At 47.5% G+C, this 225,850-nt stretch overlaps 5 protein-coding genes across 8 annotated transcripts; 3 read left to right on the forward strand and 2 right to left on the reverse strand.

Moving 5' to 3' along the window:
- Nucleotides 1–45,714: 45,714 nt before the first annotated feature.
- Nucleotides 45,715–57,346, reverse strand: rgra (retinal G protein coupled receptor a). The gene is made up of 7 exons (XM_072491359.1): nt 57,162–57,346; nt 56,207–56,363; nt 53,411–53,532; nt 51,489–51,642; nt 49,654–49,771; nt 46,630–46,743; nt 45,715–46,093 (listed from the first exon to the last, which is right to left on the reverse strand). The coding sequence occupies exons 1-7, from the start codon at nt 57,238–57,240 to the stop codon at nt 45,950–45,952; spliced, it is 888 nt and encodes a 295-aa protein (XP_072347460.1). The 5' UTR covers nt 57,241–57,346; the 3' UTR covers nt 45,715–45,949.
- Nucleotides 57,347–65,438: 8,092 nt separating this feature from the next.
- lrit1a (leucine-rich repeat, immunoglobulin-like and transmembrane domains 1a) lies at nt 65,439–75,909 on the forward strand. Its single transcript, XM_072491360.1, has 4 exons — nt 65,439–65,658; nt 67,272–67,744; nt 71,418–71,723; nt 74,422–75,909. Exons 1-4 carry the CDS (start codon nt 65,537–65,539, stop codon nt 75,516–75,518), a joined length of 1,998 nt encoding a protein of 665 aa, XP_072347461.1. The 5' UTR covers nt 65,439–65,536; the 3' UTR covers nt 75,519–75,909.
- A 10,192-nt stretch (nt 75,910–86,101) lies between these two features.
- Nucleotides 86,102–96,571, forward strand: lrit2 (leucine-rich repeat, immunoglobulin-like and transmembrane domains 2). Its single transcript, XM_072491571.1, has 3 exons — nt 86,102–86,304; nt 86,404–87,179; nt 90,913–96,571. The coding sequence occupies exons 1-3, from the start codon at nt 86,132–86,134 to the stop codon at nt 91,713–91,715; spliced, it is 1,752 nt and encodes a 583-aa protein (XP_072347672.1). The 5' UTR covers nt 86,102–86,131; the 3' UTR covers nt 91,716–96,571.
- Nucleotides 96,572–96,797: 226 nt separating this feature from the next.
- Nucleotides 96,798–157,134, reverse strand: cdhr1a (cadherin-related family member 1a). 2 transcript variants are annotated; one of them, XM_072491573.1, is made up of 17 exons: nt 157,084–157,134; nt 144,762–144,857; nt 142,336–142,481; nt 137,536–137,586; nt 134,797–134,886; nt 134,591–134,677; nt 132,803–132,919; nt 131,492–131,635; nt 129,079–129,157; nt 127,060–127,160; nt 125,274–125,477; nt 117,269–117,421; nt 117,005–117,169; nt 112,170–112,237; nt 108,957–109,185; nt 105,272–105,526; nt 96,798–102,502 (listed from the first exon to the last, which is right to left on the reverse strand). In XM_072491573.1, the coding sequence occupies exons 2-17, from the start codon at nt 144,796–144,798 to the stop codon at nt 101,960–101,962; spliced, it is 2,469 nt and encodes an 822-aa protein (XP_072347674.1). In that variant the 5' UTR covers nt 144,799–144,857; nt 157,084–157,134; the 3' UTR covers nt 96,798–101,959. The 2 variants fall into 2 exon arrangements, with proteins under 2 accessions (XP_072347674.1, XP_072347673.1); XM_072491572.1 differs by lacking the exon at nt 157,084–157,134 and adding an exon at nt 145,493–145,718.
- On the forward strand, nt 154,753–225,427 carry LOC140403560 (ferroptosis suppressor protein 1-like). Of its 3 annotated transcripts, none has more exons than XM_072491575.1 (10): nt 154,753–154,774; nt 168,115–168,170; nt 171,092–171,271; nt 184,338–184,453; nt 184,597–184,716; nt 186,405–186,497; nt 208,923–209,031; nt 210,125–210,277; nt 222,108–222,308; nt 224,212–225,427. In XM_072491575.1, exons 3-10 carry the CDS (start codon nt 171,097–171,099, stop codon nt 224,364–224,366), a joined length of 1,122 nt encoding a protein of 373 aa, XP_072347676.1. In that variant the 5' UTR covers nt 154,753–154,774; nt 168,115–168,170; nt 171,092–171,096; the 3' UTR covers nt 224,367–225,427. The 3 variants fall into 3 exon arrangements, with proteins under 3 accessions (XP_072347676.1, XP_072347675.1, XP_072347677.1); XM_072491574.1 differs by lacking the exon at nt 154,753–154,774 and adding an exon at nt 157,381–157,525; XM_072491576.1 differs by lacking the exon at nt 154,753–154,774 and adding an exon at nt 157,381–157,525 and having other exon boundaries at nt 222,111–222,308.
- The last annotated feature ends 423 nt before the right edge of the window (nt 225,428–225,850 follow it).

A 225,850-nucleotide genomic window follows, 5' to 3' on the forward strand; every position in this document is an offset into this window, starting at 1 on the left:
TTTTAAAGATGTCAGTTTCTTCGATCAATTTTGTTCAATGTGTGTGCGAGAAATTGTGAGAGAGAGTGCGTGAGACCGTGTGTGTGGGCGAATGATTGAGAGTGCGTGGTGAGAGAGTTTGTGAGAGTTTGTGTGAATGTGTGTGAGAGTGTGAGAGTATGTATATGAGTGTGTATATGTGTGCGTGAGAGAGTTTGAGAGTGTCAGAGAGTGTGTGAGTAAGAGAGTGTGTGGGAGTGTGAGAGAGCACCTGTTTGACAGACTATGTGTGTGAGTTAGAGAGTGTTTGTGAGAGTGTGTATGAGAAAGTGTGTGAGTGTGTGAGGAAGAGAGTGTGTGTGAGAGTGTGTGTATGAGAGACTTTGCGTGAGAGTGTGTGGGCATGCGAGACTATGTGAGTGTTTGAGTGAGTGTGTGAGTGAGAAAGAGTGTGTGTGTGTGAGTGTTTGTGTGAGAGAGTGTGTGAGAGAATGGGTGTGTGGGTGTGTGTGAGAGAGTGTGTGTTTGTGAGAGTGTGTGTGAAAGTGAGTGTGTGAGAATGTGTGCGTGTAAGAGAGTGAGAATGTGTGTGTGAGAAAGAGTGTGTGTATGAGAGAGTGTGTGTGAAAGTGAGTGTGTGCGTGTGTGAGAGTATGTGTGAGTGCATGTAGGTGTGTGAGAGAGAGAGTGTGTGCATGAGAGTGTGTAAAAGTGAGAGCGTGTGAGAGAATGTCTGTATGAGAGTGTGTGTGTTAGAGTGTGTGTGTGTGTGAGTGTGTGAGTGTGTGTGAGAGTGTGTGTGTGTGAGTGTGTGTGTGTGAGAGTGTGTGTGTGTGAGAGAGTGTGTGTGAGAGTGTGTGAGAGAGAATGTGAGTGAGTGTGTGTGAGTGTGTGTGTGAGAGTGTGCGTGAGAGAGTAAGTGTGTGAGAGTGTGTATATGAATGTGTGTGAAAGTGAGCGTGTGAGAGTGCGTGTGTGAGAGTGTGTGTGTGCGAGTGTGAAAGTGAGTGTGAGAGTATGTGTGTGAGAGTGTGAGAGAGTGTGCGTGTGAAAATATGTATGTGAGAGTGTGTAAGAGAGTTTGTGTGTGTGAGAGAGAGTGTGTGAGACTGTGCCTGAGTGTGAGAGAATTTGTGTGAGAGTGTGTGTGTGAGAGAGTGTGTGTGTCTGAGAGAATGTGTGCGTGAGAGTGTGCATGACTGTGTGCGTGAGTGTGTGTGAGAGAGTGAGTGTGTGAGAGAGTGTGTGTGAGAGTGTACATGTGTAAGAGTGTGTGTGTGAGAGATTGTCCGTGAGAGTGTGTGAGAGAGTTTGTGAGAGAGTGTGAGAGAGAGAGTGCGAGTGTGTGAGAAAATGAGTGTGTGAGAAAATGTGTGTGTGAGAGAGAGTGTGTGTGAGTGAGTGTGTGTGTGAGTGAGTGTGAGAGTGTGTGTGAGTGAGAGTGTGAGAGTGTGTGAGTGAGAGTGTACATGTGTAGTGAGAGTGTACATGTGTTTGTGAGTGAGAGTGTGAGCGAGAGTGTGTGTGTGAGCGAGAGTGTGTGTGTGAGAGAGAGAGTGTGCGTGAGTGAGAGTGTGTGAGTGAGTCTGTGTGAGTGAATGTGTGTGAGTGAGAATGTGTGTGTGAGTGAGAATGTGTGTGTGAATGAGAATGTGTGTGTGTGAGTGAGAGTGTGTGAGAATGTGAGTGTGTGTGTGAGTGTGAGAGAGAATGTACAAGAGAATATACGAGAGAGGGTGCGAGAGTGTGTGAGAGTGAGTGTGTGAGAGTGTGTGTGTGTGAGAGAGTCTGAGAGCGTGTGTGCATGAGTGTGTTTGTGAGTGTATGTGAGAGAAAGTGTGTGGATGATAGAGTGTGTGTGAAAGTGAGTGTGTGACAATGTGTGAGAGAGTGAGAATGTGTGTGTGTGGGTGTGAGAAAGAGTGTGTGTATGAGAAAGTGTGTGTGAAAGTGAGTTTGTGAGAGTGTGTGTATGTGTGAGAGTGTGTGATTGCATGTGTGTGTGAGAGAGAGAATGTGCATGAGAGAGTGTGTGTGTGTGAGAGAGTAAGAGTGTGTGTGGGAGTGTGTGTGTGTGTGAGTGTGTCAGAATGTGTGAGTGAGAGTGTGTGAGAGAGAGTGTGTGGGAGAGAGTGTGTGTGTGAGAGTGTGTGTGTATGAGAGTGTGTGAAAGTGAGTGTGTGAGTGAGTGTGTGTGTGAGTGTGTGTGAGTGAGAGAGAGTGTGTGAGAGAGAATGTGTGCGGGTGTGTGTGTGAGAATGTGTATGTGACAGTATGTGAGAGAGTGAGCGTGAGAGTGTGTGAGATAGTGTGTGAGAGAGCGAGTGTGTCTGTGAGAGATTGTGTGTGTGTGAGAGTGTGTCTGAGAGAGAGAGTGTGTGTGAGAGAGTGTGTGTGTGAGTGTGTGAGTGAGTGTGTGTGAGTGAGTGTGTGAGTGAGTGTGTGTGAGAGTGTGTGTGTGTGAGAGAGTGTGTGTGAGAGTGTGTGAGAGAGAATGTGAGTGAGTGTGTGTGAGTGTGTGTGTGAGAGTGTGCGTGAGAGAGTAAGTGTGTGAGAGTGTGTATATGAATGTGTGTGAAAGTGAGCGTGTGAGAGTGCGTGTGTGAGAGTGTGTGTGCGCGAGTGTGAAAGTGAGTGTGAGAGTATGTGTGTGAGAGTGTGAGAGAGTGTGCGTGTGAAAATATGTATGTGAGAGTGTGTAAGAGAGTTTGTGTGTGTGAGAGAGAGTGTGTGAGACTGTGCCTGAGTGTGAGAGAATTTGTGTGAGTGTGTGTGTGAGAGAGTGTGTGTGTCTGAGAGAATGTGTGCGTGAGAGTGTGCATGACTGTGTGCGTGAGTGTGTGTGAGAGAGTGAGTGTGTGAGAGAGTGTGTGTGAGAGTGTGCATGTGTAAGAGTGTGTGTGTGAGAGATTGTCCGTGAGAGTGTGTGAGAGAGTTTGTGAGAGAGTGTGAGAGAGAGAGTGCGAGTGTGTGAGAAAATGAGTGTGTGAGAAAATGTGTGTGTGAGAGAGAGTGTGTGTGAGTGAGTGTGTGTGTGAGTGAGTGTGAGAGTGTGTGTGAGTGAGAGTGTGAGAGTGTGTGAGTGAGAGTGTACATGTGTTTGTGAGTGAGAGTGTGAGCGAGAGTGTGTGTGTGAGCGAGAGTGTGTGTGTGAGAGACAGAGTGTGCGTGAGTGAGAGTGTGTGAGTGAGTCTGTGTGAGTGAATGTGTGTGAGTGAGAATGTGTGTGTGAGTGAGAATGTGTGTGTGAATGAGAATGTGTGTGTGTGAGTGAGAGTGTGTGAGAATGTGAGTGTGTGTGTGAGTGTGAGAGAGAATGTACAAGAGAATATACGAGAGAGGGTGCGAGAGTGTGTGAGAGTGAGTGTGTGAGAGTGTGTGTGTGTGAGAGAGTCTGAGAGCGTGTGTGCATGAGTGTGTTTGTGAGTGTATGTGAGAGAAAGTGTGTGGATGATAGAGTGTGTGTGAAAGTGAGTGTGTGACAATGTGTGAGAGAGTGAGAATGTGTGTGTGTGGGTGTGAGAAAGAGTGTGTGTATGAGAAAGTGTGTGTGAAAGTGAGTTTGTGAGAGTGTGTGTATGTGTGAGAGTGTGTGATTGCATGTGTGTGTGAGAGAGAGAATGTGCATGAGAGAGTGTGTGTGTGTGAGAGAGTAAGAGTGTGTGTGGGAGTGTGTGTGTGTGTCAGAATGTGTGAGTGAGAGTGTGTGAGAGAGAGTGTGTGGGAGAGAGTGTGTGTGTGAGAGTGTGTGTGTATGAGAGTGTGTGAAAGTGAGTGTGTGAGTGAGTGTGTGTGTGAGTGTGTGTGAGTGAGAGAGAGTGTGTGAGAGAGAATGTGTGCGGGTGTGTGTGTGAGAATGTGTATGTGACAGTATGTGAGAGAGTGAGCGTGAGAGTGTGTGAGATAGTGTGTGAGAGAGCGAGTGTGTCTGTGAGAGATTGTGTGTGTGTGAGAGTGTGTCTGAGAGAGAGAGTGTGTGTGAGAGAGTGTGTGTGTGAGAGAGTGCATGTGTGTGTGAGAGAGTGAGAGTATGTGTGTGAGTGAGAGTATGTGTGTGAGAGAGAGTGTGTGAGTGAAAGTGTGTGGGAGTGAGAGTGTGCATGTGTTAGTGAGTGTGTGAGAGAGAGAGAATGTGTGTGAGTGAGATTGTGTGTGTGAGAGAGTATGTGTGAGAGTGTGTGTGTGAGAGTGTGTGTGAGTGTTTGAGTGAGAGTGTGTGTGTGTGTGAGTGAGAGTGTGTGTGTGAGAGTGTGCGAGAGAGTGTATGTGTGTGAGAATGTGTGTGTGTGTGTGTGTGAGAGTGTGTGTGTGAGATATAGAGAGAATGTGTATGAGTGAGAGTGTGTGTGAGTGTGTGTGAGAGAGTATGTGTGAGAGTGAGTGTGTGTGAGAGTGTGTGAGAGAGTGTGTGTGAGAGAGTGTGTGAGAGAGTGTGTGTGTGAGAGTGTGTGTGTGTGAGTGAGAGTGTGTGTGAGGGTATGAGAGAGAGTGTATGTGTGAGTGTGTGTGTGTGAGAGTGTGTGTGTGTGTGTGAGTGTGTGTGAGAGTGTGTGTGTGTGTGAGAGAGTGAGTGTGAATGTGTGTCAGAGTTGTGTGAAAGTGTGTGTGTGTGAGTGTGTGTGTAAGTGTGTGTGTGAGTGTGTGTGCGTGTGTGAGTGTGTGTGTGAGAGAGTATGTGTGAGAGTGTGTGTGTGAGACTGTGTGTGAGGGTGTGAGTGAGAGTGGGTGTGTGAGGGTGTGAGAGAGAGTGTATGTGTGAGTGTGTGTGAGAGTGTGTGTGAGAGAGAGTGTGAGAGTGTGTGAGAGTGCGTATGTGTGAGAGTGTGTGTGTGCGAGAGTGTGTGTGTGAGTGTGTGTGAGTGTGTGTGAGAGTGTGTGAGTATGTGTGCGTTAGTGTGTATGCGTGAGTTTGTGAGTGTGTGTGAGTGTGAGAGTGAGTGTGTGAGAGAGATTGTGTGTGAGAGAGTGTGTGTGTGTGAGTGTGTGTTTGTGTGTGAGAGTATGTGTGAGTGCATGTGTGTGAGAGAGTGAGAGTGTGAGAGTGAGTGTGTGTGTGTGAGAGAGAGTGTGTGAGTGTGTGTGAGTGTGTGTGAGAGTGCGTGCATGTGCAAGTGTGAGTGCGTGTGTGTGAGTGCGTGTGTGTGTGTGAGAGTGTGTGTGAGTGTGTGTGTGTGTGTGAGAGTGTGTGTGAGTGAGTGTGAGTGAGTGTGTGAGAGTATGTGTGAGAGTGAGAATGTGTGTGAGTGAGAGTGTGTGAGAGTGACAGTGTGTGAAAGAGTGTGTGTGAGAGTGTGTGAGAGTGTGTGAGTGTGTGAGAGTGTGTGTGTGTGTGTGAGAGTGTGTGTGAGAGAGAGTGTGAGAGTGTGTGAGAGTGCGTGTGTGTGAGTGTGTGAGAGTGTGTGTGTGAGTGTGCGAGAGTGTGAGAGTGTGTGTGAGTATGTGTGTGTGAGTATGTGTGTGAATTTGTGAGTGTGTGTGTGTGTGAGTGTGAGAGTGAGTGTGTGTGAGAGATTGTGTGTGAGTGTGTGTGCGCGTGAGTGCGTGTGTGTGTGAGAGAGTGAGTGTGTGTGTGAGTGTGAGTGCGTGAGAGAGTGAGTGTGTGTGTGTGTGAGTGTGTGTGTGAGAGAGTGAGTGTGTGTTTTGACAGGGCAATGACAGAGTAATCTTACCCTGTTCCCCAAACCCTTCAATGAGCGAAACCTCGCCTGATTGCGCTCAAATTGTAGTCTGACGTTGTGTCCCTCGCCCTCCTGCTGCAGGAGTGCCCTCACTGATCCACACCCATTCACTGGAGACCACTGACTGCCGCAGGGAGAGGCATCCTCAAACATGCTCTTGTTGTATTAATGACTGAGCTGGGAGCAAGGCGCCCGTTAATGAATAGGAAAAGTAACCGCACTTATAGAGCGAACCGTTTCCAATTCCCTCGGGGCTACAGCGGGAAGTTAAGTCCTGGGTAACCCGGGCCAATTCGTTTGAGTGCGGCCGGGGTGTGTGACTCTCGGAAGGGAAGCGGTGGGAGTTTTCACCGCTGGGAAATCTCGCTCGCACCAATAGAGGAAAAACTTCAACCCGCGGCTGAAACCTTTCACAAAAAAGTTTTGTCCTCAGTGATTCCTGAAAAATTCCTAAAGCTCCACACTTTATGGCTGATAGACTTCCACCGGGAATCACCGCGATGATCGTCTTTATATTTAAAAAAGGGGTAATAATAATTACTGAAATGACTTCCTCTTTCTGTTAGAAATCTGGGGGAGGGAAGGGGGTGTCAGTAGGAGGGAGGAGATAGATTGAAATATCTCAAAAACCTCTTCAAACTCCGGCTGAACGTGTTGCATTAATGGGAAAGTCTGTGGCTACAAGGTGATTACAGCAACTGGTAAACTGGTTCAAACGCCAGGGATGTACCGTGTGGGGAATGCACGAGATTGTTTTCCAAACGATTCCAGCAATATCCACCACACTCTCCCGCTTCAACCAACACCACTGAACACAGGCGATCCGGCCACTGTCCTATTGCGGGTTGTGGCATCTTGCTGTGCCAAGGTTGGCTGCTGAATTTCACTCTTCATGAAATACATGGGTGGCGGGAGAAGACATCCCGGGGTGGGGAATATCGCGGTCCCCCCCCGCCCCCCCCTCCTCACACACAAACGCTCACACAACCCCAGTTAAATCTGGTCCTTTTTCTTTGTTTGCAGGCTGGGGTGTAAACAGAGAGAAGGGGACCGGCAGAGGAGTCGGCGACGGGCTTAAATGAATGGGAGACTTTTTGTTTTACATGTCAGGAGGTTTAACATTTCAAACAGTGGCAGGTCGCCCTGATCATTGACAGGGAGGCGAGCAAGAACTGGGGAGGGACCAGGCGCTGGTTTCCAAATTGTATTTGGGACATCAGAGTCTTTGTATTCTGGTGCAATGAATTCCCAGGGACACAAACCCTCAGGAACATTCGACACATCCTTTTGCAATCTGGATGCAGACAGATCGCTAACACCACACAGTCACCCCCCACCCCAGACAGAGGCAATGAGCTGAAGACCACTTTTCCAAGTGTACAGTCTGCGGTTTGGGTTAAATCGATGTGATTGCAGAATGTTTTTGATTCTCTGACTAACTCAATCATTGACAATCTCTGAGTTGCCAATCAATTTTAATCAACTATGATGGCCAATTTAATTCCCCAAAGTGGACTTTACTGGCGCCGCAGCTTGCCAGGAGTACAGTAGCTTCAAGATTTTGCAATTGCCTGGGACCCGGCACATTACTTCTGGCGTGAGATTCAGATAGGTTCAGATAGGTTAAATGTATGTGCATGAGTAGAAATGTTTCTGGCGATCATTACAGTCAGTCCTTTTCATTTTCAAAATCGAACATTTCAACAACTTGGCATGGTGTAAAGGCAGGACATGACTCATAATATATTAATTTCCCTTTTGTTTTCCAGCCCTTGATAACCGGCGGTTAAATGAATGATGATATTCGCAATTGTGTTTTAAACATCGTGTCTGTGCTGATATGCATCACTGTAAATACACAAGGGGTTAATGTAAATACACTACGACTAAGTAAATACTAGAGGGAGCACCAGAGACGTCATGACATGCAGACATACAGCTAATGAACACATAGAATAGGACACGACCAATGGGCAGTCAAGACACTCAGAGGTGACACAACCTCAAGGGGGCATTACACAACCCATATATAAGGACAGGGCACACATGCTCTGTCTCTTTCCACAGACGACACTTAGAGAGTAGGACAGGGGCAGATCAGAAGCATCACACCCACCACGTGGCTTAGAGCAGACGGGTTAGTTAGACTGAGTTACTATAGCAAGATTAGCAGGAGAGTCGAACTCATAGAGAACTGTGCTGATGGTTCAATAAATCACATTGAACTTACTTCAATGTCTGGAGTATCTTTTGGTCAAAGCTGCAGCCTGTGTTATCCCAGAGTACATAACACAACAGTGTCCTTTCTCTGGTAGGAATGGACTGAAGTCTGAGGCAAGCAGTTGGCAGAAGAACTCATTGTGTGACAAATGTTAATGTTTCACCTTCAATGTGCCATTTGACCGGCTTTGCTCCGCCCTGGGTCCCAACAAGCTGGCATTCCCTACACCAGCAACTGAAATAACACAAAAACTTTTGATATCATTTTTAAATGGAATTTCAAATATACCTGTGCCAAATGAGTTCAGAGTTTTTCTTTGCATTTTTCCACCCGATCCTACACTGTCATTGGATAAACATTTCTGTAATTATTTCACTTTCTTTTTAATAAAGACTGTCATCAGGCAACAGAAATTGCCTCATTTCCCCCAATAATTAACATATATCATCTATTCCTTGCTAGGGATGATCATTGTCTTTCATGAGCCGGAATATTACTGATGAGGCCCATTCCGACTTTATAGCCATAAGGTATTTATTGGCTTGGAATGTCTGGTCGTGTGGTTTCATAGACTCCCTACAATGCAGAAGGAGGCCATTCAGCCCATCGAGTCTACACCGACCCTCTGGAAGAGTACCCTAGCTAGGGTGACTCCCCTGCAATATCCCTGTAACCACACCTAACCTTTGGACACTGAGGGACATTTTGAATGGTTAATGCACCTAACCTGCACATCTTTGGACTGTGGGAGGAAACCAGAGCACCCGGAGAAAACCGACGCAGACATGGGGAGAACGTGCAAACTCTACACAGTCACCCAAGGCGGGAATCGACCCTGGGTCCCTGGTGCTGTGAGGCAGCAGTGCTAACCACTGTGCCATCGGGCTACCCAAGTGCAGTTCAGGACATGGCCTATTCTTTTCACCGCTCATGTTTTCTCTTCATTTTGTTGTCACTGCACCTCAAAATGCTGGGAGTTTCCCCACATACTCTGCTGCCACCTGGTTCATTCCAAGGCTATGGTCTCCCAGGAGTTGATGTGGATGTTACATTTTTTTGTGTTGGCTTTGTAAGGAACTGGCTAAATCCATGTGTTTCATGTTTCTCTTTTTTAATTCTTTCAAACTGCAGACTTTGGACAAAATGAAAACACTGCTGGTCTAATGTATTGGCCCAGGTCTCCCCTTGATGCTATGTGGCATAGCCTCTGATGTCATTTTTATGGACTTGGCAAGCAACAAATTGGCACATTTGAGATTCTGGTACTTTTCTGTTATCGTTAGTGATTGGTGGAGCTTGTCAGAGAGTTGCTGTAAGATTCTGAAAACCCAAGCCTGCTCCATTTCGTCTTGCACTTCTGTGCAGACTTGCGAAGCAGTACACTATCAGTTTTCAACCTGGTAATTTGAATGCTTCCAGCCAGCCTGGGGAAGTAACTTCTTCCTTAAGTGTCTCCAGCCAGGTTGGTGAAGGTGCAAAACTTTGTTTCAAAGGCCTTGCAATTTAAATGCTTCCAGCTAGCCTGTGAAAGTGACCTATGAGAGGAGCTGTGGGCAAGTAGACATTTCTATCCTGATTAAGAACTGTGAAGCCAGTGCTACCCAGTTGGATTCTTCTTGAGGGTTCAGAACAGGGAGAAGGGCTGTTTAAAAGCCCACTTAAAACCCTCATATAGTTTCAACTCAGTGAGGCTGATAGTCCAACTGGGGGATGCAAATTAGAATTGCACAGACCTGAGTGTGAGACTGAGGCCAGTCAAGTGCAAGTGACTCCTCAGAGAGAATTCTACAACCTGCCAGTTCTAATTGAAGCCAGACATTACCAGATCCTAACCAACCGATGACTGCATCACTTCACGTCCGAAGCAGATTGTCGGCTACAAAGATCTCTACCTCAGCTGCAAAGAACCATGCAGGCCCTTTTAATCCCTGTTAATTTCAATCCTTTCCCTACCCCGACCACAAGCTTATCTTGTGTGTCTGGGTGGAGCTTGGGGTGGAGTTAGATTAGCAGACATTGTTCCATTCTGACCTTCATATATTCATCATTTTCTTGTTATAAATAAACAATTTTTAAATGTTTTGCTTACAACTCTGGTGCCTATAACTCACTGGGGCAGTCAAGGATCAAAGGTCCCAGGAAAATACACAAATTATTGGTTAATTCACTCATATTGGGACCTTGGGGTCTGTGGGGCTGGATTTGTCATAACAGCATTCAGCACATCCTTGAAATGTTCCTTCTGACCTCCTCTGGTGACTCTGCCTTGACTGAGCTGCAAGAAGAAGACCTGCTTTGGGAATATGGTATCTGACATCTGAACAATACGACCAACCTAATAACGCTGATGGAAGAATGAGCATAGCCTTGATGTTGGTGGTGCCATTTTATGAGAATGCAGGGATGGTACTGCATCTGTCCTGCAAGATCTTCATCAGGCAACGTTGACTATATGACTCTTGTGCAGTTGAGGTGCCTCCTGTATATTGTACATGCTTCAGCCCCACACAGGAAGGGATCATGTCATGAGCTTGGTTTCAGTTTTGATGTTGTGACCTTCAAACACTCCTCCTTGACTGACCAGAGGCTGCACCAGAAGATTTCAGAAAGCAGTACGTTCCCCAACCGCAAACCATGGCTCAATCGTGAGATTGACTCCCTACTGAAGGACATGTCTGAGGCGTTCAAGTCAGACGATCCTGACCTATACAAGAAATCCAGGTACGACCTCCGCAAAGCCATCCGAGGTGCCAAGAGTGTTGCTAACTTTTGGTTGGTTCAAATGGCTCTTTTTTATAACCTTTGCTCTAGAGTCGCCAGGTATCTTTATGATACCGCCACGAGGTTCAAGTTCAAGCAATGATCAATATCTCAATACACCAATGAGTAAGATTCAAATCAAAGCACATTTATTATACACAGTAAATCGCTACTCATGCATAAACTCTACTTTCTAGGCTATTTCTACAACTAACAGGCCTATACTTAGCTTTGGACTGGCCCACCAGGTAGGGGAACAAATGGCCTTTCGTTCGGATTCTGAAACTGCGGGATTCAAAGCTGGTATGGACTGGTAGCTAGGAGCGCCTATCTCGTAGCGAGCGTTGACTTAAGACTTATGTTCTTGGAGGCAGCTGGACAGGTCACTCTCAAGGGTTGCATCGCGTTGCTGAGAGACCCTGTCAAGAAGGACGATTTGAACTTGGGGGCTAAACTTTATAGTCCGCAGGGGCTTCCCGCCTTTCGGGGCGGACCCCGTACCTGGTTTCAAGTGATTGGACTTCGTTCCAATCGCTTGGTTCGATTTCTCGAATACTGGAGCGGTTCCCTGATCGATGGGTGGTCTTTAGGTGTCCGTTAACCTCTTTTGTGTTGGCTCCTGCTGGCGCCGAGGAGTCTGGCTTGGCCTTGTTTACCTTAAATGTTTTGATTGTTCGCGGGGATCGCTCATTAGTATGTAGATGGCTGCTACATTATTATGCCGATGGTTGCTGGTATCGATGCTGTCTGGGCTTTTGCAGAGTCTGATACACAGTAAACGTGCACCTGCTAGTTTCTGCCTGTGTTGGCTGAATTTCCCTTCAGCCTTTGCTGTTCTCCATTTTACGTCAGGAATTGGCCAACTCAGGTGGCTACAAGAGAGAATATCAAACCAAGCTAGAGTCACAGACAAACTCTCGGCAGTTGTGGAAAGGACTAAACAACATAACGGGCTACAAAGCAAAGCCGAGAAGTATGTCCGGCAGCAGCACACCCCTCCCCGATGAACTCAATGCATTCTATGCTCGGTTCGAGCAGGTAACCAACAATCTGCTGTCGAGTGCCCCAGCAGCCCATAACTCACCCATACCCACCATCACAGCTTCCAAAGTCAGATCGGCCTTCCTGAAAGTGAACCCTCGGAAGGCGACGGGCCCGGATGGAATCTCTGGTCGTGCACTCAGAGCCTGCATGGACCAGCTGGCAGAGGTGTTCGTGTTGATTCCCAAAATTCTTTCTCCGTCAATCTGGCCTCAATAAAAGTCGAGATGGATTCGCACGTAAAAATAAGTTATTTTATTCAGCTTGCAAGCTTGATTCATTTCACAGAAACATAAGAGACATCCAGTCTCCTACATCCCAGAAAGTGAATGAACAAAGAGACAAAGGGATCTCTGCAAATCAATTCAAATGGTATCAAGTTTCACATACTTGACACCCATAGGTCATCCTATGTCCCTCCTGACTTGTTTGATCTATTCTGATTGGCTCACTTCCAATCCCTTTCTCTGGCCCCTATCAATGCAGCATCACTCTCGTAGACACACCTCTTCCTGCTTTTTCCATGCGGTCTCAAATCCCTTTGTCTCTACCTGCCAGAATCAAAGTGGCTTATTTCTACATTACATTAACTAATATCTCTAAAGTAACTATTTTATATCACATTCGTCATTCCCTCCTTTTATCATTCCATGATAACCGAACTATCCAATCCATAGCTACGGTTCCCCATCTAAAAAGATCCGTCGCTGCATTTCCAATTCCTGTCTTAGCCCCCCTTCATCTGCCTCACCCTCATGGATTTTAACAGTTAAGTTTTTAGGGGCGTTGATCTGATCCAGTGCACCCCGCATTCTACCCATCACACATTTAAGGATGGCCAGGCCCACAAAGATGCAGCCGATAGCTACCACTAGATACATGACCATATTTATCAACCAGTCCTTCCATCCTCCAAATCCCCAGTTACCCCAAGAGCCAGGATCCTGCATCCCGTCCAAGTGATCCCGTATGCGATCCATAAATTTAGTGATGTTAGCGGTCAAGTCCTGAACTCCCATGATACACTTGCCCTGTACTATGGCGCATACCCCACCCTCACGGGCCAGAAGAAAGTCAAGAGCATACCGGTTCTGCATTGCAAACAACCGTAGCTGAGACAACTGCTTGGTTATTGCCCCGAGGGCTCCCAAGGTTTCATTTCCCAAGATGGTAAGGCTGCAAATAAAATAATTCCGATCACTGACAGCCAAGGAACCCCCCACACCTCCCAGTTTATCCAACTTTGAAATGCCCATTCGGGCCGCCCAGCAATGCGGAAAGCCCTAGTCCCAACAGTGATATGAAAGACATTCGCCCAGCCACAGAGGAGCTGGAGGCCGGCGTTCAATGGAACGCAAGTGGTGTTGTAACAAACGCATTGGCCAGACGCCTGGGTGATATGGCACCTCCTGTCCGTACAGGTGGGAAACAGACATGTTATATTTGTGTCCACCTCTACCAGCAAACAGCCATATCCTTCACTGCTGAAGCAATTCTCGTATGACCGGGAATCCCTATTCGGAGTGAAGTGGCTAGGTATGTACGCCCTCCACCGTCGCAGCCTATCGTACTGTGAATGGGAATTATCCCGAGGAAGGGGGAGGCAAATAGCTGGTGGTGCTGAACCCGGATCGTAAGGAAGAGTGACCTGATCGGGCAGTGGTTCGGAATGCTGACAATGAACCACCGTTTGGGGAGTGCCCCAAAGCGGTGAAACAGAAAATAACCTAGACACCGCTGCGGGGTTTGGGTAGCAGACAACCCGTCCCTGGCCATACAAGCGGTGGTAAATCTGGTAGAAGAGATTCATACTGCCCGGGTTTTCCTCAGTTTGGCCTTTAATTAACTTAAGTGTATCTCCCGGTAACCTACGTTCCAGCTGTACTTCCCTTCTCATACGCCCCGTTCTCTCTCTAGTCCCTTTCTCTTTCTCATAACCTCTTCCTACACTCTTCTGACAGCCTGATTTTACCTTTATTGTACCACTCTTAACACATCCAAAATCGAATTTACATGTATTCCGAAAACAAGGCAATGTCCATATAATGTTCCCTTCCCATCGCCGGGACCGGTGCAACTGCTTCATGACTCCTGCATTCTCCTTAATTTTGATGACCTTCCATGAGTCGATACCATGTCCTCGTATATGGGGGCAGCGAAGAACATCACCTTTGCAGAGGTGATGTAACCTTGTAGATTGGTTGGGGCTACACAGATACATAATATTCCCCTTTTCCATGTCCATCGCCAATAACACGCCAAGCGAAGTGAAGCCAAATATCAGACAGACGATGCGTTCCACTCCATCATGCTCCACACCTGTAAAATAGCACTGGAGAAGGGAGGCAGGTTAGTATCCGACCTTTTACAGTAGTGGAGATGGACTCAATTTACAGTGATGTAGGTGGACCCAAGCACTTCGCCCCTCCACTTTAACTGCTGTGGGGGTGGCAAGGAGAACTTGGAAGGGCCCGTCCCATCGCGGCTCCGACCCCTTCCTAGTCCAATTTTTGATCATGACATAACTACCGGGCTGGACTGAAAGTGAGCTAGGTACTGGGGGCAATGGCTGGTGAGCCGCGCGGACCTGGCCATGGAGTTCCTTGAGCACTTGCGTGAGGGCTGGAACATAGGTGGTCATTTCTTCAGTCATCTGATGAAACTGAACCAGTCTGGGAACCTGCAGGCTCCAGGGAGTTCTAAGAGGCCTGCCATAAAGAATCTCGGCGGGAGAGAGCCGGGCCGGTCCCGCAGGTGTAACCCGCAGCTGGAAGAGGGCAACGGGGAGCAACTTAAGCCATGTCAGTCCCGTGTCTGCTCTTAATTTAGCCAATTTAGTTTTGAGGGTCTGATTGTGTCTCTCAACCAACCCGGCCGCCTGCGGTCTGTAAGCACAGTGTAACTGCTGGCGTATGCCCAACTGGGAGCAAAACTCCTTGTTAATTTGTCCAATAAAATGAGGCCCATTATCAGAACTTAACTGAGCTGGTATACCGTACCGGGGAATGATTTCCCTCATCAAGACTTTAACCACAGTAGCAGCTTTATTATCGATAGTCGGATACACCTCAACCCATCTGCTGAACACATCCACAATGACCAAAACATATTTGTAACATTGACACCTTTCCAACTCAATGTAATCCATTTGGAGCGTCTCAAAGGGACCACTGGGCAACGGGGTTTGCCCCTTCCCACAAGGGATACCTTTTCCGGTGTTATATTGCTGACAAATCAAACACCGATTACTGATACTTTGGGCCAGCCCCTGCATTTTAGGGTGCCACCAAGTGTCCAGCAACAAATCACTAGTCCCTCGAGCCCCACAATGAGTTGCAAAGTGTACACATTCAATGACCCATAAAGCCAGCACATCAGACATACAAGTCTGATGTGCAGGCGTGGTCCATAAAGAGGAAACAGAATCATATGTACAACCTAACCGTTTCCACATTTGTTTATCACTCTCAGGAGCATCCTCCTGTAACCTTATGACGTCTTGGATGGTTGGCATTGACTTGTCAGAAGCAGACATATTTATAGTAGATCGTTTAGTCTGACTTAACATCTTAGGCACCATCACTTGCTGAATTTGCGCGGCTGTTTGCGCTGCACGATCTGCTCGTTCATTACCAACGTCAACTGGGGTTGTACCATTCGTGTGGGCAGCGCATTTAATAACGGAAATCTGCGCTGGCATAAGGAGGGCCTGCAGTAGGTCATTAACTAAACCCCGGTGGGATATTTGACCACACATAATCATGTCAGGTTGTTCTGACGAAATGTCACTCAAATCGCCCCTTATTGTGGTAGTTTCCTGAATCAAGGCTAAACAGTCGTGACCAGGCGCGACAGGGGGACCGCTAAGAAAACAGGCTGGATTGATAGTGGTACAGTATTTAAATGTCAGACGTGGATTGTTCAAAAGGTATATCTCATACCTATTCTGACTAGCTGCGGTAAGATGCTGAGTCTGCAGTTGCCTTAGTAGTGCGATGACCGATTGGGAGCTATACACCGTAATATCCTGTTGGAGGGTGAGAGCATGTAATGGTTATGCGATGGCATTGATTGAACGTAAATCCTGTACTAATCGGTACTGGTCTGGTTTGGCTGGTTTAGGCACAGCAAGTATGGGGGTGTTACATTCTGATTGGCAAGGGACCAAAATACCCTGTTTCAACAGCTCTTGAATTAATTTATCTATTGATGGAGCAGCTTGAGATTTCAGGGGGTATTGTCGAATGGAAGGTAGCTTTACATGATCCTTAATCATCACATTAATAGGTGTAACATTTGTCTTTCCCACTTGTGATGGGTATTCCGCCCAGACCTGTGGATTGACATATTCCAACACATCATGTCCCCTGTGATGCTGCAGTCGAGTGTTAATCGTTTCAGGGACCTCAAAATATTTTATGGTAGTGCCGTCCGGCATGACTTGAAGTGCGTAGTCTGTTGGATCTGAATGATCCACTGCCCTCCTGACCATTCGCCCCATATCCCTGGCATGGTACTGGTCATGGACCTGACGTGTAATATGAGGGCTTACCGAAGCTGACTGTGGCCATAAATGTGGTGATATTGTAACAAAATCGGCTGTACCTTCTTTTCCCGTGACTGTGGCTGTAACCTTGACTGGCCATTCGGTCTCAAGTAATGGCCGGTATTTGTCCTCCAACTCCCTGTTTCGTCCAGTTCTGTCATAGGCCAGGGTAACGTGATGCAGTGACTGTTCAACGTCTAACGTCCACCACTGGGGGGTGATAGAAATATAGCACTGTTGTCTCATCCTCCTCTTCGCTGATCCACCCACCCAAAGTCACTATATTGGGGCTCCTGCTGGTAAACTACCATTTCTGCCGCTTGTTGCGGTCGCAGATCATCCTTTTTCATTACATACTCAGTCTTAACCTTTGTAACTGAGCCTCCTTCTTGGCCTACACCCTCCTTCCAGTAAAATCTGACTGCCCTTGCCATCTGGGAAGGGTCGTTCTCTGTCCAATTTATGTTATTACATTTCACAGCAGTAACCACAGAAGGTGGTAGGCAATGCATTAACATAGCACAGTATTGAGGGGAATTCTGACCATTTTGATACAGCCAATCGCCTGACTGCCCCCGGTAGATTTCATTAAAACGCTCCAGAAATTCCTCTGGCTCTTCAGTCTTCCTAGGTTTTAGGTCTAAGATAACAGAAAGATTTATGGGCCTTTGAAATGTGCTATTCAACGCATTCAAGATCTGTGTCCTTCTATCGTCGTATAACGCATAGGCCTGCTGGAGTGCGGCATGACTAGCATAATTCAGGTGGTTAAGATAATTGCGGTACTCTGCTGGGGTTAAAATCTGCTGGACTAGGGCCCAGAGGTCCCTTGAATCAGCTTGATAAATTGAGATGGTAGTTCTCAAGGAATCCACGAAGGCAGCAGGAGATTTTTTTCTATCTGGGATTGTAGCCATAATAGCCATCATCTCACTGGGTGTCCATGGGAAGTAAACGTCTATCGTGGGGTTCGCTCCCGCAGTCCCTGGGTCGGGGTTTCGCATCTTCCTAATCGGTAACTGTCTCCGAATGTCACCAGGGGGCACTCTAGCTATTTCCCCTGGTTGTTCCAAGACTTCAACGTCTCTCCCTGTCACTAGGGGGAGTTCTTTCTCTTCAAACGAAGTTGTTTCAGCTTCCTTTGTTCCCGTATCTTGTGATTTCTCCTTAGTTTGGGGAGACTTAGGTGATATGCTTAATTGTTTCTGGTGAGCGTCAAGCCCCTCTCTCGCTGTCCGAGATCTTGTCCTAGAGCTAACTGGGCTTGTGGGACAGAGTTCCTTTTGCTCTTCCGGTTGTGAAGTTGGTAAATCAGGACCCACACTATCACCCAAAAGGCCTTGAGTTTCTGGCATATTTGAAATCTGGTGAGCAATGACTGGGTATATATTATTGTACTCTGGTGGTTCTGGAATGAGCGCAGACCATGCTATGGGTGCAGACGGAACTTTTACTGACTTTTCCAAATTATTGAATTTCTCTTCTTCTGTCAATTCAAGGCCAGCCATTGAACTACGTAGCTCGTCTCTTGTGTGACCCGGGTCCTTCCTGTCTCTATTTGCTCTTTTTTTTTTTAAACTTAAAAATGTTTGAAAATTCAAATTGAATTACTGCAACTTGCAAGCTTAGCTCTGATCTCAACTCAGAACTAAATTTACAATTTGCTTAACACAAACTTGTATAACATTTACAACTTAATTATTTCTTTATCTTAACAATTTTTCTTTTAACAAGTTTTTTTTTTCTTTTACATACACATAAGTATTAGCAAAATCAACTATCATCTCCAGATTGACACTTTTTAAAATGGTGTCCATGATCTTCTTTAAGTTTCTATTAATCTCCAGATAAAATGAGATAAACCTTATTTCAAGTAAGTAAAACTTAAGATTCTGGCAATTTCAATCAATTGCTTTCGAAAATAATAACTTTTATCAAAGAGGTGGAGAAACCCACTGGTTTCCTTTAATTAATTCAAAACGTAACTTTGCTGGTGTTCACTGACTCAAAGGAAAGGTATCCGATTACACTAGCGACTGGTGCTGTTATCTCAAGGCCTGAGTGAGAAGCACTGTCTCTTTTCAACTTTGCCTGCTGCTGTTAACCCTTTGAGAGACTTCTGCTTCAACCAATATGCAGCATTCCCCACAATCTCAACTAGTCCTCGGAACTGCGTTTTTCGCCAATACAGTCCAAGGAGACAATTTTAGCTGAATCAACTATATATTTAAAACACTCACACATAGAGTTGAACCATCTTCAGATTTAAAAACAGTTATACTGGACTGAACCTTCATTACTGAAGTCCCATCAGCCCCTGAACCCATATAATAGACTGAACCTTCATTACTGAAGTCCCATCAGCCTCTGAACCCTTATACTTGGAATTGAATCATCATTTGAGATGTCACATCAACCCAAAACCCTAACCCAAGCCGAAACAACAATATGAAATCCCATCAATTAAATTGCTAATCCCCAGACTGACCTGTGATTTCGTCGAGGCGGTCTTTCTGTGCCAACCGCGAGTGACCAGACTAATCAGACGATAAGAAGAGGGGAACAATCAATGTGCGGTCATTTTCCAGTTCTACATTGAGGGCCCTTTGTTCCTCATCCTCCTGTTCATAATCAGTCTAATTCTGATTTCGCAGTTGGATCAGGATCGCCCTGAGAAATCCCGGGTTTCGGCACCAAATGTTGATTCCCAAAATTCTTTCTCCGTCAGTCTGGCTGGCCTCAATAAAAGTCGAGATGGATTCGCACGTAAAAATAAGTTATTTTATTCAGCTTGCAAGCTTGATTCATTTCACAGAAACATAAGAGACATCCAGTCTCCTACATCCCAGAAAGCGAATGAACAAAGAGACAAAGGGATCTCTGCAAATCAATTCAAATGGTATCAAGTTTCACATACTTGACACCCATAGGTCATCCTATGTCCCTCCTGACTTGTTTGATCTATTCTGATTGGCTCACTTCCAATCCCTTTCTCTGGCCCCTATCAATGCAGCATCACTCTCGTAGACACACCTCTTCCTGCTTTTTCCATGCGGTCTCAAATCCCTTTGTCTCTACCTGCCAGAATCAAAGTGGCTTATTTCTACATTACATTAACTAATATCTCTAAAGTAACTATTTTATATCACATTTGTCATTCGCGGGCATCTTTAACCTGTCCCTACTCCACTCCGAGGTCCTACCTGCTTGAAGAAGACTACCATCATACCGGTTCCAAAAAAGAACCAGGCAACATGCCTCAATGACTACCGTCCGGTGGCTCTGACGTCAGTCGTATCAAAGCTCTAAAACCTAGGACTTGGCTCCCCACTCTGCAACTGGATCCTCAACTTTCTGACCCACAGACCACAATCAGTAAGAATGAACAACAACACCTCCTCCACAATAGTCCTCAATACCGGGGCCCCGCAAGGCTGCGTACTTAGCCCCCTACTCTACTCCCTGTACACACGACTACGTGGCAAAATTTGGTTCCAACTCCACCTACAAGTTTGCTGGCGATACGACCATAGTGGGCCGGATCTCAAATAACGACGAGTCAGAATACAGGAGAGAGATAGAGAACCTAGTGGAGTGGTGTAGCGACAACAATCTCTCCACCAATGCCAGCAAAACTAAAGAGCTGGTCATTGACTTCAGGAAGCAAAGTACTGTACACACCCCTGTCAGCATCAACAGGGCCGAGGTAGAGATGGTTAGCAGTTTCAAATTCCTAGGGGTGCACACCTCCAAAACTCTGTCCTGGTCCACCCACCTCGACGCTACCACCAAGAAAGCACAACAGCGCCTATACTTCCTCAGGAAACTAAGGAAATTCGGCATGTCCACATTGACTCTTCCCAACTTTTACAGATGCACCACAGAAAGCATCCTATCTGGCTGCATCACAGCCTGGTATGGCAACTGCTCAGCCCAGGACCGCAAGAAACTTCAGAGAGTCGTGAACACCACCCAGTCTATTACACAAACCTGCCTCCCATCCATTGACCTCATCTAGACCTTCCGCTGCCTGGGGAAAGCGGGCAGAATCAAAGTCTCCTCCCACCCGGCTTACTCACTCTTCTAACTTCTTCCATCTGGCAGGATATACAGAAGTCTGAGAATACAAACATACTCAAAACAGTTTCTTCCCCGCTGTTACCAGACTCCTAAATGACCCTCTTATGGACTGACCTCATTAACACGACACCCTGTATGCTTCATCCGATGCCGGTGCTTATGTAGTTACATTGTATACCTTGTGTTGCCCTATTATGTATTTTCTTTTCTTCCCTTTTCTTCCCATGTACGGTATGATCTGTTGAGCTGCTCGCAGAAAAATACTTTACACTGTACCTCGGTACACGTGACAATAAACAAATCCAATCCAATTTCAGACGGCGCTGAATGTTGTTGTCAATTTCGCAGTGGCAAATCTCTTTCTCTAAAAACCTAAGTTCAAACTGATTGTTTGACAAGGCACTTCGTCCTCATAGCTGCCTGCATTTTCTACAGTAACATATATTTTCCCTATTTTCTGAAATATTACTGTTCCCCGTGTTTATATGACTTTTCCTCTTTTCTTCCATCCAAGTTGTAAACAGGGAGGCTAATACAGGCTCCTCCTCCTTAATTCACTTCCCTTCATGTTGAAATCCCATGGTACAGACTTCAACAATTTAATTTTCCCAAGATTTCAAGACTCTGTAACTCCTCTTCATCTTCAATCATCCCTTCCTCTTAAACTCTTCAGAGGTTTATGCTGAATTCTTCTCTCCCTTACTTCCTGATTTGACCCCAGTTGTGTCCTGTGGTTTCTCAATTTGAAGAAGTGCTATCAGCTCAGGTTCTGAGGGGATGGTTTTCTGCTTCAGATAAAACAGTCAAAATGCCCTTGTCAATCAACATTTCTAACCTGCTAGTGGAGTTATGGGGATACATGATTTAGTAATGCGCCAAGACTGCAAATGCAATTTTGTTAGTATTCAAGAGAGGTAACCAATTGCAATTGACCTCTAATAATCATTTATATGAGCCATTCAGCTGTAATCAATGCCAAAAAGTTAATTAATGCAACCACTAGAAGTGCATTTTTTGCGAGCATTGGATTAATGTTTGACTTTAAAAGCCTGTATCTAGCAGTGACTATTGGAATGGAACAGGGTGAGCAGGTTTTTGGTGCAAAGCACCAAGCTAGGCATACAAAGTAAAGAGGAGACCAAGGAAAGGGGATACAGTGGGCGCAAAAAGAGAGTATGGAAATAAATAAGTGGCAAACATAAAAGAGAATCCAGGAAAAATTGATGATTGCATACATTGTGAAATGGTCAAAAGAGAATTGGATAATTACTTGAAGGGTAGAGATGAGGATGTAGATTGGGACAAAGTAAAGGAGGAGTAGCAATCTTGAAGAGGATAAAAATAGAGAGGGCTAAAAGTTTGGTTGATTTCAAGGTAGAAAAGTCATTTCCAGGAGAGGGGATGTATCCTAGGTTACCGAGGAAGTAAGAGTGGAAATAGTGTGGAGCCCCTGGCCACAATCTTTCAGACTTCCTTGGGTCGTCCCAAAGGACTGGAGGATCGGAAATGTTATACCTGTTTTTTTTAAATGGGGGGGGGGGGGGGGGGGGCGGGGGGGGGAGGGAGATGATGGGCAAACCTGGAACTACAGGCCAGTCGGTGCTGAAGAAACCTTTAGAAACACTAATCTAGGCCAAAATGGACTGGCACTTGAAAAAACATGGCTCGTAAATGAAAGGTAGCTTAGACTTGTGATAAGTAAATCGTGTTCAGCTAACTTGATCATGTTCTTTGGTGAAGTCATGAAAGAGTCGATGAGGGTGGTGCAGCTGATGTTATGGATATGGAATTTCAAAAGATATTTAACAAAGTCAAATAATGAGATTCAATTAGACTTGTCATCAAATGCTCATGGGATTTTAAAAAGACACCAGCAGAATGGATACAAAATTGGCTAAGGGACAGAAAGCAGGGAGCAGGAGTGAATACGATGTTTACACACTGGAGGAGGAAAGTTCCCAATGGTGCTCCTCAGGTATCGGTATTAAGATCAGGACACTCTTTAATGTAAATTGATGACCAGGATTTGGGTATAAAAGTTTGTAGATGATACAAATCTCAGAAATGTAATTAACAATGCGGAGGCCAGTGAAACAGACTTCAGGAGGACATGGACTAGTGAATTGGGCAGACACTCGGCAGTTAAAATGTAATGTGTAGAAACATGAAGTGATACATTGTGGTAGGAAGAAATCAGGAGGGGCAATGCTACAATTTCAAAGCTAGTGCAGAAACAGAGAGACGTGTGGATCTATGTTCATGCAAGTCAAGTCGAGAAACCTAGTGTAAAAGCTGATGGGATCTTTGGGTTTATCAGTAGAGGAACAGAATTTTAAAAAAAACAAAGAATATTTGTTAAACCTTTGTGAAACAATGATTATACCTCAGTTAAAGTATGGTGTTCAATTCTAGACACCACACTTTAGGAAGGATTTTGAAGTGTAGTTGATGATTTAGCGGAAATTGCTAGAATGGTACCAGAGACTCTGAGGTTGTTCTCGTTATAGCAGCAATAGTTAAGAAGAGATTTAATAAACATGTTCCAAATTATGATTGGCTTTGACAGCATAAATGTGTCTGGAACATTAGTCTGGGCCTCTGGATTACTAGTACCACAATACCACTGCCTTCCCCTATTATTCAATAGTAACATTGAAGAGGGAATTCGATAAATATTTGAAGGGGGAATAAATCTTAGAGCAATGGGGTAAGCGTGGGGAGTGGGGTTAACTGGATTGGTCTATCAAAAAGCCAGCACAGGCATCATAAGACCATATGACATAGGAGCAGAAGTAGGCCATTTGGCCCATTGAGTCTGCTCCTCGATTCAGTGAGATCATGACTGTGGGCAGCACGGTAGCACAAATGGATAGCACTGTGGCTTCACAGCGCCAGGGTCCCAGGTTCGATTCCCCGCTGGGTCACTGTCTGTGCGGAGTTCGCACGTTCTCCCCGTGTCTGCGTGGGTTTCCTCCGGGTGCTCCGGTTTCCTCCCACAGTCCAAAGACATGCAGGTTAGGTGGATTGACCATGCTAAATTGCCCTTAGTGACCAAAATGTTTAGGAGAGGTTACGGGGATAGGGGGGAAGTGCGGGCTTAAGTGGGTCGGTGCAGAGTCGATGGGCCGAATGGCCTCCTTCTGCACTGTATGATCTATGTTCTATGACTGCTCTGATATGATAATCCTCAGCTCCACTTTCCCACCTTATCCCAACAACCCTTGATTCGCTTACTGTTTAAAAATCTGTCTATCTCAGCCTTGAACATACTTAACGACCCAGCCGCTACAGCTCTCTTTAGTAAAGAATTCCACAGATTCACTCCCCTCTGAGAGAAAAAAAATCACCCTCATCTGTCCTAAATGGGTGACCCCCTCACCCTGAGATTATGCCCTCTGGTCCTTGACTCTCACACAAGAGGAAACAACCTCTCAGCATCTATCCTGCTAAGCCCCAAAAGGACAAAATGGCCTCCTTCAGTCACTCCTGGATTCAAAGTCCATGATTTGGGGGATCTTGCGGGAAGTCTGGAAAAATTACAAGACTTATGAACATAACAAATAAAAGCACAAAGTTAAACCGTGACGTGCATGTAAAAGCTGTGCAGTAGATGTGTAAAGATTAAATTCTTTGGTGCAACAGTCTATCACTTTAATGTGAATGACTGGTAGTTGCATGAAGCGACTGCTGCTGAGTATTTGCAGCACTAACTGTCTGCGGATCTCCAGCATTTCCTTAATTTGCTTTTGTATCTGAATTTTAAACATCCTTTTCACAGCAAACAGCAACAATGTCGTCGGGACAACATTCTTCCATTTTCCATGTATAACAGAACTGACCCCATTGCTCATCATTTGAAATACTAAAGCATCAGCTGCTTGAAGTTCTATACCAGGTCAGTGCTGTAATCAATGGGCCTGTTATATAATGTTAAGGACAATGTATAAATGCATGTTATTTTAATTATCTTGAATACTGTGGGTGGTTTCTGTGCAAAGCACTTACATGTGCATTAACTGAAAAGAATATAGTGGAACTAGGTTGTTATTGCTTGATAGACAATTTCCACTACCTGCTGACTATGACCAAAAGCTTCAAAAACAAGCGACCCAGTTTGTGCTCCTACTTCCCAAGCCCTGGATCTCATACGCTTTATGAACCTTATTCTCAACCTGTGATGCCACTTTCAATGACTTCTGTCCATCTACCCCAGGTCACTCTGCTCCTGAACCCTCTTCAAAATTGTACCCTCTTTTATGTTGCCTTTCCTCACTCTTTCTACCAAAATGGATCACTTTACCCTTCTCTGCATTAAATCTCATCTGCCATTTGTCTGCCCATTCCACCAGCATTTGTCCACGTCCAATTATCCTCCTCACAGTCCACAATATTTCAAATTCTTGTGTCATCTGTAGATTTCAAAATTTTGCCCTGTACACTCAAGTCTCAGTAATTAACGTATATATGATGAAAAGCAGGGGTTGTAACGCTGACCCTGGAGAACTCCAATATATATCTTCCTCCAGTCCCAAGAACTGCTGTTCACCAATACTCTGTTTTCTGTCACTCAGCCAATTTTCCAACCATACTGCTGTCACCTCTCTAACTTTGCTGCTAAGCCTGTTTTGTGGCACTGTATCAAATTGAAAGTCCATGTACACAACATCAACCACATTACCCTTATCAACCCTCTCTGTTACCGCATCAAAAATCTCAAGCAAGTTAGTTAAATCAGGAGTTGCCTTTAAGAAATCCATGCTGGATTCCCTTTGTTCATTTGTCCAAGGTACTTAATTTTGTCTCAAATTATTGTACCCAAAGGTTTTCTCACTGTAATACCCCGGATGGGACGTGCGGGGTGGGAATGCATGTCTTCCCCATGCTTCTTGCCGAGTATGAGCTCCCCCGCTAGGGGCAGGGTATCTCAATTACCCAGTCTATATAAGATCGGTCAATAAGGCACCGACTGTGAGGAACGTAGTGAGGGTGTACCGGAAAGTGTATACATATTGCTTGTAAACAAAATGTTGTTCTTATTTTTGCTCCGTATGGACTCCCCGTGTCCTTATTAAACGCACAACTGCGGTTAAACTGACTGGTCTGTAATGTAATTGCTGGGCTCATCCTTCCACTGAGTAACAGTGTAACTTATTTTAAAATATTTTTTATTCTCCTTTTTCACATTTTCTTCAAAATTTACACCCACCAACAAACAGTAAACAGTAACGAATACAATGTCAATCCCCCTCCCAACAACAACGATCCCATCCTCCCACCAACCCCCAAACAACAGCCTGCATGACAACATAAACAGCAAATAAAAACCCCAAAAGGAATCCAGAATGGCCCATCGTCACCATTAACATATCTAGTCCACCCCCCCCACCCCCCGCTAATATTCAAGGCCATCCAATCCCCGAAATGGATGACACCCATAAATTGTAGACCCCCACCCACCCGCTCCCAGACTCCTCCCCTCCACTTCCTCTCGAAAACACCTCACCCTGTATCGGTCCCCTCCCCCAACTTTTAAGTAACAGTGTACCTTGTTCAATTTTCCAGTCCTCTAGCACCACCTGAGTAGAACATAGAAAAATACAGCACAGAACAGGCCTTTTGGCTCACGATGTTGTGCCGAACCTTTGTCCTAGATTAAGAACAAATTAATCTACACCCCATCATTCTACCATAATCCATGTACCTATCCAATAGCCGCTTGAAGGTCCTAATGTTTCCGACTCAGCTACTTCCACAGGCAGTGAATTCCATGCCCCCACTACTCTCTGGGTAAAGAATCTACCTCTGACATCCCCCCTATATCTTCCACCATTCACCTTAAATTTATGTCCCCTTGTAATGGTTTGTTCTATCTGGGGAAAAAGTCTCTGACTGTCTACTCCATCTATTCCCCTCATCATCTTATATACTTCTATCAAGTCGTCCCGCATCCTTCTCCGTTCTAATGAGAAAAGGCCTAGCACTCTCACCCTTTCCTCGTAAGACCTACTCTCCATTCCAGGCAACATCCTGGTAAATCTCCTTTGCACCTTTTCCAAAGCTTCCACATCCTTCCTAAAACGAGGGGCCCAGAACTGCACACAATACTCCAAATGTGGCCTTACCAAGCTTTTGTACAGCTGCATCATCACCTCACGGCTCTTAAATTTAATCCCTCTGTTAATGAACGCTAGCACACCATAGGCCTTCTTCACAGCTCTATCCACTTGAGTGGCAACTTTCAAAGATCTATGAACATAGACCCCAAGATCTCTCTGCTCCTCCACATTTCCATGAACCATACCGTTAACCCTGTATTCCGCATTCATATTATCATTATCGCATTGTTGTTTATGAGATCTTGCTGTGTGCAAATTGGCTGCTGCATGTCCTACATCACAGCAGCGACTGCACATCGAAAGTACTCCATTGGTCCCCGATCAGGGGTAACCATTGGTTTGTCCCGGGGAAGATGGACGGGGGGTTCCAGAGCTGGCATCGGGCGGGGATCAGAAGAATGGGGGACCTGTTCATTGACGGAACGTTTGCGAGCCTAGGGGCACTGGAGGAGAAGTTTGAGTTACCCCCGGGAAATGCCTTTAGATATATGCAGGTGAGGGCTTTTGTAAGGCGACAGGTGAGGGGATTCCCGTTGCTCCCGGCACAAGAAATTCAAGACAGGGTGATCTTGGGCGCATGGGTCGGGGAGGGCAAGGTGTCGGAAATACACCAGGAGTTGAAAGAAGAGGGGGAAGAGCTGGTAGAAGAGTTGAAGGGTAAATGGGAGGAGGAGCTGGGGGAGGAGATCAAGGAAGGTCTGTGGGCGGATGCCCTAGGTAGGGTTAATTCCTCCTCCTCGTGTGCCAGGCTCAGCCTGATACAATTTAAGGTGGTTCACAGAGCTCACCTGACGGGGGTGAGGTTGAGCAGGTTCTTTGGGGTAGAGGACAGATGTGGAAGGTGCTCAGGGAGCCCGGCGAACCATGTCCTTATGTTTTGGTTATGCCCGGCACTGGAGGGGTTCTGGAGAGGAGTGGCGGGAGCAATATCTCAGGTGGTGAAAGTCCGGGTCAAGCCAAGCTGGGGGCTAGCAATATTCGGAGTAGTGGATGAACCGGGAGTGCAGGAGGCGAAATAGACCGGTATTCTGGCCTTTGCGTCCCTAGTAGCCCGGCGAAGGATCTTGCTATTGTGGAAGGAGGCGAAGCCCCCCAGCGTGGAGGCCTGGATAAACGATATGGCTGGGTTCATAAAGTTGGAGAGGATTAAGTTCGCCTTGAGAGGGTCTGCGCAGGGGTTCTACAGGCGGTGGCAACCGTTCCTAAACTATCTCGCGGAGCGTTAGAGGAGGGTCGGTCAGCAGCAGCAGCAACCTGGGGGGGGGGGGGGGGAGGAGGGGACGTCCGGTGAGGGGGGGAGGGGGGGGAGCTGCCTGGGGGGGTGGATGAGCAAGAGATAACATAAAGAGTCGGGGAAACTGGCACGTACGGGAGAGAGCCAGTGTACAAAGCTATGTAAATATACTATTTTGCCATGTATATATCTTGCTCCGCGCGATTTCCCGTTTCTTTTTTTTTTGTTCAGGATGTTCAGGTTATTGTTTGTAAGGGAGAAAAATTGTGTTAAAAACTTTAATAAATATATATTTTTTTTAAATACTCCATTGGTTGTATGCAATATGAAGTGGTCACGCATGGCGCTATCGAAACGCACATCCCTTCTTTCTAATATTGGAAAACGCAGCAGGAAGGCCCTGTTGACATTCCATCGCGTGTAATCCCGGTATCCTCTTCAAACCCAGACACCATTCAACCTGCGGCAACAGTTAAGGGAAAGGGCCGTGCAGTTTGAACCCAGTTCCGGGTCGAAGTACCGTCAAACCACAGCTCCACCTCCCCATGGGTTAGAGCTGTGGCATTCCCAAACTCTTAGCCCTCAACAGCTGGTCTTAAAAAAAAAAGTTCAAGGGGCACAGTTCTGGAAACTTCCACGAGGGTGAGCAGGCCGTAACCGACATGCGGAAGGTAATTCTGAGGGTTGGAAGATTATGCCTCGTGCCTCCACAATTTCTACCCTTACTTCTCTCAGTCTCCTTGGATGCATCTCATTTTGTTCTGCATCAAGTATCAGAACATATGAGGCAGTCACAAGAAGACACGCCCAAATAATCACAGGCGAACAAGACATGCTCTGAAATTCAACCTGGATCTTAGAGGGGGTTAGGTGAGGTTAAAATACTTTTAGACTTTTAAAGGCACTAAAAAAAAAACTTCTATGTACTTTCAAAAGCTTTGAAGAACTTTTGAAAGAAATAAATTGAATATAAAATCCAAGGGTTTTGTCAGCAGTGTATCATTCCCTAAATCACAAATGGAACTGTGCATTACTTCCACTTTCATTTAGACTTTAAAAAAATAGATTTATGGGATGTGGGTGTCGCTGGCTGGGCCAGCATTTATTGGCAATCCCTAATCGCCCTTGAGGGGTCAGTTAAGAGTCAGCCACATCGCTGTGTGGGCCTGGAATCACATGAAGGCCAGACCAGGTAACAACGACAGATTTCCTTCCCTAAAGAGACATTAGTGAACCATATGGGTTTTTACAACAATCACCAAAGGCTTCATGGTCATCGTTAGAAATTTAATTTCTGATTAAAATTTGTTTTTTTCCAATTAAGGGCAATTTAGCATGGCTGATCCACCAACCCTGCACATCTTTGGGTTGTGGGGTGAGACCTACGCAGATATGGGGAGAATGTGCAAACTCCACATGGACAGTGACCCAGGACCAATATCGAACCCGGTCCTTAGCGCCGTGAGGCAGTAGTGCTAACCACTGCCCCCCCCCCACCTTAATTCCAGATTTTTATTGAATTCTAATTTCACCATCTGCAGTGGCGGGATTTGAACCGAGGTCCCCAGAGCATTACTCTGGGGGCGAGATTCTCCGACCCCCCCGCCGGGTCGGAGAATCGCCGGGAGCTGGTGTGAATCCCGCCCCCGCCGGTTGCCGAATTCTCCGGCACCGAATATTCGGCGGGGACGGGAATCGCTCCGCGCCGGTTGGCGGGCCCCCCCGCGATTCTCCGGCCCGGATGGGCTGAAGTCCCGCTGCTAGAATGCCTGTCCCGCCGGCGTAGATTAAACCACCTCTCTTACCGGCGGAACAAGACGGCGCGGGCGGGCTCCAGGGTCCTGGGGGGGGCGCGTGGCGATCTGGCCCCGGGGGGGTGCCCCCACAGTGGCCTGGCCCGCGATCGGGGCCCACCAATCCGCGGGCGGGCCTGTGCCGTGGGGGCACTCTTTTTCTTCCGCCTTCACCACGGTCTCCACCATGGCGGAGGCGGAAGAGACTCCCTCCACAGCGCATGCGCGGGGACGCCGTGAGCGGCCGTTAACGCCCCCGCGCATGCGCCGCCCGGCAATGTCATTTCCGCGCCAGCTGGCGGGGCAATTCCGCCAGCTGGCGGGGCGGAAATCAGTCCGGCGCGGGCCTAGCCCCTCAAGGTTAGGGCTCGGCCCCCCAAGATGCGGAGGATACCGCACCTTTGGGGCGGTGCGATGCCCGACTGATTTGCGCCGTTTTTGGCGCCGATTGGCGGACATCGTGCCGATACCGAAGAATTTCGCCTAGGTCTCTGATTTACTAGTCTGATGACAGTAACACTATGCCAACCACCTCCCCCATGTGATTTTCCTATATGATTACAATTAATATCCAAAGTGTCAATGGCACACATGGAGAATGCAGGCGATCGAGTGGAGGAGAGCCTCTTTCTTGATGAAGCCCGGCCTCACTTGATAACGTTGCACCTACAGTTTGCTTATTAAAGAGCCTCCTGGTCAAACAGGGAGACTGTGCATCATGGCCAAAGTTTTCCTGTCCAACTACATTATCACAGACATGGCCAGGCGGAACGGCACTTGTGGGGGTCTCCCAGGGGATGGGAGGCTCCCAGCTGCATGCCCTTTGGGCAGGGTGGTGCATTGGCACTGCTGGTACCACCTGGGAAACCTGGCAGTGCCAGGCTGGCACCTTGGCAGTACCACCTGGGTGCCAGCCAGGCACTGCCAAGGTGCCAAGCTGGCATTTGTTGCATGCGTGTGATCGGGCCGGGAGTGCCATGTGTTGGGGTTGTGGGAGGTGCCCCCTGCATAGTGCGTTTGGGCTGGGATTACTTTGGGGGCTCGGAGATCGCCACTCCATTTAAAAATAGTGTCCCGAACTCGCGCTCCACTGGGATTTTCCGGCGAGCGGAGCACCCCACTGTACAACACGGGGCTATGTGCAGTCTTGTCCGCGCATTCCTTGTTCAGGCCCTTTATACAAAGCGAGTCACATTGAACAGTCATGTGTTTGTCGACACTGTGAGCACCGGGAAAAACACGGCTAAACACGCTCGCTATGGGGCTTTGTTATCTATCGGGAGACTCGTACCCAACATGTTCTTTTCCTCTCTGGATTGAGCACGGAGTTTAAAAAGTCAACGTGCTTTCCCGCATGTACCTATTAAATCTCATACTGAGTTCATTAATTGGCTAGCAGCAGGCTGGCAAACGTCATGGATCAATTGGTGTTAAAAAAAAAAGGCTGTCTCAGCCAAATGGAAATAAGGCAGCCCAATTAAAAGGATTAACCCAGGTCGATGAGAATGATGCAATGTTATTTAGCCGGTCGTTTGTTATTATGTTACACAATCAATCTTCTCAGTGGAGGTTTCTGGAAAACAGAACTGGTCGAGAACCTCTGCACACGGAGCCTAGTTTACTCGTTTCAATGATGCAACCCCACTCATCCACCCAACCCCCTCAATTCTCTCAGAGTAAACATTTGGTTTTGTTTGCGAGACGCGCGGGGAGTCGTGACCCTCCCTTACATCAATGAAAAATAACGAGGTCTTAAAACAAAGCAACATTGAGAGTCTTGGGCAGTTCCAATTTAAAACCCCTCCGTTCATGATGATTAAAGAACGCACTTGTACCGGAGATTTCAGTCTGTCTTTGGTTGGGTCCAGCCCAATTAGACACAGGTTTCGGTGAAAAGAAGCTGTCAGCCACTTGTTGATGGATTAGAAACGTATGTTTTGTTCACCCGCACCGGGGATTCACCAGAAACAGAGACTGCGTTTCGAGAGAGGACGACATTTTAGTGGGGGGAAAAAGTCATTTGAATTAAAATCTGCAATACATTTTAGAATGTATCTAAATCTGCCACTTGTTGGTTCAGTTAAGTCACTGGAATGTTAAAAAGTAAGTTTAACACTTTGTATTTTCAGATTGGATCAGTTACATTACAGAAACAGACCATTCTGCCCGACTCGTTGATGCTAGTATTCACACTCCATACGAGCCACATCCCTTCCTATTCCATCGCAGCCTATCAGCATAGCCATCTATTCCACTCCCTCTCATGTACTTGTCCAGAATCCCCTGAGTGTCTGATGTGTTTTGAATAAAATTAAACGATGGGTATATATACGTTATAAGAAAGCCCCATAGCGAGCACGTTTAGCTGTGTGTTTCCCGGCGCTCGCAGTGTCGAGGACCAATGACGATTCAATGCGACTCGTTTTGTATAAGGGGCCTGAATGGGTAATGCATGGCCAAGGCCGTACACAGTTCTGTTTTATACAGTGGGGAGCTCCACTCGCCAGAACTCCCCATTGTAGCGAGAGATCGGGACGCCATTTTTAAATGGGGTCCCGATCTCTGCGGCCCCCAAAATGATCCCAGATCTTCCCCTCAGTCCAAACTCACTATGGGAGGGGCCCCAGCCCCCCTCCCCACACCTCTCCACACCGCCCCCAACATCCACGCAGGGCACTCCCGGCCTGATCGCACGCATGCAAAAAAATGCTATCTTGGCACCTTGGCAGCACCACGTTTTCATGGAGGGGGCCCTCACCAAGTCTCTGGATGGTGTTGAGCAGGGGCGTTCCGCGATTGGGCAGACATCCAGCAGGCAAGGTCACCAAGTCCGACTGGGAGGCTGTGACCACGATAGCGAGTGCCAGCTCGCTCTGCATGAGGGTGGGGCGACAGTGCTGAAAGAAGATGAAGGACCTTCTTCGCGTAGCCATGGTAAGTCTGTCTCCTCATGTCTCCCGCTGCTCCCCTTGACACACCCATCATGCCTCCACTGTAATCTCTCCTACAGCCACCTCACGGGTTCCCAACACTTGCCATGGCGTCCTCCCCGACCCCCTCACTCCCCATTCCCCCCCTTTGGATAACGTGCTCCTCACATCCCCGCCCCCACTCATCCCATGCATGCCTGACTTCATCATCATTTGACCCAGCAAGATTCCACCAGACACTCTCCACATCTGTCTCATTGCAGGATCAACTCGAGCACAACTGGCGTGAGCGGGCACAGCCTGCTGGAGTCATGCCAGAGCTGAGGACCCTAATCTATGAGGAGAGAGCCCTTGAGTTGACTGTCGAGGAGCAGGACTGCACCTGTGCAGAGGGTGAGGTGGGGGCAGCAGACTGAAGTGAGAACCCTCAAGACGCGCAGCCATAGTGCAAGCCTCCCGTGAGTTAACTTCCTCCCATCATTCTGCCCCTGTGATGCATTGATGCCATCTCACTTCCTTTGCAGGTCAATCAGTCGAACAGCCTGGACCATCCTCCCACCCTCTGGAGACCACAGACCAGAGCAGCTCTGAAGGAGACATCTTGGAGACGGGCATCGAGGAGGAGTCATAGCTGTCACCCTCCACCAGCGCACAAACGCACACCTCAGTGGGATGAACTAGTCGGCAGACTTCTGGGTCACTCACTGGTCAGCATCTCAAAACTGAAGATCCACAGCCGGTGGAAGGGAGGAATTTCCCAGGGATCCCACACTCAGGGGGATGCCGGAGCCCAGGACTCTGCCCCAGATCGATGACATTCCCTTGGGTCCGGTCATCTCAGAGCTGCTGGGCCTACCAAGGTCGAGTCATTGGAATCAGGAAGGGATGGCAGAACCTATCCCGAGCCTGCAAGGCCGACTGGAGGAATCCCATCCACTTCTGAATGAGGGGATGATGCCATCACTATGAAACTGGGCCTACACAGCAAGAGTGGTGTCCACAATGGCGACCGTGGTGCATGACGTGCACTCCATGGCTGAGGGCCTGAGCTCCATGGTGCAAAAATTCAACAGCATGGTGCAGGCATTGGTGAGAATCCATGAGTGTCAGTGCCAGAGGATGGCAGGTTTCTGGATCCCACTCCAGCTGCCCCTCTACCTAATGGAGAAGCACAGGGGCCCCGGGCACTCGAAGGGAAGAGTATGGGCAGAGGCACAGCCCAGGACCCTCCACCAGGTGACCCTGGGGGTGTCCGGCGCATGTGTTGCCAGCTCTTGCATCACCTGGCATAGGTGGTCCACCATCCCCCTGGACAGCCGCAATCTTCTCCGGCACTGGATCTCTGACATCTGGAGGTAGGAGGTTCAATGAGCGAAACCCCTGATCGGTAGTGTCTCCCCCGTGGTCCGCCATCTCTGGTCCTGTTCCCAGAGGTTCAGCGGGCCCTGCCTCCCCCTTCTCTGCAGGGCACTGGTCCTGCTCGCATGCAGGAACACGTCGATGTCGCTGCTGCTGATCGATCGCAATCAAAAGAATTGGCAGCTCGACTAGCTCCATGATTCCCCAGAATCAATAAATGAAAGGAAGAGGAGATCAAAGTGAGCAATGAGGAGTCCTGACAATTCCATGTGCCTCCCCCTATGTCAGCACCTTTTCAATGAGCCTCACTCCCTTCCCTGCCTCTTCCCCATTGTTGCCCCTCTCAACTCCACCTGAATGAAGCAAGTTGACACTTGAGAGCCTCAGCGGTCTGTGTGTCCCCCTCCAAGAGTGAAGAATGAGGGCAGTTAACTGCATTCGGTGGACCTGTGTCCTAACCTGATGGAGGAACAAGACACTGCCACCCATCAGCTCCTGAACGCGCTCACGTTCACCATAATGCCTTGAATTGGGGGCCACATCAGTGTTATCTCTGTCTTGGAGATGTGAGTTTTAGCTTTGGGGTTCAAAGCTTGGGGGATCAGCTTCCAACTATTTTAACCTAACACAAATAACGAAAGAAACTAAATCAAATAAACTGAGAGACAAATTAAACGGAGAGTCCCTTAAAGGGAAACTGCCTGAAATAAAAAGCAAATCACAGTTGAAACTGAAAATATTAAACCAAAATGTGATTAAAGGGGTCAATAAGGCACCCTACCCCCTGCGGTGCCCAATGGCATGGAATGTCTTAGGGGTGCAGTGAGCGCCACATACTCCCTCTTCAGAGATTCCTGGCCCCTTCGGAGGTGAGGTCTTCGGAGTCTCGTTTTTATGCAGCTGTTGTAAATGGCGCCGACGTGACGTCATGCCAGCGACCGGTGAAGAGTCAGCGGGGATGGGGGGTGGTCCCGGGGGGGGGAGCTCACTTCTGATACATTGATGCAGTTAAACGAGGATCCCGAATTTTCCCGACGGATTTCTCACTGCGCCGTCAGCGAGGGGCCTGGAAAAATCGGAACACGCCATCCCGTCAGCAGAGAATCGAGATCCGTGCCGCAATCTGCGCCGGTGTCGCCGTTCGAGCTGACTGCTTAAGTCATCTGAAAATCGCCCCCCAAGTTTTAACAATCTGCCAAGTTAGTGCAGATAAAGTGAGCCCTGTTGGCGGAGTGCTGCGTAGGCAAATTGGGTTCAGTTTAAAAAAACATTTTAATTGTACAATTCGCTTGGCATTCGCTTGGCGAGGTGAAATACATTATCTCTTTGCTGAAGACGGTTTAAATAGCAATGCAACAAAACTATATTGTCAGCTTCTGATACAGACGGGCGGCACGGTAGCACAGTGGGTAGCACTGTTGTTTCTCAGCGCCAGGGTCCCAGGTTCGATTCCCGGCTCAGGTCACTGTCTGTGTGGAGTCTGCACGTTCTCCCCGTGTCTGCTATTAGGTAATTTGGACATTCTGACTTCTCCCCCTGTGTACCCGAACAGGCGCCGGAATGTGGCGACTAGGGGCTTTTCACAGTAACTTCATTGCAGTGTTAATGTAAGCCTACTTGTGACATTAAAGATGATTATTATTAGATTATCCTTCGGTGAACTGTGGAAAGAGAGGGTTGCAGCTGCATTGACAACGTTGCAGACACATTTGGTGAAGGGGTGGGTTCAGCACCGTGGACAGCAGCAGCCACTTGCTCTGGCCCAGGCTGGACGGCTCTATGAGGTTTGAGCTCCACCAAGTGGTGAATGGAGGTAATTGGAATCTTATTCAGAACACCAAGGAAAATTTCTCCATTTCAGTTTGTCATTCTTTGAAACAGTGGTTGGTGATTTAAGCGGAAAGAATTCTTTGTTTTCTCAGAGCTTTATTTTCAATTTCTGACAATAATAAATTGTAAGCCACTCTAATTGTCTCGTTCCAGTGGAGAATTTGACCACGTACGATGTCAAGCCCGCTCAGTTTTTCCAGCACTTTCTGTTTTAAGTTTAATATTTTTCCAGGTTTCCCAAGTTTAGAATAGTTTTGAATTTTACTCTGATAAATTTTGATTTTGTAAGATATGTAAAAAAATACCAATTTGAGTCTGGATACTCAGGACATAAGGTGTGGACACCGTACGGTGTCAATTTTTAACTTTCAAAATCAAAAAACTTTTTTCTTTGTTCTTTCATGGGATACGGGCTTCGCTGGCAAGGCCAGAATATGTTGCCCATTGCTAGTTATCCTTGAAAAGGTGATGATGACATAAATTGGACTTGGCCCGGTTGGTGGATCAGATGAAGGAGGGTTTCCGGAGATGGGATGCGTTCCCGTTGTCTCTGGCGGGCAGAGTTCAATTGGTAAAACTGACGGTCCTCCCGAGATTCCTATTCGTTTTCCAATGACTCCCCATCTTCATCCCGCAGTCCTTTATTAAGCGGATCAATAAAGTTATTGTGGGCTTTGTGTGGGGGGGGGGGGGGGCAAGTCCCCGCGAGTGAAGAGGGCAATACTCGAGCAGAGTCGGGGGGATGGTGGGCTGGCGCTGCCGAATTTCAGCAATTACTACTGGGCGGCTAACAGAGCCATGGTGAGGAGGTGGCTGGTGGTGGTGGGGGGGGGGGGGGGGGGGGGGACACACGGCGTGGATGCACATGGAGGCGGCCTCTTGCAAGGGCACAAGGCTGGGGGTGTTGGTAACAACGCCTCTGCCGTTCCCACCGGCGCGGTACTCCACCAATCCAGTGGTGGTGGCGGCCCTGAGAGTCTGGACGCAATGGAGGAGACATGTGGGAGCAGAGGGGGCATTGGTGTGGTCCCCAATCTGCGATAATCATCGGTTTGCCCCGGGGAGGATGGATGGGGGGGTTCTGAATTTGGCGGACAGCGGGGATCGAGAGGATGGGGGACTTGTTCTTGGAAGGTAGCTTCCCGAGTATGAGGGCGCTGGAGGAGAAGTTTGCATTGGCGGGGGGAAATGAATTCCGATATTTACAGGTACGGGACTTTTTGCGGAAGCAGGTACCAACCTTCCCACTCCTGCCGCTAAGGGGGATTCAGGATAGGGTGGTCTCTAGAGGATGGATAGGAGAGGGGAGCATCTCGGACATATATAGAGAGTTTATGGGATCGGAGGAGACGCAGACCGAGGAGCTGAAGCAAAAGTGGGAGGAGGAGCTGTGGAGAGAGTTAGAGGAGGGCCTTTGGGCGGATGCACTGAGTAGGGTCAACTCGACCGCAACATGTGCCAGGCTCAGCCTGATCCAATTTAAGGTCGTTCACCGGGCTCACATGACAGTGGCCCAGATGAGCAGATTCTTTGGGGTGGAGGATAGGTGTGCGAAAGGTGTGGAGGGGCCAGCGAATCATGTCCACATGTTCTGGGCATGTCCAAGGCTGACGGGATTTTGGCTGGGGTTTGCAGACATGTCCAAGGTATTAAATACGAGGGTGGCAATGAGTCCAGAGGTGGCGATTTTTGGGGTGTCGCAGGATCTGGGAATCCAGGAGGAGAAAGAGGCAGACGTTCTGGCCTTTGCTTCCCTGGTAGCCTGGAGGCGGATATTATTAGCATAGAGGGACTCGAAGCCCCCAAAATCGGAGACCTGGCTATCGGACATGGTTGGCTTCCTCTGCCTAGAGAAAATTAAGTTCACCTTGAGAGGGTCTCTGATAGGGTTCGGCCGGAGGTGGCAACCATTCGTCGACTTCTTCGCAGAGAATTAATCGTCAGCAGAAGTGGGGGGGGGGTTAGGTTAGTGTAGATTAGGGAGGTAAGTAACGGTGGGACCTGTGGGAGAGGGAGGTGGTATTTGCACTATGTTTATATTTTCCTTGTTATGTACATTGTTTATTTTGTTGTTGTTACAATGCCAAAGAAATACCTCAATAAAATGTTTATTAAAAAAAAAGAAAAGGTGATGATGAACCGTCGTCTTGATAGTCCCTGTGGGGTAGGTGCACCCACTGTGCTGTTAGGCAGGGAGAGCTACGATTTTGACCCAGTGACAGTGAAGGAAAGGTGATGATGTAGCTCCAGGTCAAGATGGTGTGCAGTTTGGAGGGGAACTTACCAGTGGTGATGTTCCCGTGCCCTGCTGCCCTTGTCCTTCTAGCTGGTCGAGGTCGCAGGTTTGGCAGGTGCTGTCGAAGAAGCCTTGGTGAATTGCTGCAGTGAATCTTGTGGATGGTTTACACGGCTGCCACTGTGCGTGGTGGTGGAGGGAGTAAATGCTGAATATGGTGGATGGGCTGCCATTCAAAATTGAGTACACTGTGAATATAATTTCTGTGATGCACTGCGACTATTTCCCCAGAAATACAGCTATAAAGATGGCACCTCGGAGATGGATTGTCTCATTAGTGTCACCACAGTAACGATGTTGGGAACCTTGTCATAACAAATATTCCCCTTTGCAATTTCTAACCTTTAGAAATGATGACCCCCAATACTTAGTATAAAATAATATCAAGAGAGCTGATCTGAAATTCTCGCCTCGTCGAGTGAGCTAATAGTCAAGTCTAACCTGTAAAATAATTCCTGATTGATTCTAATTTCCTTGTTGGTTAGTTAGTTTGTCACTCACTCACATGGAACATAGAGCACAGAAAAAGGCCATTCGGGCCAACTATTCCGTGATATTTTTTACACTACTCAAGCTTCTTCCCATTCTTCCCTGTCCATTCCCATCAGCATATCCTTTCATTCCTTTCACTCCCATGCCCTCATCTGGCTTCTCAACTACCCCCTGCGGTAGCAAGTTTCTACTTTTATGTATAACTTATTACGAAACACCATCTTCTGTGTTAAAATGCACAGTGATGGACGGAAGATGGAGGTCAATGATTCACTGCAATCAATAACAAACTTGTTGGGAATATGACTTACATTTTCGCTTGGCACGAAGACAACATGGGGGGAACCTTTTTTTTGAACACTGTGGGTTGTTGTGGTTTGGAATGCACTGCCTGAAAACAGATTCATTAGTAACACTCAAAAGGGAATGGGATAAATCCTTGAAGGGACTGCATAGACAGGGCGATGCGGCAAGAGCAGGGGACTGGGATTCATTGAATAGATCTATCAAAGAGCCAGTAAAAGTACAGTGTGTGTGTGTCAGTAGTGGGAATGTCAGGTTGAAGTATTCTCGAGGCGGGTGGGGTTGTGTTTGATGGAACCAGAAAAGCATTGAGGGGTCACATTAACCCCTCATGGTAGAATGGTGAGAGAAAAACAATGACAAAATAATATCAATTGATGGTCATTGAGGAAAAGCAGCCCCATCTGTCTTAATACTGGAGTGATTCCCAATAAAAAAGAAATAGACTTTCACACGTCTTGTTCTGACTGATCATTGATCTGCTAAATTGTCTGTTGCAAAGTTTCATAGTTTCAATATCCTGCAAGTGTTAGTGTAACACGTCTGGTAATAATACACTACAAGTCGTGCATATAGTGGCTACTTCTTTTAACCATTACACATCGCCCCTGTACTTCAAATGTCACAATTTAGTACATTTGTGAGCGATGGTGACCTATTAGTCTGTATGAAAAAAATACAAACTGAAGTTAAAAAGGAAGGGAAGTTCTGTAAGTGTAATTAAACCTTGCTATTATAGAATAGCGGACACGACAAGTAACTCACGCAATTTGAATTGCAGTTTATAAAACAGGAGAAGGTCTAAACTAAAAACGGCATTTATGCTTTTCACACAGTAGAGGGCAGGGCTGGTCATTTTTTTTTGCAAAGTGACTCTGTTACAAACCAACCTGTCTCCGAGATGGAATGATTTATTTGAGCAATGTCTTCCATTATTCCGAATGCTTATTTTCTACCCACCCTAGAAACCAGACTTGTTTCAAGTGCTTTTTCAGAGAGTGTGGTTGAGGTGAATAGCATAGGTGTATTTAATAGGAATCCAGATACGCACACAAGGGAGAAAGGAATGGGTGGATATGTTGATGAGCGAGAGGACGATGGAAAGGGTGAGTTTTGTGTCTGGCATAAAAGCTGCTTTAAACCAGTTGGGCCAAAAGTCGTGTTTCTGTGCTGCAGATTCATAATATCATTAATTGCAGTCCTTTGGGAATCATAACATTGAATAAATACATGTTAATAATTGCTTATTGTCACAAGTAGGCTTCAATGAAGTTACTATGAAAAGCCCTGAGTCGCCACATTCTGGTGCTAGTTCGGGGAGGCCGGTACAGGAATTGAACCCGCACTGCTGGCATTGTTCTGCATTACACACCAGCTGTTTAGCTCACTGTGCTAAACCAGCCCCTAATATATAATAAATATGTATAATATATATACAATAAATTATTAATATGCTACATTGTTTAAAATATTGCTCCCGCGTATGGCATTTTGGTTAAAAAGACGTGAACGCAATGTTTAAATAAAAGTAAATCTAAAAAAGAACAATTTAACTTTGAAATTGGTCTGTGCCCAAATACAGCAATGCCTCAAAGAGGACCACGTGAAATTAATCCACCTGCAACGTCAGGGCACGATGGGCGTGCTGGAGTCTCAAGCTGCATTCCCAAGTGCTTTATGAGGAGGAGCAAAATCATGAGATGTGGGTGTCAATTTATTGAATTCAAATTTCACTTGCTGCTGCGGTGGGCATCAAACCTGGGTCTCCTGGGTCTCTGGATTATTAGTCCAGTGGCAATACCACTACGCCACTACCAACCCCAGTGTATAATGGCAGCCCCGTTATACTGACTGCTGTTGGGGCAGTCTCAATTCAGTTCCTGGTGGACATGTTTCCTCTGTTCAAACCACGATTAATGATAATTAACATTCCAAATAACAATTTTAAAAGGACTCAGAGGTGGTGGAGAATGAAATGGAAATTCGTTCTGTACAAAAAGGGTTCTGAGGTGGGGGCTGAGGACATGTGGAATATTTATGTGCAAACCTGAGAGCACTTCATAGATGTCTAATATCTGCCTAGCTGACATCTCCCCAGCTACAAGATGCACTGCAGTAACTCGCCAAGGTTCCTGAGACAGCACCTTCCAAACCCATGACCACTAGCGTCTAGAAGGACAAAAGCAGCAGATACCTGGGAACCCCACCACCTGGAGGTTCCCCTCCAAGTCACTCGTTACCCTGACTTGGAAATATATCGCCGTTCCTTCACTGTCGCTGGGGCAAAATCCTGGAACTCCCTCCCTAATAGCTCTGTAACTACACCTCAGGGGTATCAGCAGTTCAAGAAGGCAACTCACCACCACCTTCTGAAGGACAACTAGGGGTGGGCAATAAATGCTGGCGTAACCACATCCCATAAATTAATTTTTTTTAAATTACCTGAGCTTATGTAATAAGACTGAAAAGTAGTAACTGGATGATTGATTCTGCTCAGGATAACCTCGTACCAGAACTGCATTCAACCTACATCCACGAGCTTTTGATTAGGTTCTCGAAATCAGTCAATTTGTAATTTCACAGATCTATTTTGATGTTTTAACACTGAGGTATGCAGTTTTCATGCTCACATGCAAAGGGTGGCACAGTGGTTAGCACTGCTGCCTCACAGCGTCAGGAACCCAGGATTGATTCCATCCTCAGGCGACTGTCTGTGTGGAGTTTGCACATTCTCCCTGTATCTCCATGGGTTTCCTCCCACAGTCCAAAGGTGTGCAGATTAGGTACAGGGATAGGGGTATTACAGGGATAGGGCAGGTGGGATTAGGCAGAGGAAGGGTGCTCTTTCAGAGGATGGGTGCTGGGCCGAATGGCCTCCTTCTGCACTGCAGGGATTCTGTGCATTGCAATGGCGCTAATCTTATGGCTCAGAGCTTCTTCATGCTCCACTGATCTTAGAACCATTGAATACCAACAGAGCAGAAGGAAACCATTCAGCCCATCAAGCCTGCGCCAACCTTCTGAAAGAGCACTCCACCCAGGGTCCACACCCTGCCCTATCCACGTAGCCCGATAACCTAACCTGAACATTAAGGGGCACTTTGGCATGGCCGATCTACCTATCCTGCACATCTTTGTACTGTGGGAGGAAACCGGAGCGTCCGGAGGAAACCCACGCAGGCACGGGGCGAATGTGCAAACTCCACACAGAGAAGGCCGGAATTGAACCTGGGTCCTTGGTGGTGTGAGGTACAGTGCTAACCTCTGTGCCACCCTTAGAACATAGAACATAGAACAGTACAGCACAGTACAGGCCCTTCAGCCCACGATGTTGTGCCGACCATTTATCCTAATCTAAGATCAGCCTAACCTACATCCCTTCAATTTACTGATGTCCATGTGCCTGTCTAAGAGTCGCTTCAATGTCCCTAATGACTCTGACTCCACCACCTCTGCTGGCAGTGCATTCCACACACCCACCACTCTCTGTGTAAAGAACCTACCTCTGACATCTCCCTTATACCTTCCTCCAATCACCTTAAAATTATGTCCCCTCGTGACAGCCATTTCCACTCTGGGGAAAAGTCTCTGGCTATCCACTCTATCCATGCTTCTCATCACCTTGTACACCTCTATCAAGTCACCTCTCTGCCTTCTTCGCTCCAGTGAGAAAAGCCCTAGCTCCCTCAACCTTTCTTCATAAGACTTGCCCTCCAGTCCAGGCAGCATCTTGGTAAATCTCCTCTGTACCCTCTCCAAAGCATCCACATCCTTCCTATACTGAGGTGACCAGAACTGGACACAATATTCCAAGTGTGGTCTAACTAGGGTTTTATAAAACTGCAGCAAAACCTCGTGGCTCTTAAACTCAATCCCCCTGTTAATGGAAGCCACCACACCATATGCCTTCTGAACAACCCTATCAACCTGGGTGGCAACTTTGAGGGATCTATGTACGTGGACCCCAAGATCCCTCTGTCCCTCCACACTTCCAAGAATCCTGCCTTTAACCCTGTATTCTGCATTCAAATTCGACCTTCCAAAATGAATAACTTCACATTTATAAATGTGAAACAGGCTGTTTCATGACAGGATCTCTCGCTCTCTCTCTCTCTTCAAACAAAATTTCCAAGAAATCTCTATTGAAGTGTACAGAAAGTATCCCTGTGTTTTCTAACTGTATTTACAAGCGTTGGTCTTCCTATGATGTCTACAGTGATCTGGAGTGGTAGATTTATGGTGAATGATGTTGATGGAATTTTACAGCGCACCACTGACCTTCCCAAAATATTAGTGCCTCTATGTGCTGAAACATTGATCCAATAACCAAGCAGCAAAATCAATGTGTCATCTGTGATGAATGTAAGAAATTGGCATATATATTGCATTTTATATCTGTTGCAGTAATGTTTTTTAATGCCTAAGTTCAGACATATATATCTATTGCAGTAATATTATTAAATAATCCAGGTTATGGTTTCCAGACACTGTGGCTGTATAAGGTGCAATTAAGATGTTGTAAAAGTGAGATCATCATTCATTCCAACCATATATGTGTTCACAAAGGAAGGCTTAATGGAAATCTATTATGTTTTCAAGAGATTCCCTGGGGTGTAGTTAATAAGACATTGTGTTTCGACTTAAGTAAGCAGGTCAGGGGGTCTGCTTGCTATAAAGATGATGTAATTAATGAGAGGTGCCAGGTCTGTAGCAGGCGGTTTACCTTTTAGTTTTGCTGGGATCTTTGAGCTGAGCAGCAGCTTTTTCCAAAGGCTGTCAGGTTAAGCAGTGGTTCAACATAGACACAAGGAACCTACAGGCTGTTTCATGACAGGATCTCTCTCTCTCTTCAAACAAAATTTACAAGAAATCTCTATTGAAAGTGTACAGAAAGTATCCCTGTGTTTTCGAACTGTATTTACAAGTGGCCTTTTACCGATGATGGGTTTTGCTTGATTGGAGATTGAGAAGGTATCAATTAGAAGTTTCATTGTTTAAAATTGTTTAACAGTTAATTGTGAGCTATTTTCTGTGACATTAATACAGTTTAATACTGTGTTAATAATTAAGGTATATTTTAAAATAAAATATACTTCTTGGTCAGTGGAATCACTCCTGGAGTGAGGTATACGTTCTTGCTCGATATCCTAACAAATGTTTGGGGTCTGGTCCTGGATCTCAGGTCTTGTGAATGTTATGCCCAATGACCCACCTCCTTAACCTATGAAAGGAGGGGACAAGAGAAAGAAACAGAGCAAGTGGCAGGGAAGGCAAGCAGAAGGAATTAGACTCAAAGTAGAGGCAGTTGGAGAAATAAAGCAGAGAGCGCATTCGGAGAGAAAAACAAAACAGAAAGGAAAAGTAAACATTATTTTTAAAATAACAAAAGACGGGGACATTACATCTAGGAACTGAGACATTCCAGAATGAATGACAAGGCATGTGTGCCAAATCTGCAAACATTCTTATATCTCATCAAGGATAGAAACAATGGCCCCATCCATCATAATCAGGAACAGTAGCAACATAATTCTTCGATTCAATTCATATTTTCTTAAGAAATATCTTGAAGCCTTTCACCTGATGAATGGTTCTTATGAAATATAGTGACGGAGATGTTAAAGTGTTCAATAGTGCCCATAATTTCACAACTGTAATTTTCACAAATCGCACTCGTTAGAATCTTAATGCTGTTCTGAATTAAGAATTTGTTGTTATTAATGTCTTGAGTTTTCTGATAAAAACACAATCCTCCTTTACCCCCGACTGTAAAGTAATAAGACACTAATGGTATAATGTTTCAACTAAGGTGAGCTAATGAAATCGTGCCAAAAAAAATTTGTATTTGAGAAATAAATCCCAGGCTTTTCCCTACTCCCTTACACTGACCAACCCAGTCTGACATTGTGCCAGGGATAAAGGATTACATTGATTTCCCACTGCAGGGGCTAACCAAATATCCATTCTTCAACCTCAACAATTCAAATATGTTAACTTTAATCGTTGAAAATGGAAGCAGAATGGGTTTGTCATTCTCTATAGCAATGTCCAAATTCTGTGCATTGTTAAATGTTGAGCCCAAAGGTATACATAGATTAGAGGGTCAGTACTTGTAAATATATCAAGTTACAAAGAGTAGGACAATAACAATTTACAGCTAAATTTCCAATTGCTCTGAGATTTTTATAAGTGATTGAATAATCCTTTCTGAATTATGTCAAAATACCTGACCACTGAAGAATGGGGGGTTTCGGTGAGCTTATAAATGTCTGGTATTGAATCTAATGTTGGAACCCCCTTGAGTTTAAAATGGAAAAGATGAACACTCGAGCAAAATACATGGCCACCCAGTTAAGGCTATGCCACAAAGCTTAAGGAGCATTGTGTATTCTGCAGCTAGTCAGAATAATATACAAAGCTAATTGAAAAGAACTAAGAGTATTGTAAAATAATTTTTACTTTGGTAAAATGACTCATCCTTGTATATCTATAAAATGCAATATTATTTTTTTTAATTTCTCCAACAACAGCTCCATCTTCAGGCTGATTTGCAATTCTTTTCTAATTGACACAAGTCAGCAGATTCCATTTTAGTCCTGAGCATCTGTTTTTGAAAATGGCGTTGTTGATATGTAGGCGTGTGCCGCATGAACACACTTCCTTCGTTGAAAGATTGAATCTATTTGCACGTTTTCCGTGCCTGCGTGGGTTTCCTCCGGGGGCTCCGGTTTCCTCCCACAGTCCAAAGATGTTAAGGTTAGGTGGATTGGCCACGCTAAATTGCCCCTTAGTGTCCAAAGATGTGCAGGTTAGGTAGGATTATGGGGAGAAGGTGGGAGGGTGGGCCGAGGTAGGGTGCTATTTCCAGAGGGTCGGTACAGACTAGATGGGCTGAATGGCCTCTTTCGGCACCATAGGAATTCTATGGTTCTATGTTTCAAGCTTTACCTTCTTTTTAAACCAAGTTGCGTATTACTAATTGCTCATCGCTCCACTTAAACAATCCTTTATAAACCAGGATGAAATGCAATGCATCAAAGGGACTGAAACAGAACATAGAATATAGATCATCATTTATTTGCAACAAACCGAACAGTCATTGTAAATGTTTTGGGTATAAGGTTGTTGGGAGTTAAAAGCTTTAAGGCATTTTCAAGTGCTGTTATAAGCTAGCAGTACCTTCATTCTAACATCTTGTTTGTACAGGGTAGAAACAACTTGAGATACAGATTGGGTCGAGAGCTTGTCAGTTCCTGTTCCAACAGCTGTACTGTAAACTGTTGTGTTTTATTTATTTAACTTTTCCATCCGTTTCAATGGGTTCCATTTTCTGTCCCGTTAGGAAGGACCAGATCCCGCCTCTGTAGTCTGGGTTCCCTAGAGCATAGACAAAGGCATTGGCTATCGGGGATGTCTTTGCAAGGACGACCGGAAGCTGCCAAAACAAGGGGAAACAGAAAATGTGTTATAGCGACATCTGTTTTGAAAGTCCATAAAACTGAGTAATAGAAACAGCAAATATCGAGAGACCCCACGTGAATCAGTAATCGCATTTTCACACCTCTTCCCAAAACAACAAAACGATAAGCATTTTCCAGATATAAAAACAGGAAATGTTCTGCAGACGGGCTATTGAGACTCAAACTGTTAACTCTGTTTCTCTCTCCACAGATGCTGTCAGACCTGCTGAATTTTTGTAGAGTTATTTGTTTGTATTTTGGGTTCCCAACATCCACAGTATATTGCTTTTATGTGAGCATTTTCCAGATTTTCTGTCAATCTCTAAACAAGAGGCTAACATAGAATTCTGTTTGTCTGTAATTAGCACAGTTGAAAAATAAACTGAATATTAAACCGTTTGTCCATTTTTATAATAACTTTTAACTCCCATCTGTGCAATGCAACCTCCCACCCCCCACCACCCACCTCGTACGCGCCCTTCTCAACCTGACACCAGCCTCTCTCACTTACCATTCGCAGTTTTGGAGATAAGACAGTCACATTTTCAAAGGCAGCATACATGCACAACAAACTATAAGGTCCCCAGCAAATTATTAGGATTTTAAAAGGCAATCCAGTGTTAAACTGAGTGAAAAAAAAAACAGATTGTGGTTAGAATGGTTCAAGGTCATGCAATGTTTCTATCACCACAAAGCTAAACCATCAGGTCCCACTAGATTTCTCTCGACTGTGTCTATGATATTCCCCAACCTGTCGATTTCTCATTATTTATCAGAGATATGCCAATCCAAGCTTGCAAAATCGTTACTGTCACAACAGCACGTTTCTTTCACTGCTTTAGCTTGCTGGCATTTTACCCTATACCTAGGTATTGAGATTCATTCCTTACTGCATTATGGTTCCATGAGTGTTTGTTGCTCTCCAGCTCAATTCACTGAGCTTCTGAGCGCCCATCCTAAGGTTCCCCTAATGGTTCATCTCATGTACCTTGTGAGCAGCCAAGCTCTACACGCAAGGAACTCCCAGTTCAGATCTGCATTCAGTGGGTCTCAGGAAGGGTCGAACAACTGACCTCACTGGGCCATGGAGGGCAAAGTTGGCCATATCCCCACTTCTGACCATTATCCACTGGTCCCTGCTGGAGCCCATCATAGAGTCCTAGAAAGTTTACAACACAGTAAGAGGACACTCGGCCCATCATGGTGCGCCGTACAAATATTGAGCCGCCCAGCTTAATCCCACTTTCCAGCATTTGGTCTAGAGCCCTGTAGGTTACAGCAGTTGAGGTGCGTAGCCAGACACTTTATGCCTACAACCTTTTCAGGCAGTGAGTTCCCTCTGGGTGCAAAGATATCTCCTCATCTCCCCTCTAATAGTTCTACCAATCACTTTAAATCCATGCGCCATAGTCCCTGACCTCTATGATAAGGTAAATAGGCTCTTCCTATCCACACAATCCAGGCCCCTCACAATCTCCATTACAAAACCCCTCTGCCTTCTTTGTTCCATGATGAACAACCCCAGACAGTCCAATCCTTCCTCATAGCTCCAATGTTCCAGTCTTGACAACATCTTGGTAAACCTCCTCTTGTACCCTCTCTAGTATAATGACATCCTTTCAATAATGATGAGGTGACCAGAACTGCCCACAGTACTCAAGCTGAGGCCTAACAATGGTTTTATATAGTTCCAGCATAATCTCCCTGCTCTTATAGTCTCTGCCTTGGCTAATAAAAGGAAGGATTCCATTTGCCTTCTTATCCACCTGTCCTGCTACCTTCAGGGATCTGAACACATTCGCTCCAAGGTCTCCCACCTCCTCTACACCTTTCAGTATCTTCCCATTGATTGTCTATTTCTGGACCTTGCTTGACCTCCCCAAACGCATCACCTCACACTTCTCTGGCTTGAATTCCATTTGCAACTTTTCTGCCACCCTGACCAGTCCATTGATATTCCTCCTCAGTCCACTCCTCCTCAGAAGGGCCTCCTCAATATGAGGCTCATGAAACTAACACATATGCGCGAGGGAAGGGAAAAAATTGACTCAGTCACATGGTTCAGAAAGTGATGCTCGTATAAGTTCCTGAACATTTCCATTCAGAGGCAAGGAGAGTGAAATCTGTCCTACAGCCATGCAAAATGGGCAAAAGTAAATGGAACAATCTTCTGTCCAAATTCCTTTTCCGTTTAAGTCTATAGACAGACCCTGAACTGTTCGATTGAGTGATTATCTATTGCAGTCAGGTTGTCAACCATGTGTGGATTTATCCCTAACATAACCTCACCAATTGTAACACAGTCAGACTCTGCTCAGAGCAATAATTAATACTCAGCATCTATTAATGCTGACCAGAGGTCTTGTGGCGCAGAGGGTAGTGCGCTTGCCTCCAGGAGGATGCTACAGTTTCGAGTCCCATCCCAGGACCTGACGGCCGAGAAAGGTCTGTTTGTAACACGGTCAAACAGGTTGGGTGCGTCAACCTGCGTAATCCTTCCAAACACCCCAATGGTTGGGGGTCAGAGCGGGACAGACGCCCAGTCAGCCCCTCTGGAGGTGGAGTGGCGCCCCTCAAGCTATAACCCCCTGGTGCCAGACTCCTTGGGCACGATTCTCCACTCCCACGCCGAAGTGGCCGCGCCGTCGTGAACGCCGTCGAGGTTCACGACGGCGCGGAACGTCCCCGGTCCCGACCGATTCAGGCCCTGACAATGGGCCAGTATCGGGGCCGCGTCATCTACATGCGCCAGGCCTTGTCGCCCGCGTAAAAGCGGCGCCGCATAGATGATGCGGCCGGCGCCGCATAACGGGCGTCAGCCGCGCATGCGTGGTTGCCGTCCTCTCTAAGTCCGCCCCGCAAGAAGATGGGGGACGGATCTTGCGGGGCCGCGGAAGGAAGAAGGTCCTCCTTCAGAGAGGACGGCCCGGCGATCGGTGGGCACCGATCGCGGGCCACCCCACGTTCCAGGTAAAGCCCGGTGAAAGACTATCTAAGTCCAACCACCAGGTGAGGGAAGAGGAAGGGAATGGAAGAAAATCTTTGAATTCTAATTTCCAGTGCTACACTAAAACACTCTGACAGCCTTGTTGAATAACTCTCTCTATTAATGACTGGCTCAATACATCCCTGTTGCTTCTCTGGCTGGGAATTTCCAGCCATTACGGCCGGCGGGATCTTCCAGTCCCCCGTCCCAGCCTGTGGCCGATGCCCTGGTGGCCCGGCTGGCGAACAGCTCACATGGCCATTGACATTGGCAGGACTGGAAGGTGCACTGACTGCCAATCGTGAGCTGCCACACCTGCCAAAAAACATGGCGTGGGGAGGAAAATCCTGGCCCCTGTGTCTTGCCATCCTGACTAATTAACCAGAGGCAGTTCTGTGCAGTGGGTCCTTTTATACAGAAGGGGTTTAGAGCAGAAATATGCACTTAAAATCATTTTTAATCCAGAAGTGCGTTGCCATGACAATGAAAAGCTCGAAGGAATTTCTGTTTCTGTTGCGCTCTTAATGAGATTACGTAACTTTGTTTTACCTTGGTTTGTCCAGTTTTCTTGAATTTATTCGCACATGACTGGTAAGAAGTTGCCAAGATGAAAAGTGGAAAGACAAATTCGCAAACTGCCACCGGAATGAAGAATGAGACAAATTTCCTGGAAAACAAAAGTCAAGATACAGACGGTATTATATGTTGCATTCTGATCCACGATTTTCTAAAGTATCTGAAGTTTGTATTAATCAGTCATAAAAACAGAAAACGCTGGATAAACTCAGCAGGTCTGGCAGCATCTGTGAGGAGAGAAATAGAGTTAATGTTTCGAGTCCGTGTGACTCCTCTTCAGAACTGAAGAGGGTTAGAAATGAAATGAATTATATAGTTGGGGGAGGGGGAGCAGAAACGAAGGTCAAGGATAATTCGGAGCTAAGGAGAGGTTGATAGAGATGTCATGGACATAAGTCAAAGGGGTGTTAATGATGGCATCAAGGACTGAAGAAATGCTAATAGTGGCATAAAGTTAAGCTAGTAGAATGTGTTAAAAGGAGAGCAAGGGTCAGTGGTCCATTGAAGAGGGATAACACAGTGGCTCAGTGGCTAGCACTGCTGCCTCATGGCGCCGGGGACCCTGGTTCGACCCCAGCCCCGGGTCACTGTCTGTGTGGAGTCTGCACATTCTCCCCAAGTCTGAGTGGGTCTCACCCCAACACAAAGATGTGCAGCGTGGGTGAATTGGCCACGCTAAATTGCCCCTTAATTGGAAAAATGAATTGGGTACTCTAAATATATTTTAAAACATTTTTTTTAAAAGTGGTCAGTTGAAGGAAAACTGAAAAACGAGGGACAGATGGCTCCATAGGGAAGGGGTGGGTTTGTACTACAGCAAACCAAGGAAATCCGGAAACAATTTTGTTTTCAGATTTCCAGTATCCACAGTATTTCACTTTGATTCTCTACATCCATGAGCTGGTGCTCAAAAAAAGCAGGAGGCACTCCTTATTTAAACTGATGGTCGGGATTCTCCGATCCCTTGACCAAGTTCTGACGCTGGCATCAAAGGCGGCGCGAGCCATGCCAGCGTCAATGGGCCTCCAGGCCCAGGTATTCACCCCTTCCCAGGGCGCTTCTATGGTGCCAGAGTGGTGTCCGCTGCTTGAGTCGGCACGCCACGGCCAGCTCAAGATCGCGCATGCGCGTGGGTTCCTGTCTCTGCGCCGGCCCCCGGGCACAATGGCAGAGCCCTACAGGGGCCCGGCGCGGAGGAACATAGGCCCCCCCATAGAAATAGCCCGCCCGCCGATTGGTAGGCCCCGATCGCGGGTCAGGCCACCATGGAGGCCCCCCCCCGGAGTTGGATCCCCCTGCCTCCCCTACCAGGACGGCCCCTGCAACCAAAACTCCGAGGTCCCGCCGGGTAGGACCATACGTAACCTATGCCGACGGGTCTCGACCGAACTCGGCGGGCACTCGGCCCATCGAGGCGCGGAGAATCACCGGGTGGCGGCGTTTTCAGCGGCCCCCGACCGGCGCAGTGGTGCTCCCGCGGGCGCCAGAGAATCGGCGGGCCAGCGTCTGAGCAGCGTGGCGTGATTCTCGTCCCCCCCCCGGCAATTGTCCGACCCAGCAGGGGATGGGAGATTCCCAGCCAATGTATCCAAACGTGCCTGATATTGGTGGTTTAGCGTGAGTGTGAAGCAGTTCCTAATTCCAATGACACTGATAATCATAGAATCTCCTGTTCCATCCATGTGGCCGACTCTTACCTGCTCTCTAGAATGGCCCAGCAAGCTACCCGGTCACAATGAACTACTACCGCCAGCGAGGCCTCCACATCATGTGAATTAATCACATTTTTAAAAAATTCACATACCTACCTGTCACCTTTGGAGTAATCCAAAGTGCAGCAAGTTCTCAATGGTTCATAGTCATATTCACCCCATCCCAATAACGGCATAGCGGCCCAGAATGCAGCAAATCCCCAGATAATTGATAGGACAATTACTGTGCTCTTCCATTGCAGTCTTGACCCTGTGACATAGGTTCAACACATGGACGTCAATTTGTAGATCAATGCTCCTTTGCCTTCAACGAAAGAACATTTAAGTTAAACCACCTCGTACCATTGAGATTACCAATTAGAATTTGAGTGGTCACTTGACAAAAATATGTACACTTTTAATGTCACGGCTTGCTCAAATTATCAGGCCATGGGCCAACTATTGTCATAATTCTGATACATCAAGGCTCAGTCTCAAAGTCCAATGGGTCAATGTCTTTAGTCAACCATTCGCTAAATGACACACCAAAATGGCCCAAATCTGATCATGTGGACCATTTCAGGGTCAGTCACGATGCCTTTCCCGTAGCTGGGGTGCTTGCGATTTGCTGTTCAGCCATGGTTCAATGGGGACTAGGGAGCAGACTGGAAGCCGCGGAATTCTAGTCCAGCAACGATTCACCCTCCTCGGGTTAGAGGAGGAGAATAGCGAGCAATTTAAAAATGAAATCAGCTTTAGTGCTCAGCTGAGTTCAAGGAAGGGATTATGTTCCACATGCTCCTTACATAACTAAGCAGCATTCCGGCCGTTAGAGATCACACTGCTTGTTAGAAATCACATTGCTCGTAATGCTTTGTCAAAGGAGGAACCGAAGTGAGTAAAACTTTCACCTTCTTGGCAAAAGTAAACCAACAAATTCTTTGAATAAAGGTCAACTCAACGTTCAATCGCCTGTCCCTCACTAATCCTTAATTTGCTCACAAAGGCTGAATTCTAATGAGACTCGATGACTGGTTCTTTGAAGATGGGCAACAAATTGAGTGGATTTGGCACCCGTTGTTCTGCTTCCCATTGTTCACATCCCTGACATTCAGGCGAACAAATTTGCTTGTTACCCAGAGGTTTCAGGCTGTCAAGGTTGTCACCTGCGAACGTTTTTAACAAAAAACATGGGCGGGATTCTCCCCTACCCGGTAGGGTGGGGGGTTCCGGCGTGATGGAGTGGCGGGAACCACTCCGGCGTTGGGCCGCCCCAAAGGTGCGGAATTCTCCGCACCTTTAGGGGCCAAGCCCTCACCTTGAAGGGCTAGGCGCGCGCCGGAGTGGTTTCCGCTCCGCCGGCTGACGGGATAGGCCTCGGGCGACGCATACGCGGGAGCGTCAGCGGCCGCTCACGGCATCCCCGCGCATGCGTAGGGGAGGGGGTCTCTTCCGCCTCTGCCATAGTGAAGACCATGGTGAAGGCGGAAGAAAAAGAGTGCCCCCACGGCACAGGCCCGCCCGCGGATCGGTGGGCCCCGATTGCGGGCCAGGCCACTGTGGGGGCACCCCCCGGGGCCAGATCGCCCCGCGCACACCCCCAGGACCCCGGAGCCTGCCCGCGCCGCCTTGTCCCGCCGTTCAAAAGGTTTAATCCACGCCAGCGGGAGAGGGTTGTCAGCGGCGGGACTTCGGCCCATCGCGGGCCGGAGAATCGCCGGGGTTGGGCCCGCCGACCGGCGCGATTCCCACCCCCGCCGAATCTCTGGTGGCGGAGAATTCGGGACTCGGCGGGGGCAGGATTCACACCAGCCCCCGGCGATTCTCCGACCCGGTGGGGGGTCGGAGAATCGCGCCCCATGTTCTTGGTAAAACAGAATGGCTTTTTTTTTAGGGTTCAAAATTTCCAGCACTACCCCCCCCCCCTCAGATTTATTTAGGGAAACGCACACTGAAAATAAGATAGAATCAAACGCACACACATGCTTTGTCAGCAGGCAGTGCTAACTGTGCCGAAGAATTAGCTTGTAATTACTTACTGCTGCAGCTTAGATGGTACCTGTCCCAGGCAATGGCTGCACATGCATTAATGCTTGCCAGGGATGCTAGAAATCCTTGGAAACCATGGGTCTGGCAGCCTTCAGTTCCATACGGCCAGTACCTAGAAGGAAGGCAGGCAAGAGATGTATCAAAGTGTCTATGGGAGGCCAAAATTAAATATCCTGAATATAGGGTGGCAAGGCGGCACAGTGGTTAGCACTGCTACCTCACGGCACCAGAGACCCGGGTTCGATTCCAACCTTGGATGACTGTCTGTGCGGAGTCTGCACGTTCTCCCCGTGTCTGCGTGGGTTTCCTCCGGGTGCTCCAGTTTCGTCCCACAGTCACAAAGATGTGCTGGTTACGTGGATTGGCCGCACTAAATTGCCCCTTAGTGTCCAAAACTTTGGGTGGATTACAGGGATAGGGTGGGGGCATGGGGATAGGTAGGGTGCTCTTTCGGAGTGCGGGTGCAGACTCGCATTGTAGGGATTCTATGGTACAATGGTCACCAATAAATCAGTAGCAAATTTAGGGAAAACAACTTTATCCAGGGATTGGTTATGGCGTGGAACATGCTGCCAGTAGCATTGATGTATTTAATGGATCACAGGAAGAGGAAAGGAATTGAAAGCTAAGCGCACCAATGGCTTCAGTGCCACTACATGGTCTCGTCTAGACCTGGAAAAATTGATCAATTTTGCTTCCAATTTCCACTTCTCTATCATCTTAACATGGTCCATCTTCCCTTCCCTTCCTTGACCTCTCTAACGCCATTTCGAGGAATAGACTGTCCATTAGTATCCATCACAAACCCACCGGCTCCCACAACTTCCTCGGCTACAGCTCTTCACACCTCACATCCTGTAAGGATTCCATCCCATTCTCCCCAATTGCTCAGCTCAAGGGCAGGTGAGGATGGGCGACAATGTTGGGCCTTTCCAGTGACATCCACATCCCATGAAAGAGTGAATGCCAAAAGAAACTTGAATTTAGCTCATGGAGTTGGAAGGACAAACTATATGTTACCATCCCCATGTTGTTTGGCAGCATGGTAGCACAGTGGTTAGCACAGTTGCTTCACAGCTCGAGGATCCCAGGTTCGATTCCCGGTTTAGGTGGCTATCTGTGCGGAATATGCACGTTCTCTCCGTGTGTGCGTGGGTTTCCTCCGGGTGCTCCGGTTTCCTCCCACAGTCCAAAGATGTGCCGGTTAGGTGGATTGGCCATGATAAATTGCCCTTAGTGCCCAAAACGTTTAGGTGAGGTTACTGGGTTACGGGGATAGGATGGCGGCGTGGACTTAAGCAGTGTGCTCTTTCCAAGGACCGGTGTAGATCTGATAGGCTGAATAGCCTCCTTCTGCACTGTGAGTTCTATGATTCTATGATTCCCAGTTACTTCGCCTCTGTCACATCTGTTCCGATGATACCACTTTCCAAAATGATGCTGCTGACATGTCTTCCTTCTTCCTTAATCGTGGTTCCCCAACCACTGTGGGTGACAGGGCACTCAACCATGTCCAACCCATCTCCCATACCCCTGCTCTCATCCTTTCCCCTCACAGAACCAGGATAGGGTCCCCCTTGTCCTCACTTTTCATTCCATGGGCCTCTGCATTAAAAGGTTCATCCTCCACCAGTTCCGCCTCCAGTATGATGCTACCCCCAAACCCAACATCCCCTCACTCCCCCCTTCAGCATTTCATGGGGACCCTTGCTTCTGGGATACCCTGGTCCACTCTTCCATCACCCCCAACATCTTACCCTCTTCGCATGGCATCATCCCCTGCAATTGAAGAAGGTGTAACACCTGCCCCATTACCTCCTCCCTGCTCATTATCCAAGGGTCTAAACACACTTTTCAGGTGAGGTAGCATTTCATGTGCACCTCCTTCAATCTGGTCTGTTGCATTCACTGCTCCCAATGTAGTCTACTCTACATTGGAGAGGCTAAACACAGACTGGGTGACTGCTTTGTAGAACAGCTCCGGTCCGTCCGCAAGCAGGACCCAGACCTTCCTGTCGCTGCCATTTCAACTCACCATCCTGCTCCCATGTCCTCATGTCCGTCCTTGGCCTGCTGCAATGTTCCAGTGAAGCCCAGCACTAACTGGAGGAACAACACCTCATCTTCCAATTAGGCACGTTACACCTTCACCCGATTTTATTTCTATCAATTTATTTTCATTTCTTCCATCGATCCGTTTTTCCCCCTCACCATTGTCTCCCTGGCCCCACCCCACTAGGGCCGTCTGTTCCCTGTTCCAAGTTGTGATACATTGCTTACCCCTGTTCTGACATTAAGACATTCTCATCTTTTGATGTACCACGATCAGTCCCCTCCTTAGTCGTCATCAGCACCATTTACATTCCTTTTGTTTTTTTGCCCATGACATGCTTGTAATCGGCAGCTGTCACCAGCCCTCTATCCAGCCCCACTGCTCCACGCTAGCCCCCCCGCCCCCCCCCCCCCCCCCCCCACCCCACCTCCTACAACAGTATAAAGCTGACCCTATTTCTACTTCCCTCTAGCTTTGGCAAAGAGTCAACCAGACTCGAAACGTTAGCTCCATCCTCTCTTCACAGATGTTGACAGACCTGCCGAGATTGACCAGCCTTTTCTGTTGTTTGTTTGAGAAAGATATGTGGAGTGGTTGAGATGAAGTACAGTGAGAGGGGACTGGTGGGGAATAACACTGGTATGGACCAGTTGAGCCCAGTGACCTATTTCTGCGATGTGCACACAATGGAATTCCTCCAAAACCAAACTAAATGATTGATTTGTACATCTACCTCAGAAAGCTTGAGAAAGCAGCTACAAATGCATTCAGGCAGATCCCAGAGTCGGATACAGCCAAGCTGACCACGAGGAGATTACTTGGTGTCTGGAGTTCTTTTATCTTGTAAAAGGACAACATTGTTATGGCGTTCAGGAGCAGTCCAAGGAGAGCTGTGGAGCAGAGATCAAAGAAATCTGAGAACGAGTTCAAATGACGAAGCAAGAATCTTCTTATTCATTTCGACTGGATCACACAGATGTTTATGTTGGCTTTTTTGTTTTGAAAGGCAGAATCTAATTGAGATAACACTGCAGGAACAAATACACCTTTAACCCAAAGTGAAATCTGAAGAACTTTCACCCACAGAGAGCCAAGTAGCAAAATACCCACCTATTCAGTAATATCAAAACAGATTAAAGAATTTAGTGAGTTGTCGAACTGGCTCAGGCACAGTCAAACTTACTAACGATGCAATCAAAACAGAAAACTAGTCCAAAACTTGCAGCATTTGACCAAGCACAGAGATAATAATAATAATAAATAAAATATAAGATAAATGAAATATACATGGGAAGTCGCTCCTGACACACACTTTCCACATAACCATTGGAGCCCTGGGATCCTATGGTTGCACACAACTTGGTGCTAGCACAATAGTTGTGAAAGATTAACACCCTTTCTCTTGCTGAATGCATTAGTCTCGGGGCTTTTCACAGTAACTTCATACTTGTGACAATAAAAGATTATTATTATTATTATTAGTCATGCACACCAATTTACACAACCCTGAAGTTTGCTTTTTATTTACACATGCTAAAACACATGGACGTTCAAGCGCATCGCACTGCCAACTCTTTATAAATAGTGGCGGGAAGTGAAGACTTGATGGAGTGCACATTGACATACATCTTTTCCACTGGCTTCTGTGAAACCAGGCAATCAGGAACGAACCCCAGCCCCAGCTTTACCTTCCAGTAACAGAGTGGTGCCCAATGCGAACACTTCCAGTTCAGTGAATCCCTCAATCGATGGTTCGATAGTTGCCATCCTTACACTCTGGATCCGGTAAGAACCTGACTTGTTCACTGTAAACACTGCCTACCAAAAAAGAAAATCACAAATCGCTTCTGGAAAGGCATTAACCCAGCACGGGATACGTGCCAGTTGTTTTTATTATAAACTCTGGGAGAGAGGGGAGGGCAGGGAGGGAGGTTTAGCAATTTTCAAGAGTGTCCCATGACTGCAGAGCTTAACCAGTCATCTCTGCAGACCCAGAAACGAGTTCATTGAATCACAACAAGGTCTTTGTGAAGGAGCCAGAATGCCGAATTGTTTGGGGTGAGGGCTGTAACTGGCAGCTTACATTCCCATTCAGGCGCAGCTCTCACTGCTTTCCATCCTTTAGTAACAAGCCTCTCATGCTTGCAAATAGAACATAGAAAATACAGTGCAGAAGGAAGCCATTCGGCCCACCGAGTCTGCACCGACCCACTTAAGCCCACACTTCCACCCTATCCCAGTAACCCAATAACCCCTCCTAACCCTTTTGGACAATAAGGGCAATTTAGCATGCCCAATCCACCTAACCTGCACGTCTTTGGACTGTGGGAGGAAACCGGAGCACCCGGAGGAAACCCATGCAGACACGGGGAGAATGTGCAGACTCCACACAGGCAGTGACCCAGTGGGAAATTGAACCTGGGACCCTGGCGCTGTGAAGCCACAGTGCTATCCACTTGTGCTACCGTGCCGCCCAAATAATCTTACTTAATGACAAATATCAAAAGCCTGTTTATCTAAAGGATGCACTTAAACGATTAATAGCGCTTATGTTGATTGAGATATGCTGTTAAATACAATTGGGTTCGCTCCTGTATATATCCTCAATGTTGACAATCGGTGACGGAGTTGATTAGGCTTCATGCTTAACACTTATCTAACCATTTCTCCCGATACTCTCAATAATGTTTGTGTTTCACTGTGTGTCTCCTCGCTCAAATTTTTCACTAATTTATCATTTTGTGACACCCCATTGAAGAGATGGTCCCAGTCAATCGCTGCTGCTAATTGTGGTACAATTGTCGTGCGAATCAGAGCTAAGACCCACACTGTCACACATGTGGGTAATGTTTCAGCACCATTACACACTGTCCTAGGGGAGACTGCAGCGAGGAAGAGATCCTCACCCAACTTCTTCTGGAATGTCAGCCAGAAGGTTGCCAGACCACTCCAGGCATAGTGCAACATTCCCTCCATCATGTCCTGAGAGGCCAGACAAAGTACTCAAGACTCTGGGGTGGGCAACCGCAGAGGCAGGGTCTGCCACCTCAGACTCAAGTCCATACCTCGCTGAAAGATTAATGAAAGGCAAGAAAAGGTCAGCGTTAAAATTACGGGTGCTACAATTCAAGAGGTTTGAAACCTCCACAGCACCACTTCCTTGAGGTATTGCTGCTAAATACATATAACACAGATTGTTTTTCAAGAGGCAAACTCTCAAGGTTGAGTGCATTAGGCCTTTTCTTCTAGAACGATAGAATTCCCACAGTGCAGAAGGAGGTCATTTAGCCCATCGAGTCTGCACTAACCCTCTGAAAGAGCACTCAACCTCGGCCCACTCCGCCACCCTATCTCCTTAACCCCACCTGACATGCACATCTTTGGACATGAAGGGGAAATTTATCAGGGCCAATAATACACCTAATTTGCACATCTTTGGACTGTGGGAGAAAACCGGAGCACCTGGAAGAAATCCACGCAGACGCGGGAAGAACGTGCAGATTCCACACAGACAGTTACCCAAGGCCGGAATTGAACCCGGGTCCCTGGCGCTGTGAGGCAGCAAAGCTAATCACTGTGTCACAGCAGTCAATTCAAAGGCAGCAAAGAAGATGCATTATTTACTTGGGCAGGCAATATTGTATTGATAATTGCGAATTATTTCTGTATTAGTATATTTAGGAAAGAAAGAATATGCATTTATACATTTAAATGACCTGACCTAATGTTTGTGGACATAGCCAATGTCACCTGAAATTTCCTGTGCATGGTTTGTGATGAATGGACTGTTCTTGGCTGGGGTTGCAATATTAGACACTAAAACTGGCTACAACACATTTAGCTGAGAGTGTGGACAAATAGCCAGGGTTGGTGCTTGTACCCCTCTTGCAAGAATGGATGTGCGGACTTCAGGGCTGGATCAGTATGTGTTCAGATACTCCCCATGGTCAATATCTACTGTCAGGGCATACATATGAAGAATAGCCATCTGGTCAGTAAGTTGTTGGGGCCAAGCAGTCAGAATGAGTCAGCGGTTTCAAGAGAAATGACGAATGCGGAAAAAACAGCAGGAGAAAATTGACATGTACCTTAATTTTAAAAACTTATCTGTGCTACAGTCAGACAAACAATGGTTTGCTTATTACAGTGCCACTGCTGTGAACTCAGATAAAAATTATTTGCATGAACCAAATGATCAGTTAAATTCTGGGAATATTCATATCGTCAGAGCATGTGAACACAACATCCCATCCACACCATAGATTTTCTTAAAATAAGTATGCTTTCCATTATTGCAAAGTAACAGGATGTGAACCATCATTTGCTTTGGATTTTCAGCTATGGCTGAGCAATGAGTTAGATTAAGGAAATCATAACTCGAGTTGCCATTTGTGACGAGTCTCTGCCATATTTGTAAGACCATAGAATTCCTACAGTGCAGAAGGAGACCATTCGGCCCATCAAGTTTGCATCGACCCTCTGAAAGGGCACCCTACCTTGGGTCACTACCCCACCCTATTCCCGTAACCCCACCTCACCTCCACATCTTTGGACACCAAGGGGCAATTTAGCATGGCCAATCCACCTAACTTGCAAGTCTTTGGAATGCGGGAGGAAACCCACGCAGACACGGGGAGAATATGTAAACTCCACCCAGATAAAACTGATGCAGTCCTTTAACAGGCTTTATGTCAGCTACACACTCGCAATTAAATAATGGAAAATAATGGACTGTCGCTGGGCACAAAAATTTGGCAAAACCTGAGATCCAGAGTAAAATCAATAGGCACAAATTCATAGAGAAAAATCGAGATTGGAACAAGACTTGTTTTGAGACCAATTGAGGGGGCAATGCAATTTGACCGAATGATATGTAGTTATTTTACCGTATTTAGTAGATGAGGTAAATTGGTGAAAGTAATTATCTTGGATAAAGTTAACCAAAGCAAAAAGTAAAATGTGACCCATTAGAGATAAAATTACGGTTGTTTAAAACAGGTGATGATTTGTACTTGGGCATTAGGAGCACAATATCAATATTTACTGCCTGTCACAAAATGTCAACAGTTTGGTAAAACGTGAAGAACACAGTAAAATATTTCAAGAAGACATGGATAGGGTTAGTAGAACAACCTGACGTGGAAGGAGACATTTAATGCAAAGAAGTACAGAGTGATGCATTTTACTGCCGGAAAACGAAGAAAATAAGGGATACACTCAATGGGAAGGCGCGAACATTTGTGGAAGATGAGAAAGATTTAAGGATGGGTAAATGTGTAGATGCTGAGAAGGCAGGTTACCACAGTTAGGGTTTGGCAGGACCCACAGATATGTATTTGTGGCATTTTGATCGTTGTGGCCAACGAAGCCACGCTGGTTCCCGATCATGTTGGCATGCCTTGTTTCAGGCAGTGGAAGGTTGCTGAAAAGAACCTTCTGGCAAAGTGTCAGAGAGTCACACCTCATTGTGCTGCCACTGTGAGTTCCATTGGCACAGATATCACTGGGAAGGAGAATCTCTTACTAATGTCTATTCTGGTGAGGTTTTCTACTTCTCTGCAATTGTTGGGTGCGGGTGTGGTTGGGAGAGCACAGAACACCAATAAGGAAGCCTGGCCTCCTTGGCATCTTTTCACTTGCCCCTTTATCCTTCGAACAGGTCACCTTGAAGTTTCCTGGTTTAAAATAAAAATAATTTCCGGGATGTGGGCGAGGCTGGTTAGGCCCAGCATTTATTGCCCATCCCCTGTTGCCCTTCAGAATGTCACCACGAGCTGTCTTCTTGAACCGCTGCAGTCCCTGAGGTGCAGGTACACCCACAGTGCTAGTGGCAAACATTCTTACCAATGAAGGGTATTTTTACCTGTTATTCATGTTCATGATGCTGTTGTCTCTCCATGGCCAGCATATAATTCCCAGCTCTCGTTGCCTTTGAGGCGTGTGGGAAAATGAAGGACCAAATAGCTACACCTGACATTCCAGCACATGAAAGCCTAATCGGCAAATGGAAACAAAAGACGCAATGCATTTACCTTGAGGTGAATTTGCCTTTTAAATGTTTTCCCACTCACAGGTCCCCCTGAGATATTTTCCCACTATCACATTTCACCTCAGGTATTTTACTCAACCACAGCTTGATCATTATATCACTCTTGGATTGGGCTTGTATGTTGCTGCTGTGAAGGGTATTAACAGACGTGGATATGACAAAAGGTGAACTATACCTCCCACAGCATTTACCTTTATTTTCATGGACGTTTAACAGCCTTTGCCATTTAACAGGCAATGACCAATATTTAACATATTGCTTTTGCTCCGGAGTTTTAGAATGGTATAACACAAAAAGAGAACATCGGCTCTTGACATCCACAGCACTGGTGATAGCAAATCTGGAGCACTGAGTTCCATTTTTAAAGAAAGATATAAATGCATTAGAAACAGCTGAGAGAAGGTTTAATAGACTAACACCAGGTTTGTCTTATGAGGAAAGTTGGAAAGGCTAGGCTTTCTTCCATGGCATGTGGGCATTGTTGGCTTTAACATTCAACCACATTGTTGCCAATATTGAGTCATCTGTAGATCTGGGGCGGGATTCTCCGACCCCCCCCCCCCCACCACCCCCCCCCCCCCCCCGGCTGGGTGGGAGAATCGCCGGGGGTGAATCCCACCCCCGCCGGTTGCCGAATTCTCCGGCACTGGATATTCGGCGGGGGCGGGAATCGCGCCAGTCGGCGGGACCCCCCCCCCCGGCGATTCTCCGGCCCGTGATGGGCCGAATCCCCCCGCTGGAACGCCTGTCCCACCGGCAAGAATCAAACCACCTCTCTTACCGGCGGGACTAGGCGGCGCGGGTGGTCTCCAGGGTCCTGGGGGGGGGGGGGGGGGCAGGGTGATCTAGCCCATTGGGGGTGCCTCCACGGTGGCCTGGCCCGCAATCGGGGCCCACCGATCCGCGGGCAGGCCTGTGCCGTGGGGGCACTCTTTTCCCTCTGCCTCGGCCACAGCCTTCACCATGGCCAATGCGTAAGAGACACCCTCCCTGCACATGCGCGGGGATGACGTCAGCAGCCGCTGACACTCCCGCGTATGCGCGGACTTCCGCCGGCCGGCGAAGTCCTTTCGGTCCCGGCTGGATTGGCGGCAAAGGTCCTCCATGCCAGCCGGTGGAGCGGAAACCACTCTGGCGCGCGCCTAGCCCCTCATGGTGAGGGCTTGGCCCCTAAAGGTGCGGAGAAATCCGCACCTTTGGGGCGGCCCGACACCGGAGTGGTTCCCGCCACTCCATCCCGCCGGGACCCCCTGCCCCGCTGGGTAAGGGAGAATCCCGGCCCAGACTAGGTAAGGACAGCAGATTTCCTTCCCTAAACGGCATTAGTGAATTCAAATTCCACATCTGCCATGGTGGGATTCAAACCCAGCCCCCCAGAGCATTACCCTGGGTCTCTGGATTTCTAGTCCAGTGACAGTACCACAACACCACTACCTCCCACTGTAGTTTAGGATCCTGAGGGGTCTTGGCAGGATGGATGTGGAGAGGATGTTTCCTCTTGCAGGAAAATCTAGAAGTAAGGGTCACCATTTAAAAAAAGGGCTGCCCATTTAGGACAGAAGTTCTGATCCCCTCATTTGAGGAAAGATGTAGTGGCATTAGAGGAAGTTCAGTGAAAGGCCACTAGGTTGATTCCAGAGATGAGGGGCAGGATTCTCTGCTATCCGGTGGAGGCGGGCCGTACTGGCGCCGAGGAGTGGCGTGAACCACTCAGGCGTCGGGCCGCCCAGAAGGTGCGGAATCCCCGCACCTTCAGGGGCTAGGCCGGCGAAAGCGGGGTTGGCGCTGTGCCAGCCGGCGCTGAAGGGCCTCCGCCGGCCGGCGCGAGTTGGTGGATGCGCGGGAGCGCCAGCGTGTACTGGCGTCATCCCAGCGCACACGCAGGGGGGTTCTTCTCCGCGCCGGCCATGGTGGACCGGCCGGGGCGGAGGGAAAGAGTGCCCCCACAGCACAGCCCCGCCCGCGGATCGGTGGGCCCCGACTGCGGACCAGGCCACCGTGGGTCCCCCGCCCCCCCCCCCCCCCCCCCCGCCCAGATCCCCTCGCGTCCCCCCGAGGGCTCCGCAGGCCACCCGCAGAGCCAGGTCCCGCTGATACGGACCTGGTGTAATATACGCCGGCGGGACTGGCCGAAAACGGGCGGCCACTCGGCCCATCGCGGGGTGGAGAATCGCTGGGGGGGGGCGCTGCCAACGGCCCCCGACCGCCGTGACGCGATTCCCGCCCCCGCCGAAAAACCGGCACCAGAGAAACTGCCAGCTGCCGTTGGGGTGGCGGGGCGGGATTCACGCCGCCCACCGGCGATTCTCCGGCCCGGCGGGGGGTTTCAGAGAATCCCGCCAGAGAGGTTTGTCATACGAAGAGAGATTGAACAGTTTAGGCCTATACTCTCTCGAATTTGGGAGAATGAGGGGAGATCTAATTGAGGTATACAAGATAATATACGATATGGATTAAGTAGATGTAGAGCAGATGCTTCCTCTTGTGGGGCAATCTAGAACGAGAGGTCGTAGTCTTAGGATAAGAGGTAGCAAATTTAAAATGGAGTTGAGGAGAAACTACTTCTCCCAAAGGGCCATGAATCTGTGAAATTTGCTGTCCTAGAGTGCGATGAATGCTGGGACAGTGAGTAAATTTAAGGAGGAGTTAGGCAGATTTTTAATTGGTTGAAGGGTTCTGGAGAACGGGCAGGACGGTGGAGTTAAGGCCAAGATGAGATAAGCCATGATCGAATGGCGGCGCAACCTCGATGGGCCAAATGGCCTAATCCTGCTCCTCGACCTTAAGTACTTATGAACTTAAGAAGAGGTGAACAATGTTCAACACCATTCGTGACTCCTCAGATACTGAAGCAATCCACGTGCAAATGCAGCAAGACCTGGACAATATACAAGCTTAGGCTGACAAGTGGCAAGCAATATTCACGCCATGCAAGTTCCAGGTAATGGCCATCTCCAACAAGATAGAATCTAGCCATCATCCCATGACTCTCAGTGCCATTATCAACACTGAATCCCCCACTATCAACATCTCAATGGTTACCATTGACCAGTAACTGAACTTGACTAGCCATATAAAAACTATGACTATAAGAACAGGATAGAAGCTCAGAATTTGCGGTGAATAATTCACCTCCTGACTCCCCAAAGCCTGTCCATCATCTACAAGGCACAAGTCAGGAGTGTGACGGAATACTTTCCCCTTGCCTGGGTGAGTGCAGCTCCAACAACACTCAAGAAGCTGGATATTGTCCAGGACAAAGCAGCCCATTTGCTTGGAACCTCATCCACAAGCATTCACTCCCTTCATCGCCGACACATAGATGCACTGCATCAAGGCTCCTTTGGCCGCACCTTCCAAACCCACAACCTCTACTATCTGGAGACGGACAAGGGCAGCAGATACCTGGGAACACCATCACCTGGAAATCTCCCCCCTAAGTCACTCACCATTCTGACTTGGAAATATATCGCCGTTCCTTCACTGGTACTGGGTTAGAATCCTAAACCACTTCACTAACAGCATTGTGGGTGTACCTACACTATATGGCATGCAGCAGTTCAAGAAGACAGCTCACCAGCACCTTCTCAAGCGAAATTAGGGATGGGCAATAAATGCTGGCCTAGCCAGCGACACCCACTTCCCTGAATGAATTTTAAAAAACTGCTCCACCTGGACCACCCAATCTAATCCCACTCACATCTACGTAAATAAATATTTATGCATTTGAAGAGGAGAGATTAAGGCTGGTGCCATGTATGTTAGTCCTCTCAGAGTAATAGCTCCCTGCTGCACCAAGACTGCATGTCAGCCTTACGACTGCAGGGAGCAATAAGCACCTAAGTGAAAATAACTAAAAAGCCCTCCATAATCCTTTTCTATCCTTTTTATCTCGGGATTCGCAGCAGCAGCCAAGGACTTTGGGATTGCGAACCACAAAGGCAAGAGATGCGGTTGAAGCGGAGTTAAGCAGAACAGACCATCCGATCACCAGAGCTGAGAGGAGCAGGGAAAATGTCACCCAACATCTGGTTGCTTCGCTTTATGTGTATTGGATGCCCGGCTCTCACATTCTGCTTCTGTCCTTCCCAGTGCACCTGCACCTTCCAGAGTCACAGTGAAGAACTCAAGGCAAGGTATTGCAGCATTTCGAGTTTGATCTTAGATTTGGAGGAACATGAGAACTCAAACTGTACATCTATGCAGTGGAAATTCTCCTTTCCAAATTTCCACACACTTCACTCATCATCTCCGATGTTTAATATATTTACTTACAGTGATTAATTTTGGTTCTGTTCTGTTAATTAATTTTAAGTGGCTTTCTGTTAATTAGTTTTATCTGCTATGCTTGATGATTTGGTATCTGGGATAACATCAACGCATATGCAAATTTGTTCCATGGTAAATTGTAGCTATCATTGTGTATTTTTATCAATATTTTACAATGCTCAAAAAGTATTAAGGACAACTTTGTTCTGTTTCACTTTCCTAAATCCTGTGCATAATATTTACCTTTGCATTTTTTCCCAATACCACTTTATTTACACCTCATTTGTATAGTTTAAGATGAAATAAAGCAACATGATAAATATTGGAATAATGTTCAATTCAGGGAATAATTAAGCAGTTCTTCCGTTCGTGTGATGCAGGGTTAGAAGTACCTCTCCCGAGCTGTCGGGACTGATCCATTAGCCCTTAATGATTAGTCAAGACTTTTCCATTTCCCCTGATTAAAAGTGAGTCTCCTTATCCCTGCATTAAGGCACCTGGATTTAGTTGCAAAGCCAGAGTGGATGTTACTGATGAACGCAGGAGTATATTTGATGGTAAATTAGGAAATTGAAGAGAACAGATTAAAAAGTTAAGCTAGATTTTTCAATCAGGTGCAAAGATGGTGGAGCGTGGTGAAACCTTCTTTGGGAATCATTTCGCCGGCTCCTCATTTATCTCTGCTGCTTGTAGTGTTTTCCACCTGAAGTGACAGTTTATCATAATTACTCCGAAATGATGGAAATATATTCCACGCCATTTTTCCTGTGCCCCAGTAATGCTCGGTATGGGGGACACCTCTCTACCCCAGGCACCGTGCGTTGCCCTGAGCAGTAGAACTAGGAGCCATCTGAGTGGGGGGCTGGTTTAGCACGCTGGGCTAAATCACTGGCTTTTAAAGGCAGGCCAGCAGCACGGTTCAATTCCCGTACAAGCCTCCCCGAACAGGCGCCGGAATGTGGCGACTAGGGGCTTTTCACAGTAACTTCATTGAAGCCTACTCGTGACAATAAGCGATTTTCATTTCAAATGTGCCTCAGTTGGTGGTGAAGACGGAGGCCATGACCAAGGCCGGATATCAGCTAGTCGGGTCTTAACAATTGGAATGCTGGGTTAGGGAGGGTTAAATGACCCAGGGGTCCTTCATTTTAGCAATGGGAAGAATATTGATATGGTGACCTGATGACGTCAGGATCTGTCTTTGCTTCCATCATCCTGTCCTTCACAGTAGCTGCTGCCACACACTGCTTACCCAGAAATTTGAGGATGTCCATAGGGACACAATACAGAAGAACTGGTAGCATTTACAGACCCTCTTGGCGTGTGGCTGTTTTCAAGAGAAGTAGGGAGGTGGGGGAACTACAGCAACAAACCAATGGGCATGTGGTCACGCTGCCTTTTGATATCTTAAAAATGTGTTAGATGATGTTGTGGCTTGTAGAGAATAATTGAACCGACGAAAGATTTTCTTTACTTTCAGGACTGTGCTTTGTAATAACCCAGAAATGACCCTGATTCCAAACGATGTCCCAGCCGAAACCTTAAAGCTGGTGATTGAGAAAACGTCAGTCAGACAGGTTTCCGTGCGAGCCTTTCCTGCTGCTCCCGGTCTGGAGTGCCTTTGGCTGTCCTGTAACTCCATCAGCAGCTTCGACGGGAAGAGTTTGCGGGGCCTGACCGCACTGAGGGAGCTCCGTCTGGATGGCAATGCTCTTTCAGCTTTTCCATGGGAAGCTCTTTCCTATTTGCCACAACTCTGGCTCCTTGATTTACATGGCAACATCCTCCAATCGCTCCCCAACCGTGCAGCCGCTTATATAAGAAATATCACCTACCTGGATTTGTCGGATAACAAGCTGACTACACTGTCAGACAAAGCGATCTCACAATGGCTGATTGCTCCAAAGGTGGTCAATACAACTTCAACAACCACCAACTCAAATCTTATCATAGGTAGGCATAAAGTTCCGTCTCATCCCTGTTGTTCGGTGGAATCATTTCTACACAAACCCGTGAATGTCTTTCTATTTTGATGGAAGAACAAACAAAGAACAAAGAAATGTACAGCACAGGAACAGGCCCTTCGGCCCTCCAAGCCCGTGCCGACCATGCTGCCCGACTAAACTACAATCTTCTACACTTCCTGGGTCCGTATCCCTCTATTCCCATCCTATTCATGTATTTGTCAAAATGCCCCTTAAATGTCACTACCGTCCCTGCTTCCACCACCTCCTCCGGTAGATCTTTAGCTGAGCTGTTGGTTAAAGCTCCATTGCAGTAACATATTTGGATTGATGATCAGCTTCTCGTTGAGCTGACGATTTTGGAGAAAGTTGCAGTGTCATATCCAACAGAAATGTACTATTCTCATGTTGATTACTTTACTCACATGTTTCAGAATAGTGAGTGTCTCTCTGCTATATGGCACCTCAACCTGGCTACTTTGAATCGCTTGACTTTAGCCTTCCACAGACATAATGTCACAGCTCAGAAGGAGGCCATTCAGCCCATCGTATCTGTACCGGCTCTCTAAATGAGCAATCCACTGAGTGCATTCTTCCGCCTTCATCCCGAAACCCTGCACATTCTTCCATTTTCGATAACTGTCTAATTTCCTTCCAATTGCTTCAGTTGAATCTGCCTTCAGTCCACTCTCAGGCAGTGCATTCCAGATCCTAACAACTCACTGCCTGGAAAGGGTTTATCCTCATGTCGTTTTTGCAGCTTTTACTAATTCCCTTAAACCCTGGCCCTTTCATTCTTGACCCTTTCGCCCGCAGGGACAGTTTCTCCCCCTCTACTCTGTCCAGATCCCTCGTGATTTTGAACACCTGTATCAAATCTCCTCTCAGCCTCTCCTCTCCAAGGAAAACAGTCCCAACTTCTCCGTTCTTTCTTCGTAACTGAAGTTCCCCATCTCCAAAACCATTCCCGTGAAACTTTTCTGCACTCTCTCTAATGCCTTCACATCTTTCTTAAAGTGCAACGCCCAAGATTGAACGCAATACACCAGCTGAGACTGAACTAGTGACTTATACATGTTCAACATGACCTCCTTGCTATGGTACTCTGTACCCCTAATAACAAAGCCTAGGCTATTTCATGCTTTAAAACTGTTCTCTCAACCTGTCCTGCCACTTTCAATGATTTATGCACCCATATACACCCATGTCCCTCTGCTCCTGCATGCTCCCCCTGCCTTGTGTCCTTTATTGTATATTGTCTCTCCATGTTCGTCCTATCAAAAGAAATGACCTGACATTTTCCGTTTTGAACTTCATTTACCACCTGTCCGCCAATTACACCAACTCATCCATGTCCTTTTGAAGTTCTACGCTATCCTCCTCACATTTCACAATCCTACCAAGTTTCCCATTGTCCAAAAACATCAAAATTGTGGCCTGTACTTCAAGGTCCAGTTCATTAATCTATATCAGAAAGAGCAGAGGTCCCAACACTGACCCCTGGGGAACTCCACTATAAACTTTCCTCCAGCCCAAAAAGCATCTGTTAACCATTGCTCTCTGTTTCCTGTCACTCGGCCAATTTTGTTTCCATTCTGCTGCTGTCCCTTTGATTACATGAGTTTTAACCTTGCTCACAAGGCTGCTGTGTGGCACTGTCTCAAAAGCCTTTTGTAAACCCGTGTGCGTCACATCAACTGCACTTCTCTCATCAACCCTCTCTGTTACCTCTTCAAAAAACCTCAACTTGGTTAAACACGATTTTCCTTTCGGAAATCCATGCTGGCTTTCCTTAATTAACCCATATTTGTCCATGTGACTATTCATTTTGTCCTGAATTATTGTTTCTGAAATTTCCCCACCACAAAATTCAACTGACTCACCTGTACTTACAGGGTGTATCTCTATACCCTGTTTGAAGAAATGTGTCACGTGTAAATCTCCAGTCCTCTGGCACCATCACCAAGTTTAAGGAAGACTGAAAGATTACAGCCAGTGCCTTGGCGATTTCCACCCTCATTTCCCTCAGTATCCATTGGTGCAACTCACCTGGTCCTGGTGCCTTGTCCACTCGAAATATCGGCAGCCTATCCCTTACCTTCTCCTTACCAATTATAAACCATTCTAGTGTTTGAACTACCTCCTCCTTCACTTTGGCTTGTTAGCATCTTCTTCCTTGGTAAGGACAGAAGCAAAGGATTGATTTAACACCGCAGCCATGCCCTCTGTCTCAATGCATAAACCCCCTTCAGTTCATGATCAGCCCTACATCTCCTTTATCCACTTTTACACTTACTTAAACTATCTCTTGCTCAACTTACTAAAATGATCTTCTACCTGCATGTTGATAAGGTGCCTTATTACTTTAAGGTAACTTTATTTCTGTTAACTAAAAGTTTTTACTTTTTGTTGTTTGCAAAGCATTTGGAATTCAAAGTTATTATTGGGTGTGTGTGTGTGTGGGTGAGTTTAAAGCAGTGCCCAAATAATGCTTAGCTGCCACATTGTTGGTGCTAAAGCAGCTGGTAACTGTTCTCATAGCTTAATAGCAAGGGCAAACGCCCCTATAATACATAAGAATAGGACAATATTGTGGTCGCTGTACATCACGTTTGACTTTTCCTAATTATGTTTCGGACCACATTGAAGAAAATATCAACACTGTTTCAATTATTATTATTGGTACAAAAATAAAACTGGATCGCAATATTAATATGTTTTTATGCGCAGTACAATCATCATTGACATTTACCACATGATGAGTTAGGAATGCAATTAATTTACTGTAACTTTTCTGCACATTTTCATCATGATACTTAATTTTTCAAGTACCCGACTTAAATAGGAAGGCAATACAGATGTAATGTCAGTTAAAATCACATGCTTTACTCTGGTGAATGTCAATGTTTGCACCTGGGGGCAAATTAATATTGTGATATCAACAACAAAATACAGTGTGGTTGCAAACATCAGGCTGTATATTCGTGTAGCTCTTTGGTTGCATTACTTATCAGTTCTGTGCTATATGTAGGAACAGATACTGTTAAATCAATATAGGGGTCATTCTTACTTTTCTTTCTTAATCACCTTAAGATCCAGGGTTGTGCAACTTCCTCCTCAGAATTATCCTTCTAATGTGTTGGATGGAATATTTTATCCGACAGGCTAGCAAAGCCACAGATTTAATACATTACATGTGCTGATTTCACCATTCTGGGATAGTGTGGTGGAAGGGGACATGGCAACTGGGCATGGCCTTTTCAGGGATGATTGGCTCAGACTTGTTCCTGCTCCTAATCAACGCCCAGTTGCTGGTAAATGCACATATGCATGCCTGATAAGGACCTGATAGTGGCTGGCTGTGAAGCAAGCGGTCCAGAGTGTTATACGTTACTGAGGCTCGCTTCATGGTGACTGGCTGGACCCTTGGACAACCAGGATCTGTGGAACCACGTCCTAATACAATAACGCATATCAAAACTGCAGAGAAGTGCTGGAAACCCTGGGGTGGGGTCTGAACGCAGAATTAAAGAGTGTACACGGAGTATATTTTAAAGAAATATGTTCTAAACTGGGAGAAATGATATGCAACAGTTCAGCTCTTTGACATTTTTGTCACCTTTCCATCTCAACAAAATATGCAAACATGTCTCCTTCAACAGGACTACACAACAACCCTTGGGAATGTGACTGCAGTTTGTCAGAACTCGTTCGTTTCGTCACGAGGCACAATCCAACTGTGGCGTTGATGAACCCTGGATTAATGTGCTCAGCACCAGAAAGCCTCTCAGGGTCTCCATTCAGCAGCATAGAGCTAAAGGAGTGCCAGAGTCCAACTATTCGTGTCGCGGAAGCTGAAGTGACCACAGCCGCGGGGAGAAGTGTCTCTCTGCATTGTGCAGCTGCAGGGGTTCCCATCCCCAACATCAGCTGGATGAGGCTGGATAATGACCTGCAGAATGGAACAGGTGGGTATCTGATCACTGAGGACAGTGGCCGCAAGAGAATGATCTAATTGGAAAAGGTGATTTAAGACATTTAAGTTTGCCCTTATGGTTTAGCAAAGGCGGCAGGGTGGGCACACGCCTCACAGCGCCAGGGGCCCAGGTCTGGCCTTGGGAGACCGTCTTTAGAACATAGAACATAGAAAAATACAGCACAGAACAGGCCCTTCGGCCCACGATGTTGTGCCGAACCTTTGTCCTAGATTAATCATAGATTATCATAGAATTTACAGTGCAGAAGGAGGCCACTCGGCCCATCGAGTCTGCACCGGCTCCCGGAAAGAGCACCCCACCCAAGGTCAACACCTCCACCCTATCCCCACAACCCAACAACCCCACCCAACACTAAGGGCAATTTTGGACACAAAGGACAATTTATCACGGCCAATCCACCTAACCTGCACATCTTTGGACTGTGGGAGGAAACCGGAGCACCCGGAGGAAATCCACGCACACACGTGGAGGACGTGCAGACTCCGCACAGACAGTGACCCAAGCCGGAATCGAACCTGGGACCCTGGAACTGTGAAGCAATTGTGCTATCCACAATGCTACCGTGCTGCCCTTAAGAACAAATTAATCTACACTATATAATTCTACCGTAATCCATGTACCTATCCAATAGCTGCTTGAAGGTCCCTAATGTTTCCGACTCAACTACTTCCACAGGCAGTACATTCCACGCCCCCACTACTCTCAGGGTAAAGAACCTACCTCTGACATCCCCCCTATATCTTCCACCATTCACCTTAAATTTATGTCCCCTTGTAATGGTTTGTTCCACCCGGGGAAAAAGTCTCTGACTGTCTACTCTATCTATTCTCCTGATCATCTTATAAACCTCTATCAAGTCGCCCCTCATCCTTCTCTGTTCTAATGAGAAAAGGCCTAGCACCCTCATCCTTTCCTCGTAAGACCTACTCTCCATTCCAGGCAACATCCTGGTAAATCTCCTTTGCACCTTCTGCAAAGCTTCCACATCCTTCCTAAAATGAGGCGACCAGAACTGTACACAGTACTCCAAATGTGGCCTTACCAAAGTTTTGTACAGCTGCATCATCACCTCACGGCTCTTAAATTCAATCCCTCTGTTAATGAACGCTAGCACACCATAGGCCTTCTTCACAGCTCTATCCACTTGAGTGGCAACTTTCAAAGATGTATGAACATAGACCCCAAGATCTCTTTGCTCCTCCACATTGCCAAGAACTCTACCGTTAACCCTGTATTCCACATTCATATTTGTCCTCCACTTTGTGGAGTTTGCATGTTCTCCCCATGTCTGCGTGGGTTTCCTCCAGGTGTTCAGGTTTCCTCACACAGCCCAAAGATGTTCAGGTTAGGCCATGCTAAAATCGTCCCTCAAAGTCTAAAGGTGTACAGGTTAGGTGGATTGGCCATACTAAAATTGCCCCTTAGTGTCCAACGATATTGAGGTTAGGTGGGGTTAGGGGGTTCGGTCGATTTAATGGGCCTAGGTAGGGTGCTCTTTCAGAGGGTTGGTGCGGACTCAATGGGTTGAATGGCCTCCTTCTGCATTGTATGAACTTTTGACCACCTCAGTACAATACTGTCTTATGACCGTGCGCAGTTATTCACCATGTATTGCACAATCCATGTGTTTTTCATGTCCATAGATATTGCTTTGCTTAAAAAGAATTGCATCAAACTACTGCTAAGAGAGTGTTTGCTACTAGTGTTCCTAATAGGCTTTCCCTTTACATAAAACTTTGACCTTTTTTTGATTGTTCTTGGATTAGCCCGATTAAATAGGATTAAGAATTGTAGGAACATAGGAACAGGAGCAGGATATTCAACCCCTCAGGCATGCTCGGCCATTCAATTAGATCATGACTGATTGGTAGCCCAACTCCATGACCCTTCTTGATTCAGTCAGTCTTCATTCCCTTGCCTAACAAAAACCGATCAACAGATTGCCCAATATAATTTACCTCTGTGACATTTAGCAAAACACGCAGACTGTGGCGAATGATCAAGGTGTTGAGATTCTGTTGTGCAACACAACACATTGATATGAAAAACATCTGGCTGCTATCGTTAGCTGCCTACTTGACGCATCCTTTTAAGACCACCGTTTAAAAGGTGGTCCCAGGAGGTAAATTTAAGTGATTGTACCCTCTTGAAAATTTGTGAGGTCCAATCAAAGAACAATTGTAACCTGTAACTTTTAGGCTTCAAGTCAGAGAACTCATCGTGAAATTCATGGGATGTGGACTTTGCTGGCCGGGCCAGCATTTGTTGCCCATCCTTAATTGCCCTTGAGAAGGTGGTGATGAGCCACCTTCTTGAACCGCTGCAGTCAATGCGGTGTAGGTACACCCACCATGCTGTTAGGGAGGGAGCTCTCGGATTTTTAACCCAGCCATAGCGCCAAGTCAGGATGGTGTGTGGCTTGGAGGGGAACTTCCAGGTGATGGTGTTTTTATGCATCTGCTGCCCTTGTCCTGCTAGGTGATGGAGGTCATGGGTTTGGAAGGCACCGTCGAAGGAGCTTCGATGAGTTCCTGTAATGCACCTTGCAGATGGTACACACTGCTGCCACTGTGCATTGAAGGTGGTGGATAGGGAGGCCGATCAAATGGGCAACTTTGTCCTATCCCAAATATAATCTAGCATGTTGCATTCATTGTGTTTTTTACAGTGACCCTGGACAATTCTAACGAGAGATTAAAGTGGTCTACATTCAGTCTATCAGCAGTATCTTATCAGGATTCTGGTAAATATTTGTGCCGGGCCAATAATTTGATGGGTGCATCGGATGCTTCGATATCTCTTCTCGTGGTCAACCCTGTCCTTGCTTTGGTGCCAATCAAAAGCACATCCAAAAGAATGTGCATCAGTAAAATGAGGAAACAAAAGGCTACTGTATACAATCGGAAGCTGATGGCCAGGTATGCGAGTACCCTGACCACCACAATATCACAAACAGAGTCACCGAGGAGATCCTATGCTGTAGGTAGGACAGATTACTTTCCCATGCATAATCAGCAAATTAAGCCAAATGAAGATGCATCAGAGATTGTTTCACAGAATATGAATGCTCCTGAAGTTAGCGGCTTATTGGAAAAGCGAAGAAGTGCCGACGATCCCAATAATATTACATTTAGTCCTTATTCAACACAGCCAGAACTAGACTGTCTGGTCAGAACTGTTAGAGTTATAGGAGGTACCTATCATAGTGTTTCCCTGGCTTGGAGATCCCCAAAGGCTACAAATATCACAATTTTTAGTATTCTATATACAACGTTTGGCGAAAGGGACATGCGCAGAATCAATGTGGGTCCTGGAAAGACCAAAATCACCATTGATGGTTTAATGCCGCAGACTAAATATATTGTTTGCATTTGTGTCAAAGGACTCATGCCCAGGAAAGAGCAGTGTGTGATTTTCTCCACGGATGAAGTCGCTAATGCGAGTGGGACGCAGAAGCTAATTAACGCGGTGGTGATCACTGTGGCCTGTGTGATTGTGGTCCCACTCACCCTCATTGTCTGCGGTGGGGCCTTGAAGAGGCGCTGCAGGAAATTCCTGAATAAGCCCCCGGAAGAGGGCTTCCAAAACGATTCATATGTCACCTTCGAGAGCCTGTCAACAGGGCCCAAACCCAGTGCCACTGAAGGAGAGTATCTGACCCGCCACAATAAAGATGAATCTAATCGACTTCTGTCGCCAAGGTCCAGCATAGATTCCGAAGAAGCAACAAACAGTGAAGCACAACAGAATGAATATTTCTGCTGATTGACCCATTTCCATTTGGATCAATCAAACCTGCTCATCAAACTAGTAATGTATTTGTAAAAATACGTAAGCTCCCCACTCTTTCCCCTTCAAAGCTAATCTGTAAACCAGTCCAATCTGACCACCATACTCCAGCACCTCAGTGCAACAAATACATTGAAAGAATGTTTAAGGCAACGATGTTGAATTCTTCGTGAATAGGGTTGCCAACTATGATTAAATATATTCCTGGAGGTTTCATCACATGACCTTTTTTGGCCAACACATCCATCCTGGTGACGCTCCACCTTCCTACACCAATTGGAAAGCAGGAATACTCATCTCTAATTGGATGATGCTTGCTTGTCAGCCAAACAATCTTTTTTCCCCTATTTTCAATATTTTTATATCTGGTAAAGAGAAATGTTGAATGAAAATTACAAAAAAAAATCTTTTTTTAAAAAAATGTTCCGAAGATCGCACACACTCGTATCCTGGAGATTGATCTTCAATTCCTGGAGTCTCCAGGCCAATCCTGATGGAGTTACTAACCCTATTCATGGCGTTCCAGCTGGCATCATGACCTCTTTCACCATGGACTTCGGACATGGGCAACCCATGAAACCCAAATCGCAAAACAGTCCGCATTTTGGTATTATTTTAAGATCAACGGGGATGTCATCGCTGGGAAACAATTTCCATTTCAGGTACCCAGTGTCAATATCACGCATTTCCAGTCAAGTTATAGCACAGCCAGAAGCAGAGTTGAGCTCCTTCCAATCTTCTCCAACACTGTGCTACAACCCTACCTGTACTTTGCGTTTTCCTTTCCATTTCCCACACCAACCATCCTTGGACCTGGCTGAATAACATTTCCAGTCAGCCAGAGGCGCTGGATTGAGCCAAATCACATTATGACCCTTGCAGTCAATGGGTGCACTATCAACCCATCACCAATGTCATATTTGAACTTCGTGGCCCTTCTCTAATTTTCTGAGTTTCTGCATATATTAGTCTATACTTTTATTCATTGCTCTGTGCAGTCAGATGTCTTTCTACATTCAGTGAGAAATAAGTTCCTTGCACCACATCTTTCAAAAAATAGATACCATCTTTTCTTCATCATTTTTTGTATCACGTATCACGCTTGTTGTTTCTGTGTCATTCCACCTCCCCCCCCCCGCCCCCCCCCCCCCCATGCCGTGCTTCAGAAGAACGACAGACGCTTTATGTAACAACATGGCCAGCATCAGTATTAATGCTGCCTTTGTATTTCTGATATATTTTCCTTAAGTTGTGAATCTCTGAGAATATGACAATTAGGTCTGTGGATATTTTCCGACCAGCACTTATTGCTTTTCTTTCTCGCTGTGACCTAGAGTTTAGTTTTGTCTCGATGACGAGAAGCGTTTAGAAGGTGCATTTTGCAGTTGGCTCAGGGCTTTTGAACATTTGCCACTCAGCCAACACATACATATCCTCTCTGCAATAAATGTTTGAACCCCAGCAGTGTCTGAAAGCAGTATTCCTCGTGATTCAAATTCTATGCTCATTTACTGCCCTGTGGATATTCAGACAGCTTTGTGCAAAACTAATGACAGTTCGGTTAAAACATGAAATGAACTTTTTATTATCTACAGATCCAACTAGTTTAAACCATGCTACATGTTGCATCATGTGTTATGATACCAGTTGATGTTATAACTGGACGGGAAGATCACAGAATGGAAGCTTGGCTCAAAGTGCCATAACTATTACTTTTTTTAATAAAACATGGAGGAACATCTGCGGCATCCAGAATCACAGGATCGCTAATTAGTTTTAACAACAAGAAAAAACATTTATTAAAAAAGAAAAGTGGGATTATTATGCGATACTCCTTTACTGCGCCACCCTCTACCTTAACAATTACACACATGTTTTAGGATGAACACGGACTACAAGGTACATCTTAAGATACTGGAAGGGTGCTTTTTCTAATTGGAGGGCTGTGACTAGTGGTGTTCCGCAGGGATCAGTGCTGGGACCTTTGCTGTTCGTAGTATATATAAATGATTTGGAGGAAAATGTAACTGGTCTGATTAGTAAGTTTGCGGATGACACAAAGGTTGGTGGAATTGCAGATAGCGATGAGGACTGTCAGAGGATACAGCAGGATTTAGATTGTTTGGAGACTTGGGCGGCGAGATGGCAGATGGAGTTTAATCTGGACAAATGTGAGGTAATGCATTTTTTAGAAGGTCTAATACGATAGGGAATATACAGTGAATGGTAGAACCCTCAAGAGTATTGACAGTCAGAGAGATCTAGGTGTACAGATCCACAGGTCACTGAAAGGGGCAACACAGGTGGAGAAGGTAGTCAAGAAGGCCTATGGCATGCTTGCCTTCATTGGCCGGGGCATTGAGTATAAAAATTGGCAAATCATGTTGCAGATGTATAGAACCTTGGTTAGGCCACACTTCAATTCTGGTCGCCACACTACCAGAAGGATGTGGAGGCTTTAGAGAGGGTGCAGAAGAGATTTACCAGGATGCTGCCTGGCATTAGCTATGAGGAGAGGTTGAATAAACTTGGTTTGTCCTGACTAGTCCGAAGGAGGTTGATGGGCGACCTGATCGAGGTCTACAAGATTATGAGGGGCATAGACAGAGTGGATAGTCAGAGAGTTTTTCCCAAGGTAGAGGGGTCAATTACTAGGGGGCATAGGTTTAAAGTGCGAGGGGCAAGGTTTAGAGGAGATGTATGAGACAAGTTTTTTACACAGAGGGTAGTGGGTGCCTGGAACTCGCTGCCGGAGGAGTGGTGGAAGCAGGGACGATAGTGACGTTTAAGGGGCACCTTGACAAATACATGAATAGGATGGGAATAGAGGGATACGGACCCCGGAAGTGTAGAAGATTTTAGTTTAGATGGGCAGCATGGTCGGCGCAGGCCTGGAGGGCCGAAGGGCCTGTTCCTGTGCTGTACTTTTCTTTGTTCTTTGTATACAATACTCTCATTGACACAATGTCCCTTTTAAGCACACAAGATGACACATGTGGTCAAATACACACACTCTGCTCTGAACCCACGTTGGTATCTGTGATTTCTCTTCAGAATCTCCCCAGATGATCATCACATCAGAGTTTCCAAATTCCACTCCCAAAAACATGCTTTAAAATCTTCTCATAATAATACTTCCCCTTAGCGGTTTGCATTCCAAAATTCAGACCAGGTTTTCCAAATGACACTTTTAAACAAAGCTCCACTTTTAACAGTGAATCCAGTCTAGGATCTTACACCACCCTCTTTTAGGTTTCCTTTGTCTTAACTGCTTTTTCCAAACTCCAAGATCCAATCGCCAATTTTAATTTCAACTCAGGTTCCACAGGCTGCAGTAAAATCTCACAAAGCTGAAATAATCACTTCAGAGATCTTTCTGGCATCTCAGTCTTCTTCTTGGCTCTGCCTGTCTTTACTGAACAGTTCTCTATTCTAGTTCCTTTAACCTCAGACTTTGTGGCAACTTCTCTTCAACTCTCTAGTCTCCTTAACTATCTGCCCTTCAGATCCCCACACTTGTTTTCTTAACCATTATTCAATAGTATGCCTTTTCTTCTAGCAAAGCTGAGAGAGATTTTCCTTCTCTTGCCTTCTAAACCAACTGCTTCTAGCAGTGAAGGCTGCATTGTCTCTCATGTCTATCTACAACTGTAATCAAATTAGCTCAACTAAAACTTAAAAGCTTCTCTACCTTACAAGGCTCCAGTTGCTAAGCAACACCCACATACATCTGCTGGCCTACTTTTTTTCATGCTGTAACCCTCGCTAAGCACAATCAAAACACATTTGGAACTTAACCAAACCCCACACATACATTAACCTTTGTCCAACATAAATCTAACTATAGGTTTTACCCTCCCAGGCACTGAAACATTAAGTTAAACCGAATTAAAACAGTACCTTACTTGCCAATACAGATCAAATTCCCTTAGAGCTACCTTTGTTTTCACATGGTACAAGGAGTTCTCTGCCCTGAAGTTAGACTCAAACAGTATCATACACTTTGAGAGAAGACTGAAGTCAGTATAATTAAAGTTATTTTTCAATGTACTTAAAAAGACGTGAACCTAGGAACCTAGGAGGAAGCCATTTAACCTCGTGAGCCTGTCTTGTCATTCAGTGAGATCATGGCTCCTCTGTGACGCAACTCTATATACCCACCTTTGACCTACATTCCTTTAAACTTTGGTTCACAAAAATCTGTCAATCTCAGTTTTAAGATAACCATTGATCTAGCATTAAGTGCAATTGGTGAAAGAGTTTCAAACTTCTGCTATCCTTCTGTGTTGAAGTTTCTTTCTGAATTTCACCATTGAAAGGACTCGCTCTAACTTTAGACGATGCCCCCATTCCACAATTTCCCAACCAACAGAAATAGTTTCTTAATCTCTCCTATCCCATTGCTCTTAGTATCTTGAAAACTTCGATTAAACCATCCCTCAACCTTCAAAATACCAGGAAATTCAGCCCAAGGACAACTCGTATGAGGTGGTGCGTGTGTATTAATGTATGGTGAAGCATGGTGAAACTGGAGCAAATCTGCCCTTCTACATGACCAAAAGTATAGAAGTCAAGAAGTAACTGGTGCAGTAACTAGTAACTGGACTAGTACTTGAGAGACCCAGGGTAATCCTCTGGGGACCCAGGTTCGAATCCCACCACGGCAGATGGTGGAGTTTAAGCTCAATAGAACATCTAATGATGATAGTGAAACTATTGTCAGCTGTTGTAAAAACCCAATTAATTCACCAATACCCCTTTAGGGAAGGGAATCTGCCATCCTTACCCGGTCAGGCCTTCATGTGACTCCAGACCCACAGAAATTGCCTCTTAAATATCCTCTGAAATGGCCCAGCAAGCCACTCAGTTGGATTCAATCGCCACAAAGAAAACACCCTCTCTAACAGCACTGTGGGTGTAACTATGCCTCAGGAACTGCAGCGGTTCAAGAAAGCAGCTCACCACCACCACCTGAAGGGCATCTAGGGATGTGCAATAAATGCTGGCCTAGCCAGTGATACCCACACTCTGTGAAAGTGAACTTTTTTAATTCCAGAAGATCCGAGGGAGTGGCTTTCACCAGATCCTGACCAACGCTCTATCTGGTGCTCGTATCGTATTAAATTTTGTTTCACTAAGTTTGACTAAGACATCAGACTCAACTTTTACCTTCTTCTGTGAATCATGAAGTAGAATTGATATTTCTCACCAACAAACTCTGCCTATCACTGCAGGCACTCTCAATTAAAGAAAGAGGCGTGCCTATGGAAGCTGTGCTGTAAATAAACCTTGTAAAGATTCCAACAACTTCCACCAGCTATCTGTAACCTTTCCTACCCTTTGTGTATGTATGGAGCACAAGATAGTCAAAATTTGAATTTGTTCCTTGGTTCTATTTCTAAAACCTTCCAATGAGTAGTTACATTCTCAAATACATAGATGCTAGGGAGATTATTTTCAAAGAAGCTGAATATCGGGTAATATTTTCCTTTACGAAAGGCACTAATATGAACAATGATAGAGATATCTTTGTATTACAAAATATTCAGCACTTCTATATCCAGAGCTGTGTAAACATGAGACCAGTTTTAAGAATGCTGGTTGAACATACTGGGAAATCACTGGGACTACATAATGGTTACCCTGTGCTCAATGCATTTCCCCATCGTTTCCCTAATAAGTACTAATTCCTTCATCTTTTTAAGGCATTTCATTATCCACCAACACATTTGTTCAAAATTACCCACAACCTTGAGCTTGCGTAGCAGTCTTTCGTGTGGGACATTTCCAAAGGTTTTCTGCAGGCTACCTTTTATTGCTAAGTCAGTGGAGTATACATCTGAGGTTTTGTGCTGAACTTTCCAGTGTTTTGTAAGGATACACATTGAATACGGCCCTTGGGTAAGACAAGGGGGCTATCGAGGTGCAGAGAGGAGCAGTGTGGCTGATGCCAAGTGCCACAGGACTTGGCCAAGGAAAGAATACTGAGCTTGATCTCATCAGCCTAAAGAATAAGTGAATAAGAGGAGATCTAATAGTTGTATATGTAAATAAATGTTGCCACAGTCCCAAAGGATGCTCTCCCCTTTTGGGAGAGAGCTGACTGGCGGTGATTTAACCCGAGGGTCACCACACCTCAAGAAAGGGTAAAGGTTGAGAAGGTAGGACCTTCATGAATAACCCCAGACAGTACGGGAATTGAACCCGCACCATTGACATCGCTCCGCATCACAAATCAACCGTCCAGCCAACTGAGGTAACCGACCCCCAATAGATATATATGAATGATATGGAATGGGATAGTTAGTTAGCTCTGAGCAATGTTGACAATTGAATCAAGAATACAGGACAAACAGACACAGGCACAATCTAGTACATAGAAAAACTCAACTTCAGGCCAACTCCAGGAAGCATTTCTTCGTATGGAGTGATCAATATCTGGTATGGTACAGTAGTATACCCAAAACTTCTGCAACCTTCAAAAGGCATTTAGATGTTTAATGGTGATAATGGGGAGGGTGGGGAGTGGGCATTATCATAACTATCAGCATTACAAGGGTTAATGTAGTACCATGAATTGCCACTAGAGGGAGATGCAGATACTACTATATAAAGCAGTGATGCTGGACCTTGGGGAAGGAGTGTAAGCAGGAGACAGCTAGTGAAGATCATAAGAGCAGTTAGTGTGAGTAGGTTAGATTATACTTTATACCAGTTAGTGAGATTAGCAATAGGTGAGTGTAGTTAGATGTTATTGATCAATTCTGTATTCTAAAAGGACTAAGTGTTGAAACCCAGTTTAGTAGTGTAAATAAAATCATAGCTTTGTTTACGTAAAAGCTATACTGTGGTATTTGTGGAACACTACGCCAACCATCCTAAATAAGCAACACAAAGAACACCACAGGGTAGTTGCAAGGAGGACTTTGGTTCTGCAATGGCTGTGCAATTCAAAGCATTTCAATATGTGTTAAGTGCTTTGAGACATTTGGTTTCGAGACATGGTAAAGTACTATCTAAATGCAAATCTTCCTTTATATTAAAGATTCAGAATTCATATTGGCCTGCATTTTGGGACCCCCATCAAATGAGACATATTAATTTGAGGGACTGATACTATTTTGTAATTTTCAGGCTCAGGTAAATACTTCATATCTAGATTGTTTCAGATACAGAATCTTGATTCCAATCTTATCTCTGCCCCATACTGTTATCAGAGAAAAACAACAGGAGGGTATTAGCCATGAGGGGAGGCTGGATAAACTCGGATTGTTTTCACTGAAACAACGGAGGTTGAGGGATGACATGATAGAGGTTGACAAACTTATGAGTGGCATGGACAGAGTGGATAGTCAGACGCCTTTCCCAGAGTGGAAAAGTCAATTATCAGGGGATATAGGTTTAAGATGCGAGGGGGACAGTTCAGAGGAGATGTGCGAGGCATGTTATTTACACAAAGAGTGGTGAGTACCTGGAATGTGCTGCTAGGGGAGGTGGTGGAAGTAGATACGATAGCAGCATTTAAGAGGAATCTTGATGAATACATGAATAGGATGGCAATAGAGGGATACGGACCCCGGAAATGCAGAAGGTTTTAATTTAGACAGGCATCACGATCAGCGCAGGCTTGGAGGGCTGGAGGGCCTGTTCCTGTGCTCTTTGTTCTTTGTGCCAGTCTACTTCTCACATCAGTCCCCTTCCTTATTTGAGATTGACACTTTTATGTGGAATTTAATTTTTGAGTTTTAGATTTATGCCGCAGGGGATGGATTTGACCGTCGAACTAACGACACTCAGGATTCTCATAGAAAACACAACCACAAAAATTGCATCAACCTGGATTTGAAATTACTATTATTGATCTCAAATGGGAAAGTATTGTTATTCATTTTAATTCCATGAAACAATCTCTGTATGACACTGGGGTCAGAGGTTTCACTTTATGATCACTGACTTCCAAGGTAGTTTTTTTATGCCCTATTGCCATTTTCTTTTGCGGAACAAAGTTTCTAAAGAGTTTTGATGGTGGGCAGGTCCATCCATCTAGCCTGCTTAACAAAGAGTTTAGATAGACAGAGATTGTAGGTCAGTGGTGTTCCCTAAATTATAGATAGAGAATATAGAATCCCTACAGTCCAGAAGCGTGCCATTCAGTCCTCAAGTCTGCACCGACCCTCTGATAGAGCACTCAACTTAGGCCCACTCCCCCGTCCTATCCCTGCAACTCCACCTAACGTTTGGATACTAAGGGGCAATTTAACATGGCCAACCGCCTAACATAAGAACATAAGAACTAAGAGCAGGAGTAGGCTATCTGGCCCTTTGAGCCTGCTCCGGACACCATTCAATGAGATCATGGCTGATCTTTTGTGGACTCAGCTCCACTTTCCCACCCGAACACCATAACCCTTCATTCCTTTATTCTTCAAAAAACGATCAATCTTTATCTTGAAAACATTTGATGAAGGAGCCTCTACTGCTGCACCCTTTGGGTGAAGAAGTTCCTCCTAATCTGCTTCCCCTTATTTTGAGGCTATGCCCCAAATTCTGCTTTCACCCGCCAATGGAAACAACCTCCCTGCATCTATCCTATCTATTCCCTTCATAAATTTATGTTTCTTTAAGATTCCCCCTACATCCTTCTAAATTCCAACGAGTACAGTCCCAGTCTTCTCAACCTTTCCTCATAATCCAACCCCCTCAACTCCTGGATAAACCTAGTGAATCTCCTCTGCACACCCTCCAGCGCCAGTACGTCCTTTCTCAGGTAAGGAGACCAAAACTGAACACAATACTCCAGGTGTGGCCTCACTAACACCTTATACAGTTGTAGCACAACCTCCCTCGTCTTAAACTCCACCCCTCTAGCAATGAAGGACAAAACTCCATTCGCCTTCTTAATCACCTGTTGAATCTGCACATCTTTTGACTGAGGGAGGAAACCAGAGCACCCGGAGGAAACCCACACAGACACGGGGAGAATGTGCAAACTCCACATCGTCACCCAAGGCCGGAATTGAACTCGGGTCCCTGGCGCTGTGAGGCAGCAGTGCTAACCACTGTGCCGCCGTGCCTACATAAAACGATGAAGCAAGAGAGGACATAACAACAATAACTGTCCCCAGATCAATTCAATAGACAACAATTTATTCCCAGAAACACCGTGAATTTGCCATGTTCACTGTTGTTTGGAAAGGTGACGAAGAGATTGTCTCCCTCAGCAATACCCCCCTTGTCCGCGAGGCGGTTAATCTTTATTGGAAAGGTTCCGTAATCTATTGGGAGTTTGTCACTCAGGGTCTGATCCACTTTCAACCGGAGTACATGAAGTTTCATCCATCGTTGCTGTGCCAAAGCCCTCATAAATAGTAATACAGGCACAATACTCTACTGGGTGCTGCTCCGAATCACATTTCCCGACATTGCTCCCCATTGACTATTTTACTCAGCGATCTTCCAAGTTTGGGGTAAATTGTTGCAGACTTAAGCCATCAGAATGACGAATGAACAGCGTTAAATTGCCCAGTGTCAACAATCGTGCTCTGGATTGACACCCCCTAGAGTTAGGATCAATTCCAGTGTGGTTTCCTGGCCAGTGTGCAACGTTCCCCAGAGGAGTCCTGACTGGAGCAGGATATCTGACCTGCAAATAGACATATAGAGAGTTTGGACGTCCTTCTTCCCACACCGGGACCACTATCCCAGCATCCGGACATCTACACCGTTATCCCCCATAGGACAATCAGTCTTCCAGAAAATTAGGAGCCAGCAGAATGCATCCTACCAAGCTGGGGGTCTGGAGGCATGGCTGCTGATCCCAGACTGACTCCTAACGTGGCCCTTTCCTTCACTATTTCTCACAAAGGGAATACAGGTGGAGGAAAAAGGACGATTTGCACTCAGCCTCCATGGCTTATTAGCACGTTACAACATTTCTGCGTAGAACCAAATGCGCGGAGTGTCGTGGCATGAGGTCTATAACTATGGACCTAAAACTCCAGGTGTTAACCTCTTGAAAACCACAGGTGTAGCAATATGTGCACTGCAACAGTGACTGCACTCCAGGAGTACTCCACTGCCTGTAAAGCACTCTGAAATCTCCTGAAGTTGTGAATGACGCCAGAGATTAATTCCAGTTATCTTTTACAGGAATTCCTAAAAATTTTCCAAAAATACACATTTCAAACTGTAAACAATATTTTGTATAATTAGCTAAAGGGAACCCTGGTTCAACTGCTGGAAGAACGGATACTTTATAAATCACATGGACAAAACAGCAAATGTGCACAGAGGGGAGACAATGTCTACAAAATATATCTGAGGAATCGGGAGAAGCAAATGAAGTTGAACTGAAACAGCTCATCCTGGTTAGTTTAGTTTAAAACTCACACGTTGGATCTGATTTGGTTTATAAATTGCTTCTTTTAATAGAGATTTGCTAATCGCTTTAAAGACCTATTGGTATATTTCAGAAACTCGTGCAATGCTGATGAGCTTTTCTCTCTCTCTCTGTGGTTTGGGAGTCGGGTCTAACAATACCTTCAATGCCTCCAGCCAGCCCAAGGTTACGTCGGATAAGATCCCTGTTAATGAGATTTGACTTAATCCCAAACGGTGGACGCGTCTGGTGTGAAGGCAGACGCCTTGGCTACGTTCAAGGGAGCATGGATCTAATTTTCTGTCTTCTCCTCGTCTGTGGCACCGAACGAGCGATTGCGCCTTGTGTGCCAGGGTGTTCCTGCAGGAATGAGAGTTTTGGCAGGTGAGAACCGGGGTTTTGCATTGCTGGTGCGTGGACATATCTTTTCAAATAAGGCTGGCTTGCAAATGGGTGTTCATTTCTTTGTTTTGTTTTTTGCAGAAGTTTGATTTGCATGTCGTCCTCCTTGCAAAGGATACCGGAGGACATCCCAGTCGATGTCAAAAAGATCAGAATAGAAAATTCTCACCTGGCAGAATTACCTGGCGGTGCATTCGCCATCGCCCGAGGCCTGGAATCCCTGTGGTTGAATTTTAACTCCATCACACTCATGCACTCGAAGAGTCTGCAACATTTGCACAATCTGTCCGAATTGAGGCTGCAGGGGAACAAACTGCGTTCAGTACCATGGACAGCTTTCCAGGAATGCCCAGCATTGAAGATTCTGGATCTGAAGAGCAACAGAATGGATGTTCTTCCAGAGCACTCACTGAGGTATCTCACCAACCTGACTTACCTGGACATCTCCTTAAACCAGCTCACGGTGATTTCTCCAGATGTGTTCCTCCACTGGCCGGTCTACCAGAGAACACAGCAGCCTGGGGGCCAAGATGTCCCCAACGCAGTGCTGGCTCTCCACGATAACCCCTGGCTCTGTGACTGCCGCCTGAAGGGCTTCATACACTTCGTCAAATCCATCAGCCCCCCTATCATTCTGATGAACTCTTACCTCGCCTGTTCAGGCCCCCATTCCAGGGCGGGGAAATTTTTCTACCAAGTGGAACTGAAAGGTTGCTTTAAACCGTCAGCAGTGGCCGAGAACACGAACGTAAGTGTCCCGTTTGGACAGAAGGTACAGTTGACCTGTGAGGCTACAGGAAACCCTACCCCCAGGGTGTGGTGGACAATAGGTGGGAAAGTCATTCGGAAGTTTAATGGTATGGCCAATAAGCTATTGTCACTATCTGAAAGTCAGCCATTCTCTTTTTAGGCGATTGCATGTGTATTCTAGAAAATGAAAATTTGCAATTGTTTTATGAGATGGATTTGAATCTAACAGAAGTTCAATGTACAGAGAAAAAAAATGATACACCGTGTGATGTATAAAGGAATCACATTATGGTTATTCACATCTACAATTTTACATTTTTCATCTAGTTTCACTTCCTGCAAATGCCATGTTTACTTACTGTCACACTTTCCCTGTGCCATTTTATGGATACCAACCTTTCATATTTAAAAAAAATGAATTTGCAGGATATGGGTGTTTCTGGTTAGGTCAGCAATTATTGCCCATCCCTAGGTGTCCTTCAGAAGGTGGTGGGGAGCTGCCTTCTTGAACCGCTGCAGTCCCTGAGATGTAGGTGCACTGATTGTGCTGTTAGAGAGGGTATTCCAGGACTTTGACCCAGCGATAGTGAAGGAGTGGTGATATATTTCCAAGTCAGGGTGGTGAGTGACTTGGGCAATCTCCAGGTGGCGGGGTTCCCAGGTATCTGCTGCTCTTGTCTTTCTAGATGGTAGTGGCTGTGGGTTTGAAAGGTGCTGCCTAAGGAAACTTGGCAGTGCATCATGCAGATGTTACACACAGCTGCCACTGTGGTGGTGGAAGGTTTGAATGTTTGAGGAAGGGGGAGAAATCAAACGGGCTGCTTTGTCCTGGATGGTGTTGAGCCTCTTGAGTGTTGTTCAAGCTGCACTCATCCAGGTAAGTGGAGTGTATTCCATTACACTCATGACTTGTGCCTTGTAGATGGTGGACAGGCTTTGGGGAGTCAAGAGGTGAGTTATTCCTCGTATGATTCCTAGCCTTAGACCTGCTCTGGTAGGCACCCTATTAATATGGCTAGTGCAGTTCAGTCTCTAACCAATGGTAACCCCCAGGATGTTGATTGTGGGGAATTCAGCGAGTAGCAGTGTTTAAAAGCTATTCTTTGTGGGTGTGAAGTTAAAAAAAGTGAATATTGTATTCACAATAAAGTTTTGTTTTAAAAATAACCAAGCCCTATTTCTTCGCGCAATCAATCCCGGAGCGAATCATTCTTTCCACACAGTCGTACAAATAAACTAAAATATTAGAGTTTTGGTCCAATATCCTAGCCACTGTTGCGGTCTGGTTTGGAATCATAATACTCCCTCGTAACTTTCCAAATTAGATACGTGGAAGGCTCAATCTGTGAAATCACCCCTCATTAAAATACCCCTTTATCTTGGATCAATGTGACCAGCAATATTAAGTATTGGAACAAATATAAAGCAGTGAAAACTTTGATTTATATACTCCTTTTCACAATCACAGAATTCGCCAAAGCACTTTACAACCAATTAAATATTTTGGCAGGTAATCGTTGAAATGTAAGAATTGCTGAGCCCAATTTACACAAAGCAAGTTCCTACAAACAGCCATCTGACAATGAGAGATTAACATGTTGATTGAGGAATAAACATTGACTGGGACTCTGAGCGATAACTCCTATGTTGTCTGTTAACATAGCACCAAGAGGAGTCGGTGGGCGAACTAAAAGGGAAGTGGGAAGAAGAACTAGGGGAGGAGATAGAGGAGGGTATGTGGGCTGATGCCCTAAGCAGGGTAAATTCCTCTTCCTCATGCGCCAGGCTTAGCCTGATTCAATTTAAGGTGCTACATAGAGCACACATAACGGGAGCAAGATTGAGCAGGTTCTTTGGAGTGGAGGACAAATGTGGGAGGTGTGGTGGGAGCCCGGCAAACCACGCACATATGTTTTGGGCGTGCCCGGCACTGGAAGGGTATTGGAAGGGAGTGACGGGAGTGATTTCGCGGGTGGTGAAGGCCCGGGTCAAACCAGGCTGGGGGTTAGCTCTATTTGGAGTTGCGGAAGAGCCGGGAGTGCAGGAGGCGAAAGAGGCCGACGTTGTGGCCTTTGCGTCCCTAGTAGCCCGGCGCAGGGTCCTACTCATGTGGAAGGAGGCGAAACCCCCCCGGACTGGAGGCCTGGGTAAATGATATGGCGGGGTTCATTAAACTGGAGCAGATAAAGTTTGCCCTGAGAGGATCGGCTCAAGGGTTCACCAGGCGGTGGCAGCCATTTCTCGACTACCTAGGGGAACGTTAGAGGGAAGACAGATGACCAGCAGCAGCAACCCAGGGGGAAGGGGGGGGGAGGGGGGAGGGGGGGGGTTTAGTTTAGTTTAGGTCAAAGATAAAGGGGTTTTGTTACTTGTGTATTGTTAAAAATTTCTATATTGTTATTGTTGCGTTTGCTTTGTAAGAGGAGAAAAATTGTTGTTTGGGAAAAAAATTTCAATAAAACATATTTTTAAAAAAAACATAGCACCAAGGATCTTTTACATCTATTTGAGGGGACAAACAGGATCATGGTTTACAATCTTATTTGAAAGACAGCACCTCAGACAGTGTGGCATTCCTTCAGCACGGCAGTGTATGCCAGACTGGACTTTTGTGTTAAAGTCTCTGAAGTGGATCTTGCACCTGACACGGAGGCAAGAGTGCTGCCAACTGATCCATAGTGAATGTAGCAGATACCCATCAATGGATGTCCTAACTAACTAATTAATAAGCTGAGCAAAACCTATTTGAAAAAGAATGCAAGGATTTTGAATGCAGAAAAAGACAATTCATTTCGCCCATCTCACTCTGTCAAACTTCTGTACCCAAACAGATTATAATTCATCTTCTTCCTCTGCTTATCACCAGGTCATTGAACAAAATACATTTTATTTACTTGCTCTGAGCAATTTACAACACCTAGATAAATGTCAGTACAAAAGAAGATAGGGAAATTGGAGCAATGCTCACATGGATAGACAAGAGCAGTATTGATCGAAGCCTATTGTTTTTTATATTTGTATCTGGAGTTAGCAAAACACTGGTAAACCATATTTATTGTCCATCTGCATTGGCCCTTAGAGTTCGGCTCTCCTTTATTCCCGCTGTAGCAGAATTGATCTGACTTCAGGGAGGAAAGGAGGAATAGTAATGTGTGTGATGTGGTAAATGGCCCAATTGATGAGCCTCAGCACAATTTTCCATCTCTAATTGACACCATTTCCTCAATCCGTCCCTGAGAGTTTGAGTAGATAACATAGAAAATATGGAATAGTAATGTGAAAGTAATGCAGCAGCAGTACCTCTCTAAGACTAAGCTATCACTCAGTGTACTAATGCACCAGTGTTTCTGCTCCATGTCAGCCATGAGCTTGAAATGATTCAGTCTTAAAAAGGATGCAAAGCAAGGGAAGATGCTCACTTTCACAGGACTGTCATCCATGCCTTCAACAATACTCCCACATTGAATAAAATGGCTAAAATAATAAATAATCACTGAGAAAATGCAATTGTGTCAGGTAAAGTTCTATTCTGAGCTAGTTATTAAAAGGCACGTTTTAGTTACCCTGTGCAATGGGCATACTGATTTGGAAATAAAAAAAGCTGCTTCTCCTTAAGGAAGCAATCTTCTTTTGTCTGAATTGAAAGCTTTTTTGGGAGGTGAAAAGACAGGCCCTACAAACAAACTCACAGCAGCTTGAACTGTGACCTTCATTACTGTTTTGCACGACTATGCTGGGAGCCTTGGCAATATTGTGTAGTGTTTCGATAGAAATGTGTGTGTTTTGCATCGTTAGTTGTGGAAATGATATCAATAAAACAAATCTTTCCATTAATTGCAGCGTCTTTCACCAATATTGATGAAGAAACAGTGAGGTCGGAGCTGGTGATTCCATCAGTCCACAGTACAGATGGAGGAAGTTACGTGTGTATCACTGCTAACTACCTTGGAAACTCATCCGCCCGGATTCTGGTGAACGTTTTAACTCCGGATTCATTGCCTGTGGCACCGTCCTTGTCCCCTTCATCCTCGGAAGAGGAGAATGTTTATATAGATGTTAGGATTGCGAAGCAGACAGTGTACGGCATTACACTGGAGTGGGAAGCTGTAACTCTAAACCCTGCTAAGACCTGGTACACCCTGCACTTCGGCAAGTTTGCAGACGCTAAGATGGAAATGATTTACATCGGACCAGGGGTGAATACCTACTCAGTTAATGATTTGTTTCCAGCAACCAAGTACCAACTGTGCGTGACACTGAGGAACCAGCTTCCGAAGAGAAGCCAATGCATCATATTTGTCACAGGCAGTGATATCAGTGAGCTGGAGCAAAGGGAGAAGCTCATTCACATTATTGTCATTGTGTGCGCCATGGTGCTGGCAGTCCCAGCCGGGATGTACGCCTGCACCACAGAGACCCCCTTCAGTTGCTTTGAAAAATGCGGCAAGTTTTGCCGAAGGCACAGACGAGAGAAAGCCCTCAAGGCCGGGACACGGGATGTCACCTTTGACAGCCTGCAGACAGGCAGCGACGCTGAACTCTGCAACAGGGCCTCCAAGGAGGACAGGAGAAGACGGAAACAATCCGACGACAAAACCCACAAGGTCAAAACAGAGCACAAAAACAGCGACGAACTCTATTAGGCAAAACAAACTAATATTAGCTTGTTTTAGTCTAAACTTATTTAGCCGCCAGTGAGTATCTTAAAATTAGGGCTGAATGCTCAGACTGTACTTCACATCTGTTCACAATATGGCACAGTAATTGTGGCCAGTGCTAAAACATATACCGTTCTGTCACTGCCAATTATAGTTACACTCTTGGCATTTGGGTTAATAGCCTTTGACAGGCACAGCACACATCTTATACCATGCAGTCTGATCTCCTGTAACATTGTACATGAGGAATTACAACCAGGGGTAATCTTCAGGTGAAGTGGAGTTAGAGGGTAGGGATTCAAGTTGACCAGGGCACAGGGGCATAGTTCAGTCCCACTTGAAAGTTTTATATATAACATTTAGATCTGATACTGATTATAAATAGTGACACTTACAACAAGTTAGTTGAAGGCTAAATTTTTCTACAGTGCAGGCTGAGGAACAGGGAGACAGAACTAATGAGCTAAAGTATCATGACAGGTGTAATAGGCTTACAATGGCGTGGACATAGAAATGAATAATGGATAGAATGCAGATGTAGGATATTTGATATTATTTCTAGATTATATCCATTATACGTTGCTTATTTCCTATTAAGGAATTCACTATCTTCCTGTCATTGGATCTTCTTAGCTCCATTCTGCTTTGCTGCAAAGGTATTTGGTCAAATGCAGCTGAAAGACATTTTAATTTAAAGCATAATCTCTTATTTTTCCTACTCAATGTAAAACATTCAGGAAGATGAGACTGTGCTGAATATTGTGTGGTTGTTCAGAGGTGCTGTAAAATAAATACCGAAAAGAGGTTAACAAAGGTATAGCTTGCAAACTTTTAAAAGTACTAATAAAGACAGCCAGCACTTGAAAAAAACATTTTTTTAATGTTACTCATGACATGTAATTATTTTCATCAACTCAATTTTGGATTGGATTAAACTAATGCTTAGAATTAACTCAACCTTCGGCATAAATCCTGTCAAAGGAAGAGTCAGTCCAAACCAAGATAGGTACAATATAGCAGAGAAACAAGCTATGAAGAGTCAGAGACGGAGCATGTAAGTATAGCACAGAAAAGGGATTGATGTGAATCACTGGTCATCCAAATAGCCAAAAAAGAAGGCAGTCAAGAGGGAATCATGGTCTGTTTAGCTAAGAAAGTAAAAATGATGGGATTGGTGAACCCATATTCATCTGGAATCACAATGAAGATGCAATCAAGAATAAATGAATCTTAAGTCAAAAATGCAAGGGAAGAAAACACATCACCCTTTCGCAAAGATGGATGTAAGTTTAGCCTGCTTGGTTTATCAGCATTGAGGTCATAAAGATGCATGAATATCTGTATTACCATAATTAAAAAAAAACAGAAACATGAAGTACTAATCTGTGTGAAGGCAGCGGTTATAAGGAAATGATTGAGATGAAATAATGTTTATTCACTTTAGGTCCAGTTGGAAAGAAAATGTAAAGAAACAGACATATAAAGTAGGTGGAGCCAGTATTTTATGCAAATATAAATGTATTATGCAAGAGTCAATATTTAATCGGTTAAAAATACCGAGAGAAAAATATGGACTGCAAACTGTTACATTAGCAATCTGGTTATTGGACAAAATAGTAAGCACTGGATTATCTGATTTCAACAGTACGAGAGATTGTTATTGCAAATATCATACTATTAATACCTTGGCGCACATTAAAAATTTTGAGAACACAATATCATCAATGTGAAAAAGTATTAAAAAATGGTGTCAAGAATTAATACATTTAACAATTTTCTATGACCATTCAACAAAGTAACATGTGTGCAGCTTGAAATGGACCCAATGCATTTATTAATTAGACTCAATCCACTCCCTAAATACTCTCAAATGTACAAAGAAATCTCTAAATACACCCCGACTCAGAAACTCAGGTGCCCATCTATTATCATCCAAAATTAGAAGCAGCCCTTATGTTTTGTATCTTTAAACATTTAGGAAATATGGAAATGATTTAAAGGTAGATCATTAATACCTGGCTCTTCTTTGGCTGAGGAAATGGCCGTTTCCTATGGCTTTGCTCATTCAATCCTTGTAGTGTCATCAACACGATGAAATTACATTGAATGTTACAGCACGGAAATGGGTCACTTGGCCCAGCTGATTTGTGCTGTCGTTTATGCTCCACTAGCATCTCCTCCCAACTTATTCCATCTAACCCTACCAACATATTATAGAATCATTGAACTCACTCATGCGGCAAATAAAATTTGTTTTTTGCCCAAGTTTTGCTGCCTTTTGTTTCCAATTATAATAATTATAATCTTTATTGTTACAAGTAGGCTTACATTAACACTGCAATGAAGTTACTGTGAAAAGCCCCTAGTCGCCACACTCCAGCGCTTGTTCGGGTGCACTGAGGGAGAATTCAGAATGTCCAATTCACCCAACAAGCACGTCTTTCGGGACTTGTGTGAGGAAACCGGAGGAAACCCACGCAGACACGGGGAGAACATGCAGACTCCTTGCAGACAGTGACCCAAGCCGGGAATCGAACCTGGGACCCTGGCGCTGTGAAACAACAGTGCTAACCACTGTGCTACCATGAATTAAGGGAGCGGTGGACAGAGAGAGAGAGAGAGAGACAGACAGAAACTGTAAAGGAAGGATGGGAAATTCTGAAACACAATGGAATATTTGTTGGAACTAGCCACATTCCTCTCAGAAGGTTTAAATGTCTGACTGCCCATTTGGCAGTAGTTTCTGGGGAGCAGGCCAGTGGCCCAGTATTATCCTGTCAGTCAGTAGCTGGATCATAATGTGGATCATAATGTCACTGCCAGTGGTCACACCCATTCAGATTTTCTCCCAAATTGCAGTCATTTTGTTGGCCATTCAAAAATTCACACTTAAAAAGAATACCAATTAAACATACTAAACATATGGATTGATGAAATGATCTAAATTGCATATCTAAAGATGGAAGGAAGCTCTCCTAATAGCTTAGTGGGTTTAGCAAGTACTTGGCCAAACACAACAGGAAGGTTAGCTTTGCCAGCTTTGACAGAGTCATCCAGACTCGAAACGTCAGCTCTCTTCTCGCTCCACAGATGCTGTCAGACCTGCTGAGATTGTCCAGCGTTTTCTGTTTTTGTTTCAGATTCCAGCATCCGCAGTAATTTGCCTTTAACAGCAGAAAGGTCTTGCCCCGAATGCTGTGCTGAAATAGCTGATCCCACTACAACTTCCAGCATTGTTGTGATAGAGGGAGAATCGTCCCCGGTTCCCTCTCCCGATCACAATCCCCAAACTTCTGATCTAAGCCCATCTTTGGACTTCAAACCTCATGGTCGGATTTGGTTCCGATGGCTGCAATGGTGGAATAGCTGAGCAGAATGCTTTGACAAGGCTTTACAGCCTGTGGAACCAGCTGCCTGTGACAAATCAGCTTCTCCAAGAGATAATAGGGGAATAATTGACATGGAAAAAAAAACATCAATGCATACATGTATGCAAAATATATAAGAGGAAGAGAAATAAGTCAAAGTGGGAATAAAATAAACTTAAATACCATTACAACCTAGAACCATTGAACTGAAAACAAACACAAATTTAAAAAATTGCAAGGATAGTATTGGTGAAACTGCTGTATTTAAAGATATGGTTCCACTTGGTTGAATGAGAATGTTTTCCTTTGGAAATGTTTGACACAAAATTAATGATTAAAATATCAACAGTTTTGACGTGAAGTTTGAATTTTTATAAAAGGCTATGGAAGTATAAATGTAGTTTGACTAAAATCAATCTTCATCAAAGGGAAGTTGATGGCTTTATATAAGAGCATATTGAAATAAAAGGACATAGAAGCTGCTTACAGAGTCTCATCTCACTGATCCAACATCAACTAAAATGTAGGTTACATCCGGATTAAAGTTCTACATAGTGTGCTTCTGCCATTTGTCAGGTTTCCCCTATTATCTCTTGGAGAAACATCTCAGGATACAGTGACTGAAGCATTTTAAAATAGCATGAGCCAGTTAATGAGCACTTTGCTATGAGTTGTAACATTTATTTGAAGGTAAGGTTTGCTTAACACACTGAACCAACCCTTATACTGGTCATAGGTGTATGGGCGGCACAGTGGTAAGGGAAGCATGGTGGCACAGTGGTTAGCACCACTGCCTCACAGCACCAGGGACTTTGATTTAACTTCTGCCTCAGGTGACTGTCTGTCCGGGTCTTCAATGTTCTCCCCCCCTGTCTGCGTGGGTTTCCTCTGGGTGCTCTGGTTTCCCCCCACAGTCCAAAGATGTGCAGGTTAGGTGGTTTGGCCATGCTAAATTGCCCCTTGGTGTCGGGGTGTGTGCGGGTTACGTGGGTTGGTCATGATCAATGTGCGGGATTGCAGAGACAGGACAGGGGAGTTGGCCTGGATGGAATGCTCTTTCGGAGGTTCGGTGCAGACTCGAAGGGCCGAATGGCCTCCTTCTGCACTCGGGATCCTATGATTCGATGATAATAAGCGTCTATATAAGTTATATCTTGTGTAAACAGTATAGATACTGTCATAATTTACACCAGTATATCATGGTGCAGACACACACACTGATGGACACACAGTGGGACCAATCAACACACACAACACCACAGCCAATCACCAGTTAGAGCACACGCACTATAAAGACAGGGGGCATCAGAGTTCCCGCTCATTCGAGCTGCAGCTTCCTAGTAGGACAGAGCTTACAGCCTGAAACACAGACATTCACCATGTGCTGAGTGCATCGACTGGTTAGGACAAGGCAAAGGTCTTTAGTTCAAGCTAGTATCGTGTTAACCCACAGTGAGAGAATGTTAAACTGTTAATGACTCAATAAAATAGTGTTGCACTATTTCAAGTGTTGGTGACCTGTATGTGTTCCACAGATCCAGAGCGCCGAACACAACTGATACATTAGGTCAGATCCATTGCAGACTAAAAGATGCACATTCTATGAAACAAATGAAGCATATCTGCTGATTATTTGGTCGAACAATTTTTCATGACCTTATAGCAGATTTATAAGTAGTAATAGGGTTTTACACTCGTTCTCTCCACTCTCCTCATTACGTAGGAGTTCAGCTGGTCAATATGGATTAGTCCTCGAATGAGAGTGAAAGGTGCCATAATCCCCGAGGACCACAGGCCTCGCTCCCCCTTTTGAGACAGAGCTGACTGGTGGTGATTTAACCTGAGGGTCACCACACCTTGAGTTGAGAAGGATAACCTCATGGATAACCTCAGCCGGGGCGGGAATTGAACTCACGCTGTTGTCGGTGCTCCACATCACAAATCAGCCAACTGAGCTAATCGACCCCTTGAATAGCTGATTACTTACTGACAAGTTTGTCTGTAATTCTAAATGCTCACTTACAGGCGACCTAATGAGCTATCTTACTCACTGGCTGTGGCACGGCACAGTGAGTTGTAAATCGAACGTACTATCAGAAGTGAGGTGTGCATAAATTCAATTATTTCCACCATGATAGTGATACTGCATAGTTACCTTTTAACTGCATTAAAACCTTAATGTTAATTTCAAATGATGGCAAGCACCAGGGTAAATATCAAACATTTTCCTGCTTTATGTACTCCGCAAGGTAGGTTTCCCATCCAATTCTTTATTTGGTATTCAGAGGATTTCTCGTATTACACAATGACCCACCAGGCTAGCCCCTGCACATATACAACAACAATGGGAATTTGCACTTACAGAGCGCCTTTGATTTAGTAAAACGTTCCAAAGTGTTATCAAGCAGAACTTGACACCAAGCCACATAGCAGATGTTAGGATAGGCAACCTTTGTCAAGGAGGTAGATCTTAAGAGGCAACCTCAAAGAGAAGGGTAGGGTAGAACCAGAAAGGGAACTCCAGAAATTAGGGCCATTACATGCAAAGAAAAATGTAGACACTTTGCAAAGGCTCCAGGACGATGGGTACTAACCCAAAGATGAAGAAACCAAAGAGGTGGGGGGATCAGGACCTTGGACAAATTGATACATTTCAGGGAGATCCAGATGGCTAGGTGGAACTAAAGGAAGAGGGAGAATACCAGAGGCTGGAGAGAGAGATACAAAGCATCTAGGGTCGGGGAGAGGTGAGATTAGGGTTAGGAGCAGATATGGCGATAAGGACTTGGAGAGACAAATACCGATACGGACGAAAAAAGCCTTTGAGATGAAATCAATCAGGGTCACAATGGAATTGCAACATTCGTTACCAATTCCTTCCTTTTTGCAATTATTAGGCAAACCCCATCACATTAACCACAATGAGCAAAGAAAAAAGATGATTGTTTCGAACGTGAGTCCATCCACCTTCTGCTAAATTGAAGGGAGTTAATCTCCAGGATGTTAAGTGGAAATTAATCTGCTCCTGTCAGTCTACTGGAATTAGCGCAGATTTAGTGAATTGAAAACCTTGCAGACTGTAACAGTCTGTAAGGGAATGATTTTGACAGTCTCAACGTTTCTTACTAATATGAGGCAATAGAGTAAAGTTGCTAGTAATATGGTCTAAATTGCCAATCAAATTGACAGTAAAGGTGACGGCTGCGTTGTATTTATACCCGCGGTTCTGTGGAATGACTGGGTGACCAAATTAAAATGAGTCGAACGTCCGCCCTCAGCTGTAATTATCTTCTGAACCAATAGACATAAAAATCAGAGGCACGGGTCCTAAATGTCAGGGACAAAGGGCCTGAATTCCGGGAAAATTTATTTTGCTTAGAGACCCATGAATATTCCAATGATTTAATATTATTTAAAAGCAGCACATTGTGGATGCTGGAAGCTGACATGACAACAGTAAATGCTGGAAATACTCAGCAGGGCTGGCAGCTTCAGTGGAGAGAGAAACAGAGTCAATATTTCAGATCTGTGGCCTCATGTTCTGATCTGAAACGTTAACTCTATTTCACTCGGGGTGGATGCTGCTTGACCTGCTGAATATTACCAGAAGGTTTTGTTTTTATTTAATATTTTTACTTAAAAATTTCTGATGAACTTGAAAGCATTGGTTGGGCTTCCAAAGGCCAAACACATATTGAGGGAAATTAAGTTCTGAATATGTCTAATCTAATTTTTTCTTTACTGTTCTCAATCTGGTGGACCACCACCTTCATATATTTTGATGGCACTGCTGCCCGCACAGCGCCAGGAACCCGGGTTTGATCCCGACCTTGGGTGCCTGTCTGCGTGGAGTTTGTATGTTCTCCCCATGTCCATGTGGGTTTACTCCGGGTGCTCCGGTTTCCTCCCACAGTCCAAAAATGTGCAGGTTAGGTGGATTGGCCGCGCTAAATTGCCCCTTAGTGTCCAAAACGGTCGGTGGAGTTATGGGTACAGGGCGAGGGCATGGGCCCGGGTAGGGTGCTCTTTCGGAGGGTTGGTGCAGACACAATGGGCCGAACGGCCTCCTTCTGCACTGTAGGGATTCCATCGATTCTATAGCCCATAGGCTAAGCCATAAAAACGAGTAGCATCGATACGCAAATCTAGTTTGACTGAAAATAAGTATTTAAGGAAATGCCACATTTTCTTTACCCTACCTCCTGCAACCCCGCTACCCCTCGCTACCAGTCTAAAAAGCAGTCGGAAACATCGTAAAATTTGGAAATTCGCCGGTAAATAAAGTAATTGACAATATCATGGAACTAAAGTTGACTTGCAAAGTTTGAGTGTCCCAGTTAAACCTGCACAGTCGGGTGGTTTGGCATTAACAGAGGGATCTTGACCATTGATAGGCAGGAAACCAGCACGTTTTGCCCCTGATTTGTGTTGTGCCTGGCTGAGTGAGATATTGGGTACAGGTTGTGGAGCCATGTGCATTCTCAGCACTGACAAGGCTCATCTTGCTGCCTGCAAAATACACCCCGACATCTCTCTGAAGTAAGGCGGGTTTATCAAGTGGTTTCTGCAGCCAGCCAGTGGGAGTGTGAAGGTGCGAAAGTAAAACCGCAGCTAACATTCAGCTAAGACAAATACACGGATGTGTTACCACCTGGGGGTGTGGCGGCCCAGCCAGAAGTCCTTTGGCTTTTGGCGGTGTGACTGGATGACCCTGACGGAGGGTGGGGCCAGAATTTCCCACCCTCTGTCTCTGTCTCCACAGATGCTGCCATTCCCGATGGGCGCTTCCAGCATTTCCTGTTTTTTATTTCAGATTTCCAGCGTCCGCAGTATTTTGCTCTGAACTAAATCTATGGTGGAGGTTTTATTCTGACAGGCAAAGTGAAACATAGGAATAGGAGGAGGCCTTTTAGCCTCATTTAGTATCTATTCCATCATCCAATGAGATCATGTCTGATCTGCAATCTAACTCCATAAACCTACCTCCATCTCATTACCTGGATACATCATGATATCAATATTTTACGTTTTTGCATATTGCTTGGTCAGTACCACAGAATCTGTTTTTACGAAATGTACTTATACAAAACACCCTTAGAAGCTCTACAGTACAGAAGGAGGCCATTTAGCTCATCGAGTCTGCACCAACCCTCTGAAAGAGCACTTGACCTAGGCCCATTCCCCTAGCCTATTCCTATAATCCCACCTAATCTGCACATCTTTGGACGCTAAGGGGCAATTTAGCGTGGCCAATCCACCTAACCTGCACATCTTTAGACTGTAGGTGGAAATCGGTGCACCTGGAGGAAACCCACGCAGCCATGGGGAGAAAGTAAAAACTTCACACAGTCACTAGAGGTCGGTGTCAAACCCGGGTCCCTGGAGCTGTGAGGCAGCAATGCTAACCACTGTGCCACCGTGACTCCTCTCAATGTGAGGTAAGTTTCTATAATTGAAGCAAATCTTTCTCAGCCCAGAAAGATTTAAATCGTTTTTCCTTAAGAATGTGCTGGAATATGGGGCGGGATTCTCCAACCCCCCGCCGGGTCGGAGAATCACCGGGGGCTGGCGTGAATCCCGCCCCCGCCAGTTGCCAAATTCTCCGGCACCGGATATTCGGCGGGGGCGGGAATCGGGCCGCGCCGGTCGGCGAGGCCCCCCTGGTGATTCTCCGGCCCGCGATGGGCCGAAGTCCCGCTGCTGGAATGCCAGACCCGCCGGCGAGAATCAAACCACCTCTCTTACCGGCGGGACCAGGTGGCGCGGGCGGGCTCCGGGGTCCGGGGGGGCGGGCGCGGGGCGATCTGGCCCCGGGGCGTGCATCCACGGTGGCCTGGCCCGCGACCGGGGCCCACCGATCTGCGGGCGGGCCTGTGCCGTGGGGGCACTCTTTTCCCTCCGCCACAGCCTTCACCATGGCCGACGCGGAAGACACACCCACACCCTGCGCATGCGCGGGGATGACATCAACTGCCGCTGACGCTCCCGCGCATGTACGGACTTGCGCTGGCTGGCAAAGTCCTTTCGGCCCCGACTGGCGTGGCGCCAAAGGCCTTTCCCGCCAGCCGGCGGTGCATCAACCACTCCGGCGCGGGCCTAGCCCCTCAAGGTGAGGGCCTGGCCCCTAAAGGTGTGGAGAAATCCGCACCTTTGGGGCGGCCCGACGCCGGAGTGGTTCCCGCCACTCCATCCCGCCGGGACCCCCCACCCTACTGGGTAGGGGAGAATCTCGGCCATTATTTTTCAAGGAACGTTCTCCAGGAGTGGGATGCATTTGCCTTTAGTGGCTTTAACAAAATGGATTCCGGCTTTAAATTAAAACATAGGTCATGGCAAGGTCACCACAAATGTTGCTGCTGCTTTTAAATCATGGTGCTGACATGTTTTTAAAAAAACTCAATTGATCTCTCAAAATGATTGTATACATTCATGTGGAAGATTGGGAATGTGGGTTAATATTTTGGTTGTTGAAAGCAGGGTGTGACTCAGTTTCATCCGTCCGACTATCCTGGACTTGACAGTGTTTCCCTCCCCTCTGCCCCCTTTGTCATTCCCCTCTCTTGGGCTCCCAATCGCCCACCCACTAACCGAGCATTGGTTGTGGCAGCGTGGGGTCAGTCCGCACGTTTTAAGATTGAGTGTCTAGTTCTGTGGGAAGCTGCAACAGCTGATGTACCAGCGGATGCATCACTTTTAGATGGAAAGTAGACAGTACCACCTTATAGATATATATGTGATAATACACAACGGTGTACCTTAGTAACCGAACCTTGTACAGCATAAACATGTTTCTGCCATCATTAGAAGCCACCCATGTAGCATTGCAATCACATCATGCACTTTATAGTCACAAAACATTTTTCACAAGTACAATCTGGAAGCATCTTCGTTCATTTTCTTTTCCAGGCGCTGTTTCAGCTCAGAGACCAGGGCGGTGTTGATGTTCGATGCCTTTCTCTTTGACTGGTGGGTGAAGTGACTCTTTGGACTGAGCGATCCCGACACTGTGGACAGAACCCAGTCCGGCTTGTTGAGAGTGGCCGGGAGCATTGGTGGACACGGCAAGGTCAGCGGCAGAGGTGGGTGGCTACCTTTCGCGCTCAAATTTTGAAAACGGTGGTTAGCTCCGGAAACCATGAAGCCGGTTGATCTTTTGGCAGATTTCTTCTTCTTCGGGAACCACCGAGATTTGCGGGTCTTTGACTTGTGGCGTGGCCTTTTCTTTATGATGCGCCTGACCGGGCCAACGCGATTGGACTTTTTATTCCGCCAAAACATGATGGTTGAAATTAAGATGGTGAGAATGACGAAGAAACAAACTATCCCTGCTACTGCTCCGAGGGCTTTCATAGGATTATCTTTAGATTGTAACAAAAAGTCTGCCATGTGGCCTTTGCCCGAAGTCTGTAAGAGTGCAAAGAAAAACAATTGATTTAGTTCCTCATCCTAGGTTCTTCACTTGTACAATATTGGATTTACTGTTTTGGATATAAATTCCCTCAAGTGTATAAAAGCCAGATTCCTTCTTCCTGGAGCTGCATTAATCATACTCAGACTATGGTTCAATAGTTTGGGAATCACATTTAGCTCTGGTTCCCAACTAAGACAGCCATCAGTTCACAAGATTATCAGCTGGTGTGTAAAGCAGTTTAATTTACTTATTGCTGCTTTTGTGCATTTTAGAAGATTCTTCCCCCCCCATCCTACTTATCTTTTTACCCCTGCCCTGGATTATGCAGTCGCGTGTGTGGAGAAACAATCTGCTTCTTGTGCTCCGGTTTCCTCCCACAGTCCAAAGATGTGCAAGTTAGGTGGAGTGGTCGTGCTAAATTTCCCATAGTGTCCAAAGGTTAGGTGGGGGTACAGGGATAGGATGGAAGAGTGGGCCTAGTTAGGGTGCTCTTTCAGGGGTGCAGACTCGATGGGCCAAATGGCCTCCTTCTGCACTTTGGGATTCTATGACCCTATGATATGGGGAGGAAAACCATGGTGCAAATTGAGAAGGTCATACAGCAATACAAATTGACCCTGGTGCACCGATTTGACCAAATTCTTGGTCCTCTGTCACTGAAATCCAATGTTTTAACACTTCCAGATTAAATCACGGATAAACTCTTATATTCTGGGCCTAAGGAACCAGTCATGGTGAATATTTAGGATTTGTGTGAGCGCGCTCACCTTCATCGTTTCTCTAACAGCAATTATATCGGGTCTGATGTTCTGGAAAACTGTGACAACATCGATAATACACCCACATAGCGCTTGGAGAACTGTAGCACTTGTCTGCCCATGCTGCCCTGTATCCACCCAGTGCCAGATACAAGGGCAGTTCTAAAATTCGACCCATTAAACATCAATACTTTCCATCGGCTTTTGCATAAGGTCATTACTCTGATTCCACTGAACATAAAGCCAGAGTCCATTACATTCCATTTATTACATCTGTATTCTTTTACAGACCTTCACAGTGTTAGCTTTGGGAGAGGAAACACAAGTGTTTTTTTCTGTCTCCCCCGATATATGTGGATGTGCAGCCCTTTACCATCAAAGAGAGAGGGCCCTAATCATCCATTTTCCTTTGCTCCGTTCTCCTGCCAATCTTTCAGAGCATGCTGCGTGGGTGTATTATGGACATTGTCACAGTTTCCCAGAACATCGGACCCAATATAATTACTGTTAGAGAAACGATGAAGGTGAGCGCGCTCACACAAATCCTAAATATTCGCCATCGCTGGTTCCTTTCGCCCCGAATATAAGAGTTTATCCGTGGTTTAATCTGGAAATGTTAAAACATTGGATTTCAGTGACAGAGGTCCAAGAATTTGGTCAAAACGGTGCACCAGGATCAATTTGTACCGCTGTATGACATTCAGCTGTTAAGCCATCTTAACGCTTACCATTTAAAGCAATCTGGATAACCTCCCAGCAGCAAAATGGAATTAGCAAAGTACCAGATATGAACTTCCTCCTTACTTTCATTGGCTTTAAGTTCGGGTTAAGAGCACAAGCGTAAAAGTTAGTTGGTTTCGATATTTGCCCCGCTGAGTCGGAGATCAGTGGTTGCTGCTTTTGTGTTTGTCAGCCCAAATTTGCCTCCCTTTTACTGGCAATTGCAGGGGAGGAAGAAACACGGTCAATAAGGGGAACTTCCAACAATTAAAAACACTCTAAAAAGCTGCCTTCAAAGTGCTTAAAATTCCAATCTATGATGGTATAGATTTCACCCAATTCAAAGAACATTTCTTTAATCTGTTAACGGCAACTTTTGTTTATTTTAATTTGCTTTATATTATGGAATTAAATCCAAACAAATTCTGCTTGTTATGGATAGTTAATAAGGAGGAAGACTTGCATTTACAGAGCGCCTTTCACGAACTAAACACTTTACAGTCAACAAAGCTCTTTTCAAGTCACTGTCATGATGCAGGAAATTAACAAGGGATGGGAACCATGCAACTCCAGGTGGAATGACATACTCCATGGCAATGTGCCTTTGGACTGACCAATAAGTGTAAATTTTTCACACCTGGCTTCTCATATGAGTTTGGAGGCAAGCTCAGAACCGCAGTCTCCTTGCAGAACTATTTCTATTTGCACTTGGGAGGAAGAAATGGTGGCTTCATCTTTGAATCATAGGGGGCTAGAACAGCCTCACTCTCTGTTCAACTTTACGCTGGCATGGAAAGGGAAAATAAAACTTCCTTACTGGCTCTTTCCACCAAATTTTACCATGTCAATGTCCAGAAGGAGCAGCCATTGCAGAAGATCACCATTGCCACCGTGGAAATGGGCACATGAGATACCCTAATATTGAGTGGCTCCATGCCATGTTTGCACTAGGAGCATTGATTAATAATCAAGAGATGCTAAATTTGATGCCGATGTTCTGTTATTCTGAATTACTGATCAATGATCAGCGAATTGGGTGGATTGGCCATGCTAAATTGTCCCTAAGTGTCCAAAGGCTGGGTAGGGTTACAGGGATAGGGCGGGGGTTGGGCCTAGGCAGGTGGTCTTTCGAAGGGTTGGCGCAGACTCGATGGGCTGAATGGCCTCCTACTGCACTGTAAGGAATCTGTTTTCTATGGATCATTCAAAGCTGTCAGATTAGAGCAATTTACTTTTGCGTCCTTGCATAGATTACATGATCACTTTCCGAGAGCACATACTTACCTCATCTGTAATGTCTATCCTCACAACAGCTGTGGTACTGAATGAAGGGGAGCCTCTGTCCTTAGCTTGCACCACCAGTGACCACTGACACCCTTTGTTTTTGGTGATGTTGTGAATGATCTCCAGAGATTTGATGTAGGACTTCAACACAATCTCCCCTGTGGCGTGATCAATGTCAAAAACATTTGCAGGATCTGCCTGCATGATTGAGTAATCAACAACATTATTCGGCTCCTCTGCGTCTTCATCTCTGGCCTGAAATAAAAGTTTGATACATTTGATGTAGTTCACCAGAACACCCCAAACGCTCACATGAGGTGCAAGATGTTGGCACAGCAGTACTCATTACATAACGGAGCTGTAAATCTCTTTCCCCTGTGCAGTTTGACAAAATAATTCCCCCCTCTGTTGCTGCCTGGCAATTCTAATTAGATTCAAATAAGACGGCAAGGATTTCCACTGTTGTAATAGCCTCTGGAGCTGGCAACCAGCAATGGGACAATTGGTCGTACAACTACTGGCACCATCTTCTCATTTTATTGGGTTTCTAAAAATTCTTTGCAGCTTGTAAATGTAAATACATAATGTACTTAATTTAAACTTCACTATGGTCTAGTCTCCATTCGGCAATCTTGTGATTTTTAATCCTGTCTCTGAAACCCTCATCCACACATTCACAACCGGGAGGTTTGATTTCTCTGGCATGTTCCTTGGTCTCGTGGACTTAAATCATTAAGAGCGCAGCCACACACATTCTATCCCATTCTAAACCCCAAACACTACCACTCCTGTCATGACTGACACAGGACGACACAAAGTGTTATGACATGGGCACAAATGCTGGGAATAATGATACCACCATTAGGAATAGCCACTAATGCATACGAATTACGCGAATTACGAGACATCCTTGAGCAGGTAGCTAATGACACTGCAGAAGCTGTTAACCAGATAGAAACTGAGATGGTTGCTGTCGGAGCGGTTGCCCTGCAGAATAGAATGGCCCTTGATTTCTTGTTAGCTGAAAAGGGCGGCACTTGTGCCCTGATTGGAAGTGACTGTTACACGTACATCCCTGATAACTCAGAGAAAATTGATAATCTGGTGAATCACATTCGTAGACAGGTGACAAGATTACATGAAAATGAGGGATGGGACTTTAGCTTTGGATGGTAGGATCGTTAGGACAGAGGGTTGTGTTCTGGATTATAATCACCATTGTAATCTTGATTGTCGTACGGTTACTGTTTTAATGTTGCGCAAGATATTTTTATTGTACGAACATGGGAACAGCCCTAGCCACCTTGCCTCCTTGCTACCAGGCTCATAACACGCAGGGAACTGTCATACGTCCGTTCCCCTTACATTATAACCCACCCTACGCGATAATTTACTCAAAGGTACTGATCAAAAGATCAACAAGGAGGGAATTGTGGAAGGGAAATTAATGAGTTGCCAATTTAGGAAATGCTTGACGATAGTTCAACACTGCTTTTGAATGAAAATAAGTGGGTCAGGTAACATAAATGAAATACTGCTTAATATTCTGATCTCAGCCTTATTATGAAAACACATTGTCCTCCGAAAGATAACAAAATGTGTACTCGAGTTGTTTTTAGCCAAGGGCAAGAACATACGTACTACGTATTTCATCGTACATACTTTCCAAGGTCTATTTAATATAAACATGCCTGTTTACTTCAAGCTGTTATTTCAGACTATAAAAATATGCTTCCTTCAATCGAATCTCAGAGCGCAGTGCACTGGCTTTGCAGCTGGAACACGCTCTCTCCGCAAATATATTTGTGTAAATAAATTTCCTTAAATCGAACCTCGAGGAATTTGTCTTTATTATAATTTCCATGACACTCAGTTAAAGCTTTCTCGCTCTCTCTCTTTTCTCTCTCTCTCTCTGTTAAACATCACTCGCTTACAGTAAAACCTCTCACCCTCTCTCTCATCTCAGTTAAACCTCTCTCTAGTTAAATTTTTCTCTCTCTCGTAGTAAAACCTTTCTCTCTCAGTTAAACCTCACCCTCTCTTAAAGCAATACCTCTCTTTCTCTCTCATTTAAACTTCTTTCTCTCTCAGTGAAACTTCGATCTCTCTCTCTCAGTAAAACCTCTCTTTCTCGGTAACCAGAACATTCTCCCTTCTCTCCTGACTGGGGCAATCAAACATCCTGAAAGGCACGTTGAAATTTCAATGTGCAACGTCGATAGTCATTTCCAGCACAAATGATGTTGAGCGTCTGGTCTGGCAGACTATATTCAAAAACTATTCACAAATGCCACTGTCCTAGTTTAGAAATGATTGCATTGCTGCACCATGCATTGTGGATCTGCAATTGTCATGTGAGTGTCCCTTTAAGAAAGTTTTTTGGCTTCAGTGATGTCATTGTGTGGGTGGAGCTGGGCTGTGGCTCTGTGAGCTGTTTTTGGTTTCGCTTTCACATTTAACTGCTGTGGACTCAGACAGAGAACAGAAGTGTTTTGGCCTGTCTCTCTCTATTTTCTTTTTAAATTCTGTTCCAGTAAAAATCACCTTGATGGTGGCTTTTAAGATATAGTTTGCTTTCCGGAAGTGTTTAAACCTGCAGGTGATACGGGGGTCAGGATCTCAGGAAAAGCCAGTCTTATTCAAGTGAGAATGCAGGGCCACACCCTTGAAAAGGGATTTTTGGTTTATGGGGATCTTGTTTTTGAATTGGAACAGTTAAGGGGGAATTAATTAAGTGTTATACATGGGTTACTGTAGCTGTGGGGTATCTTTATGTTTGTAATTGATAACATTTCTTGCTGCGTGTTATATAAATATTAACTATTTATATAAATGCACGGTAGCATTGTGGATAGCACAATTGCTTCACAGCTCCAGGTCCCAGGTTCGAGTCCGGCTTGGGTCACTGTCTGTGCGGAGTCTGCATATCCTCCCCGTGTGTGCGTGGGTTTCCTCCGGGTGCTCCGGTTTCCTCCCACAGTCCAAAGATGTGCAGGTTAGGTTGATTGGCCATGATAAATTGCCCTTAGTGTCCAAAATTGCCCTTCGTGTAGTGTGGGGTTACTGGGTTATGGGGATAGGGTGGAGGTGTTGACCTTGGGTAGGGTGCTCTTTCCAAGGGCCGGTGCAGACTCGATGGGCCGAATGGCCTCCTTCTGCACTGTAAATTCTATGATTAAAAAAACTAAGTTCTTAGAATAAAGCTTATTTTGATTAAAGTATCGAGGCAGACTGTTGAATCATCCCTGAAGGGAAGGCTCTTGTGCTCATCCTAGCCATTTTCAACATAAAAAGTTGTAGGTCAGGTGAACTCTATAATACACTTTGGCATTTTTAAACCCTGGCCCATAACACAATCAAGATGGCGGATGGGTGATTTGCTCCCAGTTTCCTGCTGATGTGTCTCTGTACTGACCGCAGGAGGTGGGAGATGAAAGTTTATGGTGAATCTCCCATCAAATTTTACTTTTTTATACTGAAGATCTGGCTGAAGTTAAAAGCACATTGCTATGGCTGCAAGTGCAGAGCCCATTGCTCTAGAACATCGCTTACATCGCTTTTTGATTCCAGACAATATTTTTAAAGCTGAAACTTTAATTGAGAGAATGAAATCTCTGCAAATTTTGATGTTATATGTACATTAGGAGGCAATTACATAGCACATTCTTTAGATCTGGCTTCTTACCTCAACTTTTACAGGTGATCCAATGATCATAACCTTCTCCAAAATGTTCTCATCAAATTCTGGGTAGTGGTCATTGATATCTAGAACAGTTACAAAGACTTCAGCCAAGCTGTGCTTCCCTTCCCCATCATCTGCTTTGATGTAAAAGCTGTATTTAGACTGTACTTCAGCATCCAGCACTGCCCAGGGCTGAGTGTATATAATCCCCGATGTGGGGTGAATCAGAAATCTGAAAAATGTAGAATTCAGGAAAATAAGAGGCCATTAAAATGTACTCAGCATCCACCTTATCACGTTGCTCTGATAAAACCAAAGGTTTGTAACAGTTAACACACCGTAACTCTGGTGTCCCCCAAGGATCTATCCTTAGCCTGCTCCTATTTCTCAACGACAGGCCGCTCCTGGGAAACCTCATCCAAAGGCTGGGCCAGTATTTATGGCCCTAAGTGTCCTTGAAATGAATGGCTTGCTAGGCCGTTGCAGAGGGCAGCTAAGAGTCAATCACATTGCTGTGGGTCTTCACATGTAGGCCTGGCCAGGCAAGAATGGCAGATTTCCTTTCCTTAACCAGATGGGTTCTTACAACAATCAATCATAGTTTCTGGTCTAGTTTTATATAATCCAGATTTATTCATATAAATTCTACCAGCTGCCGTGGTGGGATTTGAACCCATGTCCCCAGAGTGCTAGCCTGGTCCTCTGGATTACTTATCCAATGACATTACCACTGTCTCCACTACCATTATCCTACCCTAAACCTCCCCACTTCTTTTTCCTCATAAGACACCCCTTAAAACCTACCTCCTTTGACCATAGAGTTGTTTAATAAATAACTTTTTTTTGTACCTATAGAATCTATTGAATCCCTTCGGTACAGAAGGAGGTCATTCAGCCCATCGAGTCTGCACCGACCCTCTGAAAGAGCACCCCACATAGGGTCAGGCCCCATCCTATCTCCACCTAACTTTGGACACGAAGGAGCAATTTAGCATGGCCAATCCACCCTAACCTTCACATCCGGAGCACCCGGAGGAAACCCACGCAGACAGGGAGAGAACGTGCAAACTCCACACTGACAGTCACCCGAGGCCGGAATTGAACTGGGTCCCTGGCACAGTGAGGCAACAGTGCTAACCATTGTGCCACCGTGCCGCCCAAGTCAATTACAGTCAATAACATGTTTGGAAAAGACAAGGAAAAACTGAAGGCTGGAAATTCAAACCCAAACAAAATGTACTGGATGTGAATGTATCACATTTGAAAGGAATGTGGTCATAGACCTATATCACAGTGAGGTTGATCAGCTTGGAACACAGGTACAGGGGGCGGGATTCTCTCAGCCCAAGGGGGGGGGTGCCTCCGATGTGGCCTGGCCCGCGATCGGGGCCCACTGATTGGCGGGCCGGCCTCTCTGCCTGGGGGCCTCGTTTCTTGTGCGCCAGCCCCTGTAGCCCTGCGCCATGTTGCGTCGGGGTCGGCCCATTGAAGGAATCCACTGTGGATCCCGCGGCGCCCAGTTCACGCCGGGATCAGCAACTGGAGCGGCGTGAACCACTCCAGTGCCGCGCTGGCCCCTTTTGCCAGAATTAGTCGTCGGGTCGGCCCGTTCACGCTGTCATAAAACACGACGGCGCTTACAACGGCGTGGACACTCTGCCGCGGGATTAGAGAATCCTGCCCAGGATTAGGCCATTCAGCCCCTTGAGCCATTCAATCAGCTCTTGGCTGATTTGTAACTCAACTCCATTTACCCTCCTTTGGTACATATCCTTTGATCTCCTTACATAACTGACTGCCATTGACACAGCATCCGCAACCTTTTGGCAGGAAGAGAGTCAGAGATTTCCACTACCCTTTGTGAGCCACTCCTGCATAGCTTGGAGTGAATTATCCCATGAATATCTTTCCAAATTCACTTTCCAGACTCTGTTGAGCTCACCCATCTCAATCTTCGGTGGTATCATCCACAGCTTAAGGAGACCAGGAGACAGCGGCGAGCTACTCAGAAGAAAAGTCTCTCTCTTTATTTTCTTTCAACACTTTTACTTATTAGTTACAAAAGTCATTTGAAATGTGCAAGAATGTGCAGGGTTACGAGGATAAGACAGGGGAGTGGGGCTAAGCAGAGTGTTCATTCAGGGTGCCAGTGCAGACTCGATGGGCTGAGTGGCCCCCTTGTGCTCTGTAAAGGTTCTGTGGTTCTGTGAAATTGAAAAATAGGCTTTGTGAGGCTTAAGGTGGGCCTGTTGGCCCATGTTCACTGTGAGGACTGTGAGGAAGATCCCTGGATAAATCCACTCACCCCGTCGCTTTCCAAAGCTGGTTCCAGATGTAAGGAGAGCGGGGGAATACTCTGTAAGAACGGGCGGCCCAGTGGTTAGCACTGCTGCCTCACAGCGCCAGGGACCGGGTTCAATTCCGACACTGGCCGACTCTCTGTGTGGAGTTTGCACTTTCTCCCCGTGTCTGCGTGGGTTTCTTCCGGGTGCTCCGGTTTCCTCCCACAGTCCAAAGGCGTGCAGGTTAGGTGGATTGGCCACGATCCAATGCACAGGGTTACGGGGATAGGGTGGGTAGAGTTCTCTTCCGGAGGGTCAGTAAAGACTTGATGGGCAGAAAGGCCTCCTTCTGCACTGTAGGTATTCTATGCTTCTCACATGGCCCCTCTGATCAAATTCTGGGGCATGAAGTCAACTGGGTGGAAAAACACTGGATGTGAGATCCTCCCAAATTTTTCCTCTGGTAAATGATAACACGCCAATAACACGCAGTCCCATCACAGTCATGTTGGGCCCCATCGAATAAGATCCGTTAGAGCTTCCCTTATTCTTGAGAAAGCGGAGTTAGAACCACTGTTCACAAAAAAGTCGTGCACTTTGACACAATTAATATTCGACTTGGAAATAAATGAAAAACAGACAGACTTGTCAGACACTTATGCCGGAAGCCAGTGCAGCTGTCAAGGAAAAAGCAACTGAAACCCCCAACCAAAATCCAGGCATTTCGACCTAGGTTTAATTAGGTTTTGGCTGGAATGTTCCGTGACGGGAATCATTGTGGGCGGGATTGGAAAATTTAGGGAGCAGCCTATAGCCAGTTGACTTTGGATGGGAATTTCCAGTTCCGTGTGGTGTTTCTGATTGCAAAGATCGCAAAACCTTAACCCTCTACCTACGCCTTGGGAATTAAAAGTGAATCGATAATGTTACTTACAGATCAGCCCCTTTTCCATAGATCGAATACTTGACTTCTCCCCATATTTCTGAGTCAGCATCATTTGCCTATGAAGATAATCAAAGTCTAGAATAATCGCAAGGCAGGTGTTATTCATATTCTGATCTACTTGATAGTTATTGACTAGCCTGCTGCAAAAAAATAAAGAAAACCTCATCTGGTGGTCACTTGATATCCATCACGTGGTGCAACTATCTGAATTGTCACCTTCCCGTCTATTTCTCGCCTCCATATTCCGTTGGTTTGGGTTGTAACATTTAGAACACTAAATCAGAGCAACTGTGCGCATTGGGCTTAATTTGAGAATATACCTATCAATATGAAAGTAAAGAAGTGGGAGAGGAGATTTGTATTAAAGTGGGTCCACGCTAAGAGGTTGTTGGGTACTATTGTTACCTCACTAAACTAACAGCCAGTGGGTCACAAATTCAAATTCCGCCAGAAACATTTGTGAGTAAGAACCAGAGGGCGACAATAATACCTCTCGTCTTGCTGGACAATAAATAAAGATCTATGGAAGAAAATAGAGGCCTTTGAAATATCGATGTGTGCTAAAAATTCATATACCATACAGTGCAGAAGGAGGCCATTCGGCCCATTGATTCTGCACCGACCCACTTAAGTCCTCACTTCCCCCCTATCCCCGTAACCCAATAACCCCTCCTAACCTTTTTGGTCACTAAGGGCAATTTAGCATGGCCAATCCACCTAACCTGCACATCTTTGGACTGCGGGAGGAAACCGGAGCACCCGGAGGAAACCCACGCACACACGGGGAGGATGTGCAGACTCCGCACAGACAGTGACCCAGCGGGAAATCAAACCTGGGACCCTGGCGCAGTGAAGCCATGGTGCTATCCACTTGTGCTACCAACTATAAGACAAATGAAGAAGTGCTTGAAATAGCAAGAACAAAACAGAGCTAAAAAGTGACAGCCAGAAATGAAAATGACAGTGCGTCAGCAATTTGATCAGAGCCGAAAAGCTACAGAGATCTCTTTGAGAGGGCAAAGTAGTGGAAGCAGAAAGAGGGGTCGACCTAGTTGGACGAAGGACGTCACAGGTCGGTTGCAGATGCGCTGCAGTGGATGTCAAAGATGGAGCAAGACAGATGAGTGTGACAGACCATGACATTGGCACAGTGCTTAGCCCTGCTGCCTCACAGCACCAGGGGACCCGGGTTCCATTCCGACCTTGGGTGGCTGTCTGTGCGGAGGTTGCACATTCTCCCTGCGTCTTTTCCTCTGGGTGCTCCGGTTTCCTCCCACAAGCCAAAGATGTGCAGGTTAGGTGGATTGGCCTTGCTAAATTGCCCCTTAGTGTCCAAAAGGTTAGGTGGGGTTACGGGAATAGGGCAGGGGCGTAGGCCTGGGCGGGCAGCTCATTTGGAGGGTTAGTGCAGACTCAATAGGCCAAATGGCCTCATTCTGCACTGCAGGGATTCCAGGACAGCAGATTTCCTGGTCAGATTAGCTACAAAGACCAGCAGAAATGTTGTACAATTGGTTCACTAAGACCTTGGCCATTCCCATCTATTTTAGTGCCCCCCTCCCCCTATACATAAATAATAAATTAACACCCCAAATTAATACAAAGCAAACATAGCAATTAGATACACCCCCTCAGATCCCCCAGTGTAAACAAACAAAAATAAAATAGACCCCCCCCCCCCCCCCCCCCCCCCCCCCCCCCCCCCCCCCCCCCCCCCCCCCCCCCCCCCCCCCCCGGGCTGCTGCTGCTGACCATTGTCTACGTTCTGCCAGGAAGTCCAAGAACGGTTGCCACCGCCTGAATAACCCTTGTACCGATTCCCTTAGGCAGCAGACCCCCGTCCCAACACCCTCTACTTGCTCCAGCTCCCCCTTGACCATATCAGCAGCAACCCGGTCCCCCCCCCCCCCTCCCCCTCCCCCCCCCCCAAGCGCGGGAAACAACCCTCGCTTCCCTGCCCCGGCCCCGCCCCCTCCAGCCTTCAGCACGGGAAAAAGCCCGCGCTTTCCACCTGCCCGGCCCCACCACTTCTGACGCAGCTCCTTTTACAGGCCCAGTCCCCTCACCCCCAACTCGGGCCTCACCCTTCCCCGCGGGGCCCCATCCCCCTACCGGCCATCCACCCATACTCCATTTACTTACCCCCCTCCAAGAGCCCACCCGGCAGACCCAACCAAAACAGTGCTCAACCCACCCTAACCACCCTCACCGAACCAAAAAGAAACAAGGGCAAAGAACCCCCCTCAAAATGTAACACCCCAACAGCAATCCCCGATCACCTATCCCGACCCTCAGTTTGTGTCCAGCTTCTCGGCCTGAACAAAGGCCCACGCCTCCTCCGGGGACTCAAAATAATGGTGCCGGTCCTTGTAGGTGACCCACAGTCGCGCCGGCTGCAGCATGCCAAACTTCACCCCCTTCCTGTGCAGCTCCGCCGTCACCCGGTTGTACACGGCCCTCTTCTTGAAATGAAATGAAATGAAAATCGCTTATTGTCACAAGTAGGCTTCAATGAAATTACTGTGAAAAGCCCCTAGTCGCCACATTCCGGCGCCTGTTCGGGGAGGCTGGTACGGGAATTGAACCGTGCTGCTGGCCTGCCTTGGATGCTTTCAAAGCCAGCGATTTAGCTGTGTGCTAAACCAGCCCCTCTTCTTCGCCACCTCCGCACTCCAGTCCTGATATATTCGAACCTCCGCGTTCTCCCACATGCTGCTCCTCTCTTTCTTGGCCCACCTGAGCAAGAACGGATGAAACCGCACCAGCACCGCCCGTGACGTCTCGTTAGCCTTGGGCCCCCTCGCCAGCACTCTATGGGCCCCTTCCAGCTCCAGGGGCCCCTGGAAGGACCCCGCTCCCATCAGCGAGTTTAACATGGTGACCACATAGGCCCCTCCAGCCCCTCCGGGAGGCCCAGGATCTGCAAATTCTTCCGCCTCGATCGATTCTCCATCTCCTCGAACCGTTCCTGCCATTTCTTGTGGCGCGCCTCATGCGCCTCCACCTTTACCGCAAGGCCTAAGATCTCATCCTCGTTGTCGGAGATCTTTTGTTGGACCTCGCGGATCGCCACCCCCTGGGCCATCTGTGTCTCCAGCAGCTTGTCGATAGAAGCCTTCATCGGCTCCAGCAGGTCTGCTTTGATCTCCCTGAAGCAGCGCTGGATAGCCTCCTGCTGCTCCTGCGCCCACTGCATCCACGCTGCCTGGTCCCCGCCCGCCGCCATCTTGCTTTTCTTCCCTCGCACTTTCTTTGGCTTCACCACCACTTTTTTAGTCGCCCTGCTCCTGGTCCAAGCCATACACTGTCGGGGGAATATTGCAATCTTCTTCCCACACCGGCAAATGTTGAAAAAATGCCGTTGGGGGCCTGAAAAGAGTCCAAAAGTCCGTTCCAAGCGGGAGCTGCCGAATGTACGACTTAGCTCTGCATAGCCGCAACCAGAAGTCCGTCATCAGACTATTTCAATATGCAGGACAACACAATGGAGCCCCAACTCTGTCTTCACCTGATATCCATATATATCTATCTACTTGGGAAGAATGGTTTCTGGATAGGAGTCAGGAGTTGCAACTCTGACTCACTTTCCTCTCTCTCATAGCCTTGCAAACAATCAGACTACTGGCTGAGACCTACTAACTCACAACAGACTGGGGAACAAATCTACATAGGCTGATGTATCAGGACCAGAGATGGTCAATGTGTTGGTTTGCCAGCACCATTCCACCCCTGAGCTATTTTCTAGAATTGAGGTACTTAAGGCAGTCTAATTAGGCCCCTGTCTCAGGCCAACTGGAATTTCTCTAGTCTGCAGGTGAGCCCCACACTATGGCCGACACATGGGCAAGGAGACAAGCAGCCTCCTAGTGGGGGATGAGAGGATGTGGTAGGGGGGGGGGGGGGGAGTGGGGTTGATGTGAGAAGGGGGTGGGGTGGGGAAGTCAGCACTCATCTCCGCTGGGAACGTGCTAAAGTTGCCAAACCTCCAGGACGCTGCTGTGTGCAACTCTGAAGAAAGATAATTGGGACATTGAAAAAGATTGTTTTTTTTTTGTCATTTTGTTTGGCCATTTCTCTTTGGCAGGTATAAAATGTTGAAAAGCGGAGAGGGGGGCGGCACGGGGGGACTGGGGAGTGTGTGGGGGTGGGGGTGGAATGTTGTTTGGCTCACAGTCGAGCATCATCCAGTTAGGTAATGAGTCATTTTGCTTTCCAGTTGGTCTAGGAAGGCCGTACGTCACAAGGACGGGTATGTTGGCCAACGAATGGCTGGAGCATGGGGACATATCATGTGATAAAATCTGCAGGAATACATTTAATTAGAGTTAGCAGCCTTAGACCCTCCCCACCTTGACTGCCAGGTCACTGGTGCAGGCATCTTTACAGCTTGTCAGATGTTGCCATGTTTAAATCAAATTTAACTTACCTGGAGTTCCGAGGGTGCCTCTACTGTGAGGCATACTCTCCCTCAGACATGGGCAGAGCAGCACCCCCACCCCTTCCTATTGGCCCTGCAGCCTTGGGAACCCGCCCACGCCATCCTCAATTGGATGGTGCGTGTGCCCTCTGGCCACTAATTGGCCAGCTTGCCATAAATCGGTGTCGGGTGACTATTCCCGACATGGCACGGAGCCAGGACCCACATTTGATCCCAACATTGCGGTCCCAAACCCATAGTGAAAATCCAGCCTTGGGTTGGGCGGGGTCGAACCTGGGACTGGCTGGTCTGAAAGTTCATTTGCACTTTGAGGCCTTTACCAACTGAGTCACCAGGCGTGATGCCAAATGTTCACAAGATCATCATTAAAATATCCTCCACTTACAGTAACACATATAACGGGAGAGCCCCCCAGGGAGTTTTCAGGAATCCGGGCAATGTAGAATTCGGAAGTGAATTTAGGAATGTTGTCATTGGTATCCATGAGTTGAATGATAATGTCAGCTGTAGAACTGAACTTCTCCGGAGTGTCTGCTTCAACAGCAAGGAGCTAGAGGGGAGTAACGGAATATTTATTGAAGTTGCTAAATCTCCATTAAAAAAACAAATTTCACAAATCCTACTCAGATGGATGCCATATCCCACGTACCTTAAAATTAAACACTTGGAATGTTTCATAGTCAATGGCAGCCGAGTTCTCCACTATAATCGTGACTTGTGCTTCATTGAGGACAGTTTGGGGAATAACGCGGAATATACCTTCGGGGCCCACAAGCCTGAGATTAAATTGAGCGTTCGCTCCCTGAAACAAAAAATAAAACTTAGTCAAGGGATTTGTTCACTAATGCCAGCACATTTAATTTTCTCAGGAAAACGTTTGGAAAATCTTTCCTCCCACTGTTATTTGGGATGGAGGGAAGTCTCGAAGGTCCTTGCACACTTTTCAGAACACTGCACGGTGAGGTGTCCATGGTGCATTCTGACACGGCTGTAGACAAATGAAAAATGATCTCGCGAAATGGTCTTGTTGGAACTATTTTCCCCTTTAGTGTTTGGCACAGAGAGATTTTTTATTCGTGAAAACGCTGAGTGATTACTGACTTTTTAAAATATGAAACCAGGTTTTTACTTGCCATCTAAAGTTTGCTCGGTCAACGAAATTCAGTGTGGCAAATCCAAGCCAAAATCCCACTATGCATTGAGTTGGTTTGATGGTGTATCCTCACCACATGATCGGCAGATCGCCTACAGTCTTCCACCAATGTGTCAAGACAAACAAGGACGCAAGACCAAATGTCACAAGACCTTGAGAAGCCATGATTGAATGGCAGAGCAGACACGATTGGCCAAGTGGCCGTTATCTGCTGCTATGTCTTATGGTCTTATGCTCTTAAGCCTTGGTATCCAATGAGCAGGCACTGCGCAGTCTACTGCCAAATGATTGTGAACTCACTCCCAAACCCATTGGATTACCAGGTATTCATGAACCCTCTGAAATGAGTTGTCTTCGATGGATGACCAAGGGATATTTGTTTCACTACAGTCTGTAATTACTAAAGTGTATAATTAATGATAGAGTGACTGAAAACCTGGAAACCTTTCAGTTGACCAGAGAGAGCAAGCATTGATTTATAAAGAGTAGGTCATGCTTGATTAATCAAATTGAATTTCATTGAAGAGGTAGCTAAATTGGTGGACAGGGGCGTGCCCGTGAATGTCACTTATCTGGAAAGCATTTGATAAGCCTCTCATTAAAAAAAAACAGAGCTAAAGTTGAAGCTCATAACTGAAGGCAAGTGATTGACTTTGGTAGGAAAGGAACTGTGCATCTGGTGATGGAGGATTGGGATAATGGTCAGGTACTCTAACTGGGAGGATGTGACAAGTAGTGCGTTCTCCCAGTGAGCCAGAGAAGACAGAGCCAGGAGTGAGACACAGCTAAGAGTGAGTTTGGGAATTTGAACCTAGGTGGGAATTCGAAGCTGGGTGGGGAGGAAGTGCTTTTTATCCCTGGTAAGTGACTGGTAAGTAGTGTTTCTGTTTCTTTTCATTGGTATATTTATTTATTTTTTCTTTGTTGTTTTTTTTTGTAGTTGTTGAAGTTAACCGAAGGTTTAAGACATGACAGGAGATCTCAGACCCGTGTCATGCTCCTCGTGTGCGATGTGGGAGCTCAGGGACACGTCCACTGTCCCTGGCTCCTTCACGTGCAAAAAGTGTGTCCAGTTGCAGCTCCTGTTAGACCGCTTGACGGCTCTGGAGCTGCGGATGGACTCACTTTGGAGCATCCGCGATGCTGAGGACGTCGTGGATAGCACGTTTAGCGAGTTGGTCACACCATAGGTGAAAGGTACTGAGGGAGATAGAAAATGGGTGAGCAAAAGACAGAGCAAGAGTAGGAAGGCAGTGCAGGTGTCCTCTGCGGTCATCTCCCTGCAAAACAGATATACCGCTTTGGATACTGTTGAGGGAGATGGCTCACCAGGGGAAGGCAGCAGCAGCCAGGTTCATGGCACCGTGGCTGGCTCTGCTGTGCAGCTGGGCAGGAAGAAGAATGGCAGGGATATAGTGATAGGGGACTCAACTGTAAGGAGAATAGACAGGCGGTTCTGCGGACGCAATCGAGACTTCAGGATGGTATGTTGCCTCCCTGGTGCAAGGGTCAAGGATGTCTCGGAGCGGCTGCAGGACATTCTGAGGGGGGAGGGTGAACAGCCAGCTGTTGTGGTGCACATAGGCACCAACGATATAGGTAAAAAAAACGGGACGAGGTCCTACAAGCTGAATTTAGGGAGCTAGGAGTTAAACTAAAAAGTAGGACCTCAAAGGTAGTAATCTCAGGATTGCTACCAGTGCCACGAGCTAGTCAGAGTAGGAATGTTAGGATAGAGAGGATGAATGCGTGGCTCGCGAGATGGTGCAAGAGGGAGGGATTCAAATTCCTGGGACATTGGAACCGGTTCTGGGGGAGGTGGGACCAGTACAAACCGGACGGTCTGCACCTGGGCAGGACTGGAACCGATGTCCTAGGGGGGGGGGTTTGCTAGAGCTGTTGGGGAGAGTTTAAACTAATGTGGCAGGGGGATGGGAACCGATGCAGGAAGTTGGAAGGTAGTAAAACAGGGACAGAAATAAAAGGCAGTAAGGGGGAAAGTGTAAGGCAGAGAAGCCATAGTCAAAAATCAAAAAGGGCGACAGTACAAGGTACAGTGACTGAGGGGAGCTCAGTGAATAGGACCAGGAATACTAAAAGAAATAAAACGGGAAGTGAAAACATTAACGGTAAGCGACGCGGCAGGTTGTTACATGAAGATATGGGTTCAACGACAAGGAAAATTAGGAGAAAGGTTAAGAGGAAATATAACTTAGGAGAGGTTACTGATCGAGGTGGTAAGATTCAGAACAGAGGTAAAAAAGCCAACATAAGTGTACTTTACCTGAATGTTCGTAGTATTCGGAATAAGGTAAATGAGTTGATGGCGCAAATCATCGTGAATGACTATGATTTAGTGGCCATTACTGAAACATGGTTAAAGGATGGTCACGACTGGGAGTTAAATATCCGAGGGTATCTAACTTTTCGGAAGGACAGAGTGGATGGTAAGGGAGGTGGTGTAGCTCTGTTATTCAAGGATGACATCCAGGCAACAGTAAGGGATGACATCGATGCTATGGAGGATAAGGTTGAATCCATTTGGGTGGAAATCAGGAATAGTAAGGCGAAAAAGTCACTGATAGGAGTAATCTATAGGCCACCAAATAGTAACATTATGGTGGGGCAGGCAATAAACAAAGAAGTAACTGATGCATGTAGAAATGGTACAGCAGTTATCATGGGGGATTTTAATCTACATGTCGATTGGTTTAACCAGGTCGGTCAAGGCAGCCTTGAGGAGGAGTTTATAGAATGTATCCGTGATAGTTTCCTAGAACAGTATGTAATGGAACCGACGAGGGAACAAGCGGTCCTAGATCTGGTCCTGTGTAATGAGACAGGATTGATTCAGGATCTCATAGTTAGGGATCCTCTCGGAAGGAGAGATTACAATATGGTGGAATTTAAAATACAGATGGAGGGTGAGAAGGTAAAATCAAGCACTAGTGTTTTGTGCTTAAACAAAGGAGATTACAATGGGATGAGAGAAGAACTAACGAAGGTAGACTGGGAGCAAAGACTTTATGGTGAAACAGTTGAGGAACAGTGGAGAACCTTCCAAGTGATTTTTCACAGTGCTCAGCAAAGGTTTATACCAACAAAAAGGAAGGACGGTAAAAAGAGAGAAAATCGACCGTGGATATAAAAGGAAATAAGGGAGAGTATCAAATTGAAGGAAAAAACATACAAAGTAGCAAAGATCAGTGGGAGATTAGAGGACTGGGAAATCTTTAGGGGGCAACAGAAAGCTACTAAAAAAGCTATAAAGAAGAGTAAGATAGATTATGAGAGTAAACTTGCTCAGAATATAAAAACAGATAGTAAAACTTTCTACAAATACATAAAACAAAAAAGAGTGGCTAAGGTAAATATTGGTCCTTTAGAGGATGAGAGGGGAGATTTAATAATGGGAGATGAGGAAATGGCTGAGGAACTGAACAGGTTCTTTGGGTCGGTCTTCACAGTGGAAGACACAAATAACATGCCAGTGACTGATGGAAATGAGGCTATGACAGGTGAGGACCTTGAGAGGATTGTTATCACCAAGGAGGTAGTGATGGGCAAGCTAATGGGGCTAAAGGTAGACAAGTCTCCTGGACCTGATGGAATGCATCCCAGAGTGCTAAAAGAGATGGCTAGGGAAATTGCAAATGCACTAGTGATAATTTATCAAAATTCACTAGACTCTGGGGTGGTCCCGGCAGATTGGAAATTAGCAAACGTGACACCACGGTTTAAAAAAGGAGGTAGGTAGAAAGCGGGTAATTATAGGCCAGTGAGCTTAACTTCGGTAGTAGGGAAGATGCTGGAATATATCATCAAGGAAGAAATAGCGAGGCATCTGGATGGAAATTGTCCCATTGGGCAGACGCAGCATGGGTTCATAAAGGGCAGGTCATGCCTAACTAATTTAGTGGAATTTTTTGAGGACATTACCAGTGCTGTAGATAACGGGGAGCCAATGGATGTGGTATATCTGGATTTCCAGAAAGCCTTTGACAAGGTGCCACACAAAAGGTTGCTGCATAAGATAAAGATGCATGGCATTAAGGGGAAAGTAGTAGCATGGATAGAGGATTGGTTAATTAATAGAAAGCAAAGAGTGGGGATTAATGGGTGTTTCTCTGGTTGGCAATCAGTAGCTAGTGGTGTCCCTCAGGGATCAGTGTTGGGCCCACAACTGTTCACAATTTACATAGATGATTTGGAGTTGGGGACCAAGGGCAATGTGTCCAAGTTTGCAGACGGCACTAAGATAAGTGGTAAAGCAAAAAGTGCAGAGGATACTGGAAGTCTGGATAGGCTAAGTGAATGGGCTAGGGTCTGGCAGATGGAATACAATGTTGACAAATGTGAGGTTATCCATTTTGGTAGGAATAACAACAAAAAGGGATTATTATTTAAATGATAAAATATTAAAACATGCTGCTGTGCAGAGACCTGGGTGTGCTAGTGCAAAAGTCGAAAAAAGTTGGTTTACAGGTGCAACAGGTAATTAAGAAGTCAAATGGAATTTTGTCCTTCATTGCTAGAGGGATGGAGTTTAAGACTAGGGAGGTTCTGCTGCAATTGTATAAGGTGTTAGTGAGGCCACACCTGGAGTATTGTGTTCAGTTTTGGTCTCCTTACTTGAGAAAGGACGTACTGGCACTGGAGGGTGTGCAGAGGAGATTCACTAGGTTAATCCCAGAGCTGAAGGGGTTGGATTATGAGGAGAGGTTGAGTAGACTGGGACTGTACTTGTTGGAATTTAGAAGGATGAGGGGGGATCTTATAGAAACATATAAGATTATGAAGGGAATAGACAGGATAGATGCGGGCAGGTTGTTTCCACTGGCGGGTGAAAGCAGAACTAGGGGGCATCGCCTCAAAATAAGGGAAGTAGATTTAGGACTGAGTTTAGGAGAAACTTCTTCACCCAAAGGGTTGTGAATCTATGGAATTCCTTGCCCAGTGAAGCAGTAGAAGCTCCCTCATTAAGTGTTTTTAAGATAAAGATAGTTTTTTGAAGAATAAAGGGATTAAGGGTTATGGTGTTCGGGCCGGAAAGTGGAGCTGAGACCACAAAAGATCAGCCATGATCTCATTGAATGGTGGAGCAGGCTCGAGGGGCCAGATGGCCTACTCCTGCTCCTAGTTCTTATGTTCTTATGTTCACAGGGATCTGTGTTGACCTCTCAACAATTCAGCCTGGGCGAGATCTTCCAACTGTTCATGCCGGCTGGATCACCCCCGCCATGGTTTTCCTGACAGCGTGGGGTGGGATCAATGTAATGGTGGGCCGCCTCCCGCTGCCGAGAAACACACCGCGGGGAAGGCCAGAGTAATTTTCCCCATATTTATTAACCACATGGTTGATGGGATACAAAACCACGTATTCAAATTAGTCAGTGACACAAAGACAGACAACATTGTAAGTAGTGTGGATGGAAGCATAACATTAGAAAGAGATAGTGATAGATTAAATGGGTGGGTAAAACTGTGGCAAATGCATTGCCAACCATTTGGAATTAGAAAGACTAGAAAGATAATAGTGGAAAGCCAGAAAGAATGGAAGTTTAAAGAGGTTTAGGGGCATGCACATGGTGGTATTAAAATGTGTTGGACAAATACAGGAAATAATTAAAATGGCTTATGTTAGGTGAATTGAACATTCTGAATTCCCACTCAGTGGACCCGAACATGCGCTGGAGTGTGGCAACTAGGGGATTTTCATAGTAACTTCGTTGCAGTGTTAATGTAAGCCTACTTGTGACACTAATAAAGATTATTATTATTAATGAAATGCTGGCTTTTATACAAAGAGGGTGAGAAAACAAAGAGGTAGATGTTATGCTACAGCCCTAGTAAGACCACACCTGAAGTACAGTATGTTCAGTTCCGGCCACTATACTTTCAGAAAGGTCAATTACTCCTGGAGGGAGTACAGCACAGATTTACCAGAATGATGCCCTCGACTCCAAAGGTTCAATTACAAGGAGAGATTACGCAAACTCGGGTTGGTTTGAAGCTTAGGGTTTTATTGTTTTACGGCCTCATATTATAGCAATCATTTAATTACGTTAAGCATTGTAAACGTTTTGTATCCATTTCTTGGCTGTATCCCTGAGAATTTCAGAGGTCCAGGGGTGTTCTGATCGATGTTTAGGTTTAGATTTATTGTCACGTGTACTGAGGTACAGTGAAAAGTTTTGTTCTGCGTACAGTCCAGGCCGATCGCTCCATACATGAAAACATAGAACGTATGATAAATACATGAGGATACATAATGAAAATAAACAGACAGCAGGTGGAGCATAGAAAGCGGGATGAAGATATTAAGAGAACCCTGATAGGGTAGATACTGTTCCCACTGACTGGGGAGTGTAAGACTGGGGGCTACGGCCTAGAAAATAGAAGGAGTAGTGGTAGGAGTTTGAAACTCTCTTCACAAACGGTGATTGATGCTCAATCAATGGTTAATTTTCAATCTGAAATTATCACACCTCAGCCTACATCAATGCACACCCACCAACTGATACAAGCTGCATTTCCTGGTATTTTGAAGGTCAAGGGGTGATTGAAGTTTTCAAGATACTAAGAAGCAATGGGATGTGAGAGATCTGGTTGGGGAGCTGAGGAACAGGGGGAATAGTCCGAAGTCAGAGCGAGTCTTGTCAAGGGAGAAATGCAGAGAAAACTTCGACACAGAATGGGCAGTAGACGTTTGGAACTTTGTTTCGTAATGTCAATTAATGCTGGATCAACAGTTACTATTAATTCGGAGATTGATTGATTCTTGTTAGCTGTTAAAGGACATGGGCCAAAGGCTGCTTTATGGAGTTATGTTACAGATCAACCATGATCTCACTGACTAACTCGGGGGGGGGCTAAAAGACTTCCTTCTCTTCCCATGTTCCTAAGCATGTTCAGTTTGACTTTCGTGGGACCTTTCAAACATATTGTAGCTTCAGTCACAAACATCCATCGCACATTTCCCCACAGTTAAATCCACTGGGGAAACCGACTGCAGAAAGCACAGGCGCTTTATTCCAATGCACTTGCACCCTGCAGTATTTTAAAGGGATGAACCCTCCAAGGACTGAAAGAGTGCATTTCCCCCCAAATTAGGAGATTTGCAGAGAAATGATCCAGTACATATCGGATACTTCCGGATTTCCAATCTGTCTGAACAGCAACCTCTGTAATCCAAGTATACCAGCAGAGAATAACAGCGAGAAATGGGTACAAAACATTCACAACGATTAATGTACTCAACTGGCTGATATCAACAAAAAACAAAACTCCACTGCAGGTATTTTTGATGTGACCGAGTAACAGAGTTTTTAAAGTATGTTTTAAACCAGTAGATGGCAGTACATTCATGAAATAATTTCAAAGAGGTGTTGGCAGAGGTTACAGTTCCACGTAAACTTCTAAAATGGAATTCTTATCTGGAATGTTGCCTTCTCCAATTTAATCTGTGACTGTATTTTGACTGTAAAAGAAGCAGACAAACCTGATCTGAGTCATTGACTGTTATCTTCAGTCCACGCAATATCTCTCCTGCTGCTGGATGTTCGTACATTGTCATTTCAAATTGTGACTGTGGACCGTTTTCACCGTAAAAAGTGGGCCGATGGTTGTTGATGTCCACCACTTGGATTGTTACCATAGCTGTCATAGACACCAGTACGTCAACGTCCGGATTCATTTCCGAAGCCTTGGTGGAAGCACAGCAAAGGATCAGTGTGAGGGCTATGTCTGGATGGTCACATTTCACCCTTGTGTAGCAGCTGGAATACATGGTGTAGTTGGGGGCGCTGACACAGTTGCACTGTCGAATAGGATGATGTGCCCCCCACCCCCCATGTGGCCCCACCACTTCAGTGGCTTTTCTATTGCATTTCTGCAATAGGAACGTCACCCTGAACTGATCTGGGCTAGCAGGCAACATCAGAGTATCCCTGGAGGAGCCTGCGACCCTGGCTAGTTATAGTGTAAGGCATGGGGACACATTTCAAGGAGATTTTTCCCTCTTAGAAATGTGTCTCTTAGGAGATCGAAGCCTACATTGCAATGTACATTGATGCACTATCAATTACGACGAGACGAGAGTAGAGAATAATCGAGGCTTTATTAAACAGAGATGTGTTGCCTCCTGCAGCTGCTACCAGAAATGGGGGCAGCTCGGTGTGCACACGCATTTATACTCCGCCTATTGGGCGGAACCAGCAGGCAGGGATCTACCCCCGTACCTGTAGTACCGTATTACCTCTAATACAAGTATTATACGAACAGTGGTGACTACCACACACATTTCCACAATTATCTTTCAGAAGGAATGTTAAGCCATGGCGTTATTTCAATGAAAAGCAGAGGAATCCTCCCTAGTTGCCTGGTCAATATGAACCCATAGAATCGCGACAGTGCAGAAGGAGGCCATTCAGGGCAAATTTATCATGGCCAACTCACCTAACCTGCACATCTTTCGCCTGTGGGAGGAAACAGGTGCACCCGGAGGAAACCCACGCAGACACGGGGAGAATGTGCAGACTCCGCACAGACAGTCACCCAAGGCTGGAATTGACCCTGGTGTGGTGAGGCAGCAGTGCTAACCACTGTGCCATCCTTAACCAATATCACTAAAAAAAATTATCTGGTCACTATCACAGCTTGCTATCTACAATTTATTCGTGCTTATTTGGCTACAACAGCATTTTCGGACATCCTGAGTTTGTGAAAGGTGCTATGTAAATGCAAATCTTTCTTTCTACACCTCATGGTCTTTGCACAGGTTTCCAACTAAGAGCAGGAGCATTCTTCAGTCCTCAGCCAATACATGGCCATTATTCTACAATCACCTTCACAAGATGTCTTCACTAATGCCACGGGTCTAAACACTTTGTTGTATTCTTTAAGATGAATTTAAGTTTCCTTTGAGAGGATATTTATAAATCCTACGTCAAGTCGCGCTGTTTGAATATTAAAACACACACTTAATGCATTTGTATGAAATGTTAACATCAGCACATTAATAACATAATAAGCAGTTCATTCCATGTTGATGCACACTCTGGAGGAAGAGCTAGCCGAAAGATCATAGGTGCAAATGCACTCTAATTCTTGAATTTGTTAATTTAGATCGACAGTAAATCCTGTGTTGGCGCAGCCCGCTCCTGCCATCAGCTGAATAATGCCTTCATGTCTCTGTTCAAATATTTCACAGAAACACACTAACTATTCTTGCACCTGTATTTATAAAGTAAACCCAGTGTTAAAATGTCAGGCTTTTTATGGCCTACCTGAATGAGAAGTTTGTAAACATCCTTCTGGAGGAGATTTGTGGTTTGCAGAAGAGTAATAGCTCCACTTGTGCTATTTATGTCAAAAGATCCATCATTTCCTGTTAAGAAAGTGCAAGGTATTGATACATGTGGATGGCACTCACATCATGCTTATCGTTTACAAGCCCTGTTGTACCTAATCACATGAATTGAAAGTTAATCTGATTGCCTCCCGCCTACCCTTCAAGTGTGCCATTTAATCAAGGACGCCTCACATTCAGCAGCCTGTTCCACCTGCATCGTCAGTTCAGGGACTCGCTAGATTCACAATTCCATGCTTCCATGTCTCGTTCTCTAACCAGACAATGAGAGCAAGAGAGAATGAGAGTAAGACGGGAGATTGTACCCAAGCCCTGAGATTGGCTGAATAGCTGTGGGCCGCGTGCAAGTTCCTGGTTTGAAGGTTCACAGGGATTGAGGGCTTAACCATTGCTTTTACCAGTTAAGGGCCCAGGACCAGGGGTCATGCCACAGACCAGATAGGCAATTCCATACTCCACCTTTCACAACTGCCAGATGCCCCAAACCATTCTACAGCCAATGAAGTACTTTTAAAGTGTAGTCACTGTTGTAATGTAATGGAAGAGGTTAGCAACAGTGCTATCAAGCGGCACTTACTGGGCAATAACCTGCTCACTGATGCTCAGTTTGGGTTCCACCGGGGTCACTCAGCTCCTGACCTCATTGCAGCCTTGGTTCAAACATGGAGAAAAGGGCTGAACTCCAGAGTTGAGGTGACAGTGACTGCCCTTGACATCAAGGCTGCATTTGACTGAGAATGGCGTCAAGGAGCCCTAGCTAAACTGGTGCCGATGGGAATCGGGGGGAAACGCTCCACTGGTTGAAATTATTCCTGGCACATATGGTTGTGGTTGTTGGAGATCAATCATCCCAGACCCGGGACATCAATGCAGGAGTTCCTCAGGGTAGTATCCTAAGTTCAACCGTCTTCAGCTGCTTCGTTAATGACCTTTCTTCCATCATAAGGTCAGAAGTCTGGGTGTTCACTGATGATTGCACAAAGTTCAGCACCATTTGTGACTCCTCAAATTCTGAAGCATTCCACGTGCAAATGCAGCAAGAACTGGACAATATCCAGGTTTAGGCTGACAAGTGGCAAGTAATATTTGCCCGACTTAAGTGTCAGACAATCACCATCTCCAACAAGAGAGAATCTAACCATTGGCCCTTGACACTCAATGGCATTATCATTGCTGGGTCCCACACTATCAACATCCTAGGGCTACCGCTGACCAGAAACTGAACTGGGCTCGCCATATAACTATGGTGACAAGAACAGGTCAGAGGCTGGGAATCCTGTGATGAGTATCACACCTCCTGACCACCCAAAGCCTGTCCACAATCGACAAGGCACAAGTCAGGACTGTACTGGAAGACTCTCCAGTTGCCTGGATGAGTGCAGCTCCAACAGCACTCAAGAAACTCAACACCATCCAGGAAAAAGCAGCCCATTTGATTGCTCCTCTTTCCACAAACATTCATTCCCTCCACCATCGACGAAAAGTGGCAGCCTGTGTACCATCTATAAGATGCACTGCAGGAACTCACCAAGGCTCCTTAGGCGCCACCTTACAAACTCACAACCACTATCATCTAGAGGGACAAGGGCAGCAGATACCTGGAGGTTCCACTCCAAACCACTCACCATCCTGACTTATATATTGCCGTTCCTACATTGTAAAAAAGTGCACTATTCTCTTCAACTGCATTTTCCTTGAGTGTGTTTTTGAGTGCTGTCGTGTTAGATTTCAGGGTGAGTTCATGAATCAACAATCCTCTTTATTCAAACCTATGAAAACTCGCTGCTGGTTATTCAAACTGTCCACACACTCTCAGGCTTAAGAAGCACACACATCATCCTTTCAAAAACCTACTGATTATGGACAGTAAGAAAGGAAACCGGGATGTCAGTAGTTCACTCCCACCCTGTCCCTTCCATTGGGTAACTTTACTTACCGTGGGCAATAGTGTAATGGATTGGATTGGGATTCCCAAGATCTCCATCAGAGGCCATCACGCTAAATACTTCTGAACCCTAACAGGAAAGTAAAAATACATAGTAGGTATGAAACTTCGCAATGTTTTTATTTCACCCGCGTTATCGACTTGCCTTTTTCCTCTAAGTTTTGACTGTTTCATTAAGGTTAATTTCTGTGGATTTCCTCCCCGCCAATAGCATGTTGTGCATCTTGCTAAATATCAGTCACATGGAGCCTTCTCGGGAAATGCTACACTCCTCTTGGCAACTCTTAACAGGCAACTCTTACCATTCGGTCCATGAGCCATGGCTATCACATCGCCCTAAGCATCGAGCTTTTCCCTTTAAATTTTTGTGCAGCAGCAGCAACAAATTCCTCAACAGAGTTGTTGCGAAGTTATCTTATCTATTGTTTGCACTTCTTTGAATTATGCTGTATAAAAGAGGAGGACACTTGGCCTGCCACATAACCAAAGGACCAGTGTAGGTGTTGCTGCAGCTCCACAGTAGCAGTGCCACCTCTGGAGCAGAAGGTTGCGGGTTGAAGTCTGACTTCAGGGTCTGAAGCAGAATCTAAGCTGATGCCTCAGCACAGCAGTGAGATGAAATGTTAAACCGAAGCCTGTCCACTGTGCAGGGGCTACACCTGAAAGCGAAAGACAAAGTAGAGGAAAAAGCAATAAGGGACAGCAGGAATAATGTTTCGGGACCACTTTTCCTGGGATACATACATACAACTGTATTAAATCAACAGCAGTAAAGCCACACTTCAGCAGCATTACAGCTGTTGTTACGATAACCTGGGCAAGGGTCAATTCCAGCCCCCCTTGACCCCGACTCCCAACACTATTGATTTAACAAATAATTATTTTCAAAATGTCTGAAGTCTTTGCCCTTGGCTGCTTACTAAATTATAATTTTTATTCATGACAAGAACCATAATGAAATATGCATCAAATACAACAGGTTAACTATTATCTCATTTTTAAACCCCCACTTGCCCCCCACCCTCTATACAGACACACACACACACAAGACAAACAAACACAGAGGGGTGTAGAGGGGTAAAAAATCAAGTAAAAGATAATGGGCTGGGTTCTCCGCTGTCGGGACTCTCCATTGCGCCGGCAGCCCGGAGATTTCCCGACAGCGTGGGGCTTCCCACAATGGGAAACCCGCCCAAAGTGTTTTGTTTCAGATGATCGTCTTTAAGCACACTTTTCTTCAAACCAGGCTTTCAAATCGTGGTCTCTGATTTTCCGTCTGTAATGGTTTTCACTGTAGATTCATTCAGGTCTCTGCAGTTTCAGAAATACACGAGCCATCTAGCTTTCTGGATGAATCACGAGCGAGAGAAAGAGAGAGCAGGTTCTTGTCTCTCAGCGTCCAGGTCTCCAACTGTTCTTTCCTTAGGCCTCTGGAAATCATCCCACTCAGGCAGGCTCCAATTACCACCTGTTACTGGGCAGAATACAGTCTCTTGGCCAATTCATTGACCACCAGCCAACCAATTGAACCGAGTTTCCCTCTCTCAGGTGCCACAAAGTCTGAGTTCTGCTGCTCGGAAACTAGCACCATATCCTATGTTGCAATTTTTGAAATCCTCATTCTCGCTGCTGCTTGACTTAAAGACACATGTCCACTTAGCACCCATGGATCAAAATGATGATAGCAAAAAAATAAAGAAAGGGGAAATAAGGGTATCTTAAAATAAGGACCGTTGCATTGTAATGCCAAAGAATTCTTGGGTTCCAGGGTGTTTTAAGCAAAAGATTAAAGGCTATGGCAGATGTCAGTAAAAGCTTGATACATGTGTTAGTCCAAGTGTTAATTTATAACAAGTACTTGAATTAACTCTGTTTATTTATTATTGTGTAGTCTTGATTATTCATTCCAAGTTTCATTTCACTTCACTCTCTGTTCTTCATGAACCTGTGAGAATGTGGAAAATGCCTTCTGTCTGCTGCTTAGTGATTACATAAGAACAGGAGGAGGCATGACAGCTCCAAACGCTTGTCCCGCTATTCAATTAGGTCACGACAGTGCTGTATTTTATCTCTTATCTAAGCACTTTGGTTCCATAACTCTTAATATCCTTGCCTCACAAAAAAATCCATCACTCCCCATTTTTCACATTTTTAATCGACCTGGATTCAATACTTTTTTTGGAGATGGGAGTTTCAGCTTTCCAACACTAATTGGCCAAGTCATGAAAGTAATTATTGATTGGTAAATTCTTCTCACTTGATCATCAGCTAAAGCTAATCTCCATCTCACCGAGGCTTTGCATTTTCACACTATTAAATCAGCCTTCTCAACTGAGACCTGACCATCTGTACTAGTACCCACTTACAATAATGAATATGCGATGGATCACAATCCACTACTTACAGGCTCGGTATTTTCATACACAGATACAAAATAAGGTGTGCCAGAAAATATGGGAGGGGTGTCCTGAATATCCACAACATTGATGGTAATGGTGGTTGTGGAAGAGCAAATTCGATACTTTCCTCTCAGCTTCCCACCGCCATCCTAAGATCAACGTAAAACCAAATTTGTATTTCTTAAAGAAACAAGAAACTCACACAGCATGCTCACCCCCCACCGAGCCCCCCACATCGCAGCCCCTATCTCACCCCCCACCTCACTCCGCACCTCACCCCCCACCTCGCTCCCCTACCTCACCCCCACATCACCCCCCCACTCCCCACCTCACCCCCCACCTCCCCACCTCACCCCCACCTCACTCCACACCTCACCCCCCACCTCGCTCCCCTACCTCACCCCCACATCACCCCCCCACTCCCCACCTCACCCCCCACCTCCCCCACCTCACACCCCACCTCACACCCCATCTCAGCCCCCACCTCACCCCCACCTCAACCCCCCACCACGCCCCTCACATGTTGCACCCAACTTGCCCCCCCACCTCACCCCCCCCTCACCCCCCACCTCACCCTCCCACCTCACCCCAACCTCACCCCCCCACCATGCCCCCTCACATGTTGCACCCAACTCGCCCCCCCACCTCACCCCCCCCTCACCCCCCACCTCACCCCAACCTCACCCCCCCCACCATGCCCCCACACTTGGCGCACCTTCCTCGCCACCCCACCTCACCCCCCCTCACCCCCATCTCACCCTCCCACCTCACCACCACCACCTCACCCCCCACCATGCCCCCTCATCTGGCGCACATTCCTCGCCCCCCCACCACACACCCCACCACACACCCCACCTCACACCTCACCTCACACCCCACCTCACACCCCACCTCACACCCCACCTGACCACCCACCTTGCTCCCCACCTCACCCCCCCACCTCACCCCCATCTGGAGCCCCCACCTCGCCCCCCCCCCCCCACCTCACCCCCCACTTCACCCCCCGGCTCACCCTACAGACACACACACACATATGCGTGCACGCACATGCGCACTCACACACACTTGCACACACATGCAAACACATGCACACACACGCACTCACATACGCACGTGAGCAGGCACTCACACACACGCACTTACACACTCACATGCACACACAGATGCACGCATACATACACACGCACACAATCACGCAATGTACACATGCACTCAAACATGCTCACGCACACACATGCATACATGCACACACGCACTCACATGTGCGCACACACGCACATGCACACACAAAATGTGCTGTAAAACTGACAATTTACCTTGGCTATAACAGTAACAATATGAGTCCTGGATTTCTCAAAATCCAGAGTTACACTTGACTTTATTCGAAGGACTCCACTGTATCGCTCCATTGAAAATTTGCTTTTACGCATATTCTGGAAGAGATGAATTAGAAGATGCATCAAATCAAGGATGAACAATATTCTTCTTTTTAAAAAAAAATATATTTATTAAAGTTTTCTAACACAATTTTTCTCCCTTACAAACAATAACCTCCCCCATCGTAACAAAAAAAAACGAGAAATCGCGCAGAGCAAGATATATACATGGCAAAATGATATATTTACACAGCTTTGTACACTGGCCCTCATCCGTACGTGCCAGTTTCCCCAACCCTTCATGTTATCTCTTGCTCATCCACCCTCCCAGGCAGTCCCCCCTTTCCCTCCCCCCCTCCCAGGATGACCCCTCCACCCCCCCCCCCCCCCCCCCCCCCAAGGTTGCTGCTGCTGCTGACCGACCTTCCTCTAACGCTCCGCGAGATAGTCTAGGAATGGTTGCCACCGCCTGTAGAACCCCTGCGCAGACACTCTCAAGGCGAACTTAATCCTCTCCAACTTTATGAACCCAGCCATATCATTTATCCAGGCCTCCAGGCTGGGGGGCTTCGCCTCCTTCCACATTAGCAAGATCCTTCGCCGGGCTACTAGGGACGCAGAATGCCGGCCTCTTTCGCCTCCTGCACTCCCGGTTCATCCACTACTCCAAATATTGCTAGCCCCCAGCTTGGCTTGACCCGGACTTTCACCACCTGAGATATTGCTCCCGCCACTCCTCTCCAGAACCCCTCCAGTGCCGGGCATGACCAAAACATATGGACATGGTTCGCCGGGCTCCCTGAGCACCTTCCACATCTGTCCTCTACCCCAAAGAACCTACTCAACCTCGCCCCCGTCAAGTGCGCTCTGTGGACCACCTTAAATTGTATCAGGCTGAGCCTGGCACACGAGGAGGAGGAATTAACCCTACCTAGGGTAGGAGGCCATTCGGCCCATCGAGTCTGCACCGGCTCTTGGAAAGAGCACCCTACCCAAGGTCAACACCTCCACCCTATCCCCATAAACCAGTAACCCCACCCAACACTAAGGGCAATTTTGGACACTAAGAGCAATTTATCATGGCCAATCCACCTAACCTGCACATCTTTGGACTGTGGGAGGAAACCGGAGCACCCGGAGGAAACCCACGCACACACGGGGAGGATGTGCAGACGCCGCACAGACAGTGACCCAAGCCGGAATCGAACCTGGGACCCTGGAGCTGTGAAGCAATTGTGCTAGCCACAATGCTACCATGCAAACCCCTCTTGAATCAGGGACACCGACTACCCAGGCTTGACTGTGAAGAATCTGAAGGAGTTACTAATAGGCTCTCCAATTATTACGTAGAATGTGGTTACAATGCAGGGTTAAAACCATCACGTAGCTCCAGATAACTTTGTTGGACCCTTCACTTGGTGTACATATTTCAGTATCTGGCTGCCATACCACGCAGTCATCCTGGCCTGTGTCAACTGCTTTTGCTGAAGAATCTCTCAATATTTCCACAATCTGAATGGGTGCTCTGCCCTTCTGAATTTTTACAGCTATCAATTGTGATGTCAAGTCACAATGTCACAACTACAAAAAACATAAATGTAGTCTCTTTTGCTCCACTCTGCTAAATCGTGGTGTTTCTGTGTAAAATTCCCATCTTGATGTTTTTTGGTACAGTGTGAGGATATTTTCATTATAACAGCCCAAAATTGTGTGATCGAGGAAGCGTACCTGCAGAAAGTAGGTGACACTGCCTCCAGCTCCATTGTCTTTGTCCACCGCGTGCACCTTGAATATGCTGCCGCCCGAAGGGGTGTTCTGGCAGAACCCCGATCCAAGAAAAAAAACATTGGTCAACAGAAGCTTGGCGTTGAATATTTATCAGTCACCAATTAATTAATTGATTGAGGAAGTTACAGTTCTTAAAAGCAGTTTACCTCAGGCACATTGATGGTGTAGGGCGTATTCATGAATTCTGGGCTCTCATCATTGGCATCTGTTACAAGTATTCGCACCTTTTCGACAACCTGCAAACACAAAAAGCTCGCTAACCACCATTCTTGGCTGAAAGAAGATGTACGCCTGTGGCCCATTTGGAAAGAATCACGGGGGGGGAAAAACAGTGCATGAAATCTGTGCTTCGCAGAGGCTGAAAACAATAATTGGCGAAAGTGTTTTGCGTTGAGAATAATTTTGACAGAAAGTGCCCCGGCGATGACACTAAAATAGAATGTCCACCCAGGATGTGCCTGAATAGCTCCGTTCTGTGAAATAACACTGTGTACATTACGTACAGGCAAGGGTTCTTAGTACAAAGCAGGAATTTCTAAATGAAAGAGAATCATACTGCCGAGGTATTTCTCAAATCAGCTCATTAACTGCATGTCCTGAAACGCTCCCCAATTAGTGCCCCCAATGGGAATGCGAACTGCGCGCAATTCAGTCCTAGCAGTGTCAACGCTTAGGATGGGATTCTCCAGCCACGCCTGCTCGCTGACCGGAGAATCCCACCCGAGGTCAATGGACTTTTCCATTGTCTGCGTCTCGCCCATGGGTGATCTTGCAGGTGGCAGAGTGGAAGAATCCAGGCCTTAGTCTCCTCCACGGAGAATTTCACCCATGGTCTCTCAAAGAAATTGTAATCATAGAATCCCTACAGTGCAGGAGGCTATTCAGTCCATTGAGTCTGCACTGACCCTACCCATGCCCACGCCCCTGCCCTATCCCCGTAACCCACCTGAACTGCACATCCCTAGACACTAAGGGCAATTTATCATGGCCAATCCACCAAACCTGTAAATCTTTGGACTGTGGGAGGAAACCCACGCAGACACAGGGAGAATGTGCAAACTCCACACAGAAAGTCACCCAAGGTCAGAATTGAACCTGGGTCCCTGACGCTGTGAGGCAGCAGTGCTAATCACTGTGTCACCCTGCCGCCCCTCAATGAGCCACAACATTGCTCCGAATCAATTTTAAATTATATAATTATAAATGTTATAATCTAAATGTTAGATTGTTTGGCGACTTGGGCAGCGAGATGGCAGATGGAGTTTAATCTGGACAAATGTGAGGTAATGTATTTTAGAAGGTCTAATACAGGTAGGGAAATAGTGAATGGTAGAACCCTTAAGAGTATTGACAGTCAGAGAGATCTTGGTGTACAGGTCCACAGGTCACTGAAAGGGGCAGCACAAGTGGAGAAGATAGTCAAGAAGGCATACGGCATGCTTGCCTTCATTGGCTGGGGCATTGAGCATAAGAATTGGCAAGTCATGTTACAGCTGTATAGAACCTTAGTTAAGCCACACTTGGAGTATCGTGTTCAATTCTGGTCGCCACACTACCAGAAGGATGTGGAGGCTTTAGAGAGGGTGCAGAAGACATTTACCAGGATGTTGCCTGGTATGGAGGGCATTAGCTATGAGGAGAGGTTGAATAAACTTGGTTTGTTCTCACTGGAACGAAGGAGGTTGAGGGGCGACCTGATAGAGGTCTACAAAATTATGAGGGACATAGACAGAGTGGGTAGTCAGAGACTTTTTCCCAGGGTATAGGGGTCAATTACTAGGGGGCATAGGTTTAAGGTGTGAGGGGCAAGGTTTAGAGGAGATGTATGAGGCAAGTTTTTTTACACAGAGGGTAGTGGGTGTCTGGAACTCGCTGCCGGAGGAGGTGGTGGAAGCAGGGACGATAGTGACGTTTAACGGGCATGTTGACAAATACATGAATAGGATGGGAATAGAGGGATACGGACACCGGAAGTGTAGATGATTTTAGTTTAGACGGGCAGCATGGTCGGCGCAGGCTTGGAGGGCCGAAGGGCTTGTTCCTGTGCTGTACCTTTCTTTGTTCTTTGTTCTTAATCATTGAAACCTCTGCGCAAAGCCACATCATTAAGGAAAGAAATGTATAGCCACTGTGCTGTTGAAATACTTTTACTTTTGCTTTGCAAAGGATTTTGCAGACTCTGAGATTCAAAACGGTTGCTATTTGTTTTTTGTTTGCTTGTAAGAGTATTATCCTCTTCCTGTGCTTACGTACATGCCATCCATCTGTGTAAACTCATAAGATTAGAATCCAGAAAGCTAACAGTGGAAAAGCCTCTGATGAGATTACTGAGACCACTAACATCGACTGCTGCCATTTCAAACCACGCGAATGAGTGACAGAAATTGTCAACTGCTTTTCTGGCTGGAACACCTGCTAATTATAGGTTTGCCTCACTCCCACCCTGGCTGGTTCAGGAGCACCTCCGCTTACACAATGTCCACTCCTACATCCCCTTCCTCTTGCACCTCCCCCGCTCTCTTCTGGCTCACTCTCACAGTAAAACAGAGAGAAATACAGTAGAAAATGGAAATGATTTGCTCCCGTTCTGTAGCTCCATAGATAGGGCTCCATGTGACAATGAGTTGTGTACGTGGGGATTGACGCAATCACATTCAGGATGAGCAGAACATTAAATGAGGAAATAAAAAGCACTGGGATCTGGGTAAATAAATATTTGGCTGTCAACAATTTTATTTAACTGAGGGCTGCCTGCTGACAATTGTTTCCATGAACAAGCACGATATTTGCTACGGGGATCCTCACTTAAAATTATTTGACTGCTGTACAGGCAATGTCTCCGACGATAGTTTAAGGACTAATTTCTAATGTTGAAGAAGTCTTACTTTATTCACACTGTCAGAAATGCCGACCAGTACTTCAACCTCAGCTTCTTTCTGGAAAACAAAAACAACGTACTTCGAACTTATTGAATTAAACCAATGGTCCATCTTCCAAATGTGTCCCCCTCAGGATGGAACCTCAATTACCAAGACCGTACATTTGGATATCACGCCCTTGATATGAAGACCATGGGTGGAATTCTCCAATCTCCCAGCCGTGTGTTTCTCAGTGGCGGGAGGTGGTGCGCCGTTCGCTGGCAGCAGGAGACCCGCAGGGGTGGGGGGGGTGGGGGTGGGGGGGGGGGGGGGGTGCCCAGCCGGCGCGACCAGAAAGTCCCGCTGGCGTGAACGGCCGGGGAATTCTGGCCCATGTCCGTCATCTGGAGACACCCTTCGGGATTGTGTATTCTGTTACGATCAGGTGAACTGGCTGCTTCAGGAGCACCTCCTCTTACAGAAGAGTCCGCAGCCGCCATAGTCCGGGGAGGGCTGATCCGCGGGCAGGGAGGACTGGGGGCACTGTTGGGGGGGTGGTCCAGGGCTTCACGGTGCGGCTGCTGCAGGCCGCCGCCATGTGCATGCGCGGCCACGGACCCGGCAACTCTCCGGGCCAGGTACTCTACGCTGCCTTCCTGCTCGCGCCCAGCCAAACGGAGTATCGGTGGCCATTTTGCACCGTATTTCCGGTCGTAAAAGGACACCATTCCCATACCAGCGTCAGGCATAACCTGAGAATCGGAGAATCCAGCCCGCAATTTCTCCTCAACTCCATTTTCCATTTTCCACCTCTTATCCTAAGACTTTGACCTCTTGTTCTAGAATGCCCCACAAGAGGAAGTATCTACTCCATCTCTACTTTATCCACATCTTTTACATTGTGTATAGCTCAATTTGATCTCCCTCATTCTATTAAACTCTAGAGAGTATAGGCCTAAACTGTTCAATCTCTCTTCATACGACAAACCCCACATCTCTGGAATCAACCTAGTGAACCTCCTCTGAACTGCCTCCAATGCCACTACATCTTTCCTCAAATAAGGGGACCAAAACTGTGCACAATACTCCAGGTGCTGTCTTACCAATGCCATGTACAGTTGCAACAACACTTCCTTACCTTTATATTCTATTCCTTTAGCTATAAATGCAACATAACATTCACTTTCTTTATTATCTGCTGTACCTGCGTGTTAGTTTTCTGTGACTCAAGAACGAATTCGCCCAGATCCCTCTGCAACAGAGCAGGAACATGAGGAAGGAAGGAGGTAACCTAGGTCCTTTCTGCCTGGGTTGTCTGTGAAGAACTCATCTGTGTGTGATAGCACAGACTCACAGAATGTCTACAGTGCAAAAGGAGACCCATTGTGTCTGCACTGGTTCCCTGAAAGAGCATTCTACCTGTTGTGTTCTGCTTCTTCATGTAGCATAAGCTGCTTCCTTGATGTATACTCTGACAAAGGAAGGTTCAGACTTGGAGATAGGTTTAACACATTTATTGAACAGTTAACAATTCTCCTACTTGAGTTCGACTCTCCTGCTAATCTTGTTATAGTAACTCAATCTAACTAACCAGTCTGCTCTAATCCATGCGGTGGGTGTGATGCTTCCTGATCTGCCCCTGTCCCTCTGAGTGTCGTCTGTGGAAAGAAAAAGAGCATGTGTGCCCTGTCCTTTTATATGGGTAGCCCCCTTGTGGTAGTGTCACCTCTGGGTGTGTCTTGACTGCCCATTGGTCGTGTCCCATCTTACTGACCTATTGGTTGAATGTCTGTGTGCCATGATGTCTCTGGTGCTCCCTCTAGTGTTTATTTAGTTCTAGTGTATTTGCATTAACCCCTTGTGTATTTACAGTGATGCATATCACCACACTACCGAGATCTACTTCCCTGCCTTATCCCCATAACCTTGCTTCGTCTTTCTTTTCAAATAAAAATTCAATTCCCTTTTGAGTACCTCGATCAAACCTGCCTCCACCACTCTCTCAGGAAGTGTGTTGGAGACTCCAACCTCCCTCTGGGTGGAAAATGTTTTTCTCACATCACTTCTACTGTTTTATCAATTACTTGGGCTCCAATTCTTGATGTTCTCTTGAGTGGAAACAAATTCTCACTATCTACCCTGTCCACAATCCCTCAGGATCTTGAATACCGCCATCAAATCTCCTTCTTTCCTTCAAGGTGAACAGTCCCAACTTCTCCAATCTACTCTCATAGCTACCGTTCTTTATCCCTGGAATAACTCTTGTGAATCTCCTTGTACTCTCTCCAATGCCTTCACATCCTTCCTCAAGTATGGTGCCCAGAACGAGACACCGTCTCCAGATGAGGTGCGGGGTCGGTGCGGATCACTAAGGTCTGACCAAACATGAACCTGATGTGATGGACCTTGTGGTGGGCCAAGGGGGTAACTCTTTAAGGAAGCTGCCCCCAAGGTCCACTCCACGGCCACTCTCACCCCCACAATGCACTAACTGCCCTCCCATCCTCTACCAGACCACTCACCACCCGGCCCTCAGAGTCTCCTTAAAATGGGAGAACCCCTAGGAAACCCCTAACTATAGGAACCCACAACAGAAAATCCTTAAAATGGGAGATCCCCCCCCCCCCCGAGACCCTAAAACTAAATGGATCCCCCACAGCAGCCCCCTAATTAAAGGGACCACAGAGACCCCTAACTAAAGGGACCCCCAACAGGGACCCCCTCCCCACATAGACCCCCTCCCCACATAGACCCCCTCCCAGAAAAGTGATCCCTGTCTGGAAGCGAGAGAGTAGTCAAAACTGGGGCAGTGAAAACAATTACAGTTATAACACTCACCTGGAAGCACCTTGGATGGGATTCTCTGATCCTGAGGCTAAGTGTTGACGCCGTGGTAAAGGCCGTCGTGTTTCTCGACGGCGTCAACATGGCCTAAGGATCAGCAATTCTGGCCACGCCGCTCCAGCTGCCGATGCCGGCGTCAACTAGGCGCTGCGTGATCCACGTATGCGTAGTGGCTCCCTTCTCCGTGCAGGCCCCGATGCAACATGGTGTAGGGGCCGGCATGGAAGAAAGGAGGCCCCCAGCCCGAAAGGCCGGCCCGTCGATTGGTGGGCCCCGATTACGGGCCAGGCCACAGCGGAGGCCCCACCCCGGGGTCGGACCCCCCCTCCCCCCCCACAGGCCACCCCCCGGACCCTTCCACGCTGAGGTCCCGCCGGGTAAGACCAGGTTAGAACAGCGTCGGCGAGACTCGGGTTTTTGGGTACGGCCGCTCGGCCCATCCAGGGTGGAGAAGCGCCGGGGGGGGGGACCCAGCCAGTGCCGTGCCGGCGCCAATGGCGTCAATTCTCCGCTCGCGGAGAATCGCGTCCCGCCATCGGGGCAGCGGGGCGCGATTCGCGCTGGTCACGGCGATTCTTCGGCCCAGCCCCGGGCTGAGAGAATCCCGCCCCATGTCTCCATTCCTGGAAAGAGAACAGCTGGGACCTGTATTTAAACCCCTCATATCTAAGTGGCTTTCTTTAATTATCCTGTACTTATCTAAGTGACGATTGATTTTATCCTGAACTGTTGTTTTCAAGCGTTTCCCTACCACCAAAGTCAAACTGATTGGTCTGTAGTTGCCGGCTTTATCCTTGCACCCCTTTTTGAACAAGGGTGAAACATTGACAATTTCCCAGAGCTCTGGCATTACCCTATGTCAAAGGAAGACTGGAAGATTATCACCAGTGTCTCTTCAATTCACTTTCGCATTTCCCTCAACACACTTGAATACATCTCATCCGGACCTGGTGCCTTATCATTTGAAGTAAAGATAGCCTTTGTAACACCTCATCCTTCTCAATTGGACATTCTTCTAGCTTCCCAGTTATCTCTTCCCTCAGCTTGGGTAACATCTTCTTCTTTAGTAATGACAGGTGCAAAGTACTCACCTAATATCTCCACTATTTCTCCTGCCTCTAATTACAAGACACCCTTTTTATCCCCAATCGACCGTTCTCTTACTTTTACCACCCTTTTATTATTGATATGCTTGTAGAAGACCTTGGAATTCTCTATCATGTTAGCTGCCAGTCTCTTTTCATGCTCTCACCTTGATTTTCTTATTCATTTTTTTCACTTCCCCTCTGGTCCTTCTCTATTCAACCCGATTCTCCATTGTATTTGACATTATACCTGACATCTGTGGGCACTTCTTTCTTTTCATCTTCACCTCCTTCTCCTATTTGAGAAACCTTGCCGGCAATACTACCTTTTTGATGGTGGCTCATTGTTCAGCCTTTTAGGCCAACATTTGATTCCCACTCACTCGACTCAGATGCATTCTCATCCCAGCCAAGTTGGCTTTCCCCCAATTAATTTTCCCTGCTCTGGCTTGTTCCTTGTCCTTTTCCATGCCCGGCCTAAACGCTATGATACAATGGCCACAGACTCCACTGTGGTGTCCCACTGATATTTGATCCACTTGATCCTCTCATTCCCCAGAATGAGGTCCAACGGTGCCTTCCCTATCTTTGGAATGGAAATATACTGTTGCAGAAAATTATCTCAATTACTTTCCAAAAACTCTCATCCCTCTTGTCCCTTTGCGCTATTGTTATCCCATCTGTATTTGGATCATTAAAGTCCCCCATTATAATTACTCTATAATTCTTGCATCACTCTGATTTCTTTTCAAATTTGTTTCCCTGCATCCCTTCCATCATTTGATGGTCTCTATCGTACACCGATCAATGATTCCGCGATTCGATGATAAAAACCAGTACCTACCAGCGTTGAATTGGAGAAAAATTGATAGTAAAACAAAACAGCAAAGAGCCTTACCTCTCTGTCCAACTCCTCTACCAAAGTGACGGTCCCTGTTTGTGGTTCCACTGCAAAATAGTGTTTTGCTCCGGGTTCAAAGGTCAAGTCATAAGTGACTGCATTTCCCTCTGGATCTGTGCCGTTTAACGTGTACAGATGTGATCCTGGAGAGGAATGTCAATATACCCTGAGATAAACAGCACTCTTGAGAACCACAATGGATATGCAAGTGAGGTCAGTGTGGAATTTCCCACTAGTGAATTAACTGATTGGGATCTAATTTTAAATCTAATCAAACCCAGCAATTCAACTTCAGAATCCACAAAAGCCAAAGTGCAGGAGGAGAATCCAGATGTCTCACCATAAGACATAGGAGCAGAATTAGGCCACTCGGCCCATCGAAACTGCTACACTATTCAACCATGGCTGATATTTTTCTCACATTTTACCACTCACTATCACTTTAGAAATATGGGATACTAATGTGCCAGAATCTGAATTATTGAATTCACGGGTTGTGGAAGTGGTAGCTTTGGGGTTAATGACCTGACAGTCGATACAACGATGCAGTCAGAAAAATTTGCTAAGTACAAACCCTGGATCAAAAGGGACATCTCCTCAGCCGCCTGTAAAGTTTGATCCCTTCCAGCACTCCAGAGTTGAACTCCTCCAGCCCCAAAGCTCACCAAAAGACAAGGCGCGTCATTCTCCGACCCCCCATCGGGTCGGAGAATGGCCGTTGGCCGCCGTGAATCCCGCCCCCGCCCCCGCCGAAGTCTCCGGTACCGGAGATTGGGCGGGGGCGGGAATCGGGCCGCGCCGGTTGGCGGGACCCCCCGTTCAATTCTCCGGCCCGGATGGGCCGAAGTCCCGCCCAGAAATTGCCTGTCCCGCCGGCGTAAATCAAACCTGGTATTTACCGGCGGGACCAGGCGGCGTGGGTGGGCTCCGGGGTCCTGGGGGGGGGCGCGGGGCGATCTGACCCCGGGGGGTGCCCCCACGGTGGCCTGGCCCGTGATCGGGACCCACCGATCCGCGGGCGTGGGTGGGCTCCGGGGTCCTGGGGGGGGGCGCGGGGCGATCTGACCCTGGGGGGTGCCCCCACGGTGGCCTGGCCCGTGATCGGGACCCACCGATCCGCGGGCGGGCCTGTGCCGTGGGGGCACTCTTTCCCTCCGCCTCCACCATGGCGGAGGCAGAAGAGACTCTCCCCACTGCGCATGCGCGGGAAACTGACAGCGGCCGCTGACGCTCCCGCGCATGCGCCGGGAAACTGACAGCGGCCGCTGACGCTCCCGCGCATGCGCCGCATTTCCGCGCCAGCTGGCGGGGCAACAAACGCCATTTCCGCCAGCTGGCGGGGCGGAAATCCCTCCGGCGTCGGCCTAGCCCCTCAATGTTGGGGCTAGGCCGCCAAAGATGCGGAGCATTCCGCACCTTTGGGCTGGCGCGATGCCCGTCTGATTGGCGCCGTCTTTGGTGCCAGTCGGCGGACATCCCGCCGTTGGGGGAGAATTTCGCCCAAGTTTCTGTTGGAATTAAAATACTCAAATATCCTGCAAATTCCCAAAGTTCATGTAAATTCCAACCTTCTGAACAACACCGAACTGGGATCTGTAAAAGGGGAAAGGGTTAGAACACACTAGATTCCTGATCACAAACCCATTGTCTCCAAGCTTAATACTTAATAATGAGAACTGTGGAAACCAGTTTATCATAAGTAGGAGTAAATTGTCAAAATCCATTCCTAATGTGTCGCATTTGAGGCATTTCCTGCCTAAAAACTGGACATTGCATCATTGTAAGGTCTCCCCACTTGTTCCTTTTCAAATGCACCAACACACAAAATTGACCTTCTGGCAATAAGACTAAAAACAATTAACTTCGTGACCCGCTGTAAATCCCCCTATTCAAGGGAATCCTTTGATATTTGACTTTGGCTATTTAATTCACATAGCTACACTTCAAGAGTCGGAAAGAAACTCTTTTTCGCCAGCCCTCCACCAAGATGAGCCAAGCATCTGACTCACAAACTATTCCTTTGTTTGTAACCTGGTGAAGTGGCCTATGCTCATTTAACTGTGTTTTTCCTCAAGTGCATTTGTGTTCAAGTGGTAAGTGAGTGAATGAGTAGATTTTTTGAGGTGAACTTGTGAGCAAATAATCCTCTTTATTTAAACTCATGAAAGGCATACTACTGGTTATCCAAACTGACCGTCCAATTGGGGTAAAAAGACACTCACAATTTCCTTTTCAAACAACAAACTCACTGATTATGGACCGTTAGGGAAGGCAGCAGGGGTTTCAGGTCTCTTTTGGCCCTGTCCGTCACTCAGGACACAGACCTATGGAGGGTTTTAAGTCATTTGAAAATGGACAACAAGGTGAGTTGCTGACATTCAGTAAAGTTTTACAAAATTTACCTTTGAGTCTCGAACACATACCTACAGGCGTGTCCTCAGGGATGCTCAGCATGGCCATGTTTCCATTGTTGTTGTTTGGTTCATTGTCATAGAAATAAGGAGCGTAGTCTGCTTGAACTGGGGAGAGATTCAACTCCATTGTTAACCACTAGCTTTTCCCAAGACTTTTAAATCATCAAACACGATGCAAGCTTTAGGAACTCTGGAGATGCAATCTTTGCATTCAAAATGACGATTCTAAATCATTTCTAAACACTGTCCAAAATCTAGTGGCTACTGGATTTCATTCAAGGACAACATGGCCACAAATGCCTGCATGTAAAGCTGTAGCTAACGGGGTCAGTGTAAGCACAAGTAAACTCTTATACGTTGATGCCGAATTTGATATTTTCAATCAATTTTCTTCTAAGTTTTGCAATTTTGCAAATTAAGTGTTTATTGACAGAAATAGTGAATGGAGATGTGATGAGGGAAAATGGTGAGAGATCGCAAGCTTTCCAAGCGGTCCGGCAACATTAAAAATGATTATCCCAAAAAGGTCACCTACAGCTTCCAAAAACTAAATCACATTCAGCGTTAAATGGGAGTATAATTTAGTCAAAAGAAATTAATACTATTATTTGAAATGAATATTTGGATGATGCAGCCATGGATGAACATGTTAATTACCCCAAGGATTATTGGGGATTATACAACTTTGATCATTTTGATTCAGACTTCATTTATAATATAAAGAGATAACGTGTACTTACGTAGAGAGATGTATGTCATAGCGAGAAGAATGGGTTGGTAGCAAATCGCTGCATGCTTCATTATAGCAAAGCAACAGAGTTGGTTTTCCTGAGAGTAATATTGATATTATTCCAGAGGGAGCATTCTGGCGGCTGGTGGGAAGAAACTGGTGCCGGACAGAAGGAGCAGCAGCTAAGATTTTAATCTGATGACTCATTGTTCTGAGCAGACTCGAAGCTGCTTTCTTGGATAAATCCTTCCTGCAACTGACAACAGACTTAATTCCGCCATTTACTCGATTGGGAATCGTAGGGACAGAAAGTCGGAGCAGGGGTAGGCCATAAAACATAAAACAGCCCTCCAGTCCTCAAACCCCCTCACCCAACCCTCCCCCCCTCAAACTCCCATGCTCTCCAATACATACCCCAGGGCGAATCCAGGCCAACCCATGCCACATCATTCCCCTACCTAGTTCCACTTTCCCATTCCCTCCATGCCACCCTATGCCCCTCTACTCACTTCCAATGGCCACTTATACCCTCCATGCCAAACCACACGCCATGTGCCTTTGTAGCACCTATGTCAACTTAGTGCCAATTCATTTCCCCCAACCACCACCATTTGCCCTTAAACCTACCATGCTATCTCACCCAGTATCCACATGTGGCAGGACTCAGCACCCATGCTGAGAGGAGATAAAATAAAGCTCTTAAGTATCAATTTATGAATCCAATGTATAAGAAAAAACCACTCAGGTTGATAAAAAACGATTCACGACATTTAACTTCCTTTAATCTTTGTAAAAACAAGCATTGGAATTCATAATCCCACTTCAAAGAGTCTATTAAGACTTGGAGCTGTCAATCAAACTGTGAACTGGGATGCACCCTGCAGTGATAATGGAAAATTGTGAATCAGTTGTGCAGCACTAATCCAGTGATGATAACCCTCAGGCTTGTGTTAGCAGGCAAAGTGGAATAGCAAGCACTGATTTTAAAAACACTGCAGGCAGTTTTTTTTTCCAAATATTTAAAGGGAGGAGGTTTCAAATGCCTTGACAGCTTAACAGCCCTTTGACAGTTCATTTTTACAGTTCCAATTGTCTTGGCAGTTCCAATAATCTCAACAGTTCCAGCGAGTGTATGTGCTTCTTCAGCACATTCATGCCTACTTTTAACAATCCCAAAGAGCACCTTACCTCTCCCAAAGGGAAGCTTACCTCTCCAAAAGGGCACCAGACCTCCCAGGACCATATCCAAAAGGGTACATTACCTCTCCGAAAGGGTACCCACTTATCCAAGCAACTCGTTTAGATCTGTTCCTATCAGGTCTAATCTGTGCATGCCATGCTTTTCATCCCATTCTCATCCCCCAACCCCACCCCATGGAAAATGGTAAGGACTTTCAGAAATCGGCCTCCACAGCCATTTTTGTAATGAAAAAGAGGCTCTCTATCTTTGTGAAAATTCAGGCCACATTCTTTCTTTTTTACACAACATATGCCATTAGTTTTACACTTAAAGGGAGAAAATATTCATTGAAAAAGAAGCAAAATAATAAAGTAAAGCTGTGCAAAAAATTGTGCATTGATCAAAATGGAAAATGTTAAGACAAAAACTCAAATATCTAATGGTCTGAAAATCTCTAAACCAGCACAGCTCTTTTTGCAAGAAAAGATAAAGCTGTGGTCAGGAAGTGACTTTCTCTGGACCTATTTTTGGTGTCTCAAACAATGCCTTCACATTTCTCAGGCAACTTATAGGAAGTTGGTGGCCACCTGAATACCATATTTTGTTACCATGGCAACAAATAATTTGCATTTATATTACATCTTTCAGGTTCTCAAGATGTCCCAAAAGTACTTAGCAGCCAAAGAATTGTTTTGAACTATACCCACTGTTGTTTTGTAGGCAAAATGTGGCAGCCAATTTGGGCATAGTGTGTCAGAAACAGCAGATGAGTAAAATAGCTGGATAGCCTGTCGTCGTGATACTCAGCTGAGGGGTGAATGTTGGTCAGGACATCAGGCAAACTCCCCCACGCTTCTTTAAATACTGGAAACTTTTATGATCACCTAAACAGGCAAGTAAATCCTAGGTTAAACTTTTCATCAGTGTGATGGGTCAGACTTCAAACTGAGGGCGAGTTGAACTCGAGGCTCTCGCTTCTTGATGGTGTTATCCTCAAAGTTTCTTTTGGAAAACTGCCAAGTAGTCCTTTGAGTGTCACTCAAGTTCTTCCAGTTTCTAACTTATCTCCTTTGGACTTCCTGAGGTGTGAGACTATTTCAGATTTTTTTCAACATTCCAGCAATTAAGAACTGAGGGTTCTAACAGCGAATAATAATTTAATATTTTTAAATGATCTTTATTGTCACAAGTAGGCTTACATTAACACTGCAATGAAGTTACTGTGAAAAGCCCCTAGTCGCCATATTCCGGCACCTGTTCGGGTATACAGAGGGAGAATTCAGAATGTCCAATTCACCTAACAGCACGTCTTTCAGGACATGTGGGAGGAAACCGGAGCACCCGGAGGAAACCCACGCAGACACGGGGAGAACGTACAGATTCCACATAGACAATGACCCAAGCCGGGAATCGAACCTGGGACCCTGGAGCTGTGAAGCAACAGTGCTATCCACTGTGTTACCGTGCCGCCCATGAAAGCTCAATAACACAAAATAATTTGAAGAGAATTTCTATCAGAATTACAGCAGGATTAGAACAATCAAATGGCCTGGCCAGCCTTGTCAGATGACACCTCATGTCCCCAGCCCAGGCGGGGGGGGGCACTGCTCCTGATCACAGGATGGCAAGAAGGCAGGAAACCATCAAGGATCCCTGACCTTCCCCCTCTGTCCTACCCCCTCTCTAACTATATAATTCATTACATTTCTATCTCTCTTCAGTTCTGCAGAAGAGTCACTGGACTCGAAACGTTTCTCTCTCGCCACAGATGCAGCCAGACCTGTTCAATTTATCTAGTGTGACGAATGTAAAGAATTGGTAAATATATTGGATTATATGTATCTGGTGCAGCAATGGTTTTAAAAGCTGGGTTAGGGTGTGTATATATCTGCTGCAGCAATTTAATAAAATCCTGACAGACTCTGTGGCTGCAAAAGGTGCAATTAAGATGTCATAGAAGTGAGATCATCATTCTTTCAAGCCATGCTTATGCTTACAAGGAGAGGCCAAATGAGTTTTGTTATGACGTCTGGGGAGTAGATAATTAGAGACATTGAGCTGGATTCTTCAGTTGCCGACACTAAAATCGTGTTCGACGAACGGCCGGAGAATTCGAGTTCCCGACCAAATCGGGGGCATCGCTTTCGTGATGCTCCGCCCCCTCGAAAGCGGCGTACTCAGAGAGTACGCAGTGCCACATATCGATGGCCTCAGGCGCCACCCGATGCTCCCGATGGCGTGGGCCTCTCATGGTCTCACCCGTCGGGAACTTGGCGTGGCGGCTGCGGACTCAGTCCAGTGCCGCCACAGTCAGGGGAGGGCCGATCCGTGGGCAGGAGGGGACATTATTCTGGGCTGGGGCACTGTATGGGGGTGGTCCGGAAGCGCTAGCCGGACAAAGGGGGGGCACTATTTTGTGGGCCAGGTCCACGAGCGGCCTCCGCCATGTAGCATGGCTCAGCTGCTGCAGGCCGCCACCGTGGGGAATTGGGAATTGGTGGCCGTTTAGCGCTATTTTTCCTGGCGTAAAACGCCACCATTTCCACGCCGGCATGGGGACTTGGCCCCAGAATCTGAGAATCCAGCCCATTGTGTTGCAACCTAAGTAAGCTGGTCTTGGAAGTTGATTGGAATAAATATGATGTAATTAATAGGAGGAGGCAGGTCTGTAGCTGCCTCAGAATAGGTCATCACCTTCCCTCAACACTTCACCTTTCATCCTCGCCTCCTCCACTATGATACTCGGCTCATGACGATTCACTTAGCTTTTTCAAACCTGAATTGCCATTTTAAACCTAATCCTGGATGACTCTGCCTGGGAACAAGGTGATTGAATTTCTTCTGAGATTGAAAACCATCACAGTGTGGCAGTGATGTCCCTCGTGGCTGTAAATGATGCAGGATGTAAGTCAGGAGAGAGGTGAGGAAACTGTTAGAGATCATTGTGAAAATTAGAGTCATCAGCTCTTGCAGTAAACAGCCTCGCACATTGAATGAATTGGAAAATCTGATTTACGCCCAGTCATTATTGATTTTCAGTTGTTCCTTCTGCAGTGACAAATGCAACAATTGGTTAGGACAGTTGCTCAAAATCTCCAAGGTAATCTCACAGAGCCTAGCTAAAAGCTTTAAAATATTCATAATTAATTGTTGGACAACGTATCTCATTTTAATTTAAGAGAAAAACTCTCGCTGGTAGTTTGACTTGAAGTTGGGTTATGATCAATTAACCATGCAAACACATTAAACGGGAGTTAAATTTGCTTCGAGTTTTAGAATGTTTCATTTTCATCATGTACTGTGTCACATTAAGAAGAAACCAAATTGCCCATGTTCCATTTGTATTCCACATTATACCAATTTGCTGTGCTACCCCTGTAAAGTCGCAGCATTATGTGTGATCCTTGGTAACAGTAATCTACAAATCTAAAGCCATCTGAAAATCTGTAGTGGGGGAGGGTCTACGGCCTGCAGCTCTCCGTTACCCATAGCACCACCGGGAGTGGTGGCCGCTACCGGTAATGCACCCAGGGTGAGGTTTAGGAATGCCCAGGGACCCAGACCACAGCTGAGCGAAGGCTGGGTGGCGGTCACGGGGGAGGAGGTCAGTGGCTAGCAGGGGAGAGGGTGCGCGGAAGAGAGGAAAGGAGAGTGACTGACGGGAGGACCCGCCTGCTGCCATGCCGAGTCCTTCAATCAGACACTGAATGCCTTTGAACGAGGGAGCTCACCCTGGGATTCTGCAAGAAAACCCAATAGGGGCTGCTTCTCGGTTTCTCCACGTGGTGGGTTCCCCTACCGCCACTGGTTGAATATCAGTGTTGGCGGCAATGAGGCCCTCTATGGGTATTAATTGCACAATGGATAGCCTCAATTGGTGTCTGGCCATCCACAAGCTTTCCTGCCCCTAACTTAATCAGATGGAGGCAGAGAGGTAGCAGGATATCTACCCCGCACCCGCCTGCCTATTAAATGTCCCCACCCCCCTGCCCTTCTAGCCCCACGGAGGAGCATTAAATCCTGACCAACATTTAAGGCCTCGGGCATTTCATCAGAGCAGGATTTCTAAGCACTCCCTGGGACAGTGTGATAATTTGTCAGGTGTTCCTGGGACAGTACAATGATCAATAATGGGCCCCTGATCCAGCCCTCACAGAAACATGTGGAATCTTTTGCTCTGGCTGGTGATGAGATGAGTGTATTTGAATAATGTTTTGAAATTAGCTGCCCAATTGTGAAATGGCATCTCCCAATTTAAATCCTGTGCTTCCGTTGTCGATCTAATTTGTACAGGCTTTTTTGCACAATTAATGCGGCCACTGAATTTATCCAAAAATATTACTCAATTCATTGAAGGTCCCATGTAAAACATTTGGTGAACTGTAATGAGGTCTGATTATTACAACTGGAATAATATTGCGTGTTCATCTTTTTTCTTTCCAATCGCAAAGAGGAATTCAGCAGACGGCGGCCATTTCCCCCAGGTGACTGCCGTTTCCATGGTAACCTCCAGCCCCATTGAAAAGCAATCGGTTGTTCTAATGATGCACGCAATTATTACTAATGGGAGCAGATGGTTGGTGTGTTATATTGAAGATAAATTCAGATGAGTTTAAAGGAGTCTGATTGTTCTTGGAAGGAAAATTAGTAAAAATCCATTCATTATGCTGATGTCCTGCACAAGAGACAGAAATGGCTTTGCAAGGTCAAACAGATTGCATAGTTGCACTCTCCTGTCGATCCTAACTAGACAACCTAACTGCACTGTGCACGGTGGCACAGTGGTTAGCACTGCTGCCTCACAGTGCCAGGGTCCCGGGCTCAATTCCAGCCTTGGTGAAAGTCTGTGTGGAGTTTGCATGTTCTCCCCGTGTCTGCGTGGGTTTCCTCCGGGTGCTCCAGTTTCTTCCCACAGTCCAACGATGTGCAGGTTAGGTGGATTGGCCGGGTCTATTGGCTCTATCCAGGGTGTTTAATGGGTGAATTGGCATGGAGTGCCACAGCTTGCCATGGAGCAAATGAAGAGCCATGAGGGTTGAGTGCCTGGCCTTCGCTTGGTATGGAGTGTATGAAAGGCCATCGGGGTGGAGAGCTTGATGTGGCATGGATGGGGCGTGGTGAGAATGTGCAGATTGAGGGAGTCTGAGGAATAGAGAGCCTTCCCATTTCCACTATAATTGGGATGAAGTCCCAAAGCACCCAGGTGGACCTTTTAAATAGTCCGCCCCCGCACCCAGCTGTCCCTGTGGCTGCCTCTGAACTCTTTCCGGGAGAGGGAGGCCTGACTCCAACTACCCAACACAACCTGGGTAATGGAGTAGGTAGAGAGAGCTAGGAAACCTTTCTATTAAAAAGGGACACCATTGAGCCAGAAGTAAATGGATTTGAATCCACCAATGACTCCACTTTCAAAGTATTTCTTTAGGGATTACGCTCTTTGGAATTTCCTGAGGTCGTCAGAGGTTGTATATAAATGCAAGTCTTTCTTTCAATTGTATTTCTCTGGTTTCATTTATAATCTCCCAGTTACCTGTCACTGTTGGCTCAGTGATAGTGCTTCACACCTCAGAAACAGAAGGTTATTGGCGCAAGCACCGTTTCAGAGACCCAGCTTGCAGTTAACGCACAACGGTTTCGGATACCATGGGGGTTGGTTTGTTTTCGGCCCGCCCAGTGGCAGCAGGGGGCCAGGGGTGATTCCAATCAGGGGTCGCCGTCACCGTGGCGTTTCCCCCTGGAGAATCCAGCAGCCCTTGGATGCCGGGCAACACTCGGGCAGTAGTGTGGAAGGGGACCCTGGGAGGGTCACGTGGGAGTGAAGACGGCAGTCCAAGGGAACACAACATCTAAACTCCCCCCTCCCCGGAGATAGTGAGACGAGCCGCGAGATTAATCCTTAATGTTCAAAGATTGAGTTCATATGGAAAATGTGGGGTTTTTGGGCCGGAATGAAGGAAAATGAGGGCTGAACACATCTGTGAAAGTAAATGATATAGAAAATGTACAACTTCAAACTAAATCATGACCTAGGGTCAACCTAGTAAAGGAAAGAACAATAATGTTTCATTTATATCGCGCCTTTCATAAACTCAGGATGTCAACGTGTCTCCCAGCCAATGGAGTCCTTTTGAAATGTAATCACAGTTGTAGGGTTGGTAAATGTGGAAGCCAATTGTGCACAGCAAGCTCCCACAAGCAGAAATTAGATTAATGACCAGAAAATCTGTTTGAGGATAATCAGGTCACTTGGGAAAATTCTGTAGTTTGTCAGATAGCGCCGAGGAACTTTGTCCATCTGCCTGCAGGGGGGGGGGGGGGCACAGCCAAAAGATGGCACCTTCAACATGGCGCACTCCCTCAGAGATCCACTGAATTGTCAGCCTAGATTAGTGCTCAGATTTCTGGAATTGATCTTGAACTCATGATCCTTCTAAATTAGAAACGAGGGCCAGGAGTCTCCGGCCTTTGGGATTTTTTATTCCCGGCAGAAACGCCGATGGCTTCAATGGGAATCCCATTGACAAGTGGCGGGATGAGAGACTCCCGCTGCCAGCGAACGGCACGCGGCCGAGAAACCCACGACTGGGGGATCAGAGAATCCAGCCCGAGAAAGGTACCCCTGAACTACGGCTGACATCGAGGCCAGGATTCTCCGGCATCCCAGCCGTGTGTTTCCTGGCAGCGGGAGGCAGCATGCCGGTCGCTGATGACGGGATTCTCCGCTGCTGCCTTTGTCAATGGGAATTCCCATTGAAACCACCCCACGCCACCAGGAAGCCCGTGGGTGGAGGCGCGCTGCCGGAGGAACCAGAAAATCCCGCTGCCATCGGAGGATTCAGGGCAAAATACAAATTTAAGACTGATGTCAGGACAAACACAAGGGGCGGGAATCTCTCAGCCAAGGGCTGGGCCGGAGAATTCCCTCGACCGGCGCGAATCGCGCCACGCCGTCCCGACGCCGGGACGCGATTATCCGCAGAGCGATTCTTAGCTTGGGATGGGCCGAGCGGCCGTAACAAAAAACACAAGTCCCGCGGCGCCATTCTACCTTGGTCTTACCCAGCGGGACCTTGGCGTGGAAGGGTCCGGGGCGGCCTGTGGCGGGGGGGGGGGTCCGACCCCAAGGGGGGCCTCCGTTGTGGCCTGGCCTGCGATCGGGGCACACCGATCGGCTGGCCGGCCTCTTGGGCTGGGGGGCCTCCTTTCTTCCGCGCCGGCCCCTGTACCCCTACGCCATGTTGCGTCGGGCCGGCATGGAGAAGGGAGCCACTGCACATGCGCGCGTAGGCGCCGGTGCCACTGCGCATGCGCGGACCCCGCGGCGTCCAGTTGACGCCGGGATCAGCGGCGTGGGTCGCTCCATTGCCATGCTGGCCCCCTGTAGGGGCCAGAATTGCTGATCCTGAGGCCTTGTTGACGCCGTCGAGAAACCAGGATCAGAGAATCCCGCCCAAGGAATCAACTTCCAGGTTTGACTCGTGGGGCAAAAGCTGCAGAATGCTTTCAGAAACAGTTGGATACTGCGGTGGGGGATGTAGGTGATGAAAGCAAATGGGCCAAATGGACTCATCTGTGTTCTATTCTTATCAAATATACAAACAAACCTGTAGCAACAGCAGTACCCAAAAACTGTAACCCCCCCACCAAAAAAAGGGAGGTGCTCCGTTTCTTTTTCATCGACATTTCCCAGTTCTCCAAACAAATCTACGGTTTGAATCCGACCTTCATCACAAACCTATTGACACGATTCACAGTCTCAAACCTGCCCAAACCATTGGGGATATTGCAGCGTTCATTGTCGTAGATTCGGAGATCCATTCTCCAACTCCTCGACCACCTTGTATTTTACGTTCAACCGACTGGGCCCTTCTTTAGTGCTTCTGCTTGCCCAGTTATTAGTGCTTTAAGATTTTTCCCACCTGCATGTAACCAGCACTCTGGTAGGCTAAACAACACTTCAATAAACAATGGATGCACAGCAACTTGGCAAATCAGAATGGTTGAGAGTAATGATGTCAACACTGATGACTAAACTTGAAACACACCAGAGAGTGGGAGTGGCTGAACCACAGCTAGTATCTTTACATAGGGATTTTAAAACTTCTCTGTTGGGTAAGGTAAAGTTTGATTTTTAAGTGTATTCTGAATAAGCATCCATCCAAACCCAACATTGTTTGCGATTCTTTCTTAAGATTTCACAATTCTCATCATTGCTCTCAAATCTCTCCATCACCTCACCTTCTTCCTATCTCCTCTAACCCTATGACCCTCTGAGACCTCTGCACATCTCCGCTTGTGCGGCCACCATTTTCTTTGCTCCACCATTGGCTGCTGTGCCTTTAGCTGCCTCCGTCTCTGAAATTCCCACCCTAAACCTCCACCTCTCTACCCCTCTCTCTTTTTCAAGACACCATAAAACCTAAGGTTTTGGCCATGTCTTAGTATCTACTTAGGTGACCTGATGCCAAATTTCATTAGCTAGCATTCCTTTGAAATACCTTGGGGAGTTCCACCTGTGTTAAAGACACTACATAACCGTGAGCTGTTGTTGTTTTTGCATACAGCTCATTTGCTCTTTAATGAGCATTTTATACCGACCATCACGCCCAATATTCTAACCACCCTCATCCATAAATCCAATAATCATCTTTACTGTAAGAGTATGTAGTATTTTTTGCTTGTAATAATAATCTTTATTATTGTCACAAGTAGGCTTACATTAACACCGCAATGAAGTTATTGTGAAAATCCCCGAGTCGCCATATTCCGGCGCCTGTTTGGGTACACTGAGGGAGAATTCGGAATATTAAATGCACCCTAACAGTATGTCTTTCGGGACTTGTGGGAGGAAACCGGAGTACCCAGAGGAAACCCACGCAGACACGGGGAGAACGTGCAGATTCCGCACAGACAGTGACCCAAGCCGGAAATCGAACCTGTGACCCTGGAACTGCGAAGCAACAGTGCTAACCACTGTACAACCGTGCCGCCCAGTTAAGATTCAACAATGTGGTGGAGCAGGGAAGGGGGAGATGGGGGTTCATACTCTATCTCTGTAACTTCAGCTTGGAAATGGAGGGATTAACATTGAGATGGATAGTCCTGACTTCGGGGTGTCATTGACAAACTGGCGGAATGGGCAGACATATACCACATGACACTTATTGCAGAGACGTCTGAAGTGATATAAATTGGTCGCAAGATGGAGGGGAGGCAATAAGAACAAAGCGGCCCAGTTTTGAAAAAGGGGGCGTAGGAACAGAGAGATCTGCCAGTGGAAACACACAAGTAGCAAGACAAGTTGAGAAGGCTGTTAAAAGATCAGATGGTATCCCTGGCTTCATTAATAGAGGGTTGAGTGCAAAAAGAAGCAGGTTATAAGAAGCCTTTTTAAAACACTCGTTAGACCTCATCGTATTCAACTCTGGGTTTCACACTAGACCTTGGAGAGGACGCGGGATAATTCCAGGGATTACAATTGCGTATAATAAAGACAAAATAGTCCAATTTTAAAGGATTTTGATAGAGCAAGTAAAGGGAATTACAGGAAGGTCAATAACCAGAGGACAAGGATTTAAGGTGGTTGGCAAGAGAACCAAAGGTGGCATTTTACACAGCGAACTATTATTATCTGGAAAATACCACCTGGAAGAGTGGCGGAAGCAGATTCGACAGTAGCATTAAAAGAGGAATTAGAGAAATACTCTAGTGAAAAAAGTGTTCAGGTTCATGGTGAAAGAGCAGGGAACTCGGGCTGATTTTATAGCGCTATCTGAGACCCAGTACAGGAACAATGGGCCAAAGGGCCTCATTTTGTACATTCTATGACTACATGGCAAGCCTGATAGTAAGGATGTGGTGAGTGTAAATCAGAGGGCAGAACCACCTTACAGTTTGAGGGAGGACTAAAGAAGTAGTTAAGAATGTCCAAGCTGCTAGACGCCTGTTCCTCCCTCCTCCTTGTCTTTAACAATCTCAGACAATGGCGCAAGCTGCTGATCATTCTGTCCTGGACAAAATATTTGCTATTTCCATCTCTACATTTAAAGTGTTTCCTCCCTGCTGCTCTAAGATAGCAAAAGATATCTTCAAAGATACAATTGATTTTCCAAATGATTTCTGTGCCTTTGTGCACAGAATCAAAAATTATCAGTCTTTATTTATCAGTCTTTACCATCCGATACTTGTCCAAAGCTTTGGAGTAAATCTTATAACTTGATAATTGTAGTTATAAAAAATAAATCCCCTCTCTCCTGCATCTTTTGCAGAGAAGTACCTTGCTGCAAGAGTGATCTTAACTGAATGGGTGAGCTGGTACAGATAAATAATATTGAATAACATTGTAGATTAACAAAGTTGAATGTGTAGTCATACTCTGTAGGTAGATCAAAGAAAAATGGTGCTTCTAGCTGTGTACTCACAAACTACAGTGGGAAGGTCTTAAAAGCTATGGCTTGGTGTCCAGTTGTTGTTGAAGTGGACCTGATTCCTTTACTCCCTCATGGTGGTACCTACTGCACCCCTTGAAAGAACCTGAGTACAAGACCAGAGCTAACGTGTATTTGCTTAATTATCCTAAGTTACATCACAATGGCCTGTTACTGGTGTTGTTGAGGCAATGGAATTTTGAAGAGCATCAGAGGTTCTTCATAGTAAGCGTCCAGTTCCTTGGGTGTGGGCTAGTTTGTAGTTAAAGGAAATCCATTCAAACAACGTGAAGGTATAGAGATGCCGTGGGATAGCATCTAAATGAGTGAAAATGTTGTATCTAAAGTGTGAGGATCTCTTCCGTGTCAGATGGGAAACAAGCACGTGTACGATGAATGTCGGACAGAATACGATGAGTTAGGAGACTTTGAATACGTGAGTAAAACTGATTATCTGCAACGGTTGTTAACAATCTACAGATATTAATGAGGGAGACCCACAGAGGCCATTTGCTGGAATTTCGAAATTCAAGACCATACTAATGATGAATTAAATAATGGGATCTGGTTGGAGGTAGTACATCAGTATTCCAATGAAATAAAATGACTGGGCCTGGCTGAGCTGCAGAAGAAATCAGATTCAGATTCATTTGAAATTCAGTAACCATTAAGTCAAGTCTCCCACGGAGTGGGCTGTCAATGGTGGAAATATAGAGGTTTCCACAATAGGAATATAGGCCTGCACCGCAAGCATGCAAAGTGGGCAGGTTGTGACGTTCCTCAGCGCCTAACATTGATTTTGTGCTTAACCTGCCAGTGGACCTCACAGGTCCGATTGGCTCCCGCTCTTAGACACTCTCAGCTAAAATGAGACTCTTGGGTGAGAGATTTCTGACTTTTTCTTTGCTGCTGCAGGGTTAGTAGAAGGAACAGGTGCTGTGCTGTTGGAGGAGGTCTTAAAGGTTGTTGGAGTCTGATGGAGATGTATTGGATGTTTCCAAGGCATTCAGTGGAGTTTTAAAGGTCAGCCAGCAGAAAGCCTGTAACATGCACTCTAACTCACACAACAGGTAGGTGGGGTACAGGCACCAGAATGCTGTGCACAAAGGGTTTCAATATCGGGTGTAGCAGCAGTGCTACTGAACTAGCAACCCCTGGGGATGGAGGCCAGGATTTTCAGTCTCGCCCTCTGTGAGAACGAGGATTCCCACCCAAACTCAACAGACTATGGCTGGTCGGTCAAATTTTCCATCCCACTCGCGAAGGTTCCCACTGCGGGCGAAACCGGAAAATCCCGGCCATGGATTCAAATCCCACCACGGCAGCTGGTGGAATTTAAATTCAATTAATAAATCTGGAATATATTAAGCTAGTCTCAGTATTGGCGGCCATGACAACTATGATCAATTGTTGTAAAAACCCATCTGGTTCACTCATGTCCTTTGGAGAAGAAAATCTGCCATCCTTATCCAGTGTGACTCCTGACCCATGACGGTGTGGTTGACTCGTACCTGCTCTCTGAACTGGCCGAGAAGCCACGCAGTTTCAAGGGCAATTGGGAACAGTAATAAATTCAGGCCTTGGCAGAGATTCTCAAATCCCATGGAAGAATAAAGATAATAGAAGTCTTCGAATTGAGTATTCAGGGAGCACTTCTCCTACTGTTAAGAAAACAATGGTAGATTTAAAGAATTTATATTTGGATTGATAAACATTAGAAGTAAGGTATTGCTTTAAGTGGCCTTAATTTAATGTTTCTGTGCCTGGAAAGGTAAAACCTATAGTTAAATTCATGCTGGACAAAGGTGTTTGTATGTGTGACGGTTCGTTTCAATTTCAACTGTCATTCTATTGTGCTTAGAGAGGGTTACGGCGTAAAGAACAAATAAAAGTGAGCCATTGCTTAGCAACAGGAGGCCACTTTCCGGGGGAAGGGTTTTCCTTTGTTCTCAGTTTTAACTGGAAGCCAGAGCAGTTGGAGATAGGTAGTAAGAGAGAAAGCACTCTCTCAGTTCTGGTAGAAACTGTTGTTTTAGAAGGCTAAAGACAAAACATCTTTCTCAGCTTTGCTAGAAGAAAAGCCAGACTCTGGGGTAATGGTTAAGAAAACAGATGCCGAAAGTTTAAAGCCTAGCTGATTAAGGAAACTGAGAAATGAAGAGAAGTTTCCAAGAAGTCTGGAGTTAACGGAACAGAGGAAACTGGGAGCCAGAACAGTTTACTGTTCAGTAACGTCACAGAGAATTGAAAAGGCTTCGGACCATGTGAGGCCAGACAGATAGCTGCAGTGGTGCTAAGGTTTCTGAGAAATTACTACAGTTTGGAAGACATTGGGCGTGATTCAGCGGACTTGAGTTAAAGTCCGCTGATTGGCACGTTTCACAGGATATTTCCCAGCGTCTGCAGCTTTGAGAAATATCTCGTTATTCAACGGCACTTTGCTGTTTCCTTTGGCCTCAGGGAGATTCTCTCCACCCGGTGCCACAGGAAAGGCTCCTCACGGGTCAGGGTGCCATTTTGGAAGGCTGCCCCGATATTCCACCCCTCCTTTCAAGGCCACCCCTGTATTTGACCCCCCCATGCTCCCCAACATTGGGGAGGCTCCAGGAACCCATCCTCACAACCCTCTACCTGGCAAGGTGCCTCGAGTCTGATCCCTGATTATGCCAACCTGGCACCTGGGCACCTTGGCACTGCCCACCTGGCACTGTGGCAGTGCGAAGGTGCCCAGGTGCTAGAGAGAGAGAGCCAGAGAGAGAGCTACCCTGCCCTGTTCCCAACCACCGAGGGTTGTTCTGCCTGGTCCACGTTTATATGGACCAGTACTAAATGCTGCCCTGGTGAGGTCTCATTGGCGTGGCCTTTGAGTCCCAGATGCTGGGTGAAACTGGTGAACGTATATTTAAATGAGCCATACCACTCATTTAAATATGCTGATCAGGACCACGCCCAGTGAGGGTGAAACACGCCCAGTGAGAGCAGGATCCAGAGCGCAGCTCATGAGACTTTGTTGAAATTATGTGTCGCTGGCTGCTGTTTCGATTCATTAGATCCTCAATGAACTTCTTATAATTCTCCATCTCTACTTTCAAAGTCTGGGTTTGCTCTTCTGCACTGCGCATCTTGTCCGTCATATTGTTCAGTTTGGGTCAGAGTGCAACAATGTGGGGCACAGTAGCACAGTGGTTAGCACTGTTGCTTCACAGCTCCAGGATCCCAGGTTCAATTCCCGGCTTGGGTCACTGTCTGTGCGGAGTCTGCACATTCTCCCCGTGTCTGCGTGGGTTTCCTCCGGATGCTCCGGTTTCCTCCCACAGTCCAAAGATGTGCAGGTTAGGTGGATTGGCCGTGATAAATTGCCCTTAGTGTTCAAAAAAGTTAGGTGGGGTTACGGGGGTGGAGGAGGGCTTAAATGGGGTGCTCTTTCCAAGGGCCGGTGCCGGTTCGATGGGCCGAATGGCCTCCTTCTGCACTGTAAATTCTATGATTCTATGAATGTCATCAGTTTGATTCAGAATCCTACATTCAAGAGTCTTCAGCAACTCCTTCTCCTGCTCCAGGCATTTCTCACAATGTTTATTAGAGATTCCTGATGCTTCAGATTCATCAGGTTTAATTGAAGATGTATCTTTGATTAATTTGTTCAGCCAAGTTCATCATAGGGGCAGCACGGTAACATTGTGGATAGCACAATTGCTTCACAGCTCCAGAGTCCCAGGTTCGATTCCCAGCTTGGGTCACTGTCTGTGCGGAGTCTGCACATCCTCCCCGTGTCTGCGTGGGTTTCCTCCGGGTGCTCCAGTTTCCTCCCACAGTCCAAAGATGTGCGGGTTAGGTGGATTGGCCATGCTAAATTACCCTTGGTGTCCAAAATTGCCCTTAGTGTTGGGTGGGGTTACTGGGTTATGGGGATAGGGTGGAGGTGTGGACCTTGGGTAGGGTGCTCTTTCCAAGAGCCGCTGCAGACTCGATGGGCCAAATGGCCTCCTTCAGCACTGCAAATTCTATGATTCTATGAATCTATGATTCTGATTTAAGTGTTTCAAGTACTCTTTTAAGTGTGAGCCACACTCCTGTGTTCTCATCAATTCCCGTTTCTCATTATCAAACTCAGCCAGAACTCTCCGGCCATTGAGATTCTCTTTTCCCACCAGCAGCGCATCTTTTCCAACATTGTGGGGTGGCTTCAATGGGAAATCCCATTGACAAGTGGCGGAAAGAGAGAACCCCATTGCCGGCGGATGTCGCGCTGCCGAGAAGCACATGGCTGGGGGCCCGGAGACTCCGGCCTCTCATCTTTCCCATGTGAAAGTTGATTCTCAACACCGATCAGTTTTTCTTGACAGAATAGGATTCCTCTGTGATACCCCAGCTGTGTAATTTAGCCAAAACACCTCACGCCCTTTCGGGAGAACCTGTACCTTTAGTTGCTTCTATATCCTTGATTTTCATCTGTTCCTACACTCTTTGGGAATGCAATGTTTTTCCTGGGTTTCTTCCAATGTCAGCACTGCAGTCTCTTTCTTGGCAACTGACAATTTCCTCCTGAAATATTGAACATTCCTGAGTCTTCGCTGAAAACTGGTCTGGCAGTTCTTTCAAAGTGACTTTAAATTCATTTTGTTTCACCTCTAAACCACTCACTGAACTACACGCAGTGCCAGTATCTGAACTGGTAGCTGCCAATGTCAAATCAAGTGATATTGCTTCCTCACCAGAGATGAGCTCTTGGTCGCACACTGCATTGTGAAATCTCTCTGGCTCACCAGGCAGTTGCTTTATTTTAGAAAATATTTTATTGAAGCATTTGTAATTTTCCCAGTTTAACATATTAACATTTCTTAAACAACCATGAGGGCTGACACACGCAAAAAACCTAAAAAAACAATGTTCCCTACTGCCCACGCCCTATTCCCTAATTACCCGTATACTGAGTTCCCTGTCCTTATCTCACACTGCCATGCCCCCTATTTTCTTCCCCCCACCCCCCCCCGCTTACTGCTGACGTTGAATTTTCTTTGAAGAAGTCGATGAACGGCTGTCACCTCTGGTCAACTCTCTGAGTTGATCCTCTCAAAGCGAACTTGCCTTTTTCCAGCCTGAGAAACCCTGCCATATCACTGACCCACACTCCTGACTTCGGGGCTCCGAGTCCCTCCAGCCCAGCAAAATCCGTCTCCGGGCCACCAGGGAGGAGAAGGCCAGGACATCGGCCTCCCTCCCCTCCTTGGCCCCCCCGGAACATCCGATACCTCAAATATTGCCAGTTCTGGACTCGGAGTTACCCTCCCCTCCAGGATGTCTGACATAACGTCCGCAAATTCCTGCCAGAATCCCCTCAACTTCGGACATGTCCAGACATATGTACATGGTTAGCCGGGCTACCCTCACACCGCCCACATCTGTCCTCCACCTCGTCAAAGAACCTGCTCATCCGGGCTACCGTCACGTGGGCCCTGTGGGCCACTTTGAACTGGATCAGGCTAAATCTGGCACAAGACAAGGACGATTGACTCTTTTCAAGGCTTTTTCCCACTTTTCAGCTCTCTTCCCAGCTCCTCTTCCCACTATCACTTCACCTCCCTGATCGGGGCCCCCTCCCACTCCATCAACTCCTTGTATATCTCCGAAATCCTCGGTTCTCCTACCCCAGTTTTTGACATCACCTTATCCTGTAGTCTCCTCAGGGGGAGGCGAGGAATGCTGGGAACCTGCCTTCGTACAAAGTCCCGGACACCAGGCAGTTGTTAATGCATTTGTGAAAGCATAAATCTAGAAGGGGAAGGTTGGGTTGAAGGAAGGGGGGTCAGGTGCTCAGCAAGGGGTCCACTGACACACTGTTTGCACTTTGGTTGTGCCCGATAGCAGAATAAGGTTTATGTGTGATTTGAGAAGGTGCCTTCAGGCAGGAACCCACAGCATTATCCTGTATGTTCTCAGCAGTGGCAGTTACAATGGCCTCAGTCACTATTGGTCCATAGGTTCACAGCACAGTCTCCTCAAAGGGACCCAGGGGATGCAGCTGTGCCTGTTCTCTGCGTGCTCTCTGGTGCCGCCGCCTCTTGAATGACAAGCTTGAGAGAGGGAGGAGTATCAGCGAGTCCATTGTTTTATGTTGGGAGCTATGTGCTTATTAAAGCTGAAGAGCTGGGAGTGTGTAGATGTTGTGAGATGTGGACTGAGGCTTGCTGCATTGGTAAGTGTTATGGGCCAGGGTTTAGAGAACCCCAAAATGTATCATGGAGTTCACCTGACCCACAACCTTTAATAGATTGTGGTATGGGGAGTACACAGCCCACTCTACAGGTGTGATACAGCAGAAATTGAAAAGTATTTTTTAAAGCAAAACAATGTTTATTCTATGAACTCAAGTTAACCTTTTTAAAACATACAGTGAACATCTTAGCAACCATCACTTCAAATACACTCCCCAAAGAATACAGCATTCTAAGTGATACTTAAACTTTCCTTTTAACATCCATAAGACTTTAAAAAAAAACTTTTAACAGAAGCACATCAGGTTTAAATTCACTACTGAGAGCAGTTATCACTCTGAATTCGCCAAATGATCAAGAGATAGTCTTTCCATGGCAGAGAGAACAACATTACACCTTCTCTGGCTGATTGCAGCTCCAACAAAACCAAAAAACACAGGCACATCCAAGCTTTTCTCAAAGTGAAACTAAAAAGCAGAGCCAGAGTTCTGCTTCACCCACACTCTGACTTCACTGCAGTAGTTTGAGCAGACTACCATTTCTTAAAGTGACATTCTCATGACAGTAAGTGATTGAGGATTAGGCGGGGCATCTGAATTAGGCATAAGTACTGATTGCGAGAGATTGTGATGATGTTGGGTCAGAGTGTGTGAGGCTGAGAGTGTGGTGAATAGGAGATGGCACTTGAAGATGCAGTCACTGACCTTGACCATTCATGTGAGGCCATTGAACTCTTTTTCCAGTGTCCTCTCTGGTATTCTTCCTTCTGTGTCATACAGTCACACCGGCTGCTGTAGCCTGACCGCACCTTCCCTTTAAGAGGGACAGGCTGCCTTCAAGAAGTGGAAGGCTAGCCATGACTTGTACTAGTCACGCATGCACCCTGGTCCCATGCTGAAAATCCAACCAGCCAGCAGCACATTTAGCCTTGGGCTGAACACCACAATAACATTGACGAGCAGGCAGCATGGGGTTTGCGCGCTGTCTGGGCACCTCGACTGGGCAGAGGGTAATTGGACATCACAAACCGTGTGTCCAATAAACAGCACTATTCAGGCAGGAACATGAGACTAAGATGGTAGGTAATGTTCAAAGGATTGTTGCGAAGTGATCTGCTTATTTACAAGGCACAAGAATATCTTCAAAAAAATCAGAGAACATAAATAAAGAAATGAGAAAACCATTCCTTTCAGAAACTGACGTTCATAATTCTATTTTATTGCTTGTGCAAATATGAGGGTTGGGCAGATTTATTCAAGTTTAGCTTCTTTTGGATATATTATGACACCACAAATGATTGGTAAACATGTTGATGCATTGTGAGATAATAACTCTTGGTTAGCGAGCTGTTGAATCAAGCCTGAGGATGTGTTCATTTCTAACTGGATGTGGAGCTCGGTGCTGCAAATTAAGCCAATACTCTAATTGTATTTTGCTTTGAATCAATTTTCTCTGACATTACATCCAAACTTGATAATGATGGGGGTGGGGAAGGAGGGGTATGGCATTTATAAAGGTGGATTAAAGCTTGCCCCTGCATTAAAATTGCGCCTCACCTGAACGTCCCAGTATCCTCTGGCTGGCTGCTTTTTGACAGAAAAACGAAATGCGGAGAAAAAGAGACGATGTTGCGGAGTGTCTCGGAGAGGCAGGAATCCTTACTCAGTCACGAGCAGGTTCACCTCATTGCTTGGATTGGATTGGATTTGCTTATTGCCACGTGTACCGAGGTACAGTGAAGAGTATTGTTCTGCGTGCAGCTCAGACACATCATTCCGTACACAAAAAGAAAATACGTAATAGGGCAAACATAAAATACACAATGTAAATACATAGACACAGGCATCGGGTGAAGATGTGTGAAGAGATCAGTTCTGTCCATAAGTCCATCAGTCCATAAGAGGGTAATTTAGGAGTCTGGTAACAGCGGGGAAGAAGCTGTTTTTAAATCTTTTCATGCGTGTTGTCAGACTTTTGTATCTCTTGCCCGATGGAAGAAGTTGGAAGAGTGAGTAAGCCCGGTGGGAGAGGTCTTTGATTTTGCTGCCCATTTTCCCAAGGCAGCGGGAGGTGTAGACAGAGCCAATAGATGGGAGGCGGGACTGGCCGGTGTTCAAGATTCTCTGTAGTTTCTTACGGTCTTGGGCTGAGCAATTGCCATACCAGGCGGTGATGCAGCCAGGTAGGATGCTTTTTAATAATAATAATAATCTTTTATTGTCACAAGTATGAAGTTACTGTGAAAACCCCCTAGTCGCCACATTCCGGTGCCTGTTCGGGTAAACTGGTACAGGAATTGAAGCTGCGCTGCTGGCCTTGTTCTGCATTGCAAACCAGCTGTCTACCCACTGAGCTAAACCAGCCCTATATGGTGCACCTGTAAAAATTGGTAAGAGTCAATGTGGACATGCCGAAATTCCTGAGTTTCCTGAGGACATATAGGCGCTGTTGTGCTTGATGATACTGCGGGTTGAGAGAGGCCAGGCTGGTTTGGAAGAGAGGGTGCTTCAGCCAAAGATAGCCAGCATTCAATGCTGTTGTTGGAGCCAGAATAGTGACAACCAGAAACGATTACCCTGCAGTTTACCCAATATCGTAGAATCGCGCAGAAGATGGCCATTTGGCTCATTTTGCCTGTCACAGCTCTGTGCAAGCGCATCCAATTTTAGTAGCAATACAGTGCGATACTGAGGAAGTGCTGCACTGTCCGAGACGATGTCTTTTGGGTGAGACATTAAACCATAGCCCCACCTGGCTACTCGGGCGGATGTAGAAGACCTCATAGCACTGCACTACAACAAGGGCAAAACTTCAGAAGTACTTCATTGCCTGTAAAGCACTTTGGATCAGTAAATGAGTTAACTTGATGCATCTGGAGCCAGTCATTCACTGAACCAGACCCTGTAGAACGGTATTGAAATGTTTTTACCTTTATTTGCATCGGTGCACTGGTGGTAGGGCAGGCTGAGAAAGAAGTTTAAAAAGCCATACAGGATCCAGCACTTCTATAAGTAGAGGAAAAACATACAAAGGTGAGGAAGTTTGGATGAACTGGTGGCACAGTGGTTAGTACTGCTGCCTCACAGAGGCAGGGACCTGGGTTCGATTCCGCGCGGAGTCGGCACGTTCTTCCCCTGTCTGCGTGGGTTTCCTCCGGGTGCTCCAGTTTTCTCCCACATTCTAAAGATGTGCAGGTTAGGTGGATTGGCCACGCTAAATTGTCCCTTAGTGTCCAAAAGGTTAGGTGGGATTACTGGGTTCCGGGGAATAGGGCGGGAGAGTGGGCCTAGGTGGGGGGCTCTTTCAGAGGGTGGGTGCAGACTCGGTGGGCCGAATGACATCCTTCTGCATTGTAGGGGTTCTGTGATTTATAAAGCAGTGGTTTGGTCAGAACTGCCATACTGTGCCCCATTCTGGGCAGCGTGCTATAAGAAGGATGTGAAGGTTTTAGATAATAAAATAAAATGTTGAAAATACTCAGCAGATCTGGCAGAATCTGTGGATAGAGAAACGGACCTTTCATCCGGATTTTGAAAAAGTTCGTGCATCCGCGGTATTTTCTTCGAGTGCAAAAGAGATACACGGGACCAGTTCCAGGGATAAGAAATTGCAGCTACGTTGATAGGTTGGAGAAGCTGGGCTAGTTCCCCTCAGAGTAGAGAGGAGATTTAATGGAGGTCTTCAAAATCCTGAGGGGTCTAGACAGAGAAGAGAGAGAGAAACTGTTCGCATTGGTCGACAGATCTAAAACCAGAGGACACTGATCCAAGGCGATTGTCAGAAGAGCCGCAGGAGAAATGAGGAAAAATGTGATGAAAGTGCAAGTGGGTTAAGATAATGCACTGCCGAAGAGTGTGGTGGAGGAAGGTCCAATTATGGCTTTCGAAGGGGAATGAGATATGTCTGAAAAGAAAAATTAATTGCAGGGCGAAGAGTGGGAAGTGTCACTTGCATGATCGTCCTGCAGAGAGCTGACACAACCTCAATGGGCTATGGCCACTTCCTGTGCCGTAACCATTCCATGATTCTAATGAAAACATAGATCCGTCAGGGAATTGGATTATTCCAATCAACTCTAAAATGCTGGACAAATAAAGGGCCAAACATCACAGGAATGGGACAACACACCTTGTTAGAAAATAGACATGGCTGCCACCTCACGCCGCTGAGGACCCGGGTTCGATCCCGTCCCGGGTCACTGTCCATGTGGAGTTTGCACATTCTCCCTGTGTCTGCGTGGATCTCACCCTCACAGATGTGCAGGGTAGGTGGATTGGCCACACTAAATTGGCCCTTAATTGAAATTTATGTTTTAAATTCAAAAAAAAGAAAATAGACCTCACACCATCTTTCCTCACACTCTCCTTTCGCTAATTCTACATTCAACATTACTGCAAACTGCACTTTTGCACATTTCGGATCTTAATATTGCAGTGAAAGGGATAAAATAATCGGGGAAATTTGTAGCCAAAGTCATGTTTCTTCATTTGTTCTGGATCTTCACACACACACTGAGCTATCAGCATCACTTCCTGTTCCTTTCTGCCACACTTGCTTATCTAGTTTCCAGTTACATGCAGTCCTGGGTATTCATTTGTCATCCTGTTGTAACACATGAAGTGGGTGCTTCTGTCTGTGAACCAGTGGGTAGATTTGAAACCCCCAATTCTGCAGGTTTCACTCACTGTATTATACGGATCTGAACCAGGGATTACACTAACACTTACAGATTGCTGCAAGCTTTCTCTCTCCCTGTTCAATATATTGGAAAGAAGTAATCGGTGGTAATTAATGTTGTTTTCCTTTTTAGACATATGCAGAAATATATCCCCATCAACGACACCAGCAAACGTAAATCTTAAATTGGTAAGTTTGAACACTTTCTGGTATTGAACAGATTTATGTAGAAATCGAAGTTGCACTGCTGAAAATATAAATAAAGCACTTACTTGGTCTGTGGTAAGGTAAAGTCGCCACAGTCCCAGATGACCATAGGCTGCTTTCCCCTTTGAGGGGGGAGAGCTGACTGGTGGTGGTTTAACCTGAGGATCACCACATGTCAGGCGAGGGGCAAGGTTGAGAAGGCGGAGCCTTCATGAATAACCTCAGCCAGTATGGGAATTCAACCCACGCTGCTGGCCTCACTCTGCATCACAAACCAGCTGTCCCGCCAACTGTGCGAAACCGGCCTGTTCTAGATGGGCTCTGTAGATAAATGCACAGCATAAGGTATATAGAAGCAGAATTAGGCTATTTGGCCCATTGAGTCTGCCCCGCCATTCAATCATGGTTGAGCTCATCCTGGCTTTAACTCCACCGTCCTGCCCGTTGACCATAACCCTTCAACCCATTAACAATTAAAAGCCTGTCTAACTTCTCCTTGAACTTGCTCACTGTCCCAGCATCAACCGCACTTTGGGGTAGCGAATTCCACAGATTCACAACCCTTTGGCAGAAGTAGTTCCTCCTCACCTTTGTTTTAAATTTGATACCTCTGATCCTAAGACGATGACCTCTTGTTCTAGAATGCCCCACAAGAGGAAGCATCCTCTCCACCTCTTCTTTATCCACACCTTTTATCATCTTTTATACCTCATTTTGATGTCCCCTCATTCTTCCAAACACTAGCGAGTATAGGCCTAAACTGTTCAATCTCTCTTCATATGGCAAACTCCTCATCTGTGGAATCAGCCTAGTGAATCTCCTCCGAACTGCCTCCAATGCCACTACATCTTTCCTCAAATAAGGGGACCAGAACTGTGCACAATACTTCAGGTGTTGTCTCACCAATGCCTTGTATAGTTGCAGCAACACTTCCTTAACTTTTACCTGCGGGGAGGCAGCCCAACTTCAATCCTTCTTTGCCTGCCATGTGCAAATAAATGCCAGATGGGCAGAGAGTGTTAATGCCTTATTAATCATATTGTTGAGGTTTAATGACAGTGACATTGTTGAACAGGTGATGGGTATTTGTGCACCTATAAATGGGGATAGCCGGGACACTAGGCGGGGATTGGAGGAGTGTTGACTGTGAACTAAGTCAACAAACTCTCTCCCAGGAAAGTAAGCTGCTGTGTCTTAGTTTTAACTTCATCAACCAGCACGGACACAGCTAACAGAGGGTGACAGGCCTGCGGCTCATGTTATTCCTGTCCACCCCTCAACACTGCTCCCCAGAGCAGCCACATCAAAGGTGGTAGTCTCAACCAAAGTCTTCTGGGAGAGAAGGACAGGAGGCTTCCGACCCCGGGGTGGCCTTGTCAGTCTGGTCTCTTGCCCCATTAGGCCCAGTCCTGCTACAGCACCATTTGGATCCACCTGGAGTGTCCCTAGCTCACACCGACCTGTTGTTGGGGAATCCAGTGAAAGTTCATCAGTTAGCAATGAGGGAACAGAGCTCGCCACTGACTGCTGCCGGTACAGTTCTTGTGGGCTTTCGAGAGGAAATTTGCTGTCATCGGACATCCTCTACAGAGGATCCGTGGCATTTCTAAGCAGGCAGGAAACACTGGGGCATTCCAGCCAATCTGGCTGAAGAATTCCCCCTGAAACATGCAGGGTCCAAAGTAAGAGGCATTAAGCAGGAAGTATGAATTAGATTTAAATCAGGTATAGAAAATGAAATAAAGATTGGAAAATAAAAGTGTGATTAAGAGAGGGAGATGAACAGAACAGATATTTTTAATTATTAAATCTCAAACACTTCTGAAAGACTGAGATTCCACACACGTAAAAATTTAATTTCCAGGGCCAGTGAGATTGTTTTCTAGAAGTGATACAATCAATTGATGGGGGGGGTGGGGGGGGGAAGGATACCTCAGATTGTCAGCCTGGGGGGGTGGAGGCAGGATTTGCCTTGTGGGGGATAGGGGTCAACTTGGACCTTGAGATAAGGCTGCCCATTTAAAATGGCGGTTCAGTGCCAGGATTCCGACAGAATCCAGCAAGCTCTCCCCCTTTCATATATTTGTGTGGTTATGGAGGGAGATTCGCACCTGGGCCCCACTCCCAGCACTAGCAGAGACCAGTCCCGATTCTCCACTGGCGGGAGCACTCTGGCTCCAGAACAGAGAATCCCGGCCATTACACAACAGGTACTTTTCTATCCTATATTATTGCCATAATTTGATATGAATCTCAAATGCCTGGAAGCGACCATTGCATTGCTTCTTTGAATAAGCTGTAGCTTAATGAGTAGCACGCTCACCTCTGGATGAGTTGAAGCCCCATTTCAGAGTCTTGGGCACATAATCAAGACTGACACTCCAATGCAGTGTTGAGGGAGTGCTGCTTTGTTGAAGGTACTGTCTTTTTGATGAGATGTACATGGACAGGATGGCTATAGAGGGATACGGTACTAGGAAGTGCTGAGAGTTTTGGCCAAGGTTGGTATCATGACTGTTACAGGCTTGGAGGGCTGAAGGGCCTGTGTCTGTTCTATACTGTTCATTGTTCTTTGTCTTTGTTCTTTGTTCTGTGTCAAACCATGAGTGTTAAAGATCTCATGGCGCAATATCAATGAGAAGCAAGAGAGTTATCCTGGTACCCTGGCCAATATTTTTTATCCATCAACTAACTTCTGGGCATTGTCACATTGCTGTTTTCCACATCTTTCTAAGCAAAACTTGGTTGCCCCATTTACTACAAGACAACAGCGATTTACACTACAAATAGTCTTCATTCAATATAAAGTGCTTTTGGTATCACAATGTTATGAAAAGTGATGGATAAATGACAGCCTTTTTTTTTGATACTTCCATTTCGAAACATTTTTCTCCTTTCAACAGACACCATGGGAGCGAAACTGACTGTCAGCGATGCCGACCACGTTGTCATTGTCGGTGGTGGTTTCGGGGGCATTGCTGCAGCTAAGCAGCTATCATACTACAGGATCCCTTACACGCTGATCGACATAAAACATGCCTTCCATCACAACATGGGGGCACTTAGGGCATCGGTACAGAAAGGTAAATCAGATGAAAATAACCCAGACGGGTAAAATTAGAGAAATTACTGGTACTGGTCCAAACTGGAGTTCCATTCTAATGTATACAAGACCAGTTTGGACCAGTCAATCAACCATTTCCCAGTTTCTTCTCCCTTTTCCTTCTGGGAATGATTCCTAAATCTAGAGATTTATTGTGGCCATGGTTTACCGTGGGTTTCAGCAAGTTAAGGTCTACATCAGGGCTAACTAAATACAAAGCAGTGTGAGCCTTTGAGTTCAATTCGCTGTGAGTTGAGTGTTTTATTTGCAAAGATTAATTATTTCAGGCTTTGAAGTCATATGCGTAGCTTTCAGGGTGTTCATTGGCTGCACATTTTAATGCTTTCCTTATATGTTTCTGTTCCTTGGCCTATGTATGAAAGAAATGGGTTCGTAGCCAAACTTCTCATGAATATGTTTAAGAGCTCCACACTGCTGAAAACAATGGGATGCAAATTATACGGGCATGGAAAAATGTGTGATCTGTGAATTAAGGAATTCTAGTCTGATGTTGGTACTGGGAAATATATTCAAGAGTATGTCACTGTCCCAGTAATGTTCTAAAGAACATTGAGACTATCAGGGCCGATCAGCATGATTTTAGAAGCAATCATTTTTGCCTGATGATTTAATTATTTTAAAAGTTCATTAACAAGTCTTCTCCTTGTAATTGTACAGGTAGGTGTAATCCACTTGCATTTTCAAAGTTGCTCAATTTAATTCTGCCTGCAAGGCTTCCGTGGAAGATTAAAGCTCGTGGCATTACTGGCAATTAACTTTCTAGTTTTTAAAAGTGCTTAGAAATAGAAAGCAGGAGGCAATGGCAAATAGAGAGTCTGGCTGGCAGGAATGGGGACATCAGGGGCGTCATTCTCCGACCCCCCAGCGGGTCGGAGAATGGCCGTTGGCTGCCGTGAATCCCGCCCCTGCCGGTTGCCGAAGTCTCTGAAGGGAGAAAAGTCGGCGGGGCGTTAATGGCGCCGCTGCCGTCGGAGAATGGCACGGGTCTGCGCAAGGCAGCCGATTTTCGGCCTGCCGATATTCTCCCTTCCGGATGGGCCGAAGTCCCGTCGACGTGATGACCGTTCACGTCGACGTAAATTAAACCTCCTTTTCATCGGCGTGACCCTGTGCTCCAGGTTCACGCCGACCACCGTGGAGGTGAGTGACGGCCTGGGGGGTTGGCTCTGGGCAGGCGATGGCGTGGCCGCAGTCTGAATGTGTGAGGAGAGGTGTGTCTCGGGTTGTGTGTGTGTGTGTGTGTGCGGCGGGGGGGGGGGGGTGGTTAGAGTGGGCTGGGCTCCGGGGGAGTGCCAGGAGGGGGGTCCGTGCCGGGGAGGAGGTTGGGGGGGGTCCGTGCCGGGGAGGGGGATGGGGGATCCATGCCGGGGAGGAGGTTGGGGTCCGTGCCGGGGAGGAGGTTGGGGGGGTCCGTGCCGGGGAGGGGGATGGGGGGTCCGTGCCGGGGAGGAGGTTGGGGGGGTCCGTGCCGGGGAGGAGGTTGGGGGGGTCCGTGCCGGGGAGGAGGTTGGGGGGGTCCGTGCGGGGAGGGGGTTGGGGGGGGTCCGTGCCGGGGAGGAGGTTGGGGGGGTCCGTGCCGGGGAGGAGGTTGGGGGGGGTCCGTGCCGGGGAGGGGGATGGGGGGTCCGTGCCGGGGAGGAGGTTGGGGGGGGTCCATACCGGGGAGGGGGATGGGGGGTCCGTGCCGGGGAGGAGGTTGGGGGGGTCCGTGCCGAGGAGGAGGTTGGGGGGGTCCGTGCCGGGGAGGAGGTTGGGGGGTCCGTGCCGGGGAGGGGGATGGGGGGTCCGTGCCGGGGAGGAGGTTGGGGGGGTCCGTGCCGGGGAGGAGGTTGGGGGGGTCCGTGCCGGGGAGGGGGATGGGGGGTCCGTGCCGGGGAGGAGGTTGGGGGGGGTCCGTGCCGGGGAGGAGGTTGGCGGGGTCCGTGCCGGGGAGGGGGATGGGGTGTCCATGCCGGGGAGGAGGTTGGGGGTGTCCGTGCCGGGGAGGGGGATGGGGGGTCCGTGCCGGGGAGTGGGATGCGAGGGCAAGTGAGTTGGTCCACCTGGCCAGGTGCCAGTTGGACCCATGCGGTCCATGCCACCTGGCTGGGGGGAGGAGGGGATATGGGCAATGATGACATGTCGTCGTTCCCCTCCCCCCCACCAGGCCGTCATGTTTTCCGATCATCCAGCGATGTTAGCCGCCGTGGCGGTAGCCGCTAATGTCTATGTTGCCCTGGATGAGGAGGAGGAGCGTGCCAGAGAGGCAGCGCAGGCTGCCGCAGGGGGACCGGCGGCAGCCGCCCAGGCTGGAGGGACACCTGACCGACAGGACGAGGAGGGGGAGGAGGACGTCGCGGCCCCACGGCAACGGAGGCACCCGAGGGTGCCCCGTGTGTACCGGCCCCGGCAGTCATACCAGGACCTCACGGACCGGGAATGCAGGAGGAGACTCCGGATGAGGCGGGAAACCGTGGCACACATCTGCCACCTGCTGGCACACCTGTCACCGCGTGGCACTGGCGGGGGACACCCTCTCCCCGTGTCCGTCAAGGTTACGGTGACCCTGAACTTTTATGCAACGGTGTCATTCCAGGCACCGCGTGGGGACCTGTCCGGCATATCGCAGACATCGGTGCATCGGTGCATCCGGGCAGTGAAAGATGCCCTATATGCCATGGCGCACCGCTACATCCGCTTCCCTGTGGACCGGGCCAGCCAAGATGCCCGGGCCGTGGGCTTCTCTGCCGTGGCCGGGTTCCCCATGGTCCAGGGCGCGATTGATGGGATGCACGTCGCCGTGCGGCCACCTGCAGATAACAGGGCCGTGTTCACCAATAGGAAGGGGACCTATTCGATGAACATACAGGTGGTCTGCGACCACCGCATGATGATCCTGCACGTCTGCGCCCGTTACCCAGGCAGTGTACACGACTCATACGTGTTGTCACGGTCATCCATCCCCGGCATGTACGAGGGACGCCATCCCCGGCTGAGGGGCTGGTTGCTGGGCGACAGGGGCTACCCATTGCGATCGTGGCTGATGACGCCTATACGGAGGCCACGCAATGAGGCGGAGAACCGCTACAATGATGCCCATGTAGCGACAAGGGGAGTGATAGAGAGGTGCTTTGGCGTGCTGAAGATACGTTTCAGGTGCCTGGACCTCTCTGGGGGCGCCCTCCAGTATCGGTCAGATAGCGTCGGCCGCATCATTGTGGTGTGCTGCGTCCTGCACAACATAGCCCAGCAGAGGGGCGATGTGCCGCAGGCAGAGGGGGGCGGAGTGGAGGAGCAGCAGGAAGAGGCGCAGTCCTCCCCAGATGAGGGGGATGGGGGTAATGGTCAGGGCAGACGGGCTAGACACAGGCGGGTGGCTGTCCACCATTACCGGCTGGCCCAGCGGGCACGGGACAGACTGATAGACGCCCGCTTCACTGACTAGATGGGCGTGGGAATCGGGTAGTATGGCCACAGACCGCACACCATGGCAACAGCCGACCACCCACACCCCCCAGCCATCCACCCACCCAGCACCCTCACCCCCGTCCACAACCCCACCCACCCCACCCGCATGCACACCACCCCCCCCCCCATTGCCGATCCACCTGTGGCACAACGGCCGGGCTCACACAGTTGCGGATGGACACGTGTCTATTGCAGGCCATGGAGGATGATGACAACCCGTCCTGCGGTGAGCTCCTGGCTCCACATCGTTGGATTATGTCTGACCCATGGCCACAGTACCACCATCCACCAGGACCACCCCTGCATGCGGCTGTGACACTGCAGCGCACGGTCCCGTCCTCTGCCCGGGGGGATGTTGATGGTGGCCCAGGGGGAACGGGGCAGACTCACCTGGGGCTGAGGTAACACCACCCCTCACACACACACTTGTGCTCAACGTACATGACACCCCCGCACGCTTTGGACAGAGCACAAAGGCAGCTTCTGTAGGTGTAATATTGACTTTAATAACCAAACGAGTTCATGCACGTGCCCTAGCCCCTAAAACTCATCTGTGCCCTGCACCCGTGCCAACTTACTCAGTGTCTTACGGGCCCTTTGACTACGTCTACGTGGTTCCCCAGACGGTACAGCAGAACTGGAGGTGGACTCCTGTGATTCCTGCCCTCTGACACTGGATCCCTTTGGCGGCCGTTTCCTGGGGCGTCCTGGCCTAGATGGGCCAGGCTGCGGCCCGGGCGACTGGGATGGCGAGCTGCCAGCCTGTCCTGCCCGTTGTCCACCCGATGCACCTGGGACGGAAGGGGGGGAGTCCGAGGGGTCGCGGTGTTCCGGGACCTCCCCTACAGGGGGAGCCGGGACGGACCACACCACCTCCTCCTCCCTCGGGGTGCCCGATGGCCCCCAGGCCTCTACATGGGTGGGGGATGCGAACGGACTGGCCATCCGACGCCCCCCGACATCTGGCGCTGCCAGTCCTGGAGGCCCATGCTGGTATCGACAGGGGTCTGCAGGTTTGCAGCCATGGAGCCCAGGGGGTTGGCAAACCCTGTCTGTGACAGTGCGACGCCGGCTCGCACATGGCCACTGGCGCCGATGCCCTCAGCGATGGCCTGCAGAGACTGGGCCATGGCCTGCAGAGACTGGGCCATGGCCTGCAGAGACTGGGCTATGGCCTGCTGAGACTGGGCCATGGCCTACTGAGACTGGGCTATGGCCTGCTGAGACTGGGCCATGGCCTGCAGAGGCTGGGCCATGGCCTGCAGAGACTGGGCTATGGCGTTGAGCGCCTCTGCCATCTGGCGCTGGCACTGGCTCATGGCCTCCTGTGAGAGGGCAGCCATGTCCTGGGCCACAGACGCCGCCTGCACGGAAAGCCCCAGGCCTCGCAAACCGTTCCCCATGTCTGACACCGTCGCACCCATTGCCTCCACCGCGGACGCCACCCGTGCGGTGTCGGCCTGGGTGGCACGTATGACCGGCACGACTTCCAGCTCCTGGACGCGGGTGGACTCCTCCACCTGCGACTGCAGCCGCCGCAAGCCGCCCGTCACACTCTTCGCTCGTCTCCGGGTCGGTGGTTGCATCGGATCTATGTGTGGGTGTGGTAACTCCAGGAACCCGGGATCCATCTGGGCGGCAGATGTTCACTTGGGCTGGGCTGCCCTCCGACCGCCCGGCCCCGCTGCTGCTCCTACCTCCACCTGCTGTACCGGGACGGCTGTGTTGTGCGCACCAGTGAGTGTACCAGACCCTCATCACTAAAGTGCCCAACCGAGGTGAGTTTCTGCGATGGTGGAGGGTGTTGGTGACAGCAGTGGCGTTGTGTCGTGCTCTTCGTCCCACTCTGAGTCCATGGCACTTTGGGGTGGGGGTTCGTCTCCACCCATCCACTCTGAGTCACTGTCCGGTATTTCGTCTTCCTGGGTAGCGGTGTCCTGGGTAGTGGTGTCCTGGGTAGTGGTGTCCTGGGTAGTGGTGTCCTGGGTAGTGGTGTCCTGGCTCGGATGTGACGGGGGCCTGTGGCTGCCCCCCTCGTCGCTGGGTGGTCGCTCCCGCACGTGACGGGGGTGTCGTCTCCCTGTTGCTCCAGGTCTCTCCGTCTCCCGTGGCCTCCGAGGGGCATCCTGCGGGCGTCGCATGCTGGAGGGTCCGGGTCTCCCTGTCTCCTGTGGCCTCCGAGGGGCATCCTGCGGGCGTCGCATGCTGGAGGGTCCGGGTCTCTCTGTCTCCCGTGGCCTCCGAGGGGCATCCTGCGGGCGTCGCATGCTGGAGGGTCCGGGTCTCTCTGTCTCCCGTGACCTCCGAGGGGCATCCTGTGGGCGTCGCATGCTGGAGGGTCCGGGTCTCTCTGTCTCCCGTGGCCTCCGAGGGGCATCCTGCGGGCGGTCTGCATCTGCGGGGATGGATGCCTGGACGTTTGGTCCTGCGATACACAATGAAGCATGCATGGTTAGACATCAGGCAGTGATCAGGTGATATGGCGGAGGGGGATATAGGGGAGGGGGGATATGGGGACGGGCTGTCGGTGGCTCACTTGCTAGTACGCCCCCGACCTCTGCATCAGCAACCTCCCGGTCGTCAGGTCCGCCAGCCAGTTCCAGGGCCCTTTCCTCGTGTTCGGTCAGTGGCCTCTCATCAGCGGGGCCTCCTCCAGTCCTCACATGCTCCCTATTGTTGTGTGCGCAATTCTCCTGTGGGGGGGGGGGGGGGGCGGTGGTGGCAGGGGTAAAAGGCAACACTGTTAGGCAGGTATATGAATGCACGCCATCGGTTGCGCGTGCATTGCAGAGGTTAAGGTTAGGGCTGGATTCACTTGAGGATATGGGGGATATGGTGAGGGGGATATGGGGGAGGGGCGATATGGGGGATATGGGGGAGGGGGGATATGGGGGAGGGGGGATATGGGGGAGGGGGATATGGGGGAGGGGGATATGGGGGATATGGGGGAGGGGGGATATGGGGGAGGGGGGATATGGGGAGGGGGGATATGGGGGATATGGGGAGGGGGGATATGGGGGAGGGGGGATATGGGGGATATGGGGAGGGGGGATATGGGGGATATGGGGGAGGGGGGATATGGGGGATATGGGGGAGGGGGGATATGGGGGAGGCTCACCCTGCCTGCTCTGACGAGGTCGTTCACCTTCTTGTGGCACTGGGTGCCTGTCCGTGGTGTCAGGGCCGCAGCGGTGACGGACTCTGCCACTTCCCTCCACAGACGCCGGCTGTGGCGTGGGGCAACTCTGCGGCCGTGCCCGGGATACAGGGCGTCCCGCCTCTGCTCCACTGCGTCCAGGAGCGCCTCCACATCCCGTGACTCGAACCTCGGGGCTGAGCGGTGGCCAGCCATCCAGTCGGGTGTTCCGCTCGGGTGTTCCGGTCGGGTGGGGGTGAGCAGCGCGGCCTTATGAGCCGTCACGCCGTGCGGCGCGTATGACGCTGCACGGCGTGAACCACGTGCGCAAGCGCAGATCCCGTTACGTCGCTGCTAGCCCATTTCGGGCCGGAGACTTTCGACCCATTTTTCCGACGTGACGCAAGTCGGATTTGCGCCGTTTTTTGCGCCGATAACGGAGAATTTCGCCCCAGATCTCTGCAAATATCTATTAAAAAAAGGAGAGATGGGGGGAGGGTCTCCAGTCCATTTCATTCTAAGCGTGTTCCTGGTCATAACAGTGAATCATAGTTCTCTCAATTTCGGTTTACAATTCTAATTTGTATAATTTGTCACAAAGCACGCTGACGTTGTCTGTGAGGGTTCCCCAACTTGGAACACCAGTTCGTGTGGGTGTATAGATTTATTTTGTATTGATATGAGGACACGAGTGAAACTCCTGTGAGAATAAACAACCCAGTCATTGGGTAACAATTATTAAAGACTCTTTGTTACAGAAAAGAAAAGACAAATACACACAAACAAGTCTACTCTACTTGCACGCAATAAAGATGTATGAATTATTAAACACGCAGGGCTGGATTCTTCCACCCCGCCTGCTACAAGAACGCCACGGTCGAGACACCGACAATGGAAAAATACATTGACCTCGGGTGGGATTCTCCGGTCGCTGGGCAACTGTGGCTGGAGAATCCTGCCCATAGTTTCTATAGAATGTACCCCTTGTTACAAAATATATCTAAATTGCCTAAACTCTGTAAGTGTTCCCTTGTTCCCCAAACAACATCCAAATTGACTAAGCAGCTGTAGTTAGTACATAGAACATACAGTGCAGAAGGAGGCCATTCGGTCCATCAAGTCTGCACCAACCCACTTAAGCCCTCACTTCCACCCTATCCCCGTAACCCAATAACCCCTCCTAACTTTTTTGGTCACTAAGGGCAACTTATCATGGCCAATCCACCTAACCTGCACGTCTTTGGACTATGGGAGGAAACCGGAGCACCCGGAGGAAACCCACGCAGACACGGGGAGAACGTGCAAACTCCACACAGACAGTGACCCAACGGGGAATCGAACCTGGGACCCTGGCGCAGTGAAGCCACAGAGCTATCCACTTGTGCTACCGTGCTGACCAATTATTAGTACCACACAATACAGGATGATACTCCAATCTGGGAATCGTCCTTTTCCTGGTCCAGCGAAGATATTGTAAAATTGCTGTTCCGAAGGTTTTCTGCACTTTCTTGGCTCTTGGCTGTAAGGTTGTATGGAGACATGGATATCCTTTGAATACTGTCTACTGCTGACTCCAGGCAGATTCATGACATATTTAATAGCACCACTTGCCATTTGAAATTTGAACTCCCTTTTTGAAATAATCGTGTTTAATAAATGAAGTGTGGAATTCAACCAAAAACATTTCTATGTGTCATTTTGGGCGGGATTTTGGGTGAAATCCACACCGGTATTCTACCACAATTAGCCATTTTTGGGCATTTAGGGAGTTTCTCCCCGGTCCAGCCCACAGTTCGAAATTTTTTCAGGAGTGGGGAGCTGTACCCACCGGAGAGACCGGCTCCTCAGACATCGGGCCACCATTTTGGAAGGAGGTACCGATCTCTAAGTAAGCTTGAGGGTCCTCCACACCCCCTCACCCATGGACAATGCCACCCCACCCCCACCCCGCACACAAGGGCATTACCCCACACCCCCCAACTGAGGGCACCCTTCTATTGGGTCGCTGAGCACTTTTTCAGACCTACCCACCTTCCTTTTTGGGCCCCCCCTTTCATACACCTGCCCTTCATCCCCCCCCCCCAACATTTATGAGGCCCCTTGAAACCCAACCTTCTCCCCCTCACCCTTCATACCCCTCTCATCCGCCCTTTCATCGGCATGGTCCCCCTTAGATCCCGCCCCTTGGCCATGCCACCCACATTAGCACACTGCCAGCCTGTCAATGGCACACGGGCACCTTGGCAGTGCCCAGGTGGCAGGCTGGCAGTGCCAAGTGTCCAGGTGCCAAAGGGGAGCCATAGTGCCACCCTGCCCTGTCCCTGGCCTCCGAGGGGTGTCCAATGGCCTTGGAAACCCCTCAGGTGCTGTTACGCCTGATTTGATTTGATTTATTATTGTCACATGTATTAGAATACAGTGAAAAGTATTGTTTCTTGCATGCTGTACAAACAATGCATAGCGTACATAGGGAAGGAAGGAGAGACAGCAGAATAGAATGTTACAGTTAAAGCAAGGTGTAGAGAAAAGATCAACTTAATACGAGGTAGGTCCATTCAAAAGTCTGAGGGTTGTAGGGAAGAAGCTGTTCTTGAGTCGGTTGGTACGTGACTTCAAACTTTGATATCTTTTTCCTGACGGAAGAAGATGGAAGAGAGTATGTCTGGGGTGCGTGGGGTCCTTAATTATGCTGGCTGCCTTTCTGAGGCAGCGGGAATTATAGATACAGGCGATGGATGGGAGGCTGGTTTGCGTGATGGACTGGGCTACATTCACGACCTTTTGTAGTTTCCTGCAGTCTTGGGCAGAGCAGGCTCCATACCAAGCTGTGATACAACCAGAAAGAATGCTTTCTATGGTGCATCTGTAGAAGTTGGTCAGTGTCGTAGGTGACATGCCAAATTTCCTTAGTCTTCTGAGAAAGTAGAGTCGTTGGTGGGCTTTCTTAACTCTCGTGTCGGCATGGGGGGACCAGGTCAGGTTGTTGGTGATCTGGACACCTAAAAACTTGAAGCTCTCGACCCTTTCTACTTTGTTCCCATTGATGTAGACAGGGGCATGTTCTCCACTACGCTTCCTGAAGTTGATAACAATCTCCTTTGTTTTGTTGACATTGAGGGAGAGATTATCGTCATCGCACCAGTTCACCAGATACTCTATCTCATTCCTGTACTCTGTCTCGTCATTGTTTGAAATCCGACCCACTACTGTGGTGTCATCAGCAAATTTGAAAATCGAGTTGGAGGGGAATTTGGCCACACAGTCATAGGTGTACAAAGAGTATAGTAGGGGATGAGGACACAGCCTTGTGGGGCACCGGTGTTGAGGATGATCGTGGAGGAGGTGTTGTTGCCTATCCTTACTGATTGTGGCCTGTGGGTTAGAAAGTTCAGGATCCAGTCACAGAGGGAGGAGCTGAGGCCAAGGCCATGGAGTTTGGAGATGAGTTTCGTAGGAATGATGGTGATGAAGGCTGAGCTGTAGTCAATAAATAGGAGTCTGACATAGGTGTCTTTGTTATCTAGGTGTTCCAGGGTAGAGTGCAGGGCCCTGGAGATGGTGTCTGCTGTGAACCTCTTGCAGCGGTAGGTGAACTGTAGTGGATCAAGGCAATCCGGGAGGCTGGAGTTGATTCGTGCCATGACTAACCTTTCGAAGCACTTCATGATGATGGATGTCAGAGTCACTGGACGATAGTCATTAAGGCACGCTGCTTGGCTTTTTTTGGTACAGGGATGATGGTCGTCTTCTTCAAGCAGATAGGGACCTCAGACTCAGATTGTTGTAAAGAGAGGTTGAAGATGTCCGCGAATACCCCCGCCAGCTAATCCGCGCAAGACCTGAGTGCCCGTCCGGGTACCCCATCCGGGCCAGTTGCTTTCCGTGGGTTGACCTTCGAGAAGGCTGCTCTGACGTCTGCAGTGGTGATCTCAGATACAAGTTCATCCACGGCTTCTGGGGTGGAGGGCTCGCTGACCTCAAAGCATGCATAGAATGCATTGAGCTCATCAGGGAGGGGTGCATTGGAGCTGGTGATTTTACATGCCATCATCTTGTAGCCCGTTCTGTCTTGCAGTCCTTGCCAAAGTTGGCGGGGGTCCATGTGGCTGGCCTGGGACTCGAACTTGGTCCGGTACTGTCTTTTGGCATCTTTGATGGATCTCCTTAGATCATATCTGGCTTTCTCGTGTAGGTCAGGGTCGCCTGACTTGAACGCCTCAAGTCCAGTCGCCTGGTCCACGTTTGTGTGGACTAGTGCTAAATGGCACCCAGTTGAGGCCTCACTGGTGAGGCCGTTAGTTCCTGGGCACCAGGAGAGTCCGGTGCATGCATATCAAAATGAGTCTAATGTCTCATTTAAATATTCTGATTTGGATCTCACCCAGTGCGGGTGAGATCCAGATCGTGACGTCTGGCAAGGCTCGGTTGAATCTGGCAGGAAGCCTCTCGCAAGATTCAATGGCCTCGTTGCGAAACCAAGTCGGACGCGAGGAGGCCAGTAAATCGCGACCGAAACGTTGCAAGCAGTCAGAAGTGGGATGACAATGACATGTCCAACCAGAACTGCCAACATTATCAAGATACCCAATCGTTAAAGATAGCTGTTATGAAGCCCAGCCTTTCTCCAAGACTGATTCCATTACTGTGAGCTGAGATTCCATTGTTGAACAGAGAAGAGGCAAATCTTCTGCTGTGACCTCCAATGTACTGCAGACGGCATAGTGTTCCAGCGGTTATTTGCAATCTACGTACAAGATATTCTGGTTGGACACACTCCAGGAGATGTCATTGTCATCCCATGACCTCGTACCTTCAACTGCCCTCTCCCAAACTCCTGCCATTGGTCACCCAACATATCAATTATCAGGGAGTTCCGCCTTCCCCAGGCTTTTCAATGTGTCCTGATTTTGTCTTTTGAAAATCTGCATACCCCAGTACTGACCATACCAAATTTCATGGGCTTCTATAGTAGTAACCCACAGGCCTGCCTTCAACATTTAGGGCCCCAACCGTATTTCCCCCTGCAAAGGTCATAGAAACATTGATGGTAGTTAGTAGCTCTGGGTCGAGGGTCTCCGATGGGTTACCTTCTTCATGCAGGAATCAAGATGCAAAAGGGTATCATTCAAACCTACACAAATCCTGACCTTAGAATAAGAAATCCAGGCTCTCAACCTGCTCGCATTCTCAGGTGGACAACCACATCTGCTGAGATCAGGTTGGTGTTTCTGGTGTAACCCACACCGGTCATAAACCGGGTCCCATCCTAGGACTGAATTCTGGCTCCACCCCTACAGCGTGATGTTGGAAACACTGGGGCAAGGCAATCCCAGTGTCCCAACCAGGTCCCAACCAATTTCACAATGATCTCAGAACAGAATCCCACTGAAACAGAGAGCAAGTGTTGGGTTCATGTAATCCGATTGCCGTGGATACGCAAGGCTTCTCAGCATTGGGAGTTTCATCATTAATGCAACTGTCCCTGAATTATGTCAATTTAAATTTCAGATTAATATCCTGGAGTTTAAATGGTGGTATTTTAAGGTCAGTTTGAAATGTCACAAATATCATTGCTGTTGGATGTGTAACTGTGGATTTTTCGCCTTATTTAGAAACCCATTCCCCCCCCCCCCCCCCCCCCCCCAAAGTTATTTAATCTCCTAGATAGTGTGAAGTGTTAGGAGGTTGGAATTAAATGAAAAGTTGAGAATTGTAAAGATGTATCTGCACTTGAGGACTGAGGGTGAAACCAATACTTTGTTAAGTAAAGTGGAGTCTAGCAGACCAGTGGCCCAGAACATAGCCACATCCAGTTTTGCAAACAGTTTTTTTTTCTCTTGGAGGGAGACACGTTGTTATGCCAACAGCAGCAGAAAGCCGCCCCAGGAATTCTACTCTAAATGAGAAGAGAGGTTTCCCAAATGCAAGCTACAGGTCTTGTGTGGTAATTATATGCTGGATTTGGCCCACAGTGTTAAACCCTATGGGATGTTGTTTTGGGGAAGGTGTATTCTCAGAGTTTAGGAAAGTAGATAGGAGATTGGATTAGGGGGTACTTCAAGTAATTAAAGTAATTGTAAGTGATGTTCTTTACTGTTGCCTTTCTTGTTGTGTTTTAAAGGTTAATAAACATTTAGTTACTTGGATAATTTACAACAAGACTGACCACTTTCCACATCGGGTTTAATCTCTTTCCTCACATTTTTCCAAATCGCAAAAATAAATTGTTAAGGACCGGCATTCCAAATATCCCTTCTGTGATTTGGGATACCCTCGCATTGAACATCAACAGGATTCATAAATGCAAGTTGTTTTGTTGAACTGTGCGTGAGTCCTTTTAAGCAATAACAGTGGTGGAGTGTAGGACTTTTCCTCAGTCCGTACTTTGTTCTATTCTTAAGTAACTTATTTTTCATAGCATGTGTGTTTTTTTAAAAATTAGGATTTGCAGAAAAAACATTCATAGGATACGATGCGACGTTTAAAAGCAACTTCAAACAAGGCAAAGTCAGTGATATTGATTTAGAAGAACAAGATGTTATTATGGATAATGGAGAGGTAAGCACATTCAAAATGAGAATGAGATTTGTGACCTTTAGGTAACTAATAAGGTGATGTATCAAATATTTTTATTGGTTTTTAAGCTTAATATCACACATTGCCTTTTCAATTAATGTGTTGTCTTTTATTGTGTTTTAAAGGTCATACATTTCTCTCATCTTATTCTGGCAACCGGTAGCACAGGTCCATTTCCTGGAAAGTTGATTGAGCCATTTAGCAGGGAAACTGCCATCCAGATGTACGAAGATTTAGTGAAAGAGGTAACACTGAAGAAAATTGCAGGGAAATGTTGTGTAGATCAGCTAGATAATTTAACATAATTTATAAGGTTGCCTCGGCCTACTGTTATCTGTTTTGCTTTCACTCCATACAAAAGAGTGGAACATGAAATGCCCATTTTGCTCAGCCCTTCTTGAAATCTTATAATGAATCCTATCATGGACTGTGTTTCACTTACTGAATCACTTGAGAGAACCTTCTGTGTGAATAGTCCATGATTATCAATGGAAGTCCAGTATCTTCATCCATTCCCGGAGCTCCACTATTCAGGTCTGGTCAGTTATGATCCAAACCCAATGGGGGCGATCTTGTCAGTGACCTGTTTATCGTTTGGTAATTAAAGAATAACTCGGTCGCCCCATTGATGCCCAACTGGCGCAGTTTTCAGGTAGATGGACCGGCTTGTTGGTTTCCATTGGGACACTACTTCAACATTCGAGTTGGGATCCCAACCTGGTTGCAGGGCTGTGAGTGCAGTCTTGAGATACAAATAGGTAAAGAGTAGCGTACTGATGGGTCAGAGGTGCTGGCTTTCTGATGAGACATTGATACCTGCCAGCTCGGGTGAATGTCGAAGATCCCCAGCACTATTTCGGAGAAGACATGGGGAGTTATCCCAAGAGTTCTGGCAGGTATTTATCCCTCAATCAACATCACAAAATAATCAGGTTGAACAGATTGTTATCTCGTTGCAGTTTGGGTGAGTTTGCTCATCATTGGTGGCCTCGTTTCCTACATCACAATGGTGACTTCACGACAAAAAGTATTTCATTGGCTGCAAAGAGCTCTCAGATAGCCCACAGTCACGGAGAGCGCTATATAAATGCAAGTCTTTCTTTTCACGTGCCCTCTGTCCATTTGTACCCGAGTTCGAACCGGCCAAACAGCGATCCTTGAAGAGGCTGCTGAAGACCACTCAGAAAACGGACAAAGAAGTTTACAATTGTTACTTTTATGAGGCCAGCGAGGGCACTTATTTTTGTCAAATCCTGACTAATTTTTGAAATAATTGACAGCCTGTGCCACGCTCACCTTGGGGTTGTGTCCACTGCCACCAGGTCTGCATTTTGGGTTTAAATGAGACCCGAACTGAAAATAGTGCAGGCCTCTCGATGCCAGCTTTGGCTGGGTGGCATGGGCATTTCACTCAGGAGGCAAAAAAGACAGCCCCCAGTGTTTCCCCCTGGTATGCTGTACCATCTACATTGGTCCTAATTCCTTTGGTCGCACAGCCCGCCTCTGAGTCAGATGGTTATCATTCAAGCCCCACCCTGGACCCAGAGACCAATATCGAGTGTAGTACCGAGGGAGTGCAGCCACTGTCAGACTTGCTGTCTGTTGGATGAGAACTCATTACATCTCAGTAAAGCTTCAGCTGGGATGCAAAATATCCAATGGCACTACTCAAGGGAAGGTGGTGGTGGCTGGGGAGAGTTCAGCCCAGAGTCCTAGTCGACAATAATACCTCAGGTAACATCACTTTAAAACGTAGACGGGATCTTGTCATGATCACTTGTGGGATCTTGCAGTGCACAGATTGTGCTTCAAGTATTCAAACAATAGCTAGTCTTTGAAAGTATTTCATCGACTGTAAAGCAAATGTGGGAGATCCTGAAATCTTCAAAGGTGATGTACAAATGCAAGTTCTTTCTTTTTCTGTTCTATCCAGATTCAGAAAGCTGAAACTATTGTTGTGGTTGGAGGTGGGCTTGCTGGAGTTGAGTTAGCTGCAGAAATCAGAACGGACTACCCTGACAAAGAGGTAACACGAGACTGGCTAAAGTTTCAGACAGACCTTCTGTTTAATGAGTCATTACTTTGTATCAGTGGTTGATGCTTCTTCATGTAAGCGCGCTGATACATTAGCATGACTTAGTTTAGAAGGTCCTATCTTCAGCGTTTCATTAACAAGAGTGACATTTAAAAAAAAAAAACTAGGTCTATTTTTCACCTCTTCCCTGTTGGTTTCAGCGCAGAGTGAGTGAGAAAGCCTTATTATAGATTGAAACCTTGATCCAGGCATTGATGAGAACAGATTTGTGGTGGGATGAGACATGTTCCCTGTCAATTCTGTGCATTTCACAAATCTAAGAACAGAAGCTTACCTGTTCAATCGCGTCTAAATTAGCATGCTCAGTATTAATGGGAAATCTGATACCACAACTGGAACAACTGGAGGGAGTTTAACTGGAAGTGGGATTCAGGCGTGTAATGCTATGGAAACCACCAAAGCTTACTGATGTTAATTTTTGGGTGTCACCTGTCAGCTGTCGTCTCTGCGCCGCAATCGGTTAACACGTTCGGCTGTTAAACCGAAAGGTTGACGGTTTGATCCCACCCAGGGTTTAGCTCAGTTGGCTGGACAACTGGTTCGGGATGCAGAGCAAGGCCAGCAGCGCAGGTTCAATCCCCGTACCGGCTGAGGTTATTCATAAAGACCCCGCCTTCACAACCTGAGGTGTGGTGATCCTCAGGTCACATCACCACCAGTCAGCTCTCCCTCCCTCAAAGGGGAAAGCAGCCGAGGGTCATCTGGGGCTACGGGACTTGCATAGTCAGCTGTCCACCTGAAGTGGCACCTGGGTACTGAGCAGGAGTGGATGCTGAGCAGCAGGAGGCTGGAGGCAGGAGCCAGCACCAAAGGAGAGCTTAAAAGCATTGGAGTTTCGGGAGAGTCTTGCTGGAGAGAAGAGTGTGAGTTCATGACAGTTCTCAGCTTTCCATGTGAGGCCCAGAGAATCACCCCCCCTTCCCTCCAATCCTGGTAAGGAAATATACAAGAAAACATATCGCTAATTGGCTCCTTTAGTCCAAGAACCTCTTCCCGCTTTCTATACTTGGCACGCAAGGCCCACACATGAGACAGAGTTAAATTTGCAGTTGGGGCCCAGATTATGTAATCAGATTTCAATCCATGCGCTTCAAAAAGCACCCCATTGGTGCTAAATCGCTGGCTTTTAAAGCAGACCAAGGCAGGCCAGCAGCACGGTTCGATTCCCGTACCAGCCTCCCCGAACAGGCGCCGGAATGTGGCAACTAGGGGCTTTTCACAGTAACTTCATTGAAGCCTACTTCACAAGAACTCCTCACAACACTTAAGAAGCGTTTAGATCAACATTTAAAACCTCATAGCAAACAAGGTCCAAGTGCTGGAAAATGGGTGTATAGATAGAATAGATAGATGTTTGATGGCTGTGAAGTGGGAAATGGTTGAAGTGGGAAATGGTTCAGAAGGGCACTTGGCACAGAAGATGGCTGCCTGACACACAAGATGGAGACACAGAGAATAAAGCAGACATAACTGATGCCTGGAGCCCAGCGGGGTGCCAGTGGGACAGATAGGAACAGATCCAGGACAAAGGGAGCCAGACAGGAAGATTAAGAAATACATAAATGCGGGACACCACTTGAATAAAGCTGACTTTGGCCAAGGTGTACACAATGATATGCTAATACGAACGTCTTGGGCCATTTCCTAAAACAAAGGGACAATCGATACTGCTTTCCTGCTGCTACCTGTAACCTGTAAAACCTCTTTAACTATAACCATGTGTAAATGGCAAAATGCTTACAAATAGTGATGAACAATCTATAAAATGTTTAAAGATAACAAGGTGATAATTGTTTTGTATCTGGGCTCAATGTGAACCCAAAGTATAAAATGAATGACTGCCATTCAAACCACGAGAAAGGCTGGCTACCGTACCGCGGGGTACGTACGCTTTCTCCCGAAGCTTCGTGTAACAATAAATTGCGCTGATTGAACACAGCAAGTCTGACTCCTGAAGTGGTTGATTTTCCCACAACAGCTGGCACAGGCACGATGGACTGAAGGGTCTCATTCTGTGCTGGAAAAACTCTATGACTCTATTGTCTCACAGTCACTGCCATATTAAAGGGAAGACTTCACAGCGCCAGGGTCCTAGGTTCAATTCCCCGCTGGGTCACTGTCTGTGCGGAGTCTGCAAATTCTCCCCATGTCTGCGTGGGTTTCCTCCGGGTGCTCCGGTTTCCTCCCACAGTCCAATGACGTGCGGGTTAGGTATAAAGGTACAAAAAAGGTTATGTCGGGTTACTGGATTACGGGGATAGGGTGGAGGTGCGGGCTTAAGTGGGGTGCTCTTTCCTAGGGCCGGTGCAGACTCGATGGGCTGAATGGCCTCCTTCTGCACTGTAAATTCTATGATCTGTGATCTTAATATGCTTATAAAACACCTTGGGATTTTCCTTTACTTTTCCCGCCAGTGTTTTGTCATGCCCCCTCTTCACTCTCAATTTCTTTTTTAAGTACCCTCTATACTCCTCCAGGACTTCCACTCTTCTGAGCCTCCTGAATCTGACATAAGCCTCCCTTTTTTCCATTATCTAAAGCTGTGTACCCCTTGACATTCAGGATTCTCCAGAATTGTTGGTCCCACCCTGCACAGGGACGTGTTGCCATTGACAATGCATCCAGGAGTTCGCAATGTGATATGTGTCACTGTTGTTCCAAACCGCTGAACAGGTGTCCAAACATTAGTTGTCTCCAGCCCTAACGCTGGCAGCATCGTTGTCACCTCAAGGCAAAGCTTTTAAATTCACTCTTGTTCTCTCATTGCCTCCAGCAAGTGGAAATATCATTCCGTTATTTTTCATCCTGCCGCTGGATAAGATGATTTTCTGTTCCCAAACCATTTCCAATTGTAAGTTTTAATTGTGCCGACATGCTATTAAAGTCAGCAACGATGGACATCTAGTATTAGGCTGCGGCCTCTTTCCCATGGTGTCAGCTTATGGCAACGCGGGTGGATTTAATGGAATCTCGACCGTTAGCTGTATAAGTCTGACAAGAACAGCAGCACAGCTGAGCGCCGGGGCTGCCAACTCGGAAACTATTTTCGCCTCTTGTCAGCTTCAGCACAGATGTAGTCAGCGTGAATGTTCTTTGACTTCCTTCTGCCATATGTTCCACATTATGACACCAAGCGTACAATCATAAAATGTTTCGCTATGCAAAGTAACTGCAGGCTGCTTTTTTTGAGCAGACGCCTGCTGTCGTGGGTGACCAGCTCTGCTTTCCAGATGGTTTACCTCCCTTGTACTTGTTCCTGTCATCTCTTTCAGGCATTGAAACATGGGGCAAAGACCTGTTCCCACCTGCCTTCTTGCCATCAATGTCAAAGCTTGTACCTTCAACATTTGCTGGGTGCACAGACTTATTAAAGACTTATTAAAGGTTCCCCCCCTGAGGTGTTCAGGGTTGAATTTGAGTCCTGGGGTAAACAATTGTTTTACCCTAGAGCTCCTTTAAAACACACTCAGCTCACGTATATACTTCATCAGAATGAGGACTGTCTAAAATACCAGTGAAATCTTTACGCTAGTGAAATAAAACCTCTGATATAGAGAAGCTTAACTGATGTTTTGTCACAGTCTCTGTTGCCTGAGCTGGTGGGGTTAAACAATGGGCCTGGGACAGGTTCTTCGAGATAACCCTTAACTGGGGAACCTGGATGGGAGCCTGTCTTTTGCAAAGTAGTTCTATGTAACATGGAATTTTTTCAGACACAAAAAAGTCCCATTTCAAAAGGCTTGGCTTTCCGCAAGCAAAGGTTGTCACTCCAACCACACATAAGAAAAACTGGTTGATTTTGGTCCAAGCTTTTAAGACGCGGTAATGGCAAATTTTATAAATCCCGACCCTGCAGAGTTTAATTTGACAACTAAAACAAAAAATTCCTTCTGAATTTTCTCACGTGTCACTTGCTTCCATCTCTTTGTCGTGTTCTGTAGTCTGGCCGAAGTAATTGATAAATTGCAGAATATCTAATTTAAATAATTTATTATTTAACGACTATGTGATTAAGATAAATAAGATAAGCAAAATAATGAACTACCAACACTCACAATTGTAGAGCTACTGCAAAATAACTCCTAGCACGACCTACTCTCAATTCCCCAAATCAGAGTCACGTGGTGGGTTGACGCTGCCACCTAGTGGTCGGAGTTCGTGTATAAATACGCATATCACCACACTCTTGACTGATGCGTATCTGGGGCATCATTCTCCGCCCCTCCAGAGGGTCGGAGAATGGCCATTGGCCGCCGTGAATCCCGCCCCCGCCGAAGTCTCCGAAGGGAGAAAAGTCGGCGGGGCGTTAATGGCGCCGCTGCCGCGGAGAATGTCACGGGTCTGCGCAAGGCAGCCGATTTTCGGCCTGCCAATATTCTCCCTTCCGGATGGCCGAAGTCCCGTCGACGTGATGACCGTTCACGTCGACGTGAATCAAACCTCCTTTTCATCGGCGTGACCCGGTGCTCCAGGCTCACGCCAACCAGCGTGGAGGTGAGTGACGGCCTGGGGGGTTGGCTCTGGGCAGGCAATGGCGTGGCCGCAGTCTGATTGCGTGAGGAGAGGTGTGTCTCGGGTTGTGTGTGTGTGTGCGGCGGGGGGGGGGGGGTGGTTAGAGTAGGCTGGGCTCCGGGGGAGTGCCGGGAGGGGGTCCGTGCCGGGGTGGAGGTTGGGGGTTGGGGGGGGGGGTCCGTGCTGGGGTGGAGGTTGGGGGGGGGGGTCCGTGCTGGGGTGGAGGTTGGGGGGGGGTCCGTGCTGGGGTGGAGGTTGGGGGGGTCCGTGCCGGGGTGGAGGTTGGCGGGGGGGGGGGTCCGTGCTGGGGTGGAGGTTGGGGGGGGGTCCGTGCTGGGGTGGAGGTTGGGGGGGGGTCTGTGCCGGGGTGGAGGTTGGGGGGGGGGTCCGTGCTGGGGTGGAGGTGGGGGGGGGTCCGTGCTGGGGTGGAGGTTGGGGGGGTCCGTGCCGTGCCGGGGTGGAGGTTGGGGGTTGGGGGGGGGGGGGTCCGTGCTGGGGTGGAGGTTGGGGGGGGGGGTCCGTGCCGAGGAGGGGGATGGGAGGGCAAGAGAGTTGGTCCACCTGGCCAGGTGCCAGCCTCCAACAGTTGGACCCATGCGGTCCATGCCACCTGGCTGGGGGGAGGAGGGGATATGAGCAATGATGACATGTCGTTCCCCTCCGCCCCACCAGGCCGTCATGTTTTCAGAGCATCCAGCGATGTTGGCCGCCGTGGTGGCAGCCGCTCATGTCTATGTTGCCCTGGATGAGGAGGAGGAGGAGCGTGCCAGAGAGGCGGCGCAGGCTGCCGCAGAGGGGCAGGCGGCAGCCGCCCAGGCTGGAGGGACACCTGACCGACAGGACGAGGAGGGGGAGGAGGACGTCGCGGCCCCACGGCAACGGAGGCACCCGAGGGCGCCCCGTGTGTACCGGCCCCGGCAGTCATACCAGGACCTCACGGACCGGGAATGCAGGAGGAGACTCCGGATGAGCTGGGAAACCGTGGCACACATCTGCCACCTGCTGGCACACCTGTCACCGCGTGGCACTGGCGGGGGACACCCTCTCCCCGTGTCCGTCAAGGTTACGGTGGCCCTGAACTTTTATGCAACGGGGTCATTCCAGGCACCGAGTGGGGACCTGTCCGGCATATCGCAGACATCAGTGCATCGGTGCATCCGGGCAGTGACAGATGCCCTATATGCCATGGCGCACCGCTACATCCGCTTCCCCGTGGACCGGGCCAGCCAAGATGCCCGGGCCGTGGGCTTCTCTGCCGTTGCCGGGTTCCCCATGGTCCAGGGCGCGATCGATGGGATGCACATCGCCGTGCGGCCACCTGCAGATAACAGGGCCGTGTTCACTAATAGGAAGGGGACCTATTCGATGAACGTACAGGTGGTCTGCGACCACCGCATGATGATCCTGCACGTCTGCGCCCGTCACCCAGGCAGTGTACACGACTCATAGAAAACATAGAACATAGAAAATACAGCACAGAACAGGCCCTTCGGCCCACGATGTTGTGCCGAACCTTTGTCCTAGATTAATCATAGATTATCATTGAATTTACAGTGCAGAAGGAGGCCATTCGGCCCTTTGAGTCTGCACCGGCTCTTGGAAAGAGCACCCTACCCAAACTCAACACCTCCACCCAACACCAAGGGCAATTTGGACATTAAGGGCAATTTATCATTGGCCAATTCACCTAACCCGCACATCTTTGGACTGTGGGAGGAAACCGGAGCACCCGGAGGAAACCCACGCAGACACGGGGAGGACGTGCAGACTCCGCACAGACAATGACCCAAGCCGGAATCGAACCTGGGACCATGGAGCTGTGAAGCAATTGTGCTATCCACAATGCTACCGTGCTGCCCTTAAGAACAAATAAATCTACACTATATCATTTTACCGTAATCCATGTACCTATCCAATAGCTGCTTGAAGGTCCCTAATGTTTCCGACTCAACGACTTCCACAGGCAGTGCATTCCATGCCCCCACTACTCTCTGGGTAAAGAACCTACCTCTGATATCCCTCCTATATCTTCCACCTTTCACCTTAAATTTATGTCCCCTTGTAATGGTGTGTTCCACCCGGGGAAAAAGTCTCTGACTGTCTACTCTATCTATTCCCCTGATCATCTTATAAACCTCTATCAAGTCGCCCCTCATCCTTCTCCGCTCTAATGAGAAAAGGCCTAGCACCCTCAACCTTTCCTCATAAGACCTACTCTCCATTCCAGGCAACATCCTGGTAAATCTTCTTTGCACCTTTTCCAGAGCTTCCACATCCTTCCTAAAATGAGGCGACCAGAACTGTACACAGGACTCCAAATGTGGCCTTACCAAAGTTTTGTACAGCTGCATCATCACCTCACGGCTCTTAAATTCAATCCCTCTGTTAATGAACGCGAGCACACCATAGGCCTTCTTCACAGCTTTATCCACTTGAGTGGCAACTTTCAAAGATGTATGAACATAGACCCCAAGATCTCTCTGCTCCTCCACATTGCCAAGAACTCTACCGTTAACCCTGTATTCCGCATTCATATTTGTCCTTCCAAAATGGACAACCTCACACTTTTCAGGGTTAAACTCCATCTGCCACTTCTCAGCCCAGCTCTGCATCCTATCTATGTCTCTTTGCAGCCGACAACAGCCCTCCTCACTATCCACAACTCCACCAATCTTCGTATCGTCTGCAAATTTACTGACCCACCCTTCAACTCCCTCATCCAAGTCATTAATGAAAATCACAAACAGCAGAGGACCCAGAACTGATCCCTGCGGCACGCCACTGGTAACTGGGATCCAGGCTGAATATTTGCCATCCACCACCACTCTCTGACTTCTATCGGTTAGCCAGTTTGTTATCCAACTGGCCAAATTTCCCACTATCCCGTGCCTCCTTACTTTCTGCATAAGCCTACCATGGGGAACTTTATCAAATGCCTTACTAAAATTCATGTACACTACATCCACTGCTTTACCTTCATCCACATGCTTGGTCACCTCCTCAAAGAATTCAATAACATTTGTTAGGCAAGACCTACCCCTCACAAATCCGTGCTGACTATCCCTAATCAAGCAGTGTCTTTCCAGATGCTCAGAAATCCTATCCTTCAGTACCCTTTCCATTACTTTGCCTACCACCGAAGTAAGACTAACTGGCCTGTAATTCCCAGGGTTATCCCTAGTTCCTTTTTTGAACAGGGGCACAACATTCGCCACTCTCCAATCCCCTGGTACCACCCCTGTTGACAGTGAGGATGAAAAGATAATTGCCAACGGCTCTGCAATTTCATCTCTTGCTTCCCATAGAATCCTTGGATATATCCCGTCAGGCCCGGGGGACTTGTCTATCCTCAAGTTTTTCAAAATGCCCAACACATCTTCCTTCCTAACAAGTATTTCCTCGAGCTTACCAATCTGTTTCACACTGTCCTCTCCAACAATATCGCCCCTCTCATTTGTAAATACAGAAGAAAAGTACTCATTCAAGACCTCTCCTATCTCTTCAGCCTCAATACACAATCTCCCGCTACTGTCCTTGATTGGACCTACCCTCGCTCTAGTCATTCTCATATTTCTCACATATGTGTAAAAGGCCTTGGGGTTTTCCTTGATCCTACCCGCCAAAGATTGTTCATGCCCTCTCTTAGCTCTCCTAATCCCTTTCTTCAGTTCCCTCCTGGTTATCTTGTATCCCTCCAATGCCCTGTCTGAACCTTGTTTCCTCAGCCTTACATAAGTCACCTTTTTCCTCTTAACAAGACATTCAACCTCTCTCGTCAACCATGGTTCCCTCACTCGACCATCTCTTCCCTGCCTGACAGGGACATACATATCAAGGACACGTAGCACCTGTTCCTTGAACAAGTTCCACATTTCACTTGTGTCCTTCCCTGCCAGCCTATGTTCCCAACTTATGCACTTCAATTCTTGTCTGACAACATCGTATTTACCCTTCCCCCAATTGTAAACCTTACCCTGTTGCACGTACCTATCCCTCTCCATTACTAAAGTGAAAGTCACAGAATTGTGGTCACTATCTCCAAAATGCTCCCCCACTAACAAATCTATCACTTGCCCTGGTTCATTACCAAGTACTAAATCCAATATTGCCCCTCCTCTGGTCGGACAATCTACATACTGTGTTAGAAAAGCTTCCTGGACACACTGCACAAACACCACCCCATCCAAACTATTTGATCTAAAGAGTTTCCACTCAATATTTGGGAAGTTAAAGTCACCCATGACTACTACCCTGTGACTTCTGCACCTTTCCAAAATCTGTTTCCCAATCTGTTCCTCCACATCTCTGCTACTATTGGGGGGCCTATAGAAAACTCCTAACAAGGTGACTGCTCCTTTCCTATTTCTGACTTCAACCCATACTACCTCAATAGGGTGATACTCCTCGAACTGCCTTTCTGCAGCTGTTATACTATCTCTAATTAATAATGCCACCCCCCCACCTCTTTTACCACCCTCCCTAATCTTATTGAAACATCTATAACCAGGGACCTCCAACAACCATTTCTGCCCCTCTTCTATCCAAGTTTCCGTGATGGCCACCACATCGTAGTCCCAAGTACCGATCCATGCCTTAAGTTCACCCACCTTATTCCTGATGCTTCTTGCGTTGAAGTATACACACTTCAACCCATCTCCGTGCCTGCAAATACTCTCCTTTGTCAGTGTTCCCTTCCCCACTGCCTCATTACACGCTTTGGCGTCCTGAATATCGGCTACCTTAGTTGCTGGACTACAAATCCGGTTCCCATTCCCCTGCCAAATTAGTTTAAACCCTCCCGAAGAGTACTAGCAAACCTCCCTCCCAGGATATTGGTGCCCCTCTGGTTCAGATGCAACCCGTCCTGCTTGTACAGGTCCCACCTTCCCCAGAATGCGCTCCAATTATCCAAATACCTGAAGCCCTCCCTCCTACACCATTCCTGCAACCACGTGTTCAACTGCACTCTCTCCCTATTCCTAGCCTCGCTATCACGTGGCACCGGCAACAAACCAGAGATGACAACTCTGTCTGTCCTGGCTTTCAACTTCCAGCCTAACTCCCTAAACTTGTTTATTACCTCCACACCCCTTTTCCTACCTATGTCGTTGGTACCAATGTGCACCACGACTTCTGGCTGCTCACCCTCCCCTTAAGGATCCTGAAGACACGATCCGAGACATCCCTGGCCCTGGCACCCGGGAGGCAACATACCTTCCGGGAGTCTCGCTCGCGACCACAGAATCTCCTATCTATTCCCCTAACCATTGAATCTCCTACAACTATTGCTTTTCTATTCTCCCCCCTTCCCTTCTGAGCCCCAGAGCCAGACTCAGTGCCAGAGACCTGGCCGCTAGGGCCTTCCCCCGGTAGGTCATCCCCCCCAACAGCATCCAAAACGGTATACTTGTTTTGAAGGGGAACGGCCACGAGGGATCCCTGCACTGTCTGCCTGTTTGTTTTTTTCCCCCTGACTGTAACCCAGCTATTCTTGTCCTGTACCTTGGGTGTGGTTACCTCCCTGTAACTCTTCTCAATCACCCCCTCTGCCTCCCGGATGATCCGAAGTTCATCCAGCTTCAGCTCCAGTTCCCTAACACGGTCTTTGAGGAGCTGAAGTTGGGTGCACTTCCCGCAGGTATAGTCAGCGGGGACACCGGTGGTATCCCTCACCACCCACATCCTACAGGAGGAGCATGCAACTGGCCTAGCCTCCATCCCCTCTTACCTGACAGAATATAGCTGCCCTGTGGACCAACTGGACCTCCGCCCTCCGACTCTGCTCCCAGTCAGCTGCACTCTCTGTAAACTCCTGGCTCCCTTCTCACTCTTTGCGGAAATGTCGGAAACAAAATGAAAGGAGCACCTTACTCCCTCCTCACCTAACTCCCTCGGTCACCAAACTCTCACTATCGCACTCAAAAAGCACCAAATTCAGCACTCCCTCGGTCACCAAACTCTCACTATCGCACTCAAAAAGCACCAAATTCAGCACTCCCTCGGTCACCAAACTCTCACTATCGCACTCAAAAAGCACCAAATTCAGCACTCCCTCGGTCACCAAACTCTCACTATCGCACTCAAAAAGCACCAAATTCAGCACTCAGTGCAAACTCATTCGTGTTGTCGCGGTCATCCATCCCCGGCATGTACGAGGGACGCCATCCCCGGCTGAGGGGCTGGTTGCTGGGCGACAGGGGCTACCCATTGCGATCGTGGCTGATGACGCCTCTACGGAGGCCACGCAATGAGGCGGAGAACCGCTACAATGATGCCCATGTAGCGACAAGGGGAGTGATCGAGAGGTGCTTTGGCGTGCTGAAGATGCGTTTCAGGTGCCTGGACCTCTCTGGGGGCGCCCTCCAGTATCGGTCAGATAGGGTCGGCCGCATCATTGTGGTGTGCTGCGTCCTGCATAACATAGCCCAGCAGAGGGGCGATATGCCGCAGGCAGAGGAGGGCGGAGTGGAGGAGCAGCAGGAAGAGGCCCAGTCCTCCCCAGATGAGGGGGATGGGGGCAATGGTCAGGGCAGACGGGGTAGACACAGGCGGGTGGCTGTCCACCGTTACCGGCTGGCCCAGCGGGCACGGGACAGACTGATAGACGCCCGCTTCACTGACTAGATGGGCGTGGGAATCGGGTAGTATGGCCACAGACCGCACACCATGGCAACAGCCGACTACCCACACCCCCCACCCATCCACCCACCCAGCACCCTCACCCCCCTCCCCAACCCCACCCACCTCACCCGCATGCACACCACCCCCCCCATTGCCGATCCACCTGCGGCACAACGGGCCGGGCTCACACAGTTGCGGGTGGACGCGTGTCTATCGCAGGCCATGGAGGATGATGACAACCCGCCCTGCGATGAGCTCCTGGCTCTACATCGTTGGACTATGTCTGACCCATGGCCACAGTACCACCATCCACCCGGACCATCCCTGCATGCGGCTGTGACACTGCAGCGCACGGTCCCGTCCTCTGCCCGGGGGATGTTGATGGCAGCCCAGGGGGAAGGGGGCAGACTCACCTGGGGCTGAGGTAAGACCACCCCTCACACACACACTTGCGCTCAACGTACATGACACCCCCGCACACTTTGGACAGAGCACAAAGGCAGCTTCTGTAGGTGTAACATTGACTTTAATAACCAAACGAGTTCATGCACGTGCCCTAGCCCCTAAAACTCATCTGTGCCCTGCACCCGTGCCAACTTACTCAGTGTCTAATTGTTTGGCCTTACGGGCCCTTTGACTACGTCTACGTGGTTCCCCAGACGGTACAGCAGAACTGGAGGTGGACTCCTGTGATTCCTGCCCTCTGACACTGGATCCCTTTGGCGGCCGTTTCCTGGGGCGTCCTGGCCTAGATGGGCCAGGCTGCGGCCCGGGCGACTGGGATGGCGAGCTGCCAGCCTGTCCTGCCCGTTGCCCACCCGATGTACCTGGGACGGAAGGGGGGGGGAGTCCGAGGTGTCGCGGTGTACCGGGATCTCCCCTACAGAGGGAGCCGGGACGGACCACACCACCTCCTCCTCCCTCGGGGTGCCCGATGGCCCCCAGGCCTCTACATGGGTGGGGGATGCAAACGGACTGGCCATCCGACGCCCCCCCGACATCTGGCGCTGCCAGTCCTGGAGGCCCGTGCTGGTATCGACAGGGGTCTGCAGGTTTGCAGCCATGGAGCCCAGGGTGTTGGCAAACCCTGTCTGTGACAGTGCGACGCCGGCTCGCACATGGCCACTGGCGCCGAGGCCCTCAGCGATGGCCTGCTGAGATTGGGCCATGGCCTGCAGAGACTGGGCTATGGCGTTGAGCGCCTCTGCCATCTGGCGCTGGCACTGGCTCATGGCCTCCTGTGAGAGGGCAGCCATTTCCTGGGCCACAGACGCCGCCTGCACGGAAGGCCCCAGGCCTCGCAAACCGTTCCCCATGTCTGACACCGTCGCACCCATTGCCTCCACCGCGGACGCCACCCGTGCGGTGTCAGCCTGGGTGGCACGCATGACCGGCACCACTCCCAGCTCCTGGACGCGGGTAGACTCCTCCACCTGCGACCGCAGCTGCCGCAAGCCGCCCGTCACCCTCTTCGCTTGTCTCCGGGTCGGTGGTTGCATCGGATCTATGTGTGGGTGTGGTAACTGCAGGAACCCGGGATCCATCTGGGCGGCAGATGTTCGCTTGGGCTGGGCTGCCCTCCGACCGCCCGGTCCCTCTGCTGCTCCTACCTCCACCTGCTGTACCGGGACGGCTGTGTTGTGCGCAGCAGTGAGTGTACCAGACGCCTCATCACTAAAGTGCCCAACTGTGGTGAGTGTTTCTGCGATGGTGGAGGGTGTTGGTGACAGCAGTGGCGTTGTGTCGTGCTCTTCGTCCCACTCTGAGTCCATGGCACTTTGGGGTGGGGGTTCGTCTCCACCCATCCACTCTGAGTCACTGTCCGGTATTTCGTCTTCCTGGGTAGTGCTGTCCCGGGTAGGGGTGTCCTGGGTAGTGCTGTCCCGAGTAGGGGTGTCCTGGGTAGTGGTGTCCTGGGTAGTGGTGTCCTGGGTAGTGGTGTCCTGGCTCGGATGTGACGGGGGCATGTGGCTGCCCCCATCATCGCTGGGTGGTCGCTCCCGCACGTGACGGGGGTGTCGTCTCACTGTTGCTCCAGGTCTCTCCGTCTCCCGTGGTGTGCGAGGGGCATCCTGCGGGCGTCGCATGCTGGAGGGTCCGGGTCTCTCCGTCTCCCGTGGTGTGCGAGGGGCATCCTGCGGGTGTCGCATGCTGGAGGGTGCGGGTCTCTCCGTCTCCCGTGGTCTCCGAGGGGCATCCTGCGGGCGTCGCATGCTGGAGGGTGCGGGTCTCTCCGTCTCCTGTGGTCTCCGAGGGGCATCCTGCGGGCGGTCTGCATCTGCGGGGATGGGTGCCTGGACGTTTGGTCCTGCGATACACAATGAAGCATGCATGGTTAGACATCAGGCAGTGATCAGGTGATACGGGGAGGGGGATATAGGGGAGGGGGGATATGGGGACGGGCTGTCGGTGGCTCACTCGATAGTACGCCCCCGACCTCTGCATCAGCAACCTCCCGGTCCTCAGGTCCGCCAGCCAGTTCCAGGGCCCTTTCCTCGTGTACGGTCAGTGGCCTCTCATCAGCGGGCCCTCCTCCAGTCCTCACATGCTCCCTATTGTTGTGTGCGCGCTTCACCTGTGGGGGGGGGCAGGGGTAAAAGGCAACAGTGTTAGGCAGGTATATGAATGCACGCCATCGGTTGCGCGTGCATTGCAGAGGTTAAGGTTAGGGCTGGATTCACTTGGGGATATGGGGGATATGGGGGAGGGGGGGATATGGGGGATATGGGGGAGGGGGGGATATGGGGGATATGGGGGAGGGGGGATATGCGGGAGGGGGGATATGGGGGAGGGGGATATGGGGGAGGGGGGATATGGGGGAGGGGGGATATGGGGGAGGGGGGATATGGGGGATATGGGGGGGATATGGGGGAGGGGGATATGGGGGAGGGGGGATATGGGGGATATGGGGGATATGGGGGATATGGGGGAGGGGGATATGGGGGAGGGGGGATATGGGGGAGGGGGGATATGAGGGATATGGGGGAGGGGGATATGGGGGAGGGGGGATATGGGGGATATGGGGGAGGGGGATATGGGGAGGGGGGATATGGGGGAGGGGGGATATGAGGGATATGGGGGAGGGGGATATGGGGGAGGGGGGATATGGGGGATATGGGGGAGGCTCACCCTGCCTGCTCTGACGAGGTTGTTCACCTTCTTGTGGCACTGGGTGTCTGTCCGTGGTGTCAGGGCCACAGCGGTGACGGCCTCTGCCACTTCCCTCCACAGACGTCGTCTGTGGCGTGGGGCAACTCTGCGGCCGTGCCCGGGATACAGGGCGTCCCTCCTCTGCTCCACCGTGTCCAGGAGCGCCTCCACATCGCGTGACTCGAACCTCGGGGCTGAGCGACGGCCAGCCATCCAGTCGGGTGTTCCGGTCGGGTGTTCCGGTCGGGTGGGGGGGAGCAGCGCGGCCTTATGAGCCGTCATACGCGCTGCACGGCGAGAACCACTGCGCAAGCGCAGATCCCGTTACGTCGCTGCTAGCCCATTTCGGGCCGGAGACTATCGACCCATTTTCCCGACGTGACGCAAGTCGGATTTGCGCCGTTTTTTGCGCCGATCGGCGGACTTTCCGCTGATAACGGAGAATTTCGCCCCTGATTCCGGACGAGACTGGGGGCTACGCTTTGTGGGGTCTGCTGGAGCGGGCAAGATGGCGGATGGGCTCGGAGAATCGCGTGGGAAGCCACACATCAGAATGCTGGCTGCGGGAATCAGTTCCAAATTATGTTGGGGGCGGGGTCAAGCAAGCGGAAAACTCATCGGCAGGAACCTCATAAATATTGAAAATCGACAATTTAAATGTAAATCACCTGGATTTCCCCAATGAAATTAAGCTGACATGAGTTTCATGTGCCTTCAATAACTTGACCATTGAATGTCGGTGACTTAAATGTGGGTCAGCTGACTCATTGTGAGAGCTCTTGCGACTTAGAGTCATCGAGTCATATAGGGCGTGATTCTCCGCTCCCGCGCCGGTTGGGAGAATCCCCTTGGATCGCCAAATTTTCCCGCGACGCCGGTCCGACGCCCTCCTGCGATTCACGGAAGCGGCCAGATCAGCACAATCGCGTTTTGCGCGGCACGGTACAGTGAATCGCCCGAGACAGCCAAAATGGCGATTCTCCGGCCCGAATGGGCCGAGCAGCCTGCCCAAAACGGCGGGTTCCCCCCGGCGCCGTCCACACCTGGTCGCTGTTGGCGGGAACAGTGCGGGAACGCTGGGGGGGGGGGGGGCGGCCTGCGGGGGGGCAAGGGGGGATCCTGCACCGGGGGGGGCCTCAAATGGGGTCTGGCCCGCGATCGGTGCCCACCGATCGTCAGGTCGGCCTCGCTGAAGGTGGACCTCTTTTCTTCTGCAGCCCCGCAAGATCCGTCAGACATCTTCTTGCAGGGCGGACTCGGAGAGGACGGCAACCACGCATGCGCGGGTTGGCGCCGGCCAACCCGCACATGCACGGGTGACGCCAGTTATGCGGCACCGGCCGCGTCATGTATGTGGCGGTGCCAAGGCCTGGCGCGCGTAAATGACGCGGCGCCGCTCCTAGCCCATTATCGGGCCCTGAATCGGTCGGGATAGGGGCCGTTTCGCGCCGTCGTGAACCTCGACGCCGTTCACGATGGCGCGCACACTCTGCCTCCATTTCAGAGAATCCCATCCATAGTTTTTACAGCATAGAAAAAGGCCCCTCAGCCCATCCTGTCTGTGCTGGCATTCAAACACCTTTCCACTCCAATCCCATTTGCCAGCACTTGGCTCATCGCTTTGCACGCTGTGGCATTTCAAGTGCTCATCTAAATACTCTTTAAATGTTGTGAGGGTGGACTTCCGGTGGCGGCTATGAAGGAGTAAGTCGCACATTTGGTGGCTCCCGCTTGGGTCGGACTTGGACCTTTTCCCCCGATTTTCTACCGGACTTGAATTGTAAAACTGATGACAGAGGCAATTGTGTACTGAATTCCCACATCGGTGCAGGGAGAGAAGGACCAGAAGTGCTCGTAAAGTCAGAAACAGAAAGACCGAGAAGGCTTGGGCTGAAGCTGCAGCGGGAGACAGCAGGCGGAGGACCGGACCTCTGGTTTGTCGACCCAGCGGCCAACGGAGCAGCTGATGCAAGTTATTCAGGAAGGCTTTGCTGAGCAGAAACGGGACTGCTTGGACCCGATAAAAGAGTCAATTGAGCGGCTGGAGCTTAGATTGGACGCCCAAGATCGGGCGATCCAGAAGGTAGAGAAGGCACTGGCTGAGCAGGAGGAACATCAAACTGCGGTGGAGTTGGAGGTGGGGATGCTGAGAGACCAGCAGAAAAGGCTCCTGGAGAAGGTGCAGGACCTGGCAGAACTTGAGAATCGTTAGGGGTCCAAAGGGGAGGACGCTGGGGCATACGTAGCGGGTATGTTTGAGAAGCTGCTGGAGGTGGGGGCATTCTCCCGACTCTTGGAGGTGGACAGGGCTCACAGAGCACTCTTGAGGAAGCCGCGAATGGGAGACCCTCCGAGGGCAATGGTGGTGACATAGGAATAAGGAGCGCATTCTACAGTGGGCCTAGCAGACACGGAGCTGTAAGTGGGACAACAGTATGCTGCGGGTTCACCAGGACCTGAGTGTGGAGGTGGCCAGGAGAAGAGCAGGCTTCAACCAGATTAGGTCGATCCTTTTTAAGAAAAAGGCGAAGTTCGGACTGTTGTATCCGGCCCGTCTCTGGGTCATGCACGAGGAACAGCACTTTTATTTCGAGTCGCCCGAGGACGCGTTGGACTTCGCGAAAAGGAAAGGACTGGTGGTGGACTGAGAACTTTTGAACTTTGCTGCAACGTTCAGGTTTTTTTTTCTGTTCTTTTAAAAAACAAGTTTCTCATTTTTCGTTTTGTGGCAGCTGTTTGTAATGCCTTTTGCATTGATTTGGGAAAAGTGGTAGAGCTGAGTGAGTTAAGGTTTTCATTTGCACTGTTGGGGGATGGAAGTGTGCTTGTTTAGATCTTGGTGTTTTTCTGTCAGGCAATTGTGTGGGGATTGTTTGACGTTGGAGTATGTTTGTATGAGCGGGGGAGGGTGGGGAGGGAACAATAGGTGGGAGACTATCCGGCGCCAGGGATGGGGGCCACCAAGCTCGCTGGGCGGGCTAGCTCACGGAAGCGCAGTGGGGGGTGTGCATATGTTTGGTTTATTAAAGGGGTTGGGTTACAGAGTGTTGTTGCTAGGGGGGGGGGGGTAAATGTTCTGCTGATGAGGGAGGGACTTGGGCTAAGGGACAGACAGGAGATGGGGACAGAGGCTGCCTGGGGGCGGACCGGTGGAGGCGCGGACCATGGGCTGGAGGCGGGCCCAAAAAAGGGGATGGCTGATCGACGAAGTGGGGGGGGGCAATGAGCCCCCCAACTAGACTGATCACCTGGAATGTTCGAGGGTTAAATGGGCCGGTCAAGAGAGCACGTGTGTTCGCGCATCTTAGGGGACTGAAGGCAGACGTGGTAATGTTGCAGGAGACGCACCTTAGAGTTACTGACCAGATTAGATTGAGGAAACGCTGGGTCAGTCAGGTCTTTCACTCGGGACTAGACTCAAAGACTAGAGGGGTCGCGATCCTGATCAATAAGCGGGTGGTGTTTGAGGCGGGTAGAATAGTCTCGGATGTGGGAGGTCGGTACATTATGGTCAGTGGGAAACTGGAGGGGGTGTAGGTGATATTAGTAAATGTGTATGCGCCAAATTGGGATGATGTGGAGTGTATAAAGAGGATGCTGGGGAAGATACCAGACCTGGACTCGCACAGGTTGGTCATGGGAGGGGACTTCAACACAGTTATTGACCCTGGCTTGGACCGATCAAGCTCAAAAATGAGCAGGTTGCCAGAAATGGTAAAGGAACTAAAAGGGTTCATGGAGCAGGTGGGGGGCGGGGGGGGGGGGGGGGGGGGGGGGGGGGGGGGGGGGTTGAGCAGGGCCTTACTGGCGGGGGTGGTGGACACGGGGTACTCGGTGATCACAATCTCAGACCATGCTCCGCACTGGGTTGATCTGCAGGTTAGTAAAGACAGTAACCAGCGCCCGCAATGGAGGTTAGATGTGGGACTTTTGGCTGACGAAGGGGTGTGCGAGCGGCTGAGGGTATTCAGAACTACCTGCAGGTCAACGACACGGGGTAAATTTCAGCCGCGATGGTCTGGGAAGCACTGAAGGCGGTGGTCAGCGGGGAGCTGATCTCGATACGGGCCCATAGGGAGAAGGTGGACAGGGCAGGGACAGACCGACTGGTAAAGGAGATACTACAGATCGATAGGAGGTATGCGGAGACCCCAGAGGCAGGGCTTTTAAGGGAACGGCGGAGGCTACAGGCGGAGTTCGGCTTGTTAACCACAGGGAGGGTGGTGGAGCAGCTGAGAAAGGCGAGGGGGGCGATCTATGAGCACGGAGAGAAGGCCAACAGAATGCTGGCACAGCAGCTTAGAAAGAGGAAGGCAGCCAGGGAGGTGGGGAAAGTAAATGACGGAGATGGGAACCTGGTTGGAGATTCAGCAGGGGTGAATAAGGCGTTTCGGGATTTCTACAGTAGGCTGTACAGGTTGGAACCCCCTACGGGGCTCTTCTTGGAGGGGCTGAATTTCCCAAAGGTGGACGGGGAGGATTGTGTTCCGGATGTTATTGGGGAGGACCAGACGGGGTTTGTTAAGAGTAGGCAGTTGCTAGCCAATGTACGAAGGTTGTTAAACGTGATCATGATGCCCCTGGAAGGTAGCTAGGTGGAGGTAGTGATCGCAATGGATGCAGAAAAGGCTTTTGATCGGGTAGAGTGGGATTATCTGTGGGAGGTATTGGAATGGTTCGGATTTGGGCGGGAGCCGTTGGTAATTGCTCTGAGAGCCTCAAGGGGCTGGAAGGGGCTGGTCCGGGGGGGTGGGTGGAGCACAGAGTCCCGCTCTATGCAGACGACCTGCTTTTGTATGTATCGGACCCAATAGCGAGGATGGAAGTAATCATGAGGATTCAAGGGGAATTTGGCCGGTTTTCGGGGTATAAGCTAAATATGGGGAAAAGTGAGATAAGTGCGGTCCAGGCGAGGGGACAGGAGAGGCGATTGGGGGAGCTGCTGTTTAGATTAGTAGGGGGAAGCTTTAGGTACCTAGGCATTCAAGTGGCGCAGGAATGGGACCGGCTGCATAAATTAAATCTGGCCCGACTAGTAGACCAAATGAAGGATGATTTTCAGAGATGGGACGCGCTTCCGTTGTCACTGGCTGGGAGGGTGCAGACGGTGAAGATGACAGTCCTCCCGAGATTCCTGTTTGTATTTCAGTGTCTCCCCATCTTTATTCTGCAGTTCTTTTTTAAGCGGGTCAACAGAGTGATCACTGGCTTCCAAGACCCCGCGAGTAAGGAAGGTAATGCTTGAGCGGAGTCGGGGGCAGGGGTTGGGGGGCTGCCATTCCGTAGGGCAGGGACTCACTTTAGGTCCCTGGTGTCATAATATACACCAGTATATCATGGTGCAGGTACACACACACTGATGGACACACAGCGGGACCAAGCAACACACACACCGCAGCCAATCACCAGTTAGAGCACACGCACTATAAAGACAGGGGGCATCAGAGTTCTCGCTCATTCGAGCTGCAGCCTCCTAGTAGGACAGAGCTTACAGCTTGCAGCACAGATCTTCACCATGTGCTGAGTGCATAGACTGGTTAGGACAAGGCATAGGTCTTTAGTTCAATCTAATATCGTGTTAACCCACAGTGAAAGTATGTTCAACAGTTTCTGACTTAATAAAATAGTGTTGCACTATTTTAAGTGTTCTTGGCCTGTATGTGTTCCACGGATCCAGAGCACCCAACACATCACCTGGGGGTGTAGGTTGCCCGGGAGTTGGGGGGGCTCTGCAGGTACAGCATTTCTAGTTTGGTGGGGAGAGTGAAAGCTGATCTGGCAAGGTGGGATGGTCTCCCTCTGTCACTGGCGGGTCGGGTACAGGCGGTTAAAATGAACGTGTTGCGGCAATTTTTGTTTATTTTTCAATGCCTGCCGATTTTCCTGCCAAAGGCTTTCTTCAGAGAGATTGAGGGAAGGATTACTTTGTTCATATGAGGAGGGAAGGTGGCCAAAGTTAGAAAGGTGCTGCTACAGAGGGGAAGGTAGGCAGGGATTTGGGTCTTCTGAACCTGATATATTACTCCTGGGCGGCGAATGTGGAGAAGGTGCGGGGCTGGGTCAGAGGGGTTGATTCCCGGTGGGTCAGAATGGAGGAAGGTTTGTGCAGGGGGTCGGGATTGAAAGCACCAACAACAGCGCCGCTCCCGATAGCCCCGGGGAAATACTCAGGGAGTCCGGTAATAATAGCTTCATTGAAAATTTGGAGGCAGTTTCGCCAACACTTCGGGTTGGGGGCCAGGGAAATGTCGATTCGGAGGAACCACAGATTTGAGCCAGGGAGGTGGGATGGAAATTTTCGGAAATGGGAAGAGAAGGGGATTAAGACGCTAAAAGATTTGTTTCTTAGGGGTCGGTTTGCAGGATTGAAGGAGCTGGAAGCGAAGTATGGGCTGGAGCAGGGGGAAATGTTTAGATACATGCAGGTTCGAGATTTTGCCAGAAAGGAGATACAGAGCTTCCCGGTGGAGCCGGCCTCCACATTGCTGGAGGAGGTGCTGATGACAGGGGTCTGGAGAAGTGGGTAGTGTCAGCGGTTTACGGAGCTATTTTGGAAGAGGAGAAGGCATCACTGGAAGGGATCAAAGCAAAGTGGGAGGAAGAGTTGGGAGAGGATATGGAGGAGGGGGTCTGGTGTGAGGTGCTCCGGAGAGTGAATGCCTCCACCTCCCGAGGTTGAGGCTGATACAGTTGAAGGTGGTACACAGAGCACACCTCACGAGGGTGAGGATGAGGCAATTCTTTGAAGGAGTAGAAGATGTGTGTGAACGTTGCAGGGTGGCCCCCGCTAATCACGTTCATGTGTTTTGGTCCTGTCCAAAGCTAGAGGATTACTGGAAGGAGGTTTCTACGGTAATTTCTAAAGTGGTGCACGTGAAACTGGACCCGGGCCCCCAGGAGGCCTATTCGGGGTGTCGGACCAGCCAGGGTTGGAAACGGGTGCAGAGGCAGATGTTGTAGCCTCCGCCTCGTTGATCGCCCAAAGGCAGATCTTGATAGGTTGGAGAGCAACCTCTCCACCCTGTGCCCTGGCGTGGCGGGGGGACCTGTTGGAATTCTCGACTCTTGAGAAGGTTAAGTTTGAACTGAGGGGAAGGATGGAGGGGTTCTACAATTCATGGGTATTATTCATTATGCACTTTCAAGAACTGGATAACATCGAACATTAGTTGGGGTTTGTGGGTGAGAGGGTTGGGGGGAGGGGGGCTGTGTGTGTTGATGGCGACTATGGGTGATCCCTAATTCCTTTTTGTCATTTGTTTGTGTGAACATGCGGGCTAATGTTTGGGGTTTGGTGGGAGGATGGGATCGTTGTTATTGATATGGGGATTGACATATTTGTTACTGATTATTGTTTATTGTTGGTGGGTGTAAATTTGGGAGAAAATGTGAAAAAGGAGAATAAAAAATATTTTTTTTAAAAATAGATCTTTCATGGTCGGCAATCCTCTCCTCCCTATAGTGTGCTGCTCTACTTACTTAGATATGCAAATTTGTTCAATTTATAAAGGACATATAAAATTCTGAGATTCTAACGAGTTAGACCTCAGGGTTTAATTTTCTTTCCACTTTAATTTTAGTGCACTGATTCATGTTGAATTCCTGTCTGCATGATTGTCCACTCCAATTCTCTTTGGTGTACTAATGCAGACGTTTGACTGTTTCCACTACTAGTAATTCCCAGAACAGATCGCTAGTCTGCCGTCATGGGCTTATAGCTTGATGTGTGCCACCCCACATCAAGTGTGGCTGACCAGGAGTCTCTCCTACTCTTGCGCGTGTTTGGAAGGATTTGCAGGTTGACACTTAGCCTGTTTGGCCTCGTTATGAACGCATCTTCCTTGGCCATCAAATCCTGGTGTGGGACTGAAACCCCGGAGTTTCTGATTCAGAGGCAGGGGAGCTTCCCAATGTGCCACAAGACCCTCCCTGCATAATTACAGCAGTCATTAGCCTTATTTCAAATAATGGGCAGAAATTTTACATCACTCAGTATGCTAGACATACCAGAGAGACAATTAAACTAGGTAACATTTACAGAACTCGCATAACCCTCTTTTTGTTGTTTTTCAGGTAACCTTGATTCATTCAACTTATGTTCTAGGTGACTCCGAGGTTTTACCTAGTGTAAGACGTGGAGTAAAGGAAATCCTTATCAATAAAGGTGCTCACCTTCTATTAGGTAACGTCCATTAGACAGCAATACTTACTGTAGGAATGAGGCTGCTAAGTTGGGGAATGTTTAAACTGTTGTGTGAAAGCTCTATTGAAATTTAGACATATTGTTGTAATCTGAAGTGTAATTTCTTATTACTTGGGTCACTCTAGTTACAAAAAAGGTTTGGGACGATTATATTTGTAGTAAGATTTGTTATCCCCTCCGATTCAAAGAACTTTTATTTCTCTTATATTTGACCCCTTTTCAAATGGAGACATTCTTTTTAATTAAGAAAAGATAAATTTACTTCAATTTTAAACCCTGAGATTTAACGCACTATAATTTGTTAGACGCCTCAGAGAATTACTCGTAATTTATTCCTGTCTTTTGATACATATTTTATGAATGGAAATAATGTCCTGTATCTAAGTAAGCAGAGTAACGCACTTTCGGGAAAGGGAGGAATTTGGGGTTTAAATTAATGGTTCATGAAAAATGTTAAACAACCAAACATTTTTCAATATATTTTCCCCGGTAATTCAGAATGCTCTGCATTCAATAACTATTCTCTTCCTTGTAAAATTGTTTTGGGGCAGGGGAAAGTATGATTCGGATCCACTATTTTAAAAAATCTCCTTCGACACACAATCCCCTCAACAGCAAACTCTTTATTGTTTTAAAGCTGCTTTTGATCCAGTTGGCTTGGACTGTGCCGTGAACCACGCTTGACTAAAGGATGGTGAATGGTTTGTCCCCATGTCCCCACCAATGGTATTCTTAAAGTTGGCCACCTGGAGATACGTGACGCCCAAGCCAAGGCTGATTCTACCTCTAATTTCCCTTCCCTCTTTAAAGGGAAGAGTCTGCACCCTGTTCCTTCAGTAACTCTTAACTGGTGGGAGTGTAGCTTCATGAAGACTACCACTCCTTGACACAAACAGAACTGCCACACCTCCCAGCTGTGCTTACTGTGCTCACCCCAGTCCAACGCCGGCATCTCCACATCACACCTCCCAGCAACAGCCCTTATCTTGTAATGGTTCTGAAAATGACAACTGTCTGTGAGGATCAAGATTGTGTCTGATGGAATATTTTGCGTTGTGTTCTTTTTCAAAAGGACAGAAAGTCAATAACCTGGCAGGATTAATTGTGAATAAAGCGCAGAAAGACATGAGAGTGTTGACAAACAAGGGACAAGAAATCACAACCGATATGGTCATCTGTTGTACTGGAATAAGGATTAATTCCTCCGCCTATGCCAGTGCCCTCAGTAAGTTCTATTTAGGTATATGTTATGGTTTGTCAAAGTTATCAACTTTTTTGTGGCACGGGCTGTGCTGAATCTCTGTTCTTTATTTCATGTGAGGCACACTCCATTTTCATTTGCAAAGCATTGGCTGAATATTACTGTTAAAATAGAGAGTCTTAGCTGCATGGGACTTGCACTTATGCCATAGCCACATGAGAGGAATTGCTCCAACAAAATTTCTGCAGCTCTGAACCATAAAAAGGTAACTTTGTCAAATATTAGTGGTTAATCTACTTAATAGCAGCACAATTTCGTCTTTGTATTTTTAGTTTGCTTTTAAGTTGCCTTACAAGTTTCCCATGAGTTGTATGTATATTATACAAATATTGAACTATCGCATATCCTTTTTCCCCCCAATCTATCATCAACTTTGATGCTTTTAAAATTCCCATAGTTCATTATCAAGCGAAATTGAATAGGCTCAAGATATCAATGGACTGCATACAAAGTGATTTTTAAAAAGTGATCTTTTTTTTGGATAGCTCAGTAAGATCAGTGGAAGTAAATATGGGTACCTTGGGGCAGAACAGAAGAAATTATTACAGGGGACAAGGAAATGACAGAGAAGTGAAACAAATATTTTGCATTCTTGGCACAAGACAAAACAAATGTACTGGAAATTGTGGTGGGAACCCAAGGGTCCAAAGAAACTTATAATCATTAATATTAGTAAAGAAAAGTTAGTGGAGAAATCCATGCCACTTAAAACTGACCTCAAGGTTTAAAATCTTGGATTTTAAGAGTAGGGATATTGGATACATCGATATCGATCTTCCAGAGTTTCTCGGACTATTCCTGTGGACTGGAAGGTGACAGATGTAACCTCACAGCTTAAAAAAGGACGGAGGGAGAAAGCATGGAACCATTGGACAGTTAGCCTGGAATCAGTAGGAGGAAGAATTCTAGAATCATGGCAATTAGGAAATCATTATGATTAGGTAGAATCAACGCTGTTTTGTGAAAGGGAAATTGCGTTTGACAAATCTATTGGATTTTTATGAGGATGAGGATAGATTGGGGAAACCAGTGGATGGATATTCAGAAGGCATTCTATAATGTTCCACACAATAGGCTGCTACACAAGATTCAAGCTCCAGTGATTGGCTGTACTTTATCAACATTGTCCGAGGATTGATTAACAGACAAAAACTAAAGAGTAAGAACAGATTTTCACAATAGTGGCGTGTAACTAGAAGAATGCTGCAAGGACCAGTGCCCGGGCCTCAGCTATTTGCAATCTGTATCAATGATGTAGATGATGGGATCAAGTGTATTATATGCAAGTTTGCTAATCATCCAAATCTATGTGGGAAAGTAAACCGTGGGAGGATGCAATGCGGCTGCAGAGAGTTATAGACCGGTCAAGTGTTTGGACACAAGGTGACACATGGGAAATAATGCGAGGAACCGTGAAATTATCCATTTTGGTAGGAAGAATGGAGAAGGTATTTGTGCCTTAGCGGGAATGCAACAAAGGCTCATTGGACCGATTCCTGCGGTGAGAGAACTCTCCTACGAGAGCAGATTGTGTACGATTCGTCCTGGGTTTTCTCCGGAGTTTAGAAGAATGATCCTACCGAAAAATATTGAATTCCTAGGCCAACAGGGAAGATCCCGACTGGCAGGTCTAGAATTAAGAGACAGGGTAAGGAATGGACTATTTAGGACAGAGATTAGAGGGAGTTTCTTCACTCAGAGGGTTACGAATCTGTTGTATTCTCTACCCTGATCCCAGATGCTCAATCGCTGACTATCTCCAAGACTGAGATTGATAGATTTTTGGACACAATGGGATTGAAGGCCTATGGAGATAGAATGGGAAGTATAGTTTAAAAAAATATATATATATTTATTGAAGTTTTTTAACACAATTTTTCACCCTTACAAACAAAACCCCACCCCCCCTCGTAACAAAATAGAAAGCAAACGCACATAGCAAGATATAAACATGATAAAACGATATGTTCCAGAGCTTTGTACCCTGAATTCCTCCCGTCCATGCCAGTTTTCCAGATCTTTCATGTGTTCTCTTGCTCAAATACCCCCCAGGCAGACCCCCCTTCCCCCCCCCCCCCCCCCCCCCCCCCCCCCGGGTTGCTGCTGCTGCTGACCGACCTTCATCTAACGCACAGCGAGATAGTCTAGACATGGTTGCCACCGCCTGGAGAACCCCTGCGCAGACCCTCTCAAGGCAAACTTTATCCTCTCCAGCTTAATGAACCCAGCAATGTCATTTATCCAGGCCTCCACGCTGGAGGGCTTCGCCTCCTTCCACATTAGCAAGATCCTTCGCCGGGCTACTAGGGACGCAAAGGCCAGAATGCCGGCCTCTTTCGCCTCCTGCACTCCCGGCTCGTCCACTACTCCAAATAGTGCTAGCCCCCAGCTTGGCTTGACCCGGACTTTATGGGAAGTATAGTTGATCTAGAGGTTCAACATGAACCTTTTACATTGCGTGGCAAGCTGGAGAAAAACAAAAGCGTTACTATATATTTTTTGCAATATCGCCGTCATATTGTCATCTACTGGGGAATAAGCTTGTGGGGGTGTGCCTGATTGAATTGAATTGAAGACAGATAGACTGCATAGGTCAAAAGCAGCAATAAGGGAGGTGTGAAGGCAAGTAGTTTGATATGGTTATATGGAAAGTGCTGTTAACTGTGTAAAGGTGTTCATGTATTCTAAGTGTTATTTTATTTCTTTGTTTTTAATAAATGTGTAATTTTAATGTAAAATCATCACAATTGGTTTGAGAGTTACTTCTTGGCTTCAGAAAACTCCTCAGAATACTCAAATTGCAAAACCATTCTTGCAGCAGTTGCAAATTTCCCTTTGGGATTTGGTCAGCCTGGCACTGAGTATCTGCACTGAGTATCTGCACTGAGTATCTGCACTGAGTATCTGCACTGAGTATCTGCAATACCAAAGTAAACTGTGGGAGGATGCATGGCTTTCATTAACAGGGGGATTGAGTTTAAGAGCCGCGAGGTTTTGCTGCAGGTTTATAAAACCCTGGTTAGACCACACTTGGAATATTGTGTCCAGTTCTGGTCACCTCATTGTAGGAAGGAAGTGGATGCTTTGGAGAGGGTACAGAGGAGATTTACCAAGATGCTGCCTGGACTGGAGGGCATCTCTTATGAAGGAAAGTTGAGTGAGCAAGGGCTTTTCTCACTGGAGCGAAGAAGGAAGAGAGGTGACTTGATAGAGGTACACAAGGTGATGAGAAGCATGGATAGAGTGGATAGCCAGAGACTTTTCCCCAGGGTGGAAATGGCTGTCACGAGGGGACATAATTTTAAGTTGATTGGAGGAAGGTATAGGGGAGATGTCAGAGGTAGGTTCTTTACACAGAGAGTGGTGGGTGTGTGGAATGCCAGCAGAGGTGGTGGAGTCTGAGTAAGGGGCTGGTTTAGCACAGGGCTAAATAGCTGGCTTTTAAAGCAGGCCAAGGCAGGCCAGCAGCACAGTTCAATTCCTGTACCAGCCTCCCCGAACAGGTGCCGGAAGGTGGCGACTAGGGGCTTTTCACCGTAACTTCATTTGAAGCCTACTTGTGACAATAAGCGATTTTCATTTCATTTCATTAGGGGCATTTAAGCACTTCTTAGATAGGCACATGGACAGCGGTAAATTGAAGGGGTGTTGGTTAGGTTGATCTTAGATTAGGATAAATGGCCGGCACAACATCATGGGCTGAAGGGCCTGTACTGTGCTGTACTGTTCTATGTTCCATCCCGGTGGTGTGACGTGAGGCGGATGAGTCCAAGCAGGGCGCCAAAGTCCATAGCCTCTGATACTAGACACTGGGCACTGACAAACAGCTGCCTTGTACTGCACTCTCTGGCCTGCTCCCACCTGATGGTTACATTAACAGACTCACACACTCCATCCCTGGGACCAGGGCAGATGTCCCCTGCCAGCTCACCCCAGCGCAGGCGGGATTACAAAAACAGGCAGAGCAGCAACATCTGTGAGGTTAGTACATGTGCACGGTCGCTATGTAATGTGTTACTTCATCACGCTGGCTGTACCTGCACGGGAGTGCTGCCTAGCCTGCCTTTATTTCATTCATTCTTGGGATCTGGGCATCGCTGGCTGGGCCAGCATTTGTTGCCCGTCCCTACTTGCCCTTGAACTGAGTAACTTGCCAGGCCATTTCAGGGGCAGTTAAGAGTCAACCACATCTCTGTGTTGGTCTGGAGTCACGTGTAGGCCAGACCGGGTGAGGGCGGCTGATTTCCTTCCCTGAAGGACTTTAATAAACCAGATGGGTTTTTACGACAATCAACAATGGTTTCTTGGTCATCATCAGACTTTTCATTCCAGATTTTGTTTATTGAATTCAAATTTCACCATCTGCCATGGTGGGATTGGAACACAGACCATGACCGTGGATCATTGTCTAGTGGCAATAACGCTATGCCACCGTCTCCCCTGGTGAAATATAATTCAGTGAAATGGACTCTGTGGCTGCCTGGATGGGAGACATTTGATTACTGGGGAATAGTATAATTTTAAAATCTCCTGGACTGCTTTTAATAGCCACTGGGAGATTGAGGGCAATTCCAGGTATCTCCCAGCCATTCCGGGAGCATTGTCAACCCTATCCCTAAAGTCTGTCCACCGTCTCCAAAGCACAGGCCAGGAGTGTGATGGATTACTCTCCACTTGCCTGGATGAGCGCAGCTCCAGCAACACTCAAGCAGCTCGATACCATCCAGAAGAAATCAGACCAGCTGATTGGCATACCATCTACCACCAGGAACTTTCACTCACTCTACCACCAGCGCTCAGTGGCAGCAGCGAGCATTATCTACAAGATGCACTGCGACAGCTCACCAAACCTCCTTCATCAGCTCTGTCCAAGCCTTCAACCTCAACCACCTAGCAGAACAAGCAGGATCTGTGTAAGTTCCCTCAGCGCTGCTCAGTGGATTTCACACTGCCCCACCTCTCATGCGACTTCACACCCACCTAACCACGGGATCACCCAGGAGCTTTGTGATTGGTTGAAAATGTGGAACTCGACTTCCGGGTGCGGCGATGACCAGCTGAGTCGCACGTTTCGGCAGCTCCCTGTGAAACGGACTTTTGGGCTCTTGATAGGAGCCCCAACGGCAATTTTGACGGCTAAAAACACTGTGCGGTAAACCAGAAGGGAATCCCCCCTGGATACGGATGGAAAAAGGAGGAGAGAGTGGCCAGATTGCAGTGGATCCTTTAGAACAGCGGCAAGGAAGGCAAGCAAAAACCAAGATGGCGTCGGAAGGTGGCAGTTTAACATGGGGCCCTGAACAACAAGAGTTCTTGAAATGCTGTGTGGAAGAGATCAAAAAGGAAATGAAGAAAGAGCTGTTGGCCCCGATACTACAGGCGATCGAAGGGCTAAAGGAGGAACAAAAGACCCAGGAGCGGGAGCTTCGGGTCGTGAAGGCAAAGGCAGCCGAGAATGAGGACGATATACAGGGCCTGGTGGTGAAGACGGAGACGCAGGAGGCACATCAGAAACGATGTGTGGAAAGGTTGGAGGCACTGGAAAACAACGCAAGGAGGAACAACCTGAGGATTCTTGGTCTTCCTGAAGGTGTGGAGGGAGCGGACGTCGGGGCATATGTGAGCACGATGCTGCACTCGTTAGTGGGAGCGGAGGCCCCGGCGGGTCCGTTGGAGGTGGAGGGAGCATACCGAGTGATGGCGCGAGGACCGAGAGCAGGAGAAATTCCCAGAGCCATAGTGGTGAGATTCCTCCGTTTTAAGGATAGAGAAATGGTCCTTAGATGGGCGAAGAAAACTCGGAGCAGTAAATGGGAGAACGCGGTGATCCGCGTTTATCAAGACTGGAGTGCGGAGGTGGCGAGAAGGAGGGCGAGCTTTAATCGGGCCAAGGCGGTGCTTCATAAAAAGAAGATAAAATTTGGAATGCTGCAACCGGCAAGACTGTGGGTCATATATCGAGGGAGGCACCACTACTTTGAGACGGCGGATGAAGCGTGGACTTTTATTGTGGAAGAAAAACTGGAATGAGCGGGTTATTAAAAAGAACGTTCGAACAAAGTGGTGGGGCGAATGTGGGGGGCAAAGAGGGGTTTTATGTACTAATCCTGCGATGTGGTAACTTTTCTCTCTCCCACAGGTGGTGATGGGGGGAGGAGGGGAGGTGGAGGAGATGGGGCGTTGGCCATTAGGGGCGGGGCCAAGGGAGAAGCGCGGGCTTGGTTCCCGCGCTATGATAATCATGGCGGCAATAGAGAAGCAGGAAGGAGGGGGCGTCACACGGTGCGAGCCGAGGTCACGGGGGGAAGCCGAGGTCAGCCAGAGTTTGCTGACTTCTGGGAGCAACATGGGGGGAGTAATTACGCTAGCGGGGGGGGGTGGGAGGGGGGAATTACTGGGTTGCTGCTGCTGGGGAGAGGGGGGAGCTGGTATGGGAGAGGATGGGCGGGGGGACACCGCCTGGGGGAGATACAGCTGCGTGGGAACCGGGTGAGGAGCTGGAAAAAGGTGATGGCTAATCGACAAGGGGGGGGTAGGAAGCCCCCCAACTCGGCTGATCACGTGGAACGTGAGAGGGCTGAACGGGCCGATAAAGAGGGCACGGGTACTCGCACACCTTAAGAAACTTAAGGCAGATGTGGTTATGTTACAGGAAACGCACCTGAAACTGATAGACCAGGTTAGGCTACGCAAAGGATGGGTGGGGCAGGTGTTCCATTCGGGGCTAGATGCGAAAAACAGGGGGGTGGCTATATTAGTGGGGAAGCGGGTAATGTTCGAGGCAAAGACTATAGTGGCGGATAACGGGGGCAGATACGTGATGGTGAGTGGCAAACTACAGGGGGAGACGGTGGTTTTGGTAAACGTATATGCCCCGAACTGGGATGATGCCAATTTTATGAGGCGGATGCTAGGACGCATTCCGGACCTAGAGATGGGAAAGCTGATAATGGGGGGAGATTTTAATACGGTGTTGGAACCAGGGCTGGATAGGTCGAAGTCCAGGACTGGAAGGAGGCCGGCAGCAGCCAAGGTACTTAAAGATTTTATGGAGCAGATGGGAGGTGTAGACCCGTGGAGATTTAGCAGACCTAGGAGTAAGGAGTTCTCGTTTTTCTCCTATGTCCATAAAGTCTACTCGCGAATAGACTTTTTTGTGCTGGGTAGGGCATTGATCCCGAAGGTGAGGGGAACGGAGTATACGGCTATAGCCATTTCGGATCACGCTCCACACTGGGTGGACTTGGAGATAGGGGAGGAAACAGGAAGGCGCCCACCCTGGAGAATGGACATGGGACTAATGGCAGATGAGGGGGTGTGTCTAAGGGTGAGGCGGTGCATTGAAAAGTACTTGGAACTCAATGATAATGGGGAGGTCCAGGTGGGAGTGGTCTGGGAGGCGTTGAAGGCGGTGGTTAGAGGGGAGCTGATATCAATAAGGGCACATAAAGGGAAGCAGGAGAGTAAGGAACGGGAGCGGTTGCTGCAAGAACTTTTGAGGGTGGACAGACAATATGCGGAAGCACCGGAGGAGGGACTGTACAGGGAAAGGCAAAGGCTACATGTAGAATTTGACTTGCTGACTACAGGCACTGCAGAGGCACAATGGAGGAAGGCACAGGGTGTACAGTATATGGGGAGATATGGGGAGAAGGCGAGCAGGTTGCTGGCACACCAATTGAGGAAAAGGGGAGCAGCGAGGGAAATAGGGGGAGTGAGGGATGAGGAAGGAGAGATGGAGCGGGGAGCAGAGAGAGTGAATGGAGTGTTCAAGACATTTTATAAAAAATTATATGAAGCTCAACCCCCGGATGGGAGGGAGAGAATGATGGGCTTCTTGGATCGGCTGGAATTTCCCAAGGTGGAAGAGCAGGAAAGGGTGGGACTGGGAGCACAGATCGAGGTAGAAGAAGTGGTGAAAGGAATTAGGATCATGCAGGCGGGAAAGGCCCCGGGACCGGATGGATTCCCAGTCGAATTCTATCGAAAATATGTGGACTTGCTCGCCCCGGAACTGACGAGGACCTTTAATGAGGCAAAGGAAAGGGGACAACTGCCCCCGACTATGTCTGAAGCAACGATATCGTTTTTCTTAAAGAAGGAAAAGGACCCGCTACAATGCGGGTCCTATAGACCTATTTCCCTCCTAAATGTAGATGCCAAGGTCCTGGCCAAGGTAATGGCAATGAGAATAGAGGAATGTGTCCCGGGGGTGGTGCACGAGGACCAAACTGGGTTTGTGAAGGGGAGACAGCTGAACACGAATATACGGAGGTTGTTAGGGGTAATGATGATGGCCCCACCAGAGGGAGAAACGGAGATAGTAGTGGCGATGGATGCCGAGAAAGCATTTGATAGAGTGGAGTGGGATTATTTGTGGGAGGTGTTGAGGAGATTTGGTTTTGGAGAGGGGTATGTTAGATGGGTGCAGCTGTTGTATAGGGCCCCAGTGGCGAGCGTGGTCACGAATGGACGGGGATCTGCATATTTTCGGCTCCATAGAGGGACAAGGCAGGGATGCCCTCTGTCCCCATTATTGTTTGCACTGGCGATTGAGCCCCTGGCGATAGCGTTGAGGGGTTCCAAGAAGTGGAGGGGAGTACTTAGGGGAGGAGAAGAGCACCGGGTATCTTTGTATGCGGACAATTTGCTACTATACGTGGCGGACCCGGCGGAGGGGATGCCAGAAATAATGCGGATACTTGGGGAGTTTGGGGATTTTTCAGGGTATAAATTGAACATGGGGAAAAGTGAGTTGTTTGTGGTGCATCCAGGGGAGCAGAGTAGAGAAATAGAGGACCTACCGTTGAGGAAGGTAACAAGGGACTTTCGTTACCTGGGGATCCAGATAGCTAAGAATTGGGGCACATTGCATTGGTTAAATTTAACGCGGTTGGTGGAACAGATGGAGGAGGATTTCAAGAGATGGGATATGGTATCCCTGTCAATGGCAGGGAGGGTGCAGGCGGTTAAGATGGTGGTCCTCCCGAGATTCCTCTTTGTGTTTCAGTGCCTCCCGGTGGTGATTACGAAGGCTTTTTTTAAAAGGATTGAAAAGAGCATCATGGGTTTTGTGTGGGCCGGGAAGACCCCGAGAGTGAGGAAGGGATTCTTACAGCGTAGCAGGGATAGGGGGGGGCTGGCACTACCAAGCCTAAGTGAGTATTATTGGGCCGTTAATATTTCAATGGTGAGTAAGTGGATGGGAGAGGAGGAGGGAGCGGCGTGGAAGAGATTAGAGAGGGCGTCCTGTAGGGGGACTAGCCTACAGGCTATGGTGACAGCCCCATTGCCGTTCTCACCGAGGAACTACACCACAAGCCCGGTGGTGGTGGCTACACTGAAGATTTGGGGACAGTGGAGACGGCATAGGGGAAAGACTGGAGCCTTGGGGGGGTCCCCGATAAGAAACAACCATAGGTTTGCCCCGGGGGGAATGGATGGGGGATATGGAATGTGGCAAAGAGCAGGAATAACGCAACTGAAAGATCTGTTTGTGGATGGGAAGTTCGCGAGTCTGGGAGCGCTGACCGAGAAATATGGGTTGCCCCAAGGGAATGCATTCAGGTATATGCAACTGAGGGCTTTTGCGAGGCAACAGGTGAGGGAATTCCCGCAGCTCCCGACACAAGAGGTGCAGGACAGAGTGATCTCAAAGACATGGGTGGGGGATGGTAAGGTGTCAGATATATATAGGGAAATGAGGGACGAAGGGGAGACTATGGTAGATGAACTAAAAGGGAAATGGGAAGAAGAGCTGGGGGAGGAGATCGAGGAGGGGCTATGGGCAGATGCCCTAAGCAGGGTAAACTCGTCGTCCTCGTGTGCCAGGCTAAGCCTGATTCAGTTTAAGGTATTACACAGGGCACATATGACTGGAGCACGGCTCAGTAAATTTTTTGGGGTGGAGGATAGGTGTGCGAGGTGCTCGAGAAGCCCAGCGAATCATCCCCATATGTTTTGGTCATGCCCAGCACTACAGGGGTTTTGGATGGGGGTGACAAAGGTGCTTTCAAAAGTAGTAGGAGTCCGGGTCGAACCAAGCTGGGGGTTGGCTATATTTGGGGTTGCACAAGAGCCGGGAGTGCAGGAGGCGAGAGAGGCCGATGTTTTGGCCTTTGCGTCCCTAGTAGCCCGGCGCAGGATATTGCTAATGTGGAAAGAAGCCAAGCCCCCGGGGGTGGAGACCTGGATAAATGACATGGCGGGGTTTATAAAGCTAGAGCGGATTAAGTTCGTCCTAAGGGGGTCGGCTCAAGGGTTCACCAGGCGGTGGCAACCGTTCGTCGAATACCTCGCAGAAAGATAGACGGAATGGGGAAAAGAAGGCAGCAGCAGCAGCCCAGGATCGGGGGGGGGGGGGGGGGGGGGGGGGGCGGGGGGGGGGGGGGGGGGTGGAGGAGGAACCAGAAGGACTCTCAGGGTTGTTAATATATACTGTATAGTATGTATAGGTCGTTGCTACAGATAATTATATATTGGACTGTTAAATTATATTTTTGGAGAGTGTTACTTGTGACAAGGCAGTTGCCAATTAGGGCTAGTTTTCATTTTTGTTATTTATTATTTATTCATTTTTTGTTTATAAAATAGGTCATTGTTATTTGTGTTGTTATAATATTGTGTAAAGGATGCACAATGTACTGTGTTGGTTGACCAAAAATTTTCAATAAAATATTTAATAAAAAAAAAAGAAAATGTGGAACTCTTAGGTAACCACTACGAGGAGCGGGCGAGAGGGGCAACTGTAGTTGGAGGATTAGTGAGCACGTGCGGGAGGGGGACAAGGAAAGGGAAAGCTATGATAGGATGGTCAGCAAGTATGCAGAGGTAAACGGGAGGCTTTGATTGCAGGATCAGCGAGCACTCTGGGTGCAGAGTGGGAAAAGAGGAAGCCATCATTGGTGGATCAGCTAGCTTGGAGGGAAACGGAAGGCTGTGATTGGTGGATCAGCAAACACCGAGAGGAAGAGGAGGCTGTGATTGGTGGATCAGCGAGCACCGAGAGGAAGGGGAGGCTCTGATTGGTGGATCAGAAAACACAGAGGAGATGGTTAATGAATATGAGGAGGGATGGGTGGGTCCGGGAAAGACGTGCTTCAGAAAATTCCAGAGTTTTGGATTCATCTGTGGAAACTTGGGGCACTTGTGGAAAGTTGCTTCTATCATTTTAAATCGCGATGTAGTTTCAATTACATTTTTTGCCACACCACAAACTTTGCTATCCTAGGCAACTGCTCAGTTTGCAATCCTGAGGGCAAGGGCAGCAGATACCATGGGAACCCCACCACATGGAGGTTCCCCTCCAAGCCACTCATCATCCTGACTTGGAAATATATCGCCGTTCCTTCACTGTCGTTGGGTCAAAATCCTGGAACTCCCTCCCTAACAGCACACTGGGTGTACCTACACCACATGAACCACAAGAGCTCAAGAAGGCAGCTCACCGCCACCTTCCCGAGGGCAATTAGGGATGGGATGCTGGTCCAGCCACATTCCATGGAGAATCCTTTTTAAGTTACAGTTATGGGGAAGCTTCTGTTTGTATTTGCACATTTTATTGAGACATTCCACAGCTGCACTGCATGATTTGTTATTTTTGTTCGTGTAAAGGTCACTGGTCCATTTTTGGATATTCGCATCTGATGCGGCAGACAGACCTGGGACAGTCTCTCTCCCCCCCCCCCCGCATGGTTGCAGGCGAAGTGTTGTAGTAACCATGGGGCCGTATTCTCGGCCCTGTGAAAGGAGTTAGTTGTACGATTCTTTTTTTGTTTTCTTTTTGTTTTAACAGAAGATAAACTCAATGAACACGATGCAATAATAGTCGACGAACATCTGAATGTGAAGGGAACAAAGATTATTTTTGCGATAGGGGACTGTGCAAACGTGAATGAGCATAAATCTGCTTACACAGCTGAATTCCAAGCAATTGCGTGTGTGAAAAATATCGTCCATAGCCTTAGACATGAACCTATGGAATCGTACAAACCAGGTAAACATGCTGCAAACATTAAGCTTAGGGTGCTGCACTATTGATGGTTCAATATCAACAATTTGTTTTTATATAGCACCTTTACTGTCGCAAAACACCCAAGTAATTTTACAGAGGTGTAAACAGACAACATTCGACACTGAGTCACTTAAGGAGATATTAAAACTGGTGAATGTTTTAAGGAGAATATTAAAGGAGGAGAGGTTCAGGGAGAACATTCCAGAGCTTCAGGTCCAGAGAGCTAAAGGTGTGGTCGTGGGGGGGCGGGGGGGGGGGGGGGGGGGGGGGGGGGGGGCGGGGGGGGGGGGGGGGCCTCCACCTAGAGGCACCCTCTCTCTCCCTTGCCTGAAGAAGCAGACTTCAGCTCTTCATCCTGGAGCTTGGAGAGCCCACCGACCATCACTGATTGGGTGAGTCTGCCCTCTGGCAATTCATTGATTAATTCAGGGAATATCACAGCTGGGTGACTGTCACCCTCATCGCCCCGGCTTCTGATCCACGTTTGACCCTCACATCAAGGCCCGAAAGCCCACAGAGAAAGTCCTGCCCAACATGTTCAAATAAATTGTATTGACTGCAAATAAGGACTTCATATTCTCTCTACCTACCGAAAAAAAAGAAAGAAGGACTTTGGCCCCAAGGACAGTGGAGTCTATCCTTTAAAATCTGGAACATGGGTTGAATCCACTGTATTGGATGAATGCCTCCGTCTGACAAATGAAAAGATCCTCAGTGATCTTAAGTTGTTTAGCTCTGTTTCCCGTGTGTACCAGAGATTATCTTGATTGCTGTTCATCAGTACTGAGTCCAAGAGGCCAAAAGCAGACATTACAACCTGAAGTAACGTTCATGAAGGTGCCCAAGGCAAGGTGAACCTGCATTGTCTGGGGATTTGGAAGACTTCCCAGGAGCTTTGGCATGTCGAGCACCTTTTATTTATTTGATTTGCACATAATGTCACTGCATGTCAAAATGTGATAAAGCCAATGCCCATTAAAATGTTCAGTGTATCATCCTCAGTATTAAAATGGGCTGGCCATACAAATCAGTAGTGAATGAAATGAGGATCTCCCAGTGGGGCAGGAGGGGAATACCTTTGTAGTTGGCGGGAATGGAATCATGGGAGAAGATTTCCTTCAGCTCAGTGAGGAAAATATGCCAACCTCTTCCTTCTACATGATAAGAAACAAAAGTTTTGTCTAATACAAGGGGCAGCACGGTAGCCTTGTGGATAGCATAATTGCTTCACAGCTCCAGGCTCCCAGGTTCGATTCCAGCTTGGGTCACTGTCTGTGCGGAGTCTGCACGTCCTCCCCATGTGTGCGTGGGTTTCCTCCTGGCGCTCCGGTTTCCTCCACAGTCCAAAGATGTGCAGGTTAGGTGGATTGGCCATGATAAATTGCCCTTAGTGTCCAAAATTGCCCCTAGTGTTGGGTGGGGTTGCTGGGTTATGGGGATAGGGTGGCAGTGTTGACCTTGGGTAGGGTGCTCTTTCCAAGAGCCAGTGCAGACTCGATGGGCCGAATGGCCTCCTTCTGCACTGTAAATTCTATGATAATGATAATCTTGCATCGGCCTGTGCAACTGATTTGACAAGTTTCAAAGCTGACTGCGTTTCCAGTGTAGAAAGGTCACCACAAATAGTAACAAACACCCATCATATTGCTGAGCACATTTCACAAGCCCTGAATCTAAATGACTTTTGCTTCACCCAAACTTTGAATGTTACTCGACATCGGGAAACATTCGGCATTTCATCCATCATCCATTTACTATGTTTTCTTGAATCTTTCCAGTCTTACGATAGTGGTCATAATGAATAGAAGATATTTCTAATAAACTGAACAATGTGTAAATCTCAGTGACTGATGATGGTTTTTTTATGCGCCCTTCTTTACCTCAGGTGCTCCTTATATGTTGGTGACAATGGGCCGGAACGATGGTGTTGGCCAGATGTGTGGCTGCAACGTTGGGAGGTTAATCGTGACTTACGTCAAAAGCAAGGACCTACTGGTTAAGACAAGCTGGAAAAAAATGGGCCAACGGATGCCACACTGATGAAGTTTAATTCCCACAGTATATAATTATATTCTCCCTTTCAACAATGTCTCGTTCAATGACCCAGCGCCTAATGTTTATATCCCTTTTGGAATCCTTTTAATTTCTATATATACTTTTAAAGATTGTGTTATATAATAAAAGCCAGGGATAATTGAGCCAGAGCATGCGGGCATAATTCAATGCTCATTTTAAAGTCATATATTTGTTCTGACTTTAATTTATATTTTTTATAGTTAGATAGTAAAACTTGTACAATTTGAGAGGCAAGATGTAGTTGCACCGGGTTGCTACTGGCAGCAGATTCCAATACTGGATAAGAAGTTACCGTTATGAGAATGGGCATAGATAATTAGACTGGAAAAAAGTGATACAAAAGGGACAAACATTGAATTGCATTTTGTAAACAGGAAATATGTGAAGTGCAAGATTTTTAAATATATTATGGATGGGGGAGGGCAAGGTATTGGCGAATCAATGTTCAATGCTGGAATCTATTTCAATCTTGAATGTCCCGTATTGTCTAGGTACAATGCTTCCTGCAGAGGAAAGAGTGACATTGAACTGACATGTTTAATATGTACCTAGGGCAAGCAGGGACCTGGCTTAATATCTTAGCTGAAAGACAGTACATCAGACTGTACGGCATTCCCTCAGCTACCCACTGAAAGTGTCAACCTCAATTTTGTGCTCAGGTGTGGGACCTGAACGCACACCCTTCTGTCGCAAAGGCAAGGGAACTACCACTGAGCTAAGGTTACACGTCCCATCAGTTCATCCCTATTACATCAGTAATAATACTAAGTAGTATCTTCTGCCTTGCTGGTGCTCAGATAGATCTGTCTTCTTGCATCTAATTCACTTCAATAATCCAGATGGCAAAAATGTTCCTTGTATTAGACAAAACTTTTGTTTCTTATATCATTTAAAATAAAACTGGCTGAAATGTTTTTTTGAAAAATACTTTTACTTGATAAGGTTATAAGTCTATACACGCAACAAAGGAGAATTGCATTTTTGGAAATTGGAAACTTTAATTCAAATTTTTAGTTTGGGCTTTCACTCACTTTTAATCTTATCTCACCAATATGTGTTGGCTGCATTTACCGCTGTGTGCACCACATCTCCCAGCTAATACTGATTTAGAAATCACATGCAGAGAAGGGGAAAGCTATTGCTAGGGTCCCAAGAGAGTTGTGCTCCTGCAGTATATAGTGGGATTCATATTTGCATTATAAGACAGGGAACAGTTTTATGAACAATTGTTTTACAGTCCGGTGCAAGACAACGTAAACAGAACAAATCTATTAGTTTTAGAAGTAGAATAATAGCATTCATTGGACTAAATTTATTAAATTAAGTTGCAGCAAATGCAGATTACCTGGCCATTCACCTCATTTGCTGTTTCTGCCTGTAAGACTTTGGACATGAAGTCCTTTTGGGATCTCCCAAGGTTGTGATGAGATACTAAATAGATGCAAACA

The sequence above is a fragment of the Scyliorhinus torazame genome, chromosome 28 (assembly GCF_047496885.1).
Source record: "Scyliorhinus torazame isolate Kashiwa2021f chromosome 28, sScyTor2.1, whole genome shotgun sequence".
Classification (NCBI taxonomy): Eukaryota; Metazoa; Chordata; class Chondrichthyes; order Carcharhiniformes; family Scyliorhinidae; genus Scyliorhinus; species Scyliorhinus torazame.

What these genes read in the sequence shown, in the direction of transcription:
- rgra (XM_072491359.1), bottom strand. Translation starts at nt 57,240, where the DNA reads ATGGCAACTATCGAACCATCGATTGAGGGATTCACTGAACTGGAAGTG. An exon ending in GATTACTCCAAAGGTGACAG is followed by an intron (nt 49,772 to 51,488) that starts GTAGGTATGTGA and finishes TTTGTTTTCCAG; the next exon opens with GAAATTTGTCTCATTCTTCA. An exon ending in TATCTCCAAAACTGCGAATG is followed by an intron (nt 46,094 to 46,629) that starts GTAAGTGAGAGA and finishes TTGTTTTGGCAG; the next exon opens with CTTCCGGTCGTCCTTGCAAA.
- lrit1a (XM_072491360.1), top strand. Translation starts at nt 65,537, where the DNA reads ATGTCACCCAACATCTGGTTGCTTCGCTTTATGTGTATTGGATGCCCG. An exon ending in CAACTCAAATCTTATCATAG is followed by an intron (nt 67,745 to 71,417) that starts GTAGGCATAAAG and finishes CTCCTTCAACAG; the next exon opens with GACTACACAACAACCCTTGG. An exon ending in TGACCTGCAGAATGGAACAG is followed by an intron (nt 71,724 to 74,421) that starts GTGGGTATCTGA and finishes TGTTTTTTACAG; the next exon opens with TGACCCTGGACAATTCTAAC.
- lrit2 (XM_072491571.1), top strand. Translation starts at nt 86,132, where the DNA reads ATGAGATTTGACTTAATCCCAAACGGTGGACGCGTCTGGTGTGAAGGC. An exon ending in AGGAATGAGAGTTTTGGCAG is followed by an intron (nt 86,305 to 86,403) that starts GTGAGAACCGGG and finishes TGTTTTTTGCAG; the next exon opens with AAGTTTGATTTGCATGTCGT. An exon ending in AGTCATTCGGAAGTTTAATG is followed by an intron (nt 87,180 to 90,912) that starts GTATGGCCAATA and finishes CATTAATTGCAG; the next exon opens with CGTCTTTCACCAATATTGAT.
- cdhr1a (XM_072491572.1), bottom strand. Translation starts at nt 145,553, where the DNA reads ATGAAGCATGCAGCGATTTGCTACCAACCCATTCTTCTCGCTATGACA. An exon ending in TTGTTACTGTTATAGCCAAG is followed by an intron (nt 131,636 to 132,802) that starts GTAAATTGTCAG and finishes CGTTGATCTTAG; the next exon opens with GATGGCGGTGGGAAGCTGAG. An exon ending in GGATAGACATTACAGATGAG is followed by an intron (nt 102,503 to 105,271) that starts GTAAGTATGTGC and finishes GCACTCTTACAG; the next exon opens with ACTTCGGGCAAAGGCCACAT.
- LOC140403560 (XM_072491575.1), top strand. Translation starts at nt 171,097, where the DNA reads ATGGGAGCGAAACTGACTGTCAGCGATGCCGACCACGTTGTCATTGTC. An exon ending in TAGGGCATCGGTACAGAAAG is followed by an intron (nt 171,272 to 184,337) that starts GTAAATCAGATG and finishes TTTAAAAATTAG; the next exon opens with GATTTGCAGAAAAAACATTC. An exon ending in TATGGAATCGTACAAACCAG is followed by an intron (nt 222,309 to 224,211) that starts GTAAACATGCTG and finishes TCTTTACCTCAG; the next exon opens with GTGCTCCTTATATGTTGGTG.